Raw genomic sequence first — 288358 nt, 5'->3', positions numbered from 1 at the left:
AATTTGTATGTTTCATTTGTACATTTCACTGAATATGCCTGGTGTCTGTTCTTTGCTTGTCCATAATGTATCTCCCCTATGAATTACCCCTCTGTTATGTCTAAAGTACAGAGGCTAGTACATTGTCCAGTATTTAGCTATGTGCCAGTCAGGCTTCTGATAAGACATGGGTTTTGCACTCAAATGGGATAATAAAGGGACAATTTACAAAAGTGTAGACAGTTCTAAGGGAAACCTACAAGCTATAATTGCTATAATGCATAATAACAGGGAGGGAGAAATTGATGGAACCTTAACAGAGTAACTATAGCTACAGGAGAAGTGGTCTGCCGTAGACAAGATTCAAGCAACCCTATGGAGTCGTGACAGAAAAACAGATAAAAGAAAAAAGTACCCCAACCTTACTCTTCTCTAGGCCTCCATTCTCCTGATAGTGACTGCCATTGAGAAATTCCAACAAGAAGCCAGAGAGCAGGAGATTCCACTGATGCACTTTATAAAGGTTAGTCTCCCGGGACAGAGAACAAGAGAGAGATTGCAGAGTGGATCTGGAGAAGACAAATAAATTATCAAGCATAAGCAGATACGCAATAAATGTACTTGACTTGTTCAATAGTTACTCCAAGAGAACTCAGGATTTGTATGGGAAATAAACTGTAAAATCATCAGAATTCTAAGTGTCCTTATGAAGAAAGAAAAATTCATCTTATCAAGTTAGATGTTCAATAGCCTCTTTACATTTGGAAACACAGCCATTCTAAATAGCAGAAATAGACATATATTTAGGGACTTTTGTTTTATAACCAACTAAATATTACATTAAATTAGTTATGTTTGGAGACTCAGGGAAGAAGAATTAGGGGAAAGCAGAACTGTTTCAATTTTATTTCCTTACCTATGAACATTTGGCAAAAATATCACTGTCGCTATCTGAACCACCTACTTCTATGCTAAGAACTGCATAAACGTTCTCTTTAACATTTTTCATTATACAAAAGTGTTAATTTACTTCCTTAGTCTGACATCTGCACTACTCTCAATAAAATATATCAAAAATGGGCCTGGCACAGTGGCTCACACTGGTAACCCCAGCACTTTGGGAGGCTGAGGCAAGTGGATCACTTGAGAACAGGAGTTCGAGACCAACCTGGCCAACATGATGAAACTTTATCCCTACAAAAATAGCCGGGCATCATAGCATATGTCTGTAACCCCAGCTACTCGGGACGCCGAGGCAGGAGAATTGCTTGAATCCAGGAGGCAGAAGTTGCAGCAAGCCAAGATTGTGCCACTGCACTCCAGCCTGGGCGATAGAGCAAGATTCCATCTCAAAAAAACAAAAAAAAGAAAGAAAGAAAAAAAGAAAAGAAAAGAAAATATATCAAAAATGGCATGGAATTTGGTATTTAGTAGACCTAAGTTGGCTCTATCTTTACTAGTGATAGGACTTACCACAAAATATTTAACCTTTCTAAGAAAAAAAGTTTTTTTTTCTAAAAAAAAGAAAAATAGTAATGACTAGCTCTCAGGAGTGGCGTAAAATTTAAGTAATGTGTGAAGAATTTTTCATCGATATATCTGAATCATTGTAGTCCCTCTACAAATATTATCCTCACTCCCATTTACATTTGGGGGCAAAATCTCTTTGATTCCTACAGAAAGCACTATAGATGCCACTTGCAAAATAATTACAGACTCAGACATGTAAGCATTCTGGCCTTTGATATTGGAGTCTGGTGCTCTACTCCAATTAGCTTTCTTTCAATACATACATTAGCCTTGGGGAAAAAAGGTAACATTTTGGATTTCACATAATTCTTTAAATTGCCAGTAAAAAATATGTTAGAAAATAACTCTTCCCTTAAATCAGTAACTAAATGGAGATGGGAAGTAAAGTTAGAACACAGGTAAATTGACCACTTCTAAAAATGTTCACTGGACCAAGGAAGCAAATCACACATATATACAACATGAATGATCTCACCAAAACCCACAGGACTGGAATAAGGAGATGAACTCATTCTTGGTTAGAATAATAACATTTAGACTAACAAAATCCACACACTGTCTTTAAAAATTGATATTCTCTATATATCCTGCTCCCCCCAAATTTTGCATCTGGCAATTTAAAGTTGAAGACTAGTAGCAAAGACTGTAATTTTATCATAAATATTTGCTCATCAAGTACACAGATAGGATTTCAAAAGTAGCTAAGTAAAATATCTGAGCATTTATTTATTGTGAATCCCAAAAGCAAGATCACGTGAAATGCTGTATTTGAGAAAATGATTTAAATGTTTGCATGCACATTTTGCTTAATTTAATTTTTGTTATTCATTATTTCCATAAGCACTCCTCAAAATATAACAGCAATATCTTTTTCATTTTATCTACCAGATAAATTTAACACCAATTACTGAGTAACTGTACCATCTGATGTTGGGAAATACAAAAGCAATTAATATTTTGACATTTGATGTTATTGCTATCTAGTAGTGGTTACAGAAACTTAGGTAAAAATAGATGACATTCTGTGAAACACCTATGTTTATCCCTGACATGCAAGGTAAATTTGTAAAATTGATATGTTACATAAAGCAGAAAGCCTACTGCTGCTCAAGTCCCATTAAAAAGTAACCTACACAGTGTTTCCTGGTTCTAGCAAAGAAGTAGATCCATGCCACTGATTGAAGATGCTATCAATAGGACCTTCTCCTGTGCTTTGGAACTAAAATATATAAATAAATGATGCCTCCCCAAAAGAATCACAGCAAAAGAGGAAGTATGGACAATTTCAAAGTAACCAACTGAAAGAGGTGGGAGGATGTGAAATTTCTGACAATGAAGAAACCATCTCACCTGCTAATTTCCTCCAACTGAAATTATATCTAAAATACTGCTTCCGTTTTAAGTAATAATAGGTACTATTTATTGAGAAAAGAGCATTACATACATTCTTTCAATCTTCAACATAACTATATGAGGTATAAGTTATGAGTCATATTTTATAAATTAGAGATTGAAAGGTACATTAAAACATGTCTAATGTCATACACTTACAAGAAAATAAAACTTAAGCCAATGTTTTTCAGAAAATGAGGCTTGTGCTCTTAGTCATGATCCTAGACTGTCAATTACTTCAAGTGCTTCTTAAGACAGGTAACTTTTTAGGACAACAGGTAACTTTTTAGTAACTTTTTAGAAACAATCAAATAATTGAAGCATAATGAGCTTGTATTTTTAGATTTTAGAAGAGTACAACAATGATAAAAAGATTAACATTGGTTAATTATAAAAGGGAGGTATATTGATATCTCCCATATTTATTTATGTCAATTTCTATTATCTTAATTGTAAATTGTTTTCAAAATTAAGAGTATAAGAAAAAAAAAACAAACTTAAAAACAGATCAACATTCACTATATCAGAGCAGGTCTAGAATGACACAGTAAGGATCTCTGAAAATCCATCTCTTCATAAAAGCAATGAGAAATAACACTTGCAAAAATTATTAAAATGAACTTTTAAAAATGCTGTAAATTAAAAATTACAGCAATTGAATGAATGTTTATTCAAGGAAAGCAGCTAAAATTCAGTAAGAAGGGCAAATTTTGTGGCATTTTAAATTGCCCAAATCCTATCTCCTTTTCTTTACATTGCAGTAGTTTTAAAAACCAACAGCCTCACAATGATGGTTAACTGTGAAAACCTTGTACCTAGTAGCCATTAGAGAAGGAGAACAGGTTTGGAGCTTGCTAAAAGATCTAACCCTAAAGCATATATCTGACCTGACTAGCAGCACTTGAAAAGCACCATTTTCAGGGTTTGTCACTATTTGACCTAACTGAGAGGTCAGTCTTTGCAAACTGACTTATTCCAGGGTATTTGTAAAAAAAAAAAAAAAAAAAAAAAAAAAAAAAAAATCACAGGCAATCATTCAACTTCACAGCTAAGGCAGTGCTACCAGTCGGGCTAACAAGAGGATGACCAAAACACTGAAAAAGAATAAAAAATGGGAAACAAAGTGTCCATGGGGAGCTTTGAAAGTTCTGACATATTACTGGGATCTAGAAAACCACATTTGAAGGGTTGTATACATGCCCAAGAAAGACTTAAGAACATATAATTTCTCACCTCTGGCTCACCTTAAATCCCTGCACAAGAAGAAAGTTAAAGCTAAGGCAGAATTGTTGACTGCCAATTGGAGCATTCAAGACATTTTGCAACACATGCGCGCACGCGCGCGCACACACACACACACACACACACACACACACACACACAGCCCCTCAACAAAGGCTGGAAGATTTATGATACAGGACGTTTTAGGAAATCTCTATTCAATCATGCTGACCATTTGGCATACCAGGCAGAGACATCAGTGGTCAGTAAAAACAAAACACACAGGCTACAGAATTAGAGCAGGAATGTCACTAAACAAACTAACAGCAACAAATAGCAATAACAACAAACCCTGGAGGTGGGGGTACAATTTCCAGAGTAAATGTTCGTTTCACACAAAAAAAATTTAAGGCACCCAAAGAAGCAGGAAAGTATGACCAGTATACAGGGGTCGGGGGCAGGGGATAATTTAATAGAAACTAATTCTAGAGAAGCCCCAGATTGTAGACATATTAGAAACAGACTTTAAATTAGCTTTTATTATGTTGAAAGAATTTTTTAAAATCATCTAAAAAAGTTAAAGTATGATAACACTGCTCCTACTTCACAACAGATACGAAAATTAACTCAACATACATCACGGAACTTTGTATTACTTAAAAATATAAGAAATAAAGCTATAAAACTCTTACAAGAAAACACACAAGTAAATTGTTGTGATCTTGGCTTAAGCAATACTTTATCTGATATAATACCAAAAGTATAAGCAACCAAATAAAAATAGGTAAGTGAACTCCAACAGTATTAAAATTTTTTATACTACAAAGGATGACATCAAGAAAGTAGAAAAAAAGCCATAGAATGGGAGAAAATATTTGCAAATTATATATATGTCTATATGTTTACATCTATATGTTATATACAACTATATATAGTAGCTGTCATATGTCTATATATAGATATATATGTTACATATATCTATATACATATAGATGTTTAATATACACACACACACACTGAAAAGATACTCAAAATTAGTCATCAAGTAAACACAAATTAAAACCACAATGATGTACCACTTCCCACTCACTAGAGTGACTATAAAAGAATAAGAACATAATAATAAGTGTTGGCAACCATGTGGAGAAATTAGAAGCCTCATACATAGCTGGTAGGAGTGCAAAATGGTGAAGCTACTTAGGAAACAGTTTGACAGTTTCTCAAAGTTAAACATAGTTAAGCCATATGAAGCAGCCAATTTCTTTCTTATGTATATGCCCAAGAGAACTGGAAACATGAGTCTGCACAAAAACGTGTATGTGAATCTCTATGGCAGTTATCATTATTTTATACAGACTATTTTACTTAAATATGACTTACATAGATACATCATATTCTATAACAGTATCAAAAGACTCAATGTCATAAAGATGTCAATTCTCTACAAAGTTACCTATTGATTCAATGCAACTTCCTCAAGTTCCAGGAATAATTTTTAAATTTTTAAAGGAATTTGAAAAGCTCTTGAATTAGAGTTTAAAGTTTACATGAAACTATTAAAACCTAAGTATAAAAAAAAAATTAAAAGGATGAGAAAGAGGACAAGGACAGAGAGTGGAAGAAAAAGAGGGAAGCAGAGAGTGTTGCCCTAATGTATACTAGAACGGATACTGAATCTAGAATAATATATACAAAGTGGCATAGGAACTCTGATGGGCAAATTGACAGTGTAATAAAACAGATTGTTGAGAAGTAGATACATGTAAAATAAAAACTTGATATTTGACAGAAGTGTCTTTGCAATCATCTGGAAAGAACTAACTGTTCAATAAGTGGTACCGAAAAAAATGAGTTGTTCATATCAAAAAATAAATAGGACTAAACCATTTGCAAAAATTAATTATCAATGTTTGAAACCCTTATAAATAGGGGGAAAATAAAGCAGAATATTTTGATGATCTTGATGTAGGGAATGATTATTGAAATAAGACTTTAAAAAGTAAATTATAAAAGATGAATAAATTAATCAAATAACAAAATGCAAATCACAAACTGAGAAAGAGATTTGCAACACTTATGAGAAACAAAATATTAAATACAGAGACCAGCTGTGAACAGTGGCTCACTGTTCTATATTTTAGCACTTTGGGAGGCCATGGTGGGAGGATTGAGTAGTTCAAGACTAGCCTAGGCAACATAGCAAGACTCCACATCTACAAAAATAAAATAAAATAATTAGCCACATGTGGTGGCATATTCCTGTAATCCCAGCTACTTGGGAGGTTGAGGCATCAGGACGGCTTGAGCCCAGGAGGTCAAGGCTTTAGTGAGCTATGATCATGCCACTGTACTCCAGCCTGGGCAACAGAGCAAAACCCTGTATCAAAAAAACATCAATCAAATGGAAGAAAAGGTATTAGAGATTGAAGATCAACTTAATAAAATAAAGCATAAAGACAAGAGAATAGAAAAAATAATTAAAAGGAATGCCCAAAGCTTCCAAGAAATATTGGACTGGGTGAAAAGACTAAACCTATGTTTCATTGGTTTACCTGAAAGTGACAGGGAGAATGGAACCAAGTTGGAAAACACTCTTCAGGATATTATCCAGGAGAACTTACCCAACCTAGCAAGGCAAGCTAACATTCAAATTCAGGAAATACAGAGAACACCACAAAGATACTCCTCGAGAAGAGCAACCCCAAGACACATAATTGTCAGATTCACCAGGGTTGAAATGAAGGGAAAAATGATAAGGGCAGCCAGAGAAAAAAGTCGGGTTATCCACAGAGGGAAGCCCATTAGACTAACAAGGTATCTCTCTGCAGAAACCCTACAAGCCAAAAGAGAGTGGGGGCCAATATTCAATGTTCTTAAAGAAAAGAAAGAATTTTCAACCCAGAATTTCACATCCAGACAAACTAAAGTTTCATAAATGAAGGAGAAATAAAATCCTTTAGAGGCAAGCAAATGCTGATTTTGTCATCACCAGGCCTGCCTTAGAAGAGTTCCTGAAGGAACCACTAAATACGGAAAGGAAAAGCCAGTACCAGCCACTGCAAAAACATACCAAATTGTAAAGACCATCAACACTATGAAGAAACTGCACCAAGTAAGAGGCAAAATAACCAGATAGCATCAAAATAACAGGATCAAATTCACACATAACAATATTAACCTTAAATGTAAATAGGCTAAATGACCCAATTAAAAGACACAGACTGGCAAATTGGACAAAGAGTCAAGACCCATCGGTCTGCTGTATTCAGGAGACCCATCTCACATGCAAAGACACACATAGGCTCAAAATAAAGGAATGGAGGAAGATTTACCAAGCAAATGGAAAGCAAAAAAAAAAATGCAATGGTTCTAATCCTAGTCTCTGATAAAACAGACTTTAAAGCAACAAAGATCAAAAAAGTCAAAGAAGGGTATTACATAATGGTAAAGGATCAACACAATAAGAAGAGCTATTTTAAATAAATATGTACCCAACACAGGAGCACCCAAATTCATAAAGCAAGTTCTCAGAGACTTACAAAGAGATGTAGACTCCCATGCAATAATAGTGGGAGACTTTTACACCCCACTGACAATATTAGATAGATCAACAAGACAGAAAATTACAAGGTTATTCAGGATTGAATTCAGCTCTGGATCAAGCAGACCTGATAGACATCTACAGAACTCTCCATCCCAAATCTACAGAATATACCTTCTTTTCAGCAACACATCACACTTATTCTTTTGTTTTTTTGTTAACTTTTGGGAGTCAAAAATTATATGTGGATTTTCAACTGCATGGGGAATTATATGTGGGGGCATTTTCAAGGGTCAACTGTATATCCAATTGGTTCTGTTTTTCTGTAGAAATCGACTATACAATAGTTTTAAGGCTCAAAGGCAAACAAAACTTAAGTAATATGTTGCTTAGGAAGAGAAATTCATACATGATAGAATTTTTTTTAAGCAAGGAAATGATAAAGACTAAATTCAGGATAGTTAACTCTTAGGAAAAGAAGAGGAATAAGATACAGGAAGTCACAGAGGTGTTGCAAAGTGTTGATGTATTAGTCCATTTTCATGCTGCTGATAAAGACATAACTAAAACTGTGCAATTTACAAAAGAATGAGGCTTATGGATTTACGGTTCCATATGACTGAGGTGGGCTCATAATCATGGTGGAAAGTGAAGGCATGTCTCTCATGGCGGCAGACAAGAGAAGAGAGCTTATTCAGGGAAACTCCCCTTTTTGAAACCATCAAATCTTGTGAGACTTATTCACTATCAAAAGAACAAAAAGGGAAAGATCTGACCACGTGATTCAATTACCTCCCACCAGGTCCCTCTGACAACACACGAGAGTTCAAGATGAGATTTGCGTGGGGACACAGCCAAACCATATCAGTTGGTAATGTTCTTATTCATAAGACGAAACAACAGCCATAGCTATTCATTTCTATGCTTTAAAATTTTCATTAGCATCAAATATTTCATCATTTCAAATATAAAAAACACAATAATAAATTTTCTTTTTTTTTTCCAAGCCTTTTTTTTTCAATTGCATTTCAGGTTTTGGGGTACATGTGAAGAACATGCAAGATTGTTGCATAGGTACACACATGGCAGTGTGCTTTGCTGCCTTCCATCCCCTCACCTGTATCTGTCATTTCTCCCCATGCAATCTCTTCCCACTTCCCCACTCCCCCGCCCCTCCCCCATTTCCCCCAAACGGAACCCAGTGTGTAGTGCTCCCCTCCCTGTGTCCATGTGTTCTCATTGTTCAACACCCACCTATGAGTGAGAATATATGGTGTTTGATTTTCTGCTCTTGTGTCAGTTTGCTGAGAATGATGGTTTCCAGGTTCATCCATGTCCCTACAAAGGACACGAACTCATCGTTTTTGATGGCTGCGTAATATTCCATGGTGTATATGTACCACATTTTCCCTATCCAGTCTATCATCGTTGGGCATTTGGATTGGTTCCAGGTCTTTGCTATTGTAAACAGTGCTGCAATGAACATTCGTGTGCACGTGTCCTTGTAGTAGAATGATTTATAATTCTTTGGATATATACCCAGTAATGGGATTGCTGGGTCAAATGGGATTTCTATTTTTAGGTCCTTGAGGCATCGCCACACTGTCTTCCACAATGGTTGAATTAATATACATTCAAAGAGTAACCAAATTGACGCAATAAAAAACGATAAAGGGGATATCACCACAGATTCCACAGAAATTCAAACCATCATCAGAGATTATTAGAAACAACTCTATGCACATAAACTAGTAAACCTGGAAGAAATGGATAAATTCCTGGACACCTGCATCCTCCCAAGCCTAAACCCGGAAGAAGCCGAAACCCTGAATAGACCAATAACATGGTCTGAAGTTGAGGCAGCAATAAAGAGCCTACTACCCAAAAAAAGCCCAGGTCCAGATGGATTCACAGCTGAATTCTACCAGACATACAAAGAGGAGCTGATACCATTCCTTCTGAAAGTATTCCAGACAATCCAAAAAGAGGGAATACTTCCCAAATCATTTTACGAGACAAACATCATCCTGATACCAAAACTCGGCAGAGACTCAACAAGAAAAGAAAATTTCAGGCCAATATCCATGATGAACATAGATGCAAAAATCTTCAATAAAATACTGGCAAACCGACTGCAACAGCATATCCAAAAGCTCATCCACCATGATCAAGTAGGATTCATCCCAGGGATGCAAGGCTGGTTCAACATACGCAAGTCCATAAACGTAATTCACCACATAAACAGAACAAAAGACAAAAACCACATGATTATCTCAATTGATGCAGAGAAGGCTTTTGACAAAATTTCAACAACCCTTTATGCTAAAAACCCTCAATAAACTAGGTATTGACGGAATGTATCTCAAAACAATAAAAGCTATTTATGACAAACCAACAGCCAATAGCATACTGAATGGGCAAAAACTGGAAGCATTCCCTTTGAAATCTGGCACTAGACAAGGATGCCCTCTCTCACCACTCCTATTCAATATAGTACTGGAAGTTCTAGCCAGAGCAATCAGGCAAGAAAAAGAAATAAAGGGTATCCAAATTGGAAAGGAGGAAATCAAATTGTCTCTATTTGCAGATGACATGATTGTATATCTGGAAGACCCCATCATCTCAGCCCAAAATCTCCTGAAACTGATAAACAACGTCAGCAAAGTCTCAGGATACAAAATCAACGTGCAAAAATCACAAGCATTCCTATACACCAGTAATAGACTTCAAGAGAACCAAATCAAGAACAAACTGCCATTCACAATTGCTACAAAGAGAATAAAATACCTAGGAATACAACTAACAAGGAACATAAAGGACCTCTTCAAGGAGAACTACAAGCCATTGCTCAACAAAATAAAAGAGGATACAAACAGATGGAGAAACATTCCATGTTCATGGTTAGGAAGAATCAACATCGTGAAAATGGCCATACTGCCCAAAGTAATTTACAGATTCAACGCTATTCCCATCAAGCTACCAATGACCTTCTTCACAGAACTGGAAAAAAACACCTTCAACTTCATATGGAACCAAAAGAGAGCCCGCATAGCCAAGTCAATTCTAAGCAAAAAGAACAAAGCAGGAGGCATCACACTACCGGACTTCAAACTATACTACAAGGCTACAGTAATCAAAACAGCATGGTACTGGTACCAAAACAGAGATATAGACCAATGGAACAGAACAGAGGCCTCAGAGGAAATACAACATACCCACAACCATCTGATCTTCGACAAACCTGACTAAAACAAGCAATGGGGAAAGGACTCCCTGTTTAATAAATGGTATTGGGAAAACTGGCTAGCCATGTGCAGAAAGCAGAAACAGGACCCCTTCCTGACACCTTACACCAAAATTAACTCCAGATGGATTAAAGACTTAAACATCAGACCTAATACCATAAAAACCCTAGAAGAAAATCTAGGCAAAACCATTCAGGACATAGGTGTAGGCAAGGACTTCATGACCAAAACGCCAAAAGCAATGGCAACAAAAGCCAAAATAGACAAATGGGACCTAATCAAACTCCACAGCTTCTGCACGGCAAAAGAAACAGTCAGTAGAGTGAATCGGCAACCAACAGAATGGGAAAAAATTTTTGCAGTCTACCCCTCTGACAAGGGGCTGATATCCAGAATTTACAAAGAACTAAAGCAGATCTACAAGAAAACAAGCCCATTCAAAAATGGGCGAAGGATATGAACAGATACTTTACAAAAGAAGACATACAGGAGGCCAACAAACATATGAAAAAATGCTCATCATCACTGGTCATCAGAGAAATGCAAATCAAAACCACATTGAGATACCATCTCACACCAGTTAGAATGGCGATCATTAAAAAATCTGGAAACAACAGATGCTGGAGAGGATGTGGAGAAATAGGAATAATAAATTTTCAAATTTGCAATCATTATGAAAGAATTTTGAAAATCTTTCAAAATTTAAGAGATCAACTGTTGAAAAATTAAGTAAAAATATAAAGGATTTGAATAGCTAAGTTTAATTTATAGTTCCACATAATCCAAATTTATAGTTCCACATAAATCCAACATTGTATTTTGTACCCTAAATTTCTATTATTTTTAAATAAAAACATGAGATATTTATATGTACTAGAATGTCAGTCAGGGTCCCATAAGGAGATAGAAAATACATTAGCACATTAAGCCCCACAGCAAATACTGAAAAATTTAAAAATAAAAACAAACAGATCACATTTTCTAGTCACAATTCAGTAACACTATAAATTAAAAATGAAATGCTCCAATTTACTTCTTATCTTGGGAAGAACATTAAAGCACAAAGGAATATTATCACATTTTAGCAGCTCACAACAACACAAATTTATTATCTTACAGTTCTGTAGATTGGAAGTCTGAAATGGCTCTTAATACACTCTCAAGATGATGGCAGACTGCCTTCCTTTCTGAAAGCTCTAGGGAAGCATGTTTCTATTTACTCAGGTTTCAGTTTCTTGTAGTTACAGGCCTGAGGTCTTAATGTTCTTGCTCACTGTAAGCCAGGGGTCATTCTCAGCTTCTAGAAGCCAGCACATTTATTGGCTCATGGCCTCTTTCTTACATCTTTAAAACCAGCAACTGTGGATCAAGTTCTTCTCATGTTGCATTTCTTTCACCCCTCTTCTGACTCTCTCTTTTGCTTCTAAGAGCTAGTATGATTATTTTGGGCCCAAGTGGATAAGATAATTAAGACAAACTCCCATCTGAAGGTCTATATCTTAATCATATCCACAAAGTCCCCTTTTCCATGTTCCCAGAACTAGGGCATGGACATCTTCGGGTACCATTATTGTCCCTACCACAATTAGATTGGCACAAAATAAATTAGAAGTTTGACCACACATACTTATGATGAGTTTGAAGGAAACAGCATCGTTGTTGGTATATATATGTATATATATGCAAGTCTTTGAAATCCAATTGAATGGTATCTATCTAATTTAAAATATGCATAAGTTTTGACCTTATGATTTCAATTCTAGGGTGCTCTCCTGAAGAAATTCTTGTACATACATGTTGATATACAAAATATTTTTGTAGCACTCTTTGCACTAGCTAAAATTCTAAAGACTCTAAATCTCTACCTATATGATAATGGTTCAATAAATTATGATGCATCTATAAAACTTAATGCAATGCAACTCTTAAGAAAATAAGGCAGAACTTACTGAATGTATTGACTTGGGAGGAAAATAGAACCATATTATAAATTGAATAACAAGCTGCTCAATACATCAAATGAAAATCTGTCGCTTGAAAGATTAAAAATTCCCTCCTAAATTATTTACATTAAAGAGAAAATCAAAAAGGAAATGAGAACTATTAAGAAATTATTGACAAAATCTATGTGATGACCAAAGAAGCATTTAGCAAAAAAAAAAAAAAAAAAAAAAATCAACTTAAATGCATGTGTTAGCTGAAAATAGTTGAACATAAATGAACTAAGCATTTAATACAAGAAGCCAAATCATAAAAACAAAATCAACTTATAATTAGTAGTTAATATTTATAAAAATAATAGAAAACTAGTTAAAAATAAAAAGTGCAGGCATACTTCTGAGATACTGTAGGTTTGGTCTCTGATCACCACAATAAAGTTAATAGCACAATAAACTAAGCTACAAAAATTTGGGGATTTCTCAATGCATATATGTAAAAACAACTCTAGTCTATTTACTGTGCAATAGCATTATGTCTAAAAATATATACACACCTTAATTTAAAAATACTATATTGCTAAGAAAGATGCTAATAGTCACCTGAGCCTTCAGCAAGTCATAATCATTTTGCTGGTAAAGAGTCTTGCCTTGATGATGGCTGTTGACTGATCAAGTGGTGGTTGGTGAAGGTAGGGGTGACTGTGGTATTTTCTTAACATAAGACAACAATGAAATTTTACTTTCACAAAAGATTTCTCTGTAGCCTGTGATGCTATTTGATAGCATTTCAGTCACATAACTTTTTTCATGTTTGTAGTAAATTCTCTCAAACACTGCCACTGAATTATCAAATAAGTTATGTAACATTCCAAGCTCTTTGTTGTCATTTCAACAATGTTCATAGCTTCTTCACCAGCAGCAGATTCTGTCACAAGAAACCACTTTCTTTGGTTATCCATAAGAAGAAACTTCTCATTCATGCAAGCATTATAATAAAACTGTAGCAATTCAGTCACATCTTCAGGCTTCAACTTTGAATTCTAGTTCTTTTATTTCCAGAACATCTGCATTTTGTTCCTCCACTGAAGTACTGAACCCCTCAAAGTTATCCATGAGAGCTGGAATCAACTTCTTCCAAACTCCTGTTAATGTGGACATTTTGACCTCTTCCCATGAATCACAAGTATTCTTCTTGTTTCTTTTTTTTTTTTTTGAAATTGATCATAATTCTTTATTAGCAAAAATAAAATAAACATATTTACAGCCCAAAAATAGTTTTCTCATTATATATATATATATATATATATGCATGTATAATGGATAAGTAATAACAAAAACCTGGCATATAAGGCCAGTAAGAAAATGCAAACAATTAACAAGAACTCACTTTTCCATGGCCCCCTAATTGCAAAACAATTAAATGACTACATGAAAATTAAAACTGCCTACATATTATAAATCCATTTCAACTCATCTAGGGGTCTAACACACTTTTAAATGATAGACAAAAATTTTATTAACTGATGAGAAAAAAAAACACTGCCTATAATACTCATGTGCAATGGCTTATAGATTATCTTCTCACCTCCATGATTCTTTGTAAAACAAGTGAGAATCAAAAATATAGAGTACCTCTTTAACAATGAACCACTGATAAATACTACATATTTATGACTAGTATAAAAATATGTGCATTTTTTGGCCGGGCGCGGTGGCTCAAGCCTGTAATCCCAGCACTTTGGGAGGCCGAGGCGGGTGGATCACGAGGTCGAGAGATCGAGACCATTCTGGTCAACATGGTGAAACCCCGTCTCTACTAAAAATACAAAAAATTAGCTGGGCATGGTGGCACGTGCCTGTAATCCCAGCTACTCAGGAGGCTGAGGCAGGAGAATTGCCTGAACCCAGGAGGCGGAGGTTGCGGTGAGCCGAGATCGCGCCATTGCACTCCAGCCTGGGTAACAAGCGCGAAACTCCGTCTCAAAAAAAAAAAAAAAAAAAAAAAAGTGCATTTTTAGCATTATGCAATAATTACTTTGCATCACATTTTCCATTTAACCTATATTTATAGGATTCCATTCCAGTGGGAGTTTTTCACAGAAATTTTAACGTAATTGTTACAATTGAAAACTTTCTTGTATTTTCCAAACTACTGAAGTTTTATCTCCATGTGCTTTTACTTATAAGGTCCATCTGCAGTATATGTTATTATGTATCTTTGAATAAATATCACAGAAATAAAGGCATTTCCATATTCTATACATTTATAGGGTTAGTCTCAGAAACGAGTTATTTCATGTCTTCCAAAGGAACGGGAATAACTAAAGGGCTTACCATGTGTTTACATTCATAAGGCTTTTCCCCACCGAGTCCTTCCATGATTTCAAGAAAAATGGAAAAACTAAAGGTTTTATCACATTTTTGAAAATAACAGGGTATTTCTCCATTGCGAATTCTTTTATGTATCTGAAAGCAAATGGGAAAGTGGAATGCTTTATCACTTTTGTACATTTATGAGGTTTTCTCCCCAGTATAGGTTCTTCTAAGTTTTTGAAGGGAATTGGGGAAATTGCATACATTTTTATATTCCTTATATTTGTTGGGTTTTTCTCCAGTGTGAGTTTTTTCATGAGTTCTAGTGAAACTAGAACATCTGAAAGCTTTAACACATTTCTTATATTCATACGGTTTTTTAAAACCACATACAAGATATTTCATGCTTTCAAAGGGAACTGGAACAACCAAAGGCTTTACCACATTTCTTAAGTTCATCAGGTTCTCCAGTATAAGTCCTTTCATGGCCTTGAAGGACACTGGAAGAAGTAAATGACTTACCACATTCCATACACAAATGTTCTTAATAGAATCTAGAATGAGAAATCCTTTCCAAAAGGTTACTTTGCCTAGGTCCATCAGAGGAATCACTACCTATAGCAGCTATAGCCCATGAAATGTATTTCTTAAATCTAAGACTTAAAAGTTGAAATTACTCCTTAATTCATGGACTGCAGAATGGATGTTGTGTTATCAGGCAGGAAAACATCAATCTCCTTATACATTTCATTAAAGTACTTGGGTGACCAAGCACATTGCAATGAGCAGTAATATTTTAAAAGGAATCCTTTTTTCTGAGCACTAGATTTCAACTGTGGACTTTATAAATAAACAAGCCATGCTGTAAACTGATATGCTGTCATCCAGGCTTTGTTGTTCCATTTAGAGAGCACAGTAGAATAGATTTAGCATAATTCTTAAGGACTTTAGGATTTTCAGAATACTCAATTAGCATTGGCTTGAACTTGATGTCACCAGCTGCATTATTCCCTAAGAAGAGAGTCGGCCTATCCTTTGAGGCTTTGAAGCCAGGCACTGACTTCTCCCTAGCTAATAAAGTACTAGATAGCATCTTCTTCCAATAGAAGGCTGTTTCGTCTACTTTGAAACTCTGTTGTTTAGTGTATGCAGCTACCTTCATCAATGATCTTAGTCAAATCTTCTGGATAACTTCTGGCAGCTTCTACAAAAGCACTTGCTGCTTCTCCTTGCACTTTTATGTTATGAACAAGGCTTCTTTCCTTTAACCTCATGAGCCAGCCTCTGCTAATTTCAGACTTTTCTTCTGCAGCTTCCTTACCTCTCTCAGTCTTCACAGAATTGAATAGACTTAGGCCCCTGCTCTGGATTAGGTTTTGGCTTAAGCGAATGCTGTGGCTGATTTCATGTTCTATCCAGACCACTAAAACTTTCTCCATATTAGCAATAAGGTAGTTTCACTTTCTTATCACTCATCTGTTCATTAGACTAGTACTTTTAATTTTCATCTAAGAACTTTTCCTTTGCATTCACAACTTGACTGTTTGGCATAAGCGGCCTAGTTTTCAGCCTATCTCAGCCTATAACATGCCTTCCTTACCAAGCTTAATTATTTCCAGCTTTCGATTTCAAGTGAGAGATGTACAAGTCTTCCTTTTTCTTGAATACTGAGAGGCCATTGTAGGGTTATTAATTGGTCTAATTTCAATATTATTGTGTCTCAGGGAACAGAGAGGCACAAGGAAAGTCAGAGAAACAGCCAGTTGGTGTAGTCAGAACACACACATTTATTAAGTTAACCATATTATACGGGAAGGGTTTGTGGTACCCCCAAACAATTACAATAATAACATCAAAGATCACTGATCACAGATCACCACAGCAGACATGATCATAATGAAAAAGTTTGAAATCTTGAGATAACTATCAAAATGTGATACAGAGACACAGGTGAGTACATGCTGCTAGATGCAGAGGCGCCTCAATCCTTCAATTTGCAACATTTATGAAATTAATAAAATAAAGTATGTGTAAAAAAACAATTTCTTAAACTAGTTCTTTAGAAGCAGAAACTTTGGAGTCTTTTTAGGCAAAAGCTATTAATAAAAAACTCAGAACAACAAGAAGAATATTTGGACATATTTTTCAAAGTTAAAAGCAATAACACAAAAATTTATTCTAATGGATTGGGTGAAAGGGAAATTACATGGAATGCATAATTGTAGAAAATTTCCCAGAAAGGCTTAAACTACAAGCTTTGAGTTTAAAAATAGATAGGAAGCCTCAATTAGGCAATAGTGAAAAAATGTATTGAAAGCATACCAATATCTACGCTCTCTGAAAAATGTACACACCCATTTTACTAGTCAGTTTTGCTAAATTTAGAAAGAACAGATAACTCCTTGTCATTTAAATTTGTTCAGAGCATAGAAATAAAGATGCAAAGCTTCCCAAAAATTGTCTCGAAATTATTTACCAAGAAAAAAAAAAAACCCATCAAGTCCACTTACTCATTGAGATTTTTTAATAATGATAAATAAATCTGGCAAATCAGGACAGCATTAGAGCATGTTAGCGTTTATTACAAGAAAAAAGTTAGGTAGTAAGATGTCTATTAATATAATTCAATTCATTAACAGATTGGCTTTAAAATATGACAATCAGGGAGACTGCTGGCAAGATGGCCAAACAGAAACAGCTCCAGTGTGCAGCTCCCAGAGAGAGCTACACAGAAGGTGGGTGATCTCCACATTTCCCCACATTTCCAACTGGAGTACCTAGTTCATCTCACTGGGACTAGACAGTGGGTGAAGCCCAAGAGGGTAAGCCAAAGCAGGGTGGGGCGTTCCCTCACCGGAGAAGTGCAGGGGGCCAGGGAACACCCTTTTCTGGCCAAGGGAAGCCATTAGGGGCTTTTCTCAGCACTCTGGCACTCTGGTCCACATACTGTGCTTTTCCCGTGGTCTTCACAGAGATTTCCTCTGGTGCCTACAATACCAGTACCCTGGATTTCCAGCACAAAATTGGGCAGCCATTTGAGAAGACACTGAGCTAGCTGCAGCAGGTTTTTTTTTATCTTTTTTTTTTTTTTTTTTTTGCATACTTCAGTGGCACTGGTAACACCAGTGAGACAAAACTGTTCAGTCCCCTGAAAAGGGGGGCCGAAGCCAGAGAGCCAAGTGATCTGTCTCATTGGGTCCCACACCCATGAAGACCAGCAGGCTAAGATCCACTGGCTTGAAATTCTACCAGAAAGCACAGCAGTCTGAATTCAACCTGGGACATTTGATCTCAGTGGGGGAGGGGGTGTCCATCATGGCTGAGGCTCAAGTAGGAGGTTTTAACCTCACCTGTGTAAACAAAGTCACTGGGAAGCTTACACAGCAACTGGGCAAAGCCCACACAGTTCAGCAAGGCCCTTGGAGGCAGACTGTGTCACTAGACTCCTTCCTTGCTGGGAAGGTCATCTCTGAAAAAAAAAAAAAAAGCAGCAGCCCATCAGTGACTTATAAATAAAGCCCCCACCTTCCTGGGACAAAGCACCTTGGAAAAGGGGCAGTTGTGGATACAGCTTCAAAAGACTTAAACATCCGTGCCTGGTAGCTCTGAAGAGAGCAGCAGATATCCTAGCACAGCATTCAATCTCTGATAAGGAACAAACTGCCTCCTCAAGTGATTCCCTGACCCCGGTGTATCCTGACTGGAAGACACCTTCCAGCAGAGGCTGACAGACAACTCATACAGAAGATCTCTGGCTGGCATCTGGTGGGTGCCCTTCTGGGAGGAAGCTACCAGAGGAAGGAACAGGCAGCAATCTTTGCTGTTCTGCGGTGATTTCCAGGCAAGCAGGGTCTTGAGTGGACCTCCAGAAACTCCAGCAGACTTGCAGCAGAGAGGCCTGACAGAAAGAAAACTAACAAACACAAAAAAATAGTTTCAATATCAACAGAAAGGACATCCACTCAGAGACCTCATCCAAAGGTCAACAACTTCAAAGACCAAAGGTAGATAAATCCACAAAGATAAGAAGAAAACAACATAAAATGGATGAAAATTCCAAAACCCAGAATGCCTCTTCACCTCCAAGGGATCACAACGTCTCACCAGCAAGAAAATGAAACTGGACGAAGAATGAGTTTGATGAATTGACAGAAACAGGCTTCAGAAGGTAGATAATAAACAAAACTCTCCAGGCTACAGGAGCATGTTCTAACCCAATGCAAGGAAGTTAAGAACACTGAAAAAAGGTTAGACAAGTTGCTAACTAGAATAATCAGTGTAGAAGAACATAAATAATCCGATGGAACTGAAAAACATAGCACAAAAACTTCGTGAAGCATACACAAGTTTCAATAGCCAAATCAATCAAGCGGAATAAAGGATATCAGAGATTGAAGATCAACTCAATGAAATAAAGCAAGAAGACAAGATTAGAGAATAAAGAGTGAAAAGAAGTGAATGAAGACTCCAAGAAATATGGGATTATATTAAAAAACTCTATCTACATTTGATTGGTATATCTGAAAGTGATGGGGAGAATGAAACCAAGTTGGGAAACACTCTTCAGGATATTATCCAGAAGAACTTACCCAACCTAGCAAGGCAGGCCAACATTCAAATTCAGGAAATACAAAGAACACCACAAAGATACTGCTTGAGAAGAGCAACCCCAAGACACATAATTGGCAAATTCACCAGGGTTAAAATGATGGAAAAAATGATAAGGGCAGTTACAGAAAAAGGTCAGGTTACCCAAAGAGGGAAGCCCATCAGACACAGTGGATCTCTCAGCAGAAACCCTATAAGCCAGAAGAGAGTGGGGGCAAAATTCAACATTTTTAAAGAAAATAATTTTCAACCTAGAATTTAATATCCAGACAAACTAAGCTTTATAAGTGAAGGAGAAATAAAATCCATTAGGGACAAGTAACTGCTGAGAGATTTTGTCACCATGAGGCCTGCCTTACAAGAGCTCCTGAAGGAACCATTAAACATAGAAAGGAACAACCAACACAAGCCACTGCAAAAACATACCAAATTGTAAAGATCATTGACACTAGGAAGAAACTGCATCAACTAACGAGCAAAACAACCAGCTAGCATCATAATGGCAGGATCAAATTCACACATAACAATATTAACCTTAAGTGTAAATGGGCTAAATGTCCCAATTAAAAGACACAGGCTAGCAAATTGAATAAAAAGTCAAGACACATTGCATTGGTCTGCTCTATTCAGGAGACCCATAAGTGATAGAGAAATAAAATCCTTTACGTACAAGCAATTGTTGAGAGAATTTGTCACCAGTAGATCGGCATTACAAGAGCTTCTTAAGGAAGCACTAAACAAAGAAAGGAACAACCAGTACTAGCCACTGCAAAAAAGAACCAAACGGTAAAGACCAATGAGGCAATTAAGAAACTGAGGCAAACAAAGGGCAAAACATCCAACCAGTAACAAAATGGCAGGATCAAATTTACACATAACAATATTAATGTTAAATATAAACAGAATAAATGCCCCAATCAAAAGACACAGACTGGCAAACTGGATAAACAGTCAAGACCCATCACTCTGCTATATTCAGGAGACCCAACTCACATGTAAAGACACATATAGGCTCAAAACAAAGGGAAGGAGAAAGATTGACCAAGCAATTGGAAAGCAAAAATAAAAAATAAAAAGCAATGGTTATGATCCCAGTCTCTGATAAAACAGACTTTAAACCAACAAAGATTAAAAAAAGACAACAAAGGGCATTACGTAATGGTAAAGGGATCAATGCAACAAGAAGAGCTAACTATCCTAAAATTATATTCACCCAATGCATCACACACAGATGCATAAAGCAAGTTCTTAATGATGTACAAAGAGACTTGGAATTCCACACAATAATAGTGGGAGCCTTTAACACCCCACTGTCAATATTAGATCAATGAGACAGAAAATTAACAAGGATATCCAGGACTTGAACTCAGATCTGAACCAAGCAGATCTAATAGACATCTATAGAACTTTTCACTACAAATCCACAGAATATACACTCTTCTCAGCACCACATCACACGTATTCTAAAATTGACCCCCTAATTGGAAGTAAAACACTCCTCGGCAAATGGAAAAGAATGGAAATCATATCAAATAGTATCTCAGACCATGGTGCAATCAAATTAGAACTCAGGATTAAGAAACTCACTCAAAACCACACAACTACATGGAACCTGAACAACCTGCTCCTGAATGACTGCTGGATAAATAATGAAATGAAGGCAGAAATAAATATATTATTTGAAACCAATGAGAACAAAGACACAATGTACCAGAATCTCTGGGACACATCTGAAGCAATGTATAGAGGGAAACTTATAGCACTAAATGCCCACAAGAGAAATGAGAAAAGATCTAAAATCAATACCCTGACATCACAATTAAAAGAACTAGAGGAGCAAGATTAAACAAATTCAAAAGTTAGCAGAAGACAAGAAATAACTCAAATCAGAGCAGAACTGAAGGAGATAGAGACACAAAAAGTCCCTGGAAAAAAAATCAATGAATCCAGGAGCTGGGATTTTTTAAAAGATCAACAAAATATATGGAGTGCTAGCCAGACTCTAAAGAAGAAAAGAGAGAATAATCAAATAGATGCAATAAAAAATGATAAAGGGTATATCGTCACCAATCCTACAGAAATGCAAACTACCAACAGAGAATACTATAAACACCTCTATGCAAATAAACCAGTAAATCTAGAAGAAATGGATCAATTCCTGGACACTTACACCCTTCCAAGACTAAACCAGGAAGGCATTGAATCCCTGAATAGACCAATAACAAGGTCTGAAATTGAGGCAGCATTTAATAGCCTACCAACCAAAAAAAGTCCAAGACCAGACGGACTCACAGCCAATATCCACCAGATGTACAAAGAGGAGCTGGTACCATTCTTTCTGATATTATTTGAACAATACAAAAAGAGGGAATCCTCCCTAACTCATTTTATGAGACCAACATCATCCTGATACCAAAACTGGCAGACACACAACTAAAAAATAAAATTTCAGGCCAATATCCATGATGAACGTCGACACAAAAATCCTCAATAAAATACTGGCAAACTGAACCCAATAGCACGTCAAAAACTTACCCATCACGTTCAAGTCAGCTTCATCCCTGGGATGGAAGGCTGGTTCAACATATGCAAATCCATAAATGTAATCCATCCCATAAACAGAACCAATAACAAAAACCACATGATTATGTCAATAGATGCAGAGAAAGCCTTCAACAAAATTCAACCGCCCTTTATGCTAAAAACTCTCAATTAACTAGGTATTAATGAAGCATATCTCAAAATAATAAGAGTTATTTATGACAAACCCACAGCCAATATCATACTGAAGGGGCAAAAACTGGAAGCATTCCCTTTGAAAACCAGCACAAGACAAGGATGCCCTCTCACATCACTCCTATTCAACATAGTACTGGAAACTCTGGCCAGGGGTGATCAGGCAAGAAAAAGAAATAAAGAGTATTCAATTAGGAAAAGAGGAAGTCAAATTGTCTCTATTTGCAGACAATATGATTGTATATTTAGGAGACCCCATCGTCTCAGCCCAGAATCTCAAGCTGATAAACAACTTCAGCAAAGTCTCAGGATACAAAATCAATGTACAGAAATCACACACATTCCTATACAACAATAACAAACAGAGAGCCAAATCATGAGTGAACTCCCATTCACAATTGCAAAAAGAAAATAAAATACCTAGGAATATAACTAACAAGGGATGTGAAGGATCTCTTAAAGGAGAACTACAAACCACTGATCAAGGAAATAAGAGAAAACACAAACAGATGAAAAAACATTCCATGCTCATCATTAGGAAGAATCAATATCATGAAAATGGTCATACTGTCCAAAGTAATTTATAGAGTCAATGCTAACCCTATTAAGCTAACACTGACTTTCTTCACAGAATTAGAAAAAAAAAAAAAAAAACCTTAAGTTTCATGTAGAACCAAAAAAGAGCCCACATAGCCAAGACAATCTTAAGCAAGAAAAAAAAAAAAAAAAAAAAAAAAAAAAAAAGCTTAAGGCATCATGCTACCTAAGTTTAAAGTATACTACAAGGCTACAGTAATAAAATCAAAACAGCATGGTACTGGTACCAAAACAGAGATATAGACCAATGGAGCAAAACAGAGGCCTTAGAAGAAATGCAACACATCTACAACCATCTGATCTTTGACAAACCAGACAAAAGCAATGGGGAAAGGATTCCCTATTTAATAAATGGTGTTGGGAAAACTGGCCAGCTTTATGCAGAAAGCTGAAACTGGATGCTTTCCTTACGCCCTATACAAAAATTAACTCCAGATGGATTAAAGATTTACATACAAGACCTAACACCATAAACTAGAAGAAAATCTAGGCAATACCATTTAGGACATAGATATGGGCAAGGATTTAACGACTAAAACACCAAAAGCAATGGCAACAAAAAGCCAAAATAGACAAATGGGATCTAATTAAAGAGCTTTTGCACAGCAAAAGAAACTATCATTAGCTTGAACCAGCAACTGACAGAATGGAAAACAACTTTTGCAATCTTCCCATCTGACAAAGGGATGATATCCAGAATCTACAAAGAACTTAAACAAATTTACAAGAAAAAAATAAATAAACCCATCAAAAAATGTGCAAAGAAGTTGAACAGACACTTCTCAAAGGAAGATATTTATACAGCCAACAAACATATTTTAAAAAGCTCATCATCACAGGGCATTAGAGAAATGCAAATCAAAACCACACTGAGATACCATCTCTCACCAGTTAGAATGGCAATCATTAAAAAATAAGAAGACAACAGATACTGGAGAGGATGTGGAGAAAAGGAATGCTTTTACACTGTTGGTGGGAGTGTAAATTAGTTCAACCATTGTGGAAGACAGTGTGGCAATTCCTCAGGGCTCTAGAACTAGAAATACACTTGACCCAGTAATCCCTTTACTGGGTATATACCCAAAGAATTATAAATTCTTCTATTATAAAGACACATGCACACGTATGTTTATTGTAACACTGTTCACAATAGCAAGACTTGGAATCAACCCAAATGCCTATCAGTAATACACTGGATAAAGAAAATGTGACATATACACACCATAGAATACTATTCAGCCATAAAAAAGGATGAGTTCATGTGTTTTGCAGGGACATGGATCAATCCGGAAACCATCATTCTTAGCAAACTAACACAAGAACAGAAAACCAAACACCCACATATTCTCACTCATAAGTGGGTGTCGAACAATGAGAACATGTGGACACAGAGAGGGGAACATCACACACTGCGGTCTGTTGAGGATGGGGTGCTAGAGGGGGTATAGCAGGAGGGTAGGGGGCTAAGGGAGGTATAGCATTAGAAGAAATACCTAATGTAGATGACGAAATGATGGATGCAGCAAACCACCATGGCACACGTATACCTATGTAACAAACCTGCACATTCTGCACAAGTACCCCAGAACTTAAAATATAATAATAGTAATAATAATAATAATAAAACATGACAATCATTACAGATGCTAGTTATGTAATTTCCCCAGCTGGTGGATCTAACCTGAGTGAGGCACTGTCTCTATCTACAAAGTATGAGATGAATTCTACAATGCCACACCTATTGAAGAATATACTTTTGGGGAAAGAGGGAATTTATAAATGCCAGGAACCAGCAATGAAGAGATGGCATAAGTGGAAACCCCTAATCCTTTCAACATGACACAGAGAAACAAACCAAGCCAGGGCACTACTAACCCAGAGTACCTATAGGCTGTTGAAGGGACTCTGCTGCCAACCTCTACTATCACCTCCACACCTTCATCATTCCTCCTTATAATTCAATCATGAGAGTCAGTCTGGGGATAGAGAGAGCACTCAGACTGCTTAGCATCAGGCTTTCTGGATTTGGAGCAAAAGCAATTTAGAGGAATTACCTGTGTCTTACAAAAGATATTAGATGCTCTAGTTTCTTCTACAAAGGTGGGGCAGAGAGAGAGTGAAAGCTGAATTTCAGTGAACTCCCCCCTACTGAAGTGGGAGAAATGTCCTTTTCACAGCTAGCCTGATGTTCAAAGAAGCCAGCCTGAGCCTATAAGGTCACATTCAAACAATTCTGATTGTTGCCTTACAAAAATTCAATTCCTATGCATGTTTTTGTTTAATCTCTATAAATCTGAAATAGAAAAAATTTTTTCTGTGCTTTATTGTGGAGAATGGACCAAGAACCTACAGCAAACCTTATGTTTAATAATAAAAGATCAAAAGCATTCTCCATTTAAAGCAGTAACAAGAGAAAGAGATCCTTGTAGATTTCTGGAAACCTTCCTAATATAGTAGGAGCAAAATAAAAATATATTTCTAAAAGACAAATTATCAATATTTGAAGATACAATTGACTACCTACAGAATACAGATGTCTGAGTTAGTAAAATTTCATTCCTTGACATAGCTGATAGTTACACAGTGTGTTTCCTTTGAAAAATAATCGTTTTCATTCATAATTTGTGTACTTTTGTATTTATTTTATTCTTTAATTTTAAATTTTTTACTTTAAAAAATAAAGAATATAATCAATAAATAACTATGCATATGTTTTTGGATGTTAACATTTCAAATAAGTAGTTTTTTTTAAAATGGCAATTCAGTAAGTAATATTGAGACAGATAACTATTAAGGGAAAATTTAATTTATATCAATTACATTACTTAAAATGGGATAGCTTAGAGCTGAAGAGTAAAAAATTATAAAATTACTAGAAGAAACTGTAGAGGAATATTTTTATAATCTTTGATTAAAGAAGTTCTGCAAGACTCAAAAATCTAGCAGCCACAAAGAAAAAGCTGATAGATTTGTCAATATACCAGAAGCAAAATTCAAAGTTAAGTAACAGGCAAATGAAAAATATTTAGAACATATATGAGATAAAATAAGAAATAATTTCAAAAATTTTTAAAGAACTCATAAAAATCAGTTTTCACAAAGGACAATTCAATATTTTTGAGAAGTAATGATACAACAGGTAATTTACCGAAAAAAGAAATACAAATGACCAACACACTTAAGCAAATATGTCCAGTCAGATACATTCAATGAAAAAAATTAAAGTAGTAATGCAGTATCATATTTTACATAACAGACTGGCTGGAAATTAAAAAGGTTTACAATAACCAGTGTTAGTTAAGGTATGGATGGGGAGAGAGGCACTGTTAAGGAGCATAAAAATACATACAGCTCTTTAGAAAACAATTTGTCATACCTATAAACTTTAAAATAGGCATAGTCCTTGAGATAAGATTTACATCTAATACTATTGTACAGAAATACTTGCACAGATGAACAAAAATAACAAAATACTCATTGTATCACTGTTTGTAATAATAAATTATTACAGATTTCCATCTAAGTAATAGTTAAACTAATTTTATCTGTATATTGGAGTTGTTGAAATCATATGGTGTTCCAGCCTGGGCAACATGGTGAAATCCTGTCTCTACAAAAAATACCAAAATTAGCTGGGCATAGTGGCACATACCTGTTAGTATCCTAGCTACTGGAGAGGCTGAGGTGGGAGGATCACTTGAGCTGGCAGGTCGAAGTGGTAGTGAATTGTGATTGTGCCCCTGCACTCCTGTCTGAAAGACAAAGTGAGATTCTCTGCCAAAAAAAAAGAATAGGGAGTACAAACAATGTGAAATAGAGAGAGAAAAAGTCAAGTGAAATAAGATCTAGAGTATACAGTCCCATTCTTAAAAAAAAAAAAAAAATCTGTACATGTTTCTGGGGATTTAAAGCAGAATCTATCAAGAACACTTCTTCCCTATTCCGAGTTCATAGGAAACCGAGAAATAAGACCAAAGTCATATAGACAAAACATATATATATCCTACAACTCTAACTGACAAGATGTCAGATGGATTTTTCACACTAGTAGAGTATTTAGTCAAGTGGGATGGAAACTGATGAACAAGCACAAAATAAATAGGGTAATTTCAGACACTAGTGAGTGAGTGCATAGATGAAAATAAAACATAGCAATGGTGACAAGTTAAGAGGTGGGATTGGAATGGGAAGAATTATTTTAGATTAGGTGGTATGGGTGGATCTTTTTGTAGAGTTGAAAGGGCAAGACATATGCAGAGAAAAAAAAAAAACTTTTATACACTGTTGATGGGATATAAACTAGTACAACCACTATGAAGAACAGTACAGAGGTTTCTCAAGAAACTACAAGTTGAACTACCATACGATCTAACAATCCTACTACTGGGCATTTATCCAAAAGAAAGGAGATCAGTATATCAAACAGACATATGTGCTCCCATGTTTATTGCAGCACTATTCACAATAATCAACATATGGAATCAACCTTGAGGTAGTTGTCCCACCACCAATGAATGAACAAAGAAAATGTGGTATATGAACACAATGGAATATTATTCAGCCATAGAAAAGAATAAAATCCAGTCATTTGTGGCAACTTGGATGGAACTGAGAGGCATTATGTTAAGTAAAATAAGCCAGGAACAGAAATTTAAATACTATATGTTCTCATTCATATGCAGGAGTTGAAAAAAAAAGTTGATCTTAAAGAAGTAAAAAGTAGAACAAAGGATACTAAACGCTGGAAAGGGTAGTGGGAGTTGTGGATAGGAACAGATTTGTTAAAAAATACAAAATTACAGTCAAGTAGGAAGAATAATTTATAGTGTTCTATAGTACTACAGGATGATTATAGTTAACAATAATATATAGTTTTAAACAGCTGTGTGCAACTATTCTTTTTCCTAAAGAACAAGCCTCAGCTCTGTCAGGACTGTGCCCCTTACCCTATTCAGCCCTCCTCAGGGCTACCTCCGCAGGTAAAACTCTCTGTGGCAACTACCTCCGCCAATGCCAACCAGGGCTCCTCAGCTCCTGTACCCCAACAGGAGCCAGAGAGGGTCAAAACAGCCAGGACACCTCAGGCTACCCGAATGCCCCCTACAGGCAGTGAGAGAAGAATTTGGCCCAATAAAAGTGCACACCCCCTTCTCACTTTCTAACTTAAAGCAAATTAAGGTAGACTTAGGAAAGTTTTCAAATAACCCCAACAAGTACATAAACGTTCTTCAGGGCCTAAGTCAGTCCTTCAAATTAAACTAAAAAAAATGTCATGTTTTGTTTAATCAAACCCTAGCCAGCAATTAAAAAAAAAAAAAAAAGGAAAAAAGGCTGCTCTAGCAGAAGCTCAAAGGTTTAAGAACACTTGGTACTTTAGTCAGGTACATAATCTAATAACGCCAAAAAATAAAGACAAATATCCCACAGGTACTCAGGCAGTCCCTGCCACAGACCCTCGCTGGAATCCGGATTCAAAACAGGAACTAAAGCCATAAGCATTTCCTAACCTGTATACTTAAGGAATTAAGGCAAGCTAGGAAAAAGCCAATAAACTACACAATGTTATCCACCATAACTCAAGGAAGAGAAAAAACCCAATAGGTTTCCTTAAGCAATTGCAAGAGGCTTTAAAAAAGCACACTCCCCTGTCACCAAACTCTATTGAAGGTCAGTTAATACTAAAAAACAAGTTTATTACTCAGTCAACAGCAAATATTTTTTTTAAAAGCTTCAAAAGCTAGCTTTAAAACCAAAACAAAGTCTAAAACCATTGCTAAATTAAGCAACCTCAGTGTTTTATAAAAAAAAAAAAAAAAAAAAAAGCTAAAAATAAATAAATAAATAAATAAACAAAAAACACGCTGCTGCCTTGGTTATAGCCTTCAGGCAAGTAAACCCCAGTGGCTAAAATAAAATAAAAAAAAAAAAACCTCAGGTTAGCTGCCAGTCTAGCAAAACTTGTTATCAGTGTGGTCTAAAGGGACATGTTGTAAAAAACTGTCCCCAAAGAAATAAACCACCACCTCATCCGTGCCTGCTATTCCAGGGAAATCACTAGAAGGCACACTATCCCTGGGAACCAAAGTCCCCTCGGTCTAAAGTGTCTGACCAAATAACCCAGTAGCAGAACTAAAAATGCCTGGAAAAAGTGCCAGCATAAGCCATCACCCTCACAAAGCCCCAAGTAAAGCTAGCCATAAAAGTCCAAGAAGCCAATCTTCTCCTGAGCGCTAGCACAGCCTTCTCAGTATTTCTCAACTGCCCTAAAAACTTGGTGCTGGCATTAGAAAAGTTACTACCTCTATTCAGTTACTATAAGCTATCTCAAAAGTTAATTAATAACAAAGACAAGCTGCTAATTCTCTCTGCAAAAGGCAGCTCTCTCTGCAAACCAGCTTAACTCTTTAGTTGCCATAGCTTTAAAAATAAAAAAGCCCTAAATCTGCTAACAACAGAAAAAAGAGAAACCTGCTTCTTTCTAAAAAACAAACCAAAATAAAACAAAACAAAAAACCCAGTTAAGTGTTATTTTAAATATAAAACTCAGGAATCCATCAAAAACAAAGCTAAAAACCTTCAAAAACCTAGCTCTGTTCTCTCCTAGGCTCGTTTATAACTCTGGGCCTCTCATCTTTAACCACCTAGTCATATTCATTTCTTATAAAACCATAAGGTCACAGTCAATCCTGCTGCTAAAACCCCAAATATCCTTAGCTCGTAAGCTCTATCGTAAACCTGTAAATCAACCTGCACCCCTAAAAAGCTCCCCTCTGGAAGAAACCTCAACTGCCGGGCCCCTTCTCTGCCCCATTTCAGCAAAAAGTGGTTTAAAAAAATCAATGCCCCTATTCCAACAGAAGTTAAATTTTCCTGTACAGAGGGGGAAATGAGGGAATGTGTTCTCTTTCCAGGTTCATGAGGGGGTGTAGCTTTAAGGGCAAGAATTTCCCAGCGCCATGCCCCCGCCCCGACCCCATCTCTCTCCATCAGGGAGACTGAACGGTTTATGTTTGAATTTCACCAGGGCAGAAAGAAACTAAAAGTCAATCACTCCAGTGAAAGTCCTAAGGAACTCCTCTCATTGGCCCAGGGTCTTGGAGAAGGTGGGGGTTTCTCCCAAGATAAAAGTCCAAGCTCTCTCACCTGCACCAGATTTCCACCTTTCTGGAATCCCCTCCCACACGGTGGGAGCTCCCTCCGGAATTTCCCCTCTAGAATCCCTTCTACACTCTTCATAGAAGCCCTTTTCTCCTTTCCTTCTCTTTTCTCTATCAAAATAAAATCACCTTTCTGCAACACTGTTTTGGGTCTGAAATTTTACTTTTCGAGCATATGGTGCAGCTGAAGCGGCCCCATCGCTTATTCTTTAAGAGGTTGGAGGCCAAGAACCCACAGCAACCAAGAAGAAACCCAGTTACAGAAGGAGAGTATTAAATAATCCCAACACAAAGAAATGATAAATGTTTGAGATGATGGATATGACAGTTACCCTGATTTGATCACTGTACATCACGAGGTACTCCCAAAAATATGTACAATTATTATATGCTTATTAAAAATAAAATGATATAAAAAGAAATGAGACATAGCTTGGGCAGCAAAATTGAGCACTTCTATCCAGAGCAGGAATAAAATTTTTCTGTAAAGGGTCTGTTACAAATTTTCAGCTTTGCCGCCTATATGGTCTCTGCTGTAACTCCTCAATTTTGCTGTTGTAGCATAAAACTGCTTTAGACGAACAAAAATGAATGAGAGTGACTAGGTTCCAACAAAACTTCATTTATGAACAATGATATCTGAAGTCCATGTAACGTTTTTTTGTTTTTTCCAACCATTTAAAATGTAGAAACTATTCTTAGCTCACATATTTTACAAAAACAGACAGAAGACAGCTATGGCCTGAGGGCAATAGTTTGCTGACCCCTGATCTAGATAGAGTCAAGGCTTGTCAGATGCATGTGTCAAACAGTGATTTGATTTATAGAGATCATCTTACAATTCTCACAGCTCTATGGGGTCACTATTACTATTATCCCATATTAATAATTATGTGACTGAGTCTTAGAGAAAGTAAACAACTCTGTCAAGACCTATTGAGGAACTAACAGTATTTGGCTTGCATTAAATGTAACACCCCTCTCTACTAGGCAGATAACTTCAACTCCATTGTCCTCTCTTAACTTTAATTTCCACAAGACTAAGAATGATAATAAAATGTATATATTATTATGCACACATACATAGCTTCCTAAAGTTGTTATAGAACTCAAATAAAGTATTTTATAATGCATTTTATAAACTGTAACTTTTTTATCTCTACATTTTCTCCAACATAGCCACCTCATTCCATTTCAGTGTTTGCTTAATTTTCAACACATTACATAGGTTTTTTCCTGATGATCCGTCTAACATAGCAACCTCAGTACTTATCTACCCACTCTGTGACTTTTTTTCCAAAACTCTCTTTACACTCTGACACATACTGACTCCTTTTTATTATTATTGCCTTTCTTCCCACACCAGAACACCATGAGAAAAGTTACTATGCATTTAGGATACTTCTGTGTCTTCAATCCCTAGAACAGTGCCTGGAAGAAATAGTTAATAAACCATTGTTGAAGAAACGAATATAAACATATAAGTCTTAACCTTGTATAATATTTTTCTATTCTTCACTTTTGGCATTTCTAGTACAAAATCTAAATGCACACCTTTCAAAAGAGGAGAGTAGATATAGCAAGATTGCAATTGTGGAACTAAGTACTAGATCTTTCCTGCTTCCTTAAAAAATACATGTATAATCTATTTTATTCTGAAGAGTGTTTAAAAAAAAAAAAAAAAAAAAAAAAAAAAAAAAAAAAAAAAAAAAAAAAAACCTCTTAGGCCAGGAGCAGTGACTCACACCTATAATCCCAGCGGCACTTTGAGAAGTTGAGGTGGGCAGATCATTTGAGGTCAGGAGTTTGGGATCAGCCTGGCCAACATGGCAAAACCCAGTAGCTAATAAAAATACAAAAATTAGGCTAGCATGGTGGTTCATGACTGTAATCTCAGCTCCTCGAGAGGCTGAGGCACGAGAAGTGCTTGAATCTAAAAGGGGGAGGTTGCAGTGAGCTGAGATTGTGCCACTGCACTCCAGACAGGGCGACGGAGTGAGACTCTGTCTCAAAAACAAAAACAAAACAAAACCTCTTGAATTCAACAGAATGGTGTCAGATTTATTCCTAATAACAGAAGACCTTCAGGAGATAAACAAGGACCTTTATAGTATTTTAAAAAACAAAAGCTATTGGTTGAATTGGAAGATATCTCTAGAGTTAATTACTCCACACCTTGACATCTTGTCAATTATTATTTGCAGCTACCTTCTTGTTTTTGAATTTCTGAGCTTAAGCCCTTCAAGTTATCTTTCTTTAGTATAATTCTTAGACATGTCTCATTTTTCTTTTTTCTTTTTTTTTTTTTTTAGACGGAGTTTTGTTACCCAGGCTGGAGTGCAATGGCGCGATCCCGGCTCACCGCAACCTCCGCCTCCTGGGTTCAGGCAATTCTCCTGCCTCAGCCTCCTGAGTAGCTGGGATTACAGGCACGTGCCACCATGCCCAGCTAACTTTTTGTATTTTTAGTAGAGACGGGGTTTCACCATGTTGACCAGGTTGGTCTCGATCTCTCGACCTTGTGATCCACCCGCCTCGGCCTCCCAAAGTGCTGGGATTATAAGCGTGAGCCACCGCGCCCGGCCTCATTTTTCAAAGTTTTAAAATTTTGATTCAACTAGCAGTACCCCTCCAATGTCTCCTATGCAACCTCACATATTTGTGTATGTGTGTGATTTTCTAAACGTTCCTTGAAACTCTTTTTACCTAATATCTTCTATTATTTCCCATTTGTTAACATTTAATTGAAATTTTTATTTTCATTATTTGTTATTCTTTTCATCCCTTAGAATTCCAAATTCTAATATTTAATGATTTTATTTATAAATCCTTTTGAAATTTTACATTTTATTCATGAATAGTCTCATTCACTTGCTCTTGAGATAAAGATCATCTTTAAAAATCCTAAAGATGCTTTCTCTTACATTTGTTTTTCAACTGAACCTCAGAGATTCATTACATAATTATTTCTCTCTGCTTCAATATACCTGGAAAACCTTACTATTTGAAAATATAAATGCACAAACAGTATATGTATGTATATACATATGTGTGTGTGTGTGTGTGTATATATATATATATATATACATATATATATAAACATACATATATATAAACAAATATATGGATATTTGAAAGCAGAACTTGATCTGTAAACTAATGCTGTCTAAAAGAGAAAACTAATAGCAGCAAATTTATCATAGTCCTGTTTAAAATTCTTGAGTGGTACCCTCTCAATGATAGCAATATAACAAAAAGTTTATATTTTGAAATATTAGTTGATAAGCTGTATTATGTAAAATTTACCAAAAACAGCATTCTGTGAAAATATTAACCAAGATTTAAAATTCATTACAAACATTATGCTCAAAATTGAAATGCAAGAAAGGCCATAATGGCTGAAATAACATTAAGAAACCTCCCTCCAATCAAGGAAATAAAGAGCAATAGAAGTTTGAACATGGCCAAGATCAATACTTTAAAAAAAAATCCATTCCCTGAATATATGCATCCTCCCAAGTCATCCTGTGTGCTTGTGAGAGAAACAGGACACAGCCAAATGCCAACCAAGTCATTGTGCCCAGGAGGTTTGCTTAAACAAGCCCAAGGTAAAAAATTTCATTTCCTAACACATGTGCAGTAAGGGAAACAAATCAATGTGGAAAGGCTCAGACTAAGGACCCATCTGCACACTGGGAGAACGGCGTAGAGCCACCAAGAATTCATACGTTATGCACAGGGATTAGCCTGCCTCTTTAGCTCCTGTGTGGTAGTCTGATATTCAATCTGTGAGGTGGGAGCCTGTTGGCAAGACCCCCTTTCTTTGCCGAGAGCTTTCCTTTAATAAATTCAACTCTCCTCACCTTTCAACGTGTTCATGTGCCTAATTTTTCCTTGGCATGAGACAAAAACACAGATTTTAACTGAGCTAAGAAGCAAAAAACCATGCATTATTTTGGTGACCCATACAGGGCATGAGGAAAGGTGAGTAAAATGCAGACCAAAAAAATCTTTATCCCTCTTGTTGCTAAACCTTATATCCCTCACACTTCTGAGGGTAGAGAAAACTGTGCCCCACCCCACCAACCCCCCACTGTCACTCTTGGGGCTCAGGAATGTCAGCCTCAATCCAAGCCAGTCTTTTCTATGGCATTTTCTATCTTTTTTGGGGGGGACTGTAATGGCATCTATCTTTTCCTTTACAATATTGGGGCGTTCTGCCCCTACCCTAACAATGCAGGCATGTGCACTGGATAGACGAGTAGTGACCTCCCCACCCTCCTGCCCTCCTAGCTGGGGTTGTGCATATGGCCCAAGTTCCTGTATGACTGGCTGGTCAGCATTCTCTGGCACACACCCATGGTGTCTTCCCCTCCCCCCGCTAAGCAGTCCATTTCAGTCCAATAACAATTAAAAGTTTTTCTCGTTGCTGGAGAAGCCTATTCACATGAAAATAAGAGGTTCTTCTCCAAAATATCTTTCTAGCCCTGCATTTAATCTGTTTTGTTTTTCTTTTCTCCCCCAGGTCCAGTGATAACTTTTATGTGAGAGGCTTTTTCTATTGATTTAGAGAACATTTTACTAGGCCAGGACCCCAACTATCACTTTTTACATTCTCTGTAAAGTTTTACTTATGAAAAAAGATTTGTAACGTTGTTCTTAAGCGATAGCCAATCTGGTGATGCTTCGGATGTCTTTCTGTATGGTTTGGTCAGAAAGACGGATCTTAGGACGGGATGTGGGCCTAGGACACCACAGGCCCACTGTTCAAGCCAGCCTGGCTAACTGGTCAGTATCAAACTTTGTTGCAGGCTTCCATCTTGTTTTACGTCCTTGGGAGAACCTCTTGCCTATGCTTTGTTTTATTCTCCACTATTTTACAGTGATGGCCAGGGTTCAATCTTGGTTTAGGAAATGAGTCCTTTCTGGTTTGATATATGCATGACCTTTGCCATTTGTTGATTCTCTTCCACTCCATGAACTGCCTTGAATTTTCCTGTCTCTGAGCACTTGGGTAGTTACTTCAGTAAAGTTAGACAGTCAAAAATATTAGCTGCTTGGTGCAGCTAAAATCAGGTAATAATGGATTTAAAAGAATTTTCTTAAAGAGTTTTCAGCTTAATTAAAAGAAAATATCCAAGTTTTAGATATATTTAAAAAGGTCTTTATGTTTTCCCTTCTTGGATCCTGTTTTGCTGAAGGGTTTTTTCCTCAGTCAACTGAATTACTTTTCTCCATTTTGTCTTGCCATTCTACATGCATATATGAGGGACCCTAACATAACTTCTGATGGCTTGGGACTCCTTTGTGTAGGGGGGAACCAGAAAAAGCACCATAGATTCCATTTTGAGAGAGACCTCTGTTTTCCTCAGGTAGCCCCAGGAATTGGAGGCAGATGGATCCCTCTCAAAATCTGTTTTTGTGTTCTAGCTATACCTGCTTATTAGGCCCTAGAAAGTGCTATTTTTTTTTCTTTTTTTTTTTTGAGACAGTTTCGCTCTTGTTACCCAGGCTGGAGTGCAATGGCATGATCTCGGCTCACCGCAACCTCCGCCTCCTGGGTTCAAGCAATTCTCCTGTCTCAGCCTCCTCAGTAGCTGGGATTACAGGCACGCACCACCATGCCCAGCTAACTTTTTGTATTTTTAGTAGAGATGGGGTTTCACCTTGTTGACCAGGATGGTCTCAGTCTCTTGACCTCATGATCCACCCGCCTCGGCCTCCCAAAGTGCTGGGATTACAGGCTTGAGCCACTGCGCCCAGCCTTCCTAGCCTTGCTTTTAAAGGTCTCCATCCAGAGGCCAATAGTCTAATTAGGACATGGGAAAATAAAAACTCTTATTATAACTATTGCATCTTGTTCTGTCTGTCTGTATAGTTATATATGTGTTGGGTGTGATGACTACAAAAAAGAGCTCTAATTAATTGGCTGGAAAGAAAATAAGTGCTTAAATCAAATATTTTTTAAAGGAGATATAAAAGCTGTGATACCTTTTGGCTTATGTGACTTTAATCATTGAGAAATAAAAAGCCTTAAGAATTATAGGTAAAATGCAGATATAGCTAAAATGTAAATTTTTGTGTAGGGTTAAAGGATTATTTTGAAGTAGATAAGATAAAGCCAAAAGCTTAAAGAAGTTGTAGAAGTTTTCTAAAAAATCAATCTTGCAAAAGAAATTCTGTGAGTGAACACTAAATTCAAAAGTGTTATAAAAAGTTTTTGCTTTTTTAAAAATTTCTGAGTTATTTTGGCAAAATAAATACCTTATGGTAATCTTAGATTCTATTTCATAACATCAAGTGTTTTAAACCTCTAACATTTAACAGGCTTCCCAAAAGTATATTTCAGATTTGAAGTTGTCCTTCCTGACCCCTAGCTTTTGAATGCTTACAGAGGGCCTCTTGAGCATCCAGAAGAGAGGTAAACAGGATTGTCTGACATGTTTAGGTACATGGGATTGCCAAAATGATGTTTAATCTTCATCAGGTTATATTTTAGGGAATAATATTAATGTATGTTCTAAAAATTGTATGAGATTTGTAAAATTTGAATGTCTGAGTACATGCTATCAAACACAATTAGGGTTGTTAAGTTGTTGTAAACCACACAGATAACCAAATTTCTTTGTCAATCATGTCTCTGAATGTAACTATCCCAGACATTTGCTATTCATAATTGTTGTCTTGTTTTGATTCTCCTCAAAAATGGTTTATAATCGGCTATAGAACTCTGGCAAATGCTCTCAAATGCAAGTTTCGAATAACTCTGGAGATTGTGATATTGGAATAAAAAAAAATGTACAGGACTCATGAAAAGCTGATACGGTCACAAATATTAAGAAAGAGTTGGTTGGGCGCGGTGGCTCAAGCCTGTAATCCCAGCACTTTGGGAGGCCGAGGCGGGTGAATCACGAGGTCGAGAGATCGAGACCATCCCGGTCAACATAGTGAAACCCCGTCTCTACTAAAAATACAAAAAAATTAGCTGTGCATGGTGGCATGTGCCTGTAATCCCAGCTACTCGGGAGGCTGAGGCAGGAGAATTGCCTGAACCCAGGAGGTGGAGGTTGCGGTGAGCCGAGATCATGCCATTGCACTCCAGCCTGGGTAACAAGAGCAAAACTCTGTCTCAAAAAAAATAAAAAATAAAAAATAAAAAATAAAAAGAAAGAGTTAACTGAATGGACTGAACTAATAGGAAACTGAAGTAATTTTTGACTTTTGCTTGGAATACTGCTGATCCTTGTTTTGTTTTTCAGAGTCAAGGAAACTTATTTTGAGCTATTTCCAGCCTTTAATAATTAGGGTAAGTTATACTCCTGTGAGCAAAATTTGGAGCATATTTGTCTCTCTCTCTCTTTCCCTGGCTTCTGCAGAATTTGGAAACTAGTTGAGTATTGTTAAGTTATGGCAATATAGTTGTTTGCATCAGTGCAGTAACAACCCATTTTCTTTTGCGACAGGATGCAATTGGAGAAACTGGTTGTTTTACCAAGGCTTTGATTATGTATGCTTCCCTTTAAGAAGCAAAGCTGAACTTGCAGAGCCAATAAAAGTCCCTTGGGAAAACTGGCCTCATTCCCTGTCTACTCAGTCGTAACCTGTGGTAAGTAAAGAATGTCACTTTCTAACAGGCCTAAGAATACTATGCTCTTGGGACCTCAAGAATAGGAGTTTGCCCACACACAGGTGTTTGAGGGCAAAAACCCATAGGTGGGCTTTGCTTTAGAAAGTCTTCTCTGAGATTCCTTGTGGATCAGAGTTCCATCAAAGCCAATCTAAAAGGCCTATGTAAAAATAATTATTCCTGCTGCACTTCATGCAATCAGGCCAAGTATAAGACTAAAATCTATTTTGCAAGCAACTCAGTCCTATCATGATTTATTTTTAGCAAAAATGAGGACTAAAGAGAGAAATTATGCTTCAAAACTTATCATTATTAAATTCTAGACTTATTGGTTGTTTTTAAGTTTTTGCCTACATTTTAGACTCACCCTGCTTATTCCTATGAACCAACCAGTGATCTCTGACTGCAGCTCAGAAGGAACAAAAAAGAGGGCTGGGCACAGTAGTTCATGCCTGTAATCCCAAGACTTTGGGAGGCTGAGGCAGGTGGTGCCCCTGAGGTCAGAAGTTCAAGACAAGCCTGGCCAACATGATGAAACCCCATCTCTACTAGAAATATGTAAATTAGCCAGGTGTGGAGGTACATGTCTGTAACCCCAGCTACTTGGGAGGTTAAGGCATGAGAACTGCTTGAACTCAGGAGGCAGAGGTTGCAGTGAGCTGAGATGGTGCCACTACACTCCAGCCTGGGTGACAGAGTGACACTTCATCTCAAAAAAAAAAAAAAAAAAAAAAAAGCGGAATAAAATTGGATGGATAATGTAAAAATCTGGATCAATATTCTAGTTCTGGGCAATTATTCTGCAAATCCTACTGGGTGATGAAAACATATAGGGTACCCAAATTTTTCCTTTTTGGAAGAGTAAGACCAAAGGAGCTAACCAAGCCAAGCCCCATGCATCCAAATGTTACCAAGCATAACTATAGCCACTAGCTTTCTGGACATGTCACAGGATATTCTTTTCTCTCCCTTATTGGAGGAAGACTCAGTTCCACAGCTTAACTTTTGCATTCAGCTTATGATAAGGAGTCCATGAAACCCCCCAAAGGCATATTTTTGGTCCCAAACTCAATTCCAAGCTTTCAGTTGAAGTCCTAGGAAACAAAACTGGATCTGAGGAACACAGAGGCAGACAATAATGAAGTTAAAAGGCACAGGGCAGGTGAGCATCATTAACTTCTGCCAATTAAGCCAAGCCTCCCATTTCATGGATAAACTTCATGCTAGTGTCCGTGGAATAAATGAGGTCTAGGGAACTCAAAGGTTACTGACAGCACAAGAGATAGGGAATAAATGGGGAAGAGTGAGTATTCCCAGCCCTTAGACCACCCTGTTAACATGGGTGAAAGCCACTTTGACACCCATGGGTGGCACTTTGTGACAGTTGCCAGGACTCAGGGACATAAGGATGGAAGAAAAAAGAGGGATGCCTCACTTTCTCTGCCTCACGTATCCTGGGTATTTGGAAGCAAAGGGAACCTGTGACACCTCGCCCTCCCCTCACCCGTTTCTAGATGACTAGTCATTCATCTGAGGTCTGTATCCCTTTTAAATGGATCCTGAACCCCTGGGATGCCTTTGAAAAAGTCTTATTTTTTCCTTTTTCCTCCTCTTTCCTCTCTTCACATATAGGTAGTTTTGTCGCTGTACTACAGGGCACTCCCTTCAGATGCATCCTCCAAACTGGGAAAAGATAATTTCCCAAACCTTACCCTGATTGTCTTAGGATTGGGCTCAGGCGAAGGAAACCCAGGAACCCAACATGCTGACAAAAGGGCAAAGTCTCTTTTTGTTTTTTGTTTTTTTTTAACCAGTCAGGCTTTTGGGCTCCCTCTCCCCATGCAAACTAGTAAAAGGCCTTAGGATTTCTGAGCTGTCCTTACCTCCCCTTCTTTCATTTTGACACATATTTTTAAATAAACTGCCTTGTCCCTTCTTGCCTTCAGACCATCAAACTCCACACATTCATGTAACCAGAGCCTCAGACGATGGCCCCTTTTGCTGGGGACCCTTAGATAGGCTTCTGAAGGAGATCTGACTACTGTTTTCGCAAAACAGCATCCCTGTCAGCAGGAATCAGTTACAATTAGTATTTACCCTTATCCTTATCCTTGTTCTAATGGCAGTCAGATATACTTATTTAGAGAGGGGAATGATAGAGACAGGAGACAGCCAAATGCCACACAGGTGGTTGTGCACAGGGGGCTTGCCTAAACATGCGCACGGTAAAAAAAATTCTAACCCTTAACACGTGTGCAGTAAGAGAAGGAAATCAGTGTGGAGTGGCTCAGACTAAAGTCCTGCCTGTGTACTGGAAGAAGGGGTGGAGCCACTGGGAATTTGTGCCTTATGCAGCAGGAGGAGCCTGGCCTCTTCAGCTCATGTGTGGTGGTTTGGTATTCAATCTGTGAGGTGGGAGCCTGTTGGCAGGATGCCCTTTTTTCACTGAAGACTTCCCTTTAATAAATTCTTCTCTCTTCACCTTTCATTGTGCCCATGTGCCTAATTTTTCCTGGTCATGAGACAAGAACCCAGATTTTAGCTGAACTAAGGAGCAAAAAGTCCCTTGTATGTGTTCCTATGTGTTTGTTTTATTATAAAACAACAGCTACAAAATAAACATATTCCAATAACTTCACAAGGGAAGAAACTTAGCAAATGTACTAACCTTAGTTCCACTTTATAGCTGCATTGGAAAAAGTAATAATATACTGACCTTAGCAAAATCTTACAGCTTTATTTCTATTATCAAGATGGACAATAATGGCAAACAATGGGTGCTTGCCATTATTGTCCATCTTGATAATAGAAATACAAGCTTCATCATTTTGAAGATTTTATCATTTGCTGATAAGGTACCAGCATGACGAAAGACATGAATTTCAACAACATGCTATGAGACATCAACATTTGTTTCTTGTTCACTTTTGATGTTTCTCAGGCAAAGTGAAAACTCTTCCTTCATTATATTTGTCTCTAGGCTCATTTCACTCAGGAAAGTGGGGCCATCAAAATTTGTTAATATAGCTCTTTTAAAAAATGAAAATGAGATAATTCTGGTTGTTTCAGCAATAGACCGTCTATGTCAGTATATATTTTTTATCTTATGAGCTCAGATACTTTATTTTAATTCTTGCTTATGTAATTTTGACTATTCTCTCCAGTCCAATTAAAAATTATTCATTCATTCATACCTGCTGTCAAAAAATATTTAATGAGAGGGGACTATATGCTAGATTCTAAAAATATACAAATGAATTTTACCATTTCTGACTAAGCATTTTAGAGAGTTACAAATATGTTTATGTGTGTGTGTGTGTGTGTGTGTGTTATAATAGCAATATAGTATGAGCAAATGCCATAAAAGCAATAGAGAACAAAAGATGTTTTTAGCTACCTTGGCAGAAGTAGGAAAGCCTCTTCATAGAGAAAAATGCATTTTTTATTGCCAGGCACATAAATTTTGTAAATTGCAGGGAAGGAAAGAACTCCAGACATGAGAAACAGTAGGCCAAAGGCATAGAAAAGTGTAGGCAATTAAGAGAAGTCCAATGGGTTTCATGGTTAAAGGTGACAAAAAGAAATGCTGACAGCAAAGAGATTAAATGACTGTTTATCAAGGATGTTGGACAAATAACTCAAAAATTAGAAGAAAGGTTAAGTTCAAATCCCTTTGCACGCAATAGTAATATCAGTCTACATTTTTCTCTGGCAATCATATGTTGCAATAATATATTCTTCCTCCTCAATTAGCTATTTGGAAAGTGACTCATCAACTTCTAATTTACTCTTAGTAATTAACAAGTTCACAAAAGGAGTTTGCTTATATTTTATGTGTCCTTATACTTCCAATAATAATTGAAAACCTGATACTACTATTGATGAATCAGTCTTCAAACTTTTATAAGCTGTTTCATTTTATAAGATGTTTTTGGAAAGGTCAGTACACAGCTTGTTTTCTCATTTGCCTTAAACAAAGTGTCTCATAGATAAATGTGCTGAAAATCTCTGTAATAGCTATATTAATGGCAGATTCCCCTAGAAAAAAGTGTAATCATGATTACAGGAAGCCAAATATTTTACTTGTGCACTTTCGATTTTAAATTATTTTATGTACAAAAATTGTGCCCATACAAACACTCAAATATTTGCAAACCTATGAATTAATGGTATTACAGAATTCTACACCTCTAATTTTAAGTATTAATGTTTGTAATAGTCAATAACCATATTATGAAAGTAACTTCCTTATATTCTACTTAGTTCATACAAAAATTATATTTATGACATTATATATAGTGTTGGCAAATTAAATTGCTTAGTAGTTGATCGTAATATCTTGGAAGAAGAAACTATGAGTAACGGTGGTCCTGCCAAGGTTTTACCAGTCTGGCCAGATCTTCAAGACCTGCCAAGTTCTAAGTGTAGTTGAATAAACACAGACACACTTTCACGGAGAAAGTGTGCCAGTTTTTAATCATCTCTTTAATCACCGCCAACATCTGCCAGATTTTCTCTTTCTGAAAGTGCTGCCACTTTTAACATGAACCCCAAGAGGCAGGTGCAATATATAAAAAGCATGGTGCAGTGCTTTCCAATTGTGTCCCTCTTGGCTTTCAATTGAATGATGTCCCATCCTGATTTGGCTGAGATCAGATGGGTAACACCCCTCCCTCACAATTCAATATGACAACACCGCAGGGGTACTGGAGTCCTGATGGACTTCTAGCCGTTTCCGAAATAAAATAATATAAAGACGAAACATCAAAAGAAGGGTCAGAATTCAAAGGAAAAAAACAATGGGACATAGGCAGACACTAACACATATATGAACAAAAATAAATTACAGGAACTATATAACATTCACCAACAAATTAGATGCCCTAGTTTAAAACACTAATTCTGATTGCAAATTCACTATATAGGAAGAGGTACTGGAGACCATTTACAAATCAGATGAATTCAAAGAGTGTTCCTACTGGGGCTTGGCTTAGAATAAATCCTGCCTGAGTACCCTGAAATTCCGAGTTTAAATAATCAATTGCTATTGATTTTTCACTTTTGTTCTGCCAACACTTGGTTATTCCCTGAGTCACATAGCCTTGCCATTTGAGCCAAAGTCAATAAAGAATTTATTCATTCATTAGAATCTGTAGAGGTAGAATGTAACACTGAAAAATTACATTTAAGATTTTCCATAGTAAGTATCAAACATTTTGTGTGGGATTTTAATCTCCATAACAAATCTGTATTAAGAACACCAACAAGAAAAACTTAGATCTTGTGAGGGACTGTTTTTGATTACCTGAATTACATTACTGCAGGGGAACAGTAACTTTTTAAAAACTTAATATTTTAGTTTGCAGTACTGAGAATATTAATTTGCTCACATAATTAACAATGATAAAGTATTGTTAATATTTTCTTAATATTTTTGGATGTACCAAATGCAAGTCTAGTATTTTGATCTGACCTCTATTGGACAAGTTCATTAAAATGATAAACTATTGGTAAGCACATAGAAGTGCAGATTTCTGTCACAATATCAAGATATATAGTTCTCAGAACATCTAATCACTGCCATTATTGTTTGTGCAAACATCTCAACTAATTAGAAAAAGCTTATTTATGTCTTACTTATTGCATTTGCTCTAAGTGTTCTCTTAAATTTTTATGCAAAAACATCAAAATGCCTTGCCGAGCTTTTCGGTGAGCAAAAAGCTTTATTGATCACTTCTACTAGTACTATCAAAATAGCATATTTTGAGTGTTTAAAATGGTAAATGCTGCTCAGAATAATTAGATTCTATTTCATCATACAATTTAACAATTATTTTCTAAGACATTAGAAAATTTCTTTTTAGAGCCATTTGTTTATTTCTATCTCTTTGAAACCTTTTTGAGAGTAGTCATTGGTGTACAATCTCAGAGTTGCTTCTTATTTATTTCCATGATTCAGTACTTGAACCTCCCAAATTTGTGAACACAGGACATTTCTGCATCTTCTATATTTATCCTAGTATTACAGGGCCTTAGTATAGTACTTTTATATTTGCAGGAATTTTCTCATTAGTTTCCTACTCTATCCTCACATCAGATATTTCCCCTGTTTTGCCCTTGAGGAAATAGATACAAAAGATTAAATTAAACCAAGATGTAAAATGTACTTGTAGGATCAAGATTAGAACCCAATTCTTTCTCTCCTAGATCAGTTTCCATTCGTCCTGAGTAAACATTTAAGGATAATTACCTCTATAAAATCATTAGTTTCAAACAATAAACTATAAGTTAAATGAAGTTGTAGATAGTGAATTTCAACTTGGGACAATTGAAGTAAGTGCTATTACATCCGATTTTTAAAAATTAATGTGAGTATTAATTTATAAAATTTTTTTAAATGCTAGCTCATATAACTATGATTTCCCTCTCACAAATAAACTGATACATTAACGTAAAATTGCATTTTCTGAATATGACCATAGATCTTGTATTTTCATAGCAATATTTTTTTAAAAATTTTAAGTTGTAAAGGGGAAGGTCAAGCCTTTAAGAAAACAAAACAATTATATTTGTTTTAAGTTTCTTTTCATTAGCAACTATTAGAAACTAACACATGGATTTTCCATTTCTACATCCCATCATCCAAAGCACTTATTTTGAAACAAGTCTTTAGATTCTTATGGATTTTTGTTCTTTTTATATCAAGTAATTCATTTCTATATTAAGACTGACATTTTGAATCATGAGATATTTTTACCAAATAAAAAAATTAAATGATTGAATATCTCAACATTTTAATCTTACAAATACAAAATGCAGATTTCAAAGATAGATTCAACAGTGTTTTTTGTGAGTCTAAATGGTATTTTCTTTCTGCTTTTTCAAAACAGGCAAAAAAAAATTAAGAGAGGGTTTGTGTGGCATACAAGTGAACACAATTAAGGAAACCCTCATTGTTGTCTTCTGAATAGACTTGTCACATTACTATTCACAGCTTTGTCTAGTGACAGTGGAATATCAAAAAGATACTGAATAATATAGCAAAAATCTATTGTGCCACTGAGATCTAATCTTTGTCTGAATGTAATTGCCTTATTAAAAGATTTGCAAGCTTACTCTTTCTGTGATTCTAAAATAAGCCAAGAAAAACCATGCTGTAAAACTGCAACTGTAGTCTCCATAATATGACAACAGCATGTAAGTCAAACTGAAAATTAAAACCCCATTCTCTGTTTCCCAAGCAATGGCATGGATGCTTCTTTTTACTCCTGCAATTATCCCTGGTGGTATGAATGGCATTTGGAAGACTTTCTTCCCATGAACTTAGCTTAGAGTGCCTAAGGAGCTGCTTATGTAAATATGGATATCTCATTTAGAATGTAATTTATGTTATGTGGCAGTGTCTGCTTCTTAGTAATAGTTAATAGATAATAGATATAGCTAATAGATTCAGGATAAGCTCTTTTGTCTTTTTTTCCCCACCTCCACCCGCCATCCTGAAACACCTTCCTCTAAGCCTTCCTAGGGGGAGAACAGCTTCAGTTCGGTGGAAGTAAAGAAGTAATTGCACATACTGATGCCAATACCCATTACAAATTGTCAGCTTTAGTAAGTAGTATAAATGAATGAATCTTTGTAATTTTTTTTTTGGTTTGCCCTTCAGCCTATTTTCTTTTTTAACATATTTTCACATTTTACTTTTATGATTTTGTGAAAGGCATTGCTTCCTACTTTCTTCACTCAGACATAACAATAAGACGTAAGGGGAGCGCCACAGTAATAACAGCATTAATTCACTTCAGTTGTGGCCTCAAGTTCCTTTTCACAATACAGAAATGAACAACAACCAATTTCATTTCTTTATAATATAACTATCTCTTTAGGAAACAGAAGCCAGTTTAATACAATCCCTTCAATAAAAGGGGTTTGAGGTAGAAGAATAAGATAGAAGCTGCTGATTAATTTATGTGTATTTTAACAATGTGTACGTCAGAAGAATTTTTTGATGTTTCATCCAGGCTTGATGGTTTTTTTAATATATGTTAGATATGTACAAAATATTACATATATAAATGGCAAAGATTTTCTTCAAGTACTACTCCCTTTGCATTTAGCATGGGAACAATCTATTCACCTAATTGTGAATCTATAGCCATTTGTTTGCCAAAAGGAAAGTAAAAGTTAAGTCTACTCAGAAACTATGACTCATTACTAAGACCACCATGAAATATCAATTTAACTCTAAAAATTGCATTGAGTTCATCATCAAACACAAAAACTTAAAATATCAACTATATAAGATGGAACTTGTTTAGTGCAAGAAATCCCAAGTATGGAAGCTTGTTACAGAATCCAGATTTTGATGTGCTGTTACGGAAAATTATGACTACATAATTGTCTTTAAAAGAACATTTTAATTCAAATTATAGGACCATAAATTGAGAAGATCAAATGTGTTTGCATATAATTTGCATGTGCCAATCTATTTGTGCCTCCCCTTCTACATAGTAACTTAAACATAGTAATTTAAATTATTGCTTCCCAGCAAAAAGTCATTTCTTCATTTTTTCTTTACTTCTTTTTTCCTCAATGCCTTACCAGATCTTCTAAGTTTATAGCTTATAATGGGAAGAAGACAGAAGCTAAAGACTAAAATATATTAACAGTCTCAGGAAAAGTACGTGTCCAATTATTAGTGTCCTTGAGCAGGAAAGCCAAACACTGGCTTACAACAAGATTAACCCAATCCCAGCAAACATAGTGAGACCCTGTCACTACAAAAAAAAAATTTTTTTAATTATCCAGGTATAGTGGTACTTGCTTGTAATCCCAGCTACTCAAGAGGCTGAGGCAGGAGGACTGCTTGAGCCCAGATGGACATGACTGCCATGAGCCATGACAGTGCCACTGTATTGCAACCTGAGCAATGGAGTGAGACCTTAACCCAAGTCTGTAAAGCATGCAGTCTAATACACAATTGTTCAGTTGAAACAAAAATTAATGTGATAAATCATTGGGCTCTAACTTTATGCAATCCTGAGAAAGCTGTTAAATCATTCTCTTCCCAAAAGTCTCTTGGAGCTCACACCTATAATCCTCAGCTGTGGAAGCTAAAGCGAGAGGATTGCTTGAGACCAGGAGTTGGAAGTTGCAGTGAGCTGGGACCTGCCATGGCACTCCAGCCTGGGTGACCCACTGAAATCCTGTCTGTTAAAAATTTCTTGGTTTAACTGGAAAAATGTAAGCTAAAGAGAACAGCCACTCCACCTTTTCTCATTTCCACTCCACCTTACCCCATCAGCATAGTTTAACCAAATTAAAAACTCAATACACCCAATACCTTGGGGTATCTAAGCCAAGATTGACAGTTTTGAGTATGAAAGAGAGAGCTGTTAATAATTACACCGAGATAATAGGTATAAACAGAAGTGTCTCATAAAAACTAGGAAGTATGGCTACCATATCCTTTTCTTCAGATCTCCCACTGTTTTTTCTTAGGAAAGAGAATCTGGGTAGTAGATACGACGTTAATGACGTACTTTTGATAAAGATTTGACTGCTCATGGAAACACTCCTTTGTAGTCAAAAGGGTGCACTGTAAAAAATTAATCTTTTGGGATCTCAAATTTTGATGCAGAGAATAAAGATGTTGTGATGGATAATTTCAACAGTACAATCTGAAGAACATCCATGCTAAGCTTTCCATTTATTGGCATCGGTTACATCCTCTACCTTTTGTTTCAAATTTTATGGTGTGTAACAAGATTAGCCTAAATATACTTAAAATTTGTACAGAAAATATGAAATACCTGGTATCTCTATAAAATATTTAAAGCTGTTTTCTGCGTCTGTTCATGATTCTTGCCTACAAAGAATTAGAAAATATATTATACTTGTGGGCTTAATTACAATGTAAATATTTTTTGGAAAATATATTTTTATTTCTATGTTATGATCATTCTGACACTTAGTCTAGATTTCAAATTGGAAGAGATTTCACTAAACATTTGCATTATTGTAACAGCTAATATGATTATTCCACTGAAAAATTTCAGTTTTTATGTAATGTATTTAATATATCCATAATAACTTTTTTAAGTGAAAATTTCATTTAAAATGTAATTTACTTTTACATCTACAAAAGTGTATTTTTTAAAATTCTGGGCACATGATATTTTTTATACATTTTGCTACTACACTTATACTATACCATAATTTACATTTACTTTGTTTTATCAGAAACAAGTCTTTCAAACTATATGTTTATATTGATTGTAGTACAATGTAGTTACAATCAGAGAAAACCTATTTAAGTTTATCTAGGCAGCAAATGTTCTCAGACCAATTATAACCTACGTGGCTGTTGTCATAAAAAAAATAGCAAATTTGTCTTCAGAAATCAATTAGGATTAAATATAAACACCTGCCGATACTTTAAAAAATGCTTTCAACTTTATGGTATTTAAAATGAAAACTATGTCTAGACTTAGACTAAAATCATTTCTACTATAGCATTTTCTTTTTAAATGTTTTTATTTTATTATAAAATTAGCACATAACTACTACCTAAAACATTACATTTAACATCATGCAATGTTTTTCATAATAAAATAAGCTATTAATGAATGTGAACTTGAAGACTGTTACAAGAACTACATGAGACAGCCTTGAAAAGAACTTAGTATAGTTCATGATATATAGCACTATATATCAGCATATGGCAGCTACCATCTTCATCATTATATTTTTATTACATAATATCTAATCATAAAGCTCTACCATAATAGATATAACTATTTGATTACTGAAAAATTATGAAGTTTCTTAGATATTTTAGCTTTATAAATAATGTTAGATTTGATATAGTTTGTACATGAAGCTATTTACACATTTTATGTTATTTCCATAGATTTCCAGAATTCAATTACCAAATAAAGTGAAATGAACATTGTCAAAGATTTTAATTGTACATCATCAAATGTTTTGTAAAAGTTTACACAAACTTCTAATAGCAATATGTAAGATTGACCCTTTCATGGTATTCTCACTGATAGTCAATATTTTTCATTTTTTTCTTAGTACTTATTCATTGATTTTAATCATGTTCTTAACTATATATGTCTCTAATACCATATTATCTTTTTCTTATTTTTGGAGAATGTGTTTATTGACATAATGTAACAGTAACATGAAAGAAACAAGAAGAACACAAAGAATTCCCCCAATATCCTTCACCCAATTTCCTGAATATTAGCATTTTACTACATTTGCTTTCATTTTATCTCTTTTTCTCTCTCTGTGGATATAGATATAATTTTTTTCTAAAACATTTAAAAGTACATTGCATAAATGATACTATATGTATTGTATTTCATGGCATTGACATTTTAAAACCTCCTTTATTCAGAATCTCAGATAATTTAGTACAGGAAAAACAGTATCTTGTTTTAATTTGCATTTCTCTGTTGATTAAAGATGTTTTCATGTATTAACTAACTATACTTGTTCTTTGGTTACTCATCTGTTGATGATATTTGCCCATTATGTATTACTTTTACTTACGTATTCATTTGTCTCCCATATGAGAGCAAGATACTAATCACTTCTCAAGAGAAGTTCACTCTGCTCACAGTCGATTTACAACCTACTTTGACAGCAAAGGTGTAAGAAAGCAGCTTTTTAAAAAAATGCTGTTTAGCCATGGAAACGATCTTCAAACAAAATTTTACATGCAAGTACAATGAAAGAAAATAGATAAAAGAGCAGATTTTCTGGTTGAAGTAAAGATAGAAGAATTGAATCCTAGTGGATTCCCTCCTCTTTTCCTCTCAGCCTGTCTAAGTAACAAAGACCTCCAACTCAGACCCTCTGGGAGCTCTTAAAAACTATAGACAGGGTTTCCTTCCAAGATAGGCAAGAGTTTTTACATCCTTTGCATCTCAATCTCTGTACTGTACCTATTTTTATCAAAAAGGAATTACATATCTTTCCCAATGTATGTCTGTCTTCCTCTTTCTCTTCCTCTTCTTCCTCTTGCACTTCCTTCTCTTCCCCTTCCCCTTCCCCTTCCCCTCCCCTTTTCCCTTCCCCTTCTCTTTCTTTCTTCTTCTTTTCTTTTTAATCTGTTTTGCTCACAATCTTTCTATGGATGAAGCTTAGGGTTAATGTTCACATTTTTCTGAGGTTTATTATAAAACATTCTGCCCACCAAAAGATCAGAAATGTTTCCTTTTCTTTTTTGTAATGTTTTTCCATCATAAATATCTATGGAATCATGGGAAGTGAACTCATTAGTATGCAAATCTACACACTTCACTATTCTCTCAACTCATCTTCCAAATTAATGAAATATAAGTAAATGTGTTTGATTAAATAATCCAGACATCTTCCCCAGGCTGCTAAGATCGGGCATTCACCTCAAGGGTAGGAAAGTGGGGAAGAGGGACATTCAAGTATCCCTCAAGCAAAGGTAGACCAGTTAAAAAATATTGTAATGAAATGTAAAATAGTTCTGGTCCCCTTTTGGGCCCTTACACACTATACCTTCTCTCTATCCTTTTCTTCATCCTTATTCCTTCCTAAAATAAATGTGTCTTCCCAATAAGATTGTTTATTCAAGAGAAGCTTACTAGCATGTTTTCAGATTGCGCAGGGAATATATATCTAAGAGAATACAATATTTAGAAATTTCCTTTCAGTTAGTATATTTGCCTCTCCTAACACCACATACACACTTTTTCTGGGGCCAATAGGTTTCTCTTAAAAGTTTTCTTGAAACGAAACAGCCTCCAGTTCCATACATGTTGTTGCAAATGACAGGATCTCATTCATTGTTATGACTGAATAGCACTCCACTGTGCATGTGTACCACATTTTCTTAAGTGAAATAAGCCACTTTGTCCTTTCTTCACATATTCTCACACATTCGTGGGAAAAATAAACTTCACATGTTCTCACTCGTGTGAGAACTAAAAATCAAAACAACTAAACTCATGGTGATAGATGGCAGAATGATGACTACCAGAGGCTGGGAAGGGTAGTAGGGGGAGGGGAGAGTGGGCACAGTTAAAGAGTCCAAAAATACAGTTAGATAGAATAAATAAGATCTAGTATTTGATAGCATAATATGGTGACTACAGTCAACAATAATTTTGTTGAGTATACTTTAAAACTACTAAAGAGTATAACTGGAATGTTTATAACAGAAAGAAAAAATGCTTAAGGTGATGGATACCTCATTTGCCCTAATGTGACTATTAAGCATTGTATGCCTATATCAAAGTATCTCATGTACCCCATAAATATATACACATACTATGTACCTAAAAAAATAAAAAATAAAAGACGACATAAAATAAAGTTCTCTAGTAACAGACCTAGAAATCACCCATAGTATTTTTCTGCCTGATCTGCCTGATATTTTTTTAAGCACTTTCTTCTTTGTCAGATCTGTATCCAAGTAGCACTTAAAAGTAGGCTCTTTTAGCTTCTGCCCAGCAAAAGAAACTATCATCAGACTGAACAAGCAACCTACAGAATGGGAGAAAAATTTTGCATCTATCCATCTGACAAAGGGCTAATATCTAGAATCTACAAGGATCTTAAACAAATTTACGAGAAAAAAAAAACAACTCCATCAAAAAGTGGGTGAAGAATATGAACAGATCCTTTTCAAAAGAAGACATTTATGCAGCCAACAAGCATGAACAGAAGCTCCTCATCACTGAGCATTAGAGAAATACAAATCAAAACCACAATGAGATACCATCTTACACCAACTGGAATGGCAATCATTAAAAAGTCAGAAAACAACAGATGCTGGCGAGAATGTAGAGAAATAGAAACATTTTTACACTGTTGTTTAGAGTACAAATTAGTCCAACCATTGTGGGAGACAGTGTAGCAATTCCTCAAGGATCTAGAAACAGCAATCCCATTACTTAGCATATACCCAAAGGATTATAAATCATTCCGCTAGAAAGACACATGCACACATATGTTTACTGCAGCACTGTTCATAATAGCAAAGACTTGGAACCAACCCAAATGCCCATCAATGATAGAATAGATAAAGAAAATGTGGTACATATACACCATGGAATACCATGCAGCCATAAAAAAGGACGAGTTCATGTACTTTGCAGGGGCATGGATGAAGCTGGAAATCAGCATTCTTAGCAAACTAACACAAGAACAGAAAACCAAAGACCGCATGTTCTCACTCATAAGTGGAAGTTGAACAATGAGAACACACTGACACAGGGAGGGGAACTTCACACACTGCAGCCTGTTGAGGGGTGGGAGGCTAGGAGAGGGATAGCATTCCAAGAAATACCTAATGTAGATAATGGGTTGATGGGTGCAGCAAACCACCGCATGTGTATACCTATGTAATAAACCTGCACATTCTGCACATGTAGCCCAGAACTTAAAGTATAATAATAATAAAGAGTATACTCTTTTACATTTATGCAAATTTTATTAAACTTTTAAATTAAATTTATAGTATTTTTTGCCTTTCTATGGGTTTGAAATATATTATAATCTCATTGTGCCAGGAGTGGTGGTTCAGTCCTGTAATACCAGCACTTTGGGAGACTGAGTCAGGTAGATCACTTGAGGTCAGGAGTTCGAGACCAGCCTGACCAACATGGCAAAACCCCATCTCTACTAAAAATACAAAAATTATCCAGGCATGGTGGCACATGCCTGTAGTCTCAGCTACTTAGAAGCCTCAGGCATGAGAATCTCTTGAACCTGGGAGGCAGAAGTTGCAGTGAACCAAGAAGTCGCCACTACACTCCAGTCTAGGCAACATAGCAAGATCCTGTCTCAAAAAAAAAAAAATCTCATTGCAATTTTAATTTACATTCCTATAATGACTAATAATATTTGCTGTTCTTATTGGCCATTCATTGATATATCTCATCTTATGAAATGTCTGTTCAAGTCTTTTGCCAACTTTTATGTTGGGTTATGTGTTTTTTGGTTAATTCTTACTTGTAATACCTTCATCAGATATATTTTCAGAACATTTTCTCTCCATCTATAACTTGCCTTTTCATTTTTTTTTTCTTTCTGAGACAGAGTCCTGCTCTGTTGCCCAGGCTGGAATGCAATGGCACAATCTCAGCTCACTGCAACCTCCAACTCCTGGATTCAAGCAATTCTCTTGCCTCAGCCTCCTGAGTAGCTGGGATTACAGATTACCACCACCACATCCAGCAATTTTTTTTTTTTTTTTGTATTTTTAGTAGAGATAGGGTTTCACCATGTTGGCCAGGCTGGTCTCAAACTCCTGACCTCAGGTGATCCACCTGCTTCAGCCTCCCAAAGTGCTGGAATTACAGGCATGAGCCACCATGCCCAGACCCTGTTCATTTTGGGGGGTGTCTTTTGATGAAAAAAACTTTTAATTTTTATTACTTTAAATTATTTTATGATTACTAAATTTCTCTCCTTTTTAAGAACCTTTGCCTTCCCCAAGTTCACAAAGATATTCTCCCATGTTACATTCTAGAAGCTTTATACGCTTATCTTTTACATTTACATCTATGATCTATCTGAAATTCATTTTGGGGAACAGTGAAGCCTTAGGCAATAAAGTTGATTTTTTCCACTTGTTTATCTCGTTGTTCCAGCATCATTTGTTGAGCAGGTTTTTCTTTTCTCCATTTAATTGCCTGGTGCCTGTCATGCAGGAAATTGCCTTGATGTAATGATAGCCTCCAGATACCCTACCAGCTAAAACCACCTTCCAGGTCAAAAAAACGGAAAAGTCTACAGGTCAAACTAAGGTGGTACTCAAAACCCATGGCTTAAGGAATAAGTGTAAAACAAAGAGAGATGCAAAAAGAAAGAGTTGAGTATGTTAATACACTTAGAATGAATTTAAACAGGATAGAAGGACTATACTATATGAATCTTAGATTATACTGTATTCATATGTCCTATTGCTCAATCTCTCTGCCACATCAGAATTTTCAGCTGATGGTGTGGTTTGAGGTTTGAAAAAGAGGACTCGGCAGATGGAAGGTGTCTATAGCCAGCTACATACACAATTACACTAGAGGAGAGACTCAGAAAAGTACAACTGACCACAGTCATGGCTCACCAGTTAGGGTAATGAGCAGTTACAAATTTAACTTGTGTTTTTGGATAAGGACATTGAGGCTAGAATAGGCATCATCAATAAGTGACCTATTTCAATTCTCATGAATATTGGGAGACTCATGTGGCTCATGTTTATTTAGTGTGTTACAAATATTCAGTATCCACGTGGTCCTTCTGAGCTTTTCTATCAGTAAGTTATACAATCAACTATTTCATCCTTTTATCTAAGCACAAAACACAGATGTTCCAGTCCGCTTACTTTATTTGCGTTAACATGTCTCACAAGCCACTTGCTTTGTCACTCCTTGGTACCTGTGGAAGATTGGGTCTAAGGACCTTATGCAGATACCAAAATCCAGATACTCAAGTCCTAGATATAAAATGACATAGTATTTTCATATAACATATGCACATCCTCCCCTATGCTTTAAATCATCTCTAGATTACTTGTGTAAATAATTGTTATGCTATTTTGTTTAGGGAATAACAACAAGGAAAAATGTCTGAACATGTTTAGTACAGATGCAATATTTTTCCTGATATTTTCAATCCAAAGTTGATTGACTCATGGATACAAAGGGCTATTACCACATTTAGTTTCATTTATCCACTGTATTTGTTTTTCTTATGTTCTATAGCAGGGATCAGCGAACTATATGACCTGCAGACTTACTATCTATTTTATAAATAATGTTTTGTTGTAACAGCTGCAATCATTCACTGACATATTGTCTATAGCTGCATTCCTGCTACAAAGGCTGAGCAGAGTATAGTAGTTGCAGCAGAGACAGTATAGCCAGCAAGTCTTGTATAGTTTTACTCTGTGGCCCTTTAAGAAAAAGGTTCCCATTCTCCTTTCTATAGAAGATTCAATATTCTTGAATAATGAGTAAGCACACATTACTAAATCTTTGTTGAAAATCAACTAACTGTACAAATGTGGATCTATGTTTGGACTGTTTTGATTTATGATATAATGTCTGTTATTATGCTAATACTGTATTGGTTTGACTACTATAGTTTTAAAGCAGATTATTAAACCAAGTAATGTAAATTTTCCACCTGTTTTGTTTTCTGCAAAATTGTTTCGGCCATTCTAAATCTTTTGAATTTGTAAGTAACTTTTACAATGAACTTGTCAGTGTCTCAAAATAGACAGGATTTTTATTGGGAAGGCATTAAATCTATAGATAATTTCTGTAAAATTGCAATTTTAACAACAATGAGTCTTTCAACTATTTATTTAGGTCTTTATTTTTTTTCCCAGCTCTGTTTCCTAAGTTGTCAGCATAGAGGTCTTACATATATTTTATTTGTTCTAAGTAACTTGTGTTTTCTGGTGCTTTTGTTAGTAGAATTTTTTTAAAAAACTGGTTTATGCTAAATACAGAAATACAATTAATTGTTGTATATTGAACTTATTCCCTGTGACTGCTCTATTCATTTATTAGTTCTACTAGTTGTTGTATAGATTGTGTCATTTGGATCCTCTGGATTCTTACTGATTTTCTATTTGTTCTATCAATTTCCAAGAGCAGAACATTAAAATCCCTAACTATGTTTGTGGTATTGCCTATTTCTCCCTTGGCTTTGATTTTGTTATACTTACCCTGAGTCTCTGTTTTAGGTACATATATATTCATGATTATGTCTTTTGGTTTAACTGACCTTTTATCCAGAAATTTCTGTTTATCTCTAATAACTACTTTTTGATGTTTTGTCTGATACAAACATATCTATGCCAATATTTCTTATACTTATTGTTTACAATGTATACCTTTTTCCAGTTTTTTACTTTTTAAAAATTTTATTTATTTATTTTTGAGAGAGGATCCTGCTCTTTCACCCAGGCAAGAGTATAGTTGCTGGATGTCTGATCACTGTAGCCTCAACCTCCCAGGTTTAAGTGATGCTTCCACCTCAGTCTCCTGAGTAGCTAGGATTACAGGCAGACACCATAACACCTGGCTTATTTCTGTTTACTTTTCGTAGAGATGGAAGTGTCTTTATGCTACTCAGGCTGGTCTCGAACTCCTGGGTTCAATTGATCCAACCACCTTGGCCTCCCAAAGTGCCTGAATTACAGGCATGAGCCACTGCACCTGGCCACAGTTTAATACTTTCAATCTATGTCTTTATATTTAAAATTAATCTATTATTGATTGTATGTAGTTGTGCTTTTTATTCAATCTCAGAATCTCTGACTTTTAATTAAAGCATTTGTGCTATCTCAGGTTCAATTTTCATTTGTTACTTTTTTTTTTTTTCTGAACTACAAGTCGCATTTTCCTGTTGTTGTTTTTGCATGACTAGAAAAAATGGTATTGTATATTGGACATTGTGGATGACAAATTTTAGACACTGAATTTTGAAGAGTTTTGAGTTTGTTGTTCTAGCATAAGTTAATTAGGAAGGACTCAAATTCCAAACTGTCTCTTTACCTCCCTTGTGATGGGCAGCAGCTGAAATCCCTGCTCATCTTTTTTCAGGTTTCCAATTTGATATCCACTTAATTGTTTACAGTCTTTCTCATGCATGCCCAGTTCAGAGGGTGGCCAAAGATTTGAGGAGAGATTATATATAAATTGGGGGGCTCTCTACACAGAGGCGCTCTAGTTTCTGAAATTTATGCCTATTAATTTCAAGCTGTTCTGGTAGCCCCGAACTCCATCCTCTGTCTGACATCTCAAGTCAATAGCTCTGTGGCTCTTTACTCAAGTCCAGCTGTCCTGCACTGCACGAACTTAGAAAATGTACCTGGGGAAAAGTCTGTATCAATGTGAATCTCACTCAGGACAGTTCTCTCCTTTCAAGAATCAAGTTTCGGCCTGGCGCAGTGGCTCATGCCTGTAATCCCAGCACTTTGGGAGGCCGAGGTGGGCAGATCACCCAAGGTCAGGAGTTCGAGACCAGCCTGGCCAACATGGAGAAACCGCATCTCTATAAAAAATAATAATAATAAAATTTAAAAAAAATCAAGTTTCTTTCAGGTGCTGTTGTTGTTCTTATTGTTGTTTTTCCGGCTTTTGATTAAACTCCATGCCTTCAAATGTGTGGATTTTTTTTAACCTAATCCACAGTATACAATTGTTACATGCAGGTTGATTATTCCATTACAAGACCCTTGGCAATTACTAGAACCAGAATTTAATGATTTTGTAGACCACATCAAAACATAACAAATTTAAAGCAGCATTTACCAACGTGTGTTCTGGAGAACACAAGTAGTAGCATCTTAAAATGATTAAGAGGGTTTGTTATATGTCAAATATTTAGAAAAAAAACTTATCACTTCAGAGATTCCATGGATTTTAGAAGCCTTCAATTCTCATAAGCCATGACCCAGTACTGGCCAGGGGCCCCTTCTGCCATATGCTACGTGTCAATGCAGTCATTGGTCAAACTAGATTTGAAATGTTAACATCAGACCATGAAATCTGTGGAGGAAAAAGGAAGAGTTTTATTTTTATTTAAAGAAATCTATAGATGGGAAGACACAGCCTCCAGTGTAACATGAAAGTACAGTCAAAAGAAGAGAGAGTAAAGGGGGCATTTACATCTTTCAGAGTCTGTCTAAGGTGTATATTTAGCAGGTTTGTGGAAAGTTTGTGAATATTTACAAGGAACGTCAAGCATATGTGTAATGAGTAAACATACATGACATATATTTGATGTTCATTTTAGGGTGAAATTTTAATGTTAAAATGAGGTGAAATTTGGCTCTTTACTTCAAAAGGTGAACTGAAGGGCATAAAAATGTTTTGTGGGGCATAAAAAGGTTCTGTGTACAGTCTCTGTAAACCTGGTGAAACTGGCTTAAAGTCTGTGGCTATTTATCAGGAAAGACTGTTTGCACAGTAGGTCTATTGTCAGATCAGGGCTGCTGGTGGAAGGTGGGGAGGGGGCAAAGGGGCTGTGTAGGGAGTCCAGTTGCCAGTGGCTGGTGTTGGGCAATCCAGCAGGATCAGGGTCAGCAGGGAAACTCCCAGTAGCTATTTTAACATTTTTTTTAAGGGTTAGTTTCTGTTCAATTACAGGAAAAAAAGACTTTATGGCAGCTAGTCATGTAGGGGTATATGCCCAACCCTTCTCCCTGGTATGGCCACTTAATTCTATTTCTAGTGTGCCTCATTTCAGCCACATGAGTTCGTTTCATCTGTCAGCTGGGAGTATATTTTAACAAAGGCAAGAGGAGCTAGACCCCACATTTCATGGGAGGAATATCAAGAAATGTATGGTCATCTTTTTTTCAAAAATGATGGGGTCTCACTATGCTGCCCAGGCTAGAGTACAGTAGCTATTGACAAGCATGATGGTAGGGAAATACAGCCTTGACCTCACGGGCTCAAGTGATCTCCTGCCTCAGCCTTCCAAGTAGCTGGGACTACAGGCACATGCCACTGCACCTGGCAATATGTTCATCTTTAATCTACCACGCCATTCTCAGAATAAAAGGCAGTAGATATTTTATAGAGAGTGCTATGAAAGAAAGAAAATTCTGATCACTTTCTAGTCCAGAATTAAATAGACAGAACAATAAACTAGTAGAAATTGCTACGGTTAAGTCATATAGTTAAGGAAATTATCAAAGATAATGCAGATACCAAAAACGTATCATAAACAACTTCATGCCAAAACATTTGAAAATTTAGATGAAAATGAAAATTTTTAGAAAGTACACATTATAAGACTGATTTAGACAAAAATAAAGTGATCTGGGTAGTCTTATGCTATAAAAGAATTTGAATCAGAAATCAAACATCTTGCCACATGGAAAACTTCAGACTCAAATAACATCACTAATGAAGACTTCCAGTGATTCAAGGAATAAATCATTCCAGTCATATCCAAGTCTCCCAAAGAATAGAAATAGAGGTTATAATCCCTATATTATTTAATGAGGCTAGCATAATCTCATGTATGATACAAGTTTATTAGAGAAATTGGCCTGTAATTCCCTTTTTTATGCTGTCCTTCTCAGCATATTAATGGCCCCATTTTGTTAGTATCCTTTAAGATTTTAGTATCTTAAAATATAGCTTACATTATATATTTAATATTAACATACTATGAAACACCGATTAAACATTAATCCATGTTAATGCATGAAGCTCAGTCCATCTCAAGAAACTTAAAAAACATAGGTGATTGGATCCCAGGTGATTCTTTTTCTTTTAGATTTTTTTATATGACCAGGATAAAAAGGGGTTTTTTATGTGAGAGTGTGTTGTTTTTCTCTCCCCTTCTCTTTTCCTAGTAAAGAGAGTTTTGTCATTGTAAATTTGGATTCTGCCTTCCTACTTTCTCATGAGGAATCTTCTTCACTGGACCTATTTTTCTGTGATGCAGAAGTGTAAGAATGAGAGAATGGAAAGAGTCCTTAGCCACAGAGGCTATGCTACTTACTTGCCATTGAAAGTAATGGGAAAAAACACAATTACTTTTGCACCAACCTAATACATAACAAAGACCTGGGATGGGGAGATGGAGTGATCTAAAGATCTGGGTTTCTGGGAAGGTTTTGAGAGGTTCCTAAGAGTCTTCAGAGAAAATACAAGGTCAATAAGAGGTGCGGCAAACCACCATGGCACGTGTATACCTATGTAATAAACCAGCACGTTCTGCACATGTATCCCAGAACTTAAAGTATATTTTAAAAAGGTATTTTAGAAGGTACAGTTTGGGAATATAAATCTGATTCTCAGTTTTGGTCTAAAGATGCAAGTAAATATGAAATTATTTTTAGTGACTATTGTAGCAGTAGCTAATATTATAGTGCTAGTCTTTGCTAATTTATGACGCCTTCAAAGACTGAGTAATATGGAGCACTACAAAGAGCATGTTCTATTTTTACAATAACAATTTTTTAAAAATACTAATTTAACTAAGATACCAGCTGGGGGTCCCCTGTCATGAACTGAGCAAACTTGGCTTGATCTCGTTACCCAGAATGAACCAAGGTTCTTTCCCCTGGTAACAAGTGACTGTTCGCAAGAACACAGCTTCTGCTGAACAGTTTTATTAGTTGTCAGAAGTAAGGAGAGCACTGGGACTGTTCTCCAAAGCAGTTTCTCCATGAGGGGAAGTGACTGGAGAATTTTCTGGGACAATGGAGAAGCGAGAGGGTGCATTATTCCATATAGAGAAGGGGTTCTACTTGCACAGATGCAGTGAGTCATGCCAGCACACAGGTCATATGTCATGATAATGAAGCCACAGCTGGTCCTGGGATGGAAACTTTAGCATGGCAATGAGGATAGTCCGCTCGGGTTCATCTATAAACAGATCTGTCAAGAACTGGTTTCAACCTACTAGGTGGCCACATACCACACATGGCTTGAAAATGAACAGCCTGTAGGATAGGAAGTTATAAAGTAAGTAGATTTCTCAAGTTGGATGAACTCCTATAGTCCCCTGAAGACCCTCCCTATCTGTTTACAATCTGATTTCTAAACTATAAAACACTTCCAAAAATGACAACAAATTCCTGAAGGGTTTATGTTCTCAGCACCACTTCTGCCATCCTGGATGCACTGCCATGTATAAAATATTACACAAAGCTTGAACCTACATATGAAACTCGACCCTCTCTTCAATGTACACACACACACACACACAGATGGTATAAAGCATTCATGAGTTTAGTAGACTTCAAAGGAAGAGAGAGGAAATAGCTATCTCAGCTATTCAATTTCCCAAAAAAATATTGTCTTTTTCTCTTTTCAATTTTTGAATTCTCTTTTGCCACCTTTCTATTGTAAAATAGTTACAGGTTTTCCCCAACTGTCTGGAATCCCTGCTTTCCTCTCCCCTTCTTTTCTCTGTCTTCTGCAGAGCAACTTTCCCTCTTATGATGCTGAAAATAATAATAACTAACATTTATTGAGTACTTCATGTGTTTTAGACACTGTGTTGTTTTACAAGTATTACATGTTTATTTCTTACTGTGAAGTAACTGTTAATATTATTGTCTTTATTACTGATGAAGAAACTAGAAGATCTAGTTATCTTTCCACATTCACACAGCTAATTAGGGGTAGAGCTGGGATTTGAACCTATACAGTCTTATTCTAGAGCCTATCCTTTGAGACACTATGTCATACTGCCTACAACTATAACATATGATTTTGGCAACTGCCAAACCCTTGCCATGAAGTACAATTTATCACAAATTAGCTTTTTGCCCAAATATTCCTCTCACTGTAAGAATTCTAAGGCCAATAATTGTTAATTTTTTTTCTTTTTTCTCATCTCACTAGACTTAATTTTTTTTAACTTGAGACATAAATTTGGCATAGAACAAGGTGATAAAAATATAACTATTTGATCACAGTAAAAATATTTATACTGACAAATCAGTGCTCAGACTCAAGGCATGATGATCTGCTTTGGAAAATTGGAGAAGACAAGGGAAAAGGGTGGGGAGTAGAGAGTATCTGAAATGATACCTGTATTCTTAAATAACTTAGGTCCTGGGGATACTACCTTCATTATAAAGGCAGGGTCACATGAATAAAGCAGTGTCCTTCATGTACAGCTTTGGTGGTCTCAGTCTGTTAAATGGAGATCAGAATGAAGAAATACAGGTAGCAAACAATAATTAGTAATTAGATGAGCTGGAAGGAATTCATTGTTCTCTATAAGGCTTTGTGTTAGAGACCAGCTGAGGGGAGGCAACCAGCAATATAAGATTCAAGGCAGAAGATAAATCTATTGATTATATAAACACATAGTGAGGGACCTGCAAAGGAGTTCTTGAGGACATGAGCCCCTAAATATAAGTGTCACATGGGCAACTGAAAGTATTTGTACCAACCAGAGTTTTCTACAGAAAAAGAGAGAGACATACTGAGCTTATGGAATTGCCTTACAGATGGGTACAATGGCTCACCTGCAATCCCAGCATTTCGGGAGTCCAAGGAGGAATGATAACTTGTAGCCAGGAGTTCAAGATCAGCTGGGAATTCGTGACCAGACTGGGCAACATGGCAAGATCCAATCTCTATTTTAAAAAATAAAAAGGAATTGCTTTACCTTATGTGACAGACTGGCAAGTCCGAAATTTGAAATCTATAGGGTAGGCTAGAAACCCAGCCAGGATTTCCATGTCAGTCATGAGGCAGAATTTATTCTTCTCTGGGAAATCTCAGGTTTTGCTTTTAAGGCAACTGATTGGATGAGGCCCACTCACATTATCTAGGTCAATCTACTTAAAGTCAACTGATTACATAGATTTTCAGCACATCTAAAAAATACTTCCACAGACTAATATCTAGACTAATGTTGGAGCAAACAACTGGGTGCCATAGCTTGGACAAGTTGATCAATAAATGTAACCATCAAAGTATTATTTTGAGACATTAGATTCTAGATCTGGTGACCAAGAGGAAAGATTTATGGTGTGACAAGGGGATGTGCCTCAGTAAGAAAAACTTGTGACTGAGAGAGCGGAGCCAGGCTGATGTGAAAGTAGTGGACCTTTCTTTGAGAAACTAGTGAAATGGGAGATTATATGTAATAGTTATAAAAGAATGGTTTTTAAATGTTAGGTTAAATAAGAATTACCTGGGAAATTTGTTAAAAATAAGCATCTTTGCATTTTTTATTCTATAAATCTGTTTTGAAATCTGTAACAATGATCCCAGGTGATGCTGATGCAGGTCACACAAAGATGACAGTTGAGAAAAAACTGAACTTAATGACAGACATTCATCTCACAGCTAAAGAGAAAATGAGTTCCTAAACATAATACAATCTCAGTGAGGACAAGCTTCACCAACTGAAATGATAGAGTGACCAACTAGAGCTGAATTATATCATCCCACAGAACGAAGATAAGCTCCATAAAACAAAAGAAAATGATAGCCTAGATATGCCAAGCAAATTTAATTTCAGAATAGCCATTCTTGAAAGTAGGAATGGATTCAGAACAAGTCACAATTGAAAGCCAATTCAGGATATGGCCTGTACCCCACTTTCTATCCCTATGCCTTTCATTTGTTTATGGTAATAAAATTAGAGCATATCACAGAGAAACAGAACAAAGTAACTGCAATGCTAAGTGAACAGTTTGTTCTCTGTACCCAGTTTTTCAAACTGCTGTTTATGAAAAACACGACTGCGTTCTTTTTGCCAAATGAGATGTTCACCAGTTTGAATGACTTATATAGGATATATCAGAATGCAAGCATACCAGAGACAAAGCTCTAATAGAAGATGAGCTTGAAATAAAACTTTAATTGAATTACTGTTGATAATAGAGAATGGAGAGTAGAATCAAACTTTCATCTTGTAAGACAAAACACTATTATTATCCCTCTTTGAACTTATCTAATTCATAATTGTCAGCCAAAAGCCTCTAAGTAGTTTCCTATCATTTAGAATCATGAGTTTCTAGATTCTTACATGTATAAGTGGCCTGATATTAAATCCAAATATCCAAATCCATACACAATATACTAAGCAAAGCTCTTCAGGCTTTCTGATCATGGGAAAGTATTACCTCAGAAGAAGTACCTCTGTACACTTCGCAACGCTAATTTGAAAGTTCCTGTCTTTGATGTATTCTGTTTTCCTCTCATTTCTTTCCCACAATAACCCTCTGTAGTAGTCAGGATTCTTCAGAGAGACAGAACCAATATGATATATGTTTAAATAAATAGATAGATGATAGATAGGTAGAGGATTTTTAGGAGAATTGGCTCACCCAACTATGGAGACTGAGAAGTCCCACAACAGGCTACCTGCAAGCTGCAGACCCTGGGGTGCTGGGTGCGTGGCTCAGTGCAAGTTCTAAAGCATCACAATCAGGGAAGACAAGAGGATATTTCTCAGTCTGAGGCCAAAGACCTGAGAACCCAGTGGGTGCTGGTGTAAGGCCTAAAGTCCCAATGCTGGAGTCTGGAGTTTCAACGTCCAGTGGTAGGAAGGGGAGAGTGTTCAAGCTCCAGGAGAGAGAGAAAGACAGAAAGGGAAAGGAAATTCTTTCTCATCCCTTTTGTTCTATCCATGCCCCAGCCACTTGGATGGTATCTGCTCACACTGAGGGCAGATCCTCCTGACTTGATCTACGGACTCACTTGCCAATCTCCTCTGGAAACACCCTCACAGACACACCCAGAAGTAATGTTTCACAGTTCTCTAGGTATTCCTTAATAAACTCAAGTTAAAATTAACTGTCACCTAAAATTAACTATCACACCCTCACCCCCACTCCATCCTACCCCTTACTTCCCACAGACAAAAACAGTCACATACATCCCTCACATCACACACACAAAACACACAGTCCAGCCTCCTGGGGACCTTCAAAAGCACTGACCACATCAAGGAAGCAGACAAGCAGGGCTAGAAAACATAAATTGTTTCTCCAAGAAATAATCTGGATTCCACATTAATCTTTATTAAGTTTAGAATACTAATATCTTATTTAACACAATAGGAGTAAGTAATCTTCAGTTTATCGTTTGTTTGTTGAGGGACTTTTGCTATGTTGCCCAAGCTGGTCTTGAACTTCCAGGTTTAAGGATTTTTCCCATCTTAGCCTCCTGAGTAGCTGGGATTAGAGACCTGTGCCACTATGCCTAGCTGTAATCTCAATATTTAGTCAGAAAAGAAACTGGAGCTATTGTATAAGGCAAACTGGAAAACGTTTTCAAGCATTATGAGTTGTTCCATCCAAAATTTTGGCTTCATTCTTTATAGTGAAAGCATCTAAGAAAGTGGGAAGGACCAAATATTATTTGATATTAGACTGATGAGAATATAGATAAATAACTAGCAATGTGATTTCTGAATAGGCAGATCACAAGACTCCTCATCACATAGCAGATATTTTGCAACAGAAACTTTAATGATTACTTTCTTTAAAATAAATGCTCAGATCCCATACATTGATAATTCCATATGAAATGTGACATGGCAGTTAGTCAAGGTTCTTGATGCTTTCTGTGCATCTAATTAATACTGCAATGTGTTGTAAGAGATGAATCAACTTAGATAATATTTAACCAATTATTTGTAGCTATATTTTAAAGCTATTACCTTATAAAAATAATTTCCTAAAAATATACACATTTTATATATAAAATTTTCTAAATTGTTTAGGGCTCTCTTTACAAACATTAATAGTAAGAATATTAATTTTTTACAGCCTGAAACTCCTCATGGAGTGAAATACCACCATTGATAAAATCCTGTTAGTAAAACAGCATTACCTAACAGGAATTTCAGTAAATTTTAAAAATTTACTGAAAGTTAACATAACTATATCATAAAGCTCATAATTTTATTTGCACAGAGAATAAAGTGAATTTACTTTGTATAAAATGAATCTTGACCCAGTCAAATAAAAGGAAAAGGAATTGGAACCTCTTCTGCTATTTACTGGCTATGTGACAATGAAATAATTATTTATCTTCTCTAAGCCTTGGTCTCTTTATTTGCAATAGTGTAAATTATTATTAATTATTGTCATTAGAGTATTTACAGCATTGTTGTGAAAATTATAAATATTTTACATGAAATAATGAATATAGTACTTGGTACATAGTGAGTTTCAGAAAATCATAGCTGTTGTTATTGTTGTCATTACTTTTATTATTTTGAGTGACCAAAAGTCAAAGAAGAAAAAAGATTCAAAACAAAAGCAGAAAGTTTGACTAATTTTTTTTTGTAGTTTTGCTATTTTTTTGATTTTCGAAATTGTACCTATGAAAGTATCATACTAATATAAGAATTCTTATGCTGACAAGCCTAGGCAACATAGTGAAACCCTGCATCTACAAAAAATAGTTGTTTAAACTAGCCAGGAGTGGTAATTGTAGTTGCAGCTACTCTGAAGACTGAGGTAGGAGGTTTCTTTATCTATGATTATGCCACTGCACTCCAGCCTGAGTGACAGAGTGGGATCATCTTAAAAAAAAAAAAAAAAAGAAAAAAAAAAAGAAATCTTACACATATTGTGAGCCTTGTGAGCCTCTAGAATAACCTTCTTAATAAATAGTACAATATTTATAAATAAATATGCAAAAAAACAGAAGTAGGAATTATCACTGTATGATTTAGATAAGAAAATTGGGCCTCAGAGAAGTTGCTGCTTGATCTTGATCACGGAACTGGAAAATCAGAACTTAAGGTCGGGTATTTGAAACAAGTTTCAGTGTTTGGAATAAAAAATTATGAAGAAAATTGGAGCCAAAAAAACTATTTTCTATTAAAAAAGTGGTCCCATGTGAAAACATAAATCAAGGCAAAGATAGTTCAAATTATTTGATTTATCACAGATCCCAAGTGAAAAACATCACTTCCTTACAATTGATACTATGTTCATAAAATAATAAAACCAAATGCAGGATCTGCTTAAGAAAACCCCTTAGATGTTTTTAATATTAATTGTTAACTAATTATAACATATTTAATTTATACTTATATTTATAAATATTAATATTGACATATTTATAAAACATATGTAATATATTATATCCAATTATTATTTATTTATTTTAAATATTTGCCAGGAATCATATAGCTATAATATCTACTACAGGAAAAAAGTCACTTAAGTCACTCTTCATTAAAGTCACTCTTTATTAAAATATGCTCCACAGTCCATATTCTTTATAAGTTGAATTACTATTTTGTAATACAAATATAAACAATTCTATGAGTGACAATTTATCAAAAGGAATGGTTTTCTCCCCTTAAATTCCAGTTGGTCTGTCAGTGTATTGATGAGGGTGAATAGCGCTAAAATGATAACTCAGTTGATCCATCAAAAAAAAGCTCATTAAATACTTGTTGATTATTTGACTGACCTGTCTATCAAAGCTAGAGAAACCTACTATCAGCTTAGGGGTATTTCAACTTCAATATTTTCAGCTCGCTATCTTCAAAAGCTATCCCAAAAAAAGGAGATTTTCCCATTTAATCACACATTTTAATTAATAAAGGACAAAGCATCAGATGGTAACAAGCAGTTATGGTTATGTGAGAAAATGTCTCACTTCTTAGATGCATACTAAAATATGCTGGTGTGTAAGAGTAAAATAACAATGTCTGGAACTTGTTTTTAACATATTTAGCAAATGAATATAGAACAGACATGCATACATATTTTCACCAAAGACATGTACAGGAATATTAATGGCAGCACTATTTCTAATACCAAAGACAGGAAATCACCTAAATGTTCAACAGATTTAAAATGGATAAATAGTGGTCTATACATTCAATTGAATACTATACAACAGAATGAACAAACTACCGGTAGGTGAATCTCATAAAAATATTGAGAAAACAAAGACAGATACAAAAATATATATACTACATGATTTAATTTCTATAAAATTTCCAAAGTAGGTAAAACTAATCTGTTTTCAATAGAGGTCATAATACTGGTTAATCTTCAAGTTGAGAATAGTGATGGAGGTGTCTGGATGGAGTAAAATAGTGAGAGGGTATAAGGATGGAGAGAAAGCTTCTTCTTCACACAATGAAGATTTATTAAAATCACTGATAATAGATTTTTTTAAAGGCATTCAAATTTATTAACATAATATGGACAGGGAGTCCTGCAAAGCTGAGACTCCAAGAAGGGCCACATGATGGAGGCTTATATACACTCTTCATAGGGGAGACAGAAATGGAGAGGCAAATGAGAGGGGTAGTAAATGATTTTCAGGGGAAGTGACTGAGCCCAAAGCTCAAACAATTTTAAAATAAGTGATTCTCTTTGGAAATTGAATGGGACCACAGAACAGATGATAGTTTGGGACAAAGTTTGTGTGGGCTCTGGGTGTGCTGTTTAATGTTTAGTCTCTCCTTTGATATATGATTTTTATTCTTCTCCAGCTAATGAAACTACACGGAAGAAACTGAAGGCATATGTGTTCCTCTTTGGTGGGTCCAATTTTTAGGTAGATAAGGGAATTTCAGAGAACAGTTTTGTTCTGTGGTTTGGGAGAGACTTGAGAGACAGAAGGTGAGGGTAAGGTCAAAAAGACACTGAAGCTGCTTCTTTAGTTCAGCATGTAAAAGTACCATGTTTTTATGTATTGTTTTCCAAGCCCTGTTAAATTAAGTTTAACAAAAAGCTGTCCCTTTCATTTAAAGGTTTCTGTAACCTAACTGCATGTGTAAACAGACTGTAACCTACTCTTGTGCTAGTCAGGGAGTTTCAGCCAATTAAAGGTAGCCAATTCTTCAAGCTGGATTCACATAAGGCAAACTCTGATCTGTAACCAGGCTGTTTCTGTACCTTACTTCTACTTTCTATATGTCTCTTACCTTTGTCTAGCCATAAATCTTCTTTGACCACACATGATAGCACTGGAATCTCTCTGAAACTAAAATAGGTTCAGGAGGGCTGCCCTATCACGAATCATTCTTTGTTCAATGAAAGTCTGTTAAATTTAGTTTGTCTAAGGCTGTTATCTTAACAGCCCCAAAAGGGGCATTAGAAATCCTGGGGTTTTGCTGATTTTCTGTTTCTTGATGTAGATGCTTATACTGGTATGTTCTTATGGTATATGGGACTTCTGCATTTGTTATTCTTTCAAAAAAAAGTTTATATGAAATATTTCTATCAAGTAAAATGTTGAAGCAATCTCGGGGAAGTCTCAGTAACTATTAAAATTGGGTGATAAATACGTGGAGATTTCTTTTACTTTTCTTTCTACTTGTTTGTGTTTGAAATTTTTCATATTAAAAGCTTAAATGTAATCTGAAAAATACAATTATCATTAGGTGAGGATCTGAGAATATAAAATGTATGAACCCTTCAGATATACAAATTTAAGTTACAGGTTTATAAATATATATGGCACTGACTTTTATGAAAAATCATCAAGAGTCTGCCCCAAATGCCCTTCCCCTATACACACAACAGTTTATTGTTAAATTAAATTGAGTCACACACCTCAGAGAGATTACCAGACTAACACAAATTATACTCACACTGGATTCCAACATTTCCTTATTAAAGATGCTGAAGAAGTTAAACCAATTAGTCAACACTGTAACAAAGGTGAACACCTTTCCTGACACCTGAATAAAATAGCTATGCCGAAGTGAATTTTATTAACATTTATGGTGTGTATTCTAAAAACTAATTATAAAAGATTTGGACAAGGGTGGGAAGAGAAGGAAAAGAAAAAGACTACTGGCTTCAGAGCTGTACATCTACAATTTTCAGCAAAGTAATTTCAAATTTAGATGCAGATAGAGTTGAACAAAATATTATTAGGCTATTGATTTTAAAAGGTAAAGAAAAATTTAGCCTACAAGGAACAGTACAATATTTCATTATGTTAACATGAAACCTCAAGAGTTTGCTGAATAGAACCTACTGGGTATGCATGCCAGAGACATTGTCTTTCAAATTAGGCCATTTTTATACCCACTATGAAGAGTGCTCTTTCTGATTGTGTTATTAGTTAAGCTTGCAAGCTTAAAAAGGTGTTCTCATGGTATATGAAGAAATAATTGATGTCCCCCTCTTCTTTGTTTTACTTCCATGAATATGCTTTTTGCATTACATATAATCAGAAAACTTGATGTCTGAGGTGAGGCTGAACACTAACAGCTCTAAGTATTGATTTTTTTTTTTTTGAAACCATTTGCTTGATTATTCCTACTTTTTTTGCCTAACTAGAAAAAAAAATGTTTTACAGCAGCAAGTTACAACAGAAGTCAGTTTCTTTTCAAGCAAACTAGCACTGCTTGTTGCTTTTTTGTGTCAAAGCTCAAAAGGAAATCACACCTAGTCTCAGGGTATATGAATTGTAGTTAATAAACCATTACTCTCTGTGAACATTATGATTCGGGTCTCCTACTATTACATATTCCTTAAATTAAAATTTTTTTAAATCTCTCTCCATTCAGTACAAGTAGAATAGGCTTAACAGTAAGTAATTGCTGATCATTTTTGCCAGATATTTTTATTAGAATTACATAGTAACCATTGAAATGGGTTTGCATTTTCTTTAGGAACATTAATTTTTGGATTAAATAAAATACATGGTGTTATTTTAAATCGGGTTCATTTTATACAATACACCAATTTTTAAATGAGCTACCCTACACTTAATGTCATTAGTAAACAATGCACTTAGTCACACAGGAATACCAGCCTCATGCATTGAAAACACTTCAGCATCTTGTTATGCCAGCCAAACCCCTGCACAGTGATGTAAATAATGGCCACTTACATAGCTGAAAGAATATACAAATACAGGTTTTCAAGAACAGACATGCTCATCTAGCCTCTCAAGGACAATGTCAAAAGAGTAATTGTTATCTTTATACATTTAATCTATTTGGCATTTTCCTGGGAAAACTGAGAAACTGATTGCTATCCACATTTCTACAGAATTCCATGGGAAGTCTACCGAATGAGATTTTCCAGGTTCTTAGCTCTAGACCTTTATTAAAATATGTCATATGACTTGCCATAGGTCATGTCTGTTATGATGGGGCTGACTGTCTACAATGTTAACATCATCTAATTATTAACAGTCAATGATGATTAAGAATTTACAAGACAATAAAGTAAATCCTTCACATGCTTAATCTCTATAAATATTCATAAAAGCCCTTCAGTAGATTCTACTTCTACTTCATTTCCTTATTTGACAGGAAAAGAACCTGAGACTGAAAAAAAGCATAAACAACGTGCTAATGGTTACACAACTGGAAAACAGCAAACTTGAGATTCAAACTAGGTTTAACCAACTCTGAACAGAAAATCATCCTAGTCAATTTTCTAGCTTTTAAAAATACTGACTTTTTCTTTTTTCTTTTGTTCCTTCTACTTAAAAACAGAGCACAAGCATTTGCTGGTAAACTGAAAGCTGCAGCACTAAATCCAATACAATTCAAGTATCTATGCAAGTCATTTGGAAAGTGTCTTGTTTTCTTTATTTGAAACAATCATCAAATTGTACTGCTTTTATAAGATTAATAAATTTAAAATGGTAATTACTCAAATTGTTTCTTAAATCTAATTTCCTAGTTGCTATCAATTATCGTAAAGATAATAGTTCTGATTCTTAAAATAATAACAACATAGAATACACTACGTCTGTAAAAAAGAAAGGAATTTTACAATTTTTGAATCACAAATACTTGATGGTATAAAAATGTACAAGATCATCTGGTCCCTTTCTGCCTCACAACCCCCAGCTGCAATCCACTCTCTATAACACACACACACACACAAACACAAATACTAATCGAATGCCCTGTAATAGCATTTCCATAAGCAAAGATTCCATCTCTGCTTAATTGCTCAGGAATAAAGGGAACAGGAAACTCTGTCTTGTAAGCTTATTCCATTTTGCACGTAGTTCCAACTGCTTAAATTCATCAAAAAATAATGCTTGTCTCCCTGTCTAAGTATGGTAACTAAAAATTTCAAACAAAAATTGGTCAAAATAACAATTACAACATTAATAAATAAGTTGTCTCCCTTTCACTCTATTTTTCCTTGTGAATTTTTATCTCTTTTTTCTTGTCTATGATTTTAATGTAATCTTAGGAGAATAAACAAATACGCTTTCAATGCGTTTATTTAAAAGAAAGCTTCTCAAAATTCCCCACCTCAATGTCTGTCTTAAGAAAGGCCTCTTGTGATATATCCACTCCACAGAGATTTAACTAGGATATGTATAGTGTTTAATTTTTGCACATGAAACACTTCACAGCTAGTTTTCCTATTAAATACTTAAATTTACATATATATTTGCATAAAAGCATAGATTTATACACACAAAACACTGAAAATGTATTTTGTCGTATGAGAATGAGCAAAAGGAAAAACAATCTTTTACAATTTTTAAATTAATAATTTAAATTATATATATATTTTTAAAGAATTAATTTAGTTTACAGATTTCTATTATGTGTCAATAATAAAGAAATCTTCAAAAGTTATTTTACCTGTGTTGTAACATCAAAATAGATCAACCAATAGTAGTGACGTCTAAAAACTAATTTAGGCCACTTGCGATGGCTCATACCTGTAATCCCAGCACTTTGGAAGGCTACGGCGGGCAGATGACCTGAGGTCAGGAGATCTGGATGAGCCTGGCCAACATGGTGAAACCTGTCTCTACTAAAAATGCAAAAGTTAGCCAGATGTGGTGGTAGGTACCTGTAATCCCAGCTAGGGAGACTGAGGCAGGAAAACTGCTTGAACCAGAGGTGAAGGTTGCAGTGAGCCGAGATCACGCCACAGTACTCCAGCCTGAGGGACCGAAAAAAACACCATCTCAAAAAAATAAATAAATAAAATAAAAATAAATAAAAGACTGATTTGGTTAGTAGTTATAAAAGTATATTTAGATAGCTAGAATAGGTTCTAATATTCAACAATACAGTAGGGAATTTATATTTAACAATATCGTATATTTCAAAATAGCTAGAAGAAAAGAATGGTAGTATGTTCAACACAAAGAAAGGATAAATATTTGAGGTAATGGACAACCCAATTACCCTAATCTAGTATTTTATATTATATCCATGTGTCAAAATATCACATGCACCCAAAAAATATGTACAACTAGCATATATAATAAAAATACCAACAAAACAAAGCAAAATGAATAAGAAATAAAATATTATAGAATTTAAAAAATCAAAGATCAACTCTCCTTCCTAAAAAGCAGTTTTCCCATTTTCAAATATAGGATTATTTTAAAAATTAGCTTTGTCATTTACTTTTACTTATTCTTCAGGTATGCAGATGGTGAATAACTTTGTTCTTATTTGTTTTTGAAACACACTTTATAACTAAGTTGTAGATTAAGGAAAATGTTATTGCTCTGAGAGTCCATTGGCTATTTAAGAGAGGACTGATTTTCTTATTTTTGTTTATTTGAGATACTAGAGAACCTCCACTCCATACTATCTGCAGGTTAAACTTAAGAGCAAGTCCAATTAAATTACTTCAAAATCTGGCACCAACCAAATGGAGCTAGCAGTTTTCTATCCATTTACTATAGAAAATGACTCCAACAAATTTTTGTCAAAGAGAACTCTTATTTTTAAAGCAAAATTGAGTGATGCTATTAGCAGAATAAGTAGGTTAATTAAAATGTTGGTTGTAGATAAGTATCGTTAATAGCTAAATTTAGATTAACACTTCAAGTTATTCCTGTTGCCAAAAGATAGAAATACTAAAATTGATCACAAAATCTGAGATAATACTTGAAGTTAGTGCCTCTCAATAGCAACAAATGTATTTTGAATGATTTTCAGTTTAAGTGTCAATGAAAAAACAAGATATGCCCCAAGCGGAATAATTTCATTTATCTGAATTGCATCTTTAAATATCTAATTATACAAATGTAAATAAGATAGTTTTACTTTCTAAATTGCTTTAATTCACCTAAATCATTAAAAACATTTTAATTAAAAACTTTGAGCCAGGCTCAGTGGCTCACGCCTGTAATCCCAGAACTTTGGGAGGCCCAGGCAGGTAGATCAATTGAGGTCATGATTTCAAGACCAACCTGGGCAACATGGCTAAGCCGCATCTCTACTAAAATACAAAAATTAGCCAGGCATGGTGGCAGGTGCCTGTAATCCCAGCTACTCAAGAGGCTGAGGCACCAGTGGCAGAGCTTGCAGTGAGCTGAGATCTTGCCATTGCACTCCGGCATGGGAGACTCCGTCTCAAAAAAACAATCAAAAAACAACTTTGGTGGAGGCTGGGCACGGTAGTTTAGACCTATAATCCCAGCATTTTGGGAGGCTGAGGCAGAAGGATAACTTCAGGCCAGGAGTTCAAGATCAGGCTGGCCAACATAGAGAAACCCTGTCTCTATTAAAAAATACCAAAATTAGTCGAGCATTGTGGTGCACGCCTGTAATCCCAACTACTCAGGAGGCTGAGGCAGGAGACTTGCTTGAACCTGGAAGGCAGAGGTTGTAGTGGGATGAAATTGTGCCTCCAGTGTGGCTAAAAGAATGAGACTCCATCTACCCCCACCCAAAAAAACACAGCTTTGGTGGGCAAACTTAGAACTCAAGAAGAATGAAGCTAAATAGAGCTAACCCATGTCACTCAAAACTAAAGTCAAAGAAAAAGAAACACAATTTTGACTCGAAGATATACCTGTGAAAAAATTATCAGTAAACTAAAAAATAAAAATTAACAGTTCATTTATATGCCCCTTTAGATTGTGATTGCTGTGATTTTTCCTTCGTCATAATATTATGAATATTACACGTCAATTTTTGTGAGTGAGGTGGAGGGATTTGTGGAGAAGAGAACAGAACAAGGACAGGGTGTTTAAGAGCAGAAAGGCTAAGGATATTTTAAATGGGCCTTGAAAAGCTAAGCATAAAAGAAAAGGAAGAGGCAATAATTACAGTGAACAGGGAGAAAAAGTTAGAAACCTCTCTAAGAAGAAAGAAAAAAGGAGCAAACAGCAAATAAGAATTATCCCTGTTGAAGGTGTAGAGAGAGGGATTTGGTAATTCTAGAAGTAGCCTATTCTCATAATAAAATATTGTAATACAACAATAAAAAAGAAGAAACTAGAGCAATAAGTAAAAACATGTATAAATTTTACAAATAGTTGTATAATGTTGAGTAAAAGAATACAATGCAAAAATATAAACTGTATAGTTTCATTTCTATAAAGTTCAAGAACAAACATAACTAAATTACAGCATTAGAAATCAAGGTAAGTGTGGAGAGGCAGTAATGATTGGGAAGGGGTATTATCCCTACTTGTAGCATTTGGGCAGTGTTTTATTTTTTGACCTGGACAGTGGTTTTATGAGTTTTGTTTTGTGTTCAGTTGTTGAGCTATACATTTATACCTTGTGCATTACTCTTTATATGTGTTATATTCAAAGTGGAGCAAAACCAAAAAAAACGTTGATAAAAAAATGGCAAGCCCCAAAAGCAATAAGATAGTAGTAAGACCCAAAGCCAAACCCTAAACTAAAATTTGATAACTAAAGTTATCTAATTACAAAGACTCACAAACTAGTATCAATCTGTGAACATGGATAAGTGGGACTAAATGCCATAAAAAAAGTTTAATTAAAAAAGATAAATAAAGCAGTGAATTTAAAATGAAGGTCAATTTTGGCCAGGCACAGTGGCTTACACTTGTAATCCCAGCACTTTGGGGAGGCCAAGGCAGGCGGATCATGCAACTCCACTCTAGCCTGGGCAACAGAGCCAGAACTCTGTCTCAAAAAAAAAAAAAAAAAAAAAAAAAGGTCACTTTTGAGAAATTTTGCCTGAGATTAAATAGGTTTTATATAAACATTAAATGCCAACTACTAGCATTGGACTTAATAGGGAAACAGACACATTCCCATTAAATGAGGAATAAGTAAAAGATATTGTTTACCACCCTTATTGCCTTTACTGTTTAACACTTATGCATTCATCTGACAAATGTTTATTTAGAACCAACTGGTGCTAACCACTATTTTACTCAGAGGGGACAAATCTTTGTACAAAAATAAATACTCCACTTTCATAGAGACTACAGTATTCAGGAAAAAACCAATGACTACATAAACAAATAAATACTGGATGGGAAAACAGCTATAGACAAAAAATAAAAGAGGGTATTAGAGATGGAATGAGATAAGTTGGAGTAAAGGGTGCAACATGGTTATTTTATATAAGGCAATCGGGGATATCTTCTCTGTTAAGATAACATATGAATAGAGAGACTTAAAGGAAGTGAGAGCAAATCATGGCAACATATGGAGGGAAATCATTGTTGTAAAGACAGCCAATGCAAACACGTATCTGAAAGAGTAAGCAGTATAAAAACTGGAATGGAAAAAATAAATTATCGTTATTAGTAGATACTAAAATTGTTTACCTAGAAAATGCAAGAGAATCAGCTAAAAAGCTATTTCAAACACCAGTAAGACAATCAGTATAATACCAATATACAAACAAATAGGCTTTATATAGTCAAACAACAATTTAAAGATGTAATTAAAAAATCCAGTTTAAAATAACAACAAAAAGGATAAAACATCAGGAATAAATATAATTAGAAATATATTAGCTTGATATGAGGAAAACCTTAAAATGCCACTGATGGATACAAAACAAAAGGCAATTATGTGGAAAGACCTATCGTGTCCATGGAAAAAAAATTTAAGTTTATAAATAGTTTAATATTCTTTAATTTTTAAATTATAACTTTATCCCAATAAAAATATTTAGACAATATTTTTGGAGCTCCACAAGTGGCTTCTAAAGTTAATGTAAAAATAATCAAAAAAGAATAGTCAGGAAATTCTGAAAAGTAAAGGTAATGAAAGAGGAGTAGAGAATGTTTCCAATTCTAGGTAATATGTCATTGAAAAACTACAATGCTTAAATCAGAATGAGAGAGAAAGAGGCATCAGCAAGGAGGAAGAATATGTGGCTTCATACTTTCCCTCAACCTACAGACATATTGAATAAACAGTACACATGGATTAATTTCCTCTGTGAAATATACAGAAACGGAGAGACTCCTATACATGGGGTGACTGAGAGGACACCGATATCAAAACAGATAGGAAAAGCTGAGTCACACTCTTGCCATATACCCCATCCATAGCACAGTGCCATACAATTAGGAGGGAACTATTAAATTCCAGCTGAAAAGTAATGAGTTTGCATGTCACATCTAGTGCCCCAACTTTTCCAGCTGAGGCCTGAGCAGCTGGCTCCTGACTCATCTGTCTCTGTGAGGTAGCAACCTAGCATTCATTAGTCCCCTCGACCAACAAAGAAAAAAGACGTAGTTTAGAATGGATACATTGACACTTCTTGTAGCACTTCCTCCTGGCTGAATGCAGAACAAATAAACAACAAATTCCAGCTCCCAACTTCTTCCTCAAAGAAATTAGACTACACATCTACTACATTAACTTTTCTGACTGCCGCCTAAAGGTTGGTTTCTAACTAGCCTGTCTTTAGGAGCTATGGGGAAGGCAATTGCTAACTGTCTTTGTGTGAATGAGTATGTAAGCACTCTGTGGCTCATCCCCCTGGATTACTCCAGCAATAAAACAGAGGTCTTCAGCTTCTACCTGGAAAGAGTTGAACTACTACACATCTGGCCTGACCCCACTTTAACTTTTCCAACTGTTGCCTGAGAGTGTGGCTTGTAACCCATCTGTTTTAGATCACTGACAGGATACAGCATGCTCTAGTTTCTAGGGGTTGGTAAGAACAAATGTGGTGGATTTGAGAGAGCAAAAAGCTTCAGTCAGTACCAAGCATCTCTGGCCAAGCTGATAAGCGTCATCTCCCCTAAAGGCCAGTATGTGAAGATTGTGCGATATGGTTTGGGTCTGTGTCCCTAACCAAATCTCATATCAAACTGTAGTCCCCAGTATTGGAGATGGAGCCTGGTGGAAGGTGGTTGCATTGCGGAGGTAGATTTCTCATGAATGATTAAGCACCATCCCTTTGGTGCTGTTCTCATGACAGTGAATGAGTTCTCATGAGAGCAGACTGTCTAAAAGTGTGCAGCCCAAATTTACGGATTCAATGCTATCCCCATCAAGCTACCCATTATTTTCTTCACAGAATTGGAAAAAGACACCATAAACTTTATATGGAAGAAAAAAGAGCCCACACAGCCAAGACAATCCTAAGGAAAAAAAAAAAAAAAAAAGCTGGCAGAATCACACTACCTGACTTCAAACTATATTACAATGCTACTGTAATCAAAAAAGCATGGTAATGGTACCAAAACAGAGATATAGACCAATGGAACAGAACAGAGGCCCCAGAGAAAACACCATACAACTGACAAACCTGATAAAAACAAGGAATGAGGAAAGAATTCCCTATTTAATTAATAGTGTTGGTGAAACTGGCTAGCCATATGCAGAAAGCTGAAACTGGATCCCTTCCTTACACCTTATGCAAAAATTAACTCCAGATGGATTAAAGATTAAAATATGAGGCCTAACACCATAAAAACTCTAGAAGAAAACCTAGGCAATACCATTCAGGATATAGGCATGGGCAAGGACTTTATGACTAAAACACCAAAAGCAATGGAAACAAAAGCCAAAATAGACAAATGGGATCTAACTGAACTTAAGAGCTTCTGCACAGCAAAAGAAACTATCAATAAAGTGAACCAGTAACCAACAGAATGGGAAAATATGTTGCTATGTACCCATCTGACAAAGGGCTAATATCTAGAATCTACAGAGAACTTAAACAAATTAACAAGAAAAAAACAAACCCATCAAAAAGTGAGCAAAGGGTATGAACAGACACTTTTCAAAAGAAGACATTTATGCAGCCAACAAACGTGAAAAAAGCCTCATCATCACTGGTCATTAAAGAAATGCAAATCAAACCATGATGAGATACTACCTCACACCATTTAGAATGGCAATCATTAAAAAGTCAGGAGACAACAGATGCTGGAGAGAATGTGGACAAATAAGAACACATTTGCACTGTTGGTGGGAGTGTAAATTAATTCAACCATTGCGGAAGACAGTGTGGCAATTCCTCAAGGATCTAGAACCAGAAATTCCATTTGACCGGGCAATCCCATTACTGGGTATATACAGAAAGGATTATAAATCATTCTATTATAAAGACACATGCACATGTATGTTTATTGCAGCACTGTTCACAACAGCAAAGACTTGAAACCAACCCAAATATCCATCAATGATAGACTGGATAAAAAAAATGTGGCACATATACATCATGGAATATTACACAGCCAGAAAAAAGGATGAGTTCATGTCCTTTGCAAGGACATGGATGAAACTGGAAACCATCATTCTCAGCAAACTGACACAAGAACAGAAAACCAAACACTGCATGTTTTCACTCATAAGTGGGTGTTGAACAATGAGAACACACTGACACAGGGAGGGAAACATCACACACCAGGGCCTGGGAGGTTCGGGGCTAGGGGAGGAATAGCAGGGGGTAGGGTGATTGAGGAGGGATAGCATTAGGATAAATACCTGGTGTAGATGATGGGGCAATGGATGCAGCAAATCACTATGTGTATACCTATGTAACAGACATGCATCATCTGCATATGTACCCTAGAACTTAAAGTATAATAAACACATTTTTTAAAAGTGTACAGCACCTCCCCTTTCACTTATTCTTGCTCCTGTTCCTGCTGTGTGAAGCACCTTACTCTCCCTTTACTTTCCCCCATGACTGGAAACTTCCTGTGGTCTCCCCAAAAACAGAAGCTGCTAATTTTTCTGTACAGTGTGTAGAACTGTGAGCCAGTTAAACCTTTTTTCTTTATAAATTACCCTGTCTCAGGAATTTCTTTATAGCAGTGAAAGAATGGACGAATACACTGAGAAAGGTGGCTGATTTATCTAATACACAGAAGCCAACACAAGAGTCAAAGAAAATGAAAAAACAAGAAAATATGCTACAAATAAAAGTAAAGATAAATATCCAGGACTTCACTCTAATGAAATAGAGCTGTTATGATTAATCTGATGGAGAATTTTTTTTAAATTCTCATAAAGAGGCTTGCCAAGGCTAGGAGGAAAACTCAAATTCAAGATAGACATTTCAATACTGAAAAATTAAATACAGAAGTTTCAAAAGAACATTAGATCACACAGAAAAAAGGGTCAGCAAACAAAAGGCAAGTTACTGGAAATCATTGACAGAAGCAAAAAAAGAAAAGAATGAAAAGGAGTGAAGATAACTTAAGGAACTTAAAGGATACAAGAAAGCAGACCACTGTATATACTATGGGAGTTCCAGAAGGAAAAGACAAAAAGAAAGGGGAAAACAATTATTCAAAGAAATAATGGCTGAAAATATCCCAAACTCCCCCCCAAAAAATAGACATCCAAATCCAGGAAACTTAAAGATCTTCAGGTAAGATGAACTCAAACTGACCCAAGCAGAGATGAATTATAATCAAATTGTCAAAAAAAAAAAGACAGAAAATTTTAAAAGCATCAAGAGAAAAATGACATGTATAGAAGAATCTTCATAAAACTATTAGTAGAATTTTCAGCAGAAACCTTGCAGAACAGAAGTAAGATGATATACTCAAGTACTAAAAGAAAAAAATCTGCCAACTAAAAATACCACACTTAACAAAACTCTCCTTAGAAATGGAGACAAATATACAAATATTTTTTCAGGCAAACAAAAGCTGGGGGAGTTCATTACCACAAGACCTGCCTTACAAAAAGTGCTAAAAGAAGTTCTTCACATTAATGTGAAAGGACACTAAGCAGCAGCACAAGATCATAAGATAGTATAAAACTCACTGCTAAAGATAAATATATAAGCAAAACCAGAATATTATATTATTGTAATGATAAGGGGAAAAACACTTTTAATAATAGCATAAAAATTAAAAGACAAAAATATTACAAATAACTATAAATTATATTAACGGATACACAATATAAATAGATGTAAACTGTAACATTAATATTACACAATGTGCCACGGGTGGGAGAGGTAAAAATACACAGTTTTTATATGCAAATGATTTTGAGTTTTAATGGTTTAAAATATGCATTAAACCATTATGTGTGTGTGTGTGTGTGTGTGTGTGTGTGTGTGTGTGTGTATCTATATTTTATTTATTTGTTTATTTATTTATTTATTTATTGTGGGGGAGAGATGGAGTTTTGCTCTGTTGCCCAGCCTAAAGGCACAATCTTGGCTCACTGCAACCTCTGCCTCCCAGGTTCAAGCAATTCTCCTACTTCAGCCTCCTAAGTAGCTGGGATCACAGGCGTGAGGCACCACACCTGGCAAATTTTTGTATTATTTGTAGAGACTGAGTTTCACCATGTTAGCCAGGCTGGTCTTGAACTGACCTCAAGTGATCCTCACACCTTGGCTTCCCTAAGTGCTGGGATTACAGGCATCAGCCATGACGCCAGGCCTATACATATATTTTATTTATTTTTTATTTTTTTTATTTTTTTTATTTTTAAAGTTACCTTTTGTTTTTTATTTTATTTTATTTTTTATTTATTTTTTTTATTGCATTTTAGGTTTTGGGGTACATGTGATGAACATGCAAGATTGTTGCATAGGTACACACATGGCAGTGTGCTTTGCTGCCTTCCGTCCCCTCACCTGTATCTGTCATTTCTCCCCATGCTATCTCCTCCCACCTCCCCACCCCCCCGCCCCTCCCCCATTTCCCCCCAATGGACCCCAGTGTGTAGTGCTCCCCTCCCTGTGTCCATGTGTTCTCATTGTTCAACACCCACCTATGAGCGAGAATATACAGTGTTTGATTTTCTGCTCTTGTGTCAGTTTGCTGAGAATGATGGTTTCCAGGTTCATCCATGTCCCTACAAAAGACGTGAACTCATCGTTTTTGATGGCTGCATAATATTCCATGGTGTATATGTACCACATTTTCCCTATCCAGTCTATCATCGTTGGGCATTTGGGTTGGTTCCAGGTCTTTGCTATTGTAAACAGTGCTGCAATGAACATTCGTGTGCACGTGTCCTTGTAGTAGAATGATTTATAATCCTTTGGATATATACCCAGTAATGGGATTGCTGGGTCAAATGGGATTTCTATTTTTAGGTCCTTGAGGAATCGCCACACTGTCTTCCACAATGGTTGGATTAATTTACATTCCCACCAACAGTGTAAAAGTGTTCCTATTTCTCCACATCCTCTCCAGCATCTGTTGTTTCCCGATCTTTTAATGATCGCCATTCTAACTGGTGTGAGATGGTATCTCAATGTGGTTTTGATTTGCATTTCTCTGATGACCAGTGATTATGAGCATTTTTTCAGATGTTTGCTGGCCTCCTGTATGTCTTCTTTTGTAAAGTATCTGTTCATATCTTTCGCCCATTTTTGAATGGGCTTGTTTGTTTTTTTCTTATAGATCTGCTTTAGTTCTTTGTAAATTCTGGATATCAGCCCCTTGTCAGATGGGTAGACTGCAAAAATTTTTTCCCATTCTGTTGGTTGCCGATTCACTCTACTGACTGTTTCTTTTGCCGTGCAGAAGCTGTGGAGTTTGATTAGGTCCCATTTGTCTATTTTGGCTTTTGTTGCCATTGCTTTTGGCGTTTTGGTCATGAAGTCCTTGCCTACACCTATGTCCTGAATGGTTTTGCCTAGATTTTCTTCTAAGGTTTTTATGGTATTAGGTCTGATGTTTAAGTCTTTAATCCATCTGGAGTTAATTTTGGTGTAAGGTGTCAGGAAAGGGTCCTGTTTCTGCTTTCTGCACATGGCTAGCCAGTTTTCCCAACACCATTTATTAAACAGGGAGTCCTTTCCCCATTGCTTGTTTTTGTCAGGTTTGTCGAAGATCAGATGGTTGTGGGTATGTTGTATTTCCTCTGAGGCCTCTGTTCTGTTCCATTGGTCTATGTCTCTGTTTTGGTACCAGTACCATGCTGTTTTGATTACTGTAGCCTTGTAGTATAGTTTGAAGTCCGGTAGTGTAATGCCTCCCGCTTTGTTCTTTTTGCTTAGAATTGACTTGGATATGTGGGCTCTCTTTTGGTTCCATATGAAGTTTAAGGTGTTTTTTTCCAGTTCTGTGAAGAAGGTCATTGGTAGCTTGATGGGAATAGCGTTGAATCTGTAAATTACTTTGGGCAGTATGGCCATTTTCACGATGTTGATTCTTCCTAACCATGAACATGGAATGTTTCTCCATCTGTTTGTATCCTCTCTTATTTCGTTGAGCAATGGCTTGTAGTTCTCCTTGAAGAGGTCCTTTACGTTCCTTGTTAGTTGTATTCCTAGGTACTTTATTCTCTTTGTAGCAATTGTGAATGGCAGTTCGTTCTTGATTTGGCTCTCTTGAAGTCTATTACTGGTGTATAGGAATGCTTGTGATTTTTGCACGTTGATTTTGTATCCTGAGACTTTGCTGAAGTTGTTTATCAGTTTCAGGAGATTTTGGGCTGAGATGATGGGATCTTCCAGATATACAATCATGTCATCTGCAAATAGAGACAATTTGATTTCCTCCTTTCCAATTTGGATACCCTTTATTTCTTTTTCTTGCCTGATTGCTCTGGCTAGAACTTCCAGTACTATATTGAATAGGAGTGGTGAGAGAGGGCACCCTTGTCTAGTGCCAGATTTCAAAGGGAATGCTTCCAGTTTTTGCCCATTCAGTATGCTATTGGCTGTTGGTTTGTTGTAAATAGCTTTTACTGTTTTGAGATACGTTCCGTCAATACCTAGTTTATTGAGGGTTTTTAGCATAAAGGGTTGTTGAATTTTGTCAAAAGCCTTCTCTGCATCAATTGAGATAATCATGTGGTTTTTGTCTTTGGTTCTGTTTATGTGGTCAATTACGTTTATGGACTTGCGTATGTTGAACCAGCCTTGCATCCCCGGGATGAATCCTACTTGATCATGGTGGATGAGCTTTTTGATAATACTGTTGCAATCGGTTTGCCAGTATTTTATTGAAGATTTTTGCATCTATGTTCATCATGGATATTGGCCTGAAATTTTCTTTTCTTGTTGAGTCTCTGCCGGGTTTTGGTATCAGGATGATGTTTGTCTCGTAAAATGATTTGGGAAGGATTCCCTCTTTTTGGATTGTCTGGAATAGTTTCAGAAGGAATGGTATCAGCTCCTCCTTGTATGTCTGGTAGAATTCAGCTATGAACCCATCTGGACCTGGGCTTTTTTTGGGTGGTAGGCTCTTTATTGCTGCCTCGACTTCAGTCCATGTTATTGGTCTATTCAGGGTTTCGGCTTCTTCCAGGTTTAGGCTTGGGAGGATGCAGGTGTCCAGGAATTTATCCATTTCTTCCAGGTTTACTAGTTTATGTGCATAGAGTTGTTCGTAATAATCTCTGATGATGGTTTGGATTTCTGTGGAATCTGTGGTGATATCACCTTTATCGTTTTTTATTGCATCAATTTGGTTATTCTCTCTTTTCTTTTTTATTAATCTGGCTAGTGGTCTGTCTATTTTGTTGATCTTTTCAAAAAACCAGCTCCTGGATTTATTGATTTTTTGAAGAGTTTTTTGTGTCTCTATTTCCTTCAGTTCTGCTCTGATCTTAGTTATTTCCTGTCTTCTGCTAGGTTTTGAGTTTTTTTGATCTTGCTCCTCTAGCTCTTTCAATTTTGCTGATAGGGTGTCAATTTTCGATCTCTCCTTTCTTCTCATGTGGGCACTCATTGCTATATATTTTCCTCTAGAGACTGCTTTAAATGTGTCCCAGAGATTCTGGTATGTTGTGTCTTCGTTCTCATTGGTTTCGAAGAACATCTTTATTTCTGCCTTCATTTCATTGTTTATCCAGTCAACATTCAAGAGTAAGTTGTTCAGTTTCCATGAAGCTGTGCGGTTCTGAGTTAGTTTCTGCATTCTGAGTTCTAACTCGATTGCACTGTGGTCTGAGAGACTGTTTGTTATGATTTCTGTTCTTTTGCATTTGCTGAGGAGTGATTTATTGCCAATTATGTGGTCAATTTTAGAGTAGGTGTGATGTGGTGCTGAGAAGAATGTATATTCTGTGGATTTGGGGTGGAGAGTTCTGTAAATGTCTATTAGGTTTGCTTGTTCCAGGTCTGTATTCAGGTCCTGGATATCCTTGTTGATTTTCTGTCTGGTTGATCTGTCTAATATTGACAATGGGGTGTTAAAGTCTCCCACTATTATTGTGTGGGAGTCTAAGTCTCTTTGTAAGTCATTAAGAACTTGCCTTATGTATCTGGGTGCTCCTGTATTGGGTGCGTATATATTTAGGATCGTTAGCTCTTCTTGTTGCAGTGATCCTTTTACCATTATGTAATGTCCTTCTTTGTCTCTTTTGATCTTTGTTGCTTTAAAGTCTATTTTATCAGAGATGAGAATTGCAACTCCTGCCTTTTTTTGCTCTCCATTTGCTTGGTAGATCTTCCTCCATCCCTTTATTTTGAGCCTTTGTGTATCCTTGCATGTAAGATGGGTTTCCTGGATACAGCACACTGATGGGTTTTGGCTTTTTATCCAATTTGCCAGGCTGTGTCTTTTGATTGGGGCATTTAGTCCATTGACATTTAGGGATAGTATTGTTATGTGTGAATTTGATGCTGTCATTTTGATGCTACCTGGCTGTTTTGTTGGTTAGTTGATGCAGATTCTTGATTGTGTTGATGCTCTTTTACCATTTGGTGTGTTTTTGGAGTGGCTGGTACTGGTTGTTCCTTTATATGTGTAGAGCCTCTTTCAGGAGTTCTTGTAGGGCAGGTTTGGTGGTGATGAAATCTCTGAGTGCTTGCTTGTTCACAAAGGATTTTATTTTTCCTTCACTTATGAAGCTTAGTTTGGCTGGATAGGAGATTCTGAGTTGAAAGTTCTTTTCTTTAAGGATGTTGAATATTGGCCCCCAATCTCTTCTGGCTTGTAGGGTTTCTGCTGAGAGATCTGCTGTGAGTCTAATGGGCTTCCCTTTGTGGGTAACCCGACCTTTCTCTCTGGCTGCCCTTAGTATTTTCTCTTTCATTTCAACCCTGGTGAATCTGACGATTATGTGCCTTGGGGTTGCTCTTCTTGAGGAATATCTTTGTGGTGTTCTCTGTATTTCCTGGATTTGAATATTGGTCTTCCTTGCTAGGTTGGGGAAGTTTTCCTGGATAATATCCTGAAGAGTATTTTCCAGCTTGGATTCATTCTCTTCATCACATTCAGGTACACCTATCAGACGTAGATTAGGTCTTTTCACATAGTCCCACATTTCTTGAAGATTTTGTTCATTCCTTTTTGCGCTTTTTTCTCTGTTCTTGCCTTCTCTTTTTATTTCATTGAGTTGATCTTCGACCTCTGATATCCTTTCTTCTGCTTGGTCAATTCGGCTGTTGAAGTTTGTGCATGCTTCACGAAGTTTTCGTGTTGCGTTTTTCAGCTCCATCAATTCACTTATACTCCTCTCTATGCTGTCCATTCTCGTCAGCAGTTCGTCCAATCTTTTTTCAAGGTTCCTATTTTCTTTGCGTTGGGTTAGAACATGTTCTTTTAGCTCATTGTAGCTTCTTACTACCCACCTTTTGAAGTCTGATTCTGTCATTTCATCACCCTCCTTCTCCATCCGGTCTGGTTCCCTTGCTGGTGAGGAGTTGTGATCCCTTTTAGGAGGAGAGGTGTTCTGGTTTCGGGAGTTTTCATCCTTTTTGCGCTGGTTTCTTCCCATTTTTGTGGGTTTATCCACCTGTTGTCTGTCTCTGTCCCAGGGAGTTGGAGCTTTATGAGTTTCCGTTGCACTACTGCCTTTTTTGATTTTTCTTTCAGGTCGGACCCGCCCAGCTAGCAGCAAGCCTAGCCACTGCCTGCCCGCAGGGGCTTTGCTGAGCTGCTGTGGGCTCCGCCCAGCTGCCCTGAGCTCTTCCCTGTAGTCCTTTTTATATGGGCGTAGTTAGAACTGTCTGGGCAATGGTGGCCCCGCCTCTGTTATGGTGGACTCTCTCTGTTGTGGGAGGTTGCCTCGGCAACGGCAGCCTGCCTCCGTAGCGGTGGAGAGTCTTAGTAATGGCGGAAGCCCCTCCCCCACGGAGCCGGACCCTCCAGGTTCAGCTGTGCTTGGTTTGAAGGGCTCAACCCAGAGGGTTTCCAATTACTGTTTTTGTTTTCGTTGTTGTTGGGGGTGGAGGGGTGGGACCAACCGAGCCTGATCACCTGGCTCCCTGACTCAGTCTTTTCTTTTAAGTTGAATGACCCCGTGTTCCGGTCGCTTGTTGAAAAGGCGCCGGGATCTCCCGTGCTTCGACTCACGGAGTCGGCTCGAACTGCGGCGCCGGCTCCTGGCGGATTTTTTGCCTAGGAATCTCCTGGCCTGACTCGCTATTTCAGATGAATGGGCAGCTCTGCCGTCTCAGGGCTCTGCTCGCCAGCTAAGAGGGCTCCCAGACCATTGGCTTTTGTACGGAGAACCGCAGCAACAGGGAGTGGTCACAGCAGCCGCGCGGGCGGAATCAGCCCCACAGGGGCCGAAACAGCCGCACTGGCTGGGACTGTGACGCTGGCGACCCCTCTGCCTGGGTATCTCCTGGTCTGTGGGCAATAAGAGTTCGTCTGGAAATGCGGCGTCCACTCACCCTCTGCACTTTCACTGGGAGCTGAAGTCCTGATATACATATATTTTAATAGAGATGGGTTCTTGTTCTGCCACCCAAGCTGGGGTACAATAGCATCAATAGCATCATCATAGGTCACTGCAGCCTCAAATTCCTGGAGTCAAGTAATTCTTCCTCAGTTTTCCAAGGGGCTAAGACAATAAACATACATGATCATGATCAGCTATTTTATGTATTTTGTAGAGAAAAGGTCTCACTATGTTGCACTGACTTGACTTTTCTTTTCTGTAAAGATAGGGGTATCAAACTTTTAGCCTCAGGCATTCCTCACACCTTGGCCTCCCAAAATGCTGAGATTACAAGTGTAAAACATCATGGCCAACCAAAACTATAACATATTTTATGTAAGAATACTCAAGAAAATATCTATAAAAGTTACACAAAAGAAAAGAGAGAGATGAATCAAAGTCTGTAAGTTAAGAAAAAAAAGATAACAGCTGAGCGCAGTGGCTCACACCTGTAATCACACCACTTTGTGACACCAAGGTGGGAGGAACACTTGAAGCCAGGAGTTTGAGACCAGCCTGTGAAACATGGTGATAGAAACATGGTGTCTCTATAAAAATAAAAATAAAAAATTAGTCAGGTGTGTTGGCATGTGCCTATTGTCCTAGCTGTTTAGGAGGCTGAGGCAAGAGAATCACTTGAGCTCATGTCTCAAAGGCTGTAGTGAGCTATGATCATGCCAATGCTGCACTCCAGCCAGGATGACAGAGACCCTGTCTCAAAAAAAAAAAAAAAAAAAAAAAAAAAAAAAAAAAAAAAAAAAAAAAAAGTAGAAGACAGAACATACAGTATGACAGCAAGAGAGAAAAAGAGAGACAAAGGAATTACCAGACAAACAAAACAGTTAACAAATCAGTAAATCTGTCCTTATCAATAATAATTAGTTAAATGTAAATGGAATAAACTCCTGCATTAGTCAAAATTCTCTAGAGAAACAGAACCTAAGGATATATAGAGAGAAATGGAAAGAGATTTATTATACGGGATTGGTTCATGTAATTATGGAAGCTAAAAAAATTTCATCATCTGCTGTCTGTAGACTGGAGACTAGGGAAAGATGGGGGCAGTAATCCAGTTAAAGCACAGAGGCCTGAGACACAGAGGAGCCAATAGTGTAAGACCCAGTACAAACCCAAAGGCTGCAAAATCAGCAAAGCTGATGGTTGAGGGCAGGAGAAGATGGATGTCTTAGCTATAGAAGAATAAGAACTTTGCCCTTTCTCCACCTTTTGACATATATGGGCTTTCAATAAAATGGATAATGACTACCCATTTTTGCAAAGTTGATATTACTCAGTGTAATCCAAATGCTGATTTCTTTGAAAACACCCCCACATACCCACAGAAATAATGTTTTCAAGCTACCTGGACATCCTTTGGAACCGTCAAGTTGACACATCAAATTGTGAGGCAACATTAAGAAAATAACATATGCATAATAGTAAATTTCAAAGGACAGGAGAGAGAAAAAATATTTAAGAAAATAATAGTGGAAAATTTTCCAAATCTGAAAAACAGCAAACCAGTCAGGTATAGGAAGCTTGGATATCACCAATCAAATTCGATCCAAAAAAGAAATCTTCAAGAATGAAAATAATAATCAAATTAGCAAAAATCAAATACAAAGAAAGATTACACAAGCAGTAGGAAAAAATAAATATATCACATTCCATGACACTCAAATATGGCTTTCAGCAGGTTTCTCAGCAGAAACTACATGCCGGGAGAGAGTGGGATGCTACATTCAAAGCCAAGGGGGAGAAAACAAAACAAAACAAAACTATTCACCAAGAATACTATACCTAGCAAATCTAACCTTAAAATATGAAGAAGAAATACTTTCCAAGACAATCAACAGCTGAGGAAATTCCCCAATACTAGGCTTGTATTTAAAATATATATATATAGTAAAGAGCATGCTTCAAATTTAAAGAAATGGAAACCAAAATGAAACAAGGAAACATCTGTAGGTATTAAACTCAGTGGTTTAAAAAAAAAAAAAAAAAAGGAAAGAGACAAATTCAGAATACTCTAATAATGTAATTAGGTTTGATTTCATCTATAAAGGCCAAAAGACAGAACTATTAAAAGCAATAATAACTATGATTGGTGAAGATATAAGCAATATAAAAAGGTACAAATTAAAACATCAAGAAATCAAAATGAGGAAGTGTTAACATATAGCATTTGTTTTGTTGCTTTTCTCTGCAATCAAAGTTGTTATCCGTTTAAAATAGCATTTTATAATTACAAGGTGTTTTTATAAGCCTCATCACAACCACAATGCAAAAACCTGTCATAGATAAACTAAAAATGAATTGCATAGAATCAAAACTTACTACTAAAGAAAACTCACTTAACAACAAGAGTACACAAAGAAAGAAAAAAGGATCTACAAATAAACAAAAAACAAGTAACAAAATGGAAGTAGTAAAACTATATATATCAATAACTTTCCATGAAAACATACTGAATTATCTAATAAGAGGCATAGAATGACTAAATGGATAAAAAACAAGACTCAGTTATATACTATCTACAGGAAACTCACTTCACCAAAAAGATATTCACAGACTGAAAGTAGAGGGATGTAAACACATATTCCATGTAAATGGAAAACAAAAAAAGAGAAGGTATTTCTATACTTATTCCATGAGCACAGCATTACCCTTATACCAAAACCAGACAAGAACACAAGAAAAAAAGAAAAAGAAACAACTACAAGCCAGTATTACTGAATATGGTTGCAAAAGTCCTCAACAAAATACTAGCAAACTGAATTTCACAACACATTAAAAAGATCATTCATCCTGGTCAAGTAGAGTTCTTCCCAAGGATGCCAGAATGAATGAACATATGCAAATAAATAAACATTATAGAAGTCACTAACGTACCTAGAACAAAAACTGGCAGGCATAGTGGCTCATGCCTGTAATCCCACTGGAGCCTAGGCAACATAGTAAGACCCTGTCTCTCCAAATAATAATTTATAAAATGAGTTAGGCACGGTGGTGCACCCTGTGATCCCAGCTACTCAAGAGGCTGAAGTAGGAAGATCATTTGAACCCAGGAGATTGAGGCAATAGTGAGCACCACTGCACTCCAGCCTGGATGACAGAGAGAGAACTTGTCCAAAAAATAAAAAAAACAAAACTACTGATATAGTTTGGCTGTGTCCCCACCCAAATCTCATCTTGAATTGTAGCTCACATAATAACCACGTGTCATGGAAGTAACCCAGTGGGAGGTAACTGAATCATGCTGGTGGGACTTTTCCATGTTATTCTCATGATAGTGAATAAGTCTCCTAAGTTCTGAGAGTTTTATAAAGGGACATTCCCCTGCACACACTCTCTTGCCTGCCACCACCTCAACTCCTTCACCTTCTGCCATGATTGTGATGCCTTCTCAGTCATGTGGAACTGTGAGTTCATTAAACCTCTTTTTTTTTCTAACTACATAAATTACCCAGTCTTAAGTATGTCTTTATTAGCAGTGTAAGAATGAATGAAGACAGTATATTGTTACTGGGTAGTAGGGTGCTGCTTTCAAGATACCCAAAAATGTGGAAGCGACTTTGGAACTGGGTAACAGGCAGAGAATAAAACAGTTTGGAGGGCTCAGAAGAAGATTAAAATGTGGGAAAGTAGGGAACTTCATAGAGACTTGGAGAGCTCAGAAGACAGAAATATGTAGGAAAGTTTGGAACTTCCTAGAGTCTTGTTGAATGGCTTTGATTAATATCCTTATAGTGATATGGACAATAAAATCCAGGTTGAGGTGGTCTCAGATAGAGATGAGAAACTTGTTGGGAAATGCAGTAAATGTCACTCTTGCTATGCAAAGAGACTGTTGGCATTTTGTCCCTGCACTAGACATCTGTGAAACTTTCAACTTGAGAGTGATAATTTAAGGTATTGGAAGAACAAATTCCTAAGCATCAAAGCATTCAAAAGGAAGCAGAACATAAAAATTTGAAAAATTTGCAGCCTGACCTGCAATAGAAAATAAAAACCCATTTTCCGGGAAGAAATTCAAGTCTGCTGGAGAAATTTGCATAAGTAACAAGGAGATGAATGTTAATCACCAAGAAAATGGGGAAAATGTCTCCACAACATGTCAGAGACCCTCATGACAGCCCCTTCCATCAGATGCCCACAGGCCTGAAAGGGACCAGGTCCAGGGCCCCCTGCTATGTATAGCCTTGGGACTTGGTTCCCTGCATCCCAAGTGCTCCAGCCATGGCTAAAAGGTACCAAGGTACAGCTCAAACCATGGCTTCAGAGGCTGCAAGCCCCAAACCTTGGCAGCTTCAATGTAATGTTCAGGCTGCAGGTGCACAGAAGCCAAGAATTGAGGTTTGGGAACTTCTGGCTAGATTTCAGAGGATGTGTAGAAATGCCTGGATGTCCAGGCAGAAGTTTACTGCAGGGGTGTGGCCCTCATGGGGAACCTCTGCCAAGGCAGTGAGGAAGGGAAATGTGGGGTTGGAGCTGCCACACAGTCTCCACTGGGGCACTGCCTAGTGGAGATGTGAGAAGAGGGGCATCATCCTCCAGACCCCAGAACAGCTTGCACCATGCACTTGGAAAAGCTGTAGACACTCAACATCAGCCCATGAAAGCAGCTGGGAGGGAGGATATGCCATGTAAAGCCACAGGGGCAGAGCTGACCAAGGCTGTGGGAGCCCACTTCTTGCATCAGTGTGACCTGGATGTGAGACACGGAGTCAAAGGAGATCGTTTGGGAAGTTTAAGATTTAATGACTGCCTTATTAAATTTCAGAATTGCATGGATCCTGTAGCTCCTTTTTTGGCCAATTTCTCACACTTGGAATGGCTGTAATTACCCAATGCCTGTACTCCCATTGTATCTAGGAAGTAACTAACTTGCTTTTGGTTTTACAGGTTTATGGGTGGAACAGACTTGCCTTGTCTCAGATGAGACTTTGGACTGTGGATTTTTAAGTTAATGCTGAAATGAATTAAGACTTTAGGGAACTGCTGAGAAGACATGATTGATTTTGAAATGTGGAAATGAGGGAAAATGTGAAAACAAAAATATTTGAGAGGAGCTAGAAGTTGAATAATATGGATTGGCTGTTCTCCCTTCTAAATCTTATCTTGAGCTCCCATAATCTACACATGTCATCAGGGGAACCCAATGGGAGGTAACTGAATAAATGGGGGTGGGCTTTTCCTATGCTGTTCTCATGGTAATTGAATAAGTCTCATGAGATCTGATGATTTCATAAAGGGCAGTTCCCTGCATGTGCTTTCTTGCCTGCTGCCATGTAAGACATGCCCTACTCCTCTTTTGCCTTCTGCAATGATTGTGAGGTCTCCCCAGCCAGGTGGAACTGTGAGTCCATTAAACTTATTTTTCTTTGTAAATTTCCCAGTCTGAAACTGAAAACAATAAAGGCCATATACAACAAACCACAACTAACAGAATACTAAATGGAAAAATAATTGAAACTCTTTTCTCTAAGATCTGAAACAATACAAGGATGTCCATAAAATCCAAAGTGATATACAGGTTCAGTGTAATCCCTATCAAAATATCAACAACATTCTTTACAGAAATATAAAACAAAAATCCCAAAATTGGTATGGAACCACAAAAGACTCCAAAGAGCCAAAGCAATCCTGAGTAAAAAGAACAAACCTGCAGATATCACACTACCAAACTTCAAAATACACTCCCAAACTATAGTAACCAAATCAGTATTGTACTAGCATAAAAACAGACACAGAGACCAATAGGACAGAAAAGAGAACCCAGAAATAAATCCACACATATACAGCCAACACATTTTGAACAAAGGTACTAAGACATAAATTGGGTGAAGAACAGTCTCTTTAATAAACGGTGGTGGAAAACATGGGCTATCCACATGCAAAAGAATACACCTAGACTACTGTCTTTTGCCGTATGCAAAGCCAAATAAAAATGGATTAAAAACTTAAACATAGGACCTGAAATTATGACACTACCAGAAAAATTCATTGGGGAAATGCTTCAGGACATTTTTCTGGGCAGATTTTTTGTATAAGCCCTCAACAACAGCAAAACAACAGCAAAAATAGACAAATGGTATTACATCAAGCTGAAAAGTTTCTGCACAAAAGAAACAATTTAAAAAGTGAAGATAAAATTTACAGAATGAGAGAAAATATTTGCAAGTTATCTTGGTTCCTTGTCTGACAAGGGATTAATAACCAGAATATATAAGGAACTCAAACACCTCAACAGCAAAAAATAATAATACTGATCTGGTTTTAAATAGTCAAATTAATACGCATTTCATAAAAGAAGACATAAAAATGGCCAATAAATATAAGAAAAGGTGCCTATCACTGATCATCAGAGAAATGCAACGAATGTATGAAAAAATGCTCAACATCACTAATCATCAGAAAAATGCAAATCAAAACCACAATGAGATATCACTCCAATTAAATGGTTATTATCAAAAAGACAAAAAATAACAAATGCCAGTGAGAATGCAGAGAAAGGAGAATGTTAGTACACTGTTGGATGGAATGTAAATTAGTACAGCCATTGTGGGAAACAGTATGGAGATTCCTCAAAAAACCACAAATAGAGCTACCATATGATCCAGCAATCCACTGCTGGGCATTTATCCAAAGGAAATGAAATCAGTATATTGAAGACACATCTGCACCCTCATGTTTATTGCAGCATATTCACAATAGCCAAGATATGGAATCACCCTTGGTGTCCAGCAGCCAATGAATGGATAAAGAAAATATGGTATGTATACATAATGAAATACTATTCAGCCACAAAAAAGAACAAAATCCTGTCATTTACAGCAACATGGATGGAACTGGGAGACATTATGTTGAGTAAAATAAACTAGGAACAGAAAATTAAACAATTTATGTTTTCATTCATATGTGGAAGCTTTAAAAAAGTTTATCTTAAAGAAGTAAAACATAGAACAAAGGATACTAGAGTCTAGGAAGGTCAGGGAAAGGAGGGAGTAAGGATAGATTCATTAAAAGATACAAAATTCTAGCCAGATAGAGGAATAAGTTCTGGTTTTCTGTAGCACTGTAGGATGACTACAGTTAATAATACAGTGTATAGTTTCAAATAACTAAAAGAATATTGAATGTTTCCAATACAAAGAAATGATAAATGTTTGAGATGATATAGTAATTACCTTGATCTGATCACTATACATTATATGTATTGAAACATCACTATGTATCACATAAATATATAGAAATAATATATGTCAACTTTTAAAAGTATACTACACTAAATATAAGAATAAATTAGATACCTTAAATATATACAATTCTTATTTATCAATTATACTTTAATAAGATAAGAAAATATTTTTAGTGAGTATGGAATTTTGGCCTATGAATATATATATATATATATATATATATATATATATATGTGTGTGTGTGTGTGTGTGTGTGTATGTGTGTGTGTGTTTACATATATATGTATATAATTCATACATGCATATCAACAAAATATTAATAAACCTAAATAGATATGGGAATATAACAAATGATAAAGCATTAAAAATTAGGACGGAGTGATAGTCAAGATTGGCTTCACTAAAAATTTTGTAAATAATTACAAACAGCCTAGAACAAGTCAAAAATATAACATTTAGAAAAAAATCATTATCACTCATGCTACAATCAGTTGATTTCTTTAATACAGAACTAAAAATTTTATAAATAAAACAAATGGTCCTCAAATTTTGAAATGATTTCACTTTCCCTTAGAATATGAGAAATGCAAATGAAAATAACAGTAAGATACAATTCTGACAATAAGATACAACTTTTTATTTGTCAGATTGGCAAATCAGGATGTTTCCTTACATACTGTAACATATTTTTCTGTTTGTCAGAAAATAAGCATTTTCATAATTTGTCAGTCAGAATGTAAATTGATAAACATTGTCAAAATTTTAATATAAATAATTTTATTAAGAAACAATACCTTTAGATATTTTTCCTACAGCTGTTCTCAAACAAATGAAAAATGACACATGTAACAAGAACAGAAATGTTGATGATAGTAAAATATAAGAAAATCTTAACTGCCTATCAATAAGAAATCAACTAAATATATGTTACAGGACATTAAAATAGAAGTTTCTCCTGAGACATGTATGATGTTCCAAAGAAAGACTGTTATACTTAGAATTTACAGAGCACATTTTAAAAATAATCACTATATCAAACTTTAAAACTTTTGTTCAACAGAAATCCTACATAACGAGAAAAAGTATTTGCAAATCATATATTGGTTCTTACAAAAGTTCTTAATACCCAGAATTCATATAGAACTACAACGCAGCAATAAGCAATCAAATAACCTGATTTAAAAATGGGCAAAGCAAAGCAATCAGACAAGAGGAAGAAAATAAAGGGAATCCAAATTGAAAAAGAGAAAGCATTATAATAAAATTGTTGCTGTTTGCCAGTGATATTATCATATACCTAGAAAACTCTGAAGACTCATCCAAAAAGCTCCTAGAGTTGATAAACAAATTCAGTAATGTCTCAGTATACAAAATCAAAGTACGCAAATCAGGAGCACTGCTATACACCAACAACAACCAAGCTGAGAATCAAATCAAGAACTCAATCCTTTTTACTACAGCTGCCACAAGAAAAGGAAAAAAAACTGAAAACACATCTAATGCTCACGGATAGGAAGAATCAACATTGTGAAAATGACCATACTGTCAAAAACAATCTGTAAGTTTAACGTAATTCTCATCAAAATACCATTAACATTCTTCATAGAACTGGAAATAAGAATCCTAAAGTTAATGTGGAACCCAAAAAGAGTATGCATAGACAAAGCAATAATAAGCAAAAGGGAAAAATCTGGAGGCATCATGTTACCTGACTTAAAGTTATACTACAAGGTTATAGTTATCAAAGCAACAAGGTACTACAATAAAAATAGGCACATAAGCCAATGGAACAGAATGGAGAATCCAGAAATAAACCCAAATACTTACAGACAACTGATCTTCAACAGACCATACAAAAATATAAATTGAAGAAAGAACACCCACCCTTTTTAATAAATAGTGCTGGGAAAACTGGCAAGCCACATGTAGAAGAATGAGCCTGGATCCTCATCACTCACCTTTATACAAAAATCAACTCAAAATGAATCAAAGACTTAAATCTAAGACCTGAATCCATAAAATTTCTAGGAGATAACATTGAAAAAAAACTCTTCTAGACATGAGCTAAGTCAAAGAATTCATGACAAAAGAACCCAAAAGTAAATGCAACAAAAATAAAAATAAATGGACCTAATTAAATTAAAAAGCTTCTGCACAGCAAAATATATAAGCAGAAAAACAAACAGATAACGAGAAAATATTCACCAACTATGCATCTGACAAAGGCTAAGATTCAGAATCTGCAAGGAAGTCAAATCAGCAAGAAACAAACAATCGCATGAAAAAAATGGTCTAAGGACATGAATAGACAATTGTCTTAAGAACACACATATGCAGCCAACAAACTTAGAAAAAAAAAATGTTCAACATCACTACTCAACAGGGAAATGCAAATCAAAACCACAATGAGACACCACCTTACTTCTCCAAGAATGCCCATAAGTTAAAAGTAAAAAAACAAAAGATGTTGGAATAGATGTCATGAAAAGGGAACACTTTGACACTGCTGATGGGAATGTAAACTAGTACAACCACTATGGAAAACAGTATGGATATTTCTTAAAGAACTAAAAGTATAACTACCATTCAATCCAGCAATCCCACTACTGAGTATCTACCCAAAGGGGAAAAAATTATATGAAAAAGACATATGCAAATACATGCTTATAGCAACACAATTCACAATTGCAAGAAAAAACAAGCTAAGTGCCCATTACCCAATGAGTGGACAAGGAAATTGTGTCATACTACTCAGTCATAAAAAGAAACAAAATAATTTTTTGGAGCAACTTGGATGGAGCTGGAGGTTATTATTCTAAGTGAAGTAACTCAGGAATGAAAAACCAAATATTGTGTGTTCTCGCTTATAAGTGGGAGCTAAACTATGAGGACACAGAGGTATAAGAATGATATAATGGTTTTTGGGGAATGTGGTGGGGGGAAGTTTGGGAGGTGGTGAGACATAAAAGACTACATATTTGGTACACTGTACACTGTTTAGGTGATGGATGCGCTAAAATCTCAGAAATCACCACTGAAGAATTTATCCATGTAACCAAAAACCACTTGTACTGCAAAAAGTATTCAAATAAAATTTAAAACCTAAAATTTAAAATGGGCAAAAGACTTAAGTAAACATTTCTCCAAAGATGATGTATGAATGGTAAATAACCACATGAAAAGATGTTCAACATCACTAATTATAAGAGAAACGCAAACTAAAACCACAATGAGGTATTTCCTCATACCCATTAAGGTGGCTACAATTGAAACACAGAAAATAACCAGTATTAGCAAAGATGTAGAGAAGTTGGAATCCTTGTACACTGTTGGTGAGATTGTAACATGGTGCAACAGCTATGGAAAAAAAAGTATAATTCTTAAAAAAAAATTACAAATAGAACAACCATATGATGATTCGACAATCACACTTTTGGGTATATATTCCAAAGATTTGAAAGCAAGGATTTGAAGAGGTATTTGCACAACTATGTTTACAGCAGGACTATTTACAATAGCCAAGAGGGGAAAACAACCCATATGTCCACTGACAGATGAATGGATAAACAAAATGTGGTATAAAGATACAATGAAATTTTATGCACCTTTAAAAAAACAGGAAACCCTGTTACATAATACAACATGGATAAACCTTAAGAACATTGTACTAAGTGAAATAAGGCAGCCACAAAAGGACAAATATTATTCCATTTATATGAAGTATCCAATGTAGTCAAATTTCTAGATATCAAAAGTAAAATGGTGGTTACCAGGGGCTAAGAGACTATTAGAATATAGTTGTTCTAAAAAGTTTCAGTTCTGAGAGATGAAAAAGTTCTAGAGATTTATTTTGCAACAGTTTAAATGTACTTAACACTACTGAACTGTACTTGTAAAAATGTTAAGATGGTAAATGTTATAATATATGCTTTTTACACAATACAAGTCAAAAATAAAAACAATCACTAACACATTTTACTTCTTGAGTATTTAGTATTACTACAAGCACCTTACATAAATTGATTCATTTAAACATTACAACTGTAAAAACATTATGCTATTATCTCAGTTTTACAGAAGAAAAAACTGAACTTCAGAAAGTTTAAGTAATTTTCCTTGTAACTGGCAAAGGCAGAGTATTAGTCTATTCTCACATTGCTATAAAGAACTGCCTGAGACTAGATGATTTATGAAGAAAAGAGGTTTAATTGGCTCGCTGCTCTGCATAGTTGTGGAGATCTCAGGAAAGTTCCAATCATGGCAGAAGGGGAAGCAAGCACCTTCTTCACAAGGAAGCAGGAGAGAGAGGAGGAAAGAAGAGCAGGGAAATATACATTACAAAACCATCAGACTTTGTGAGAACTTGAGGGAATGTATTCTCTCCTCAGGTCCACAAGGGGCATGGTTTCAAAGGCAAGAACTTCCCAGCGACATGCCCTACCTGTCTTCTTTCCTGTCTCCATCCGGGAGCTCAGAGGTCTTTAACTTCCACATGCGGGAAGATAGACTGCCAAGATGAGCTCTCTTTGTCTAGAAAGCCTGCAAAAAGCTATGGGAGGACTGTGGGCCAAACAACAAATCAGATGTCAGAAATCAAAGATCAATCACTCCAGCGGAAGTTTAAAGGAACTCCTTTCATAAGACAAAAAACTTGAATGGGGCAGGAATATCTCCCAGGTTAAAAGTCCCCTTCTCCCTAATCTGTGTGGACTCCATCTCTGGATCCCCTCCCAGGACAGTGTGGGAGCTTGCTCTATTTATCTTTTTTTTTCCTCTGTCTCTGCCTAAATAAATCACTTTCTGCAAAACTCTTTGGGTTCTGATATTTACTTAAAGGAACTGACTGTGTCCAGCAGGGTCCTCTCCCCCATTCTTGGGTGAGTAAGGGACCAAGGAAGAATACATCCAACTGTGGAGTGACCTGAGCCCATTGTCCACAATTCGGTCACGAATTCACTTAGTAACATGAGAACAACATGCAGGAAACTGCACCCATGATCCAATCACCTCCCACATTTGGCACAGAAGGATTACAATTCAAGACAAGATTTGGGTGGGGACAACAAATCCTAACCATATCAGGCAGAATGTGAATGAGCTCATTTATTTCTTACATCTGTGTCTCAAAATGCTAACCTATACTACCTTTTCTGTGCCTATTTGGAACCAGTTTCAAGACCAGTGGATGTCTCAGCTGGATCAAGGATACAAAAATAGCTCAGTGTATGGAAAGAAGGAGGATTTTGTGAACCAATTTTCTTGGAGAGAAATGCTGCACTGATATAAGGAGAAAAGAAAGAGGGATGTTCCTTCTTGAAGCTCAACGAGGCAACAGGTGTGAAGGCAGAATATAAGCGGGCTATTTTTGGTCATTATGTATAGTGCTGCTATAAACATTCATGTAGAAATTTTTCTTGGGTATATCAATAGTGACAGAAAATAGAGATTGCCTAGGCTACAGATGAGATAAGAAAAAGAGGAGTGACTGCTGATGTGCACTTTAATGGGAAGATCAATATGTTCTAAAATTCCAATGGCTGGAAACTCTTAGAAAATACTAAAAACTATTCAACTGTATATATTTAATAGATGAATTCTCTTTTATTGGCTCTTACCACAAATTGCTTTATAAAAAGATAAAACATTGTTGATACTATCGACAGTACATATATGGTATGTCAATTTCTCTCTGCAATCTTGCTAGTTTTCAATAGGCATTCTTTTTTTATTTCAAGTTTTTGGGGATCAGGTAGTGTTTGTTTACATGAATAACTTAGTTAGTGGTGATTTCTGACAATTTGGTATACCCATCCCTCAAGCAGTGTACACTGAACACAATATGTAGTCTTTTATCGCTCATCCGCTCACAATTCTCCCTGAGTCCCCAGAGTCCATTATATAATTCTTATGCTTTTGTGTATCTTAGCTTCCACGTACAAGTGAGAACATATGATGTTTGGTTTTCCATTCCTGAGTTACTTCACTTAAAATTCAGTAGGATTGGTAACAATTCTTACGATAAACATAAGACTCCAATCCCTTCTGGCTTGCAGGGTTTCTGCTGAGAAATCTGCTGTTAATCTGATAGGCTTTCCTTTATATGATTATCCAATAATTTTGTGTCACAGCTCTTAAGATTCCCAAATTTTGACTTTAGGTAACCTGACGACTGTGCCTAGGTGATGATCTTTTTGCAATTAGTTTCCTGGTGTTTTTTGAGCTTCTTGTATTTGGATGTCTAGATTTCTAGCAAAGCAAGGAACATTTTCCTGGATTATTTCCTCAAATATGTTTTCCAAACATTTAGATTTCTCTTCTTCCTCAAGAACACCAATTATTATTAGGTTTGGTTGTTTAACATAATTCTGCACTTCTTGGAGGTTTTGTCAATTTTTTAAAAATTATTTTTTCTTTGGCAGATTGAGTTAATTTGAAAGTACGTCTTTGAGCTCTGAAGTTCTTTCTTCTACTTGTTAGAGTCTATTGTTAAAACCTTCCAGTGTATTTTGCATTTCTCTAAGTGTGTCTTTCATTTTAGAAGTTGTGGTTGTGTTTTCTTTATGATATCTATTTCTCCAAAGACTTTTTATCCATAACCTGCAGTTTTTAAAAAATTTCTTTAAGTTGGTTTTCACCTTTCTCTGGTGCTTCTTTGAGTAGCTTAAAAATCAACCTTCTGATTCTTTATCTGGCAACTCAGAGATTTCTTCGTGGTTTGGATCCATTGCTGGAAAGCTAGTATGATCTTTTGGGGGTGTTACAGAACTTTGCTTTGTCATATTACCAGAATTACTTTTTTGGTTCCTTCTCTTTTGTGTGGACTATTTCAGTGGAAAGATCTGAAACTCAAGGTCTGCTGTTCAAATTCTTTTGTTTGACAAGGGAATCCCTTGATGTGGTGCTCTCCTCCTTTCTCTAGGGATGGGGCTTCCTGAGACAGACTGCAGTGGTTTTTATTGCCTTTCTGGGTCCAGCCATCCAATGGGCTACCAAGGTCCAGGTTGGGGAATTTCTGCAAAGACTCCTATGATATTATCCATCTTCAGGTCTCCAAGCCATGGATATCATTATCTATTCTAGGAGTGGTGGCAGGGAAATGAAGTGGGCTCTGTGGTAGTCCTTCATTGTAGTTTTGTTTAGTGCACTGTTTTTCTCAAATGGCTGGTTATGCTAGCAGTGAAGTTGTCACATAGATGGACTCAGGACCTCTAGTTAGCCAGGTGCTGTAGGTGATAAAATTAGCTGTTGTTTTCTTTTTTGGAACAGGATTGTTCTGTTCTGAGTTTCTGTAATCATCTGAGTTGGTTGGCCTCTAACCAGGAAGTGGCACCTTCAAGACAGCACCAGCTGAAGTAGTAGAAGGGGGATAAAATCTCGCCGTACATTGGCCAGGATGAGTATGCAGGTTTCTCATCCTGAGCTCAGATTCTCCTTGGGCAGGGTTTGCCACAGTCACTGTGGGAGATGAGGATGTGGTTACCGGGTAAATAAAGTGATGTTATCAGGGAAATTATGGCTGTCTCTGCTACATCATACAGGTTGCCAGGGAAGTGGGAGAAAGCTGATAGGGATAGGCCTCATCCTGTTCGAATGCAGCCAGTAAGGCCAGACTCACTCCTACCATGTCTCCAACCACACCGAGATTATATGCACACAGCTGGCAAGCAGGGCTGAGTTTCTGCTCCAAGCTCCAAGCCTCCCCACTAAGAAAGCAAGCAGGGTTCTTGCTCTCAGGCCTTGCCCTTCTCTGCCTGACTGCTTGCCCACCTGCACTGTTGGCTGTGGCTTCTCTGCTGGTGTCTGCACTTCCTGTTCATGCTCCTAGATTCTGCTCAGGAAAATTCCTGCTCAGTTGAAATTATTGCAAAATTTATCTAGGAGCTTCCTTCACCCCAATTGGACTAGCTGCCTTCCCTTCTCCAATGACCGCTGTGAGATAAGGCTAGGAATGGTTTCCCTGGGCTTGAGCTGGGGACCAGCAATGCCTACAGGGCTCTTCACAATGCTTCTTCTACTTTTATATTTCACTCACCTCCCTAAATCTGTTTCAACTTTAAGTAAGGTTAAATCCTTCTCCTGTGATCTGGATTTTCAGATTCCTCACTGGGGATGTGGCTTCAGAGGCAGACTTTTCCCTGCCTCACACTTTGGGTGCTCACAGTTATGCTGTCTCATGAGCTTTCTAGCAACAAGCCACTTCTTTCAAAGGGTCTGTGAATTCTTTCAGATTTTTTTTTATATGTTCCAGTGGTGGTTCCTGGAGTAAAAGTTCACAATGTGAGACTCCAGATGCTGTTCTGTCTATCCAAGTGGGAGCTACGTGTTAATCCTGTCTCCTGTCTACCATTTTGGTCCTTTTCCTATGTTAACAATGAATTCTATGACATGTGACTATCGCAATAAAGCTGTTATTAAAAGAATTTAGGGGGATGCCAAAAACAATCAAGATAAATAATAGTTTAGTGCAAGATCTGAAAAAATAAAAATGCAAAAACAACCCATGTTGAGGAAAATATCAAAAATGTAAATTAAGACAGGCTGTTGTTGTTTGTTTGCTTTATGATCTTACAGTGTTGGGTGATGAAAGAGTCATTTCCAAACAGCCCTTGTTCCAGGGCAGAAAGCCATATGTCTATCTCATTGTGTATGTTTATGTGGGTTGACAAAGGCACACAAACATATTAGACAACAGTGAGCCTTTTTAAAAATTTGTTCTGTGAGTGTTTGGGTATGGGGAGAATTTTAAACTTTTTTCTTTTTGTTCAAAATATGGGAGGATATTTTGATAAGTGTCCATAGGGGTGCAGATTTTTTATTCTGCTTCAGGTGCCAATGTGTCTTGGCAAGGAAGTAGGAAGGAGCTTCTGTTGGGGCCAGTGAGAGAGCTCAAGATGTGCTCCCTGCAGGGGCACAACTATCTGGGTACTGAGAAGTTTGGAGGTGAGAAGAAAGCTAACTTACCATTTGACAGTGAGATCAAGAGAGTTCTGTGTTGAGAATAGCCCACAGTCCCAAGCCTGGCAAGAGAAAACATGTATTTCTCCCTGGTCCAGTTACAGATGGGAGAGAAAGAACCAAGTTGAGGCCATCTTTAGTTAACCTAAGAGGGCTATTGGTAATTGTCAAAGAATGAGGGGACTCATCACTGTGCCGCTGTGTAGGGTGGACTGCCAGAGAAATGTAAGTTGAAACCAGAGAGAAAAAGACTTGCTGAAGGAAAAGGTTCATGTCTCATGTCAAAAGAGGTATATGTGATGGGACTCAGCAGGGAATCTCTGAAAAGCCCACCAGGGAGAGTTCTTTTTGAACATATGCCAGGTATAGAGGACATGAAGGAAGGCAGCTTAAAAGAGACTAGACCACATTTCTTACTCTTTCCTATTCTCCCAGCTCCAAAATCCTAAGCTCTGAGGGCTTAGAAACCAGCATATTTCAAGGTGTGGGGAGGCAGGTTAGAGTGGCTCCACAAGGAAGAATGTTTCACATGATAACAACTCCATTGTCCTTTTTCTCTGCAGATTTCTAACATAAAGTTTGTTTGGAGAGAAGATTTTATGTTAAATCAATTTTGAATTGCTTATCTCTGGCCGGGCACAGTGGCTCAAGCCTGTAATCTCAGCACTTTGGGAGGCTGAGGTGGGCGCAGTACCTGAGTCCAGGAGTTCAAGACAAGACCAGACGGGGCAATATGTCTCTAATAAAAAAAATATATAAATATATTAATAATTGAATTGCTTATCTCTGAATTTTGAAAAATCTCTGGCATGTACATTCTGATTTTTAAATTTGGTCTGTGTTTGTGATAAAGTGCCTTTGGAACTGACTTGTTTCTCAAGAGGAAGCAGGAAAGTCATGAGAATCTGCCCAAATTCCTACCCAGAGGCAGGCAGGGAAGATTATGGCCACTGAATAAATGTTAAAGGAGTGCAGGCAGAAACAAAAGTTTATTTACACTATGTTTCATGAGCCTGAGTTACACATAATTTATATATGAATAAAAATGAAATGTTATATACAATTCAAAAGAGTGCAGAAGTTGAATAAGTTTTTATATGAAACCACCTTCAAGATATAATTTTTAAAATACATAAAACCGTGGCTGTAAGCTACTAAGTAACTTAGGACTAAAACAATTTAAAGACAAATTTAAAAACAGAAGAATGGAGAAAAGAAGGATTGCAAACTTAAGGAAATGGAAGATGGAAACAATATCATTAAAGAACTAATAATAAAATTCAGTCAAGGAAAAAAGGAGATAATAATAGTAAATGCAGATCTTTAAATACAAAAGGATGAAATTAAACAATGAGCAAAAAGCTCATAGAACGGGAGAACTGATCAATTCTGTGCAACAAAGCAATGTATCTTAGGTTTTAAAAATAATAATAATAAAATAAACCAGAGGAATACATCAATGTACTCAAAGACATTATTTTTAAAAAATGAAGAAAATTTCTCTGAAATGACAAAAATGTAATCTTCAGATTGAAAAGGAACATATATTCCAAGGAAACTTGATACAAACACTCAACCCTGAGATAAGTCATTATATGGTTTCATATCATCCCATAGAAACATTCTGAACAGAAGTCAATGGAAAATATATGAGAAATTCTGAAGGAAAAGATATAATGCAACATTACAAACCTTCAAGGTATGCAAAAATTCCTGTATATAAGATATATAACAGCAATAGAGCATATAGATGTCTTCAAACATGCACCCTTTCCCACTAAACCCAAGCCAAACTAAAGAGAAAACCAGGTAAGTACACATTACTTGATAATGAAATCCAGCTACTTAAGAAATGACTGAAAGGTAAGAAAATGAGGAAATGCATAAAAGGTCTTGAGTGAAAATCAAATCCACTGAAAATATATTTAAATAATTATAGAACAGAATATAAATGTGTAAACCTTGGCAATATATAAATATATATAAATATTGGCAATATATAAATAAATATTATAAATAACAAGATCAAGAGGTGGGAGAGGGGAAAAGGAGGAGGCTAATGACTTTTCTTTCAGAACAGGAAAACAATTGATGCCATAAACAATTAACATATCTAGATTTTAGAGCTATAATTTCAACATTTTAATGTTTTCAATAATCTCTTCTTAACTTTTAGAGGGATTTCTTAAAAAAATAACATATCCTGCCAGGCGGCAGTGGCTCATGTCTGTAATTCCAGCACTTTGGGAGGCTGAGGTGAGTGGATCACAAAGTCAGGAGTTCAAGACCAGTCTGGCCAATATGGTGAAACCCTGCTCTATTGAAAATACAAAAATTAGCCAGGCGTGGTGGTGCATGCCTGTAGTCCCAGCTACTTGGGAAGCTGAGGCAGAAGAATCACTTGAACTCAGGAGGTGGAGGTTGCAGTGAGTCTAGATCATGCCACTGCACTCCAGCCCAGGCAAGACCAAGACTGTTTCCAAAAAAAAAAAAAAAAAAAGATATATAGATATATATATATATAGATAGATAGATATATCCTGTACTATACTAAATACAACATTTAATTGAAGTACAGAATTCTACTCCAATTCATTTTAGCTTCATTTGGCTTCTTTCTACATCAATACTTATTTATAAAAATGCATGTATTATATGTTAATAATGGTTTAACAAAAAGTATTTGGAGTGATTTTTTTAAACCTCTTTTTACTTTTCTGCATGAGTTGAACTCATTATAATGAGCAAGTGTTATATTTACAAAATCAATAGTAATTTTTCTTTTAAAAATGAACAGGAAAGATAAAATCAGAGAGACATTTAAGTTTTTCAACAAACTGATTTTGAGCTCAATAAAAATAGTGTTGTAATTTAATTATTTCTTAGACTTAAGATTTTTCTCTGCACTTGGATAGATCTCATCTCCAAATTCCAGATAAGCCCTTCCATTTCAAAATCCTTTGATTCTGTAAACATAATTTAGCATGCAGAATAAGTCCTAGTACTTAAATTACTGACTCGGCTGCTAAATCAGCGGCATAGATGTGATCCAGGGTTGGAGCCAGAGGAAATGATGAAGGTTTGAGACTAAAAATTGTTACATGATAATAAGAATGCAAAAAAACTGCTTTTACTTTTTATAAAGTCATCTTTTGATCAGTCCCTTCTGTTTATACCTGTACCCATTTCATTTGAGTTGATCACAGTTTCTTTATCTGGGATATGGAGGTCTGGTTTTCATCAATGCTTTTCTCATACACATGAAGTATGAAAACCAATACATAGAGAACATGAACTATAGAACCGCATACTCTTTTACAAAGGTACATTCACACAGACTGCAGCACAGTAATTCCTTCCCCAATCTCCTTAGAATTTTTACTACATGAATTCCCTAAGGTCAAAGAGCCTGACACATTTTTATTTGTATTTTGTCTTTGTGAATCCTAAAGAGTAGATATTTTTACAAATATATATTTACCATGAGAATTTGTTTCCTCACTACATAGATGTGAAAGAAGAATAATGCCCCCCTAAAATGTCCACATTCTAATCCTCAGAATTTGTAAATATATTATATGGCATAGGAGAATTAAGTTTGTAGATGGAATTAAGGTAGCTAATCAGATCATCTAGAGATAGGGAGATTATCCTGAATTATGTATGTAGACTCAAGGTAATCATGAGGATCCTTGTAAGTGCAAGAGAAAGGCAAGAAAGTCAGTGTCAGAGTGACGCAATATGAGAAAGATTCAACCTGCCACTTCTGGTGTTGAAGATGGAAAGGGACCAGGAGCCAAGGAATGTGACTTCCCTCTAGAAGCTGGAAAAGGCAAGGAAATAAATTCTTCTCTAGAGTTTCCAGAAGACTCTTAGCCCAGTAAGACCCACTTTGAATGTCTGACCTTCAAAAAACTTTGTGTTGCTGAACTGTGTTGTTTTAAGCCAGAAAGTTTATGGTAGTTTGTTAGATTAGCAAAGTGCAGCGCAGTAAAGATTAAAACAAGGCACAGCATTCTTCCCTGGAACATACTTGTGGAAGTCCATACAAGGTGGCCCTTAGGAAAAACATAAAGTTGCTGTCTTGGGCCACCTGTTCCGTGTAAGCACCCTACTGCTCCTTCTGGGTAGCTTTGCTTCATAGAAATCATTGAATTCCAGGGCAAAATGGGCAAATAGGAACAGCTTGGGTCTGCAGCTCCCAGTGAGATCAATGCAGTAGGTAGGTGATTTCTGCATTTCCAACTGAGGTACCTGGCTCACCTCACTGGGCCTCGTTAAGACAGTGGGTGCAGCCACAAAGGGCAAGCTGAAGTAGGGTGGGGGTTTGCCTCACCTTGCAAGTGCAAGGGGTTGGAGAACTCCCTCCCGTAGCTAAGGGAAGCTGTGAGCAACTATGCCATGAGGCATGGTACATTCCAACCCAGATACTAAGCTTTTCCCATCTCTTGACAACCAAAAGACCAGGAGATTCCCTTGGGTGCCTACACCACCAAGGCCTTAGGTTTCAAGCACAAAACTGGGTGGCCATTTGAGCAGAAACCAAGCTAGCTGCAGGGTTTTTTTAATAGCCCAGTGGCACCTTAAGCACCAGCGACAGAGAACCGTTCACTCCCCTCAAAAGGGGGCAGAAGCCAGGTAGCCAAGAGCCAGCGGATCCCATACCCACAGAATCCAGCAAGCTAAGAGTCACTGGATTCAAATACTTGCTGCCAGCACAGCAGTCTGAAGTAGACCTGGGACGCTCCAACTTGATGTGGGGAGGGGCTTCTGCCATTACTGGGGCTTGAGTAGGCAGTTTTCCTCTCACAGTGTAAACAAAGCCATCAGGAAGTTCAGACTGGGAGGAGCCCACCACAGCTCCAAAAAGCTGTGAAGCCAGATTGCCTCTCTAGATTCCTCCTATCTGGGCAAGGCATCTCTGAAAAGAAGGTAGAGGTCCCAGTCAGGAGCTTATAGATAAAAGTCCCATCTCCTTGCGACAGAGCACCTGCGGGAAGAGGTGACTGTGGGCGCTGCTTCAGCAGACTTAAACGTTCCTGCCTGCCAGCTCTAGAGAGCAGCAAATCTCTGACAGCGATTAAGGTCTGCTAAGGGACAGACTGCTTCCTTAAGAAGGTTCCTGACCCCATTCCTCCAAATAGGAAGACAGCTCCTAATGACAGATACCTCAGACTGCTTCCTTAAGAGGGTCCCTAACCCCTAATACCTCCTATCGGGAAGACAGTCTCTCAGGCCACAGTGCAATCAAATTAGAACTCAGGATTAAGAAACACACTCAGACTGCACAACTACATGGAAACCGAACAACCATTGTGGAAGACCGTGTGGTGATTCTTCAAGGATCTAGAACCAGAAATACCATTTGACCCAGCAATGGCATTACGGGTATATACCCAAAGAATTATTAAATCATTCTACCATAAAGACACATACACACATATGTATATTGCAGCACTGTTCACAATAGCAAAGACTTGGAACCAACCCAAATATCCATCAATGATAGAGTGGATAAAGAAAATTTGGCACATATACACCATGGAATACTATACAGCCACAAAAAAGGATGCGTTCATGTCCTTTACAGGGACATGGATGAAGCTGGAAAGCATCATTTTCAGCAAACTGACACAGGAACAGAAAAGCAAACACTGCATGTTCTCACTTGCAAGTGAGAGTTGAACAATGGGAATACATGGACACAGGGAGAGGAACATTACACACTGGAGCCTGTTAGGGGATGCAGGACTGGGGAGGAATAGCATTAGGAGAAATACCTAACGTAGATGACGGGTTAACGGGTGCAGCAAACTACCACAGCACATATATACCTATGTAACAAACCTGCACATTCCACATATGTATCCCAGAACTTAAAGTATAATTTAGAAAAAGAAAGAAACCAACCAACCAACCAACCAACCATAGAATACCAAAACTGAAAAAGCCATGGCCCTTCGGATACCTGCACTGCCCGGTCTTCCCAGGAGCATGCACATGGCACATGTTTCAGCTGTTTTCAGTCTTTTGCCATTCATTTGAGGCACAGGTGGTGTGAGGGACAGCCACAATGAGACAGCCTATAGTGTACAATAAGGACAGGATGTCTTTACATAGAAACAAGGCAAGAGGTTCATTATCCAAAAGAGAGAACATTCCAGGGAAGGTTTCAATCTTTTTTCCTCCTGAGTGGGAAGGATGTCAGGAAGAAAAGAACGAGGAGCAGACTGGGCACAAACAAAGTTGGCAAGTAAATTCTATAGCAAAAAATTAGCAGATATCTAAACATGAAGATGCTGGTTTAATATCAGAGAAACTGAAAGGCAGGTATTGAGCTCTAGGACAGGTGATGAATATATCTGTGCATGATCGTACCAATCAGTTAATGTACAAGAATCTAATACCCATTAGCAAAGCAAAAGGAGAAAAAGGCAGGCGACTATTTACCAGAAAATTATGGTCAAAGTAGAAAAACTTTTAGGCTGAATCAATGCTAGGCTGAAAACTTCCAACATAAAGATTCATAAATTATTCTTACCCAGAGATAGGTGTCATCTAAATGTAGGGTTGCAGTTAAATGCCCCCATTAGGGAATGGTATAAAGCAATATGAGCTGGATCCAAGCTAGTCATTATAGAATGGCTGTTGTCAAAATATAATACTTCTGAGTCTCATTCTCACTGAAGCCTTTATTTATTAAGATAATTTTGGGTGAGAGTAAATTTAATGAGATTGAGGCAGCACAACTCAGTACAGAAATAAGTACAGAAATAACTTCTCAACCTTCTTTGAGCTGCTGTTTTTTTTTGTTTGTTTGTTTTTGTTTTTTTTTGTCTTGGAGATGAAGTTTTGATCTTGTTGCCCAGGCTGAAGTGCAATGGCATAATCCTGGCTCACTGCAACCTCTACCTCCTGGATTCCAGTGATTCTCCTGTCTCAGTCTCCTGAGTAGCTGGGATTACAGGCGTATGTCACCACGCTGGCTAATTTTTGTATTTTTAGTAGAGACAGGGTTTCATCACATTGGTCAGGCTGGTCTCGAACTCCTGACTTCAGGTGATCCACTCACCTCGGCCTCCCAGAGTGCTGGGATTACAGGCATGAGCCACTGTGCCTGGCCTGGGCTGCTGTTGTTTTTAACCCCTACATACCTGAAGGCCAGAGAAGTTAACATACACCTATCAGTAATAGTTTACCATAACAAGGGTTCCCATTTGAGGGGACTTTGAAAGGGGTTGTCTGACCATGAAGGAGTGGTTTGCAAAAGCTCCTTAAGGTGATTCTGTTAGATGCCACCTCCTGCCAATACTGCATCACCAGAGGGAATCCATCTCTCTACCCTGATGAAAATCACTGGTATAGTTTAAAGCTGGCCTCACTGGGAATCAGAGGACCAGATTTTGAGTCCTGGCTCCACAATTAATTTGACTTAGACATTTTGGGATACTTTATGACCCATCTGCAGCAGAATCACCCATTACACTCGTTTAAAAATAAAAATTATCTACCCAGGTCAAAATAACTCTGATAGTGTTGCTCAGGGTCTCCATTATCACAATCAGAGGTGAGAATTTGGCATTATAAATATTAAAAGCTTCATATTGCAAATGGGTTTAGCCAAGTTATTTGGTTTTATTATGTGAAAAATAAGAGAGTTTGCATTGGAAGGTATTTATAGTCCTCCCAGTTCCTCACTGTGTGACAGTAGTTACAGGGACTTTGGACCCAAAAGGATATAAGTTCTATTATCAACAGCACTAGTGGCTTAAAACAAAAAACATTTACTACTGCTCATGGGCCTATGGGTCAGCTCTCCTGATCTTGGCTAGGGTCTCCCATATGTTTATTAATTGGCTGGCTCTAGGCTGGTCTGGATGGCCACAGTTAGGACAACTGGACTCTTCACCACAAGATCTCTAATGTTTTACCAGGCTACTTTAGGGCCATTTACATGGTAGTACCAGGGTACCAAGGAAGAGGAAAAGTGAAGGATTCTTGAGGCCAAGTCTTCAAACTGGCATTCTGTTACTACTACCACATTCTGTTGGTCAAAGCACTTTACAAAACTAGGCCAGATTCCAGGAGTGTAGATAGAAACACCTGATCTTGATGAGAGAAAGTACAAACTCAATTACAAAGGACATACTCCTTTGCTCAAGCCTACAGCAGTGATTTTCAAATCTTAGTTTGCATCAGAATAACCCGAAGGGCAAAGGGCTTGCTTTTAATAACTCATAGGTTAATGGGTCCACCTTTCTTTTTTTTTTTTTGAGACGGAGTTTTGCTCTTGTTACCCAGGCTGGAGTGCAATGGCGTGATATCGGTTCACTGCAACCTCCGCCTCCTGGGTTCAGGCAATTCTCCTGCCTCAGCCTCCTGAGTAGCTGGGATTACAGGCACGTGCCACCATGCCCAGCTAATTTTTTCTGTCTTTAGTAGAGATGGGGTTTCACCATGTTGACCAGGATGGTCTTGATCTCTTGACCTCGTGATCTACCTGCCTCGGCCTCCCAAAGTGTCCACCTTTCTTATTTAGTAAGTCTTAGATAAAGACCAGTAATGCACATTTCTAACAATTTCCCAGGTGATGACGGTGCTGGCTGCGGATCATGCTTTGGGAATTATTGGTTTATAATAGAGTCTTCTACTCCATGCAAAAAATTAAAATTTAACATATAAGGCTGGGTGTTATGGCTCACACCTGCAATCCTAGAACTTTGGGAGGCTGAGACAGAAGGCTGAGGCAGGAGGACGAGCACTTTTGTATTTCTCTACAAAAATTAAAAACAATTAGCTAGGTATGGTGGCATGTTACTTGGGAGGCTGAGGTGGGAGGATTAGCTGAGCCCAGGAGATCAAAGCTGTAGTGAGCTGTGATTTCACCACTGCACTCCAGCATGGGCAATACAGACCCTGTCTCCTACAAAGAGAAAAAACTTAACATACAAAATTTCTCTTACAAAGAGAAAATTTTTCTCTTACAAAGAGAAAAAAATTAACATACAAAATTTTATTTCTAAGTAAACTTTATTTCCAGTATAGCTTAACATATTTTATTCATGATACACTTCTCTCCTATTAAAATATGAATTTTTAAAAATCTAAATACTTTAGGACTTTGACTTCCCTTTTTTCTGAAAAAAAAATTATTTTTAATATTCTACCCTTAATCACATAATCAACTCTAATCAATTGCAAACCACTAAACGATTTTATTTCATCTCTCCCCAATGCCTATATTCTCTCCACCTCCATGATTAATACAATTAGGTGAGTAAGGGAAAGGTCTTGTTGAATCAAATGAGAAAACTGTCTTTTATATTTAGTTAAAATTAACTAGAAACAAATTAACTAAAAATAATTGACTAACTGAAAGCTACATTCATAGTCTACATACTCATTGCATAGATGAAGTAACAGACTCAGAGGAGCTGAGTAATTTGCACCAAAACACTAATTTTTGTTTAATCATCTGTTTGATGTATCATAAACATATATGACCTAAATCAATAGTCATCTACCTTCTACTCTCATCTTAGTTCTCCAAGTAATGAAATATCTCTGGAGATCTTTTGTAAGCTCAAAGTTAATTGGTGATTTCCTGGTTCTCAGAAAATACATCCAGTTTTCTATTCTTTATTAACAAGAGGGAGAGAAGTAATTACCAGGTTCTTACCTATTTTTTAAGAACATTTCCCTGGGAAGACGGTCATTAGTTACATTATACTGTGGAAAATGAGACTTAGATAGGCAGAGATTTACCTATTACATCACACACTGGAGCTAGGGCTATTTATTTTAGGATCAAATTTCTTTTCACTGCATCAAACAAAATGATAAATAAAACTTCCAGATCAGCCTAAGTTAACTATCTGTGATTAACTCATAATTAGCTAAATTATTTTTAGATTTGCAGTTACTGACAGCGACACCTATAATATCTTTACATTTTAAGTATTTCAAAGACCCTGCTATTGCCTAACATGGTATTATCATAAGTAATGCTTATTAATCACTTACTATATGCACAGTATTATACACAAACCTCATATTTACTATCCTAATTAATATTCAGGACAACTCTCTAAGAGACATACTATTTTAATCTTCATTTTACAGATAAAAAAACAGACTGAAATGATTAAATAACCACTCAAATCACACAGCTAGTAAGTGGAAAGGTTGGAGCTCAAATGAAATTCTGTTTGATTCAAAATTTTACTATGGTATCCATGGCACTATTCTGTCTTGCTACTTGTACATTTTTTTAATCAACTGCAGTAAAGTGATAGTACTACAAAAATAGCTTTGAATCAATTGAACACTGAGTCTGTCTCAGAATAAGAAATTTATGACAGAATGGAAGGGGAAAGGTGAAAAGGAAACATCTGGTTATTCAAAGAAATTACAACTGAAAGTAGCTATGAGACTGACGTGTTTAGCTAACACAAGTGACCAAGTGTGTGGGCCTTCAAAGCTGTCCCTTAGGAAGACATATGCTTATGTGAAAGATGCCATCCTTGCTATAACATATTTTAGATACGTTCTAGACCTTATTATTTTGTGTATATACTAAAATTTTTTGTAACAACAATGAAAAATCCTGTATTATCTAGTTTTTAGGTGATTGCGCACTTAATTTACTTGATTTGATTCTGAACAACATTTTGGGTATTTTCCTAGATTAAATCCAACCTTCAGAGAACATATTGGATAATACTGCTACATTGCTGACATTCTCCAAAATTGTGATTCACATTGTAAACATGATTCCTAAAGAGGACATTTTAAATTGTATAGAAGCTGGTCGTGGTGGGTCATGCTATAATTCCAGCACTTTGGGAGGCTGAAGATGGACGACAGATTGAGGTCAGGAGTCTCGGGTTACAGTGAGCTATGTATGATTGCACTATTGCACTCTAGTTTGAGCTACAGAGTAAGACCTCGTATTAAAAAAAAAAAAAAAAAAAAAAAAAAAGTGGAGCTATGGCACCAAACTAGGATCATCAATTAAATATTTTATCATTTTCCAAAGTGAATATTCTGAATATTTCAATATAAATATATTCAAAGATAAATACATCCCAGTATGTTTATTTGAAAACAAAAGCAAAAATACATTATTGAAGAAAAGAGAACATATATTTAGACTCAATATATATATTAAGTTCAGTCTCTTTTAGTATAATTATGGGGCTTCCTCAAAAAGAATTGTCAGTTGTGGGATTTTCAGAAAAAAATGGTCCTTACAAACCCACTCCACTTTCAATAATTTGAGCAGATCATCCAAACTCAAACCAGTGACCTAGTCATAGGTGCATGGGTAGAGTCTCAGAGAAGTTTTTTACCTGAAATTCTTCCAAATGGCTGACATTCAAAGTCATATAGATAATCAGGGCAGATTTTGTTTAAAAGCAGAAAACCACAACGATAGTGGCAGGTATGTCAGTAACATAATATTCAGCATTTTCAGCTAAATATGGCTCAAGTAAAGAGCAGTTTATTTTTTCATATAAAACAAGATGTCTAAAGGTTGACAGACCAGGACTAACTGAGCAAGTCAAGTTGCTATCAGAAGCCCGGGTTCTTCCTATCTTCCTTCACCTTCTTTCAGCAATTGGCCTTCAACTCACATGCATTGGTTTATAATCGCAAGACAGTTGCTCTAGCTCCAGACATCACACATATCATGTAGGAAGAAGTGAGTAGGAAGCAGCAGCAAAAAGTGGTGACAGCTGTTGCTATTCGTCTTTCATCAGGAAAACAAAAGCATTTTCAGAAGTTTCCCCAGCAAATATGTATTTACATTTTTTTTTTTGTTTTTGTTTTTGAGACAGAGTCTCACTCTGTGGCCCAGCCTGGAGTGCAGTGGCTACAATCTCAGCTCACTGCAACCTCCACCTTCTGGGTTCAAGCGATTCTGTTGTCTCAGCCTCCTGAGCATCTGGGATTACAGGCACGCGTTACCAGGTCTGGCTAATTTTTATACTTTTTAGTAGGGATGGGGTTTTGCCATGTTAGCCAGGCTGGTCTCGAACTCCTGACCTCAGGTGATCTATGTGCCTTGACTTCCCAAAGTGCTGGGATTACAGGCATAAGCCACTGCGCCCAGCTGTATTTACATTTAGTTTGCCATAACTATGTGAAACAGCCACTACTAGTTGCAAAGAAAACTGGGAAATGAAATATTCAACTTTCAGTCTCTAAGAGTATGACAAGGAGGGAGGAGGTTAAGAATTCATGTCCAGGCTGGGCGCGGTGGCTCAAGCCTGTAATCCCAGCACTTTGGGAGGCCGAGGCGAGTGGATCACGAGGTCAAGAGATCGAGACCATCCTGATCAACATGGTGAAACCCCGCCTCTACTAAAACTACAAAAATTAGCTGGGCATGGTGGCGTGCGCCTGTAATCCCAGCTACTCAGGAGGCTGAGGCAGGATAATTGCCTGAACCCAGGAGGCGGAGGTTGCGGTGAGCCGAGATCGCGCCATTGCACTCCAGCCTGGGTAACAAGAGCGAAACTCCGTCTCAAAAAAAAAAAAAAAAAAAAAAAGAGAATTCATGTCCAGTGAGCCAAATTACAGTATCTGTCTCAGTAGGATTGACCTTTTACTAGGCAGTATGTTTTTACACTTTGTATCATTAAATCATCACAACTGTAGGAGATGGTCCTTGTTCTTTTAATTTTACTAAAGAAGGAAGTGTGATCCAGAGTAATTAAGAGAATTGTACTAGTTACTCAGTTTATAAGCATTGGAACCAATTTCCGTATGACTCTAAAAACTCTGCTCTCTAACATGGCTAAAGAAATCTTAACAGCATGCAAACAAATGCTTTCTGAAAGACTGAATGTTGAACTTGCTTTTCAAAGGTGGCATGAAAGAGAATCTTTAAAAGCCTTACTGGATTCTTAGACAATGATCTTATTTTTACATGTAACAGAACTTGTTGAGAAGTTTCTAAAAGGATAGCCAAGGTTGCTTGGGATGAACAATCATATTCCATCAGCCACTGAAGTCCTTACATGACCATCAACATTGACCCACTGGTAGGAGATTTATAGACAGCGAATTACTATTTAATACCTAGCTTATATATTTTCCAGACTGGGTTTGCTTGTATTGATTATAATGTAGTCCTTGATGTACACCAAGGAAACTCTTCTGCCCTCAATTTTTTCCTGCCACAGATAACGCAGAGCCTGAAACACATCACATCTATAATCCCATTAACAAAAACAGAAAATAGAACATATTAACTTATTCAGATATCAAACATCTTTTCCAAGCGGTACTAACACTGTCATATAGGTTATTATGAAGCAAGCTAGAAACTTTTGGTAGGATAAATATTTTTGCAAGACTGCTAGCAGTCTTTTCAAAAAATATCTAAAGTGTTTTGGGAGGGTTGATAATATCTTTACCTCCCAGAAAGAAAATGTATTTACATTTAAGTGTATAATTCTTGCCAATTCAGTATAACTGTGTTCCATACTTGGCTCAAGTTCTCTTTATGAAAGCTGAGTGAGTTGGTAAGTCTTAATAATCTCCAATGGTGTTAACTTCTCCCAGGTGCAAGCTTCTGTATCACAAGGTTAATACATTTGGTGCCTATACTTATGGGAGTTGTTTTTACACATCTTAAAATTTTCATTTGTTAAAAGCCCCGGTTTCTAAATTTATGGTTCAATTACTTAAGTCTGTTTTTCAAAGTTCAAAGAAAATATTTTTCTTCTATTAGTTAGCATTCCCATTCCTTCCATTTTCCCTGACTAAAGTTCAAGGTTAGAGAAGCAGAAAAGAACACAGAAAAATGAACTTAGTAAAGTGGATATCTTTCAGTATGCCTACCACCATTATTGAAAAGTCCATTGTAAACAAACTTACCCAGCCAGCTAGTGAGCTATTTTTTCAAAAATATCCTGGTAGTTTTCAATCAAGATGATGTATTCCAAGAAAAGTATTTAGTATCTTGCCCATCTAGGTCTTAAAGAAATTTAGAAATTTAATAATAAACTTTTAATACACTTTCGCTATGATTACTATTAATAACATACTACAAAATCCATTAACTATTTCCACTCTCAACTATTTTATACTCATCTTTTTCATTATACAATTTTATTAGTAAAACAATGTAAGAGAGGTGGGGTGCTGTGGCTCATGCCTGTAATCCCAGCACTTTGGGAGGCAGAGGCAGGCGGATCACCTGAGGTCAGGAGTTTGAGAACACCCTGGCCAACGTGGTGAAACCCTGTCTTTCCTAAAAATACAAAAATTAGCCAGGTGTGGTGGCATACGCCTGTATTCCCAGATACCCAGGAGGCTGAGGCAGGGGAATCGCTGGAACCTGGGAGGCAGAAGCCGCAGGGAGCCGAGATCGAGCCACTGCACTCCAGCCTGGGTGACAAAGTAAGACTCCATCTCAAAAAACAAAAAAGACGAAATGTTTGAACAGTCTTTAGATGCCCTTATAAAGAGCTATTTACATAAAAATTATTTTGCTAATTTTATACAATTATGCATGATACGTAATTATATATAATTCTTATTTTTACTCATTAAGGCATATCACTAAGGATTTCTTTTTAGGCAAGCTCAAGTTAGTGTTACTGTTAGTCAATTAATTGGTCAATTTAGATTTCTCACTAATTCCAACTGGCCTTCTCTTGCCCCCTATCCTTGCCTTTATATTTAATTTTAGGAAATGTGTGAACAGAAGTCTGGTACTACAATAGAGTTTTTAAAAGGTGGGAAAAGCAATTGGTTAAAAAAAGGCAGGTAGACTTCTGAGGCCTTGCAGGTTTATGACCTGAAAGAAGCACTGAGGTTAACACTACAGTGTTCCTTTTTTTTTTTTTTTTTTTTTGCTGAAAGCCTTCTGACAAGGTCTCTCCTTCCCATCTATTAAAAGTGGTTTCTTGTTAGAAGCAATTAAGAGCTGAAGGTTCTTTTGCCTTCCCTGTGGATCAGAAGCTCTTTGAGGAGTGGCATAAAATCTTTAGTGCTATCCCATGGCCTAGAGCAGGCTGCACAGCCTACACAAATTTTAACTGATTAATAAATGAATGGCTGACATAAAAAAGGAGAGATGCTTCATTAGACATAAATGCCCTGTTTTCTCTATGCTTCTTGCTTTCTCTTAGCTGCTATAAGACAACGATGATAAAAACAGAACTGCGTTACACAGAGTCAAAGAAGTGGTGCTCCATAAACTCTAATAAACGTAAATAAATATCCACACAGTTCTGGAGAAATAGCTCAGGATGTCTGGAAGGCGCTTTGTAGCTACATCAAGAGCGTACAGCATCACAGTTAAGTTGGAAACGGGAGGCTGAGTGTAAAATAAGTCCACTTGTCCACGTAGGGAAATAAAAATCATTCTGCAAGGCTTTCCTATAGAAGAAAAATCGGTGCCTGTGAACTAGGTTCTTGGGACCATTAACAAATCCGAAAGGTGGGGAAAAAGTCAACGGGGTGGGGTCAGTGGGGTGACAAAGATCCAAGTCTCCCCTAAAAGGGAGCGAAAGAAGAGAGACTTTCTTTTCTTTCTTTTTTTTTTTTTTTTGCCTCCCTGAGTTAGCTGGGACAGCACAGGCGAGACTCAAGAGTGGAGTGAGATGTAAAAAGGGTGTTGGGTCGGGAGGAAAGGGAAAGAGAGAGAGGCGGGGGTCTGGTCACCAACGTGGTGACTTCGCTGCGCACCTGTGGGGCCCGCGCTCTGAAGCTGGACGGGGGGGTTGGTCCGAGGAGGGACACCATCGCCGGGGGTAGGAGGCCTCGCCCGACTAGGCAGTCTCCGACCCTGACACCTGCTCCAGCATCTTGGCAGCCCCACTCGGGTGGGTCGGACTCCCTTTCGGTCCTGTTACAGAGTTCTTCCCCGACTGGCTGCGAGCAGCCCGGGTACAGTTTCCGCCCCAGCCACGGCTCCTCGGGCTTGTGTCCTTTATTTCGCTCTTCTCACCTTGCAGCCCGCCCCCGAGACCGTTCCCGGCGCTGGGAGGAGCGCGGCGCACGTGGAAGCGGCGTCCCGCGCCTCCGAGCAGCGCCGAGCCGGCGGCGCGTGTGGACCCGCAGTTGCAAACTATTGGCCAGTTAACGGCCCGCTCGCTCCGGCATCCAACTCCACCCCGCTCTCCTCGCCCCTTCCGCCTTCGTTTTTCGATTTTACGATCTTCTTCCTCAAGTGTTTGGATAAATTCGCCGTCCGTGATGGGTTTACTTGGAAATGACCCGATGGTGTTCCTAATTTTTTTTTGAACACTGACTGCAGAAAATACCATAGGGAGGTGGGGGAAGAGGGAGCAAAGTGTGTGTGCGTGTGTGCGCGCGCCGAGTGAGGGGAGAGACAGGAGAGATACAGACGAGGGAGGGAGGAGAGAGAGAAAGAGAGAGAGAGAGACCTGAGGGGAGGGCAGGGGGCTTCCCTCTCCTGGAGGACAGACAGAATGATACATACTGCCATTAACAGTGTTGACCCACCCAGACCCCACCCTTCGGTTGCATCCATCATACAGTCATTACAAAGGGGCAGCGCTGTCACACTGCTTGCCCTGCTCCTGGGGCTCTCGGCTGGCTTAATGAGGTGCACCCAGCCGGGGCTATTGTGCAGCGCGAAAGAGGCAGGAACGAGACGGCAACGGTCCTAGCAGCTGCTCGCACAGCCTCGGCTGCAGCAGCCTCGCAGCAGCAGCCAACCCCACCTCAAGTGGATGAATGCCTCTGGAACTGTTTTCCTGAAGGAACCCATCAGGCAGTGGAAGACTGTGGCAGGGCTAGTGAACTTAGATGGGGCTTTCTTCTCCTGCAGTTGAGCTGGCTGGAGGCAAGTGCAGTCACTCGGGTAATCGCGGGGGTGCTGGGGGCGGGGGTGGTGGTGGTGGTGGTGGCGGTTTTAAGCCAGTCCACGGTCCAAAGGCGGCTTGGATCAATTTCCCCTCCAACCACTCAACTCTCCCCTTTACCTTTTGTTTTGGTAGCTTGGCTTTTTCCACCCCCACCCTTTCCCTGGTGTGTTCTGAACCGTGCGTCCTGCTCCGGGGTTTGATTGTGCATTTAAATGTAATTCTGATTGGTGAATGTTCTCTCCTTTTTGTTGTGATTTACTAGAGATACTTTAGCCCTGCCTTCCCAGTTCTGCGCCCAGCACAAGCAGTTTTGAAAATTTAAGTGCAAAAAGCATGACAAAGCAATATGAGGTTGCCGTGGTAAGTGAACTTTTAAACCGAAAATTACCATTTCTTCTCGTCTGCTCGGTCTGTGGGTGGTTTGAAGGGGAATCCTCACACACAAAGGGTTGAGGGCTGGGAGGAGGGGGTGGTTCAACAACAACAAAAAGAAACCCGTGCAAACCAGTAGTGCTAATTTTGTTTTTTTCTCTCTACTATGATCAGTGGACAAGTTGTGTATTTATATGTTTGAGACTCTTGGGATGATAATAGGCTTGATGCATTTAAAGTGGGTGAGAGTTGGCAGTCAGCAGGGGAGAGGTGTAGGGAAGTGAGGCGAAGGGAACCAGGTTATTGTCTGGTTTCAAAAGAACCTTGAAGCTCTGACTTCCTGAACTCGGCACATTAGCCGGGTCATTCCTGATCAAAATCTTGAAAAGGAACAGTGGGGTCATCCTCAGCTACTACAACTATGTGTCCTTACCTTAGACCATTCTTCCTCACACTTACTCAGGTAGCAACATTTGAAGCCATCATTCCTAGACAAATTTTAAATGCTGAATGATGATGAGATAATACATTTGCAAAGTTGTGGTCTTGAAAGGTTTGGGGCTGGAGAAAAGAATTGCTTATTAACCCTCCTTCCCACTGCCCTCTACTCCCCTCCCTCTTCCAATTCATCCGTTTTTAAAGTGTACAGAGTCATTCAAGGGTCCTTCATCGGCATCCTCTCCTAATTAACTCCTTTTGTTTTAAAATGGGAGGTATATTCCAGGGATGGATTCCTGGGTTTTGCCCCTTTATCTCACTCATTTTCTAAGAATAGCCATCCAACACAGTATTTGTGACAAAGTAAACAATTCCAAGTTGGGTAACAGCCTTTGCTCTGGGGAATTATAATTTTTTTTTTTGGCCTGTTCTGCACTTAAAAAAAAAAAAAAAAAAAAAAAAAAAAGGAGTAATAGCGCTCGGTAGTTGTAAAACTTTCAGTTGCCTTTTACCTTATCTAGGGATGTTGCCATGGAGAGAACTGGGATGCCCCGTGTTGGAATGGACCTGCCCATTCTCTAATGAGGCAAGGCCATCTCAGTTTTCTCATTTGAAGAATGGGATGGAAACAGAAATACCTACTGAAAGGAATTGTTTTGTTGAGTCCATTCTTAATTTTCATTTATGTGTGTGTAGATATAATTGCATGTGGCTACATTTCTCGACCTATTTTGAAATAAAGATTTTAAAATTAACTATAAACTTCCTGTGATCACAGGAAACACAGAAAATAACTTTAAAAATACGAATTCTATTGCAGTAAAGGTTAATGTATTTTAGAGGGCATATATTTTAATAACTTATTTTGACAACTGACTTATTTTTTGCCTATTCTACATGAAGTTACTGTAGTTCACCAGTAACTATCACAGGAAAGTGATACTTTACACACTCAGCTTCCAAAACCATCTCGATTGATTTTAGTCTAGCTGTTTGCAACAACTACCCTTAAAACAGTTTTCAGTTTGAGACCTAAAACACCAAAATGGTTAAACTGCGAATTTGTTGGTACAAGAGGAATCAATTCAGTAAAATTTGTGAAAAAACTCTCAGAAGAGTTTAGATTAGAACATAGTATATCTTTGTATTTGCAAGAATTTTGGTGGGGAGGTTTGCTTCTCCTACCCACTAATATTCTTAGACCACAGATAATCAGCTAACAATGTTCTTAACTATATAATTAATTTTAGATCATATTACTCAACTATCATAGAATTTAATTTTATAATGAATCTTGAACTTTATTAACACTACCTGGGCTTTAAAAATAAATACCTTGAACTATATGTATACAGTGCTAAACAAAGTAAGAATTCATTAGCTAATACTGATGTATAGATATTTATAAATAAGTAAATATATGTCCTCTATACATGTAAAATTATATTGCTTTGACGTGGAGAAAAACACCTTTATTCAGAATTATTTTAATCATAATCATAATCTCAAGCCATCAAATATACTTAGTTTTCATCCAAACACTGAAAATACTGTTTCAGTTAAGTAATACATTAAAAATTAATATTTAAAATAAGCTGGGTAATTGAAAATTATCTTCTAAATGATAATTAATAGTGCATATAGATTAACTGCCTATTTAGACTCTTTAATGCTATATAGTCCTCATACTTTTCCTCACCATAATACTGTGCCAATTTTAGGTTTGCTAAATATTCTTAACATAGAAATTTAAAATGTAAAAGTGCAATAACCAAATTTTTTCTACAAAATAAAAATATTTTAATTTTCAGTTTAGTTACCTTTATACCAAAATTATAAATGTTCTATGTATGTTATTGGCACCTCAAAAATACAGTGGTTATGTTCTGATATTTTTCTTGAACTTCAGTTTATTAGAATAAATCTTACAAATAGCAGAAGGCTTATACTGTTCATAAGCACAAAATTCTTAAGTGTTTCAACTAAGCAATGCTCTGATAGAAAGTCATTGCTTCCAATAACAGTGACTCACTTTAAGTGAAAAAGAATTCATGCATAAAGGAGAAAAGTGAGATGTAGGAAGGGAAGGTGGATGGCAGCCAGGTTATCTAATGGTACATTGCAGGTTTTGCCCTTTGTACGATATCCAGGGCATGAAATGTACCTGCAAGCATAAAGGCAAAAAAGAAAGGCTGATGTGACATTGTAATTTTAAAAATGCAAAAATAATCTTCATTTATTATTTCTAATATTAAAAGTAGTATGTATCCTAGGTCAAATATAGAATCTAAAATCTTGAAGACATTAACTTTTAATAGTTAACATGTGTTGTCTACCTGCTATGACCCAGTCATGGATTCAATCATATATGTAAATGCCTTTTATATAGTATCTCAGTTAATCTTCAAAAACTTTAGGTGGTAGCTTTTATTTTACCTAGAAAGTGAGTACCTAAGGTAATAGAGCTCATGAACCATGAAGTGAAGATGTGAATCAAAATCTATCTAACTCCAAAATTGGATCCAAAATCAAACAAAATGAGACTCAAATAATAGAAGGATAGGAGATACTAGCTTAAATTTTAAAAGGCCCTCCACATAAACTCATGTAATTGCCCCAAATTCTGAGCATAGGGATCCCTGTCAATCTTGGCACTTTTGCAATACAACATGTTTGAAGAAAAAAGTTTCACTGAAATATTTCTAACTATACCCAAATTGGGTTTGGATACATAGCCTGGTTTGTCTGGTTGTTTTTCTTTTGGGACATTAATTACGGAAAATTTATTCTCGATTCCATTCGAAAAACAAAAGAAGAGAAAGATTAACTCAGTTATAATGACAAAAATACTTTAAAATAAATAGCAAAAATGCCTACTAAATAAAAGGAAGACCTAACTGTACCGTTTTGCTTAAAAGGTAACTTAAATAAGCGAGTGATTTTTACAATTTTAACGACTAAAATGGGATTTAATTTTTCATTTTCAAGACTTTTAAAATTTTGATTACATTTACATTTGCTAATATAATAAAATGATTTATATAGTTAGCAAATCATTTGATACTTTTTACCATAATAGAGATTTTCTAAGCAAGAGTTTACTTTGGGCCGGGCGTGGTGGCTCAAGCCTGTAATCCCAGCACTTTGGGAGGCCGAGGCGGGTGGATCACAAGGTCGAGAGATTGAGACCAACCTGGTCAACATGGTGAAACCCCATCTCTACTAAAAATACAAAAAATCAGCTGGACATGGTGGCGCGTGCCTGTAATCCCAGCTACTCAGGAGGCCGAGGCAGGAGAATTTCCTGAACCCAGGAGGCGGAGGTTGCGGTGAGCCGAGATCGCGCCGTTGCACTCCAGCCTGGGTAACAAGAGTGAAACTTCGTCTCAAAAAAAAAAAAAAAAAAAAAAAGAGTTTACTTTATCAATTAACTTCTAATCACAGTGATTAAGGAGCATTTTTTAAACTGCCTTCATTTTGTGAACTAAAGAAACTTGTAAGTGATATAGAAAATAAAAAGTTTCAAATAGGGCCCTACTATATATGATTCCTTTTTAAATCTTTTAAAGATGATAGACTTTCTAATAAATACAGAGAAAACATCCTTTCCCATAAAAATGCTCTAATTTTGATCTTTTTTGTTTACAAAATCTTTGGACCTGAGAGATTAGGATGTAAATATTGCCTATTCTTGGGTTGATTAGCTTAGACGTGGAGTAGAGATGATAAGAGTTTATCAAGTTAACTCATTCAAGCATCTTTAAGTAACAATGAAAAAATGTTTAAGGACATCATTGACATTCAACAAAAAACTGCTCAATATTTCACTTTTCGCCTGAGAAGAAATGAAAGCACTCAGAATAACTCTATCTGCATTGTATGCAGTAAATGGGCTTCTGAGTTGTTTTCTGTAAATTTTTTTAAATTGCTTTACTTTTTTTAATGCAGAGAGCTCACAGGTTAAAATGTGTTTGAATTAATGATCTTGTTAAGTATAATAACTTAAAAAAAGTGATACATCCAATTTTGTAAGTTTCAATTTTTTTATAAAGTGAAACCATCCAAATTAATCATGTTTAAACCACATTACTATGAAAGTACTAATAGATTTTTTAGTTAGATAATTTTGGAATTTTAAGAACCAGGTTATAAAGGGGAGAATTACGAGGCCTGAGCATTTCAACCGCACAGTATTCCAGCATTCAACCATTCAACTCTGTTTCACTTTGATCTTGGAAAAAACCCTGAATTTTTACCCCTCCCAAAACTAATTTTAGTTATTGGTCTAATTTCAAATAAAATTCAGGCTAAGTTTTTATTATAGCTAATAAGATGTTCATATAATTTTGTTTCATCCTTGATTTGGAAATTTATATTACATGATTATGTACTAAAATCATACGACCATCTATGCAATTTTTCTTTCCATTCAGATTCATTAAAGTGTACATATCTGTCTATATAAATAATGAATATGTGTAAGTATACATAAAAAAGTTATGGTTATATCAATATGAAGCTAAAAGGGAAAGTTATTAAAGCAGTTGTTCATTTTTAAATTTATGGTATGATTAATTTTTCAAAATAGAATTTAATAAGAATATTAACTATTATTAACTCAAAATCTAGGAGTATTTTAGGATAGTTCTTCTGGAGTCTATTTTCTCCTACCTCTCCACTGCTTTGTCATAACTTTATACAAAATGATAATTTCACTTGGAAATGTGGTAGGAAAAATGTGAACTATGTTTAAAGTAAGAAAAAAAACAAAGGATCTTAAGGAAGTTGCTGCATAGGTCCTGGAATCCTTCAAGCTATGCACCACAATTCTCCCTGTAAATCCTTTTGAATATGAAATCATTACATTTTGTGTTAAAGTTATATGTTGTAGATTGTTAAAGCCTCTCACAGAATTACAGAAAGGGCAGAGTAATACAAGCTAGATACTGCCTGGCTTGACAGACATTGACAAAGATTAAGAAGGCAATGTTAATGCATTTAATTTTTTAAAAATAGAGATTATAAAGTTTATGAAACCTGAGGTCATTACCAAGAAGAACTAAGAATTCAGCTTTTCAAGTGTTTGCAGTAAAAATATTTAACTATGGGATAGGTAAAGAGCTGATTAACATTATAAATATTTAACAAAATCTAAAATGCTACAATGATCCTTTGTTAAAGATAATTAGTGCTAAGACTGCTGCAGAAACCTAGACTTTTGAATTTCTAATTTCTTAGTGCTTAATTTATCATTCAATCTGATATTGTTGCAGAAATGGCATTTAATATGTAAGTTTGATTCCTATCATGGATACCACAACATTTTGATGTCTTAGGATGCAGTGAATGATACACTTCATTCAGCAGACATTATTACATACATGGGTTAGACATGGTGGTAGAAACCGATAATACTTGGCTGGAAATGATGGCTGTGCCGTCAAGTAATGCATAGTCTGTGTTAGAGATAGACATGTCAACAGATGGTTATAATGTAGTGAGATAACTGGTATGAGAAATATGTAAAAAGTGCTTTTAGGGGTCCAGAGGAAGCTTTCACTAATATACCTGTGGTTGGCTTTAGTGTGGTATTCAGGAAGGCTTCTCAGTGGAGGTGGAATTTTGCTTACTGACTTTTTTTCCATTTTAAAGAAATGTAATACTAGCTCTTCAAATAATATACAGAAAGATGAAGTATATGTTTTTCTTGTCTTTACATATTGATAGGTACTTATGATGAGAGAACAAGTTTTCTGTGTAGGATGCTGAGTTTTTCAAATTCATTAGTGTAATTTCTCAGACACACTGCCTTTGACAAATGTGCACAGCCGGGAAAGCCTTTAATATATTGATTAAGGTTAGTGTTTTGTTGCTAGTAGCATAATGGATAAAGCACAGGCCCCATTTTTATTATTCTATGCTCTACCAATAAAAAAGAAGTATCTTGCAAATTGTGAAAGGCATACAAAAGCAAAAGTAATTAAATATTATAAATGATAAGGGAGATTGCCTGTGATCTGGGCTAGAATTAGAAAGGGGGTAAGGAAGAGATTATTTGAGAGGAAATGGTATGAAAATGTTTTAAAATAGGAAACAGTTCTGTTTTATAACAATAGGTTATCAACTTAAGCAATTTCATTTTCCTTTGTATTACTTTCACATTTGCAAAGGAGGAGAAGGGAAGTACTATTAATCTGAAATTTTCCTTAATTATGAGTAAGTTATACCAGTGATCGGACCAAAAATTTGTTTCTTAAACTCCCAAATGTGTGTAGCTTTACAGTAAAAACCTTCATTTCAGAGTGATTAGTACTTTGTGTGAATATCATTATGCATTTTCCTCTCTGATATCTTGACAATACAGTTTAGCCTATTCCCTCTGGGATTCTCTCCTGGCAACAATTTTTTATTTCCCTGTGTTCATTTTTAGGAAAATCCTCTCAATATTGTTATGTGTATTACTTTATAGGAAGGAAGTATGTAAAATACTCTTGAACTCATTTTACTTGTGAGTTTGAATAGCATTCAGATTAGAATGATTTCCCCAGAATTTTGTAGGCTTGCCCAATCCAGCTGTATATTTTATATGCTAATGTAAATTCTATTTTTGTTCCCCTTGGGGGTTTAAGTGATTATAATTGTTGCTCTTCAAAAGCCAAACAGATGATGATTGCTGCTTCAGGAGTATACCAAAAGAAACTGGCTTTCATTAAACCTGCTCATCCACTTCCTAATTATCTCCATTTTATCTAGCTAAGAAGCAGGAAAAAATGGCAAGTACAGTTCATTGAAGCCAGTTCAGTTATTTAAACATGGCTTTATTGAACTAGCAGGAGGTGTTAAAGTAGGGGAAATGTTTTCATTCTAACACTGATATGTAGCCAGTGGCCCAACTCAAGAGTTAGCTGAGCATCAAATGCCAGAGGCCATAGAGAACAAGAAGGGAGAGATTTTGAGTTATTCTGAGAGGAGTCCTCTAGTGGATACAATAAAAAGTGCTGCAGTGACAGCTATTCTGAAATATTCTTTTTTATTTTTCTTCCTATAAAATCAAACTGGAGTTACCTATTTAGTATTCACCAAGAAGTACCCAGAAATGCACTCTGAGTGAAAGGGAAATTTCCTATATATGTGAAAAAAAAGGGGGAGATATATTGATAAATTCTAAAAGGACACGGAATTCCTAAGACTGGCCAATATCAAGGGTCCTTCAGATCACATAAGCCTTGAAATCTGGACATAAGTCAGAAAGCAAATTCTCATAGAGGCTGGTTTTCCTCAAGAGGGAGACTATCTCTACCATTTGGGCGACAGTGGCTCTGAGTGAATCCGTTCTCCAGTCCTCTAGGGTGGCCTTGGAATTGAGTTGCACTGGAACATGTTTCTGACCCCTTTACTGGCTGTCCTCCTGATGGCATAGAGAGGGTCCTTGAACTCTCACCCAGGGGAACAGAAAAATGTCAGAGTCAACAGCTGTTCAGCTTCCAGCTGTGAGAATGCAATTCTCTGCTGGTTAAACAAAACTCTGAAAGGGCTCTCTCCTTTCTGAAGTTTCAAAGAGCCACATTTTTGAAACCAATTGTCTAAGGCAAGATTTAGATAAAACATTATATTCATAAACAGAAAAAGAAACAGAAAGTTCTGAATTTTCTATAGATTTTCATTTTTGTGTTCCACGATATTTCAGCAAGTGTTACGCAATTTCACTTTTTGAAGTTTTAATATAGAGTCGTTATCTGATGAGTTGATTTTGAAACTTTGGAGAATCATACTGAAAATGAAAAAAGTTTACTTAATTTAAAAAAAAGGAAATATGTTTCTGACAGGCATTTGTATAATTTACTAGAAAGTGATATACATTAAAATTTATTTTCCTCTCATTTCTTGTGCCAATAAAAAATTTTCCAGTGTTAATATACTTTTAGCTTTACAATAACCCTACAAAGTAAAACAAGCAAACATTATCATTCCCTTTATATTTGGAAACATAGTGATTCACAAAAGTTTAAAAACTAGAATCTGGGCATACCAGCTCCTTCAACCTCTTGATCAACATCTCCTTGATCTACCAACGTTTTGCCAATACATGATGTTGAATTATATTTAGATGGTAGAGTCATTTCTAAACCCCAAGGGTAGGGAGTCCCCAGAGAATAAGTATTGCCCCAGTGAGCCCTTAGGTAATCTATGCAGTTTCCATTTTTAAATCCAGAGAGGGGGTATAACAGAAGTCTGTTCTCTAGTATCTCTACAAACTCTGTCTGGTGGTGTAGCAGTATTGGAATTTCCCTGAATTTCTGTATAGAGATGTGCCAGCGTATAAGTCACTCTGGTTTTCTACCAAGAAGGCCTATAAAATCCTGAGAATGTACCAGCTGCACCCAGACTTGCCCTAGGCAAATGGTGGAAACTATCTGCTTGGTTTCCTTACCCCCTCATCACCTTCTCTTGATACTTCTAGGACCCGACTAGTTCTTTGTTCCCCTAAGCTTATGCTGCCACCTTTACTGACATTGCTAATACCCAAGGTCTACTAGGACATATCTGTTTTCCTTCCAAGGTAACAGGTTGTTCATCTAATAAATTAATCTCCACTAATCAAAGGATATTAAGTAGAGTCCTGATTTCTGTTAATATTTAAAATTAGATCCCAAGGAAAATGTGCGTGTTTCTGTTAAACAATCATGGTGAGTAACTTGTGGGGTGGTTGTGTCAGTCCAACATGTATATTTTTCTGGTACTTTTTGTTCTTAACAGCATGGCACCACCTGATCTCTATCATTGAGGAGCGTGCTTACTTATCTTGAAGTAGGACAGTTAGAAATGAACTAACTCAAAGGGAAAATACAACTCCGAAAAAACTGATTAGGTAATTTTAGCTTATCTGCCTATGTTTATTAAATAGAAGTAACAAACATAACAAACAGTAAAATATATCTATGCCAGTGGAATGACTGCACTTCCCAGGGTTGTCTCACATGTTCTTTCATTTTACTAATAGGAAGTTGTAGAAAATCACACTTATTCTGTGACCTCATAGCAATATGAATGTAAATAAAATCTTTTAAAGATGTCCTAGTTAAAGCTTTTTCAGTATAACACAATGTGTAAAACTGGCAATTATTCCAATTAATCTGCTCAACAGAAATAACAAAAATAGTTCAAGCCACTGTTTAACTCCATGTTAATTGCACAATTGAAAAAACTGTACTGATTTTTGCTCTAAATCAGTTCATCAAAATCATCTGTGGAGCTTTTTTATAAACATATATGCTTAGACTACACCTCAGAATTAAAGTGAAATCTCTTGAGGTAAAGAGTAGGCATCTGTACTTGAAAAACCTCACAGTTGGGTTGAGGCATTGATGCACAGTCATGTGTTAGAACCAGTGAGCTTTCCTTTTTCCAGTTCTGTCATCCAATGAAGATTCACTCTCTGTCAGACAAATACTTGAGTCACACAAATATTTCAGACAAATACTTGAGTCACACAAATATTTGAGTCACTTAATGCTCACAGCAGCCTTCAAAGGTAGATTAATTTTAATACCCATTTTAAGAATGAGAAAACTGAGGCTCAGAGAGATTGGGCAACTTGCCCAAAGTCATATACCAAGGACACAGGAGAGGCAGAACCAGAATTCAGGTCTGCATGAATACTTTTAACCGAGACAACCCTGAACTTGAAAGGCCTTTTTAATATACAGATTGAAAATGTATGGCTGTATTTTATAGCTGTAATTTCCAACCTAGAAGCTTCAATTTTGCTGCTTTGATTACCCTAAGAATATCTGGAGCGTACAGGGATTGTTTCATTTTATGGTCTTAAAAGAGAGCTACTATATTCATGTGAAAGAAGATATGATCTAATAGGTAAAAGATACTTTAAAATTACAGGTAAAATATTTTGCTTTCTTTATATAAAGGTCACAGATGACTTTCTACCTCAGTTCTTAATGCAGAAACTCAAGGAACTACTGTAAACTACCTATTAATTTCATTGCAAAAATTATTCAGATATGAGACAGAAGAGAATGCTTTTTCTTTCAGGTCAATTTCTTATAAAAATGTTAATAATTATGTAAAATCATTGCTGATAAATGCAGTTTCCAGTGTGGACTGTGCAATTTTAGGATTTGTTCTTTTTGATTTGGGTCTGACACCAATATTTAGAATAGTGATGACTCATGTCTAGGACTGAAATTTGTTTTTCATGGGTTTATACAGTTTTCCTCTTGAATTGCACCAAAAATGGTTTTTTAATTGGCTTTAACTCATGCCCAATAAATTGGACAAAAATTGATTGCCGCAGTCATGTTTGGTTAAAAATTATTCAGGATTGCGCCACGAGTCAAATGAGTGCATGAGTGAGGGCAGCGGCACTTTATGTCCTCGGTATATGACAAATAAGTTTTTTTTCAAAACGGTCGTCATTTGTATCTGAAAATTAATATATGTTTGTGGTTTATAAAGCTTAAAAGATAGTAACAGGGCACATTAAAACACATTGCATTAAAAAATAAATTTCTGTTATTTTTGTATTTTTTCTTAGTATCTTCCAGTTTTACCAATCTCATAAATCTAATAACAGTATTCCTTTTAAGATAAGTAATACCTGTTAGATAGCTCTTGTTAGGTTTTTGGTCATGTTATTAGAATATTTCTGAATAGCAAAATGAAATAAGTAAGAATGTTCAGAGACTGTGCCATCAGTCACAGTTGAGACATTCCATCCTCTGAAGAGTGATTTTTAAAGACAAAAATTAAACAATATGAAAATTGAATTAACTCAGGTGACTGTTTAGGACATTGAAATAGCAATTCACTAATGGTACCTGTCAGGAAGCCAGTTTTAGTTCAATCTCATTATAATTATTTACTGTATTATGGTTTTCACTTACTTATATGCCATAGAAATATAAGCAAATCACTTTAAGGGTTTTGCTGGCTGGGAATGAAGGTTCATTTTATGAGATTCTTAGGCAACTTGAGAAAGGATTTAATAGGAAAAAATAAATGATTAATTCAATGAAAAGAAGAACATTCCTTGATCATAATAAAGATAGTAAGTGAAGGAAACAGTTTATGTTACTGTATGTAATTAATATTAGGCAATTTTAACTGGGCAGGATAGTTATACCTGATATTGTTATCTAAGAAAATCATAGATCAGTTTCTGAGATTTTTGTCATATTTATTTTTCATGTGTGTTAAATCTCAATTTGTTTTTATAAGTGAATATTATTTTGTTTATAAACTATAAAGCTCCAGGGCTGTTATTGTGACCTCTCTCTTAATCTAAGTTGTCTTTTAAGAGGTCACTGGTTCTTACCATCCAGCATCTTGCTCCTGCCCCCACCTGGTGGTTATAGGTCCTCAAGCTTGAGCTGTAGGGTTTTTTTTTTTTTTTTTCTGAAACAATAAACTACTTATTTTTCTGATTTATAAAAAAGAATGCATGCTGAGAATTTTTACAAACCCAATAATGCAAAAAATGTAAAGAAAAGAAGTAACTATAAATCCAGCTCCCATTACCTCAAAATAGCCAGTGTTTAATGTTCTAGTAAACATCTCTTATATGACGTTTAATATGCTTAATAAGATTTCATAAAAATCTACACATTACATTAAATAATAAACACTATCTTTTTAATGGTTTTACAACTGTTTACATATGTTTATGAAGTAGACTTTTTTAAATGTGTAGAAGCTAAATAATTAAACTGCAAAACAATGTTACCCGCTGGTTAGAATAACCTAGGACATCTTATATAAAATATTTCTCAAAATCCTATTATATTTGACTTGAATATTTTTAAAGGAAGAAATCATCCAACTATAAATTTTCTCTCCTATTTGTCAGCAATAGAGAGCATGGCAAGCTATAAGAGTGTGATTATTTCTGAAATAAAAAGAGTTTTATCTGTTTATGTTCATTTGTAATGTCTATTTTCCCTAGGCTTTTGTTCTCTTGCAAGTGTTGTGTCATCTGTAATTTCTGTTGTATTTATTTAAAATTACCAAATTTGACATCTGGAAAGTACCTTAGATGTACTCTAATAAAAGTAGCTACGAACTTTGGCCCTAGAAACAGCACATTTGGGGTGAAAATCCAGCTCTTGTTGATTTCTAGCTGTATTATCTTGAGCAAATTACTTAACTTCCTCGGTTTCCTTATCTGTAAAATGATAAGATTCTTGTGAGGATTAACTGTAGAACAGTAGAATGTTACCTAGCATATAATACACCTACCCATTATTATTATTACTAATCTAGTCCTCTCCTGGGAATCAAGAAGTTTCATCAGTGACTTTCTGAAGAGAATCAGCTAGTTAGTGGGAGAAACAATGCTGGGATCCTGTCTCTTTTCTCCACATCGAGAGATCTCTGCTTAGTGCCACAATGTGTGCTCTCTCAGCATTGTTTCTAAAGTCCTCCCTTAGGCACAAAGGTATCTTAGAGGCATCCAGGGCTACACAGTGCATTAATCTGACAGGCTCTTGTCCCTGGTTTCTCTCCCTCACAGCTTCCGTGGGCTTGTTGGCTGAGAAACACTGGCTCAGAACCCTATCTCTTTCCCAGTGCTGGTGGAAATAATTTGGCCATCAAAACGCTTTCATTATGAACGCCTCTTCTCTACCTGTTACTCTTTCCCCGGTATCTATTATACTCTGACCCTGTCACCTCATTGCAATTTTAGACGAAAGCTTCTTAACGCTGCTTATGTGTTGGTTCTAATTCTTCTACCTTTGAATATCTTTCTGTTTGGCATTTCTAAAATTCACAGTTGCCAATAGGTGTATTCTGTGTATCCTGTTTCTTTCTTTCTTTTCTTTTTTCTTTTTTTTTTCTGTGTATCCTGTTTCTAATAGTTGTATGTCTGGACTTCCCTCTGCTGGTTTTCAAAATCAGCGTAATGGGATACCACAATACCCAACCAAACTGGTTTCCTATGCTTTGTAGTCTACTTCCTCTACTGTAGTTAGACTGGTCTACTTAAACAAATTCCTGTAATTTTCACCTCTGAACCTCTTTTTATTTGCTCTAAAGCGCACACACACACACACACACTCAATTGAGATTTATATAAAGATCTTTTAAAACTGAGGACTGAACATTGTAATATATATGAATATTTTCCTATTTTATACAAACCTTATAAAGAGGCTCAAACTTTCATGTATCCTTTTAATATGATTAATAAATGGAGACATGCCTGTCTTTTAGTATTCATTTTACATCTAGAAATATTAGTATTCTAGAATGTATCAGTACTCTTTGAGTTAAATAATAAGCACTAAATAAAAGAAAGTCTTTTATTGTCTGCACAAGGAATCCAGAAATATCATCTAGAGAAAAAAATTTCACAGTCAATTGTGTCAAAATAATTCAAGGAAATGTTGATTTGTTACTCATACAGCTTAAACAGTCTGTAACACCACTTACTTATGTTACATCTTCCAATTCATGTTTACAAAAACTGACATTTCAAGCAACCATATTCTCTAATTTCTCATACCAGAATGATAATGACCAAAGAAATAGAATATTATTTCTATTACAACAGTATTCTCAGCCTTAAAATGCTCCATCAGAGAAATGGATTTTTTATTTAATCACATCAACATGAAGAGTTAAGATAGGTTAGTGTGAAATGGTAATAAACAGCAGCATAGGCTGTTCTATGTGTATTCATGTGTTTCTTCTTGGTGCTAATTACACTTGCTCATAGAAGTCTGGCAGTCACATGACTGGGCTTGACCTTGAGTGGGTCAATTTTATCAAATTATATGATACATTTAAGATGCAGACAGATGCTTATTGAAGCTTAAAATAAAAACATTAAGTCTGTTTGCCATTGTGACTTACAATGAATTTATACCTCTACGAGTTTAAGGTTCATTCTTTTATCAGGCTACAAAACGTTGTTTCCTTCCATTTCACTTACTGAAAGTCCACAGCTATAGCTATATCAATCCATAGCAATGTAAGCCCAGGAGGGAACTGCAAAACTATAAACCATAAGCAAGTTTTAGTATTCTTCTGATATTCTATGTTTTATAATGTCAAGAGGATGTTAGTTGTACGTTTTTGTTTTATTCAAAACAAAAAAACCGTTATAAAAAGCCTTTTATATAGTCTACCTCTATATTCCTTTGGATATTTATTTTGATAGATTTTTTTCAAACACAATCTAAATAGAAAACTGAGCAGAAAATACTGTTAGCCAATGTAAATGGAATAAAGATAATAGCCTATAAAAATATATGTGGAGATGGGAGAATGAGCCTAGGATAGGGTGACTGATAAGTAGATTGGAACTGGTTTCTTTCAAGGCCATAAATAATAACCTTTAAAGTCTTGCCTTAGAAATTAACAAAGAAATGGTAAATAAGAATAATGTGTGCATATATAAGATTGAATAATAAAAGTGTCTTAACATCAAAATATTTTAATTTGATTAGACTGTTATGGTATATATTTGACTCAACTTGATTTCATCAAGTAATTAACTGAATTTTAAGCTATACTTAGTGCCAAAACTAATAAAATTTGAGCCTAACTAAAGTAACAATACCATAATTAATGCCAAAGACAGTAACAGATTGCAGAAAGACTGATACTCAGGAAAATTATTTCTATTAACCTTAGAAATGTTACCTAAATTCCTAATTCCTCTGTTATACCCCCTGAAAATGAGAAATAATTTATGTCCTTCCTTACCTCCTGGGGTTACAATGATAAATATGTAAAAATACATTGAGCTTTTTGTGATAAAAGATACTATAAAAACCTAAGGTGTTTTTATTATTATATCAGTCAGATGGGATCTCAGACTCAGTTCCTTTTTGAAGACCCACAACTTTTTATGGGTGAATCATGAAATTGTATTGGGAAATATATTGAAGTCACATAACAGGGCAGATAGAAGATTTTATGCCTTTTGGTGCCTTTTAAACTTGGTTGCAATTAGAAATGTGAGAGGATATTTATCATGAAATATATCAGTTGGGACATTAATGAGAGCTAATGAAAATATTTAAGAGACAGTATATAAAGGCAGGAATTCTAATTCTGGCTTTATCATGTAAATGTGCTAAGTTATCATTTTGGTTCTCATAATTGTAGTTACCATATATTGACTGCTTCCTCTATGCCAGGAAGTTTTGAGTATTTTATACTTATAATTACATCTAACCTCACAGTGATTCTAAATTAGGCATTATTATCACTATTTTATAGATTAGAAAACCAAGGCTTAGAGGCAGTAAAGTAACTTGTCCAAGACCCTGTGAAATCAGGTTCAAATCCATGTGTCTGAAGTCAAAACCCAAGCCATTAACAATCTGTAAAACTGTAGCTCCTAGAAAGATAGCATTACAATTCCTATATAAAGGAGTAATTTTTTGACAATTATTTTTTGTCGATAATTGGCAGTAATTTTTTATATATTTAAAAAAAGTGATATTTTGCAAAAATTCGTAACAATGAACAATAACAACATAAACCAGGCATTGTGAATATGTATTATACAACATATTAATTGAGTTATTTAAACCTCTTGAATTTTCCGTTTACTATTATTGCCGAAAATATAATCTGATTTCCTTCAAGCATTTCTTGTTCCTAATCTAATTTTGTTATTCTGGCACATGCTAGGCACTCAAAGGATGCTTAAATCAAATTGAAATGGGCCTTTTGTCAAACATTAGGAAAAATATTTAGAAATAGGAAGTGATTATGTATCACTCATTTGACTCTTACCTGATGATAAATGTTATATCTGGAAGGACATAGTTATGTGTGATATTTTTGGTAACAATTATAATCAGTCATTAAAAAAAAACATTAAAGACTTTTGGATATTTCAAAAGCTTCTACCATTTTTGCCTGAATACATCATAGGAAGATTGTTTCCCTTAAAAATATAGTATCCCATTTCTCACAGAGGGGGATTAATAATTGAAAATCCTTTAAAGCTAATTTTACATTTTTGGTTATTTTATTATTTGTCATCATTTATAATGAATTGCTATGCCTTTGGAAATCACATATATCATTCCTTTTGTGACAAAAATTTATATAAAAATGATTTTTATACTAATTTCATGCTAAAAGATTTTATGTTCATAATAAAAATGTCACTTCTTAAAATTAGTTTTGAAATACTATAAGTTTATAAAATACCTTTTTTCACATTTCAAACTTATTGATAGTGTATCTTTTAATCTTTATGCAAATTCACATCTTAAAAAATTCTTACCTTTATTAACAAAGAATAGTATACACTGTCCATTGTGTGCATATTTTCAATTTAATTAAGAAAAAAAAATCATAGCCTAAGGGGCTTATTAAAGCTGATAATTCAAACTTGTTTTCTAACAAGCAGAAAAATATCTTTTTATCTGATTTTTGGAGATAATATAATCCTGCCTAAAATGCTGGAATTCATTAAAATAGTATTTCTTAATATGCATATATAGTAGCCATTATTTAAACCAGTATAACTCTATGGAAAATATGATATGGAAAGGACCAGTTAGCTTGCATAACCACACACTTCTTTCTCATTAAAGGATACATATAGCACTTATTCATCTGTACACTTAAATTTAAAAGAATAAAAACTCTCAAACTCTCAAACTTTTTTTATGTTAGAGATGAAGGATTTTTTGCATATAACTATTCAACAGAAATGTCTTTGAGATTTCATGAGTTACATTTATTTACATACTACCCTAGAGTAATCAAATAACAACTTCAAAGTTTATAATTGTTTTTTATTCAAATAGTTTAATAGTTGCTAAATTTTATTATAGCATCTTAAAATTTTTCTCATCACTTTTTCAACAAATTCATTTTTGATTTTTCCTTACCCTAAGTGATATAAGCTTTTATGTTGTCAGTTAAGTGCATTCTGATACTGATCACAGTTTTGAAGTTAAAAATTTATTCATTTTCTAAAGCTGTATTAACGATGTGTTGTCAGCTGAAGGTAACTTTTTATAAGTGTTTCTAAGACTAAAAATACAAATGTCATTGTGGAAAATGCCATTATCTTCTCATACTTACTACTCACCTTATAAAGGGATACCAAGAACTTGCAATTCACTTAAGACACAAAGAACAAGATATAATACTAAGACATTAGTGAATCCAGACAACAAGGCCACTGGCTATATGCTGGTCATTATATATAGTGAATATTTGTGAAAACATCTATTTAAATAATGCATAAAATTTCAAACCTCATATCCAAAAAAGCAGACAGAAGAATGTAGATATACAGTATGCCGTAAGAATCAGGTAGGTGTCAGAGTACATACCTGGGATTTTTTGTTTCCTGAATTATCCTATTGCAATTACCTGGGTAAAGGGAGGAGGGAGTTGAAATATAACTGTTATTTCTGTAATTAGCTCAGCAGATTCTTTCCTGTAGGTGACAACTTCTTAGGCTATTGTAAAAATCATCCTGGAATCTCTCCTGTGGCCCTATCACTTCAACCAAAAGGCCAGGTTAACTTCGATTTATGGTAACTCTTCTGTATCCGGTCGATCTGCTTTTTTTTTTTTTTTCAATGAAAGAAAAACTAGAGTCCATTTGATATCCACTTCCTCTCACCCCTGCTCAGATAAAGACAGAATTCCTTTTTATACTAGATTGATTTACATTGTCCCTTGATCTCTCATCACACCAAACTTCACACAACTTCATACTGTACTTTTCAAATTGTTTATTCATAGTAGCTATGATTAGGAATCATGGCCAGATGCTGTGTCCCTTTTCCACTTCTCATGGCTTCCCTTCCCCAAATAATTTTTAAGCCAGGTGTGCTTTTTCTTCTTACTGCCCCCTCCCACTACTTTTTTTTTTTTTTTTTTTAAAGGATATCCCATTCCAGGTGCCCTCTCTGCCTGTCGGAAGCATTTTAATGACAGTTTACGTTAGCGGTCTATCAGCAGACTGCTGCCTCTGCCACCTGAATTTCAATTTCTTAATTTACAGCCCAGATAAAACAGAATGGAGCAGGAACTGGGCTTCTCTCTACATTGGGTTGGCCTTATCAAGCGTGAAGTTTGGCACATTGCAAACCTATTCAAGTGATTATCTGTTGAGGACCTCTCGAGCCATCTCCATCTCTGCAGCGGGCTGATAAGACAGCTGTTTCTCTAGCCGCTGTGTCTCACCGGGCCTCAGTCTTCTTCTGATACAAACTCCGCCTTTGTCACCGTGCCCCGGTGCCGTCACTTGCTCTGTGGGGCAAGGGTTTGATCTGAACACACGTGGGGGGAAAAGTGTGAGCGCATGTGAGGACCGAGGAGGGAGGAAGGAGGAGGGAGGGCCAGGAGAGCGAGGGTGGGGGAGGAGAGAAAGAGTTAGAGACCAGAGGGAGGTGGAGGGCTGGGCGGCGTGCTGAGCGCCCGGGATGGCTCTGATTGACTGGTTGCTCAGCCCGGCTTTATTATTTCAAATTAGACGTGCATCGCACAAAAGTGGAAACATAAATCTTCAATATGAGAAAGAGCCTCCGAGCATCGGAAGCAGAAAAACCGTTTCTTCCCAGGTCCCGGTAAAGGGGCCGGAGAAAAGACTGATTGCTACCAGCTGAGACAGATGGTTACCTTTAACTTTGGAAACCGCTATTTTTAATTACTTGTATTAATTTTGCATGAGATGTATCGGCTCCAGGGGGAAGCTTAAAGAAGGGTGTTAGTATCCCTGAAAGGAACGCACATAAGGCTGACTTGCCCTTTCTCACCTCCGCGGTTTTTTTTTTTTTTTTCTTCACCCTGTCTAGTCACCTAGATTTTCCCTTTGCACGCTCAGGAAAGACGTGAGTTTATCCCCCTAAAAGTTGCTATAGAGTAAAAGTGAGGAGGGAAATCTGGGGACATTTTTGGGAGCGTCTACATAAAATAATCATCGATCTGAGGCAGTAAATATATTTTCCAAGACACTCTGGGGCATGTGCAACAGATCTTAGTCTGAATATCTGCAGGCAAATCATCTAAAGGCCAGTGAACTTCATACGTTGGTTCGGGGGGAGAAAAAGGGGAGTGAGTGTGTGTGTGTGTGTGTTTGTGTGTAGGTGGAGGGCTGGGAAGGTAGAACTAACCCAGTCTGGTCTCAAAGGTTTACCGCGACACTAGTTACATGTTTTAAAAAACATTTAAATGAACAATTCATGTGTCTTTGAAGTGTAAACAGCAACCTCAGGATTTAGGGGGAATATTCGTTGAGTGTGCTCTCTTTAGTCTTTCCCCCTCGAACAGGAGTTTAAAGACACAATGTAAAGAGAAAGTAAAGGATGTGTGAGATCCCGCTCACTGCCGCCCCTGGCACTGTCTCTAACGAAAGTGTTTGCAATGTAAAGGATCTTTCGCAAAAGAGTCTTGGGAGTCACTCATCTTCGGATAAAAGGCTTTACCCCTTTGCCACGGGTGGAGGGAGCCGGGAGAACTGGGGGAAGGGAGCAATGGTGAGCAGGTAGGCATTTTTACTGCAATTCCAGCTGGGAATTTCGAGGGTTAAAAACTCTGGAGTGTGTTTACCAGACTTCTCGAAGACTACCTGGATTTGCATTTATTTTGTCTGAACACTGACGAAAGGCGAGCTCACTGCAGCTAGGGACTGTACGTAAAGGAGGACAGTGGAGGGTACGCAGCGAGTTCGGGGCTCTAACTCTCCTGGCGTTTTGTCACAATGGCTGAGTCTAAGAAAAGCCAGCCTAATTCAAAATAAATGAGTTTCTGTAGAGTAGGACAGTCTTTTCCGCAAAGTCCCGTGGAATGAAACATTCCCAAGACGTGCAGTTTCCGCGTCTCACAGAAAGGGACAGAAAACACCCTGTCAAGATTTGCAAATCTTAATTCGAGGTCTGCTTGTCTCTGTCCATGGTGCTAATTCCTGCCTCATTCTCCTGCGTGGTTACCACGGTATAAATTCACACTGGTGGCAATTTTCACAACTTTTCCTCCCTTACGGTTGAAGGCAAGTCGACATACTATTTTAAGAAGAATAAATAAGAGTAATCAGCAAGTTATATGATATCTGTATTTCTCATGCATACATTAAACTATCACATTTCCAATAATATGAACCGCAACCCCCTACTCCACCAAAGTAACACATAGTGTTTTTATTCATCTAAGGTTTACTGTTGGGAATTACTGCCTTAAGCCAAACATTGTAAACTCATTTTAATAGTTTATTTGCCTAAAAAATGTTACAAGTAGTTTACAGTACTCTTTATTAAAAAATGTAAAATCACTCCCTCCTTTGCCCCCAGGAGGACTCATTTAAGGGAGTTATTTATCCTAAAACAATTTTCCACAACAGCTTTACATATTCTTGTGAATAACTGTTCTTTTGTATAGAAAGTTTAATAAAATAATTCATTACTTTTTCAGTTTTGAAAACTACTTTTTTGCAACTTTATCCGCATCACACTTTTTCTCCAAGTTCACAGTTACTCCCTTCATCTCTCCCTTTTCTGCTGAAATTCAAAATAATGGCAGGTACTTGGAAGACATGTCAGAGTTCATATGACTTAATCATACTCAAATGTCTTTTAAGTGCTTTTCTAGTGCCAGTTCAGATGTTACGGATAATTCTTTTACCTAACCATGAGTGAAGACGTGTTGACTGCATTTTTTGCTTATTCTGAAATGAGATATTTGCACATAGCCTTCATTAATCAATCACAGGATAGTATGTATTTGTTAATGTTTCAAGCTATGACACATGAATTTCAAAGTGAAATCTACATCCAGATATCCTTGTTTTAAAGTGGCTGTAATCAATATTTTATTTTTAAAAGTTGAAAAAGTACATGTTGCTTATGATACCTCTGTCCACATAAAAGTTTTAAAATGTAAAAACATCTGTTTTAATGAGGAAGTAAAACAGAATTTTAAGACACTTTCATTTTCAAAAAATAATTTAAGTCCGTGTCACCTACATAAAAAGACAACATGTTAGGGATGGCAATACTTTGAATATTTGGTCACTCTGCCCAAGCTGGAAAAAACCCATAAATACTGAATCTACAGAATTTAGCAATTTGCATTTGAATGAACAAGTTTGCTATTTTCCATGTAGTTTCCTCACATAATACATATGTTAGATTTTTATTACTCCATATCACTCCCAGCTTTCCACACCTGTCCTTATCATTTTGGAAAATATACCACAGTTATCTACAAATCTTTCTTGTGGATATACACATGTACCAAAAACTAAAACAAAGTATTAATTTCCACCTAGTTAGAAGGCACTTATGTAATTGTAATGGTAAAGATTTACTTCAACATACTGAAATTATATGAGCATACACAACTAATGCAATATTAATTTAAGAGCATGTTAACAAGAAGGAAAGACAATTCACTTCATAGGTAAGTCTGATTAAATCAAACAGTATTATACTTTCCCCAAATTGTATTCATTTAAGGTTTATTTCTCTGTATGGAGCTGGGGATGAGGGAGAAGAGGTTGAAGGCAGACTACAAACCCAATGTTCTGTTATTCATATATCTACTCTTTCTGTTTTCTCCCCCTCGACTCCATTTCTTCAAATTATTTTTCTTTCTTCTTGCTTTGAGTTTCACCCAGGTCTAGAGAATAGTTTTAAGTTGAAATTAAGACTCCAGGGGCTGTTGTTACATGAAAAGCGGGGGTGGAGGTTAAGACATGATTTTATACATGCTAATTATAAGATAGCACAGATTCAGGCCTTCTTTCTCAACCCCCAGTTATTGTCATGCAAAGTAATATAACTCATATATTATTATACAGGCTACACGGGAGATAAACAGGTCTTTTTTTCACCATTCATCATTTATCAACATTCAAGGACACTCTCGAACACCGATTTACTGTATTCCTCACTTCCAAGTCATTTTATCATCTGCCCCATTTCCCTCCATGACACCCCATCCTTATGCAATCTCTAACTCTTACCTGTGTCTTCTTTTTCCGGCATTCTCAAAGGTGTCGACTAGTTGTAAATAGGTAAAGGAACTCCTTTCAAAAAGACATGTGCCTCTGGAGAAGATACGTTACATTGTTTGTGTAAGAATGGTACGAACTGTCTAGGAAGTTGGGTGCTATCTTTCAGGACTGAAAGGAGAAATTCTGGCTGGAAAAGAACCTGGGTCAATTGAATATTGATCCAGACGATCCCGAGGACCTCACTTTCACTTAGAGGAAGAAATAATTATCATGCATAAAACTGTATTTTGGCCTCCTGAATGCCATTAAAATATGGGGTTGTAATAAATTAGTCTTCCTCTATGAAGCAGAAACATTAACAGTACTTGGTCTTCTGGTTAAACTTCTTAAATCCTCACAGAAAGAGCCCTGATAAATGTTCGTCTTATCTTTGCTGTCAGCAATACATGTGTGGTCCAAGGACTGTACCTGTCTGCAAATGCAGAGGAGTGGCTTGTTCCAATTTTATGTACAGCTGCTCTTTTTGAGAGCCATTAGACACCTCGAAGTAAAGGACCTTAGCTCTACTCAGTACCTCTTTTTCTGGATAGGATTTTTATCCAACATTTTTCTAATCTAACGTAAGGTGCAAGCAAATTGAAACCGTGCAGCTTTATTTGACAGCATTTCTGACTTTATCCTTATGTTAAAAGGATGCTTTAAAAAGGGGGTGATGGGGAGAAGGAGATCTGAAATATGCATATATTAAAATAAAGACGTACAATTACCTAACATCTAATACAAACTACACTACTGAAAAAGGCATGCGGGCAAATAATGGATGTACATTCATCCCTTTCACTCAGATCAAAGAGAGGGAGCTCTCAATGATTCATACATACCGGACAGAGTTTAGTGTTATAAAGAAATATGCCATAGATGCAGCAGTGATGGCAAAGGAAATGAATCTTTCTGAAGCAGAAAGATTTAAGAGGAAAGGAGATTGTGCCATATCGCAAACTCTGATAGTACAGTTCCAACCCTCCCACGTTGCCGTCTCCACATTTCTTTTGGCTTCTTGCATTTCCCTTCGCCGCCAGTGTTGAGAGTGTACCTCCCCGCACAACTTACCTTGAAACGGGACTCCATTGAGCTCTCGAGAGTGACACAAGCCCATAGCCAATCGTCTCCCGCCGCCCCGTCTGGGCGGCCTCAATGGGAGCGTCTGGACCAATCAGGATCCTGGGGCGATGAGCAAGTTACGTTGTGGCGCGACTCGGCGTATACTTCCGCGCGTGCTGCCCGGGATAGGAGCCTGGCAGAGCAGCTGCACACACGGCAGTGCGGAGGCAGAGAAGGGCTTGGTGATACGGTGCTATAAATCTGTGGTCCAGTCCACCTCCCTTTTAAGACGTCCTCCCCCCGATTTCTGTTCTCAGTTAGAGATGCAGCAGCTTACTCCTGTAGCGACCTACTAAAAAGCAACAAGGAGAAAGACATCGTCTTTTTGAAAAAACGTTCTTTCGTCTCTTTTCTTTGTTCCTTGGTTTGTTTTTCTTGCCCCTTTTTGTTTAGTTGAACGTCAATAGGAGGGTAGTCTCTCCGTCTTTTAAAACTCTTTTTTAAGTTTCCCCTCCCCTTTCATATTTTTTTTTCCGCCATTTCTTTTAGCATTGGACTTTGGGGTCGAAAGCGTTTCTTTTTATTTGCTTCTTTTAAGCCGAGCACAGTTTAGGTTTCGTGCTGTCTTAAGAGAACTATCCAGCAGCTTCTTGCTCATCCTTATTGGGAGAACTGCACCGTTACTTTAAAAACACACATACACAAAAACCTTAAGGGAGAAAGGTAAGTTTCGGTTTGGTTTCTTTAATCATTAGTTGCAGCGATGCGCTGGCAAACCCAGAAAACCTGTAAGTGAGCGGAATACAGAATATGAAGTTAATTGCACATGTTTGTCTCATTTCAAAGCTACTGTTCTGCTTTTTTTAATTTTAAAGAGCTAGACTAAAAGACGGTGGACGCATGCTTAGCGTACTGAATATTCGCAAATGTCCATGGCAGAAACTTAAGTGGTAAATGTGGCCAGGGGAGAGCAGGGGTACAATGGGAGGTTAGATGTGGAGCGAGCTTCAGGATTGAAATTGGAAGTTAATTTCGTGGGAAGAGAGGGATAACTTGGGTGTTGGGGATGCATGCCTCTACTTTTGCTCAGCAACGGAAGGACGGGAGAGGCTTTAGAATCATTAAGGGGAATCAGAAGCCTGGACTGGCAGATTAGACCAGCGAAAACCACAGGCTTAATTGCATTAACCAGATAGCATGTGCTGGGGAGATGGGATTGCCAGATGGAATTTAGATGCTGCACCAGGCAGCGAGTTGTAGTTGACTGAAAAAAGTACATGCCGCCTGAGGGCTGTGGCTGGGGCTGGGGCTGGGCTGAGGCTAGGGTTGTTAGAAGCTGTCAAAACTCATCATTGTATGCGGGCTCGGATTCACGGACTCCAATTATCATAATTCAGTTTTAAAAGAAGATAGCCAATTTGGGGCTGAATTCTTAAGCCTGTACCGGATATGAGATTCCCTTTGTTCAGAAAAGCGTAAATAAGATCCTTGGAGCTGTGTCTGTGAAGTGGCGGCTGCTTGGGAACCTTGCTGTGCTGGGCGATGGGAAGTGGATTCTAAGCCCCTGTCCTTGGTCCTACGCGGCTGACTTCGCCTTCTGGGCGAAGGGGAATCCCTTCGCAGCCGCGAGGCTTCTCAGCCACCCCAAGAGCCAACTCGGCTAGGTGGCCCTCAATCCCTCCTTAACCCCCCCACCCCCACCCCCCGCTTCCTCGAATAGCTATTGTTAAACTGACGCCAGGAGAAAGATGGTTGGGAATGAGAAGCTGGGCAGACAGGCACACGCTTCATTTTAACTTTTGTGATTTCTCAAGGTTTAGGAGAAACCAGCTGGCTTTCAACTGCCAAAGAGAGAATCCAGGGTAGATGTAGGAAAGGGGGAGGATGTTCGCGGGGCGGGGAGGGCGGAAGGGGTGGTAGTGGTGGAACGAGGTGCTGGCTTTGCCTAAGAGAAGTTTAAATTATTGGCACGAGGGGGTGTGGGTTAGTGTGTGCGTGAGAGCGCTCATGTGGTGCTCGAGAGGTAGAGGATGGGGAAAAGGTACAAAGCCGACTGGGGTTAACGTCTCGTTCCTCCTCACCCCACCCACTCTCCCGGCTGGGAAAGCCAGCGCACGGCCAGCCTCCGGGACTCGACTCAGCAAAGGACGGTGGGGGCTAGGGATGGCAAGGTGGCAGTGCCCGCCACTGGAGCTCCGCGGCGGACGAGACCTCGCGTGGCCATTGTTGCTTAATTTATGCCCAGCACGTTGCTACGTACCTACCTATTTCACGTCTGTAAAGAATTAATACGAGAGCTATACAACTGTGACAAATTGGAGGTTGGATACGTTCCCCGTTGCCCATTTTCAAGTACCAGTTAGCAAAACTGATGGCGAGACTGGGTATTTTCGCTCGTAACTACCAGATGCAGGTCTGCTTTTATTATGGCGAGGGTGAGAGAAATAGCCAACCATTTAGTATTTACTCTTAACACTGCTGGACAGGGATGGATGTCTCTGTACTTTCTCCCCGAAATGCACGGATTCTGTCCCCTCCCCCACTCATGTGCAAACACTCCCGTTGGTTAAGATTCTAAACCTACAGCCTTTCTCCGTAACCCTGTTTATTATACCCAACCTCTGAGGGTGGGAAGGAGGTGAATGTTTTATTTCCTGGGCCTACACTATTAACTGCAACCTATAAAACGTAGGCTTAAAATGAAAAATTTTAGAAAGCACACAGCAGACAATAGTAACCAAAGACATTATTTTCCAAATTGAAAATCAGTTCCTAAAGGTCAGAAAAAGGGTGTTTGTGTTTTGGGGAACAGAAGGGTAGGAAATGTGTTTGGGCCTTAAGACTTCCTTGTAAAATGGCTTCTTAAATGGGACATCTGAAAGATTTTTCAGAATATGAACAGATAAGTGTGCAAAAAAATGTTGACAGTTTCAAAGTTGCTTTTTATGGGGTCAGCATTTCATTTTTTAACTCTCGCCCTTACTGGTGTCATTGCCTGAGTGTGTCTTACAGCGGGCACTTCTTCCCCTTTCCCTCTTTTAACCAAGTGGTTGGGCACCCCGCTTCATAAAGCTAACCTGTTCTGGAGCTCTTCACAAAAAACCCTTACGGTTTTAAGGCAGAAGTGGTTTGGAAGACTTGGGGAACTCTTTCGAGAGCTCTCCCACAATTTAGTCAGCGTCAGGAAGTAGGGCGTAGGGCATTCTAAGAGTTTTAGGCTTGGATTGACAAATGAGGTAGGCCCATATTCGCCTAACGTTTTGGAAATAGGCATTTTTAGCAATCCCGCTTGCCTAGGATGGAAATATTATAATTAACTATTTATAGAGAGGTCAAAGAGGCGCAGGCGCTTTGAGAGGTTTTCCCAGGAACCCACACAAAGTCAATTAAGGTCATTTAATTGCAAATCGGATTTGGGGTGACACAGAAATGCTGATATAGAATCAATTAGCTATTTCCGTTGTCCCCAAAATGGGTCCCACAAATTGAGAGACGTCCTGTCTCGCTGGTGACCTTGATTGAGCCCCCTACTTCACTATGCTGATTAGTCTTCGCCCAAGAGGACAAATTGCCTTTCCCACCCCCGCCCTGGGTTAGACAAGTCCTCTCCCTTCCCCCATCCCTGCCCCGCCCGTCGCATGGGGGCGGGGAGCGCTGGGCGCCCTTAGCGGACCTTGCTGCATCAAACCCGCATCATGCCCTTGAAGCCGTAACCTCGGTCACGTTCTTGCGGCGACTCGGTCGCCCACTGCTCGGTTCCTTTCTCTTACCTCCTACAATTTCAGGTAGGTATGACAGGTGATTTTTTTAAATGTAGATTTTAGGACAAGGGTTAAAACCTATCCCTTTGCAATGAAAAAAACCCCAACGACAGGTGCTCTCTTAATTAAGCTGCTGAGCAGGTGTAAAAACGTGCTCCAGCCCCGTGGCTCCGGGGTCAGTTTTGACTTCCAGCCGTGGGACTGGGGGCTGAGGACAGGCACAGGTTTTTCTGCGGAAAAGGGATTGAGCTTGGCGAGGGGGCGGGCCGAGGCAAGGCAACCATGGGACGCCCCCTCGGTGAAGAGTTGGCCATTTCGGGTCCTGCCGTGGGGGGCGTTGGAAGGATGCGGCTAGCGGCCAGCGTTTGCATAGGCGAGTGCAGGATTTCCTACTTTGCGTTTGAAGCAGAGTATAGCACCCCGCACAGGTACTCTGGGCTTATTTAAACGTCAGATGCCCTCTAGAGAGGCAGGGAGGGGCAGCAGGGGCTTAGCCTTTATTTTCCACCGAGGGACAGGACCCCTTGGCTGCGAAGTAGGGGGAAAAAGAGACTTTTTAAAAGACACAGACACATAAGTGTGTGTGTATACTTATATGTGTATTTATAAACATATTTATTAACACATAAAGTAACCCCCACGTTAGCTCCTCCGACTCCCCGTTGGCGCCCGGAGCCTCGAGGTTTGCAAACTTGCACCTGGAATCGGCCTCCTTTGGGAGCTCAACGCTCTCCGCGCAGTCCGGGGAAACCTCGTCTGGGAAGCCTGGTGGGACTCGGAAGCCCGGAGGGACCGAGTTGAGCTGCTGAAGCCCGGCGTCTCCCTGCAGGCACGGACTGGCGGGGCGGTCGGGAAGGGCACGCGCCGGCGGCGGCCGCGGCGCCGCGAACTCGCCGCCGGCCCCGCCTCCTGGCGCTCTTCCAAGCAAGCCCCTCCTCCCCGCCCCGCTACAAACGGCGGGACCGCGGCGCCCGGGCGTCACTGAGGCAGCAGCCGGCCGGGTGAGGAGGGCGGTCGCCGGCTCGGCGCGGGTGGGGCGGGGGTTCCGCCGGCTTCCAGTCCCACTTCCCGCCGCCGCCACCGTCTCTCTCCGCGGGGCTTGCCCGGAGCGACTCCTCCGCGGCTCCGCTGACGGCCAGTGGCACGAGCCGTAGTAGCTGCAGCTCCGCGTCTCAGCAGGCAAGTGCGGGGGGCGTGGGGGCGTGGGGGCGGGGACGGCGCCCGCGCCTTGCCCCTGGTCCATTTTGGACGCCGAGCCTAAGGTCTGTGCGCGCCCCCGCTGCGCCTAGCGGGGTGGGGGTGGTGCGCCTTCGTCCGAGCTCTGGGCGGGAACGCTGGTGGGGGCGGCGGAGGTTGTGTCCGCGAAGTTCCTAGAGCTCAGCCGCTTGCGGCGGGAGTGGAGGGAATTGGGCGCCTCGGGAGGTGGCGCCGCCCCTCCCGTGGGCACGAGAAGGTTGGGGGCGGCGGGAGCCGAGCGGGGCCAGTTGCGCCTGGCAGCGTGCACGGGCGTGGACGTGCCGGGGTGCGGCCGCGTGTAGCGCGAGAAGAAAACTGCTGAGACGCAGGTGAGTGTCTTGGAGGGAAAGTGGGGGGAGGGGGCTTTTATCGAAAAAGGGCAGGATTCCTGTGTTGGACTGGCAACCCCGCCTTGTGGGAAGATGTGTGCACTGGCTTCTCCTGCGGAACACGCCGGGGTGGTGTCTTGTGTGTGCCCATTTGCTACGGCGCCTCCTCGCGCGCGGTCCTTGGAGCTCTCCGGCGTTTGGAGACTCGTGCTGGCCGCGCTGTGTGCGGAGGTGGTGTGGGGCCGCGGCCGCCCGAGGGCAGGAGCAAGGATGATCCCCTTGTATGTGTGTGTGAGGTGAGGCCCGTCGCAGCCGCGCGAGGTCGCAGCTCGCGGTCACATCTCGGGTTTGCGCGCGAGGCGTGCGCTGCGCGGGAAGCGCGGGCGCTCTGCCGGGCGAGGCCGGCTCTGGGATTTCAGCTCAGAAATGGTTGCGGCAGCTGCTCCTCCAGCTCGGACGGGAGGGCCCGCCGGCGGCGGCGGCGGCCCGGGTGCGCGGACGTGTGTGCGTGCACTGGTGAGATTGGGGGAGCCAGCGTGGGTTCACCGGCCGGTGCTCCTCCAGTGGCCGTGACAATGACCAGCCAGCAGAGTCTTTCCCACGGCATTTCCTTAAAAGCCTACTTGTTATCCTTGGGGGCCAGAGCGTAAAACCGTACCTCTAGATGCGAGCCGTGTGCATGGAGTTGTAGCCGTCCAGATGGTCATTTAGAATTGTGTGCATTTTTAAAGACCATCTTTACGACAAAAATTTTCAGGTCCTGTCGTCTCTTTTCATTTTCTGAAAACGTGGGAAAAGGAGGATTTGCTACGGGTTGTCCACTCTCCTTTATTCCCTCCCTCAAAGAACGGTTCTTAGCAGTGCCAAAATGTAATACCTCCGACAAGGACAAAAGGGCTTTTAAAACTTAATTTTCTAGTAGCCCTATTCCTAATAATTCTTAATAAAAATGTAGCTCAGCCTCAAAACTTACGGCAAGTCAGTCCATTTAAAACCATTCAAATATCAATTGTGTGTAATTTCCCTATTCCGTCCAGTAAAATCTGTTTGTTTGAAATACTGTTTCGTTGCCCTTGAAGAGTTTTCTCAAGAATCGTTTCGCCAGTCACTTGAATTTCCCATTTCTTGTGGAAGCTGACCTGGAGTCTCCATTGTGGTGAGTGGGTGGAAAAGTTGTCCTGGATCTACCTTCTTTTAGGAACTTTTGGGTGTAGAAATGGTGTTGCTGAATGGACCTGAATGTTAAGTGGTAGGGCCCTTCTTTATAGGAGGTTTGTTGGGATGTTAAGGTAACACTGTGAAGGTTGTGGGAGGATATACGTAGAGGAAGTTCGCTTGCAAATTATTCGGAGAGAAAGAAGAAGAAAACATCTGGAAGATGAAGGCCAGAGTGAGGTGGGAACAATTAGAATATGAAGAAACACATTATATTAAATTTTCTGTGATTCCTCTCTTGTAATTGTCCTTTTTGAGAAAGTGTGTGTGTGTGTGTGTGTGTGTGTGTGTGTGTGTGTGATTAAAACTGGCCCCTTGTTGCCTGTTTGGGTAACTTTGTGCTGCCACCTTTTGGGGAGTTTTTTCCCCCCTTGAAAGACAGTTCTTTAGGTGTGTAAGGCCCTTCCTCTTCCTTGTCTTTAGGTGTTTTCTCTATTGTGTGTGTCTTCTTTCAGGACCAATCAAGTCAGCTGTATTCAGTGCCCACAGTCTTTCCCTGTGGTTCAAGAGAATTTTAGTTTTAGGGTATGCTCCTTGTTCAGAACAAACACCCAGTGCTGGTCAGTGTCTGCCACTCTACCTGTTACTTACTATGGAACCTTTTTACTTTTCTATGCCTAAGATGTGTTTTTATAGTTCCTTTTGATTTCGTTTTTTTTTTTTTTTTGGTTGATTTGTTCTGGCTACCGCTTGTTCACAAGAGAAAAAGCCCTTCTGTCCCAGTTTCAGTGGTTTTAGTTAAGACTCAGTTCTTGATAGGTTAAGGGAGAATGATGCGGTAAGTGGCAAATACCATCATTTTTGAACCAACCTTTTGTTTTTTTGTACATAGACAGATGATTCTGGCGGAATCCTTGTAACGAACCGCTCGTGTCTCTTCCAGCCTTCCGTGCTTGCCTTATAAAAATAATGTGCCTTCTCCCCTCCACCCGACTTCTATTCTAGAAGCAAGTCTTAGGTTCTCTTTAAGGACACAACAAAGCGTTCCAGAATATCCTGACTTCTAAGCTGGGATCAACCTTTTCCTCTTTCTTTGCTAAAAGAAATTAAAAAAAAAAAAAAAAACGTGTGATGCATTTCAGGCATTACGATGGCACTAGAGCACCACAGTGGCAAATTAGCCTTCATGTTCTTTTCCCCCAAAGGATGAGATACTCGGAAATTGCTTCTTAAACTTCTTATCAAGACTGACTTTACCATTCACCTTTTTGATGTCTGCATGGTAGCATCAGTTCTTTTGCTCCCATTTGATGTCTTACTAAATCTATCGCATCGTCCCATTCTTATTGCCACCTTTATCATTCATGTTTATTTGGAATTGAGAGAGGCCAGACATCTCTGGTACTTAGCTTGGTTTGGTGACTTTTTGGTGACATTGTAAGGGGCCGGATAGGTGAGGTGGTATTAGGTCCGGATGGTGTGCCACCCTGTGGAAAACCTGCCCATAGCAGTCTACCCCGGCTCTTTGTTTCTTGGCTACTCAGCTGTACAGGTCAAGAATTATAGTAAGCTACCACATTAGAGTGTAAGTGTGTGGGGGGAGGGTTTTTTGTGTTTGTTTTTTTTTTTGGCATGGGTACTTAGTTATAGGCAGGACTGTTTAGCCTGCTTGTGACCTTTGCAGTTGCACACCTTCCCTTATCTTGAAATTCTTAAGAATTTTTGGACAAGGTTACCCAGTATTTTCATATTGCCCTGGAACTGGAAGATTAGGTAACTTACCCTGGTTAGATGCTTTCCCACTTGTTAGTGTTTAGCTGTCAGTATTGCCGTTTTGTTGATATATTATAGAACTGTTTGGAGCCTTTATGTCTGGTGATGCCACACCTGGCTGTCAGATTCACTATGGAGGACATAAAATGCATCATTTTTCTTTTTTCTTTCTTTGGCTAGTTTCATTTTACAGATGTAGAAATCTTCACTGGTTCTGGTTACATACGGAGCCCACATATTGTAGTTTAGTGCCAAATCCACACTTTTGTATGTTCTACTTTGGGAAGAACATTTATTATATATTTATTTGGTTCAAGATACTAGACGGTTTATAATGCTAGTTAATTATTTCAGGATTTCAAATGTAAATATGCTAAGTGGAAACAAAGTACTAAGCTTGAAAGGCAGTGGTTATTTTAAGGCTTTTATATATTAAAAGATACATGTTTTATTATGGTTTAAATAATAACTTTTGGAGCTTGAATTAAAAGTAGAAGTTCGCGTAATGAAGTCTTAGATTTTTGTGGTGTACTAACGACATTTTTCACTAGTAAAGTTAACAGATTTGGCTTTCAGCTTTTGTGATGTGCATTATAAGTTTCATTTCAGTAAGGTGGCTAGGAGAATTTTTTATTTCAAGGGAAGATTTTCTGTATCTCTAGGCTTGTATTCCATTGTGTAAAACAAAACAAAAGGTAACTCCTGTGTGAGCAATCCTGTGCTAAATGCATTCTCACAGACATCTCCTCCTTTAATATCAATGCTAACTTTCTACAGATTGGTCTTAATAAAAATACTTATGTTTGCAATGAGTGGTATTTTCTCATAGCTTTGAGTTAGGCTTTCAATGCGTCAATTGAATCGATGTTCTTACTGACACGTTGCCTTTTTGAATATTGCTGAGTAGTTTCGTGTGATAACAGAAAATAGGTTTTCATTGTAAGAAATCTTTGTGAAGAGAAGGATGGGGGCTTTGAGGAGTAAAACAGGTAAAATAACCCATATTGCGGTAAGAATGGGTGGCATGGATATAAAACCAAACCATTTATAGAGTGCCTTGCAGTGTTGTCTTTTTTTTTAAATAAACTTGCAGTTTCTTAGTAGATATCTATATTACTGATTTCCATTATATCAGTTTCTGACTGAAAATAAATAGCAGATAAGAGCTGACATGGAAAATTTCCCTTCCCACTTGGAAACATATTCTTTAAAAACTTGACACATTAAAAATTATACTTATTTATTGTAAGACAGTGACAGGAAAATGGTAGCTGCTTTTTTTTTTTTTTTTAAAGATGCCCTGAAGGTTTTGCTTTAGCACCACTATATTTTTAAACAGGTATATTATGTACAGCTTGATGTACATTTACGTTTTTCCCTTGTCCAATCTAATATAGATGCTCCCGATAAAGCCATTGTAAGTTGAAAATGGCATTAAGTTAAAAATGTATTTAATACGCCTAACCTACTGAATACCACAGCCTAGTCTTAGCCTACCTTAAACATGCTCAGAACATTTATGTTTTACTTGGGCAAAATCATCTGGCAGCACAGAGTATCCCTTGTTTACTCTCGTGATCCGTTGGCTGAGTGGGAGCTGTGGCTTGGTACCATTGCCCTGTATCGAGAGAGTCTCCTATCACAGACTGCTAGCTCAGGAAAGGATCAAAATTCAAAGTACAGTTTTTCTTAAATGTGTATTGCTTTTATATCACCATATAGTTGAAAAATTGCAAGTTGAGCCACCATAAATTGGGGACCATGTGTAATGATGGATTTAATACTGGGCTTTTTCCTTTGACTTAAAAATGTTTATAATGAAAAGGAAATTTATATACTAAATGACTAGATTTTCTTCCAGAATTTTTTTGTTGTGGGTTGTTCATTATTGGAGATTATGTCACCAACTTTAAAGACTATGTTAATGGAATATCACAAAAATATTTTATAAATATCAAACCAATAAACTATTCCTTCAAGATAGATTTTTAATTTCCTTTTTTTCCCCCCACTTAAAGCTTTTAGTTTACACTTTCTTGACTAATTCATCTCTTTGTGGGACTAGGAGGTGATAGTTGCTTGAGATAATTAACTTTCCTGCATTTCTTTAGAGTCATTGTAAAATTGAAAGTTCTTGTTCTTATTGAGGGACTAGAGTCTCTTTAAGCATCTGAAGAAAGCTGTAGCTCTCTCTTCCTAGAGAAATATACACAAATAGGCAAGAAATTTCCATATAGTTTTTAGTATTTTGCACTTTGGAAGAAAGAGTATTAAAATGAGGTTCCATTTGGGAAATAAAACTTTGGCAATTAGAGTTGTCATCCTACACTAGTGAGAATGGGATGAAGCCATTCAGAGAGGTTCTTCTCTGCTGTTGAGTGGGCCGGTGTGGGCCTTCAGCATACTTTGAAGGATTATTCTAAGCTTGCCTGTCTCATAGTTTGTTTTAAGATCCATTCTGTTTTTGTAAACAAGTATCACATAGGTAAGGTCTTGTGAGCACCGTGCAGCCAGTTTATTTGCTGAGTTGTCTCAGTAGATTTTGTCACTTAGGTTGAGATTCTTAATTTAGCACAGCCAGGTGGAAAATACTAGGATAGAAATCTGAAGTTTTCAGCATCTGGTTTGGTTTAATTACCCATGGCCTTGGTTTTTTAACCTTTTTTGTGTGTAAAATCTTACCCTCCCCATCTGAAGGAAAGAAGATCATATTGAAGTACAAGATTTTTGGCAGTGAAATGACATTTACTGAATTGGAAAGTTTGTAACAATTAGGTGGTTACCTATTGATTAGTTTTATATTTTTGGCTTTCAGTGTATTACTATGAACCATTTTTAGTGATTTTGTTTTTTATAATACACCATCTTACGTATATTTCTGCCATGAAGGAAAAGAATCTCAGACTACAGGGAGGATTTGGGAGAGTTGTTACTTTGGACATCTCAGTATGGAAATAGACATGTTTATACCTGTGATGATGGAACTTGGAAAGTTTAAAATGCATTTTCCTTGAAAATATAAATAATACTAAAAGATTACATATGAGACTGACACTTTAGCCAGCAAATATTCCAGGAATATAAATTTCTTAATTTAAATTTCTCATTTTTTTCAGTGAAAAATAAAAATTTTAAATTTAACCTTTTATATTAAAATACGCAGTCCACATTTTCCCCGATTTGAATTTTAACCTCTTATAAAGGATCCATTCCTATTGATCGCAAAATGGAGTTCACACAGAAATATATTTCCCCCTCATTGCTGATGGTGTGAACATCATTGATGGATGCCCTGTCAAGTAAGATATTGGAAATTGCTCACTTGTTCAGTTTTTAAAAGGATGTTTAGCACTTTTTTATTATTTAGGTGTTGTTTGTGTGTATCAGTAGTACAAGAGATATTTCTCAAACAAATCAGTGTCTCTGAAAATTCAGTGAATTGTGTAAGATTGGGACAATATTTCTTGAGTACTTGATCTTGAGTTTCCTCTGAGTTGCTTTTCAAAAGTAAGAATTTTCTATTTTACTGATGTTGCTTTTTCGGAGGTGACATGGCAGGTGAGGGGATCATCCACCTTTATTGCAGAGGTTTCCAGAATATGTTAAATATACAACATTTATTATAGAGTCAGCAAGTTTTTATAGCCTATTTCCAGGTAAGGCCTATTTCTGTATGAGTTTATTCAACATCACTTTTGATCTCCCCAGGTGCTATTTACTAATTGCTTGTTTATTTTGTTTAAACCCTTGGGGTCTTTTCTGGCCTATGATTGTGAATGACTCATGGACTTTTCCCAAATAGGATGTCATCAGTGCTTTTGACTTTCATTTCTTCCCTTCTTCATGGACTCTGCAAGGAACTTGAACTACCTACAGACTTCCTCCCCTCTTTGTGATGCCTCTGTGCTTGTTCTCTGTCCCTTGTTTATCCTTTTGAGTCTTGTGCTAGTTCTCAGGCCTGGTAATTTGGGGTCAGGTGCATCCTGCTGCTCACTTGTCCCTTTATTTTCTTATGTTGCTTGTGCTTTTGCGTTGGCTCTTAGGCACTTGGTTACATTTTACTCACTGAAGAATATCTTCTGGATCAAGTGAATCACTGATACTGGAGGGAGCAGTGGGTATCAGTGGACAGATTACTTGTGCCACAGGTCCTGAAAGGTGACCCATGGACTGCATATGGCCTGTGTTTTGATTGCCCTGAACTGTGTTTTAAATAGTTGTGAGTTTTTAGGGTTTGGTAATGTATAAAGATCTAGAGCCAAATGTCTTGTTTCTTGAAAACTTGGAAGGATGCAGCAACACTGATTTCACATTTATTGACTGTTCCTTTAGGCTGAAGCGTGGCTTGTTTCATTTTGGCCCTGTTCTGTTTGCTTGACCTTGGTGTCTCTAATGCTATGCTTCCTAAAGCCACATGAATTAAAAGTTAAATATAAAGAAAAAGGCAGTAGTTCTAAAGATTTTATATTCTTTAGATCTGTGTATTTACAGATAATGTTTGAATCATATTAAATTGTTCCTTACACATTTATATCTTACAGTTTCCTTTACTTTAGAGAAGACTTGGGTCTCTCCTTCCTTCACCCCGATTGAAGAAGTTTCTCCTTTTATAAAATGATCTTTTTGTCAGCTTAACTTACCTTTTCTCTCCCCCGCCACCCCAGGGTTTTAGACATGTCGCCACTAGGAATGGGGATTTCTCCCTGCCTTGCTTGTATTTGTTCAGATAACCTTGGGATCAACATTGTTACTTGGTGCTGTAAAAACTAATAGGGTGCTATGAGCTGTTTAAAAGAGCCTGTGGCCACCTGCTAACCTCATTGCTGATGGTTTGAGCTTATAAATTATATTCTTCCCTCAGATTGTTGTAAAAAAAAATAATAAAAAAAGCTCATACGAGACTACCAGATGTGTGAGGTTTATGTGTGTGTTATTTCTCTTTCTTCCCCCTTTATTATTTTTTTTTTCCAATCTTCAGCCTTTTTTCCTTCACCCCCGAAGCAGCAGGGCAGCCTCAGCAAAGCACTCTCGCATGTGTGCCATAGAGCAGGCTGATGCGCCAGCAGAAGTAGAAAGAGACTCCACATGTCATGTTTGGACCAATGCTGTAATTTTATTTTACAGTAAGAAAGGTGGATACTATTAATCTACTCCTGAGCATGATAGCACAATTCGAATAGCAGAGAGCAACTTTGGTGTATGTTAAAGTCTAGTGAGATGAATATAAATGAATGCTAAGTAGGTAGAAAATGTCAGTGTAGAGCCTTCCTTTTGGTAACTTTAAGCACTTAGATTTCTAGTCAACTTATTGTTCAGCCTAGCAAATAGATATGAAGCTCTTGTTTTATCAACCCAGCATTAATGTAGCTTCTGTGATGGAACAATGCTCATAAAGCCCTGCTCTCCTGGCAGCCACTTGAGCTAGGCCAGTTATAATGATGAATCAGAATGTGCCCTTCTATTGAACATCTTAGCAAAACCCTTCAGAATAATAGCTTAGTGTTGGCAGTTTTAAACATTGGCTTACTCTACAACCCAGCCAATTGTTTTGTTTATTTTTTATATTTGGGGTGTGAGTACAAGTGTCTGCTTACTTAAAAACTTAATTTTGGTTTAACTGTGTATGATTTTTACATACACAGTCATTATTGCAGGTATATTTGAAACTTATTTTTCAGAGGTACTTAAAAATTCTTGGTACCAAGCATCTTCTGTGATTACATGAGTCTTTTAGATGAATATATTGCTTGTTTTTGATGCTCCCTGCAGCAGCTGATTGAGGCACTTCAGGGTGGCTTAGTTACTGGGTGGGGGTGAGGAATTGAGCATCAGTAAAAGCAAGCATATTTGATCCCCATAAAGATTTAGAGTCATTCCACTGGAACTTCTGTGCCATAAGCATGGCTTTTTCATATATGTGGGCCGCTAGTTAACTTGAAATCTAGGGCTTTTCCAAATTCATCTAATTTTGTTTTTAAGTTTTGTTAAAGGATCTATAAAAATATCTTCGTTTTTGTTTTGAGATTATGTTCAGAAGCCAGGAAGATTGTGTAATACTTATTGTTTCATCACAAATTACTGAGTGCTGGATACTGAGAACGTTAGAGATGTTTATAAAGCGCCCTTTTCCTCATTTCCCTTGGGCTGCCTGCCTAAGGAGATGAGGCAGAAAGTGGTAACTTAAAAAATGACACACTCCCATCTCCTGCATTTAATAGTAGAAATTGAGTGCTTGAGGAATTAAGCAAAGGGACATACCCCTGTATTCTGGGAGTCAGGGGATCAGGCCAGGTTGTTGCATATTGCTTTAGGGACAGGACTGTGTCTTTTCTTGATCTGTTTTGTCTGAGTATTTATTTGCTTTTTGTGTCTTGTTCCCTCCCCACTTCATCCCATATCAATTTTGTTACTTCTGGTTTTCTTTTATGGTATAACTATTTCCTAGTTTGCCAGGAGCTCAGTCACAGGTGAAAAATAGGGAAGAGCTCAGTCACAGGTGAAAAATATGTATGCAAAACCTACCCCAGTTTTAAGGTGTGGCTGGAGAGAGACACACTGTGACTGTCTTGTTGTCCCAGAAGAGTGGATCCGAGGCATGTGTGTGTCTTAACTACTACATGAAGAGCTTTTCTGCCAGAGTTTTATTCTCTTGATAACATTATGTGCCAGCAGTCTCCTCTAGGTATAACATTTTTTCAGAACACCTAGGAAAAAGTCAAAATAACTGTAACATTTTTGGCTTCCTCACTTTTAGGAGTGTAGTTGCAGGAGCAAGAAGAAAGTAGCAGGACAGAAGCTGGGATGCTTTTCAGGGCATTGATCTGTGCCTTCTCCTTGTGTCTTCTTCATGCCTAAGGCCATGTTTTCCAGGAGCCTGTGTTCTCTGGGCTGCTGATGATAGCTTTCTCATGCCAGTGCTTGGTGTTCTGAAGCTTGGCTGCTGCTTTTCTCCCTTAATGGCATTTACATTACTTTTTTTGTTTTAACTTCCGAAAGGTGATTGAACAGCCCATATGCTATGTTACCTTTTTGGTTTACTGGAAAGGCTCATTTCTTCACTTGGAACTGGCTCTTTGGGAAATAATTTGTATTCTTGTTTCTTGGACTTTAAAAAAAAATTCTCAAAGAGTTTGGCTGACATACAAACACTATTATAGTGAATAATAGTTTTTGATCTAGACAGGAAGAGTGAAGACATCTGCTTTGGTTTTCCTTTTATGCAGCTTCTATGGTAACTTAAATGACTCTCTCTTGAGAATGCAAGAGTAAGAAATTTTGCGTTGGACAGTCAAGTTAGCAGTGGATTGGGATGGGGCAGCAGGGACCTGCCTGATTTTAGTTGTTGACTGACTCATTATTGGGAAGACAGAAAAATACGTCGAGCTGGCAGTTGTAGGTGTTGAACTACCCCACAATGATAAAACCAGGAGATGGAGCATTTCCTCTAGTAGTGGTGATAACACTCAGTCTTTCTGTCCTTATAGAAACTTGCCACAGCTCCCTGGGGTGATGTTTTATATGTGAGGTAAATGAAGCTCGGAGGTCAGGTGATTTGTCCACGGATACAAACAAGTGGGGAAGTAGGATCAGGTTAGACTCCTAGTTTTGTACCTCTTTCCATGGACCCTAAATGATGTTCATTCTACTTTTGGTAGTTCTGCTGGCTGTAGTTTATGGTGGCTGAAATCAGATCTAAGAGGCAGCTCAGTTCTCGTGTTTGGGAATGTATTGCTTCTCTTAGGGGTGTTTTGTGATAAAATGGTGTGACCCCAGCAGCAACTGTATCGCACCTTCATATTAAATTGCTGTAGAGGTTGTTTGGTTCTCCAGTGGTGGGGCTGTTATACCAGGATTATTTTGGATTTTTATTACTTTTTTTAAAGCTTCTCTGTGGTCCATGTAGCATTCCCAGCAGTATGCCCACGCCTTGTTCCTCAGGGCCAGGATTCTGACCTTGGATTATTTTAGGTCCATGACTAGGTGACTTCTGGAGGCAATTCCATCACAGGCTGATGACTTCCTGATGGCAGCTGGCATCCTTGACTTGCAGGATTACTTTTTGGAACCATATGAAGTATGGTTTGGTTATTTTCTGTAAACAAGGAAATGAAGACACTGTCTTCAGACTTTTTTTTAGGATGCTGTTAAAATCAAGAAAAAGGTGAAAGAGACAGATAACCTTGGCTCATTGTAGTAGAGAATCTGTAAGAGCTGTTTTTTAAATTTGTTAGGCTTTTGGGAAAAAAAAAAAAAGTGTTCCCAATCAGGTGGGCTTTTAGAAATACCACTCTTTTAGAAAAAAGGTGAGGTGAAGTGTTCAATAGGATATGATAACGAAATTTGAATAAACAAAATATCCACCCAGTAAAGTTAGTTCTTGATTAACTTCTCTCCAGTAAATTTTCAGTATTTCTCCAACTTTACTGTCAGAAAAATTGGTTGGGGGTGGATGACAAAGAATTAGATTCAAAATGATCTTTTTTCTCTTCCTTGGAAAGAGACCGTCTGCCCTTGTTCATTACTTGATCTCTCACATAGTGTGTTTGTAGTAGAAATTCAGGAAATATTTGTGAAGGTCATTAGAATAAGCAGAACTCAAAGTCTGGAATAGAGATAATAATTTAAAGAAAAGTGTACAGTACGTGAGACTGATAATCAATTGAAAGTTACTTGCATCTGTAAGTAAATCATGAATGATTGGTAATCTTAATAGAATTTCAATCTTTACAGGGAAATTTTTGCAAAAAAAATACTGACTTAACTAATCCCATTTTTTTCATGTCTTAAATATGCAGTTTTTATGTTACTTTAGAGTCTCATAAGTTTACTTAATGTTGTGATTCCATGTCCCCCAAAGCTATGAGGTTAGTGATGCATCTTTTAATCCAAAATGTCTTAGAATTGAGAAGCTGAAGTAGCTGCACGCTAACATATTCTCTGATTTATTATCTCTGCAAATATTTTACTCTTTCTAGAGTATATTATCCTTGTGCCATGCAAAGCCGGTATAAACCCGAGAAAATAAGGTTATTGAATTGTCTCTATATATTTCAAGCAGGTGCCTCTGGTATAAAATTGGCCCAATAGGTTATGAACAAATCAGTCAGGTGGGATCCTGCCAAGACTGCTCTGTACTGTTAATTTAGAACATCATAAGATGAAGCAGAAATTAATTGTTGAGGGTGAAGGCTCAATAGCATTTTACTCATCATCACATTTTATAGGACATTGTAACCTTAAACTTTGACCTTAATGAATATGTACCACTTCTATTTAGTTTCTGTTTTGTTTCTTAAATTTGGCATAGACTACCAAAGTTTTATTTGTTTGTTTTTGAGATGGAGTATCATTCTGTTGCCAGGCTATCATTCTGTTGCCAGGCTAGAGTGCAGTGGTTCAATCTCAGCTCACTACAACCTCCGCCTTGTGGGTTCAAGTGATTCTCCTGCCTCGGCCTCCCAAGTAGCTGGGACTGTAGGTGTGTACCATCACACCCAGCTAATTTTTGTATTTTTTCCTAGTAGAGATGGGGTTTCATCCTGTTGGCCAGGATGATCTCGATCTCTTGACCTCGTGATCCACTCTACTCAGTCTCCCAAAGTGCTGGGGTTACAGGCGTGAGCCACGTGCCTGGCCGACTACCAAAGATTTTGTTGGGTAAAATGCTTCTCTAGTTCCCCAGTTCCCTGTGGAATTCAGAAGCCTTAAGAGATCCAGGGACTTTGTTACGTTTTGGGTGTTCTATCTCAGTCTCTTTAAGGAATTTTCTGGAACTTTATCCATAAGGAATTTTGCATTATGGCTGACATTTCTTTCTCTTTCCTATTCTGTGATTATTCTGTTATCGTCTCAAAAAAATGAAGCAGTTTGATGGCAGTTTATTAAATAGCCTATGAATATTTGAAATGTTTATATCTAAAATTTCTGTTAGTAGCCACTTTAAAACTCCAAACTTTTCTCTCTCTTCTGGCATGTAACATTTTATGATTTTATTGTGTCTGGCTTCCTGACATGAATGGCATTTTGCTCTTTTTGACTATCCTTCCATTTACTGTTTTTGATTGTTGATTCAGCCTTTTCTGCCCCGCAGTTTTTAAAAATTGTACAGCTCTTTTGCCAGCCTACATTTGAACATTTCTTGGTTTCCTGTGCAAAATTTCATTTGTTTAGTAAATATTTGTGATCTTACTATATGCCACATCCTATCTTAGGTATTAAGACTATACTAGTGAATGCAGTATACTCCCTGCTGATATGGAACTTAAAGTGTATTGGAGGAGACATTATGTTAAACTTCTACAAATTATCATATGTAATTGTGATTTGTGCTGTGAAGGTAAAGAACCTTTAAGGCTTTTAACACAATGTGGGAGGTGGTTAATGAAGGTCATTTGTTGACTTCCTAGTTACCTTATTTTTGCTGTACATAAAAACAGACTAGTTTTTAATTTAATAGGCATAAAAATTGAGGTTCCTAAAATTAAACTGTTCTCTTCGATACATTCATGGTGAACTTTGAGTCCCGGAGCTGATTCTCATGCCACCTAGCTTGTATCCCACCATAGATCTGACTTTTATTTTTTTTATGAGAAACCAATTTTAATATTGTCTGTAGGACAGCATAATTTGGCAGCATTTGCTTTGAAAACTACACTGTGAATGCAGAGCCTAGCTTTGAGATCTGCATTGTCTTATATCCTTTATTTTCTTCACCCATGGCTTTGAAAATGGGCTGTGTGCATTGGGTTTTTAAATATTATCGGTATTTTTAAAAGTAACACTTGGTAATATATCAATTGATGTGGTAAGAACTTAAGAGGAATATCTGTTAGGCTTTTTGCTTGGCTTAAGTTAGAATTTCACTGATTCATCCACACTTGTTTTTTTGTCATTGATTGTAGCATTTGGTTTGTTTATGAATGACCTTTTTTGATAATTCTTCTGACAGATCAACCCACTGCTTTACCATATTGTATTCCTTCCAGTATTCATTTAAATTATAACTAAAAAGAAATACCATGTATTTGAAATATTTGAAATATTTGCTGGGGTGGAAGAGACAGTTTTCTTCGTAGAAACTTTGGAAGACATTTGTTGTTTAAGAGTATTGAAAAATACTTTTTTAAAAAGTGTCAGTGGCTTTTATGGAGTTCCTTAATCCTAAAGGGCTAGGTATGTTTCTAAGAGATGGGTAGAGTCTGGGAAATTAAGCAATTGGAAAAGACAAGGAAAATAAGGAAGTGAATTCTCCATCTGGCTAGTTGCCTCATTCATACAGATCACCAGAACTAAACAGTACAGTGAATGCATGACAAAGACATGATAATTTAAAACAGTGGCTTTCTGACCTACTTATTAGATTATTAAGCTTACTTGACTATGCTCTTAGTTTCCTTAGAGAGGTGGACTCTGGCAAACAGTTACTTTTAATATAAGCTAGTCTTCAGGAAAATAAAACAAACTTTCCATGCCTTTTAGTTTATACCACTTACAATTGTTTGATTTGACATGGGTATAGCATTGTTTTTTCTAGGTGGATATTATTTCATCACAGCTTTCAGATTGCAGCCCCTTTTCTTTAAAGGGTGCACAAAGAAGCTACTGAAAATACAGACAATAGTAGTCTCTACTCTTGATGGATTCTGGAGAGAAGTAAACCAAGTTTTAGTTGAGGAGAGGAGAATTTTACTTTGGGCAATACAGGGCAAGCAGATATGAGAATTGAATTGGTCAGGGAGTGGGCACTTGGATAACAACTTCCCATTGCCTTGGATATCTGGTCTCTTCTTAACAGCTTTTTAAATTGGTTTAAAATTTTAGGCATAACTTAAATGTTATTTTCAACTATATTGGAAGCTCTTTGATGTCAGTAATTCTTAAAACTTATTTTCCTGAATATAGTAGGTTCTATTGTCTCATTACTGATTTTTTTTTTTTTTTTTTTTTTTAATAAAATAGAGATGGAGTGTCACTATGTTGGCCAGGCTGGTCTCGAACTCCTGACCTCAGGTGATCCACCCATCTCGGACTCCCAAAGTGCTGGGATTACAGGCGTGAGCCACCACACCTGGCTGATTTTTTTTTTTTTTAAAGAGATTAAGTCTCCCTCTGTTCTCCAGGCTAGAGTGCAGCGATATGATTATAATTAACTGTAACTTAGAATTCCTGGGCTTTAGGTATCGTCCTGCCTCAGCCTCCTGAGTAGCTGGGTTTACAGGCATGCTTTACCACAACTGGCTAATTTTTAAATTTTTTTAGTAGAGTTGGGGATCTCACCATCTTACCCAGGCTGGTCTTGAACTCCTGGGCTTAAGGGATCCTCCTACTTTGGTCTCCCAAAGTGTTGGGATTACATACCTGAGCCACCTCACATGGCTAGTCTGATTTCTTGAATCTAGTAGGGCCTATGTCCTTAAAATGAAGGTTAATTATAAAATTATATATGCTGAAGGTAAATATTACATGCAAGGTTTCTTTTTTTTTCTTTTAATTGTTGGGCCTTGGTATTTTGGTTACTATTAAGTTGTATAACTTAAATATTTGACCAATTGAAGTTAATAAAAATTGTTAATATTTAAACTATATCAAACATTCTGTTTTTTAGATTTCACTTATTACTATAGGATGGTAATTAAGTGCTGGATACTGAATAACTTAATATTTTAAGTTGACTGTTGTATTACAGTGCTGTTTCTTTTCATCCATCCCTGTGAATAATTAAGAATTTGTGGTGTCTAGTTGGTGAGTTTAACTTGCTTGGACCACCCAGAAAGAAACATGGAGTGATGCTTTTGTAACTACTTTGACTAGGCTGAAACCATGCCTTTTTACATGTGTTTATGACCTGTTTTACAGTTTCAAAGCATGCTACATTAAAAGGATACTGGCCGCTGCATGGTTGGACTGATACAGCTGTGTTTGCCTCCAATAAGGAGGGATCTCCGTGGATGACCACTGGGCCAATCATTTAATAGCTATGTGGAACCCTCTTTGGCTATCAGAAGAATGCTTTCTGCTCTGCTCTGAGTATCTTTGGAAGCAGATAGAGAGTTGAGGTCTAAGGTAGATGCTGTAATCATTGATGACTAACTTGAAGAAGCATTATTGGGCCACGTTCTCCTGTGGTATCTGCCAGGCTCATGCTTGTGCATGAGCACACACGCAAACCCACAGTACAGTAGCAGCTCCATCTGTTATGTATGTTGTAGGCCTGCCTTGACATAGAACTGTTCATTCTAAAGCAACTCGTTTTAAAGATGCATTATGTTAAATGGGCAGTCCCTCATTGAAGACCTTGGACATATTGGCAGTTTATTAGCAGCAGGGTTGTGATCCTGCCACTTCTTCGTTAATGAAAGCTTTTATTTAGCTTAGCAAATCATATCTCTTGTTAATGTCCACTCTCTCAAATGGTAGACTTGAAAAGGGATGTTTGTAAATTTTTATTTCTTAGTAGCCATGAGGGTGCTTTGACGGTTGCTTGTTATAGCCATTCATCCATATTTCTTTTACAGAGATGTGGTTTGTTTTAAACTAGGAGAACCCCCAAATGATTAATGTCTCTTTTTGTTTTTCATCTTTGAAATGGCCTTTCTTTTCTATTAGGTGGTCGTTTCCTTCAGTCCCAATTTCACTTTCATGTTTAAATTCCTAGCAGGGGTTTTATCAGAGCATTTATGTTCCCAGTGCTGCAGCTGATTTTCTCAGCATTTATTTGTTGTTCTTGGGTAGCCAAAGAGAATAAGCATTCTGTCTTGATATTTAATATACATTTCTTACATACATCAAATTGAAGGACATCAGAGAATGTTACAGCTGGAAAGGCCCTACCCATAGTGTTGAACAGCACTCTCATTTTATATGCATTCAGAACTGATGCTAAGATGTGTTGTCTAAAGTCTTAGGTATAGTGATTGTGGTTGGTGACTGTAACCCTGTAGCTGGTTCCTGACTTGCCTTTCCTTCTCCCAGTACCCTCTCCTCTACACTGCTGCATTACTTCTTTTTTGAAAATGTTGATTATGCTTTGGTGGGATTGCAAACTGATAAGTTGTTAGAAGGTTTTTTTTGGCAGAGACTGGCGTAATTAAAAATGCAAATAGACTACGAACCAGCGATTTCTATCTTTAAATTTACATTTTTACTTTACTGTGTGAGGTATTTAAAATTGTAAGCACAGTTTAAAATAGCAAAATCTTGTAATGTTCGTCAGTAGGAGACTGATTAAATTAATGAGGGTATTCTTCTATTATGTAGTAATCTTTAAATAAAGAATATGTGCTGATCTTGAAATGTAGAAAGTAAGGTTCAGAAAGCATTCAGACAACTGTATCTGTGTATTAAGTATTTACTTTTTTTCACCTATGCCTTTACATGTTTGTATTTTCTTTGAAAGTGTTGAAATTGTTAATGAAATTGTTAACCTCTCAGGTGTAGATTTGAAGGAATTAAATATTTCTGTCTTTATTGCTTGAACCCAGGAGGTGGATGTCGCAGCGAGCTGAGGTGATGCCATTGCACTCAGCCTGGGCAACAGAGCGAGACTCCGTCTCAAAAAAAAAAAAAAAAAATTCTGTCTTATACAGTTCTGTGGTTATTATCTTTTTTTGCATCAAATATATATTTTTTTAATTTGCAGAGCTTATTACATTAGAATTACTAATTACTTCAAAAGCTGATTCCTCTTGGGCTTTTCAGAGTGTTTCAGTACATTTCCACTTTCCCTATATGTAAGCTCTTTGTTAGCGTTCAGTGCCTGCCTTGAGTTGAGCATTGTGCCTGGTCCTTGGCTGTTCAGAAACAAGAGGATGCGGATGCTACTGTTAAGTTCTCCAAGTCTGATTGACAGTCCAGAGGCAGAAAACGTGAGTTTACAGGAGGGGAATTTGGTAATGTCTGCTGCAAACATTGGGAAGAGGTTCCTGAAACCAGGTAGATAGATAGGAGTAGCACTTGTGGAGAGCTTTTATGCAAGTATGCAAGTAGAGGGAGTCTTTTTCTTTTTTCTTGGAGAAGATTAAGTGTGATGTACTCCTAGCATAAGGAAACAGTTTTGATTATTGGAAAGTGGGTGGATTTTTAGAGGACATTGAAATCCATGCAGGAACATTTCTGATTTTTTGTTTGAGAGAGCCAGACTTGGGACAATTTTGTAGGATGGCTTAGTGTGAGGAAAACTGAGGCAAAAGATGTGGGCTGATACGGCGAAAGGGGCCTTGAGGAGGAAGGAACCAGGGCTTCCAGAGGATACTGAAACGTGCTTGGGTGCCTGACTAGTGTGGAAACCCCCAAATGAAAGTGAAAAACTGCTTTCTGGCATGCTCTGTATTCTGTAGGAGAGACTCATAAGATACTCAAGCATTTTTGTAAACCAGTGTAAGTATGCAACATGAAAATGTAATAGCTTGTTATGCTTTAGAAAGCATCTTTTCTGAGAATCAGAGTATACAATTACATTCTTCCCCTACCATGTTTATGTAAAAATTTTATATTAAAGGAAGTTGAGGTGATTTTTCTTTTGTTATAAATCAGGGTAGTACTGGGCCTAAGAAGTAGTTTACATAGACCCAGAACTGGAGGAACATCCCTTTGAAGATAAAGAGAGCAGTTGGAATCTGTTCTAAGATTTATCTGTATGTGCTAAAGGGATTCACCATAAAGGGGAGCTTATGTAGTAATGAATTAGACCAGTAATTCTCAAAGTTCTTGATCAGAGGATCCTTTTATGTGCTTCAATTATTGAGGACCCCTTTTGTTTGTGTTTTTTCAATATTTACTATATAAGACATTAAGATGAGAAAGTTTAAAAACATGTTTAGTTAAATAGTAAACCCATTATATATTAACAAAAATATTTTTGAAGTGAGGAATATGTATGTTTTTTCTGAAATAAGGGTGACATACTTTTACATTTTATATCTCTTTATTATCTGGCTTAATAGATATAGTCAACTGTATTCTCATATTGTAACAGACTGAATGCAGAAGCAGGTATCATATAATCTTTAGAAAGCTCTACTGTACATTTATGAGAGAAAAAGGCATTCTGTTGACTTCCCAGATATGTTAGGAAGTCTCGTACTCTTAAGTTCCCAGGCCAAACTTTGAGAACTACTGGATGAGACTAATGGGTTCTTGGAAGACAGGGCTAGGCCCATCTGAGTCTTAAAACTTGGAATCTATATTGTGGGGAGGAGTGGACAGTCATCCTTTTAGGAGAGGGGTAAGTTTAAGAATAAAGCCATGGAATTGGAGTACTTTGGAGGTAAGACTGTCTTCAGGAGTTGAAAACTTGAATGCTGTATACGACCAAGTTCTATTACTAGCAAGTTCTATCACTGGAAAGTTTGGCCAAGACTTGGTGCTTGCTTTCTCGGTCTAAAAATTGAGGCTGTGGGCTACTGTTTGGAAGTCCCTTCTAGCACTAACATGCTATGATTTATTCATGTTTTTTTTTTTTTTTTTTTATAGCACTCTCGACACTTTCTATAAATACACACATGCCCACACATCCACTTACAACGTACTTGGAGCACTTTGGAAGGTCACATGAGCTAAAAATGCACCTTGGAGTAGTTCACTTACTCCATGCATTTTCTTTTTCCTATATTGGTTTCATTGTCCTAGTTTGTTGCTTAAGTAGAAATTGCGTAAATGGAACCCAGGGTGTGTATAGGATCTTAACCTCTTTCTTCAGTTGTGGAACACACCTGCACTTAAAAAACCAAAAAACAAAACAGATTAACAGTCTTGCACTGTATTTACTCCGCTCTCCCATTAGTCATGGAATGAGGTGGGTAAGGAGGAGAGACACGAGATGTTGTCTAAACCACCCTTATCAATCAGGGCTCCACCTGTCAATTCCTGGTTGCAGAATTTCTTAGAATGCTGTGGGAGAGTCCCTTCCCCCTTTAAAATGCAAAATGGGGTGTTGGTGGCAAAGGGTGCCCACTTATTTTTCTGTGTATGATTCCACATTTAATATTCTGACAGAATTTCTTTCATGTTTCAGATGTGCTGATTTAGACATTTTCCGCATTTTGATTTCGATAACTAATTCTGAACATTCTGTTGTCAGATATTGACCTCGGTAAGACTTGACTGGATCAAGAAATGTCAATAATGGTGACATCTGGCATAGAATGTTGTTGATTTCTGTTTAAAACTAAAGTCCCTTAGCTAGTCTCCTCTGGTGGTGAGGATCATTGATATTCTGGAATTTCTGCTTGCAAGAAATTTGCTCATCTGAAAACTATGCAGCCCTTGAAGGCAAAGACACACTTTATATTCTGATAGTTCCTGTACATAGAGCATAATATTTATTGAATAAATGACAGTAAAACTTTTCCTTTCAAGCGCAACATTCAAGAGAAGAAATAGTACTTTTTAATTGTGAAATCCCTTGTAGCTTTAAAAATCTTCTACCTGAGAAAATTTCTTCTAGTTTATAAGAAAAGCAGCAGTTAACTTTTAAATGTTATTTTAAAAAATATTAATCGAGCCTATTTCCAGTAATGTTACTGTATTTCTTCAAGGTTCCTAATATTTATTTCATACAGCAGATATTCCTGGGTAAGTGTACCTACTTCTGAACAGAAAGGGTCATTTTGAGAAATAGTCTGGAGGGCTTCTGTGTCTGTTAGGTAGCCCCCAATTGAAATAAAATGTTAAAATGGAAGGGGTGAGGGCAGTTGCTATACAGTTCATAATTACTTAGCCTTGATTTATAGATCTCTGCTGGGTCCAACTGTAAAGTGTATTGGCATAAAATGTGTTCTTGATCTGTAAAGCTCTCAAATAAGGTGCCTTTCCTTCCAACAAGCTGGAAGGAAATGTTAATGCCAATTTTCCTGTGGCTTCTGTTTAATAAGAACGGGATCCACTGAGGAGATTTAAAAAACGGATTCATTGCCCTTGAAGGCACCCATATTGGATGAAGATCTAAATTAGTGTTTGAATAAAAAAATTTCATACGTCATCTGCTTCCCCAAACTAAATTTAAAGTTTAGTTTTAAACTTTTACTGTAAGTTATTTTAAGTAAGCTGAATTTTCTAATTTTGTAGATTCATTTGCTTGAGAAGCATTCTGTACTTATTCTCTACTCCCAAAACCAAGTAATCTGAAGTAGTTTTCCAGAGTTGGGGATAATGACCTATGTCCTTTGAAAGAATTCTTAAAATTTATATCTCGTATCTTAAGCCTATGAGACTGAAGTGTGTTTCACTTGATCCTTGAATGAGAGGAAAGGGGGCTAGGCTGGACATATTCTGCAGCTTGTGGTGTCCCTTTCGTCATGGAAGCATGGTGCCGTTTGCTCATTCCATCTTAGTAGAGCTGCTCTTGGGCTCTACCTTCCCGGGTTGTGAAGGAAACACTTAGTCCCCTGGATGAGCAGATAGCCTGAGTTGCATGCACATGCTGGTGTTAAAATAAGCTGAGGAGAGGAATAGGAACTCTCCTATTTAAGGACTTGTTACACCTCAGGTTTACAATTCGGGGTCGCTATTCAAAGTGACTCTACCTTTCCAAGACTTAAATGTCTAACCTAGAGAACAGGAATAATGAAAGGTTGATTGGGATGCTTTGTGGTGAAGCTCTCAGTGTTAGCTACTTTCTTTTCTATTTTTGAATTGGGATTCTTTGGAAGACCGAAGAAAACTTGCCTTAATGAGGCTGTTTCAGGAGAAATTATTGGACTTCAAGGCTTTGTTTCTTTAATGCTTTGTTTCTCTAATGCTCTGATCCAGGCGTCCCCATACTAGGGCTCTCATGCGGCCCCCTGAGGCCATTTATCCGACCCCCCGCCACACTTCAGGAAGGGGCACCTCTTTCATTTGTGGTCAGTGAGAGGAGCACAGTATGTGGTGGCCCTCCAGTGGTCTGAGGGACAGTGAACTGGCCCCCTGTGTAAAAAGTTTGGAGACACCTGCTCTAATCTTTCAAATCTTGCTTAGGGAAAGATTAGGTCTGTCCCCTGCACCCACCCACAGAGTCCTTGGACAGCTATGTTTAAAAGCAGGCGCTTGGTTTAGATTTACTGGGAGACCTCTTAAACCTTTTGGGAAATGAAAGAGAATGCAAAACTATAAAGGGCTTAAGATTTCTCTTTTCAGTGATAAATAGACCCCTTTCAGGATTTTCTGATTCTTGGTAGGTTTCTTGCCCGACTGTGTGTCTCTTGTTTGGTGTATTAGGTCTGTAAAGAAGCTTAGTCTAGCCAAAAGGGCCTTGGGTGTGGTAAGGCAATTAGAGGCTCTCAAAGATGCACTAATTAGTTGACCTGCTTGTCTTTCAAACTAGGGTGTGGGATGCTGGAAGTAGTAGGAGTTACTGTTAAGCACCTTGACTAAGAATTAATCTTATTTAGTTGGAATGGGGCTGGATATTGTAATTAGATGTGAGAGACCCAGTGATCAGACTTGAAGATTGTAGGTCCTCAAAATTCCACTTTTCCCCACCCCCATAGTGGGGTGAAGTAAGAATACAAAATCTTGTTTTGTGTGGAGGGACACCTAGGTTCTAGTCCAGGTTTCACCCTTGGTGCCTTAGGAAAATACTACTCACTTTTCAGGGCTATGGTTTCTTATCTCTTAAAATGAGAGATAGGAAACAAAGTAACAAATAGGGTTCTTTCCTCCTTTAAAGATCTGACTAGGTGATGTTAGAACCAGGGAAAGGTTTGGTGCTACTCCCGACTTTATTTGCATGTTTTCAAAGTCATAGGCAAGAGGTCTTACTTTGTATTTTGAGTTTTTTTTTTTTTTTTTTTTTTTTTTTTTTTTTGTAGGTAGTTTGGAGATAGGGATGGGAAAAAATTTGAAAGCTGCTGTGAGATTGCATTGTATTTTCTTGGGCCCTCTTGTCAGATTATGTTTGTCTTAATTGTGTAATAATTAGCACTTTAGGAAAAGCACTGTGATAAGGGTTTTAACAGTGCTTCCATCCTTCACTTTATGTGACCACCACCTGGGAGAAAATTTTGTACATATATCAAGGAAGAAAATGATCAATTTTGGATTTAAGAACCTAATTGTTAAGTCTTGATTACATGATGCCTATTAGATTGTAATTATATCTATAAAAAATGGATGATAGCAGATTTGATTGCTGCATTTCCTAAAGCAGTTTTTTAAGATAATGAATTTTAATTGCACGTATGCCTGGGCACCATTTTAAACTGTCAAGAAGGGAAAAATGGTTGAGGCCTATTGGAAATGGAAACTGTTCACCTAGGTATTTAGCTTTTAGCTTGTGGTTTTGAAGGACAGCAATGGAAAAATCTGACTCCTCCCTTGTCTCCCTTCCCACACAGATACTGCCCCTACAAAGGCAGAATCAATATTCTCTTACTTTATATGAAATGTTACAATAACATTTATCAGCTGTCAAAGAGTGTGGCATAGAAGTGGTTGTATCGGCATAATTTGAAGGCTGCTGCTTTGTGCCAGGCACTGTTCTAAAGCAATCTACATGGATTCACTCACTTTAGTTCTTACAGAACTCTGAGATGTAGGTAGTATAATTATTCCCTCCCTATTTCCTAGATAAGGAAATGGCAACATAGAGTGATTTAAGTTATTGGTCCTGAGATGCAGTAAATGACAGAGCTGGAATTAGAACTCAGGCAGTCTGGCTTCAGAGTGCACAGTAAGAACTATGTTAGAATTCTCTGTGCCCGGGTATTAGAACTAAATTATTGAATCAAAGAGTCCTGTTTTGCCGCTGTGATCTTTTTAGCACTAAATTTATGAACTGTCTACTCAGATGAAAAATAACCTTGCAGAATTTAGGCACATTTGAGTTAAAACCTTATTTTGTTGTTGTTGTTTTTGAGACAGAGTGTCTCTCTCTGTCTCCCAAGCTGGAATGCAGTGGCGCCATCTCCGTTCACTGTAACCTCTGTCCCCTAGGTTCAAGTGATTCTCCTGCCTCAGCCTCCTGAGTAGCTGGGATTACAGTCGTGTGCACCACACCCAGCTAATTTTTGTATGTCTAGTAGAGATGGGGTTTCACCATGTTGGTCAGGCTGGTCTCAAAATCTTGACCTCGTGAACCACCTGCCTCAGCTTTCCAAAGTGCTGGGATTACAAGGTGTGAGCCACTGCACCTGGCCTGATTTAGAACCTTGTAAGAGACATATAAAGGACAGCCTTGGCTCTGTCATCCTGCCTGAAACCTTCAGTGTCTCCCTCTTGCTTACAGAACAGATTCCAAACACTTTTAGGGATTCAGAGTTCTCTGTTCTTTGCCAGATGCAATGTTTACTTCATGATCTAGCCAAATAACTTTTTCTCTTGATCATGGCCCATGAATTCTTACTCCATACTTTTTATTCACCCAAGCGTATCATTATGGCAGCCCTAAATCCTACACATGGTGCCCTTTAAAACATGTCCTCTCAGTCCCAACCTTTTACTATTTTTGTCTTTATCAACCAGTGATTCTCCACCTCCCACCCTCCACACTACCAAGCATCCTTTCTGTTTTAAATTTCCAGTAGTTGGACTTTGGGGATTTTATTGAGGCGTATCTTACATGAGATTTACCAGATAACATGAAGATGACTTATACATTTCTTCATTTAGTTTGTGTTTATATTTATACTGTTCCTGTGATGTACTAGGGACTTAAATTTTAAGATTAAATTTAATGATTTTTAGAAAGTCGTACTCTTTTTGTAGTGCCTTTAATGGTTGCGTTTTTTTTTTGTTGTTGTTGTTGTTGTTTTTTTTTTTGTTTGTTTTTTTTTTTTTTTGAAAATGCTTTTGTTTTTCTTTTAAACAGAGGATGGAGGTTCACTTTGGGGCTTAAGTAAAAGTAGGATTTATTCAGGATTTTGGTTCATTTTTGTCTCAAATCTTAAACTCTTCAAATCCTATTGTTAGCTGCTCAGGACTCAGCTGGGCAGATGGTACCTATTGTACAAATTAGGACATTGAAGCATAAAGGTCAGGTTAATTCAACCTGTGTTCATTTAGCTAAATTGGTTACCATGTCATGCTTGTGAGTTGGACTCTGCATCAACCAGCTTTGCAGTCCATTGTCCCTGTCCTCATTCTTTATAGTTAGCTGTCTCACAGATGCATTCTTACTATATGGCATGAGGGAAATGGGGTTAAAATGAATAGATAAGCAACCCCAAATCTATTGTCTTTAGTATATTCCATGATCATGATACTGAATCAGTAGAATAACTTATACAAAGGACATAGGGCAGGGGCAGTTGTTCTCAGAATACTTTTTACATATTTGGGATATTACTGTTTGTTTTGAAGAAAATTATAGAGCTATGATTAAATACCTCCTTGTGCAGGAAACTAACTCTGTACATATAGATTTGGCAATAATAGTGTCAAGGTAACCTCTAAGAATGGTAAACCCTGGATATCTTACTTATAGAGAGCCACTGCCCTGGTGAGGCTAATCATACATCTTTGGACCATAATGACTAAGCAGCAGAATTATAATCTGGCAACTTTATGAGTTTACCGTTAGAGAGTAAAGCTGTTTTTGCCTTTTGGCAGTATTTTGCTTTCCTCAAGATGATCTCAGCTTTCATTAAGATTTCATCTGACTGAAAAGATTGATTTTTGAGTAGGTGAGAGTCCTTTTATGTGATGTCTCAAAAGGATAGAGTATGGGTCAAATCGCTCTTCAAATGGATGGTAATTGTGAGGAAGAGGCTTTTTAAATGGAGATCGCAAGTTATCCAAAGCTTATTAGAACTAAGAGCTTTTATATGTAACAAGCTTTCACATTCGTAAATAACAGGAACTGTAATAACCCAGTGAAAGCCCCATAACCAGGGCTTGAACCAGAGTTACATGTTAACGTTGATCATTCTTCTAACTCTAGTGTTTTATACTAGGACCAAGAAAGTTCATCATTTGTCTTTTGGTTTAATTCTTCCTTGGATTGCTGAAGTATTTTACTGTTCAAATTTTTGTTTCTCATAAAAATTAAGAATCAGTCCAAGGTCAAAGGACCAAAAATGGGTACAGTTTCTTTTCATGATACTCCAAAATCTGGTGGGAAACCATATTGATCAAGTAAGTCATTTAAACATCTACCTAAGTGTTTTTTTTTCCCCTGGTTTGTAAGGAGGTGGGGGTGCTGCAGAGCAGGCTGTGAAGAGGAGTCAGTATTATTAAAAATTGTTTAGCTCTTGGGAGTTATTTTCTGGAAATGCTAAATAGCAATAAAATCAGCTTTCAGGGAGGAGACATATTGCCATTAAATGTCTTTTTTTTGTCTGAGCTTTTTGATAAAGAAATATTCATTCTTAAATATGCTTAATCTTAAGATTTTAAATTCCATTTTAATAGTGGCAACTTAAGATTTCTTCTCTGTAAGAGGTTCTGTTTTTTTAATGACAGTCCTATTTTTTTGAGGCATTTTATATATTAACGACTATGGACATACTATTTTCCAGTGCTTCAAATGCTGTTGTCTTCATTTCTTTATTTTTTATTGATTTATTTTTCTTTGAGATGGAGTCTTGCTCTGCCCTGTTCAGGCCGGAGAGCAGTGGAGCAGTCTTGGCTCACTGCAGCCTCCACCTCCTGGGTTCAAGCGATTCTCCTGTCTCAGCCTCCCAGGTAGCTGAAACTACAGATGTGTGCCACCACACCCGATTAATTTTGTATTTTTGGTAGAGATGGGATTTTACCATGGTGACCAGGCTGGTTTCCAATTCCTGACCTTAGGTGATGCATCCACCTTGGCCTGCCAGAAGGCTGGGATTACAGACTTGAGCCACCATGCCCAGCGTTTTCTCTATTTCTTTAATAGTCACTGGCAGGATCTTAGGTTCTTAGGGAATCTTGTATAAAATATAAGCAAATTACCCACTTAATTATAACGAGCCTGTGGTCTGTAAAACTAGGAACTTAATTTTGCAAAGTTGTTGACTTTGAAAATATCACCTAGAAATGTGTGGTGGTGTTTTTTTTAATGTCTAAGGAGCAGTAATATTATTTTACTACTTTGGTTTGTATTGATAGCAGTTGATCAAAATTTATTATAAGGCATGTAATACAGATGTTTTCTAGGTTTGCGTAAGATAAGGGGGAAATTTTGGTTAAAGCAGTGTTAATCTTTTTTAGTGTTAGTTATTTTATTTTTTTTTAGGAGCTACATATACCTAATGTGTATGTTTCTGTCTTTCTACTTACTATTAAAACGAGAAGATGAAACCGTTAATGCTGACTCTGCCGTATTTTATCTGTATTCCATTGGTCAGGAAATCTTTCCAGGTTATATGGAGCACTGCCAAGTGGTTGGTGTACTGTCTCTGAAATGATTAGAGTGGTTTACCCACACAAATTTTAAAATGATTTTCCTAAACATTAAAGATTGATTTATATTAGCTTTGTGTAACTTTAATAATTACTCTGGTTTGACTAATGTAGTTATTTGATGTGAAAAATGGTTGATAACTTTGCAATTCTCAAATTCTAGAAATGTTTAAAACAATGTATCTTATTAAGCCTTGAATTTGAAAAAGGGGGGCTATCGATCGAGTATGGATTAGAATATATATATCTTTTCACTCCTTAAGAAAAATTGTCCTCAGAAGCTTTTAGGAACTCTGGCAGGACAGCTTGCCTTTTCTCCTGCAAGAGGCCTGCTGTACATGTGTTTAACAGTCAATCTGTTGTAGAAAGTGGGTGGTTCTTTTCTCCTCTTGAGGGGAAGCTGATGGCCTAGCCCTTTTCGGCACTTAGTGTTCCAGGAAAGTGTCACTGAAGTCCCTGAATGTTATGCCATCAATTTACTTCTGATTCCAGACCCCGATTGTAGATGTGCTTGGTGTCATTTCTCTGCTCTACCACCCCTAAGTTAGAAGGGGAAAGATAAGCATATAAAGCAGCTTGAATGCTCTTGGTGTGCTAGTGACATTAGAGTATCTCTGGGTGCTGCTGACTGCAGTGCCCTTTGATTTGGATCAGAGTGATGAAAGAACTAAAGCTCTTCCGGAATTTTAAGTCTCCATTCTGGTTGGGTTTCTACATAAAGAGATGACCACATATAGGTGAACTAATTGGCAGGGCCTTACAAATGGCTGTATGATACAGTGCATGCTAAGTTACCAGGAAAGAGCTCTTGAAGGACCCCTCTTAAAGGGGTAAGCAGAATTTATTAGAGAAGGTAAGCAAAGCTAATCATGAAGATCATGTGTGTAAATTGGAACTAGTAAGAAGAAGATGATAAGTGGAGAAAATAGTTATAAAAGTTTGGTGGTGGAAAGTCCACTGAATGGGACAGAGGCTATTTTGGGGGCATATAAAAATCAAGAGCCAGATATTCAGTTTGTTGGAAATCTTGGTATATTACTGTGTTTCGTCACTCACATGATGAAAATCAATAAGGATACGGTATAGGTTATGAAGCTCAGTTATGCTCACATAAAGAGTGTTGAAGAGGCTTGTTAAGATGTTCTTTGGAGGATTGATAAGGGAGGGGATGGTTGAAAATTGGGAAAATCTGAGAGACTATTAGTTTTGTTGCTGAGATTTAGGTGGTAGCTTTAGGAATAAAGTTGAGTGTTTGAAAGAACTGATTGAACTCAGTTCAAATCTCTGCGTGTCTTTTCATGGTCTCTAGACCTTACACAGTGCTTAGGATGTTAATATTTAGAGAAGATGGGACCCTCTGAAAACTGAATTTCATTTGTGTCAGATCGTTCCAATTTTCTATTTATATGGAGCTGAAAGTGGTACCATCCTTCAGGTATTGTCTAAATACTTGGCATGATTTGGTGGGGTTAAAAACCTATTAGAATCAGTATGTGGCAGAGCAGTATTTTGGGGCAGAAGGTTTTGACATAAAACCTTACACAGTCACAACCCCTTGTGATTGTGTAATGTTGTTCAGAACTTCTTTCTTCCAGCTGCCATTTAGAAAGGAAATAAGCAGAGAGGACATTCTGAATTGTCACAACGATAAGAATAAAAGCTAGGAAGTAGGCCAGGGAGTGGTGCCTCACTCCTGTAATCCCAGTGCTTTGGGAGACCTGAGGGGGCAGGATTGCTTGAGGCCAGGAATTAAAGACTAGTCTCAGCAACATATTGAGACCCTGTCTCTACAAAAATTAAAAAATAAAAAAGAGCTGTGTGTGGTGATGCATGCCTGTAGTCCCAGATACTTGGGAGGCTGAGGGAGGAGGATTGTTTGAGCCTAGGAGTTTGAGGCCATAGTGAGCTGTGTCCGTACCACTGTACTCCAGCCTGGGCAACAGAGTGAGAACCTGTGTATAAAAAATGTGTGTGTGTGTGTGTGTGTGTGTGTGTGTGTGTATGTATGTGTGTGTATATATATGTATGTGTGTGTGTGTGTGTGTGTGTATGTATATATATATGTGTATATACGTATATATGAAAAAAGGAAGGAAATTAAAGAATGTGACAGATTCAGATGATAGTTATGGGTCATTTTGACCTTATGCAGAGTTTTGGCATGAGAAGCTGGGAGAAAACATTAGGGAGGATTAGAAATATGAAAAGACCCTTGAATGAAGGTCTGTATGTATACAATGAGAAGTTGAAGCTAGCCATTGTATAAAGATCAGAATGTTGGAGAAGGAGACAGATTTGAAGCAGCGTATATGATGATAAAGGCTTGCCTTGGTGTCATGGGAATTGGAGGATGAAGGGTAGATATTGGTAGACACTTATTTTAGTGAAGGTAAATTAGCAGTTATGGATAGCTGACAGTGTTGATTCAAAAGTAAGGGGCATGGTTCAGTGGCTATAAGAAGGCTGTTCAACTTACGATGGGGCTTATGTCCTGATAAACGCATCTTTAAGTTGAAGATATCAGGAGTATAAAATACATTTAATATACTTAACCTGCCGAATATCATAGCTTATCCTAGCCTGCCTTAAATCTTCTTAGAACACTTGCATTAGCCTATAATTGGGTAAAACCATCTAACACAAAGCCTATTTTATAATAAAGTGTTGAATATTTCATGTAACTTACTGAATACTGAAAGTAAAAAACAGAACGGTTGTATAGTTCAGGCGTCCCCAAACTTTTTACAAAGGGGTGCAGTTCACTGTCCCTCAGACGGTTGGAGGGCCGCCACATACTGTGCTCCTCTCACTGACCACCAATGAAAGAGGTGCCCCTTCCTGAAGTGCGCGGGGGTCTGGATAAATGGCCTCGGGGGCCGCAGTTTGGGGACACCTGGTATAGTTACTTGAAGTACTGTTTCTACTGAATGTGTATTGATTGTGCACCATTGCAAAGTTTAAAAACTGTTAAGTCAAACCATGTAAGTTGGGGACTATTTACCTAAGGTTCAGGAAAAGATTGGGTGGCAGCAATCTGAAGTAAAGGCAACTGAAAGATTAAGAATTGGTGTGGGGGTTTTATTAGTTTGCTTGGGCTGCCATTACAAAATACCACAGGCTGGGTAGCATAAACAATAGAAGTAGCATAAACAATAGTTTTTCATGGTTCTGGAGGCTGGAAGACCAAGATAAAGGTGTTCTGGCGAGACTCTCAGGCTTGCAGAAGGCCACCTCACTGTGACCTCACTTGGTTTTTACTCTAGGTATGTAAAGGAGGAGAAATCACTGGTGTCTCGTCCTTTTCTTATATGGACACCAATCATATTGGATTAGGGCCTCACACTTATGACCTAATTTAACCTTAATTATTTACACTTACAACCTCCTTTAGCTGCTTTAATTATTTCCTGAAATAATTGAGGAAATAGTGAAAACCAAAATGATTGTGTAGTTACTTGAATTACTGTTTCTGCTGAAACTATAGAACTACACAACCTTATGTTCAAATATAGTCGCATTGGAGATTATAGCTTCAACATGTTTATTTTGGGAGATGCAGTTCAGTTCCATAACAGGGGTAAGGGTATTGAATTTCTCCAGAGATTAATGGAAATGATTATTGTCCCCTTAATTTCTGATCTACAGTTTTAGTTTTTCATTGCAGAATGGAAATGCTTTCTCATCTTTACGATTGGTCAAGACTCCTTGCTCCCACCCCAGCGATTAACATTTGCTGTTTTCAGCCTGGAGATTTCTTTTCCATTTACCCTGTCTGTATAGCAGTTTCTGACCACCTCTGCCTTTTAAAGTTGAGTTTTGACAATTGATATACAGTTGATTTCTTCTCTAACCTCTTCAGTTTTATAGTTTGACCTCTTGTTACACACTGCTTTTAAAGGTACCATGCTTATTCTTTAAAAGCCACTTAAACAGAACATATATTTAGAAGACACGATGCTTTTGCCATAGATGTCAGGTGGGTCTTGGCAGTGTTTCCATAGAATATCTGCTGGTGTCTGCAGCTGTGAGACTCTAGGCACTCTCTACTTAGAGAACATGTAGAGGTTAAGTGTTCATCAAGAGACCCGCAGTGTTTGTGTTGGAAATGCTAAGAGATGTGAGGTTTTGGATGTTTTGTGTTGTGTTCTGTGTACGTATTTAAAGCAGGCATCCTCAAGTCAGAACTTAATGAGGTTCCTGCTAACAGGAAAATCACCAGGGGAACCCTAATACATAAAACATAAAATTACAGTTCTGGGATGAATGGCTAATGCCAAGTTACATTAGCTAGTCAGTTTATAATTAATGGCTCCAGCCTAATTTTGCTGTCTATTCAAGGTAATCATCAGAGATCCAAACCTTTAACTTTTTCTTGAGGGATTGTAGTGAGCCTTTTAGCTTTCTTTACATTGAGGTTTATGGGTGATAGTGAGATGAAATGAAGGATATTATTTCAGTTCCTTCAGGTTTTTAATGTAGCCTCATTTTATTCGAAAGTTAATTCCCAGAACAGCTGATATGCCTGTAGTTAATCCTAAGTAGAAAATCTATTCCAAAGCAGAAAATACATTTTGACTTTACCTGTCTAGTCACAGAATGGGTAAGGGGGTATCTGGGTCTCTGATAATGTGGATTTAAGTGGTTTGGTTAAAATATCTACTGTCCTTTCATCTAAGCCAGCATTTCTGTATATTTTTATGCTCCTGCCTTCAACCATAGAAGTTTAATTCAAGATTTTCTGTCTCATATCTCCCTGGTATTTATTACACCTGTTAGATCTGTTTTGTTTCCAGTGTAAAACAGCACTCGGACCCACCTCTTTGTGGTCCTCTAACCAAAGAATGATTTAGGAGAAAATACGTCATTTGTTGAAAGGTTTTTTTCTTTTTTTCCCTTTTTACTATTAACTGTCATTTTGTATGTATCTTAATGGATTATTCAAACATTTATAGCACTTTGAAAACTTTGGTTTCAGGCATTAGAAAATAATGTAGTTTAGGAACATGGTTTACCCCTTAACCTCTGAGTGTCCTAACTCTATACATTCAGGAAAGGGTTTAAAGAGCATAAAACACTTAAAAACTTAAAATATGTCTTCTCATTTATGAGTGATATTTAGTAAAGGCTTGAAAGATAAGAAGCTAACTCTCTTACAACAGTACTCTGTTCCTCCCGCCTCCCTTTAAGAATGTTTATTTTCTTTTCTGGGTGAGGGGAGATATGTGATAGCTTGTATAATACGATACATTATTTAGGAAGCAATTTCTTGCTATTCAGATTGTGGGTTTCAGGATCGTTTAGCTAAAAGATTGCCTACTGAGTGTGTGGAAATCATCTTAAGACAAAATAAGGTTTGCGTAAATGAAAGTTGAATAAGTTTTGCAGATGACCAAGCTTTATCATTTGGCAGGTGTCAGATTTTAAGTTGTGTAGATTCTTTTGAGTAATAATTAGAAGTTTTACCGAATTCTATTACTATATTTAACTGTTTTCTAAATACTAGGCCCCAAGAATTCAGTTGAAGACACATACACATTTTAATATATTATTTTGTGTATGTATTATGTAAATTTAATGTATCACTTACTATATATATTCACTATTTGTGAAATGACAGTCACTTCAGTAGGGGTAGGGAAAAATTCAATTTCAATGGCTGTATCCAGTGTCTGGGCACTAGCCTACACTGATGGAGAGGGTTACTAAAAATAGGAAGTGAATAAGCAGGCCAAATTGATTCCTCATTTAATGAGTCTTAACAGGACCATCTAAAGTTTTAATGGTAAGAAAGAAAAAATTGGGGGACTGTATTCTTAACACTGCTCTCTATAAGAATGCAGAAGCTCTTGGTCTGGTGTTTTTTTTTTTTTTTTTTTTTTTTTTTTTTTTTTTTTTTTTTTTTTCCCCTTGGATGACAGTAGTTCCTTTCTTATCAGCAGTTTGGCTTTCCATGATTTCCCTTATCTGCAGTCAGCCATGGCTCACAAATATTAAATGGAAAATTCCGAGCATAAACAATTCACAAGTTTTACATTGCGTGTCCTTCTGAGTAGTGTGATGTCCCCTCTTGCTGGCCGGTCAGGATGTGAATCCTCCGTTTGTCTAGTGTATCCATGCTGTTAGTCGCTTAATGTAGCTGTCTGGGTTATCAGATTGACTGTTGAGATATTGCACTGCTTGTGTTCAAGTAACCCTTCTTTTACTCACAGTGGTCCCAAAGTCCAAGAATAGTGATGCTGGCAATTCTGATATGTCAAAGAGAAGATGTGAAAGTGCTCTGTGTTCCCTTTAAGTGAAAAGGTGAAAGTTCTTGACTTAAAACCAAATATGCTGAGAGAGAGATTACATATATGTGACTTTTATTACAGTGTACAGCTACAACGATTCTGTTATTGTTAATAGCTTACTGGGCTTAGTTTATAAGTTAAACTTTATCATAGGTATGTGTAGGAAAGACCATGGTATTGGTCAGTACTATCTGAAATTTTAGGCATCCATTGGGGCTCTAAAGGGGACTGCTATATTTCATATATTTCTTCCAGTAACTGAAGGAGATGATTATTTTCTCCATTTCCTAAATGAGGAAATCAACATGTAGGATGGCAAATGCTAGAAGGGATCACCATAGAGTTGATGGTTCTAACTACTGGGCTACATGGATTGCTCAGCAAGCCCTGCTTGTTGTCGCTCACTTCTTATATTTTGTATCACGGTCCATTGGCTTTAGGTTAGTCAACTGTCATTTGTTCCTTTTTTTCCTAAAGTTCATACCCATTTGTTACATTAGTTATAAAAGTAATTTCGTGCTCCCTTCTTACCTATACTCTTTAAATATATACATATACATATATATATATATATATATATATATATATATATATGTATGTATATGTATATTTTTTTGAGACAGAGTCTTGCTCTGTCACCCATGCTGGAGTGCAATGGCAGAATCTCTGCTCACTGCAACCTTCGCCTCCTGGGTTCTAGCAATTCTCCTGCCTCAGCTTCCTAAGTAGCTGGGATTACAGGCATGCACCACACGCCCAGCTAATTTTTGTATTTTTAGTAGAAACAGGGTTTCACCATGTCAGCCAGGCTGGTCTGGAACTACTGACCTCAGGTGATCTGCCCGCCTGGGCCTCCCAAAGTGCTGGGATTACAGGCATGAGCCACCATGCCCAACATCTTTAAAGAGATTTTCTAACCCGTACTTTGTTCTTTTGACAAAATGATTCTAATGTATTTTTTTTCTGTCTTTTTAAATCACCACTTTGGAGTTAAAGCATGTGTTCAGACTTTCCCTGAAATTCTGGATCAGCTCTGCTTCAGCACCTCCACTATTTTTGAACTTCTGTTTCTCCCCTAAAAGCTGGATGACTTCCCCAGTCTCTTGACTATTTGACTCTTGTCTGTTCAGCAGGACCCAGCTGATAGTCCACTTGTCTTATGAAGGTCTTTTACAGTGGCTTTCAACCTTGCCTGCAGATAAGAATCAAATCATGTGCTTATAAAAATGCCAGTATCTGGGCTCTTAAGAGAGATTCTTATTTAATTGGTCTGGGGTGAAGCAAGACATTGGTTATTTTAGCTGCTTCATTGATGTGTGGTGCAAAGAGCATGGCCTTTGGAGTTAGACCCAAATTGTCAAGTTTTGTGAGTTCTGGACAAGTTAATCTTTTTTTTTTTCAAGCCTATTTCCTCTTTTTAAAAATATGGATGAGGCCAGTGTGGTGGCTCACACCTGTAATCCCAGCACTTTAGGAGGCTGAGGTGGTTGGATCACCTGAGGTTAGGAGTTCAAGACCAGCCTGGCCAACATGGTGAAATCCCATCTCATCAGCTTGGTGTGCTGGCAGGTGCTTGTAATCCTAGCTACTTGGGAGTCTGAGGCAGGAGAATCGCTTGAATATGGAAGGTGGACGTTGCAGTGAGCTAAGAGAGTGCCATTGCACTATAGCCTGGGTAGCAAGAGCAAAACTCTGTCTCAAAAGAAAAAAAAAAAAAAAAAAACTAAAAAATAAACCAAGAAAAATGTGGATGAAATGACCCTTTTTATTAAGTTGTTAGGATCACATGGCAGGATATGCCCCTTAAAAGCTCTTTTAGAGCCTGGCCTAGCACATCTTAATAGCTGTCTTCCTACCCTATCCAACAACACTGTCTCCTTTTCCAAATGCCCATATTCTTTCTCACATTTACCATATATCTGTTGCCCTTTCCTCAGGTTTGAATTCATGTCTTTCTCATTAAAATTTATTTACAGGTCCAAGGTCCTCAATAATGTTTTTTTTTTATTGTGCACTTAAAGAAAAATGTACCTTTTACAATATATTAGACACAAAAAACTTCCAAAGAGAAATAGAGAAATAGCATCAGAACTTCTTGGAATAGAAAAATAAACTGGGTCATGTGGGTGTCACTTTAAAATTTCAGTGGCTTAGATTTTGAAAAGGCTTTCCTTTCTCTTTTTTTTGCCACTAAAGTCTGTTACTGAGACAACTGCAAGTTTTCCTGCTTATATAGTTTTTGAACACTAATGTCTTAGTTTTTTGTCTTAATAGGCTCCTAGTCCTGTCTTTACCTTGAAGTTTAATATTTTCCTCCAAGCTTCTTATAGCTTCAGGGTAACTTTCTGAGTGATATAATCTATCTCCAGTAATAAAGGGCAGATCAACACTAGTTGAAAGGGATAACTGTCTTTCTATTTTTAAAAGGTACTTTTTTATTGAGCTGCCTTTTTTTTTTTTTTTTTTTAAAGAGTGAAAGAGACTCTCGCCCTCAACTTTCATTGTTGTTCTTCTGATAGATCAGTAATCATCTTTGGGTTGTCATCATTTTAGTAGCTCAGGGTCCATGTATATTTCTAAATCATTCATGTCCTGTAAATTTCTGTATGAAATAAGCATTCATTGGTTCCTTGCCTGGATAGTCTGAGTGAGCCTGTGTATTAGTTTAATCTCAGTATATATTAGATCTTATTGCCTACATCATTTTGATAAACTTAGGTGTTACGATTATAATTTTTTTTAAGTTCTCCTTGACTCTTCTGGTATGTAACAGAATTTTGTTTTTAAACTGCTTTTTTATGTTACTTTTTAAAATAATAGTGCACATGATGTGGGCTTTCACAGCATTTCTTCTGGAAGGTGACTTTTCTTCATTGTTAATTGAGATAAATGCCCTGCATCTATCACAGGTGTTTCTAATGTCCTTGGAAAGACTTAGAAGTCTCTCAGGTTCAGGTAGCTTGAGACAGTGTACAAAATAGAATGTGTAGCATCAGTGAAGACCAGTCAAGACTGTTCTTTCAGTAGATAAGTATTCCAGATGACCTCATCGTGACACTCAAGTACCCAGAAGTCTGGATTCTTAGTTCACTATCCATTCTTTGGGAGTGTAAATTCAGTGAAAAGCTTGAGATAACTTATTTTTTGAGCGAGACCCAGTGTCTCCTCCTCTATGAAGAATTCCTCAAACCAATTAACTACTTTTCCCATTGTGTGTCATTCTCCATTTTGCATCTCTTATTCTGCTCAGACTGGAGCTGGTCATAAGCTTCAGGAATACCTGTTTACAGGTTGACACAGACTTGGAGTAGCTGCTCGTTGGCAGAATAGGTCTAGATTTCTATGTTATAATGATTAGTACTCATACTGGGAGTTTTGGGTTAACAGACATGAGACAGTGAGGACTGAGCTATATAGTGGCTTCAATTTGAAGGGGATTTCCCCCCCTTGTTATTTTCATTTTCACACTATTCTTAATGCAAAGTTTAGAAGATACATGATTAAAAATACTTCATTTTGCCTATATTTGACTTGTAAACGCAGCTGTGATAACTAAAAGATCATAAGTCCTTTTTTGTCCTTGCGGACACTGAATTAAACTCATCAACATTCTGATTTTATAATATGCTTTGGTCTGTGTGTGGGTTCTTATTTGGCTGCTGAAGAACATTCAATTGTGTGAACTTGTATGACTTTTTAATCTTCATATCTATCTTGTTCCTCTTCCTTGATAAACAGTTTTCATTTCTTGTGCTTTGATGAACAGTGCTGCTATGAATTCTGTTAGTGGCTCCATCTACTGCCTCAACCCTCTCTGTAACAGTTGTTCCTTCATCCATGTATTTCTCAAGGAAGTACAATAAGAAATAAAACTGCACATTGTGGGAGGGGACTATTAAGTTTGTCAAAAAAATTTTTTTTTTGCCAAGGAGAGGCATTTAAGACACTCTGACACATTATCTATTATCACCGTCATTTCCTGGTTGCTTAGATGCCCCAAAGTAAGATGCACATAACTTCACAAGAAAAATAGAATATATTTCACTTTACAAAAAACTCATTATATTTCTTACTTTGCCTGAAACCAAATAAAAATCCACAGTGTCTGTTGGAGTGCCTGGCATTTAGGCCCAAGTCTACTTAAGTGTTTCTTGTACATGATCAATTTACTGAATTCTGACATTCCAAATAAATTCTGATTAAAAAGGTAACTGGCAGTATGATGTAATGGGAGTTACAGGTTGTGCCCCACTTCTGCACCTACCTAGTTCGCAAACACTGAGCCAGTCTCTGAATTTCATTTCCTTCATTTGAAAAAAGGAACTGTTGAGCACAGATGGGTTTCAAGATCTCTATAGCTTAAGTTTTATTCATAATTGTAAAATTCTCCCTGCTGGGTTCCGCATACTGCATGTAATTGCATCCCTAGGATGAGATTCCTCAGGGTACAGGTGTCTTATTCATCAGTCCCTCTGCCCCTCACACTATCTAGTATGTGTGTGGCACCATCCTCCACCTTCCAAAGACCAAGTATTACATATATCTAATCATGTTTATCTTTAGGTCTCAGCTTAAATATCACTTAATCTGCAGAAGGCTTTTCTTCTGATTACTGTCCCAGTTTTTTTTTTTTTTTTTTTTATTTCTACAGCATCCTTTTTTTCCTTCATGGCATGAACTGCAGTTCTAAACACTAGCTTTATCTTTTGGCTTGTTTAATATCTCTCCCACTAAGTCCCCTTAGTACCTGTCTTGTTTATGCTATAGTCTCTGTGCCCAGCACAGTGTTGGGCACAAAGGAGGCATTTTTAGAATGATTGCAACTATTATGGACTTCGCCCTCCATTTGAACCTAGACAACAGAGAGCCTAGTCCACATGCCTTTCTCTGTTCGGAGCCTGTTTTTTTTCTCTGTCATCCAGATATAATCCCTCCTTCTCACACTTACCAGATTGTGTCCTGTGTTGTGGCTCTCCATGTGTTCCCTTCTTTGCTTAGACAGTAAGTGGGAACTCCTTATCTGAGTCATCTTGAATATCCAGCACAGTGCCCTGCACACAGGATTTGCATATTAGAATGAATGCAGATGTCTGTCCTTCAAATGTGTTGGTATTTGAGGCATATCTTTTTTTTTTTTTTTTTTTTTCTGTGTCCTTTTAGCAGTGACTAAAGCCTTATTTGAGAACTCCCATCTCCAAGAATTCCTGATGGCTTTATTCAATAATGAACCTTGTATACTTCCTGCCCTTTTGAGGTATGAGTTTGTGGGATGCATAGACAATGAAGTGAGGTTTCAATCTAGCCCAGTATTGACCAGTTAGTATCTTGGTATATCTGCAGACTCATTTGAGCTCTCAAATGGGAGAGGGGATGAAGGTGCAATGAACAACTGAGATAAAAAGCTAGGATTGCAAAGAAAGGGCCTATCAGAGAAATTTGACCTCCTTCCTGGATTTTCTCTTCAGCTTAGTTTTTGTGCCCCCTTGGTGGTGGTCAAGCAGGCTGATAAATAGTTTATTAATAATTTCAGATAGAATTGCCTCATTGGCAGAATATACCAATAAGTATTTGGGCATACAAAGTGGTTTTTTTTTTTGCTATGAGATGAAACATAAACTAATTGTCTTCAGGCTTAATCTTAGTTCATAGTTGCATCTCTTTAAAATGATTTAATCTCTTACATGTGAGTGTCTTTGTTTTGTTTTGTTTTTTGAGACAGAGTCCTGCTCTGTCATCCAGTCTCGAGTGTGGTGGCAGGATCTTGGCTTACTGCAACCTCTGCCTCCCAGGCTCAAGTGATTCTCCTGCCTCAGCCTCCTTAGTAGCTGGGATTACAGGTGTGAGCTACCACAGCCAGTTAATTTTTGTACTTTTAATGGAGACAGAGTTTCGCCATTTTGCCCAGACTGGTCTTGCGTGTTTTTAAGAATGCTAAGACGCTGTTAAACACTATGTTAGCCTCTGAGCAAATGCCTGCCATGTACTTTGATTTTGAATTTTTTAGGAATAGCTATAGTGTATGATTCTTTTTATTTTTTAATAGTGTATGATTCTTAAATTATCAACTAAACTTCATTGTCTGTTGAGTAATAGTGTTTTGACTTCGTTATCTGCGTAGACTTTTTTATGTTAAAGAATCTTCTTGGTCGAAGCCTGGTGGTGCTCATGCCTGTAATTTCAGCTCTTTGAGAGGCTGAGGGGGGAGGATCATTTGAGACCAGCCTGAGCAATATGGCAAGACCTTGTCTCTACAAAAGATTTAAAAAATTACCAGGATGTGGTGGCGTGTACCTGTGGTCCCAGCTACTCAAGAGGCTGAGGTGGGAGGATCCCTTGAGCCCAGGAGGCTGCAGTGAGCTGTGATCACACCACTATACTCCAGCTTGGGTGGCGAGTTAGACCCTGTGTTCAAAACAAAAAAAAAAATCTTTCAAGTACTCTATTCTGCTGTATGCTGTGGTGGCTTAAATATTTTGATACTTGGAATGTAGTATATTGTAGAGTTCCTGATCTGCTTGGTGAAAAAAAAATCATCTTTTGAGGGAAAGAAGAAAGCAAAGCTGGGGATATGTGTCTATGTGTTTCTTTGACCACTAATTTGAATTTCTCAGGTTGCGGTGATAATGGCAGCTTGACCTTACCATAAATTAAGAGAGAAGTTTTTAGGAGAGCATGAAAGCAGAAAACAGTTCTTAAGAAGGTTAGTACTTTGAGAACAATACTGTACTTTGTATAGTGTCTGAATTTTTTTTTTTTTTTTTGAGACGGAGTTTTCGCTCTTGTTACCCAGGCTGGAGTGCAATGGCGCGATCTTGGCTCACCGCAACCTCCGCCTCCTGGGTTCAGGCAATTCTCCTGCCTCAGCCTCCTGAGTAGCTGGGATTACAGGCACATGCCACCATGCCCAGCTAATTTTGTTTTGTATTTTTAGTAGAGACGGAGTTTCACCATGTTGACCAGGATGGTCTCGATCTCTCGACCTCGTGATCCACCCGCCTCGGCCTCCCAAAGTGCTGGGATTACAGGCTTGAGCCACCGCGCCCGGCCGTGTCTGAAATTTTTTATAAGACATTCTTTTATCTGTAATTTATTATAACTTCTTTTAATAAGCCTGTTTGCTAGGAGAGTGGGAAAAATCTTTTCTTAATAGAGAAGGAAAGTTATGAAGGTGAAAAACTTGTTGAGGGTCACAGAGCCACTAAGAAACAGATTTAGGACCAGCAGTCATTGTCTTTGGACTTTATGTAGGCTTCTACCTTCATTTTGGTCTTTTTTTTTTTCCGTCTTCCTTATCCTTACTAGTTTGTTAGCCTGGGAATTAAGAATGAAATAATTGCCTCTCTGAGGCCACTCGCAACCTTGACTCTGCTTTATGTTAAATCTTTAATTTGTTCCAAATTTCCTGAATGCTACATAGTGTTTCCACTTGTCCTTTCTTAGTTAATTAACCTGGCTATGTCTTAACTCTCCTGAAGAACTGAACTGAAATCTTCATTTTAATATAAATGACTGCCTTAGCTTCTGACATTTTAGATATGAAAAATAGTGCCTGTGTTTTGGGTGTTGCTGTGTATTATACATGATCATTTGATTTGAGTTCAGAGCAGTCAAATATGCTTATTTCTGTAACCTTGGCCATTAATGAAGCATATAAGAAGAATCAAGTTGGTGATAGCTAACATAGTTATGGATGTGAGCTAAGAAGTTTGTTTGTCTTACCAAAGTCACAGTAAATTGACTACAAATATCATAAGAAAATGCCTATAAAAAGACTCATAGGAATCAGTATTGTAAACTTTCATCAAATTGAAAATATGCTTAGAAAGCAGTTTTCCAAGTTTATTAAGTTGGAAATTTATCTTAAGAGTTAATTAATAACACCTGAATGTCAAGGGGGAACCATAAACACTTTTTAGTGTTTATATTTAAGTAAAATGTTTGAGTGTCACATTCTGTTTAGAAAGTTTATTGTGAGACTGCTTTCCTATTTTTGAATCTCACGCACTAGATCAGGAAACAAGTATAAAATGACTATTATAATTTGTTATTATTGAAAACGAATTGTGGGGTCTGTTCTCAGTTCAAAATGTTTTATAATACAGCCCTGGAAAAAGAGAATCAACCTAAGTTATGTGTGGCTGATATGCTCTGCAGATTTAGGAAGCCATACTTCACTCATAATGGAGACTGGACTTGGAAGTTCATGAGGATTTTTTTTTTTTTTAAAGGAAAATTACCACAGATTCTGGGGCGGGGAAGCCAATACCATTCACGTAATACTCTGTAACCTTAAAGGTTTGCAGTTGGTAGGGAATAATTTAATGTGCCCTATAAAACTCCCAATTTTGGAATTGCTCCAGCTTTTTATTTTTAGCTATGGCTTTTGGTTAATGAGAAGAGTTGAAAAGTATAGTTTCTCCTGGTCTCTGCCTGAAATCACGGAAACTTTCCACGCTGTGAAAGTTCAGGGGATTCTGGGAGACCATCCTTATGAATTGGATGGTGGTGTCTCCTCTTTGTTCAGGCCTCTTTTTCTAGAGAATAGGAAAGAATGGTGAGTTGATTACTTTCAGATTTTAACCAAAGTGTAATTGCTCTGATATTGTCAAATGCACCTAGGGACAGTCTTGCAGTAATTCAAAAACTTATACAGGAAACAAAGTAGCAGCTTTGGAGGCATGGAAGAATGCATTAGTTTCTGAATCTAAGAAAGCCAGAAGGAAGCCCGCCCACCCACTCTAGCTTTCATATTCCCTCAGCCACCTCCCAGATCTTCCATTCCAGTGCTATAAATAGCCAGTGTTTAGGCAGGGCTTTGCTTTCTTCCCTTGCCTTTAAAGACTTTTTGCAGGCCCTGGAATTGCCTCTGTTCCTCTGCCTGCCCATTTTGCTAGTGTGAAGCAGGTTTTCATGGGATTCTATTGGGATAAACCAAGGGCAGCAGAAAAGGTGTGAAGTAAGACCTCTTATTTACACCTCCGTTCCTTCCCTACATACTTCCTGTTTTACCTCTGAAATACAATTTGTGGTGCGTTATGAGATAGTTTTTAGAGTGTTACTCTGGAAATTTAATGTTAATGGCTTCTGGTATAATGCCAAGTGATTTTTATCTTTTTTGTGTGCTATCCTACTCACTGGCCCATCCTGAAGATAAAGCACTAATGAGCCCTTCTTTCTCATAGGAAAATCTTTGATTAGGTTTGGATTAACTTTCTCCTCAGCCCCAGAAGGGACAGGATACACCTAATTATTTGTGTACAAGATGGATTTTTTTTCTTTTTCCTTTTTTTTTTTTTTTTTTCAGACGGAGTTTCACTCTTGTTACCCAGGCTGCAGTGCAATGGCGAGATCGCTTACCACAACCTCCACCACCTGGGTTCAGGCAGTTCTTCTGCCTCAGCCTCCTGAGTAGCTGGGATTACAGGCATATGCCACCATGCCCAGCTAATTTTTTGTATTTTTAGTAGAGAGGAGATTTCACCATGTTGACCAGGATGGTCTCGATCTCATGACCTCATGATCCACCCACCTCGGCTTCCCAAAGTGCTGGGATTATAGGCGTGAGCCACTGCGTCCAGCCCTGACAAGATGGCTTTCTAATCCAAATCCATAGTAGCATAAACAGGCCAAAACGAGTCTTATTTAGAGTGCTTTGAATGTCTGTGGCAGTCATGTTAGAATGTTTAGTAACACAGACTTGATGCTTTTTTGCCTCAATTTTTGTTATGCATATTCATGATAATATTTTCACACATGATTAGGTCTACAGTTAAAGAGCCTCAGTTTAGATGACCTTGGAAACATCCACCCTCCCCCAGTCCTCTGGCATTCTGAACCTCTCCATCATGGTAGAAAAGCATATACTCTTTTGCACATTGGACATTTAGGCTATGTTATTCTTTTACTTAAAATCCAGCCATTGCAGGGGCCAGGGCATTAAGGTTATATTGGAAGAACTGGACAGAAGCAGCCCCATTTATAGGGTAACCTGTTGGCTAGTAGCTCTGGGAATGTGGACTGTGGTCACACTTTTATTATTATTATTTTTAGAGAAATCAGAAATATATTTTTATAAATGTGAAATTGCTTACATTGGTGAAATTTTAAATGTTGAGCACTACTGATTTTTTTTTTTTAAAGGACATTGGAGAGACCATATAACCTATTTTCAGACTTAATCTACCCTCTAGCTGCCAGTCAGAACTTTGGCCTGGAGGTTGAAGAGTGTTGCAGATCTGCTGGTTTCTGTCTATCCATCGGGGCTTTCCCTTTGTCCTTCTTGCTACTGTGTTCCAGTAATCTCTCTTCAACTTCGCAGGTTATTTATTTAAGGAGAGTCTATTGTTGTCTTTTTCTTTTTGGTTTTTCCTAGCTGGCCCTCAGATTCTGCCATTTATTTGAAGGCTTAATACTTTAAGACTTTTGCCTCCTACCCACTCAATGTTTTCTTCTTGCTGTTTATAGCCACTTTGGGGGGCCTTGATCACTATGCCATTAGGTATATGATGTACTTTGTATCTGTATCGGGAAGAATGTTTAGAGTGGCCACCTGGCTGGTACTGTTTAAGTTGGTCATGTTTATTAGGTCTTAGTTAATGCATAGTCAACCTTGGTGGGTGTAAATAAGATTCATTTGTTTCCATTTTGGTAATTCTTAATGTAGGAGACCAGCTGTCTTTACTCTGGGCAAGAAAAAGTATGGGTCATTTTCCAGTTAGAGCAAGAAGTTACTTCAGAGAAATACTGTTGTCTTGGTGGCCAGCGATGCAGAGCAGTTCTTTCTTAATCTGATGCCAGTGAAATTTGGTCTAATAACTGTTCCAATGCAGTGGAAGTTTTCTTCAGTTTTAATTTACTCTTCTTGCTTCTACCTCATGATACTCTCCCTTTCCCCTCATTTGCTTTTTAGAAATGGAGAATAAAAAATAGTGTCCTAATGACATCTCAGTTCCAAGGCCTGTAGTCGTCACCTGATCTTCCTTGTGAATCTTGGATTTTGTTGTTGTTTTGTTGTTGTTGTTGTTTTGTTTAAATGAATTTATTGAAGATTAGGTTGAGATTGAAAGACAAAAATGTGTAGATTTTTTTGATTATGTACAATAAAGGGAATAATGAGTATTATAACGATATATTGACAAAGGACACATGTAAAAGCATGCTTGTATGGGGCATAGGATATAAAAAGGGCATGTTTCTAAACCATCTGCTTCCATTATAGAGATTCTCAACTAGAAACTGGCACTCAAAATCGTCAAGGAATTCTTTAAAATAGTCTAACATAGAATGATAGAGTAGGGTTTGAGTAGACCTACACCGTTCACAGAAAAATTGGAAAATTTGGTTTCGGGGTCATGGTTCCCTTTAGAAGAGTGGCTTAAGAATATTTTTGTTCACACCCATCTCAGATTAAAGTAGTGGATGATTGTGAAAATTTCTTTTAAGCTTGATTTGAAAGAGATTGCAGTCGTAACTGCTCTAGACTATACTGCCTGGTCCTAAGTAGGTACTTCCCGAAAGTCTTATCGAAAGTAAGACTGTTTACTGCTAAGCAATTTACATGTGAAATATACTGTGCTGAGAGTTCATTTAGAGAAACTTGCACTTTATATAGGATAAAGTTGTAACAGGAAATGGGTACCGGGAAACTCTGAGCAGTTCTAAATCAGGAAAACTTCCTGCTCTTCTCCTTAATTTAAAATTTTCTTAGGCACAAGGCAGAAGTCCACTTCAATGTTCATAACAGTGCTGTGCACAGTCTCCTATTGTCTAGAATTTTAAACATTGGGAAGTAAAACGCCTCATTTCTTCTCAAATACATGTCCAAAATGAAATGTTTGTTAGAAGTGGTAGTTTCCATAGCAGCAGTGATTTTTGCCTTTTTTTTTTTTTTTTTTTTTTTTTTGAATAGCAAAATATTTAGCATAGATCAGTTAGAGAGGTGATTATTTCTGGCTGAGGGTTCTTACAGGTTTCCTTCTGTGCATTTGACTTCTTTGGACACCTTCTTAGGGCACAGGTGTGTTCCGGAGAAGCTCCACTGAGGGGTGGAATGAGTGGGGTTTTGCGCATTTTTGTTTTCCCAGCATCTGAGCACAGCGCCTTTTACATGCAGTGGATCAGGAATGTTGCTTTTCTAGCCTTGAGGAGTGTGTTTCCTCCTCTTTCTGCTATCATTCTACACACCAGACCTTGGCTGTGTCGGGCGGAGAGTATAAACTTCACGTTTTGTCTTGCTTTTTCAGATTGGTGATGAGATTGGCTTATTTTAAACTGTGAGGTAGTGACAGTGGAACACACCTGTGCCTGGTTTCCGCCCTAAAGTTTATATTTTTTTAACAAAGGCTTATAGCTAGGAATTTAAAAATGCTTATCCCACTTGAAGTTTGAATGTCCAATATAGAATTAGTAGCTGTATCTGGAAAGAGATGTGTGTGTTAGTGGTAGGACTTTGATAGCCTACTTTCCCCCTTTTCCCCTTGACAGTCTACCTTCCTCTTTGTAAACAACCTGAGATAATATACAGGGTTGCAATGGAAAGTTTTCCAACTTGGCAGGGAATATAAAACCACATGGATAAGTAAGGGGGAAGTTTTTTACTTGGCATTTTAATTACAATTCATGGCATTCATTCTCTTTGTGGATCTTTGGATATTTATTATACTGAGGAGATAAAGGTAAGTCAGGCATATAGGAGCCCACAGGAGTTACCTGGTCCAACGGAGTGGTTCACAGAAGGCTTCCTGGAGGTGTTGCCTGCTCTTTTGCTGTGCTGAGAATATTTCCATTAGGCAGGAGAGAAGAAAGGTAGTGAGGCTGTTGTAGGTGGAGAAAACAGGTTGTGGGACACTGGGATTGGGAAGAACTACTGGGAGTTTGTTAGAACTTGTGTATATGATAGGGTATGCTGGGCATGTGGAAGAAGAGTTAGGAGCCGGGTCAAGTCAGCTGCCTCATTAGGGAGCTGAGATGTTACTTCCTGGGCAGTGTCAGCAGAGGCTTTCAAGGAGATAGTAGTGGGGTGCTGACCATTTTTTTAGTTAGATACCCGCAGCTGTGGAATGAAGGAAGGATTGGAGAAGGGGGCAAGCCTGGAAGCAGAGAGATCAGCTAGGAAGCTCTAGATATGGGGTCTCAGCACTGATTTCAAATTCCACTGAATGCTGTGTGAATTCTTGAAGTTTTGAAATTCTTATTTGTAAAATGAAGAGACTGTAATATAGCTCATAGTGTATAATGTTTCTTTTGTTTTGGAGACAGGGTCTTGCTCAGCCACCCAAGCTGGAGTGCAGTGGTGTTAATCATGGCTTATTACAGCTTTGGCCTCTGGGGCTCAAGCAGTCCTCCCACTCAGCCTCTGTAGTACTTGGAACTGCAGGCACATGCTACCACGCCCAGCTAATTTTCATATTTTTTTTTTGTGGAGATGATGTTTCTCCATGTTGCTCAGACTGGCCTCGTACTGCTAGGCTCAAGTGATCCTCCAACTTCAGTTTTCCAAAGTGTTAGGATTACAAGCGTGAGTCACCTTGCCCGCCCCACAAGAGGATTAAATAAGATTTTGTAAAATATCTAGCTTGAGACTTGGCATGGAATGAGGAACCAATAAATGGTAGTTTTTTTTTTCCCCCTTGTCACTAATTCCTTACCCTTTTTTAGTTGTAGGATTCAATAGAAGGCAGGGAGCTCACCTGAACTTCTTTATTTTAGCAAAAGATATTCAAATCCCATGGAGACTCCTTTTTCTATTTTTATTTTAATTAAACGTGATTTTGAAGCCACAGTTTAAATTCAGGCCATTTTGAAAATCATGATAGGAGAAAGAAGATAGGAGAGTGTATGGTTTTGTGTGAAAGTCCATATATGGATCATTTGCCTGATCCATTAATTATGGAATATCGACCTGGTAGGGCATAACAGTGAATTAGATTTCTGCACTCTTGTTTTCTCTGTATTGTGAATCTGAATATAAGTAGAAGATGCCTGGATCATTTTTGGCATTCTTAGCCAGAAGAATAGGGAGGTAGCAGTTTCTAATCTTACTCAAATTCCAAGAGCCTGAGCATAAGAAGACTTGAAGAGGATGAGAGATGTGTACTTTTTTGGGGGGTGGGAGGGTCATGCACTGTTAAAAGTAAGGTAAATTAAAATAGACAAGGCTGTAATTCTAATGTGAAATGCTTGAGCTGTTGGTACTCTGTACTAACATAGTCTTTGGAGGTCTGGGGTTAAAAATTGCAGCATTGCAAGTAACAATTTTTAACTTCCTTAGTCACCATTTGTGACTGTGCTAAATGTAGTTTAACATAGCATCTGCTTCAGTGGTCCAGGACAGGAATTAACAGTCATGATTAGGAAAAGTCTGTATACTGTACCTTCTGTCCACAGTGTTTCCTTTTCATGTTAAAAAGCTCCCAACACAACTCTGCAGCCTTGTTCATTTAGATTTTGGGGCTGCGGTGGGGGGCCGGGGGGAGGAGACTGACAGGCTTAATCCAAAAGTAGATAAGCACATTTTCTATGCTAACATTTTAAGAGACATCTTCTTTTGTCCAGCAATAATGATAATAGCCCCTAGTATTCACTTGGCACCTTCGAGTTTGTAAAGTGCTCTGACATTATCAGACAAAATATGTGTATGTAATTAAAGCTTTTAAAGAGAATGGGCCCCTTTACCTCCTCTGTTCCTTCCCAGAGTGAAAATAATTCAAAGGCTAAATGCCTTTGTGGTTTGAGTCTTAAGAATTTCCTGTTAAAATGTAGCTTGTAATTGCATATGTGTTCCCTTCTCCTCTTCAGAACTATGGGAGAGAGATGTTTCTCATCAACACTTGGAAATATGTACGTATATACACACCCAGGTTATACATATACATACATGCTCATGCACCTGCTTTATTTTTCATCTCTTAACTTGCGGGGACTTGTCTCACCTACTTTTTGAGATCCTTAAGTATTTGTTTCAAATGTGCTTTACTTTAATGATACTAAGACAACTTGGAAAGTGGGAAGTCTAACAAAAGTAGGTGTGAGAGGAGGCACTTTGTTGAGTGAGATGTTAAGAGGTCATCAATCTAAGCATCAATCTAAAATTTCTATTTTAAGGAAAGAAAGTAACTTTCTTAGTGTATGAATCTTTTTTTTTAAGATGCCTCAAATTCCACAGTAAATAAATGATAGTCATGTTTCTAAATCAAAAGTATACATGTTTTTGGAATCTATGGACTTACACATCAACAGAAAAGAAAAACACATTTTATACATGAATACCAGTAATGGAGATGATACACAATTCAGAGAGGAAGGAATCTGTCTGTATTGATCAAGGTTTAGACTCTTTGTTTTGCTCTCAACAATACGTCAAAGAATTATAAGATATTTATATGCCCTGGGATGGCATCCCTTTACTTTCAGTTTCTCTGAAGTTCTACAGAAATATTTGTATTCTCCTAACATTACTAAGGAAATAAATCTGGTTTCGTTAGTTGACATTTTATATGCCTTTATTTTTTTGGTGTAAGCTGCTTGAGGTTAAACACTCACTATAGCTTTTGGCTTTCTACCTCTAAGTCCTGCTAAATAACAGTGAAAAATAAAATGTTTACCTAAGTGGCCAGGAGGAGTATTGTGCACTTTGTAGCTTTTGTGAGTTAAAAAACATTATTTGTGTTCATAAACCTTTCTTGTCTTTTACATTCCCTTTAAGATTAGTCATTCTTTCCACTTTGGAATTTGTACATGACAGAGTTTTTTAGTGTCTGTATCCAACAGAGGAGCTATGTTTTTAACCTACCTAATGAAAACACTCAACTACTGGGATTAATTTGAGGATTTCCAATCAGCCTTTCACAATTTGTACTACCCTGAGGGGGTTCCTGATTAGCTGTGACGTTTGTAGAAGCATGTGAAGTTAATCCAATTTCTGTCTTGATTACTATGTTATCTGTCGTAATTTAGCAATTCAGATTTATCTGCCTATACCAAACAAAACCTCTGCTACAAAACTGAGGGAGTAGTTGATTTTATTCTTACTGTACTTACATATCTTTGTAGACTCTGTAGCCAAATAATGGCATGGAAATTAATTAGGTCCACTGAGGTTGGAATGAAAGAATGGGGTTGGAATGATTCATGACCAGAGGGTAATGATTTAGTGTATTCCAGCCTATAACCAAGATTGAGTTAACCCATGGCTTAACCTTTACTATTGTAGAGGTATATAAATGACCCTGTTGAAAAATAAAGATTTTAAAGTTTACTCCCATTTCACAAAACGTGGCTTAATCTCATCTTCACCCACTTTGCTTTTGAACTTTTTGGTGGGGGAGCTTTGAGGTGTTTTACTTTGAATTCTGAAAGTTTTAAGGGGGCTCACATAGAGTATGAATCAATTTTCTGACATACTGTGTTTAGTAGTTGCATTTATTTATTTATTTTTTAATTTTGAGACAGAGTCTTTGTTGCCTAGGCTAGAGTGCAGTGGAGGGATCCATGCACACTACAAACTGTACCCCCGGGTTCAATCCATTCTCCTGCCTCAGCCTCCTGAGTAGCTGGGATTATAGGTTTGTGCCACCACACCTGACTAATTTTTGTATTTTTAGTAGAGACACAGTTTTACCATATTGGCCAGGCTGATCTCAAATTCCTGACCTCATGATCCGCCTGTCCGCCTCAGCCTCCCAAGGTGCTGGGTTTGCAGGCATGAGCCACCACACCCAGTCAGTAGTTGCATCTTCTAAGCTGCCGATTTTTGACTTTATATTTGCTCCTAAACGAATCGGTTGTTCTTTTAAGAATCTGGTGATGGATTCATTTAGGATGAAATATAAAGTGAATAGTGAATATCCAACCGTAAAGTGAATAACTCTTAATTTAATATTTATAAACTCAAAATTTTTGTTTGTTGGGTTTCCTTAAGGAGGAGATACATACATGTATGTATGTATTTTTTTTCTTTTAAGGCATGACTCTCCATAAAAGCTTTATCTTTGGTTATTCATCTTGTGTTCTTAGTGTCCAGAACATAGTAATTGTTTTGGTGGTGGTTTGTAGGAATGAGAGCAGGTGGAATCTAAACCAGTTTCTTGACAGTAGATTTTTAAACAGTGCATTGATAGAATTAAAATGTAGCGCATTAGTAATGTGTTTTCTTCTGGGTATATCCAGCATATGATGACTTCTCCCCGACTTCACCCTGGTAGGAGTCACTGTCATCCTGCACCTGAATTGCTGTGGTTTCTTCATAACTGATCGGTTTCCAGACTGACTGAGTCTTCCTGCACACCCACACACAATTTATTTTCACAGTAGCCACATGCTACTCTTTTGCTCAAAACCTTTCTATAGTTTGCTTTTTTGTTATGGTGGCCTTCAAGGCCCTGTGTGTTCTGGCCTCATTACCTCTTAGACTCATCTCCTCTTACTCTCCTTGTTAGTGTTAGCTCCTTGTCATTCTCCTGCACAGCAGATAGGCTTTGCACTGTCAGGTCTCTGCGTAGAAGCTTTTCTTCTAGGTATCTCCATGGGGCTGTCTTTACTTCCTCTTAGACCTATAACAAATTAAACTTATTATCTTGAAGCAACACAGATTTATTACCTTACAATTCCGAAGAACATCGGAAGTTCAAAGTGGCTCTCTGAGTGGGCTAAGATGAAAGTGTTGGCAGGGCAGCATTCCTTCCAGATTCTTTATGGGAGATTGTTTCCTTGCCTCCTGCATCTCCTAGAGGCTGCCTGTATTCCTTGGCTGGTGGCCCCATTTAAAGCCAGCAGTGTCCTTTCAATTTCTTACGCTTCTTTACTCTGACACTGTCTCACCTTCCTCTTTAACTTATAAGGAACCTTGTAATCACATTAGGCCCACCTTAGTAACCAGGGATAATCTCCCTTTCCCAAGGTGAGCTGATTAGCAGCCTTTAATTCTACAATCTTAATTCCCCCCTGTCATGTACCATAACATATTCACACTTCTGGGATTAGGATGTAGACATTGAGGGGAAAGGGATTATTCTACCTGTCTCAGCAGCTAGCATGTACCTCCTTCAAACTTTGACTCAAAGCTTACTTTTTCAATAAGCCCTGCTTGTTTAATGCTGGAAACTACCCATCTTTCTCTCCACATTCTCAACCCCCCTTATTCTTCTCTACATACATTCCAAAGCACACTTATTTCTTGCTAATATACTGTTTTCTTCTGTATGTTCGTACTTGCTCTGCATACACTATTCACAGCAAATCGGCATTCCAAGATACTTCTTGATTTCTGTACCTTAGGACTGTCCTGAGTTCCTGGGAACTGCATGCAGATGTTCACTGAATGGATGAATGAACAAAACATGAAACTTAAGCAGATGTTTTTCACCAGATCTTTACTTTCTCATTGCCCAACCCGGATACCTGTAGTGGACCTAGGCTGAAGAGAAGGCCTTGGGACCCTAAACTCATCTTACCTCTCTTAACCTTAAAGCTTTTTAAACCTGCCACCTCTCAAACTACAAAACCTCAGAAAGACTGGCATGAAGGAGACTCTGTACTTTGTCTGTAGAAGTCATAAAGGGCTAAGAGACAGAAAAATGTTACTGTTTGCTGCCAGAGAACGTTCTCCTTATGACTGCTGCAGCTGTTCAGTGCATTTTCTCTGCAAGTTCGTGGGCCTTTGTTAGCCCCAGGGCCAAAATGTGAGTTTGAGGAATTAGTAGACCTGTGAGACAGCTAACATGGTATGTGGGTGGGCTGGAGAATTGACAGGGATTTTAGATTGAAGAAATCCTATGACATTTAAAGCTACAAACCTTTATTTTAGGAACCACAAAGCAAAGAGATTTAAAGAAAACAAACTAATGGCTTGTTCCTGTAACTGACATTGTTAACCTTGTGATTTTAGTACTTGGTTGGCTATTCTCTTGCTTTAATAATTAAATGAAGCCAGAAACATAGCCTGAAAATACCACTTAGTAATTTGGGAAAGATCAAGCATTTGCTGTAGGAATGGTATCTCTCAGGCAGATGACCCCATTGGCTGCCTACCCAGCTGTCATCTATAAGCTCATATTATTTCATCAATTATTTCTAGTGCTTTTGTCCCTGCTGCAAGTTCCCCAAAGGATGACGTTTTTTGGTAAAGGTTGTGCTGCCTTTTTTGTTTTTCTTCTTTTTTTGGTAGGTGTGGCCCTAAAACTTTAGAGACAAATGACTTCTGTTCATATGTAACTTGGCATTTAGGGAGAGGTTTGATGTAGTCAGAGGAAAAGCCTTGCATTAGGTTGATTCTGTCCTGCTGTGCTGTGCTACTCAGAGGATTCAAACCTTCTAGCTGCATGTAAGTGTAGAGACCAAGATCACTTTATCCAAGCTGGACCTTTCCAGCCTGAGATGCTTTGCCACTAGCCCTGATTCTTTTCAGAGATGTTATCATTTCTATTTGCCTGAACTTTTCTAGTTAGTATCAAGATCACTTGTGATCCTTGACTTAATCGTGATGTGTGTCTAAATGCCTTCTTCAAGATCTGTTTAATTTTCCCACATTTACCTTTACTTTTGCCGTTTTCCTGAAGTTGGACCCAAATTCCACATGCCGTATATCCATAACCCTGCTGGCCAGAGATCTGGATTTGTCCTGTCTTCTAGGGTTTTGTAGTTGGTGTGATAGATTGCTGAAATAAAAGTACACAACTGATCTTGAAGGTAAATGGTTTCCTTTGTTTTACTATGTGACAGGAATTTAGATTTCAGTGGCTGAGGGTGGCTGAGGGAGTGCGCCAAAACTTGAACGTATGCTTTCATAATTACTTCCGGTTTGAAATACTTGGTAGGATAGAAAAACAAGTTAACAAATTTGCACACATTTAGGGAGGGGATTTACTCTTTCATTCTCCAATTTTTAAGAAACTGTTAATGCCCTTTCATTTTTAAATGCTTAGTTTGTCCAAACCCCTGAAATGGAAGTGGGTGGGTTTGGATAGAGCCTTGAATAAGGGAGATGGAACTGCATAAGCAAAGCTAGAAAAGTGAAGGTACTGGATTGTTGGAGGGACAAGGCGTAGTTCAGATCTTAAGGTGCTTGTAGAAGTGGGCTGGTAAAAGTAGTCGTACAGGATCTCAGTTTATACCTAGTAGTTTACACTTCATTTGTTGGGGAGCTTTGGAGGGTTTAAAAAGTCTTCCTGGGAACAGTGTTAGGGTAGATGAGGATAAGGAGAGAGGGACCTTTCGGGGGCTTTAATTTGGTGGTTAGAAGATGAGAGCTCAGGTCAGGATGGTAACCATGGCAGTGGAGTGGCTGGAGCAGACATGACAAGCCTTACTGCGGGTTGTTGTACTGGCCCTTTTAGCAACCTTGCTGTGACTTTAACCCACAGAAGTCTGGTCCCCAAATGAGGTGGTTTCTAGGCTATGGAACCTTTCCCTCTTCTTGTAACATTATGCTGAAGTGAACTTAATAAAAATTCTCAGGATATGTTTAAGACTTTTTTTTTTTTTTTTTTTAAAGTCAGTCTCTCACTGTCACCCAGGCTGAAGTGCAGTGGCTTGATCTCAGCTTACTGCAGCCTTGGCCTCCTTGGTTAAAGCCGTTCTCCTGCCTCAGCCTCCTGAGTAGCTGGGACTACAGACCACACCCAGATAATTTTTTTTTTTTTTTTTGTACTTTGAAGTAGAGGTGGGGTTTCACCATGTTAACCAGGCTGGCCTTAAACTCCTGACCTTAGGTGATCCACTGAGCTCGGCCTATTTAAGATGCTCTTGATTAGCTATCTGGTTGGTGGCTGTGTGCAATAGGTTTGAAAATTGTGAAGAAGCTGATTACCTTAGTTTGCAGATTTTTTAAATTGTAAAATTAGAAAACGCAGACTACATTTCTCATGTGACTAGGACACTATTGGATCAGTTTGACTTCTCAAATGCAGATATGAGAAATAAAGCATTTATTTTCTAAATACCACTATTGTGAAAACTGTAGATGTTAAAATTCATAGGGGACCATTTATAAAAGTCTTGATGGCTCTTTGGAAGTAACTGTGTATATAAAAGTAGAGACCGTCTTCTATTTCCCAATAAAACCTGTGCTTTCACCAAACTAAGAATCATTTTATCTTAGAGCCTAGTGAAACTTCAGTATATTCTAGATTAATCTATGCTAAAGTGCCTTTTCATAAATTATTACTTGGATAATAACAGGAGGAAAAGCAGTCTGAATTGGCACAATTGATGTCTAAATTAAGAGGAGAATATATATTGAAACATTATTTTTTTAAGCCTTAAAATTAATGGCTCTGTTTCACTGGAATATGGCCTTCTTTTCTTTCCGAAGAGTTTCAGAGCCAATGGAATCTATAAATAGTGCACAGCCCAGTTGTCTGTGGTAGATTGAGTACAGCAGAATTGCCTGTCCTTAAGTGAAGGGGAAGTAGCTTTACATTTTTAGTAACGGAATTGTTGGCCAGCATAAAGGTAAGGGCCATGTGAGCAACTTATTTATAACTCTCCATAAAGGTGTGTGTCTGCCTCAAGCGGAGAGACTGTCTGGGGTGCTTGAAATGTGAAAGTGCGATAGAATCATTTTCCATACCCAGCCTTCCTACCTAGTTGGTGCAATAAAGTGATTGTTCACCTCCCTGTGGCTTTCAGAAAGAGGGGTGTCAATAGATTAGCTCATTAGTGTCCACCTCCTATGGAATAGAAGGGACTGAGGTGGTTAAATTACAGTCTGTTTTATGTAGTGAGGAATGTTTAGACTGAACTCCTGAAGGTATTCAGGACATACGTTTGTGCCTGGTTTATCCTGCTGGATTTGGTCCTACTCATGTAATCTAACTGCAGTTGGGTTCTTATAAAAAATTTTTTTCATGAGTGTAAAACATTTTTTCACAGTTGAGTTTAACTATAAGTAGTTTTTTGAAAAATAAAGAACACAGGGTCAGACTGAATTGTCTTGTTACAGTGGGAGAAGGGAAGAAGAGGAAAATATTTTCATGGTATCCTGTAAAAAAGTTTGTTAACCCTTTTTGGTAGATGCCAGAAAGTGGACTCCATTGTTATTGGCGACATTGCTAGTATCAAGAGTAAATCATTTATAGCCAGGATTGCCTCTGAGGATAAAATTTTTATAATTATAAATAAGTAAAAGGCATTTTTGGACCTCTTCTGTTATTTGCTACTTTTAGAAGCTAACTTTTCCCATTATTACGTTGACCATTTGAAGCATCTGTACATACGGCAAAAGAGTAAACTTGCGCTTTTGTGCCAATATCATAGCTCTGTTTGGTAGTCGGGCAAGTTGCAGTAAGTGGTAAATGGCCCATTAACTATATTGGAAGCCTCATAGCAGCACTAATTTCAAATCGTGCTGGGTTTACAATTTACATATTAAAAAATGTTCACTTCATTTCATTCAGGGACAAAGCTGACATCCTATGCAAGCTTTACTCCAAACAATCCTATTTATCGGTCCAATTATTTCAATTGAAGGATGCTGGTTTACTGCCTCTTAGTATATGTGAACAACTCTCAGTGAAACTGTTAGGAACTGGTTTGACTCTAGTGGCAGAAGAACCTCACAGGGTTTCTATTCACTTTTAATTTTAAGTCCCAGGATTAAGGATCATTTGTAGTATAATGAAACAGTGTGGGCAAATATAGCTTCTCTTAATGTCCTTTTGATATTTTGGGAAAGAGTGCTTTTATGCAAAGCAATCACTTAGGAATTGCATGATCACTTTTTCTCACTATAAAATTTCATTCACATTTCCTCCCTTCTCCCACATCCTTAAGAGAGAAGACAGCCTGCAGTATTTGGTTTCATTTTACTTTACTTTTTTAATTTTTGAGGTATGGTTTAAGTTAGTTCTTTAGAATAGATGCCAAGATAACTAGTTGATATTGTTTTAAAATCAGGCTCTTAATTAAAAATGCTTATATTTGTGCAAGAAAACTACATGTTAAAATGAATTTGGAAAGATTAGATTGGAATTGCCTCAATTTCAATTAAGCCACACTGCATGGACGTGCTGGGAATATCAATACAATCACTGTAAATTTTGTACAAACTGATTTGTTGCATTATCTTGCTCATCTAACATACGGTACTTTTTGTGTCCATATTGCAGACGGCAACTCCAAACTAACATGGCAGTCAGACTGTGTGATGTGGCTTCTCTGCTTAGAAGTGGTTCGTGGGCAGCAGAGCCTTGGACCGGGGTCTGTGGGATTTTTCTTAAATTCTGTAGGCTACTTTTTTTTTAGCATGTTGCAGGAGTGCTGAGGCCATACCAAACACTTGAATCTTCCATTTGGCATACTAAGTATTCTTACATTTAACCTATTGTGGTATGGCCATCATTAGGACTTAAAGCACATTGCAATTTTAACTTTAGTGGTATGTGTAGCATCAGAACCATGCTCTTGTATGTACTTTTTTATAATCTAAATTAGGATTTAGCGCAGACTCAAAAGAGTGACAAGCTTTTTAAAAAAACAAAAAAAGTTTTGGTATGGTCTGAATACTAAGTTACAGTAATTCTATACATTCTGTTTACTATGTATTTTTTTGGTTACTAAATTTTGAAGTTATTTACAATTCTCGGTTCTCAAAAAAAAAAATTGAAATTATAAATCTGGCTGAAAATTATTTGCCCAGTAACTGTTGAAAGAGTTTGCATTCTGTGAACAGTTGTGTTGAGCCTATCAATGGAATATGCATTATTTGTAAAATATAGCACATTAGTATCATTTTATTCTGAGCAGATGGTCCTATAGCAGAGAGACGCTGTAATTTTCAGCGCACACAGCCTACTGCAGCTGTTCACTTGAATGTTGGCTTAGGAGCTCATTCTTGCCACCTGAACATGGAAATAAATGTGCAATTAAGTGAGGAGTGTTTGTTGTCCTTTCTAAATCTTGCTAATTTCAGTCAACGAACACTTTATATTTCAAATGCTATCCCAGTAAGCTTTAGTCCGAATCTTACATTTGGGGCTCTCGTAGTTTCTACACCTATCCAAACTTTTGAATAGTGATTTAAGTGTCTTTGGTCACTTTAATCTTGTAGCTCATTGTTTCCATAACTGCTGGGCAAGGGTTAACCCCAGAAGAATTTTGCTGTGAAAAGAATGACCCACAGCTAATACTCTGCAAACCAGAACAGTTATGTTTTATTATGAAATCTGAAACTTCTTTTTTCAACTTCAAATAGATTTGTTAATTATAATACAACCTATATCTTGAGTTATTTAAGATTTTTAAGTATAGATTTCCAAAGGTTTATTTTCCTTCATCCCCTTAAGTATTCCCTGAGAAAACTTAGCTTACTTACCCAAGAGAAACAGCTTGAAGGTTGTAGAATAAATACCCACTTCTTTGACAAGCAAGGAAATGAAGTCACGGAGGGGTTACAGGTTGTTGGATATTTCAAAAAGCTATTCTGGGTTTTGCCTCCTGTTTTTTATCATGACAGCACTGATTCTTGTCCAGTCTGACCAGTCTCAATCTGTCCTATACTGCTGCCTTTTATAAACCTCTCCTGGCAGTAAAGATTTCTTCCTGTATGTTTATCTGCTAATGTGCCCTTTCATTTTTCTTAGGCAAAAAACTGCTTTTTAAAAGACAGTTTTTTTCTCTTTCCTTGTAACCCTCTTTCCCTTTACTTTGCTTTTTTTCTCTGCCTCAAGTTCTTTGCCTTTTCTATGTTAAAGCTTCCCGAAAACTAGCATCCCATCAATTCAGAATTGTCAGTTTTGAGAAGTAGTCTTTGTGGAGGTGAGAGATGTATTGTATGAAACATGAAGGATAATCCTTTCAGTGATGCTTTGATTTTTAGTTTCCACCACAGTCTTGGCTGTCCAAAGTTAGGTAGTTACTAAAAAATGCTTTTGGAAAATTTGGGGCTGTGGTTTGTGACTCTTTTGGATAGGATTGGTTTTTAGGAAACTAGATTTAAAACTGCTTATTACTAAGTGATTTTTAGAGTAGCCTAAAGAGTTTGAGGCCATTTCCCCCCAATTCTGCTCTTTATCTGGTATTTGGAGTTTATAGATACCCTATTACTTGCATTTTCAACAGGCTTATGTGCTCAAATGAGAATTCCTTGGGCTGGTCTGTTTGCAGAAGTTAATGTATTTATATTGGTGTTTTCATTGGCTGGATAGGTTTTCTTTTTTCTCCTGAAAAGCAGAGTCAAGGAAAAACACCATATTGAATTGTTTGGAAATTTTATTTTGATGCTGTAGATCCGTTGCCTGGTTGGTAATTTTTAGCTGCCAAGGTTGACAATAGTGTCCTATTAGTCTATTAGTTTCTACCAGGTAGACAAAGTATTCATAGCTTCATTCCCAAGTTAACTTATAATTCTTTTCCACTCCCTAAAACATAGCATCTATGTTTTTTCTTAACAATGGTAGAGATACGATACTGTCCATCAAAAACATTTTCAATATGTAACCAAAACAGTACATGTTGACAAATTTATATTTTTAAAAGTACTCTTGCTCTTTGATTTTTAAGTTAATGGCTCAGTTTTAGAATATTGAACCTCTTAGGCGAACTGAAAATCTCTTCAGAGTTAGGTATGTCATTTTTTGGTTCATTTTGGTAGCATGTTCAGCATTTTTATTTTCTAGTATGATTTTTAGTTAGGGTTCAATTCTCTGCCCTTTGATACTTACTTTCCTCATCTGTGGACACTACAGGTGAGTAAGGATATGTGAATAGACCCAGAATCTGATTCTAGAAAATGTTTAAGATTTAGATTATGCTTATGTGCATGTATGGAATATGTATGTGAAAATAAAATTGTAACCTTAAGTTAAATAGCTTAATGTGAAGTAAAAATTAGTGTAGGTGTTACACTTTTTGTTGAAGCATTGTTGTAATTTCAGCAGAACGACTTGTGTTTAGTGACAAGTGTTTAAATTCTTGGATGGAGTCTCTAATAGGTTGTGAAATATGAAATCTGACATTTCTTATTTTCTCTGTTTTTAGCAGGTAATTGCTGCCATGGAAACACAACTGTCTAATGGGCCAACTTGCAATAACACAGCCAATGGTCCAACCACCATAAACAACAACTGCTCCTCACCAGTTGACTCTGGGAACACAGAGGACAGCAAGACCAACTTAATAGTCAACTACCTTCCTCAGAACATGACACAGGAGGAACTAAAGAGTCTCTTTGGGAGCATTGGTGAGATAGAGTCCTGTAAGCTTGTAAGAGACAAAATAACAGGTAAGCAGTTTTATGTAGATGACTCACATTTAAAGGATCGTGTCTCAAGATAGGAGAAAGTAGTAAGATTACTGCTTATAAATAATTCACTGCTGCAGTTTTACATATCTAGATTTTTCTCTTTTATTACATCAGCAATATGAAACTTAGTTTAAAATTTTCTTTTTAAAGGATAAACCATTTTGGGGGCAGTATATATTTTAACTGGACTTTAATATACTCTCATCTGGATAGTATCTTTGGAAAACGTTCTAAAAGTGTGTGTGTCTTGGATAAAAAGTGTCATGTTAACCTTTATCTTTCAGTATTCTGAGTGTATTTAATTTAGCATTTCAACAGTGAAATACAATATGTGTTTGGGAGAGGGGAAAAATCTTAAAATGTGTTTTCCTTATGCTAGTATAATCCTTTTGCTTATATATGATGAAATAAATGGGTAATATTCACATTGTCAGTGTATACATATTTTCACGGATATGATACTGAGTGTAATGAGATCTTATGTTCTGTTCCTTAACGAGGAAAGGACGACATGGTATATAATTATCCCCCCGTCATAAAGATAAGGCTTTAATTATAGTACATTTTGAATATTAGGTAGTTGAAAATCTCCTTAGCATTTTTTAAGATTTCACTAAATTTTTAGAGTAAGCCAAAACTTAATTTAAGGAGAATGTTCTTGGGATAGAAGGGTTAATGCTTCCCACAAGAGTTGTTTTCAAACACTAAAAATATATGAAGGTAGACAGACCCCATGGATTTTTCATGTCAGTCAAATTTGACTGATGATGTGTACCAAATTGCTTTACAAAGCTTATAACTCAAAATATAAAATGGAATATTTGAAATGAGTAAAGGGTACTTAAAGGCAGTGTGAAGAGTGAGACTAGCAGTCTGAACTCACACCTAGTCATGTGACCTTGGATAAGTCAGCTCTAGGCTTTCGGTTTCCATTGGCAAAATGAGGTAAAAGGCAGAGAAAAGGGTCATCCTGGGCCATTTCTAAGGTCTCTTTTGACTTTTTCATACATAGGACTTTGAGGCATTTCATTGATCATTATGGAGCATTCTCTTCAAGCTCTCCAAATGAGTTCTAAAGCCAGCCCCTGGGCTTGGCCTCATAATTATATTTCCTCAAGCTACAGATTGAGATTCACAGAGAGAATTACTGAAATCAAGTTAAAAACTAAGTACAAACTGATTGTTATTGATCCATATCAAACAATCATCACATTTTAATTACGTTGCTTAAATGCTCACCATGATATTATCAGGAAGGTGGTTCTTATGTTCCTGAACACTGATCATCAGATGGATGAGATTTTTCAATTTATTTTCCAAAATGAGTGTGATCAGCATATGTGAAATTTTATAAAGAGTTTTCAGTAAGTTGAAGGTGAAGAACAAAAGACTGTTCTTTGTCTCTGCCCTAATGTTGAATTTTATCTTTTGTTAAAAGAAAAACAACATCCCTTAAATGTGGATTTTGCAACCTTTGCATATAAAAGATAAAATATCATAAACGACTTGAGGGCTGTGGCACAAATAAAGCGATTTCTGATTGCTTAGTGGCTCCCCTTACCATCCAAAGAGAAAGATGCTTGAACAGAGCGTAAAAGTCATGTTTTGTTATGAACTGATATGTGATATTTTATATGATGAAAATATTCAACAAATCATACATCTTTCATATTAGGCATTTGCCACAGGAGTCATCTTAGAGATTCTCATGTCTTACCTATGGTCATTCTTGAATTAATCTTATTCTTTTGTAAATCTTTAATTGGAGCGGTTATGTGGCAGAATAGGATAAACTTGAGTTCTTTATCTTTACCTCCTTTGCATCTCTCACTTTAGTTTGGTAGACTGTGGTAATAGACACACAGCACATGGGTACTCTTTAATACATGGCTAGATACTAAAAAAAAAAACTAAATATTTCTTGTCCACTTCCTTCACCTGTGACCCCTGCCCATTGTCTTTTCAGTGGCTCCAGGGGAAGGGTGTAATGGAGATTTCCATTGTGTATATATAGAACATTTTCTTTATCCTTTTATTCGTTGATGGACACTTGAGTTGAGTTCATATTTTGGCTATTGTAAACATTGCTGCAATAAACATGGGAGTGCATATATCTCTCTGACAAACTGATTTCATTTCTTTTGGGTTAACAACATGGAGTGGTGGAGTTGCTGGGTCATAAGGTAATTCTGTTTTTAATTTTTTGAGGAACTTTTTATACCATTTTTCATAGTGTATTAATTTTCCTTCCCACAATAGTATATAAGGTTGAAAGATGTTTTCAGTGTTCGTTTCGTGATGACAGATAAGTTTAGGAAGTGCGGTACTCTGTAGTTCTTTAAGATCCATTCTGAATAATCACTGTAATAAGAGCTATGAAAAATCCAGCAGTAAAGAAATCCTGTTTGATTTATAGTTCCTCAGACTTACTTGATCATAGAACCTATTTGGAGGTGGTGGGGAGGGTGAGTGTATCTTCCTGACAGTAGATTCCACTGAACATGGAGCTATAAAATCATTTTTTGTTAACTGGTTATCAGACCCATTTAACCTGTTCACATTAATAACATATGAGCATGTTTCCTTAAAGAAACATACATGATAGTAAGTTAAAAAGTTGAGTAAGCAAATCTGAACACTAGGCACCTCAACTTCTGGTAATTTTGTTTTAATTTGGACCACTGACATCTTATTCATAATGTGGGTTAAAATGGCTTTTAGAAGGATCTTACTCATTTAGCTTCAATCATAAACTGCTTCAGTACTTTTTTTTCCTGAGTTTCTTAATAAATATTTATATTGAGTAAAATAGTCTAGTAAATGGTAGTATCCAAAACTGGGTTCTGAGTGGTTGTACTTAAAAAAGTAGGCATGCTTCTTAAGAGGTAGGTAGTAATGTATCTCTAGGAAGGTTTTGAAAGAATTTGTGGAGCTTTGGACCCTGCCCTGTGATGTTTAGCATTACTCATCTTGTGCAGTTTCTCAGTAGGCATTTTAGGGACAGACCAGAGTTCTTTGGTCCTTCTCTAATTATCCAGCTTATTCTGCCTCCTGGGGAGCAGCTGGGACTGATTTCTGAATTCTGATTTTGTAGGAGCCTGAGCATTAATTGGGTTACAGGAAAACTCTGGAGTCACTCTGCAGGAAGATTTAAAATCTCCCCTTTTCCCTTTTCTTAAATCTTACTTAATGCTGAATTTGGAAACTACATCTCGGGAACAAAAATATCTAGTTAGGAAAGTGTGTGCCTCTTAAGTCCTTGAAGAGAGTGTATAATTTTTAGACTGTCAGTGTTAGAAAATTAATGTTACTATTGTGATAGAGTGAGGATTAGGGAAGTACATTAAGAAATGTCTTCAGTAGCAAATACAATAATCTTCCCTGTAGACTAAGTTCTATTTATTATGTTGTTTGTCAGGTCCGTCTCTTTGGGCGTCTGCCCAGCTGTATGCTTCAGCCTGTTTCCTATCTATAGGCATTCATCATGAGAAGCTTCTGCTGCTTGTACAGCTTAGCTGATATTAGTCCATCCTTTTGCATTCTTAAATGCACCTTGGAGTCCTTGACACCTGCTGATGCCTTTTTCTAGATGAGAGAAATGGATTTTATGATGCAAGGAATGAATAATAAAGCGTTACAGTCAGAAAAGGCCTAGAGGTAACCTTAACCAGTCTTTTCCCGTTTTCCCCCCAAACATCACAGGTGATGAGAGGCCCAGGTTTGTGCAGTGACTAGTCCAAGGCCACAAGGTTGTTAAGTGGTATAGAGTAAGGACCAGAATTCAGATTTTCTTATTTTTTATCTGGATTTTTCCTCTTTGTCTCTTTCTTGTTGGAGGCAAGACCTCACTCTTTAAAGATTAAGCACAGGGCCAACTGATGAATTTATAGAGAGATGCGTAATTTTTACAGATTTATCCAAAGATGTCTTCTAGTGAGTGAGTGTGTCTTCTCTGGAAGGAAAATGGAAGGTATTTGTGAGTCAAGAACTGAAGAATACACGAAATGAACAAGAACATCTATGCTTCTCTTAGAAACTTTTTTTTTTTTTTTTTTGAGGCGGAGTTTCGCTCGTTACCCAGGCTGGAGTGCAATGGCGCGATCTCGGCTCACCGCAACCTCCGCCTCCCGGGTTCAGGCAATTCTCCTGCCTCAGCCTCCTGAGTAGCTGGGATTACAGGCATGTGCCACCATGCCCAGCTAATTTTTTGTATTTTTAGTAGAGACGGGGTTTCACCATGTTGACCAGGATGGTCTCGATCTCTTGACCTCGTGATCCATCCGCCTCGGCCTCCCAAAGTGCTGGGATTACAGGCTTGAGCCACCGCGCCCGGCCGAAACATTTTAATTATATGGTTGTGAACTGGGGTATTCTAGCCTGGTGGTTTCCAAATTTGGCTCTGTATCCTCACCTAAGGGAGTTTTGGGATCTGTTGTCAGAGAGCTTCCCATGTGATTTTGAAGTCCAAAAAGTTTTGGAAATCAGACTGTGTCTCTTGAAGTATGGTCACTAGGATTCCTGCGTTGAAATCACTTGTGATAAGTGCCAGAAATGCATGGTTCTGGGCCCTGTCCAGGCCTACCAAATCAGGGTCTGTAGGGGGTACCTACTAGCCTACGTATTAGTTAGCTAGGAGTTATCCATGTCTTGAACATTTCTCAGGGAGCTTGAACCAGGAATTTCCCGGTTTACCTGAATTCCAGTTTTCGGGGTATAATGGAAGAAGTGTTAATTATTGCACTACTTAATTCATTGGAACGTTTAAAGTGCTGTCCCCTTCTCAGCATTGGTTTCAGAGTTAATTCCTGGGGTTCAGGACTAGAGATACTGAGTTTAAGTCATTATGCTGTATCTTTACTGATCTGATCTGTTGCTGAAAGTGTGTGTTGTGTGCGTGTGTGTATGTGTGTGTTTGTAAGTAATTAGGTTTTTGAAACTCCAGGGTAGATTGTTGTTTCACTGTTAATTTTCCTTTCTTCTAAAAGAATGGCTAGAGTAGTAGTTAGTGGAAGACCTCAGGTAATGTGTATTTCACTCTTCTTCTGAGTTGTTTGAGGTAGGTTCTGTCCTGACCCCATCAGCTGCTAACTAGAGGCTTTGACATAAGGGGGAAAACAGAAACCCAAATATAAATTCCAGGGGGCCCGAAGAGGTATTGATTACCTCTGAATAGGTAGTGCCTTGCATGTTAAGGCTCTGCCCATGCCCCAGCACGTCTTAGGGCTAGTATCATAAAATTTTATTAATATGAGTGTTCTTAGCTGGGTTTATCTTGAGTCTCTGCTTGCTCAGAATTTTAAAACTAGTTTTGATCCTTTTTTGTTCTCAAAATACTGTGGTTTTTAAACTTTAATTTTGATGGCATAGGATTCTCTTCTTTTTAAACAAATACAATCTTAGCTCCTCAGGATTGAAACAGGTAAGTGGTATTTTATTAGACTAATGGGAACCTTCAAATTTAACAGCGCTTTATTTCCCGTGAGTCAGTCACAGTGAACACAAAGCTGTTTTGATGCACATTAATTTGAAAATGTGATTCTGTATGCCAGTTACAGTTGTACAGTGAGTGTGAAATGTCTGTAGTATCAAGAGATCAGGAATTCTGATTCTTACAGACTAGTAGTTAGAAACAACAGGGTGGTTGGGTGGGTGGGTGGTAACTTATAAACACCTCATTTTGCAAACTCTGTATGCTGTTGAATTAGAAAGATGGCAGAAAGGCTGTGCGTGTTCTTAGGTTTGTAGGAAGGGAGATGACTGCACAGAGGTAAATGCTTTGGTCCTCAGCACCTTGACTGTGGAATACAGTGCGTTTGAATCTATTTTTAGATTTTAGTGGCTAAGTTTGTATAAAATGAAATTTGTATCAAGTTTGTGGAACCACTGTTTTTGGAACGTCTCTCATGGGTAAAAGGTAATGGAGAGACTTTATTTGCATCTTCATTAATGTATCTTTAATTATATTTTCATTGTATCTTACTTCTTTGCCAGATCTCATGCAGTCATTTGAAAAGTTTGGTGTTATCGCTGTAGAAGCTTTGTATAAAACCTTGGAGAAATAAAGTTTATTGTTCTAGGTTCACTTTTTACTTGAACCTCGGTATTTTAATAGAACAATTTTCAGTGTCAGTTTTGATTACTTCAGGTGAAAGATTACAGGATGATGAAACTGGAAATTTGTAACATTTTAAGAAATCAAATACAATACAGTTCTTTACCATGGTTAGGAAAAACAACTTCTTTCCTCTTGTTTAGCACCTGGAGACTTGCAAATTAACTGGAGAAATGGCACACAAATTTTGTTACTATTTTATGTGTTTGGGCGTTGACAGAAAAGTGTTAGAAAATTCAAAGAAGTGGTCAGAGTTGAGGGCTTATATACCATTTTAACAAAGGAAAAGTTTGGGCTTGGCGGGATAGGAAATTGTGGGGAAGTGTTCAGAAAATATGTAGAGGAAGTAAGACAGTTAAGGGAAATTTTAGCAAAGTTTGTTTATGCAACCGGTATACGTAAACAGTCTGGTGTCAACTGTCTGAAGTAATGAGTCACTTTCCTCTGAACTGGTACAAGACAGAGGGACACCTTCGCATTGGAAATTTATACTCTGCTTTTAGGGAGAAAAGGGGAGGGCAGAGAACTCTTTCATCTGTTGATTCTCATTTGCCTTAGTTTAAAATAATACTTAATGCCGGTCAGGCACGGTGGCTCACATCTGTAATCCCAGCAATTTGGGAGGCTGAAGTGGGCAGATCACCTGAGGTCAGGAGTTCAAGACCAGGCTGGCCAACATAGTGAAACCCTGTCTGTACTAAAAATACAGAAATTAGGCAAGTGTGATGGCGGGTGCCTATAATCCCAGCCACTCAGGAGGCTGAGGTGGGAGAATCGTTTGAACCTCAGAGACACAGGTTGCAGTGAGCTGATATCATGCCACCACACTCCAGCCTGTGCCACAGAGTGCCACTCCATTAAAAAAAAAAAAAAAAAAAAGCTTAATGCTAAAGTGGAATTAGGGGTGGCAAATCTGGACCTCTTCATCATTTGTAAGGTAATTCCCAGTGAACAGCTTTTCATAAATCAAAGCACTGCTGCTTTAGATACCCTGTAGTAATAAAGCCTTTAAAGGCTAGTTGCTAGGAAGAAGAAACATCTCTTGAGAGGATACAGAAAAGTATGAAACAGTATTCTTCTCTGTTAATTTGTTAATCATCCTGATTTGTTTCTCTGATTTCCTGATATTGATAATTGTGTTATTCAGTATTTTATTCCCTTAGAATAAAGTGTGAAAAAATATGTGCTACTTCCAGGAAACAGTTACCCAGTTTCCCAACAGCTTTCTTAGAATGTTTACTGGGAAAATTAAGTTGAACCTATTGTGTAAATGAGGTTTAGGAGTTTTCATTTTGTGCTTTCCTGGCCCTTATCAGAGGAACTTCTAGCATAGTCATATTTGCCTTACCAGTAGATGAGGAACAGTCAGTATTCAGTACCTTTCTCTTTGTTTTTTTTTTTTTAAGTTTGATAGAAAACACAAACTTTCTAAATGTATTCATATTCATAGAAAATAAAATCAGAGTTGAAATTCTCTTGTAACATTTGCCCCTTTATAATTTAGCATAAGAATGCATGTGTGCTGTTTGCTATTCCAGACTTTGTTTTGGAGGGTAGTCTTTGCTTGCTTTACATCAGGAGATTGGTGGTATACAAGAGAAACCATTCTTAAAGTAAGTGCTTGTCATAGGGATGACGGAAAATATAGATGAGAAAGAAGATGGTAAACTAAAATGGAGATAGTTGGATTAGGAGATAAAAAAACAGTAAAATTGTGATATGAACTTGTTTCTTCTTTTTTTTTTTGTAATTTATAGAATTTAAAATTCTGTTTCCTCTCTGGTATGAAAATGATTTATACCCCCATTTTTGTGATACAGTACACAATCAACCTGTTTTTGACAGTTTTTAGTCTATTTCACTATCATACAACTTTAGTCACCAGCCTTTTTTTTTTTCTTGCTTTCTTTAAATTCACAATAGAGCAAAGCACATTTAATCTGTACCAATTGGAACATTTCCTTTCAAATATTCCTGAACAGAATAGTCTATCGTTGAAGCTAAAACAATGCTTCAGAATTCGCCAACTTCTTTTAAGCTTGTTCTAAGTTAATTGACTTTCAGCTGAGTAACACTGCTGCTACAGAATCTTGAGAGCTGTGGAAACCCTCAGAGCGTGCTTTTCCAGCTAAAAAGGTCAACTTTAACGGATATTTTTCTGGCATTTTACTTGTGAGTGTCATTTGATTTGTCAGGTCTACACAGTGGCTTAATTAGCATGTTTTAGTCCTTAAGGTATTTGTTTTGGCTCCTTAAAGTTTTAGAGTGTTAATATTCCAACACCCTTGGATGCCCCTTTTATTGGTGATGGTAAATGTAATCAAATATTTTTTTGAGGGACTGTAAACTACAGAGTAGCATTGGCTGCTCTAAGTATTGTGAAGAAAAGTATCCTCAGTTAAAACCATCTTTTCAGAGTCTACTCAGTAATCCGACATTATCATCTTTAGGTAATCAAGGAGTGATCATTTTGTAGTGTTCTAAATTAGAACAAAGATTTCCACTTCTTACCTTATGCCTCCTTTAAGGGGGAAAAAGCAAAATGGGAAGTATTTAAGCTGTGTTTTTAAGAGTTCCTTGGCTGGGCATGGTGGCTCACACCTGTAATCCCAGCACTTTGTGAGGCCAAGGTAGGTAGATCATCTGACACCAGGAGTTCGAGACCAGCCTGGCCAAAATGGTGAAACCCTGTCACTACTAAAAATACAAAAATTACCTGGGCGTGGTGGTGGGTGCCTATAATCCCAGCTACTCTAGAGGGTGAGTCAAGAGAATGGCTTGAACACAGGAGGCAGAGGTTGCAGTGAGCCAAGATCATGCCCCTGTATGCCAGCCTGGGTGATAGTGTGAGATTCTGTCTCAAAATAAATAAATAAATATTAGAAAAACGTTTCTTACTGTCTTGTGAAATGGACTTCAATGCAGTGGTAGTAGGATTTACTAAACTCCTCTGTGTACACTAAGGTTGTTAATTAGTTTGGGATGAAGTCTGAGTCAAAATACCTGTTGCTTTCTCCTGTTAGGGAGGTGGCCTAATGAATACTAATCTTAGCGGTTTTAGCCTACAACATTGTTATTTGGTTCCAGCCTAGCCACTTAATTTGTGTTGCAGCCTTATGTGTACTTTTTGACTCTGAATTTTAGTTTCTTTCATAAAGTGCCTAGCACACAGGGGTACTATCTCTTTCCTATCCTCTTCTTACCAGTTAATATCCGTTGAGTTGCATGACAGTCGCAGACTTTTTTTTTTTAAATAGGTAAACCAAGATGTTTTGAAAAACATCTTGAAGTAGATCTGTTGTCCTAGAATTCTTAGAGTTTCTTAAGATGTCAGAAGAATGTAAAGCTCATATTCTGTCCTTTGCTTTCTAGGTGATTTGACCAACATAATTGATTATCCAGGGGTGGAACAAAGTAAGAATAGAAAGTGTGAGGCAGGACTTGGGAGCCTAGAATGATGATTAATGTTATTACACCAGCCTTTATGAACTAAAGCACTGGAGTGTAGAGTTATTGCTCTGTGTGGTATTGTGTGAATGTTATTCAGACTGAATTAGCTTGACTTAAAATATGAAGGAACACTCACACGTTAGCTTCCCCAATGGGCTATTCCTGGCCTTCAAAGGTCAGTAAGTTGTTAAATTGAGCCGTGAAGTATTGGTTAGATAAAAACCAACTGTGGCTTATTTTTGCTTTTATTGACATCATCTTCCTTAATGTGAGTATCCCTTTACATAATATAATGTAAATAATACATAATGCAGATACTATACTAAATATTATTTTATCAGATAAGATGTTCAAGTCTAGATATATAGAGACCTGTGTTTTGGGATGTTCAGAAACCTAGTATTCCTGCAGTGTTAGCAGATCAGAAGACTGAGGAAAAAAATTACTATCCCTTTGTTTTCTTTCTGTTGAAGTATTCATTGAAAAATTTAGAGCATTGCTTCATTCAGTCATCACAGACGTTACTGATTTCAGTTTGTGTGTATGGGAGGGGGCAGTTTCCATGAGGGTATGGTTAACTTAGCAGATGCAATTTTACATCTTGTTTTCCTTTTTTTGTTAAATCCTTATGCATATTGTGAATTAGAGTTTATTTTTAGCTCTTAATGAGTTCTTTTCTCATCATTGTACTTTTTGTTGGAACTCTGTTTTGTACATACTGCTTTGATTTTGAAGGGAAAATGTGTATGGCGTACAAGTCCTGTATCTACCACCCCCAAACCCCCATCCTCCAGCTCAGCAAAATTTTTCATTTCTTGGTGAGAAATGATAGACTTGAATGTTGATTACCTTGTGGAGTAGATCTGGTGGTGCCCTTGACTCTTTACAACCTGTTTAACCTTTGGACTTAATACTGAGAAAGTCAGATCTTCCTTTTAAAGCAAACTTTAAGGGAGGCATATCTGCCTGTAAACTTACCAGTAAATCAGGATCATTGCACTGTTTTCAAGGTCACTGGAGCCTGAAAGAACAGTTTTATTTCCTCTCATTTTGATGCTTTAAATCCAGTCTTAAGGAATTACCCTCAAGGATACTGTCTTACGAATCCTTCTTCCTAACCCTAGTAGTAGGCCATGGAAGCTTTTTTCATTCCGCTTAAATGAATTGTAGTTTGCTCTTATTCTACTTTAAACATTTTGAACAGAAATGAGAGATTGATTATGGTGTATCAAATCAATTGCCATCTCCTCATGCAGACAATAAAGGGCTCTCCTAAATGACTTCCTAAATCATACCTCTGAAATTGTGACTTTCTTTTGTGAACCTGAGGATTAGGTTAGCTTTTCTTAAACATGGTGCGAAGTGATTTTGCCATATATGTCAGCATATTACCTTCTCAAGCAGAATGATTTGGGATCTGAAGTGTTAAAATCTCACAGTATTATAACAAGTTTGTTTTTAGACTCTGCTATTTGTTGTTATCTGTAGACCTTTTAAACAGGAATAAGCCCTTTTATACAGGTTGCAGCAGGATTAAAATATAAAATTGTTAATAGCAGTTTGTTCTGCTTTATATCCATGTATTTATTTTTTAAGTGCTGGAAATTGGGAGCCTTTCCAAAAAAGCATGATAACATTCCATTATATCCCCAGCTCTAGAACATTGAAAGCTAGTCCTGATGTGCTATTTAAAAGTAGAATATGGAATCTTCTGGGGTTAGTTTCTTATGCTATTTGAGATTTTAGTTCTCTAAAGGTTAATGGAAAACAGTTATATTTGGACACAGCCATCAATGTAAGGAAGATGTCTAATATTCTTTCCTGGCCTTTATAGTTAATCAATGGACTTCTAAAGAGTCTCTCTCTTCCTTTAAGACGGTACCTTTGGAGGCCACTGTGTTCATGACCAGTGACTCCTTGAGACAGGTCCATTTAGAATAAATTAGTCTAAATGAACCTATCTTAGTATAGTGTATACCTAATTTTGGGTAGTTGTTAGTAGGCACCAAAGGAGGAAGAGTGAGTCTTAGTTGCTTTATAGGTTATAGTGAAAGTAGGTCTCAGGCCAGATCCCACTACACATAGAAACATCTGTCTACCAAGCAGGAGCAAGGTGATGGATAAGCCTTTTCTGAAAGCTTGGCAAAGTCCCGCTTCTCTTTTCTTTAAAGTGCTTTGAAAACACCTTACATGAAATGTTTACTGGAGGCTGATAACTTAACAAAAGTAGCATTCTGCACCCTCACTTTGCATCATGCAAAAAGAAGTCACTTTAAGCAAAACTGGAACCCAGGAACATTTAATATTTAGGGGTTCGATCCATAAAGACATAGCCACCTTGGGTTATGCCACCTTTGGTTTTTTTTGCCCTGTTTATACAAGGGTGGGTAATGTGTCTAATTTAGCCCATCTGCATGTCTTGAATTCCTTTAATTTTACCAGTAAGACACCATTTCTGACACTCATTATACTAAGAACTGGTTTGCAGAACAGAAACCTATTTTTACGTTCATTATGTGAATAAGCAGAGAATTTGTTGTTGATTTAGGTATGGATACTATGTAGGCTTATACTAGTTGTTTGAATTTCATTTCAGCCACTACTTGTATTAGGCTAGTTAACTACTCCTGGATTATGCATTAATGATAGTATGTTAGATGACCACCCAGAATTAAAGCTTAAATGGCTGGTGCACATATGTCATCAGATTAATTCCAAACTTTAAAAAGAAATGTTTTTATTGTGGCAAAGTATAACATAAAATTTATTATTTAAGGCTTTTAGGTTTACAGTTCAGTGAGATTAAGCACATTCACATCCATCACCATTATCCATTTGCAGAACCTTTATATCATCCCAAATGGAAATTCTGTAACCATTAATCTGTAACTCCTCACCCACCTCCTTTGCTCCCAGCCTTTGGTAACCATTATACTTTCTTTGTCTCTCTGAATTTGCCTATTCTCGGTACCTCCTATAAATGATATCATACAACATTTGATATGCCAAAGTATTTTGAAAGTAAATTATGATAATTGTTCTCAGGAGATACTAGGTTTTTTTTCCCCTTGAGCTGTAGACTATTATGTGTATTTTATTTTTCTTCCTCTCCATGTGGCTTTAGGGACCAACCCCTTCCCCTGAAATAAATAGCTTGTCTTCAAATTTAGTTCTTGCCACATTCCTTATAAAAGAAACATCCAATTAAAATACTGAATTTGTGCAATATTTTGCCAGATTGCTGACTACTTGCGAGGACTTTATCTTACCCCCTTTGCAGTTATTCAGTCTGGTTTTAGGCTTGTTTCATTCTTTTGAAAATTGCCTTCAGTCTCTGTCACTTCTCATCTAATGGAAAGTCACCTGGAGGAAGAGGCATTGGTGTGTGTACAGTAGGTCAGAAAGAAGAACCCAACTAGTTTTGTTCCCTGGAATCTCCTCTGCCTTCAGACTTTTCTACTTCCTCTTCTCCCAGAGAGTCTGAGCATGCAGGGACAAACATCTGTGTGAAGTCTTGGGACACAGGACACAATGTGCAATATCCCCAGACTTCTTCTAGTTACCTCACTTCATCTTCTGCTGAGCACTTGAAAAAAATCTTGGCAGAAAGCCATTCCTCAATCAGAGTCAGTGAGCGAAGAGTTAGAAATTCTCTTCTGTAGTTTTAGTTTTTCCATTTTTTCCCCCTTTCCCTAGCACTCCTTTCCCCTACCCCTCCCAGAAAGCCCCCGTCAATATAGCAGTCAACTACCCAACCAGAAACCCACACGGCTGAGCCATTTCTATTTTTAGACCACTGGAACAATTACTGTCTTTACAGAAGACTTAAATATCTTTTTGAAGCAACCTTGGGAGACAGATGCTGATGTTATGTTGAAACTAAAGGCAGGTGGTTTGTGGCCTATTTCTGCTTTTGCATTATTTCAGATTCTGTTACTGAGTAGAACAGTCCTACAAAAAAATAAAAAAATTTAGGTCTTATATCTTGGCCTCCCGCCTTCTCTGTTGGCATCAGCCAAATTCATGTTGGCTGCAAGTACATCATTCCACACTTAGTGACTGGGTTTATTTTCAGACATTGGCTATTGACAACTGAAAAGCAATTTCCTGTGTTGGGGCTTAACAGAAAGCCTTCCCTGGGTTGTAAGAGTTTAAAATAATGAAAAAGGCGAATATTTCATGGTTATAGTCTTAATGCAAGCTTTGTTTAGACTTCTCCCCACTGCCTACTTTGCACTCATATTTGTAGGGAGTTTGCAAAAGCCTCTGACTGGCATGAGGAAGATTTTCCACCTCTGGAGCTGTAAGGTCTTGTCTTGACTAAAGATGACTCAGGCTTAACCAGCTGTTCAGCAGTCTGAGATTTTTGAGTGAGCTGGAGAATATCAGCCACTGGTAGGTTCTTGATTTCAAGTGGAAACTATCCGTTGAAGAAAGCCAGTGTCATAAAATACAGTAGTCCTCCCATTATCTACAGTTTAACTTTCTGCAGTTCTTGTGGTCAACCATGATACGAAAATATTAAATGGAAAATCCCAGAAATAAACAGTTCATAGGTTTTGAGTTAGTATTCAGAGTATCGTGATGAAATTTTGTACTTTATTGTCCAGGATGTGAATCATACCTTTGTCCACATTATTCATGGCTGTAGATGGTCCCTGTCCTTTAGTCACTTAGGATCCATCTTGATTAACAGATCAGAAAAAAAGAAAGTAGTGTATATATTGGATTCAGTACCATCTGTGGTTTCAGTTATCCACTGGAGGTCTTGTAACCCCCAAGGATAAGTGGGAGACTGTTGTACTCAGCTAGTGAAAGTTGTTGTGATGCATCTCATGGTTCAAGGGAGGTAGAGAAGGAGGGAATTGTCATACTGTGAAGGTGGAATGCAGGATGCTCTAAATTGGTGTTTGTTTGATTGAGCTAAGATATAAAAGTATAGTCTGGTCCACTAACAATTTGTTGATTATTTCATTTGATGGTTAATATTTGATGCAGTCATTTATTTGAACGGAAATGAGAGAGGCATTTTTTCTTTTCAGTTTGCATGGAAAGATCTCTAAGGATGTTCATGGATCCAAGACAAACTTGTCTCAGTCTTTCATTTCATTAGGATCTTTGCATATTGGGGAATTATCTTTCCTAGTATATTGCTGATGGGAAAAAGCTAATTCCAGAAGCCAGTGGGGTGGGTCCGTTCTCTTCCTGCCTTCCTATTGGCAAGCAGCCAGTAAGGAACCCGAATAAAGGCAGTTAGGCATTTTCTCCCAGGACCTAGGCTCTAAAGGAAGTGTGGAAGGATAAGATCGTGATGATGACTCGCCTCTCTGTTCTGAGGGTGGGGGTAGTTTTACTTCCTACCACTTAAGTCCTTGGAGTCTGGTTCCAAGCAGTTAGTCATTCTGAAAACCCTCTGTGCCTCTTCCAGTGTGCCTCTTTTTGCCAGTTAGCTAGAGTCAGTGTGCAGGCTAGAACACCACTGAAACAATTTTTATGTAATTCATGTTTTTTTCTATCAGTGTTTTTCAACGGAAAGGTAAGCTTATTTTTCATTGGTCTCAATTTGACCCATAAGAGAGTAACTTTTGTAATTCATTGGAAGCGCTGTTATGAACTGGCCATAGCTATTGGTAAAGGAATTTGTCTGTTTTGAGAGGTGTTTATGTATGGTATTTTGTAAATAAAGTCACTTTTCAGTGTCTTTCGACCAATTTATTGATAATTGTGTCACATTGTTAGTATAGGGGAAACCAAAGTTTGAATTTAATTATGCAAAATGGTAGGTGCAGTGAAGATGCTGATACTCCCTCCTAAGTAACCTCTTGTGACTTCCTCCCCCTTTCAATTATGTTTTTTGGGCACTACTTAGCTCCTTGAGTTTGAGCAAGAAGAACCTGAAGAGTGACAGAGTGACCACCAGCAATAGCATTCTCTGTGATCACACAGCAGGTCTTTTTGGATGTTTCATCTCTAGCTTTTATTCTTCAGAGGTCAGTAATGTTTGGCGACTCCCATTGCTTTTAGCAGCTGAGGAGAGCCGTATATCCTGTGGAAAAACAGATTTGCCTGTGAATGACCTCTGCTTATTTAGTGGTCATTTATTTAAAACCCTTCAGGTAACCCTTTTGGTGTCCAGCCACGTAGGGACATATGTATGCTTACAGGCATTAAATTTCTGTGTCCCATGGGATATGTAATATATGCCATCAGTAGGTTTTTGGACAACCTTTGGTTCTCCTTGAAGAGATTCAGGTCCAGTTTTATCTTTATATGCAGTATGTTTTTTCCCAGCAAGTAAGTCATTGATGCAGAATCCTAAGTGTAATTGTTCAAAAAAGAATCCAGTCAATTTCATGTTCATTCTTACAACCTATTAAGATATTTGTGTACACCTAAAGGATTTGACGAGGATCTCTGTTCCGGTAGCTTTAAGTGAAAATGTGGTGGTGAGTAGAGCTGGGGAATGACCTGGCCAAGATCCTACCAGGTTATAGAGGATGACACAGAAAATCTTTTCATAACATCTTAATTTGGCTATAGATCCTATATTCAGAAAACATACTTCTTTGGGAATTGTAAAAATCTACCATAGCTCCTGCTTATTTGGTTTGTATTTTGTTTGTTTCATGAGACAGAGTCTTGCTCTGTCACTGCCCAGGCTGGAGTGTGGTGGCGTCATCACAGCTCATGACAGCCTCAACTGCCCGAGCTCTAGTGATCTTCCCACATTGGACTCTAGAGTAGCTGGGACTGCAGACGTGTGTCATTATGCCCAGCTAATTTATGTACAGATTCTCCCTATTGTTGCCTAGGCTCGTCTTGAGCTCCTGGGCTTAAGTGATCCTCTAGCCTCAGACTCCCTAAGTGCTGCTCTTTGGAAGCCACTGTGTTCAGCCTTTTTTTTAAGAATTTTTTTGTGTCACTTTCTTTAAATCATAGATGAAGATGACAGAGAATGCAAATGAAGGAACAAATTAGTTTTGTAGGGAATAATGCTATCAAGGAAGTTCTAATCCCTTTAGTATGAGTATTAGATTTAATTATTTTGGGGGAGCAAGAAGGATAAAGAACCCCAACATATTGTAGTAGGCTTTTGTGTTAAAATCCATTTCAGTATATATATGTTTTCTTGCTACAAAATACTCTAGCTTGAGAAAAATAAGTTTAGTAATCTAAGTAGAATACCTGAATAATGTTGTCAATTAGGATAACTAGAATAAGCACTTAATAGCTTATATTCTATTTCGATATAGGGGCAAGTAAGTGATATGGCACCATACATATTTCAAGTTTTTCCCCAAATAAAGGAGATTATTTTTATAATATGTAACTATTTGGTTCCTTATTCCATTATAAAAGCAAAGAAGAAGTTGTCAGCAAACAAAATAGGAAAGCTCTTGACAGCAAAGGCTATTGAATATTGGAATGAGCTGAAAAACTAGTTATTTGGTGAAACATTCATTTCTTTGAGTAGTGTACTTGTAATTGAATCCCTAACATTTTGTATGACATTCTGCGTTGTAGGAAGCTCTATAACAAGACTGATTATAACATGCAGATCTGAATTTGTGAAACTTAAGGTGGAGATGGTGGAATCATAGGCAGGATGAGCATTAGAGAGCACCTTTAGTGCAGTTTCTTTGCCCACAGATGAGATCTCAGTTTCAAATTTGTAAGGCCAGTTGACTAGAGGCCTTAAACTCTTAACCTCCCTTTCCTTAGGGACCTCTTTGTGGTAGTAAGATGGATTCTTCTGATCTACTTGTCTCTGCCTTAATCTTAAAAATGTGTTTGCCAAGTGGGCATGTAATGTGGCCCAAATAGCTGAGAAACTCTGTGTATAGAAGTTACTTCCCACATCAGATGGTCCTTCATATTGTTTAAGCTGGTGCCATAAAAACATAGTGCCTTCCCGAAGAGTGGGTCTCAGATATGTGAATAAGCAAATCGAGTAACTTCAGTAAGAGCAGATTAAAGAAAGCATCACATTAAAAGTTTTTAAGTTGAATTAAAATTGAGGGGTTGTTGAATAAGAATCTTTTTTGCCTCTACCCTGCTGTAGATTATGAGTACTTGAGATGATAAAATGGTAATATGTTAAAAAAATTATTTTTGTGTTTAGGTTCTTCCTGTTTCATGGGAAAGATGTATCCAGAATTAGTAGCAGTGGTCAGGTGTACTAAGTTGCTGGGTATATGAATTAGATATTTCGTTTTTAAGATACTTTAAAGTCAGTGGTAAAAGACACGCCTCTGTGCTCCCCTTCTGTGGCAGGATAGTGTGTTTACTACATCATGTTCATATCAATGGTGCCACATTACTTTTGTGTTCTCGGGAATCGTTGTCAAGGTACAATCTTTTAAGCAAACTTTTCCTCAGAGTGTCTGTGAATTTTAAATTTGGAGGATTACAATAGCTAATCACGTCAACTTTTAAATGAGGTGATGGGGGAAGAAATGCTTATGTGTGATATGCAGGTGGCAATTGTAGGAGCTGTACGGTTTTGTACTTCTCTTTAGCAGCCATCTGTTAATTGGTGGGCAAGTTGCCCTGTGGTCTCAGAGTGGTTTGCTGTAGCATAAGCTGTTCCTGAGCAAAAACAAAATTGAGATTTATTTCTTTCAGTGTAATTCTTTGACTTAATTCATAGCCATGGTTCCCATATGACCCCATAGCCTTTATAACTTTAACCATGTACAGCACAGTTTTCTCTGTGGGCTGTGTTCCATTGGGATTCCTTGACTTTATTGCATGACAGAGAGCTTTTTTGAAGCTGTGTGTATAGTATTTAAATAGGTTTCCTTTATACTTAGCATTTTACCCCCACCTGCCCAAACACCGTCAGTCTGTTTGGGGATTTTTCCTAAGCATATAAAAATCAGTGTTGTGTGTGACTCTTTTAAGTTTAGAGGAAGGAAAGAAAAATGTTCCTCATACCCTCTTGGTTAACTACCTCTTCATTAACTATAAACTAAGCAACATGTCCTGTACAAAGGAAAATCACATGTTATTTATACTTAATCTTCGTATCAACTGGGGATGATGGATGTCCTTTGGAAATTTACTTCCTTTGTCTTGGCTAAAAATATCTCTAATTCTTCTCTTTCTTTTTGATATAAAAGGAACTACAGTGGACAGTTTCCCCCCACATATCCCTTTATAGCAGATACTTTATGATCAGTGCACATAAGGTGAAATATGTTTTTACTTTATTGAAACATCAATCATGTGATGCTATCCAATATTCCCTTCTTAATGACCCTGGTTCCCTCCCTCTCTCACTCCTTTTCTAACTTGGTGTCACCATATCATATGTGAAGAACGTAGGTATGTGCATGCATTCCCACAATATGTATAATTTTGCAATTCCTGCTCGGATTTTAAAAATAAGGTTGTTAACACTTGTGGTGGTTTCTCCCCACTCATAACAGCAGCGTTATGGGCAAGGGGTGGGAATTAAGAGGATACAGGTACTTGTTTTTACAACTATGTAAAGGAGATCTCAGAAAATCATAAGTCCTCTCTGACGTGTAGTCATCTTGAGTTTAGCTTTTTGGTGGTGGGGGTTATCCATATCTGTTAGTTTTATAGTGCAAGAATATTTGCAAGGTCACTGAGTTGGTGTCTTGTATTAATCTCTGGGTATTATGGTTCAGAAGGTTTCTTGCCTTCTAGTGACTTTTACAAAGACAAGACATTATCATGCCGAGGAAGTATGGATCCTCCTGGGACACAGGGAGTTGCTAGGTTTCAGTCCTGGCCATTACTCTAGAAGGCCTGTAACTGAACCCGGGTTCAGCTCTTTGCCACTTGAAAGCCAGAACACCAGAGGCAAGGATGAGTGGAAGGAAAGGCAGTTTTAATGGGAGAGCCAGCAAACTGAGAATATGGCAGAGTAACATTCTAAAGTACCATCTTCAGTTTTAAAATTTACGATAGATCTTTCAAAGGGAAATTTGGTATGGGAGACATCCAGCAGTGGTGCAGGGTTCAGGATCTGTGTGTCTTGTTCAGTGGCTGTCTTGGGTGTCTGAAGGTCTGGTTGGCATTATCTTGCCTTTGGCCTAGAGGTGGTGGACTAATTATGACTCGTCCTAATTGTGAGGATTTTGCAGTGGGGGCTCTGCGCAGGGTTTGTTTCAGAATTAGCCTTTGAGATTTCTTAAGAGCATAAATAGATAAGCATGCTTTGGCTAGAGGAGTGTCCAGAGAGGAAAGAAATGGAGTGGGAAGGGAAGAAAGAAACAAGAAAGTGGGCGATTTTTAACATGGAGGTCCCAGTTACAGTCCTACGTTTGCATCTGCTCAGTGGTTGTACCAGTCACTAAGGTGACTGTCCCTGGGTCTCTCCTGTGTCTCTTTCCTCACTGTTGCTCAGTGCTTACACCCTGCAGTTGGACTGCTGTAAACCTTCACAAGGGTGAGCCTTGCTCCCAGGATTGGAAGTCAGCTTGCCTACCTCCACATAGACCCCTTATGTTTGGCATAGTGTGCCTTTGGCCTGACCATCTCCTTTATACTTCTTTACAAGTTTGTTCTTCTGTATGTATCTATTTCCTGAATTTGTCAGGAAACACCTCAATTTCATATTCTCTGTTTTGACACACTGAAGAGTTATCTTTTTCAAGCTGGTCCTGGTTAATCGTGAAACCCCTGGACATACTTTGTGTATTTCATGTTCATTAGGTGCCTGTGTCTGCCTTCTTGACTGTGTGGGGTTTAAAATGTTTGAGCATCTTAGAGGGCAGAGACCATGTGGTATTGATCCCATGTTCTTTTCCACTGCTATGAAACCATGCTATGCGTATGAAAGCATTTTAATGCAATCTGCTGAGGAGAGAAGCGTCTTGTGTGGGAGACAGTTTTGGCAGTAGCAAACATGTTTGGCTTTAGCCATAAGAACTGCTTTCTGAGTTTGGAAAAGGAGTATGTAAATTAAGGCCCATTTTTAAATGAATCTTTTTATAATGCAGATACCTCTCATCTCTCTGTTTTGTAATGATGGGTTTGTTTTGAGGGTTTAAGTGGTTTGTGCACCTGCAGCAGGATGTCCTTCCTTTTCTTTCAGGTTGGAGTGTTTTTGTTTTTGTTTTTGTTTTTGAATAGATAGTCTCTTGGAAGGAATTGAAGTTCCAGTAAATTGATTTCATGACAAAGAACAAGAAAAAAATACAGATGTATTTGGAGATTATAAATACTCTGATTGGAAAGTTGTAAACTTTGAATGTACAGGATTCTGCCACAAAATAATTCCCACACATGGCCTAAGGCAATAAAGTGTATAGTTGTGGAAAGACTGAGTTTGGAAAGGTTAATTGTGGCTTGGAAACCTAACTGCTCCTTCCATCTAGCTGTGTGTGCCTTTGAGCAAGTTAAATTAGTGTCTCTGACCCTCCAAATTTATGTCTGTAAAACAGATACAGGTGTATCTACGTGTAGCCTTGTGGTGAGAATTAAATGTGATATATGTAATGTAAGGATCATAGTTGCTTGATATTTTGGCAGTGGTACTGTTGACTTCCAGAAAGGTAGGCATGTGTTTTTATGGGGCAGTGGGAATGGGCATTTTCCCCTTTTCATACTGGAAGGCTTGGGCTGGCAAAACTTTAACTTTTGGGTGAGAGAGTGATTTTTTAAAAAATACTCAAGAAGAAAATTTATCTCTAACAAGAATTTTTTATAACGTGGACCTTGTGAGTTTGGTAGAGTCTAATTTTATAGTTTCTCATTCTTGACAAAATGGGGAGCTCTCCATGGTGGTTTGCAGGACTCTGACATAGTTTCAAAACAGGCACTGATGTAATCATAGTGGATAGAGCCTTTAATTTTTTTTTTTTCCTTGTGATACTGGAGTTAAAAAAATGATCTCTTACACAGAGAAAAACACATTAAGAAGCTGTAGTGCCTCTTAATGCGCTGCTGTGTGTGTGTGTTTGTGTGTGTGTGTGTGTGTGTAGGCACAAGCAAGAGTGCATGTTTGCTAAGATTGACACCAGATGGTCGAACAAGTGACAGCAGATGCCCTTTTTACTACCATAGTTAATTTACTACCATAGTTAACTTGTTACCACAGTAGTGTTTTCAGGAATGTGGTTCCTTTGCCTTCATCCTAAATGATGCTTACTTAAACAGCTCCTTTGCCTTTTAAGTAAACACAAGATAAAGCAATAATATGAGCCCCTGTTAGTGTGTGTGTGTTGGGCGGGGGTGGGGGGGTGGGGGGGGCGGGGGGTGGTGGAGGAATTCTGTACAGAATTAATTGTGTTTAACAGAGACATGAGAAAGTTGCAGCAGACCCAAGTCTTTAGTTGAAAGTAGATTGCACTAGCTCAGAGTCTTTAATGTCCTAACCTTTTTTGAATTGTTGGGTATGACTTTCAGGCTGCCTGAATGTTTTTTGGCATTTGCTCTGTCCTGGTGGCACCTCCAGTGTTTGAAGGTAGAACTGCTGACCTATCTTTTAGAGAAGCTATCTACATCAATAAGTAATGAGAACTACCTTTTGTTTTGATTGTGGTGCTGAGGATGCTACATTATCTCAGTCACTTTCTTTCAAGTGGGAGAACCTGCTTTCGGATAGAATCTCATCCTGTGTATTATGAAAGAATTGGTTTATTTTCCTACTTCAGATAATTTTTCCTAATTTTTCTGGTCTCGGATGCAAGACATCTTTGTGTACCCAGTGTAATACTTGACAATAATTTAGAAGATTAAATATGCTGTTTCTGTTCTCAGTAGTCTAAGACTGACTTGTGTGGGAGTTTTTAATGTTGTCTGAAAATGTGATATATTAAGAACGCACAGTTTCGCCAACTTAAGCAGGGTCATGCTGCATTGCCAGCAGATTCATAATTACTGGGACTGGAACTACAGGAAAATAGAGCTCTACCAGTTGCCTAATCAGGGGACAGATATGGCCATTAAAATTAACTTGAAAGAAAATGCCCGGGTGCTGAGGACATTAACTGCTGCCTCTAGAATTAGGCTGCTTAAGTAATATTTTCCAAATGATCACTGTTTACAACTTTGATTTCAGCAAAAAAGTTACAATTTTAACTCTTCTATATTAACTCCACCTATCTGTAAAGTCCTGTAAATCAGAAACATTGGGGCCTTTCAATCTCAGGCCAGCTTTATTAGCATTTGGATAGAAGATGAGTCTTTGAGTGAGCCATCTGTTTTCTGTATTATGTGAGTGTCTAGGTTGAATTCTCTATCCTTGTGATAATCCCTGGTAATGTCCTTTGGGAAGCTGGCAGAAATGCTCCTAGCTTTCAGGAAGGCTGGCTTGGACTGTAGTAATAGGATCTCACCAGTCTTCCGTATTACAATTTGATCTTACTCATGAGAGGGCAGCAAGGAGGACCTGTTTAACTTGACCCGAGTTAGTTGAGTGTTTACACGGAAGGACTTGCTGCATCTGGCATGCTACATTTGAGGAGACTCAGGCCAAGTCAGGAATTAAAATTTGGAGAAAAACGTGACTAGAGAGAATTGCATCCCTCTGTTCTAAGATTCTCTCAAAGCTTTTCCCTGCTGTGTGGTACCCACATGGTTTTGCTGCGTATCAGGTCTGAGATATTAAAAAAGCTCCCTTGTAAAGTCTGGTGCAAGTTGCTTTGGTGCCAGAGTTGCAGTGCGCAGCCTGTCTGAACAGACACACATAATGAGTGTCCAAGAACAGTAAGTCCATCTGAAGAAATACAACATATTTGCAACTTTATTGTATGTTTACTGGGGAGGAGGAGAGGGGAGGGTTTTGAGAGGGAACAGGGTCTTTATTACAAACCAAAAATTTTCCCACTTTGTAATGAAAACTTGTTTTTGTAAATCAAATTATTTGCTTTTTTTTTTTTTTTTTCTTGTTAAGGCATGCAGTTTTATGCAGTGTTTAGAGAAAGTAAATCTTCAATTTAGCTTTTTCAAAGTATTGCATTATTAAACCCTCAGGTTACAAGTCTTGCTTGACAGAGGACCACAGTGACCTGTTTCTGCCAACTGTGGGGTTTAAAAAAGATTCACACTGCTTTTATTCTTTTATTTCATAAAACATTGCTAATGCTCTAAATGAAAGATACACATCAATCAGTGTAGTCACCTTTTATTGTTGATTCACTACCAGGTTTTTACAGAATTCACTCTGTATTTTATTTGACTTGTACATGAATAGTCTTGGCAGACTTAATTATATTAGTGAAAAAGTTCTTTAAACAAAATTATATGCTGACATCTCATAATTCATACTTACAGATTTGTAGAACAGATTTATGTAAATCTATCAAATTACTCTAGGTGACATTTTTTAAAATTGAGACTTCATCTTAATGGTATTTGTAGAAATTTTTAATATGAACAATTTTACATGAACTGTTAAAAAAACTCGTATGACTTCCTTAGGAAGGCAGAATACAGTAACATTAGAGCATCTCGTCTCCACATGTTCTGTAACCTATGTGGTACAATTTAGGGACCCTGTTCTAAACCGTTAAGAACCTGGGACATTTAATGATCTGTGTTAAGGTCCTCTTTGTCAGGAACTATGTTCTGCTTGCCTTCGCTCAGCCGTGTAGTGAGGAGGCATCCAGATGGACCCCAGACACATGTAGTAAGGTAACGGAATAATATAAGAAGCTGTATGAGGACTAGGTGGGAGGAGCACTGAACAGTGTGCATTGGGGATGGGGCAAGTTGTAGCAGGAAATGGCCTCAGAGAGTCTCAAAGGATACATGGGAGTTGGCTACTTGGAGAGCTGTGTTCAGACATAGAGAACTGAATGTGCGTTTTAGGGTGTATGTGTAGGAGTGGTGGAAGATGAGCAAAAGTAGAAGTGAGCAAAAAACCGACAGTGACTGGAAACCAGAGTATGGTTAGATTTGTGTTTTAGGAAGATGTTACAGTAGAGGATGGCTATTTTCGGAATTAACGGAAGTAGAAGCAAGGGGTGTCCTATTAGGACAGTATAACAATAATCAGGGTCAGAATAATACAGAACCAATGCTAATGCAGACAAGAGGCCAATTTAGCTGGTGGAACTGGCAGATTGTGATGTGTGTATGGTAGAACTTGGTTGGAATACGTCTTGCGGATCTTCACTGTTAGACTTCAGCTAGTTCCTTCAAGCCTTGGATCACATGTTACCTGCAGGATGGGGCCGCTTCTGATCATTTCGTTTAAACAGCAGCCCTGCTTGTCCACTCCCCACTCTCATGCCCTGCTGCTATTTTCCCCTTAGCTCTATTTTTTCTAATACCCTATAGAATGTGTTCATTTATCTACCCCATCAGAATTTAAGCTTTATGAGAAAGAACTTTGTGTCTTGTATTCTCAGGACCTAGTAGAAAGTATGGTTTCCATAGGTATTGAATGCTTATTGTAGATGAGAAATTTGTAGGGTTACTCTTTTTTTTTTTTAAATAAAAAATTTTATTTTTCACAATTTTGTGTTGAGGGTCTCATTTAATATTGGTTGGATAAAATTAATATGCCTTTTAATCAAGAATTATGGTAGTCTCTTGCCTTCGCTTTTAAACCTGAGGGGGTAATTTGATTATTCTGAACATTGGTAGTAATTTAAAATAGAAAAGACTAAATAAAGTGACCTTTGAATGAAAAGGTCCAGAAGATTGTGTATTTTTAATTAAAATATGCAATGAAAATTTTAATTAAAGTAGGCTATTAAAAGCAATGTAGGTGGCAAGGGAATGGCTGATGCTTTGAATTACACACAGTTTGGGATAAATTGGCGTTTACTGTGTTTCCCACAGTAGCACTTTGCCACTAACTGAATTCTCTTCCTGTTTTCCTCTCTTTGACCCCTTCTTTCTCTCAGTAGTCTTTGGTCTTCTTCAGAGGTTTGTGGGGTACTTCAGCTCTGTGGTATAGATCCCTTGACCATGATTTCTACTGACCTTTTATAACTATTCTCCTTGTGCCCGGTGCATTTTATAAGCTATTTTTCTCTCTCTCTCATGAAGAAGGTTTCTTTTCTGTGGCCTATATGTTAGATTAACAAGAAGGGTATAAAACAAAAGGCTTCATACACGACAGTGCAGTACAGAGTATAGGAAAGTTCTGGAATCCCTATCAGAGGTAGTAGAATCAAGACTTGGAACTGTGCGTGGTGGCTCACACCTGTAATCCCAACACACTGGGAGGCCGAGGTAGGCCGATCACATGAGGCCAGGAGTTGGAGACCAGCCTGGCCAACATGATGAAACCCTGTCTCTACTAAAAATATATATTTAAAAAAAAAAAAAGCCGGGTGTGGTAATGCACACCTGTAATCCCAGCTACTTGGGAGGCTGAGGCAGAAGAATAGCTTGAACCCAGGAGGTGGAAGTTGCAGTGAGCTGAAACCATGCCACTGCTCTCTAGCCTGGATAACAGAGAGAGACCTTGCCTTGAAAGAAAAAAGATTTGGATTAATGGTTCAAAAATTCTTAAGAACATGTGACCACAGGTAGCTTATGAGAATAGCTGAGGACATGTAGCATTGGCCCTCTTCTTGATGTGCAGTTAACAGTCGAATATTTTGGCATTTAAAGACAGGATTTGTTTTTCTTAGGCTTTTTTTTTTTTTTTTTGAAGGGCCTTAGCTTTGTCATTTTGGTCAAAATAGTCTTTTAATCATGTTGGTTTCTGTAATGGTTATACTTGGAATTTAAATGTAGAGCTTTATAAAATTTTTAAAGAAATGAATCTTGGTTTGGGGATTATCAGTATGCACATTCTAAATTCAGAGAGACTTGAAAAATAGATTTGGATGATATGGATAAATAATGCTTGGTTTCTAAACCTTCCCTGGGTGGCCCATGACAGTTACTGATGAATACAAGAGTGGGAAGAGGGTAGGTTAGGTTTTTTTGTTTTTTTTTTTAAATGTTTGACTTGCTACTGCTTTTATTTTTAAAAACTGTGCACTCACTTCCAACCAGAAATATGCACTATATAAATAAGATGCAATTTATGTTGTCATAGGAATGAATAATGGCACAGAAATTGATATATAATAAAACTGATAATGTACAGAAGGTACAGAAATTTGAGATAGTAGTCAACCAGGAAGTAACTTTTGCAGTAAAAGTGTCAGAAATGCCTGACTACATTATTATTCAGGCATATTGGCTACAAACTAGTCCTGGGCTTACACACATTGTGCCTGAAGTCTCAGTTCAGGTATAAACTAGTTGTTAATTGAGTGTAGAAGAGTCACAGGATTTGAGAGTCCAGACTTCAAGTCCTGACTTTACTACTTCCTCCCTGCCTTTTTGATTTATAGAAGCTGATTGACCTTGCCAAGCTTCAGATACCATTTCTACCTTGTAGGAGAAGAATCTGAGTACCGAACATGGTTAATGTGAAGCTACAATTAAACAGTAAAATACCATGTAGCTAAAAGGTGAGAATGGGGAGGCTTGCCTATCTTGGGATCATCTGTGATGCCCTTCATATATTTTAAACATCCAATAAATACTTGCTGCCTTGATTACAGATTTTTACTGTAAAGTTCTAACTCCCTTTTGTTACAGTGCCAACATTTTAATGCAACAACGATGGTAGATTTAGGAGTACAGTCTTTCAGTGGCACATACACCCCAAACTTTCATATTATTTTGCTTAGGATAAGAATACAGTTTTGCTTACCTGAAACATATTCTGAGTGGCATTCATCCTGATAATGCCACTAGTCGACATTTTTACAAGGAGAAGTCATTTGGGGATAAATATTTCTGAGTATAAACAACTTAACAGATATTAGATATTTGACTGACTCATTATAGCTAGTCATGATTGCTTGAGGGTGTCAGGTGGAAGGACCCCTTTGATAGTTGGGTCCTCTGATGGTGGCGGTAATATACCTTTGGTTAAATAATTAACAAAAGGAAGTTTCTCATTCTTTGATTTAGTAAACGTTTGAGTGCCTACAGCAGGCCAGGAGAAATGGTTCAGAGGCCACAGCGGGAAACAGCCTAAGTAGGAAGTAAGCAAGACAGGCTTTTCACTTTACCCAGTGATCTAATCTCAGTGGGCACTCCTGTGTCCCAGACTGACCTCAGGAGGCCAGTAAACTGTTTCTTTGAAATGATGGATAACTTGAAGATTTTAGAAGAAACACATCCATATATATCTAAACAACTCAACTGTAAAATGGCAATCTTCCCTGCAAGACCTTTCTTAGGCCTTTCCGCAGCCCCATTATAGCCCCAGCTTGGTTCTCACCATTAATATAGTGATTTTTCAATGTGAAGGTTGTACGTTAGTCACCAGGGTTTTAGAAAGGTAGTACCAGTGCCTCATGACCAATAAAATCAGAGCCCAAGATGAAAGGATCACTTGAGCCCAGGAGTTCAGGTCCATCCCGGCCAACATAGTGAGATCTCATCTCATGTACACACACACACACACACACACACACACACACACGGCCAATGTAGTGAGATCTCAATATATATATATACACGCACATATATGTGTGTGTGTATATCTATCTGTGGGAGTGAGATTCTGGCATCAGGTTTTTTTTGTTTTAGTTTTTTAAAGCTTTCTAGTTGATTCCAGTGCAGCCAGATTGAGAATGCACTGGGGTCAGAAGCTGCTAAGATGCAGGTAGAGGAATAGTATGAGTATAAAGGGCAATTAGACTATGCTGATACAATTGATTTATTTTGTCATAGAACAGCAGTGTGACAAAACTATACGATACTTGGCTTGCCCTTTTTTTTCTGTTACATTCGTAGCATCTTTTTCATTTAAGTGAATACACTTAAAAACTTTAACACTAAGCATGGTATTTTTTCTCATGTAATATTTTGACTAGGATGATCCACTTTGATCTTTAATGAGTATTTTCATCATTGTGTCAGCAACCTAGTTGGGTAGGAATTATCCTCATTTTAGAGATAAGGAAGCTGTGGTTCAGAGAGATGTTAAGTAGCTTCTTCAAAGTTGCATAGCTGACTGACAGCCAGTCAACACCAGAGCCAGTATTAGAAGTCCGTCTTCTTTACACTGTAAGCTGGTTCCTTGAGCAGATCTTGTTACATTCAGCCAATTTAATTCTACTCAGTGACAATCGGACGACAACACGTTTACATAGGAGGGGCACAGTGCACGCAGAAGACACGTGCTAAATGTTGAATTAATAAAAATCTGAATGTTTGAAAATACGGTGGCTTCATACGCGACTCTTTACTAGAACTGTAAAATAAAACCTCTCAATTTTATTGTGAGATACACAAAATTAACCTAATTAATTTTGACCTATCTGTTCCTTTTTCTTTTTTAAAATCAGGAAAAAATACGTTTTCATAAGAGCGCATATATTAGAAGTGATTATCCAAAATTCTGATTGTGGTCCCAAAATACAATCACCAGTTTTCATATTGGGCACTGTATGTAGCCTTCTCTTTTCGTTTATGTAGTAACAAGTAACCACATTAAGATAATCAGGTTATCCGTCCTAAAAACCCCCATTGATAACCACTTGGACCTACCGTCAATAACAAATCCCTCACTTCCCTGTGAAATTCATGCAACAGCAGTACTTAATAAAAGCATTGGGACTGTCCTTGGGCATCTGGGAAATCTTCATTTAGTTTGTATTGACTTTTGAAGACGAAACATTTTTTATGCCCATTTGTCATCTGTATAATATTTTTTGTTTTAAACTGAGAAACTTTTCTTCTTTGAAAACTTAAGACCTTTGGGATTAACTTTACTAAGCTTTGCATCCTGTTTATTCAACTGCTTTTGGTAGCTCCGATTTTCTGAGATTTCGAACATCACTGAGCCAGGAGTGAGAGGGTTCAGATGATGGGGGGAGGGTGGCAACAACAACAAGTAGTTACTTTGCAGCAACTCTTATTCCACACTTTTTTTTTCTCTTGTTACGTTTATGTTCTTTTTCTTCTTTCCCATATGTTCTCACTGGCTTGGATGTCATCACTGCAAATCTTCTGTGTTCATATTTTCCTGTTCTAATCTAGATCACAAAACCCTCTTTGGAGAAATTTGATTGAGTTTATTTGAAGAGAAGCCCTCCTCTAAAATAAACTTTTATGTGTACACACCCACCCACACATGGTTCTTCATCATTTTAGACTCCAGCATAATTGTACTTGGTAAAGGCTGTAAATGTGTCAAGGTACAATTTACAGAACGCTGACAGATAATTGGTTAATGTTTTCCGTCTTCCCATTTTATGGCTAAGGAAACTGAAGCTGAAAAAAGGTCTCATCTTATTAAGCCCTCTCCATAGCAGAGAGATTTATCCCTACAGTCTCTGAGGCTGAGCATTGTCTTGTTGCTGGTATACTGTGGCTCAGGCAGGTCATGTATGTTGGAATCCTTTGGGGATGTGTGTTTTTTTTCCCTAAACAGCACTGCTTGCTGAGTTCTAAAACTTGCAAATATAGTAGATGGAAGACAAAAAGACTTCATGTTTATTTCTAGAATTTATAAGAGAGAGTTCTTTTTACTATTGAGGAAATATGCTGGTGTTAATGACAAAACCATATGCCAAAATGAACCTCAATCTCTGTCAGCAGTGTAGAACTAATATGTGCCTTTTTCCCCTTCCCTTTCATTAGGGCAGAGCCTGGGATATGGCTTTGTGAACTACATTGACCCCAAGGATGCAGAGAAAGCTATCAACACCCTGAATGGATTGAGACTTCAAACCAAAACAATAAAAGTATGTTTAAAAGTTTTTTTATATCTACTTGTAGAACAGAAGTTTAAAAAAATTGAGCTTTACTTGTAGTTCTTTCCTTTCTTCCTTTTGGTCCCATACGAACAATTACCTTGGAGATATCATGGAATTTTGGTGTTTGTTGCATGATGGGAGAAATGGCTTGTTCAAGAGTAGTGTATATAATCATTCATGTATTCGCAAAGGGCCAGAGCAGCAACTCTCTTAGATAAATATTTTAGGAAGTCTACGGAATCAAATCTCCTTCCGTTATAGAGAACTACTTGCCCTGTAACTTGAGGAAACCTTAGACTTGTTCTTCTATAAAGGTCTGAGTACTAAATAAGCAAGGTTTTGTGAGCCGTGCAGTCTGTCACAACGTCTCAACTCTGCCTCTAGAGATGAAAGCAGCAATAGCCACTACATAAACAAATGGATGCAGCCATGGTTCAATAAAACTTTATGGGCAGTGAAACTCGAAATCATAAGATGTTCATGTATTACAAAATACTCTTTTCATTTTTTCCAAGTTAAAAAAATGTAAAAAAAACATTCTTAGCTCATGGATTATACAAAAAGGTAGCAGGTTACATTTGGTGCTTGAGTTGTAGTTTGTTCTAGCCAATTCAGCTTGCTTTGAGGAGACTGACTGGAGGAACTTATGTGACACAGGTTATTTTTCCTGTTACTTTTTTTTTTAAGACATACAGTAAATAATTTTGTGAGTACTTTGCTGCTTCTGTGAGTCTTTGAAATTCTTACATAGATTGTCTCTGGAGAGGGAGCTAATCCAATTCACAGCATAGATTTCTTTTCCTTTAGACAATAAGAGGGATGTTGCCTCCAGCAAATTCCTAGTACGTGTACCATCAGTTTACTCTCTCCTGCCCAGTGCAGACATTGCCAATCAGTCATGGCATGCTTTCTCACTGAGTCTAGATGTGGCTCCGAAATATTTTTCAAAATAGTGTTCCAGACAACCTCTATCAATTCATTCAAGTCGGAACCTATTTTCCACCCTTGATTTAAGAAACCAGCTCAGACTATGGCCTGAAGTGGTGAGGATAAGTTAGTCAAGGCTGGCTGTAGTATCCATCTTGCTTAGAGACTTGTCTAAGAGATTTGTGCTCGTTGTTTTGAGGTATCTGAAAATGCAGTGTCATTTTTGTGCTTTAAAGTTGCTTTTCTTAGAATTACCAGTTAAGGTAATTGATTAGTCTTGAGTGGTTTTGACACATCATTCTTTATATTTATTGTCCCCTAAGAAAAATACCTACCAGCCCTGTCTTATCTAAAGGAAAGTATGTACTGGTTCCCAAATATATATGGGTATGAGAGGTCCAAGAATTCTAGATGTTTCTTGAGCAAGAAAAAGTCCTATGAAAAGATTCACCATTCAATCAGAAAATAAACTGGTTACTATATATTATCAAAATGTGAAGGGAAAAAATTAGATTTCCAGTGAAATCTAAGATAAAGCCTTAAGTTTGTTTTGAAGTTTTTTCATTCTGGACTGCTTTTTCTAATTATCTGCTTTTCTCTGCATACTTTTTGTGTCAGAGATCTTTTACTAGTACTTTTAAGTAACAATAAGTGTTCTTCAAAGACACCTAATGTTCTGTTACCTTCAGACTATGTGCTTTCTATCCTACTGCAGTTTTTTTGCAGGCTTCTCTTCCTCAATTTATATTGATCTCCAGGATTGCTGCTAATTTGTCTTAGTTCTGAGGTCCTGAGTTGTGATTGAGAAGAAAATGGAATGGATGGTTAGGATGGCTCATCCCAGTAGCTGTCCTTTTCTCCATTCAGAAATAATTACCTTTATTTCATTCTAGTGTGTCAGTTTTTTTGTTACATATACTCATTGCACTGAGATCCAGAAGAAGGTAGGAATGCAGGGGATATAAGTCTCCACAGGAGAAACGCCTGTGACCTTCAAGGAGACAGTTGATGACAGCTGCTTCCTTCCTTTGCCCCATCCAGCCTTCTCTCCTTAGGGCCCAGCTGCTTGGGCTGAATAAGTGGAAGAAAGGACAGTAATGCCTGTGGCTCTTCTATGTGATACCTCTTTCTGATTTTCTGAGATGTGGGTCAGGGTAATTGGGTAAACAACAGCCTACTTCTTTCCCCGCCCCCACACAGTTCCTGTAAAACTGTCAGATAGGCTGAGCGCCATGGCTGATGCCTGTTAATTCCAGCACTTTGGGAGGTGGAGGCAGGTGGATCACAAGATTTAGGAGTTTGAGACCAGCCTGGCCAACAAGGTGAAACCCCGTCTCTACTAAAAATAGAAAAATTAGCTGGGCATGGTGGCATGTGCCTGTTATCCTTGCTACTCGGGATGCTGAAGTGGGGGAATCGTTTGAAACCGGTAGGCGGGAGGCGGAGGTTGCAGTGAGCCAAGATTGCACCTTTGTACTCCAGGCTGGGCGACAGAGCAAGACTCCCATCTCAAAAAAAAAAAAAAAAAAAAAAAAAAGTCCGATTACAGCTGATATCCTCAAAGCTGGTATCCAGATTTGTCTGAGACACAAAGCAGACCATTTCACACAAGTATATAGCACCCCCTTTGCCTGTTTGTTCTGTGTTTACTTATTTCCATCAGACAGATCTTGTGCTCATGTGCAATGTCTTAAACCCGGTTTTTCTTGTATTCCTGGGATACCGTTCCATAAGTTAGTCGTTTTCCCTCCTCTAATTCTATGCTGATGATGGCCGTCAGCACCGCTTTATTACAAAGCCCTCTTTAGTCATGTTACAGCTCACTCAAAATTCCGTGGTGTTTCTCTGCTGTTTTACCCTGTCATCTGTCTGAGCTTTGTAGGAGTGATGACAATGCTATTGCCGTTCTCCACTGTAGTCAGACTGGCTCTTTACTTGTAAGGTGATCTCATTCCTAACGTCTATGCATATGCTATTGCAGCTCCTACTTCCTGGTATAACCTTTCCCGCTCATTTATAGTTTAATTGTGGTCATCTCATCTTTTGGAGCCCATCTAAAGGAATTCCATCCTTCAGCTTCTGTCTTGCCAGGTTGTTCAAGTTCCTGCTGAGTTCCTGCTTCTTTGAAGTCTAGATTCTTTATCCATAGGGAACCACAGAGGTTTTGGAATTAAAGGGGGACCCATATGTAATTTAGTCTTAAGCACTGTTCTCTGTCCCCAGTCAGAGTGGAAACTGGTGGTCGTACAGTTTAGCCAAGACCAGGTAGTTGAAGAGAGAGCTGTGACACAAACAAATCCTTGTCTTATGATCATTACATCAAAACTCTTGCTATGAAACTGTGCTTTGCTTTAGAAAGGTGTACATAAGATTGGTTAGTATATACAAGTGTTTGTACCCTCTAAGCCACTAAGCATTTAGTATGCATTTGGTAAGATTCCTGGTTATTGGGATATTGAAACAGTGAAATCAAGTGCTGTGAGAGGTGGTTTATTTAGCAGTTTCTCCTGGGGCTTCCTAATAGCATTAGCTCGGTAGGGTTTTGTGCAATAGTTGGTGTTTTGAATAAATGACAAATACTCAGTATTTCCATGGTGAGTGAAGTGAAGTCCCTCAGGCTCTGTGAGATCCCAAAGCAGTTGTTCCCAAACTTTGGTTGCATCTTAATTACAAGGGAAGTGAGTTAGAAATATAGTTTCTGGGATCCACTTTACATCTACTAGATATCTGTTCTCATATGAGATTCAAGATTCTGTTTTCTATTATGCTTCCCAGATAATTTACGACAGCAAGTCTAAGGCCTAGCACTTAGGGACTCACCAAAAATGTCTGGTGGTTCTCTACACATTTGGTATTTCTGTATGCAAAATTCAGTTTGTCTTCAAGCATTTTACCTTAGCAGTCTTCCTGTGGTTCATTCTTTTAACCAAAACATTAATGTGTTTTCTTGAGCATGCCGGGTGAAAGTTTAGCATTCAGAGTTCAGGGTGGTTCACCAGCCTTTGCTTTTAAAAAATGGCATAAAAATGGAAAACAATGTGTTCACCTCATCTTAGGATGCTGTTTATTTTAAGTAGTATCAGATACAGGTTAAAATCTCTAGATAGTTATTCTCTTGTCCTAAGGGTCAGTTTTTTTCCTGGTTAAGGAGATGTTCCAGAGGCACACCTTGCTGGTGAATCAAGTCATTCCTGTATTGCATGGGAGGCAGCTATTATGGGTTAGGCCTGCTCACATTGTCCCCAGCGTTGGCATGGTAAATAAAGTGTGAATATTAGAAAATGTTTTAAAATTCTGAGTAGGGAGGGTAGTGAAGAGGTGGTATGTGTACAGTTCAGGCATGGGGCGGGGGGATGATTTCATGGAGGTGTCAAATTGTATGCTGGTGAGAAGAAGAGACCTTTTTCACCAAGAGCCTTCAGGTCCCTGTGGGAATCCTCCCTTTTGTGGCTTATTCATGAGGTGAGTGATTGTGCCTAGTATTTTAGTCTTCATGCTATTTACCTACTCATTTTATTTTTAGGGGTCTTAAGTATTGAAAAAATCTAAATGGTATGTGAAACTTTTATGGCTTAAAGCCAATGCTTTTGACTTGTTAGGTTAATGTTGTCAGACTTAAACTCATGATTAGCAAACTAAAATCATTCATTTCCAAAAATATATGTAGTCTTTCCCCCTCCCCTGCGTAAAGTACTCTGGATAGGGGATTATCACATAACACACTGAAATGGATGCCTGGGTCCCAGCATCTCTCTTAGCTTTTCTCTCCTCTACAATGGGCCTAGGATGCTTTATTTTTCCTGAAACTGGGGTTGATTTATCTGGAAAGAAGGAGCCATTATCTCAGGGAATAGAATGTTTTATTGTTATTAGTAGGTTCTCGCTCCTCAAAAGAAAAAATAAATTCTGTATAGAAGTAGTACTACCGTAGAAAAACTGCCCAGTTTTGGTCTTGATTAAATAAATGTTTTCCTTAATCATTCAGGCATAGACCAGGCTAAAAGTTACCTTTGTTTGAGTTGTTAATTGGTATACAATCATATGAAATTTCTTAAACTGAAATAACTAAACCACGATTTAACCGCATGTGGAAAATTCTGTTACAAAAATGAGAATATTAAAAACAGTACTATTTTTTGTCTTCAGTTTTAGAGTGATTAAGCAAAGCTGATAAACCTATATTCTAAGCTGTTGTATCGATGTTAATTTTTTGTTAAATATATACCTTTTTCTAACTCGCTTATCCTTTTCTCATTAGTAAATGTCATATTTTTCCTTTTTTTTCTGTTTAGTATGAACTTGACCCTTAACATAGGCAGAATATGGAACTGTATTTCTGAAATCTTACCCTGACTAAATTACCTTACTAAAATGATTTAATTCGCTGTGTAATCTTGGACAGGTCTTTTAACCATTTAAGTTTCCATTTATATCTTTAAAATAATCATCACTGCGAATGTTCATTACCTGCCTTTTAGGGGAGGAAAAATAGCTTTTCATGGTCTACCAAGTTGTATGTTAAGGAAAAAAAGTAACTTTTTAAATGAAATTATGTTTATTGTATAGAGTGATTTAGTGGTGAAAAGCAGCACCCTCTCCTGAAGAGAGAACAATTTTAACTGCCTTTCTCTTTCACTGTTGGAAGTTTAACAGCCGCTGTAAACTTTATTTTGGGATTTGCTTTTCTAGTTTAACCTCCTTTGCAACTGGATTATTGGGATGGGGTTGTTTTTTCTTTATCATTGTAAATTGTTCTTTTATAAAATTTAATCCTGATCATTAGGAAATATTCTTAGGTGCTGTGTAAACCAGTCCCCACTATAGAAAAGGAGAAGGGCATGCGGGCAGCAATGTAAGTAAAGCTATGTTGAGGGCTTGCCATCTAATAGTTGCTCTGTTAAAATACCTGCAGTACAATTCTGTGTTTGAGATGAGTGGCTTTTTTAATAGCCATGATGCTTAGAGTTCATGGCTTTTGTAGGGCATGGAAGTTTTAAAGCAGTTGTTAGGGGAACCATATATAGAATTTGCCAAAACAGAAAGCAGGATGAGGGGCAAATATGGAAATGAGCCTGACAGTGATTGTGGGTTGTAGAAGGTGGGTGCACATGTAAAGACATTGATGTTTTGTTCTGTAGGTGAGGGAGGGACACCAGAGGGTTTTGAACAGAGCAGTTTTGGTCTTGATCTTGAGTATTTATTAAAAGAGGAAGGTTTGCTTTGTATTTAAACTCAAGCATCTCAACCGACCCTAGTGTTTTTCTGGCTTGTGTAGTTTTTTCCTGTGATGGTACAAAGGGTAGAAATTTATAAATCGTCCTCTAAAAAGTACCCCTCATTTAAAAACTTGTATATATATATGTATATGTATATATATGTGTGTGTGTGTGTGTGTGTGTACAAACACACACACACACACACACACACACACACACATACACACACACACTATCACTTTTCTTTTACCTTGAGCAGATTCGGAAAATTTAGAAGTAGTAGTTTGAAGGACAGGCCTCAAATTAACTGACCTACTTATGAGATGTTAGCCTAATAACTGTTATTTAACTGTTATTTATCTGAACCAAAAGAAAAAGTACATACCCAGAGTGAGGCAAAAATGGAAACATTGAGTAAATTATTGTTCCTTTGCCTTTTAAAAAATATAGACTGACTGAGTACATGTTTTCTTCATTTTTAACTTGTGTTCGGGAAATTTCCAGAGCCGCATGTCAAGTTTTAATAATATATTACTTCTGATTATCAGCACTTCATCAATACATTTAAATAAAATTATTCCATCTATATTGAGTCCTGTTTACACAGCCTTATTTGAAGTGAGAAATGACGGATGACTTCTTGATTGTTATTTGTACAATGCCTTTCATGTGTTTTGTAGAATGCTGTCTTGTCAGCTTTAATTTTTTTCATACAAAAAGCCCAGAAATTTCTTACTCACCTGGTATGGTCTAGGGGATGTGAGTAGGTAGCCTAAGTAAGGTCTGAATGTCCTGTCTTCAGGCATCTTGTGTTACTTCCGTTCCTTCTAACTACCTCCAAAGCAAGAGTTAATCAGAATTCCCAAAGGGCTATAACCAGGCATTCTTCTGGTTGACTTTCTTTAGATATTTTCCCCACAGTTGTTGGAGCAGAGGCAGAGCTTGCAAAGAGGGAAGGATGAGGAACAGGGTTCCTGGTGGCAGTGTCCCCAGCTTACTTCCTGCCTATCAGCCACAGTGGGTAGTGATGGTGAAAGAGTCTCAGCAGTTGACTGAACCCACCTTGCTTGGAATTCGTGGATCATTTTGTTACCTAAGCATGCCACACAAGGGATGTCATAGCCCCTGGTGGCAGAGAAGAAAACTGGGATCTGGAGGTCATACTTAGCAGATAAGTGAGTTAACATTGATTCGGTTATTTCAGTTGTAATGAGCAGTAAAATTACTATTGTAGTAGTAACTTACTGAATTTATTTTTTAGATGGCTACTCATTCTTCAAGAAAGTGTTTCTTGTAGGTTCATGTTAAGTCTTAGGTGCCAGTTTAAAAATTACAGAAACATGCATTAACAAAAGTTGGTCTCTCTTTAAATTTGCATAAACTCTTTATAAAAGCATGGATGGTACATTTTCTTTTACTTTGACTTCTGCCAGCCATTCCCATAATTACTTGTAGGGTCGTTCTCAGCCGCATGTACTACATTAGAAGTACTTGCGGATGTTTTATTTCCAGAAGCGTCTTGACATGCTGCTGCTTTTGGGCAATGAGACAGGGCTGTACAGTTGACACTTGAACAGTTCAAGGGCTAGGGGTACCAGCCCCCACACAGTAAAAAGTCTAAGTATAACCTTTGACTCCTCAGAAACCTAACTGCCAGTAGCCTAGTGTTGAGTAGAAGCCTTACTGGTAACATAAAGTCAATTATCACATATTTTGTATGTTACATGTATGACATATGGTGTTTTTACAATAAAGTATGCTGGAGAAAAGAAAATGTTGAGTATCATAACATAGAGAAAACTTATTTACTGTTCATTAAGTGGAAGTGGATCATTATAAAGATCTTCACCCTTGTTATCTTTGTTGAATAGGCTGAGGAAGGGGAGGGGTTGGTCTAAAATCCCTTAAGTGCACCCACACAGTTCAAACCCATGTTGTTCCAGGGTTAATGATATTTTGAAAACAGTACAGGAAATCTGATACTTGTCTCCTCTTCCTTCTGTGAAGAACTCTTGAATGCTGCAATAGGACTTGGAGGTGTAAGTCCCAGATTTGTGTTCTGTTCTGTTGCTTTCTTGATCAGGTGAGCTGCAAGAAGGGCAAGGAAAAATACAACAACTATTTAGTCCTGGGAACTGATAATTCAGAAGAAGTTTTACTTTCCAGTTTTGTTAAATGTCTATCAGTAAATCTGTGCCTGCCTTAAGCAAATAACCCTATTCATATTCCTAGAAAGGATCATTGAGAGAAGCTGCTAACTTCATAGAATCAAGCATAGTGGCCTTTTTGCAGAGACTAACTCAGCTGAGCCACATCCAGCCAGTGTGGGTTCTTGGAAATACATTTGGATGAGTTTCATAGGCTTTATTTTAGGTCTGCATTTTTGCATTTGCAGGTGATTTATATTCTTAAGTGCTTTGCTTTCAAGCTACCTGGCATTTGTCTTCTTTAGAAACTAACAGTCAGTGGATGGCAAGAGAAAGGGCTTGGCATCTGTGATTCTTATGAGCTATCTAGGAAACCTTAATATGCCCAGTTTTGAGGGCTATTTCAGATCACTTTACACAGGAGACTGCCAACATTTTAATGTTTATCTGGATCAGTGGGGTATGGTGGTTGATAAAAATGCATATTTCTGCACCCTGACCAAGACTTAACCAAATCTGATTATCTGCAGGGAGAGACTGAAGAAATTGTATTTCAACAGTTAACATAGGTGATTCTTAAACAGGTCAGGTGGTGGTGTGACCTGAGAAACATTGTTCAGTGGATCTTAATGATTTGCACTTGGGTAGGTCTGTGTTGCTTGCTTTAAATCTACTTGTAAATAATGTGATTTTCATTTGTGTGGTACATCCAGCTATCTTGAATGGCGGGGATTCACTAATGTGTTTTTAATGAATATAGTGCTGGATTTAGCTAAGAAATAATACATATTCTCACACACAATTTGCTCATTTTCAGAGCATTTGTGTGTTATTAAATACTTGAACATTACATTAGCATAATTTATTTGTTTCTGAGTATTTAGAGAATTTTAAGTCTGGCTCTTTGGGGCCCATCCATTTAAAATGGATGTCTTCGCTGGGCACAATAGCGGAGTTGTGCGGACCACCTGAGATCATGAGTTTAAGATCAGCTTGGTCAACATGGTGAAACCCCATCTCTACTAAAATAAAAAAATTAGCTGATTGTGGTGGCGAGTGCCTGTAATCCCAGCTATGCGGGAGGCTGAGGCAGAGAGAATTGCTTGAACCTTGGAGGCTGAGGTTGCCCTACCCGAGATTGTGCCACTGCACTCCAGCTTGGGCGACAGAGGCAGACTCCGTCTCAAAACAGCAGCAACAACAACAACAACAACAACAACAAGAGTGTCTTACAGATATTGGGAGTTAATTTATATATGATCCAAGATGTTAGATTATGAAAGTGGCTTTTTTTTTAAATTGCATTTTATGTTTTGGGGTACATGTGAAGAACATGCAAGATTGTTGCAAAGGTACGCACATGGCAGTGTGATTTGCTGCCTTCCTCCCCTTAACCTATATCTGACATTTCTCCCCATGCTATCTCTCCCTACCTCCCCACTCCCGTCCCTCCCCCATTTCCCCCCAACAGACCCCAGTGTGTAGTCCCCGCCTCCCTGTGTCCACGTGCTCTCATTGTTCAACACTCGCCTATGAGTGAGAACATGCGGTGTTTGATTTTCTGCTCTTGTGTCAGTTTGCTGAGAATGATGGTTTCCAGGTTCATCCATGTCCCTACAAAAGACGTGAACTCATCGTTTTTGATGGCTGCATAATATTCCATGGTGTATATGTACCACATTTTCCCTGTCCAGTCTGTCATCGATGGGCATTTGGGTTGGTTCCAGGTCTTTGCTATTGTAAACAGTACTGCAATGAACATTCGTGTGCATGTGTCTTATAGTAGAATTATTTATAATCTTTGGATATATACCCAGTAATGGGATTGCTGGGTCAAATAGAATTTTTATTTCTAGGTCATTAAGGAATCGCCACACTGTCTTCCACAATGGTTGAACTAATTTACATTCCCACCAGCAGTGTAAAAGTGTTCCTATTTCTCCACATCCTCTCCAGCATCTGTGGTCTCCAGATTTTTTAATGATCACCATTCTAACTGGCGTGAGATGGTATCTCAATGTAGTTTTGATTTGCATCTCTCTAATGACCAGTGATGATGAGCATTTTTCGTATGTTTGTTGGCCTCTCGTATGTCTTCTTTTGTAAAGTGTCTGTTCATATCTTTCGCCCACTTTTGAATGGGCTTGTTTTTTTCTTGTAGATCTGTTTTAGTTCTTTGTAAATTCTGGATATCAGCCCCTTGTCAAATGGGTAGACTGCAAAAATATTTTCCCATTCTGTTGGTTGCCGATTCACTCTAATGACTGTTTCTTTTGCCATGCAAAAGCTGTGGAGTTTGATTAGGTCCCATTTGTCTATTTTGGCTTTTGTTGCCAATGCTTTTGGTGTTTTGGTCATGAAGTCCTGGCCTACACCTATGTCCTGAATGGTTTTGCCTTATAAAAGCCACTTTCAGAGTGAATTGAACTGAAAGTGGCTTTTATAATTTAATAAAAAGGTGCCTTACATTTATAGTCTGCCAACCACACCCCTCTTCCACCCCTCCTCATTGTCTTGAGATTTGAGTTCTGTAACCAGGTCCTGAATAAATGGGAATTTGCTCCATTATAAGAGCTTCCACACATTTTATGCTGTAATTTTTTAAAGGAAAAAAAATTTGCTTTTGACCTGTAAACTGAATGTTGCCCCAAAGCTACGTGAAAGCAGTTCATACTTTTGCCAAAAGGCTTAGAATGTTTTCCTCCTCCTCAGAGTTGCAAAAATGAATTAATAAGAAACCAAGGAATTTTATTCATGTTCTTCATTAAGTGATGTCTTAGGGGAATTGTAAAATATGCATTGTCTACAAACTATCCTGGTGCACAAAGTCAAATGAACTGTGAAGGTGAGGGGTAAAAGCACCCCTCTCACCTTTGTACTTTGTTCTTCAGAGTATTAAAGAACATTGATCTGCCAAGTGGCAAAGGGGATACTATTTGGCAGTTTAATTACAGTCAGTGAGTGTTATTGATGCTATCAATCAGCAAGACCCAGGGAAAGGGCCTGGTGCCAAATCATTCAGTGTAATTAAATACCTCAGGACTAGATTCTCAAGGTGCTTCTGCAGATCTGAGGCAGGAGAATACTTTGTCTTAGAACAAAGATAAAGGTGTTTGTTTCCCTCCTCACTGCCCCTCTTTAAATTTCTGCAGGTGTTGTAATAGATGGCAGTGATATAGTGTCTTTATTGTGTACAGTGAAGGTTGTCCACATTTTTCTTAAAAACTTTAAAAAATCTTCACAACTGTCAGACAAAGGGCTTCAGGAATACAGTAATTACTTTTTGTTAAAGCTGTTAGGGGGAATATACAGCTCAGGTGTCTAATAGATATTTGGAGAATGAAGAATTGTCTTTGAATGAGACTATTAGTCTTGCAAATCAGTTCATTTAAAAAAAGCTTTCCCCGTGGTTGTTCTCTAATGTCTAATCATGTTGTGAGAGAAATATCTTGGTAGACTTAAAGTCATAAAACACTCACTAATGTTTCAGGGGTTATCCCCTTAAGTATTGAATAAATTTTTCATGGTTGTATAACTTATGTCAGCTCCACAAAATATGTGCAGGTAAAACTTCTTTGGCTCTGTGGGGAGGGCTTTTAATGACATTTCTGTTATTCTTTTTCCTTACTTTCTCCTTTATCATATGTGCCTCACACAAATTTCCATCTCAGCCTGTTAAATGCCATAAGCAATCTGCAGTGTTTGCTGTTATTGCTTTTTAAACAGTTTCTACTGATTGAGGCTTACCAAAGACAGGCTGCCCTTGAAAGAAAGTGAGCTGGCTTCCTGACTTTTTTGTGTATGTGTACCTGAGTACATACATTAGATCCCTGACAATCAGGTCAAATCAGGGCCCAACACACTAAATATTGGATAGCACATGGTTTACTTGTAATACAGATAAGGTTTGCAGATTGTGTTTTAAAACAGGTGTTTGAATGGGGATTGTTGAAATAAAATATCCTTTAAGAGGAAGGTTATTTGTTAGGAGTTTTTCTCTCAGTGTTTGAGGAATAATATGTTTAAAATACATTAAAGATTTAGTAGAAGTGGTTATTTTATGTTCAAGACTTCCCTCGTCTTCCATTATACTATGTGGAACCATAACAAGACCAGTAGGCCTGTCTCCAGGTTGGTAGGGAAGGTCGATAACTTTCAAAGATGGTAGGACTCCCCTTGCCCAGGAAACAAAGGGCCAGGATGAACAAATGTAAAATTTTTGGAAAATATCTAATTGCAAGTTGGTTTTTTTTGTTTTGTTTTGTTTCACTGAGACCATGTAATCTTGGCTGTACTGTGTTGGACAAGGAGTATCTATAATTAAAAAGTATTTAATTCTATAAACATTTAGAGTGCTTACTGTGGGCCAGTTAGCTTTGCTAGATGTTGGAACAGCATTAAAATAAGAGGTAGCCTTTTTCTTGATGTCATTGTGTGGTAGGGGAGACACAATTAGTTTATATGATCATTATTTGGACATATGATAAATGAATGCAGAATGCAATGAACATGGATATGCCACTTGCTGTCTAGAGTCCTCTGCAATGATTTAAGAGGTGATAGTGTTTTACAAGCTAGCTTTTATTGGGTGAAAAAAGTAGCAATGTATTACACCTAAGAGAGTGTCTCATCCAAAAGCACAGAGGCCTTCACGTGATAAAGTACCTTTTAGGAGAAGCTTACATCTGAACACCATAAAGTATACTTATTCTGTCATATAATAACCTTCTACAAAAATGGCAGGAAAATTTCATTAAACCTTGCCCCATTTATAAGAGAAACTATAGGAATGAATTTTGGGTAGATTAAGTAAATTGCTCATAGAAACATATTTGCCTTGCTCTGCAAAGATCCATGGAGACCTATGGGACTCATTTAAGTATTTACAAATGGTATCAAGATGAAGTTTCTCTAAGCAGTATTTAGTTTACACACAGAGGAAATGATCATTATATTTTCATTACTCAATATGTAAGTAGGTCAGAGAAGACTTCGGTTTCTGAACATTGTTGCAAAGCAGTTTTTCTTCTAGTTAGAGTACAAAGGGAAACTTACTGTAGATGACATTTACATTTTACTTTACTACCACATTGATGTTGACTGTTCTCACCTAGGTTATGATGGAAAACTGTTTCTGTATTCTCCTTCCATACATTTTTGTCTGGTAATACTTATCAACATTTAGATTGCCATTCCTCGGCTCATAAAAGTTTTACTCTGACATTAAAGAGCCCCTGACTCACTCTTTTAGTGTTCTCAGTGTCCTACAGAAATCTCTGTTCTGGCTCAGCTGGGCTCTTCATTGTTCGATATGCAAAACTAATTCTCCATGCCTTGGATTATTCTCTGCCTACATGGCCCTGTACCCATCATTTACAAGGTTTTATTTGGCCGTAAAATAAAAAATGTATAAAGTGGATAAAAATTTGTTCACTGTGCATTACCTTTCTCTTTTATTTGGTGGTCTCTTCTGAGGGCAATGGGATTTTAGTCTTTGGAGAGCAACTTACAGAGTGTATTTATAACCTCTGCGTGAGGAAGCTTCTGTCTGTTGCTTATAAGAGACAGTGAAGGCTTGCTCTGTGTGCTCAAAGATGGAAAAAGTCAGTGTAAGTGAAATTAAAAGTTGAAATTCTTGAGGGTTTTGTTTTGTTTTTAAATGCCAGCCTTAACTTTGGGTGTGTAGTTCAAAACTTCTTGGTGGGTGTCACTCAACATTGAAGATATGGTCGAGCGAAGGTTATGTAAAGAACTTTACAGCTTTTTGGTTTCATACAAAAAAACTACAAAGATTTAAGTAAAGGTATCCTTTTATGTCAGATTTTCTGCATAATGTCCATCTACCTATGTCTTATCATGTGTTTCTCCTTTTCATGTACTTCTTTTTTCTCAGATAATGAAGAAGTGTCTAAAAGTCCTAGGATGTTTAATTTGCCGAAATTGGCTTGATGAGAACCTTTTTTCTTTCTTTCACATTACCAACCAGTACTGGTTGGTTTTTATCCTAAGACAGCTGCAGTTTATTTATGCCAGCCAGTGTGTAGTCCTTCTTTAGTTTAACAGTCTAACTCAGCATTTTAATCTATTGACAGTGCCTTAGGCATACTAGATATTCAAATACTACACAAATTATTTCTTAAGTATATTTTTGGAGATAAAGTTGCCATGGTTATCTTGATAGTATGGCATCTGTTGGAGATGTCATTTGGTCAAATTTTAGAATCCTGAAAGACCCCTTAAGCCATTGCTGCAGAATGGGTTTCTAATAATTGGATAAGTACATCTGGTTTTCTGCAAGCCAATTTAGCCTGCATTGTTTTCAGTGAAGCAGCAAAAGCCAGGTTGTTTGGGCAAATGCCACAACTTCTAATCATCTTGCTTGAGAGGTATTTCAGAAAAGCCTCCTGCTCTCGGCCATGGAATACATTCAAGTATTAGAGTCCCTGCTTGGTGGGTGAGACTATATAAGATAGGCATCATGTAAGATTTAGTTTCAACCCTCTAGGAGTATAAAATTTAGTAATATAAAAGCTTTGAACTGCAATACTATTAACGTGGGAGTAAGCTTTTGAGGCAGTCTAGTGCTCTGGCCGTATTTAAGAAGGCTCAAACCCATCTGAGTACTGACTACTAAGTACTGAGATTTTTCTTTTAGTCTCTGTAATGTATTCATAGCATATTTAATGAAAGTATCTAAAGTGAAAGTTTTATAGTGGTACTTGCTAGTGTGGCCTCTTCAGTATTCTTTTTTAAGTGGGAAATCATAAGAATCATCAAGTAGCTGATTGCATGGTGGCTTGTAACATATTCCACATATACAAACATACACATAACCTTCACCTGAAGATAGAAATTATTCCATGAAGTTCATTTATTATTTTTGCTCCTGTCTCTTCAAAATATTACTTATCGTTTCACATCTTACTTTACTGGCTTAGGTTCTAACAGTTCTCCACCAAAGAGAATAGAGGCAGTGGGAGGCTTATATATAACGGCTTGATGGGGGAAATAAAATTTTGGGGACTAACTGTTGGTCCATTTAAAGATGTTCAATGTTTGTTCTCTGCATGTCAATAAGACAGCTCCTTCCTTATGTTCCCTCCATCCAGGCTGCAGGCTTCCCAGCACACTTATGTGCTGTCATCTTACAAAATACTTGGAATATTGAAGAATTAACTTTAATAATTATCATCATGGATTTGGAAGAAGCCTCATTTATATGTGTAACTTTTTAACTGCCTCTGTGTTAGAGTGCGTAGATTGTTCTTTTGCCAAGTCTTCTCCTCTGTGTCATCTTTCCTGACCTCAAATATAATAGTATTCCTTGAGTTTTTGTTCCATAAATTGGAGATAAGACCCAATCCATAGACTTGTTGGGTGGAGCAATTGAATTAACATATGTAACATATCCAGAACAGTGTCTGGCACATGGTAAACATTTATTAAATGTTAGGGGCTATCATTTTCTGAATTGTTTCATATGTATGTATATAAAATCATACTATGATTAAAACATGGTTCCCAAGCTCTGTGCTAATACTTTTATTCTTTCATTTAATACTTGTAAGGTTTCCATAAGGTAAGTACTATGATTAATGTCAAATTACAAATAAAGAAGTAGAAGACAGCCGGGTGCGGTGGCTCAAGCCTGTAATCCCAGCACTTTGGGAGGCCGAGGCGGGTGGATCACGAGGTCAAGAGATCGAGACCATCCTGGTCAACCTGGTGAAACCCCGTCTCTACTAAAGATACAAAAAATTAGCTGGGCATGGTGGCACGTGCCTGTAATCCCAGCTACTCAGGAGGCTGAGGCAGGAGAATTGCCTGAACCCAGGAGGCGGAGGTTGCGGTGAGCCGAGATGGCGCCATTGCACTCCAGCCTGGGTAACAAGAGCGAAACTCCGTCTCAAAAAAAAAAAAAAAAAAAAAAAAAAAGAAGTAGAAGACATAAGGTGATGATTCTAAAGCTATATAATTGTTAAGTGACAGAGCCAAGACCTGGACCTAGGTCTGTGTGACTCCGTATCATATGTTTTTACTCCTTAACATTGGAGGGTTCTGGTCGAAACATTCCATTTGATTCTAACCATGAGTTCATAGTATGCCAGGACTTCACCAGTGACAGTGTATTCTCTTCTGCTTTTTCTAATATTTTTTTATCTTTAACCTGCTGCTAAGCTAACTCATGTTTGCCTCAGTTCCAGCCTATTCACATTACTTAATATTTATTATGTGGCCAAATAAATGCAGGCTCATTTCTGAAGATAAAAGAACAGTAAGGGATTCAGCATTCTTAACCACTACTAAAAATTTTCTAATGCAGAGAGGGTAGGAATAGATTATTTGGTGGTTATAGCCAAAACTCTCACCTATTTTTTTTTTATACTCCTTTAGTACAATTACCTTCTAAAGTCTGGAAAGGCTAAGTGAATGTACAGGATTGGAAATGGATTGTGGAGCATTTTGATTGACAGATTCCTGCTTAGACATGGACTGACTAGACTACTGTTACTACCATAGTGAATTTGATTTCACTGCCTCCACCTCAGATGCCATATCTGCTACCATTGTTCAACTGTGTTTTATTTTGTTTAATTTTTTTACCTGCAGAGATACTTAAGAAACTGGTAGGTATTTGTGACCTAAGTTGCATTTCAAGAATATCTTTACCACATATCCCATTTGCCTTTACTAGCATGAGATGTCCTTGTTAGACCAACTTCATACTACGACCAAGGAGAAACAGCAATAAAAGGGCACAAGTGACCTACCAGTTGTATGTCAATAAAAAAGAGAGGCCTGTCAGGGCAGCCTATTAAGACTCTCATTTAATTGATACACATGGATGCAGCTGTTCGGGTAGCATTTAATAAACCTCACTCAGTGTAGTTTGTCAGAGGCTGTTTAAGATATGTGAAAAAGGAGGTCTAATTTGTCAAGTCTGTAGATTATGATTAGTTGCTTGATGAAGATCTTAAAGCCAACACACTTTTTATTTTTCTGTGGCCATTCAGTAGTTTTATTATTGTCTTTTAAAACAATGTCATAGGATCACTTATTTTTATGGCATTTATTCCTGGCTTCCTCTTTAAGTTGAAGCTAACATCAACTGCCTTGACTTTTATTTAATGATGCTTTGCTAAAACTTGTCGTGAAACTGAGAAGTCTCCCTAGTATAAACAACCAGTTGCTATTCTCTTTTCCTGTTAAATGGTTTGTAATTTTATAAAAGGGCAGAGACACTTAGTATCAAAAAGATGCTGGCTATTATAGGTCAGAACATTTTAATTGGTGGAAAATGCTGGTCTCAAGATTCTTAGTTTGATTTTATTTTTTCTCTTCCAACTCCCAAACAGTTAAAATCTTTCTATAATATCTCCTAAATTATTCTCAGGCATACTATAGAGGAAATATAATAACTGTCCTAAGACAGTTATTTTGATGTGTTTTATATTTGCTTATGTGTATACTAGAAAATAGTCTATGTAGCAAAGCTAAGATTCTTACTTTCTTGGAATAGTTCTTATTTCTCCTTGGAAATGTGTGATTATCTTCCCAGTCACTGTCATTTCACAGGAAAGTTTTATGATTTTGAAGACTATGTTTGCAGCTAATGGCGTAATGAAAAACCTGTGATGAAGAGCTAAGACCCCCTGAGTCCTACATCCAGCTCTTTTTCTTTGTGTCTTTGGACAAGTTACTTTACCTTTCTGTGCCTCAGTCGTCGTCTTTCCCAAATACAAAGAAATTGAACTAAATGATAACTATATTTTCTTTTTGCTCCAAAATTAAGACCCCCCCCCCCCACCCATCAGCAGCATGTTATTTTGTTGAAGATTGTGTCGCCTCTGGGAACTTGAATTCCCAGTTTGAGAAATAAAACTTTATTTTTGAAATGTTTAATGGAATTTTCATTCTAGACTGTACACAAAATACCATGCCTATAATGTTTGGTGTACTACAAAGATTGTGGCTTTTGTTAACTTTTAAACAATATTTCAAAAATAAACTCAATTTAGTGATTATAAATCATCTTCATTGCCATAAATGTGTGATAGGTACCAGGATGTACAAAGTAGGATGATGACAAGGTTTCTTATTTCAAGGGGTTAAGTCAGTGCCAAGACAGCGTTAAGAGACAAGTACATTTTGGTGGAGTCAGTCTTTTAAGAGAACAAGGCATATAATGCAGTGTGGGTACAGGTAAGAGGTACCTAACTCAGACTGTAGTGGAGAGGACTGATTAGTGTTGACTTGAGGGACGAGGTGATACCCATGCAGTGTCTGAAATGACTGAAATTTAGCTGATTGGAAGGAGAGCAGTTTATTTTTAACACAGAGGAGGGAGAGCAGGAAGCTTGGAAAACTACTGAAGGTTTTGTATGCTTGTATAGAAAAGGTAGCCGGTGCTCTGAGCATAAAGGACTAAGAATACTAAAATGGATCTGAAAGTTTTAGGGGGCCCTTGAGGGAATTTAAGTTGAGACTGACATTATCAAATATATTCCATGGTATCTTTGAACTTCTCACTTGAATTACAGCAATTGTTTAGTGTTAAAACATTCAACAAATTCAGTCGAAATAAAATTTGAGGATCCATATGTATTTCCCACTGATAGTTTTCTAAATTCTTTATCTTTGAATATTCATTAGCAGTAACTGCTGTAACCTTTAATACCTTTTATAAAATTTCCTGTTTGATGTGATTCTTTTAGCTCTAACGACTTTGCTGAAGCTAATACTTAATTTCTTTTTATCTTAGGCTTATTCATTTTCGACCTATTGTGAAATATGCCCTTCCTTACTGAAAACTTAATATTGTACTGTGATACATGTATGCCTTGATGTATGTTTCAGACCCATTCCTGGTAGGATTTTGTATTTAGAAGCAGATCAAAGTACACATCTTTCTTTTGGGTGAATTTTAAGGTTTGTAGTTTCAGCTGTGGCCAGAGATCCCCTCCTTCTGTATTATACTTCTGAGCTCATTTGGAGGATCCAGTGTAGCCAACTGTCTAGGTAGCCATGATGCTGCCACATGACCTTTGCTACTGCCTACTTAGAGCTAGAGATAACTTTGAGTTACAGTATCATTTTTCACATAGTCCCATGAAGACTTCATCTTTAAAAAATATGAACAGCAATTAACTATCCGTTTAAATAGGCATAACTGTGACCTTTTAGCTGGAGAGATTGAATGGAGCTTTTTGAAAAAAGTCTAAAGTGGCAGGTGTCTAATTTTCAGGTTTAATGTTTGTAGTCCTGGGTTAGGAATTGACAAGTGATAAAAATTGTTCAGTGGTGATCTTGTCAGTGGGTGACTTCTCAAATATTCGTAGTTTAAAAAAGAGGATACTTCTTTGTTCATTTATGGACCTTATCACTTCAATCTGTTGGTATTAATGTCCCCTGTTGCTGATCTTTCCATTGATGAATCAAAAAGGAGAGCAGTTGTGTGTTTGGACAAAAAGCATGTTGAGGGACTTCTCAAAGTGATGTTTTGGGATTTTAAACATTGCTGTGTACATTTAATAAAGCACTAATTCTTACTCATAAGGTGCTTTTGTTTGTCTATTTTGATTAACTTGGGTTTTGATAGCCCACTCCTAGTATTTGTGTTACTCATCTTTGCATTTTAATGTATAATTTGTTTTAGCTGCTGCTGAAGGCATGAGCTTTGAATTACAAGGAATACAGTGTATTTCAAACTATATCATTTTTGAGACATAATTAAATATATTTTTATCTTTATTTTGTCCAGTCTAGGTTTGTTTGTGAAGAGCAATTTGAGAAGCCATGGGCTAGAGCATTTACTTGCCTGTAGTAGCAAGTACTTACTGCCTGCCCTCCCCCTCCTCTTCCCACTCCCTCCTTCTCCCCTCCGCATTCCCCTCCTCTCCCCTTCCCCTCTCCTCACCTTACCCCTTCTCTCCCCTTCCCCTCTTCCCCCTCCCTTTCCCTTCCCCCTCCTCTTCCTTCCCTCTCCCCTCTGCTTCCCCCTCCTCTCCTCCCTCCTTCCCTTCCCTCTCCTCCCTTCCCCTCATATAATCTCAGTATTGCTTGTGTTTGTTTATTATATCACTTGTAGGATTAAGAGAAATTTCAGAATAAACCTGAGTTTAAAATTGCTGTCTTTGGAGTAGATTGGTGTTCAGTGTTGTACTCCATGTATCATCTTTAAATATTTAAATTGCAGACTCTCTGGCTGCCTCTTAAATTAGATCCTTCACTTAGTAGTTTTGACATTTCATAACCTTGCTCCTCATGCATTAAATATTCACCTGTTTAAGTGGCAGTGAAAATTTAAAATCCAAACCCATATATGAATCCTGTGAATGTAGATTGGAGAACAGCTTGCAGGTGGAGAAAGAGGCTGTCTTTACCTCAGTAGGACATATGCTGGAAGTCCATTGTATTGAAGAATTTATAATACAGAATTTGTTATTTAAAGCAAACCCTCTCTTGGGTCTTCTTCAAGGGAATTTAGTTTCGAAGAACCAAAAAGATACTTAACACCTTCTGAAGATAGCCCCTGCATGGTTCTCTTAAGTGCGTACGAAGGCATCTGTACAAGATCTGAATCCACAGGGGGAAGAAATATCAGAATGAAGAAGGTTGCTGATAATTTTCAGATACAAAATTTTGTTTGGTAACTGATTTGAATCTCCAGAGTGCGAGTCCTTATTCCACTCAGCCGCCTTCCCAGTTTAGTCTGAGTACGTTTTTTATTTATAGTATTTTGAGATGGAACAAGAAATGTTTTCCAGGAAAGGAGCATGTTGATGACAGTGATACCCTTGATAGTGGAAGGGAAAGGAAGCTGTTTTAATTCCAAGAAGAGTAAGTAAAAGGGATTGGGTGGGTCCTTGAGCATTGGTCTGGGAGGAAGGAGAAGGCAGTTACCCCTTCTTAGGTCTTAATTTTCTGAAAGTGAGTGGAAATGACATTGCTTACTTCTGAGAATTAGTAACTAATGATGTTACGTAGTTTCTCTGGTTAATTATTGGTGACTTTCTTTAAAAAAGTTACTCTTAAAAAATATTAATGGAGCTGGGCATGGTGGCTTGCGCCCGTAATCCCAGCAGTTGATGCCGAGGCAGTGAGATCACCTGAGGTCAGGCATTTGAGACCGGGCTGGCCAACATGGTGAGACCCCATCTCTACTAAAAATACAAAAAGACTTAGCCAGCATGGTGGTACATATCTATAATCCCAGCTACTTGGAAGGCTGAGGCAGGAGAATCACTTGAACCCAGGAGGCAGAGGTTACAGTGAGCTGAGATCATGCCACTGCACTCCAGCCTGAGCGTCAGAGTGATACTCCATCTCAAAAAAAGAAAAAGAAAAAAAAATTTCTAGCAATATCCTGTTGTTAATGCCCAATTTCTGTGTGTGTGCCTTTAAGAAACAACCAAGATTCCTTTCATTTTTCCTAACTCTTAGAACAAGTGAACTGAGACACTCATTTACCACCGTGTGTTGTTACGGAAGGAAAACTGGATGAGACCAGGACACAAAGTGAGGAACATCTGAGTTTGAACCTGGTGGAAGTCAACATAGGCATGTTATTTACATTGCCTATGCCTGTTTCCACTGCTATAAAATATTAATACATATGCTGCTTACCTCATGGGATTGTTGTGAGGCACAGACAAAATACTGTAGTTTGTGAAAAAACCTTGTAAATGGTGAAGTCTCCTAAGCCCCTAAATGTAAGTTTAACATTAAACATTGTTACCAACGTAAGTTTATATATAATCTAATCACTTCTGTCTGTGGTAGTGGAAAATGGTCCTTTGACAATGCTACTGAAAGGTACTGTTTTGAGAAGGTTTGTCTTAGAGCCTTTTTAATGGGGCTGGGAACTAAAGATGCAATATAAACTGAAGAGTGGACACTTGGGAAAAAAATCACATAACTGACCTAGGTATGTTTTCAAAGCCTTTATATAAGCACTAAATATAAACCCATTTTCCTAAATATATTTTAGGATGACTTTTAAGACACACCACCCACACTCATCTGAATTGCACAAAGCAGTGAATGTCACTGCCTGAGTAAATTATTCTAGAACATTGTAATGGACCCAGGTTTCCCTCTGCTTTAATGGGCTGAGTATTTACCTAAATTTTCAGATGGCATGTAGAGGTAAACAATATTTATAATGTAGTCACATAGGTTTTAGACTCAAGCTTTTCATGTGGATTAGAAGTTAATTAATTATTCCTAATGACCATACAAAGAAGGTAGAATTGTGGTAATAAGCTTGAACAACTTAATTCTAAGTTCACAGAGCCAGTAATGAATTAAACCTAGTTTTGAGCCCAGACACACTGATTAGCCATTACCTCTAGCCACATTTCTACTGCCTCTTGTGGCACTTGATTTCATGCAGAGCCTGTCTGCTGCTGCTGCTTGCTTCATCAGTCTTTGGAAGTTAGCCTTGTTGGACAATGTGTAGATGCCTGCCCTGGAACCCATGGGACACGGCTCTTCATAATGGGGAGTACCTCAGTCACATGATCTGGAACAGAGTAACAGCTGACTTGTTGAGCACTCCCTCTTGTGGAAATAAAGCCATAGAATCTTCCATAGGGATGGAGGTCCCAACTGGTGCGGTTTCAGCTTTCCTGTATGATTGAGAATCTTACACCAGAAAAGAAATTAGGTTTTCATTGATACATATTACTGAATGCATATACAATTCATTGGCCTCGTTTCATCAGTTTATAGCAGTCCCAAGACTTGATTCCATCTAACTGATATTAATCACTTGAAATTGGCCACTCGTTTTTCATTTACATTTAAATTCCCCGATCTTGGTTGTTCTTAAGTATTTAGGCAAAGAGGAAAAAAAAATGTAGTACATAAATACTTACCTATCTTCTTTCCACCACTATTCCAAATTCCTTGTTTCTGTAGGATAGACAGTGCTAATGTAACTTCCAGATATAGCCTTTGGAACAACAGGTATATATTCACTTATTAATAAGCAAACTGCTTGAATAAAGAGAAGTATTAAATGTTAACACTGTTGGGTCAGGGGTGTGAAAGATAATGAGACTTTTATAGAATAGTATAAAATCTGGCTTATGTTTTTTTTCTGGAACGCCAAAACAAAAGTGACAACAGAGAGCTGTGGGTAAAATTCAAATTATGGAGAGAATGTTTGGTGTTTCATACTAAAAGTTACTTAAACTTCAGTGTAAATTTGGAAAGTTTTTTTTTTTTTTTAACTGGATTTAAAGTGAGCACCAATGATAAATTGAGCAGGTTACCAATATACCTCAGCAAATTAACCCTAAGATCCATTGATATTTTTAAGGAATAATCTGTAAGATGGGGTATGTTGTGAAATTTCTGACCCATGCAGTAGGCTAGTCCAGAGCGTTACAGTTAAACCAAAGGGAAATCAGTTTCAGGAATAGTTCATGAAACTAAATATTGGCAAAGATAGGTTATAGGCAGAGAGCCATCGGTTACAATTGGGGCAGGAGATCTGGATGACTTGAACTCATCTTTAAATGCTCTGGTTCAGAAGCTGTTGTGAGTCTGCATGATCAGTAGGGTATTATTGGATGGGCTTTACTCACCAAATACGTTAGCATCTGTCACATGCCAGGCATTCACTAGGCCTTGAGGATACTGTGATAAGCAAGAGCGATGTGGTTTCTTCCTTCATGGAGTTTACATGAGGAATGATGATTATAATCAAGTACACAGAGAACTAGTTTGTCTTTCATCCTTGTGGGATTTTGTTTATCATGTCTCAAAGACCTAAAACTTTTCAGAGTACATACGGTGGCAGGTAAAGTTAGTTAAAGGGACTTAAGACCCTTTGAAAATTAAGGTTAAAAAGACCTGTGGATGACAAGACAATAGACAAAGGATAATGGGGGCTTGCTTGCTCTTAAATTTAAATTTCTGGGACTTTATGGACAATTACATGGCGTATATCAAAAGAAGAGTGTACTTACTGATGAGGGTGAATTTTTTTTTTTTTTTAAAGAAATGTAGCAGTACCAACTATGCAGATGGGAGAGGCTGGAAAACACAAATGTCTCCAGTAAATTTGGAATCTTAAACTTAGAATGATTAGGCCTAAATCTCTCTTATAGGGCAGGTGTCCCCAACCCCTGACCATGGACCTGTACTCGTCTGTGGCCTGTTAGGAAGCAGGCCCTGCAGCCAGAGGTGAGCAGCAGGCGAGCTGGCATTTCTGCGTGAGCTCCACCTCCTGTTAGATTAGCTGTGGCATTCATTGTCATGGGGGCACGGACCCTATTTTGAACTGCACATTCGAGGGATCTAGATTGTGCGCTTTTTATGAGAATCTGCATTCCCCAGCCCGGTCCATGGAAAAATTGTCCACAAAATCAGTCCCTGGTGCCAAAAAGGTTAGGGACCACAACTATGTGGGGTTGGCCTCACAGAGGACAGCTCATTACCATGAATAGTACTGTGCTGTATGCATCACTGGTCTGTTTTAGTGTAAACTGGGAAAGGCGTGTTTGTTTTTTTTTTTTAAACTGGATTAAAGGTGGGTATTAATGATCAAATTAGTAGGCAGTCATTACGGTATCACTGTACCTCAGCAAATGAATCCCAGACACAGTGACCATTTTTAGGGATAATCTGGAGGATGGAGTATATTGTGAAATTTCTGTCCCTTGCAGTAGTCTGATCCAGAACATTACAGATACTCTTCCCTCTCCACCCAGGGGAGAGTGAATGAGAGTACTACTTCCCATGTGTCTAGAATTTGCCCAGAAATGAATAAAGCAGTTAGCACCCGGCTTGCTTGAGCTTTGTGTTGTATGCTCTTTATGGGAAAGTTACTGAGGCAGTCTTACTGAGTTTCTAAAGGGAAGGGAGTGAGCATGCATATACATTTAATTTTATTTTCCTTTTCCAGGTTTCCTATGCTCGCCCAAGTTCGGCTTCTATCAGAGATGCAAATTTATATGTCAGCGGACTTCCGAAAACTATGACCCAGAAGGAGTTGGAACAGCTTTTTTCACAATATGGACGCATTATTACTTCTCGTATTCTTGTCGACCAGGTCACTGGTAAGTAGACAGCCACTCTGGACAGTCTTTCCCTGTCTGTGACTCGCAGATGGTGAAATGTTCTGTCTTTCCATGTAGCAGTGTTGCCTCTAGAACACATCATAGGTGTATGTGAGCCAGAAAATGCAATTTTCTGCTGGAATTGTTCATAAATATGCATGGATAAAAATAGATTGTGGAGTACAGTGAGCGTGCTTGAGTCATTTCCACCCTGAAGGTGCAGGTTTGAAGCCTATTTCATGGCTTGTCATAAATTTATAGATGCTATAATCTTCATTTCCAAGCCACTGTGTGAAAAAAGCCCCATCCTGCTTATAAAGTACTAATAAACAATCTTACTTTTGTCAAAAAGTGAAGTTTAATGCAGCAGTATGCAGCTAGTTCTCCGAGGGAGGATTACACTACATCCACACTGGTAATTGCTGTTCAGACTGTTTTTCAGTTTCATGCTGTGCTTTATGGGCATATGTAAGAATATGAAATTTTGAGTGTTAAAAATTTATTTTATGCCTCATATCACTGTTAGCCAAACAAATGGGAAGTCTAAGACGTTCCTTAAAACTTTTGAATGTAAGGGAGCTGTTCTGCCAAATCTTTTGTTAAAAAGGCTAGCAACATAGATTTGATTATAGATTTTAAAAATAAAATACAGATATAGTTTTCTATTATAAAAACAATACTTGTTCTTTTAGAAACAGTTAAAAAATAGAGAACATTGTGAGGAGGAAATACTAGCTGTAGGTCCATGTACTGAAGCTGCCACATGAAGATTTGTGAGTTTTTTTTTTCTTAAGGTAGCTTTTCTCTTTACTATTTGTTTCTCTCCCCCTACCTGCAAAATGATAATACTCTGGAGGCATGTTGTATATTACAGTGCATAATTTTTTTTAAAGCAATGACTTCAGAAGAAAATCGAGCCCAATTTTTCATTCAAGTGAAGATCCATTTAGTTGACCTGAATCTGCTCAGAGGAGCCGCTATTACTTGCCTCTGTGCTGTTAATGGGCTTCATAGGAAGCACCAGTTTAAGAGTTCTGAGTAGAGAGAGCTAGCACTACATGCATGACTGGGAGAATAGCCTAAAGATTTTGCTGTCATGAGAATATTTAGACAAGCGGGAGTATATAGAATACAGCCTTAACTGTGTTAGTTAATTCATAGTACTCATACATTGTCACCCTTTGTTGTTATCACATACACTAATACTGGGGTTAAATAGAAATCCAGGCCTAGCAATGCAGATGAATTTGTTCAAAGCAACAAAAATATATTTTATATCATTCATGCTTTCTAATTCATTTATTCTTAATGAAATCTTGTGAAGTGAGAGTAGGTTTCACCTCTGACACAAAGTGCATTTCATCTCTTAACTGACAGTCCATCAGAGGTGGACGTAGATTGTGGTTTAGTCAGTGGTTCCCAAGGATGTTCCACACCTGCCACAGCATCAGCATTCTTCTGAAACCCTGCTGAAAATGCAAACACTTGGCCTTCATTCAGGACCTACTGACATAATGTGTGAAGGTGATCCACAGGTTGTTCTTATGCATGCTCAAGTATGAGGATCACTGGTTTAGGTGGCTCAAGCTGTGTAGAGGTTGTTTTATTACTAATCTAATGCTTTTCTAATGGAACACCTAAATTCTAGGGGTTATTCTTAATAGGAGATACTAGATAAATGAAAAGATATATTTGCTATCATTGTGCCATTTATTCTTTATCCTTGAGGCTTTCAGTGTGAACTTACTCAATTAACTTGAAATGAAAAATGAAACCCTGCAATTTTCTTACTCAGCCATCAGGTGGTAATAATGTGTAATGCATATTCTTTAAATAGAAAAGATAAAATAATAGGGGTTGTCTTAGATAAGCATACATGGAAAAAAATGCTTTATCTACATTAGAAAATTCTAAGTCATTGAACTTACACAGCGTTCATTTTAAAGCAAGTAGAGCTTAATTTTTTTTTAAGTTCCTCCAAGTGGGATGATCCAGTGCATTTTCTCTGCATACCTTTTGTAATAACCTCTGTTGTTTTTTTCTTCACTGACATAATTTGAATCAGCTATACTTTCTAGCTACTAGTCTAATCTGGTTCTGCTAGTACTCATTTACTTGCCAAAAAAAATTTCCCTGCCACCGTTTATCTCATGATGACCAGCTGTGGCCACCCCACTAGCCTGTTCACGCTAATTAAATGGAATGAGCTGGGTTTCCCTCTACAATTTTTCATAATCTGGAAAGGTTCTTGGCTGTCCCTCTTCTTTCCCATTTGTGTCTTTCACACTGGGGAGAATGTGGGGCAGGGAGTGATCTTCTGTAGTCAGAAGTTGATGCTAGTGAGGTCAGAAAGCTTTGATGCTTCTAGAAATTTATTTTTAAAATCTAGATCTTTTCTTTTTCTCCATATAATATTATTTCTGTAATAAAATATAGATAACGTTAAGAGAGCTTCAGAGAACTGGAAGAGCTCTTCAGGCATTTTTTCCTAAAGGACCTATATCCTATACAGTATTATTAAGTTGAGAATATTATTTAAAATTTCAACTGAAATATCTTTCTACCACTGTGTGTGTATTTTTAGCATAGCTTTGTAGAATTTTTAGTAAATTCTTCTGTTCTCCTTGTTTCAAGGACAAGAACTACTGTGTCCCTCATTTCTGAGCTCCTTGTCCAATAGCACAATTTGAAAAATGGAACTCCAGTATACTGTTGACATTAAAAGAGTAATACCGGAGGGAGGCAGGAGAGAGAGAAAACATGGATGTGCTTGTGCTTTCTTAGCTTAGCTTATTGGAATGCATGTGATAATGGGCGCTCAGATTACATAAGTGACATGAATTTTTTTTTAAATGCAAAATTGTGATTCTAAACTGAATGGCTACTACATTAAGGGGGAAGTTTCCTCCTGGTGTGATTTTGTGGCAAATGTTATATGTAAGTGAAAACATGTTCTTGAGAAGGAAAAATTAATGTGTCCTTTCTTCTCTCCTTCCCCTCTCTTCCTACTTCCTCTTTCCTAAATCTTTACTCAAATCTACCGTAGGCATATCAAGGGGTGTAGGGTTTATTCGATTTGACAAACGAATTGAGGCAGAAGAAGCTATCAAAGGCCTAAATGGCCAGAAACCTCCTGGTGCCACGGAGCCAATCACTGTAAAGTTTGCTAATAATCCAAGCCAAAAAACCAATCAGGCCATCCTTTCCCAGCTGTACCAGTCTCCAAACAGAAGGTATCCAGGACCGCTAGCTCAGCAGGCACAGCGTTTTAGGTAAGTCTGGCTGATTCTTGTGCCCAACTATTAAACTGAAAGAAAATACTCAGGTTTTATTTTCCAGTACTTTTTTTTTTTTTTTGACAGGATCTTTGGTTTGCTTTTATCTGTGTTACTGTGGCTTTTATTATTATTAATTTTTATTTCCTTATGGGAACAGAGAGAATCTACTTTTGAGGAATAGTGTCTTTTGCTAGTATTGGAGGTGGGGACCAGAGGACAGTAACTTACAGTAGTGATTCGTAAGCAAGGGTGATTTTTGTCTACCAGGGAACGTTGGGCAATGTCTGGAGATACTCATGTTGGCTTAACTTGTGGGGGTGCTACTAGCATGTAATGGCAGAGGTCAGGGATGCTGCTAAGCTCCTATGATACACAGCATAGTCCTGACAATAAGAAGTTACCTGGCATTAATAATGCTGTAGCTGAGAAATTGCAATCTGTAGATTGCTGGGGTTATCTTAATTGTTTCCAGGGCTTCCTCTTTTTTTCTGAAAAGATTTTATTCCCATGTGTCAATTTTTAGGTCAAGCAGTTTCTCTTCACTTCATAGTATGTGCACCATTAAGGATATATAACCTATGTGACTATATTAAGTTTCTACAAATGAGTTTCTCTCTTCCTTTTGAAAATTGTTTACAAACAGGTTGGCAAACTTTCTGTGTTAAGTACAAGATAGTAAATATTTTAGCTATATGGGTTATGGCCCCTGCTGTATCTGTCTTGTTTTTTTCAACAACCTGTTAAAATGTAAACGCCGTTCTTAGCTTATAGCCCATACAGCGACAGGTGACAGGCAGTCTCCATTTGGCCTGTGGGTTTTAATTAACTGACCTCTGTATAGTACATATAATGACCATGGCTTCAGTCCAAAGACACAGTCTTCTTCTCTGTTTTTTTTTTTGTTTGTTTTTTGTTTTTGTTTTTTTTGTTGTTGTTGTTGTTGTTTCTCCTTGACAGATATAAATATTCTAACTTTTTAAGTTTTATTCTGATCCTGGGATCACAAACCCAGGAGTCATTCAAAAAATCTCTAATATGCATGTAAGAAGAACAATGACTTTAAGAAGTTAAGCAGAGCACAGAGTTTTTGGTTTCATAAGCAAGTCACGCAGTTTTAATTTTCCAGGACTTTTTAAAAATACCCTTTTTTTGGCCATATGGTATACTACACCCAGAATGCTATCTAACCCCACATTGATTTTTTTTTAATTATTATTTCCAAGTGCACGTCAATTTTATTTATTTCATTCCTGGTACAGAATAGTTAATTACCAAAAACATAATCAAAAATAAAATGTAATAAGATTAGGGAGTTATGTTTTCTAGCTTAAATCTATGCTTTTTTTTTCCATTGGAATATTTGCAGTGCTGAAGTGAGTGGAGATAAAATCAGTCAAAATATCTCCTTTTTAAAAATACTAAATTATGTTGCTTGAGGTATGAGATGGAAATTTGCTATAAATGTCACATTAAATTTCAACTTAAGTTGACCTTTGCTGTAGAAGAAGAGGTGGTACTGTCAAAAGGCTACATCTGAACTCTGGATTATTAGGTTGCCAGTGGATTGAGCTTTGTACTTCATACTCTGCCTGCCGTGAGGAAAAGGCCTTGGTTTAAAAAAACAAAAAACATTTGTCACCTTTGACTTCCTATGGTAGTGGCAATCAGACTAGATTAAGATGGGTGGGGCTGCTTGATGCTTGCCTTTTTGGAGAAAGAAGTCTTAGCCCTTTTTCAGCTCTGCCCTAGGTTTCCTCTATGACATCTTAAGTGAATAATATATGTGTAAAAAAATTTTTTAATTGCAAACTTAGGGGAAACAAGCCTGAAGGAGTTTTAAAGGTATTTTCTAGGCGTTTGTCCAGTTAATTTCAGAACTCTTTAGGGCCTTGAAAATGATTTTGAGTTTAGATAGAGGAAAGTTCTTCAAAATGTATTGGTTAATTTTTAACATTGTGAAGGTATAAAATGTTTACTGTTAGTAGAAAGCTCTATTAGTTGTTACTTTTGTGTCTAATTGAAGCAGTGGTTTTGTTTGACAGTTACTGAGTAAAACAACATTCTTGGAATCAAGATTGAATTCTTAGGAAGATTGAGCAATAGGACTGAGAAGACAGGATTTAGAAAAGTGCCTCATTATTGAGATGGCAAAGTTTGTAGGCCACTCAGGTGCTAGGTCGTTGATAGGTGTCAGCCCTTAGGTTTACCTAGCCTTCATCCCTGCAGGCTATGTGCTTTTTATTTTTGGTTGGATAAAGCTTTACAGGATGTTCTGATGGTCAAATTTAATTATCTTTTTCTGGCCCATTCTGTGTTTTTATCTTTTAGTACCATATGTTATCATTAACTTGAAAATTCTTTTTCCTTGACTCCTATAGAAAAAAATTTTGGAAGAATAAGATGGTTAGTTGTAAGGGAAACTCGATTTCAGAAAATGGGAGAAATTGTTATTCTCTCTTGAGATTTTTAACTGTTGTCCCATTCACCCTATTTCTCATTCCTCCCATGATCCCTGTTCAGTAGTAAAATAGGAGTGAGTTAGTGTGCTCAGATAAGTGTTTGATCTAGATTGGGTGTGCTGGAAGAAATTGTTCCTGGAATTCAGGTTTAACCTGATATTTGGTGCTTTTCTTTAATACAGTATATTTAACTTGGCTGTCATTATCTTGATTTCTGCCTCACTCTCCCTTCTTCTTTCACTTCATAAAGACCCTTGAATTAAGGGCTTGCTTGTTTTGTTGATATTTTGCTCTTTTCTATAGTCTGAGTTGTAAATCACCACATAGATATTTTGTCCCTGGTATTTGTTTTTTAATGCTCTTGCCTTGAGTTTGCCACCTTTCAGCAGACATGTAGAAAATTTCTCAGTGCATTTTTATGTTGTTATGATACGTTGGGAGTTGCAAGAGATTGGAGAATACAAGTTATATGTATTATAGACAAGAATATTTTTAATAATCATGAAGTATATAATCCATATCGTTTAAGGTCAAAAAACTTAAAAATCTGTGTGATAAGGGTTAAGTTTAAAAGTGAGTTTGTGAGGTTTATGTCTTAGTCATCCCATGTGAATAATTAGAAAATCATTTTAATATGAACACTGCTGGTCTAATATGCTTATTTAATTGACTACAGTTTTCAAAATAGGATAAGCCTTATTTATTTGTATGGATGGTATAATTCAGCCCCTTAAGTATATTCTTGGGACATTATATCAGAATTAAACTTTAAGCCAAAATTTTTCATGTTCTCTTCTTGTGGAGCAGCTTTAGTTTTATTAAATAGGATCTAGTCTAATGGCCTGTGTGCCTGCTTCTGTGAGCCTTTATGCATTTTTTTAAAAGCCTTTGAAATCAGCCCTTGAGTTGCCTTTAAGGCATGTACTGGTTGTATTATCACAAATTTCCTTTTGGAAGAAACTGGTATCAATCCCCTTGAATAATTTTCCTCTTTCTTAGAGGACAGATGCTACCATCTAATTGAATAAGGCAGTAAGATGATGGTCTTGTTGTGGATAATTTCCAAGCAGTTCTTGGTTGGTGCTTCGGTGAGATTTTGATAACCACTATTTGTGGGATTCAGACTATATTTTCTTACTCATCAATTAACTTCATATTTTTATTTCTCATTAATTGGTTTCACATTTCCCCTTTACTTACATGTAGACCCTCTCATAGTCTATCAGCTAAATTTTTTAGAAATTAGGTACTTTATTTTTATTTTCTACTTATAAATACCTAGCTTTGAAATAGGAATGATCTACCTGATGCATGGTTGTATTCAAAATGTTGACAAGTTATAATTGGAGTTGTGTTTCTGTTGATAGAAAAATGTTTGTACGCATATCTCTTCTGTGTGCTTTTTTTATAAACTGCATATGTACATGGGCTTGTGCTATTCATTAAATTAGAAAACTAATCAAACACAAAAAAGGATAAAGATGAGACGATCAATATATTAAATGTCTTGCTAATTACTATACTGGTTGGCTTCATTTTCCATGTACCTAACATCCTAATAAATACAATATCTTTTAAAGCAAGACCCCAAAAAATAATTTCAGATTTCCCATCTGACTTCATATGGTGTATGTTGGATTATCTTGTGTGTAACCTCATAATGTAGCTTTTGCTAAGACTAGGATAAAGAATCAGCTCTCCCTTTCCTTATTATATTTCCTTTCCTTTAGTTTTTACTGTGATTTTTATTTGTAACAAGTAATTTTTTAAAGTTACATTTTCTTTAAATGAGGGTTATTTTAATTAAAGCAGTTTATCCAGCCTAATCCTCCATATCAGCTTGCTGTGTTATTTGTAAAATGAATCGCGTTTAGTCTAAAGAGCAGGGAAGAGTGCCACTGACCACCTCTTCCCTTTGAGACTGCTCAGTCTTCCTGCAGAGAGGCAGGTGATACACAGGACTGAAAGGGTACTGGGTTTAGTGCATCTATTAAATGTAAGTAAAAAAATACTTTATGTTAAATACATATTTATTTATGTTTTATTATATATATATATCTGTATATAAAATGGCTACTTAAATATTTACCTTCCATAATGTAGTACATTATCAGACATCTCCCCTCTCTGAGTTATTCTGGAGGCAGCTAGCATGCTCTCCATTTAAAAATTGACTTCCATTTCTAAACGACAGTAAGATACGTCCTTGAACTATGGACAGACCCAGCAAAGACGTATTTGTAGCGGCTTGTAGTAGTCCTTGTGTCTGAGGTGCTGCACCATTTTCTCCTACAACTGCTTATATTACAGTTTGCCAACTGCTACTAGATTTGGAGTGTATGGTGCCCATGTGGAGCACCCGCTGCCTTTTCTGAGCTCCCATGGGAAACATGAATGTGTGGCACTGAGAAAGCAAGAAAACACTTCTGGGCCCAGCTACATACAGGCAGTGGTTTCAGCAGTGCCTGGGCCCAGTTTTCTAGGTTCCATGCTTCTCCCTACACCTGTAGGTGATGAAGGAGAAAAAAAGATTAGAGTTGATAACTTGGCTTAAATTCCAAAGGACCTTTTTTTTTTTTTTTTTTTTTTAAATGAGAGAGAAGTGAAGAAACTAGTGAAGATCATTGTATCATATAAGACTTCACAGGTAAATATGATGCCCTATCATAATTTGGAGGGTTGTCAGAGATCCTGTTATAAAAATTCCAGACCTCCTATCTGGAGATACCAGAGATGGAAGTTGGGAGATGGAAGATGGAAACGAAATGTTTCTCCCTTAATGCATGTACAGTCGTGCATTATATAGAAGCATTTTAGTCAATCACATATATGACCGTGGCCCCATAAGAATATAGTGGACTACAAAATTATTCCTATTGCATAGTGATGTTATAGTTACCCTAATACTTTCGTGCAGTGAATTACCTTTTCTGTGTTTAGATATGGTTAAATCATAATACTTAGCATTGTGTTAGAATTACCTACAGAATTCAGTACAGTAACATGTTATACAGGTTTATAGCCTAGGAGCCATAGACTATACCATATAGCTAAGCGTGTAGTATGCTGTACCATCTAGGTTTGCATAAGTACATTCTATGATGTTCGTACAACAATGAGATAACCTAGTAACACATTTTCAGAACATACCTCCATTGTTAACGCGTGACTGTAATTGGCTTCAGGGGCAGGTTTGGTTTCTACCCTGTTTGAAAATTCTGAAAACTCAATTAGGGTATTCTTTCTCTGGGTGTTTGCTTGGTGTCCTGAGTGGGTGGTGGCAAAGCGTGACCAGTCCCTACCTGGATACAGTTAATGGGCATAGATGGTATAACATTTGAGTGAATTGATAAAGTGCCTCTGCATTCTGGGCCTTCTAGTACTTTGGATGGAGACCTCAATGTGCTGTTCTTTTCTACTTTTCTACAGGTATCGTATGCCAGATGCATTTTGTATTGATCATTCTAGCAATTTGATTAAATTGTATTGTTACTTTATGATTGGTAATACTAATATGTGTTTGTCTTAATTGCCGGTAATTGTGACCCTTGTTCTTGACTATAAAGGCATGGCATCTTTACTATACTCATCTCTGCAAAAAATAAAACCCCACATATGTGCTCTCTTTACTATGTGCACGCAAGGTCATTCAACCAATCCTCTCAGTAATTTTCATTACAGACTAAGTAGTTGACAATACTTTTGTTAACCTCATTGTCTTTATTTGGTCATCACTTACTTATTATAAACCATCAGTGACCCTGGCTAGTGTCATTGTGGTCTGTTCTGTTTCCTTACCCTTTGCATAAGCTCAGTTCTTTTTATCTTTACAAAACAAGATTTTCAGTGGAGATGGAGGGCAGGGATATGGGGAGACTACATTTTTTTCCCCATTCTGAAAGACCAAATGAGATGTTTTTGGCTTTTATAAAATTAAAAGGAGTTGCTTTTGCATGTATACTTTAACCTGACTTGATCTCATGGGTAAGGCAGTAAGGTTGAGAGTTTTTTCAAACTTACCTTGCACAGGTGTTAAAGAAAAAATTTACCCCTCTTTGCCCCCCCCAATCTTGGAGGGACAACCTTGAGATGTCTTTGGAGAGGGTTGGGCATTGTAGCAGTTGAGGGTGCTTGTGGGCTATGTATTAAGTTATGGCTACCTCCTCAAAACACGTAATTAATTGGTAAGCACTGTGGAAATTTGGGACATTAGAGTGGTTTTTGAAACTGATGAAGCAAGAAGAATCAAATACTGTAAAACTAATTTTTGATACAGAAAAATGGTAGAAGGTTTTAAAGAGTACCAACACTCCCCGCCCCCCACCACCCTCACTTACTTTCTTTAAAGATTTTAAGAGAAGCTCAGGTTGATTTGTTTTGTTTCCTGCTTGGCCTTTGAAAACTGAGTAGGATGACACTTCCTACAGCATAATTTGAATACAGCATCCAGATCAGGATCTGAACTCCTGGCTTTGTTGCACACTAGAGTGGTGGGATTTTCTTTTTTCCTCCTTGACCTCAGCTGAGCACATTTGAGATAGGAGGGTTAGCTTGAGTTGTCTACTAAGATTTTTTTCTGTCTGTAATTATAGCTCTTTTATTCTAAGAGATGAAAGTCCTTCAAAGTTGACAAGTTAAGGGGAAATTTATAGAATTCTGTAACCTGCAGAGTTTGAACATCAGTGCCGTAATTTACTAGCCCTGAGCAAGCCACTTAAACTCTACGTGCCTTAGGTATTTGCAGGGACCAACAGAGTCATGAAAATCAAAAATAGTATAAAGAACATGTAGCTATACATTGACCTGATGAGAACACTGAAGTTAACTATCCCAGAACTTTGGCACTTCCTCTCTGAAAGGTATCCTCAGATGACCATCGCTGTGTCACATGTACTGACCCTTGTAGAAAGAAACCATTCATTGGAAGAACTGTCTGTCCTGTGGCAGTCGGTGCCCATTAGCTCAAGAATGTAGAAAGACCCAGTGTTCTGAGACTTCACTTATAATCAGTGTACAGATATCCCCTCAGAACATGGCAGTAATGAGTCCAGCTTTCTTGAACATCAAGGGGAAAAATTAAAAACTGAAGTTTGCTAAATGTGTGTTTTGCAGGTTGGACAATCTGCTCAATATGGCTTATGGAGTAAAGAGGTAATGATAGAGGTTCATGATACTCATAATCCCTTTCCACAGTTGATTGGTTTCTTTGATTTTGGGAGTGCTATTCACACCCCTCATAAATTTTTGTTGGGTTTTATTTTGCATGTGCAACCTAATGAAAAACTGCTCTTTGAAGCACAATTGACTCAAGAAATTTTTACACCACTGGATGCCACCTGGTCTTTTAAACACCCATCATTTGTTTCATATTGCATTGCGACGTTATAGCATGTTTACATGTGTGTTGATCCCTCCCCCTGCCAATCCTGCTTAATTCATGAAGCCAGTTCTAAGTATATTTCTTTGCTATAGTGGATATTTAGTACAATAAATAATGGTCATTTCATAACTTTCAGTATCTCACTAATGTAGCATGTCAATGCAAAGCCACACACAGTCCTTGGTCAAAACATCAAATAGTTTATTTGTTGGGGGAGGAGGATTACTAAAATTCTTGGGGATGGAAAAGGTATAAGTCCATTGCTATAACCAGCCTGTGTTTCTGTTTATTTGTGTGTTTGTGTGTATTTCCTTTTCTGTTTAGTAGGTTTTCTCCAATGACCATTGATGGAATGACCAGTTTGGCTGGAATTAATATCCCTGGGCACCCTGGAACAGGGTGGTGTATATTTGTGTACAACCTGGCTCCTGACGCAGACGAGAGTATCCTGTGGCAAATGTTTGGGCCTTTTGGAGCTGTTACCAACGTGAAGGTCATCCGTGACTTTAACACCAATAAATGCAAAGGTTTTGGATTTGTGACTATGACAAACTATGATGAGGCTGCCATGGCGATAGCTAGCCTCAATGGATACCGTCTGGGAGACAGAGTACTGCAGGTCTCCTTTAAGACAAACAAAACGCACAAAGCCTAATGAGCTCTTGTCCTCAGTCCATTTATATATGAAAACTATACAACAAAGGCAAGTTAAGAGAAACTTTATACATTAGTAAATGTCTTTGTAAGTCAGTGTTGAGATGGGGATAAAATGACTACTTAGCATCCTAAGAAATATGTGAGATTTTTTATTGCTAGTATTTGAATTAAAACTTCTTAAATATCTTTTATGTTTGAATACGGACAAGAGGTACAGGGTTTTTACCTGTCACATTGCATTCTATTGCCTTCTTTGAAGAAGGTGGACCTTTTAAAGTGTTTCAGCTAAGGGAAGACATTTCTTTTCTTTTTACATAACTGCCTTGAACCTGTGAGTAAATATTGAGGCTTTGTGTTGTGATTCTTCAGTTGGTTGTGTCTTTTTTTCCCCCCTTTTTTTCCTTTTTCTGATTAGCTTTGTGTTTGGTTTACATTTAAAGCATTGCTGTTATGTCTGTTTCAGAAAAGTATTTTGAAGTTTACATTTTTATTTATGAAGTTTAAAACAGTATTTATTTTGTAATTATCATTTGGGTTGGGGAAGGGGGGGCTACATTATAAACGCTTATTGTAAGAATACTGGAGAACTTTTCGTAAAGCAGTACCTTGCCAAAGAGATAAGAGCCTCTTTGATGTGGGTTTAAAAAAAGCATCTATTTTTATAAAAAAGAAAATTTGGAGAAACTTTTTACTGGTCCTGGAACAAATATTTTGACTTGAATACTTTGAGAAATCTCTTCATATGACACCTAGTGAGCTTTTAAAATTTACCAGGAAATTTGCAGTGGTTGGAAAATTTAGAAAGATTTATGGTGTAGAAAATACTTTTGAGATCTTTGTATGAAAGGAGTAGAATCAATGGGTGAAACACTGCTGATTTCATTTTTGTAATCACCAGTGGAGCGTCTGATCATCCTGGTTATTATGTGATAGGTGGCTCACATTGATTTGTGATTTTGAAACAAATAAAAAAATTTACAAAAGAATATATAAGAGCAGGCAAGAAATTTAAATTACCAAGAGATGGGGGAAAAAATCTGTTCTTCCTAAAGAAATCCCTTCAGATAGAGCTCATGGTGTTTAGTGATGTACTTGCAGTATTGTTTGAAGAATTGTTTTGTCTTAAGGAAAAAAGATGTTGCACATGATTTGTACTGCAGCAAATCAGCAAAAGTGATCTGAGTTGGATATATTTGAAGGTATTTTGAAAGTTACGTTCAAGGCTAACACCTGAGCTTTGTGTAATGTAAATAAGACCTTGTGTTTATGAACCTTTCAGCTAATTTGCTTTTTTTTTCCCTTACATGCCAAGTGATGTTCAGGTTTTGAATGTTTTTGTATCAGTTTTTTCCTTTGTAAATGGCATTAACATTGTTACTTGAGGTCTTGCTTAATCACTTTTGTTGTCCTGAGGACTTGAATTTACAGTGCATCAGATTTGTTGCTAATTTTGTCTGTAGATAGTCTAGCTTCAGCTGTTTATGGTGATGCTACATTTTCGTTTATAAATATGTTTGTGGTATAAAAAAATGAGTATAACCATAGGTTTTGAACAAATTTCCTTACATTTTTCATACAAAAATCATAAATATCTGTATGCTATTGAAATTTAACTTTGTATGATGCTTAAACCACTATTTGGGGAAATAATAAAATAAGTCTTTACCATGTATGAAAGAAATTTTAAAAAATACAAAATATTTTCTGATTAGCATCTAGCTTATAATAAATTTTCAAAAAAGCTGAAGGCAAAAATGCCTTCATCAGGATGCACTGAGAACTATATAGTTACGTCCTGCTTTTTGTATAAACTGAGATGCTCACATGCTTCCCCTTAGAACAGGCAATGTGCTATGCATAACATAGTTGTACATTATCTTTGCGGTTGCTTTGAGTTTTATTTTTTATTATTTAAAATTGTAGTTATAAAATTTTTCAGTATAGTACAGTACATAATACTGTGAGGCGCGTGCTAAAGTGAATAAGCGAGTTTTCATGCTGACCCACTCAATGCTATTCAGAAATCAATTGGCTTAGCACTTTCTCATATCCTTAGGTGCATTTAGATTGTCAGAGTTAACCTTCTGCATTAAAAAAGAAAACACTAAAAAATAAAATACATGTATATACTTAAAAAAAAATAATAAGGTTTCCCTCAAGGGAAAACAGCAGCTACATGCTTCTTTCCTATACTACTGTAGCAAACCAAGGCATTGATGAGAGGGCATGCAAATTGTGCTTCACTTTACAGTGTTTATCAGAGCACTTAATAAAATGTAAGGCTGGTATTTATTTGAAGTTGTACAGTATGACTTAATTCACATCTGTTGGAATAGAAAATATATTCTGTTGAGTATTTAAGAGGCTGTACATGTTTTCTTTTGTGTTTGGATTCTTTGTACTTTTTCATGTTCAGTACATCAATAAACAAAGTTGAAGGGAAAGAACAGTGTGGTGACTAGGTCTTTATACGCAATTTGGGGGCACCTGTGCTCAGTCTAATAAACAGACTTGCTCTCTTGAGTTAAAAGAAGTACCCTCAGAATTTTAGTTGAAAGCAGTGTTACCTCTTAGAATTCCAAAAGGCAAGCTTATTGAAGTAGAACATGCAAAAAATTTTTGGACTGAATGGCACCTTCTGATTAGTTTTCAAATATTACTAAAAGAGTAATTCTCACAGGAAGACATAGTTTCATCGACTAGTTGTAAAGTTTGGGAAATTGGATGTCGACACCATCTTACGGCTCTGATTCAACCTTCAGCTTTTTGCACAAATAGGAATTACCATTACACATTTATATGAGTTAAAGAAAAACCAAATGAAGTTGGTAACCTACTCGGCTTCCACTGGCAATATTTAATTCACTCATGGGATTAACTGTTGGTGTGTCAAAAGTTATTTTTTTGCAAAATAATTCTTTTCTAAAATCGGAAATTCAGTTTCTATTAAGTTAGTGTTGGTGTGTGTCAGACACGTTACCAACCATGAACTCTGCCAGCCCCGTGTTTCACATACAAGTTCAGTTCTGGTATACACCCTTAGCAGATCTGTGAAGAAAAAAAGATTCCCCGCTGTTCTTTTATTTAAGGATTCTATTTCTATAGAACTTCAGACAAATGAGTATAATAATGAAGTACTTTTTTTTTTTTTTTTAAACAAAGTGTACTAAATGACTTTATTGTATTCGTCGGCTTTTTTGGTAGAAGCCATTCTAAAAGTAATTGTCCTGAATTCACAACCTGCTAGTCAAGAGCGTAGTTGAGTGACAAGACACTTCCTTTTCTTTCAACATACAATTAATCTGAAATCTCCGTACTCCCTCTTTTTATTATATGAATTTAATACTCCAATTTTGTGATGTTGGAACATCCTCCCCTCACCTCTCCTTCTTGCATGCTTTATCAGTATTTTGATGGGTTTGAATGTCAGCAGTTGTTTTATAATTGAGCAGATAGTGGAAAAATTCTCAGCAAAGGAAGTTGGTATAGTGACTACAGGTATATTTGAGGGGAAATATTGTTTTTCTCCCTTTTTTACCTGTGCTTACAAATAATCTGAACAATACTGAAATTCAGTGTTAGAGTGGCCAACGTGAAATTCTAAATGTTAACATCATTTTGCATTATTTTAATCTAAGAAAAAATATTAGCAATTTAACCTTCCTGCTTTTAAAGATAAACAGATTACAAGATTTCTTTCTTTTATAACAGGATTAAAAATAAATTGTAGTAGAAACTGACAACTTCTCGCTTACAGGGTTACCTAGGACAAAGATAATGTCTTAATAAGTTTGTTGAAATTTTAGTATCTAGGCCTATTAAGCTACTTAGCAACATGCCATATACCTTTCATTGGGTAGAGGAAGAAAAAGAGGGGAAGCCATTTAACTTCTTTATGCCTCTGTTATATTGGAACCCCACACTGTGGGACCAAACAAATACTGATAAAATCATGACAGTTTATTATTGGATGCAGAACATTTACAGTTTGTCATTGCAGTGAATAACCCCTATTTCTCTACTTCTAGTAGTATTCACACCCTTACTCTGAAAATTTCCAAAAGTAGGCATTGGTCCCTTCAACTTGGAAAGATTGAATATTTACATTGTTAATACAGACATCCTGTTTATATAGGATGGACCTTACTGAAATTAACCTTTCTAGAATTCTGGTTCATAGAAAGAAGCAGATTTTTTGGTTGGTCAACACATAGTTATCTAGTATACTGTGCCCTGAGTCTCTAAAAATGAGCAAAATACTGTTCTTAACCTTCTTGGATACCACCTGAAAGGGAAAACGAAGTCAGAAGGCTATGACTGCAGCGTTTTAAGTGCTATGAGAGCCCAGAGCTGCTGTCAGGCTAGTTTGCTGTAGTTTTTATAAATCTAGTTACAACTCACAAAAGTAAACCTGTTCTGCTCTTAGAGATTCATCTTTTCATTTCTTGGATTAATTGTTGGCTGATTGTTTAATTTTCAGTCTGACAGTGGTATCACTAAGTTTCGCACATCTTTTAGTGCTGTCATACTCAAGTTGCCCAGATCCTTTCTTTAAAAAAATCAAAGCTACTAATATACAATAAGACATTGTATATGTGAATTATTGGATGGTCTGAGGTATTTGGCTGGATAGTCTTGCTCTCTAAACATAATCTATGGAGTGACAATTTGGAATGTACTAATACAGTAAAGTACCCTGGATATTAAAAGTATGTTTGATGGGTTTTACCCTAGCTGAAGAAACACCAGTATATTAGGATCTTAAACTTAGTATTAACATTGTTCTTACTTCAAATAACTAAAGATGTAGGTGAAGACTAACTTGATACTAAGCCTCAAAAACACTCATAGGTGTTGTTTTTTCAAATAAATACCTTGTAAACATAAATAGAAGAAAACAGTCTATTTCTGCAGACATAAATGTGTGGAAGACATGCCTTTCTGCTCTTCTGGAGCCTGTCATGCTCTAGAAGATGGTATCTGCAAGTAACTATACAGTGAAGAGACAGTGTGTACAAAGTGCATTAAAAGGGGGGAAGGGGTTTTCTCCTTGTGTGCATGCAGTCGGGGAGAGGATGTTTGTGAGATGGGAATGCTGAGCCACACAGAAGTGGCAGCAGTTGAGCTGGATCAGTAAGGATAGGTGGGATTTTGAACAATATTGGGGAAGGCAGCTAAAGAAGAGATCCCTGTGATCCAAGACATAGGCAAACCTCTATCCACCTCTGTTACTTCTGGAGAATTAGTAAGTCCTATTCAGTATAGACTTAGTAGTTCCTTGAACATTTTTGTGTCCATGACTAGTTAAGGCTAAAAGATGGCTAAACAGCAAAACTTTTTGCCTTCTTGCCTGTTTATACTGCAACACTAAAAATTATTTGCCGTGATAGATTATATGTTGTTTGGGGAGTTCCACAGAACTTGCTAGGGACATTGCTCTCTTAAAAGAAGTATTTATTTGGGATGTGTTAGGTAATCAGTATATATGAAAAGATCAAACAAAAACAATCTCTCCAGCAATAGAATACTAATCTTTTTTCCCCACTACTATACTTATGAAACTCTACTGTTTAAGATGATAAAAGTGATCATTTTTTTAGTATTTATACTATTTTCTAGTGTTACAGTACCTGATTCATTTCTTTCTTGGGTATGTATTTTACACTATTCTTACCCATACCACTCAAGCATCATCTTAATCGAAGGTGAGGAGAAAATTTAAAAACTCAAATATTTCACAGATCTTTGCCAGATGATCTTTTAGTTGGATAGGTTTTTGCCTTTTTTTTTTTGGTGTTTGGAAACTAATAACCATTTCAGTGATGAACCTTGCTGAGTTATTTATCCTGTAGGCCCTTTGACCTACAGGTTGTTGATAGCTGCATGCTGTCTCTAATGCTGATTTCCATGGTGTACTCCTTTTGACAATCCTCCTCGTCCTGTTGCATGCTTGCTTCAGAAGCAACCAGCCCATCTGTGGATTTTCCTGCAGACATGGTGAGGCCAGCAGCCACTCTCAGGGTGACTCACCCTTTGGAAGGAAGCACAGGTGGTGGCGAGGTAGTGTTGTTATCTGGATTGCTGGTTTTTAACTACAGTTGTGGCAAAGATGCAGTTGAGGCCAGGAGAATAGGGGAGGGAGGTAATGACCCATAAATCTATGTAGGCATCCAAAAGATGTAGTGCTTTATTCCTTGGACCTTGAAGATAAAAAACCAGCCTGTCAGGAAGTACCATTGAGCACCTTGTTGAACCAAAATCCCCATATTTTTATATGATGTTATAATCTATTTCTTTAAAAATGTTTTGTTGTAGGGTAGGTAATAGTAATTACAAGAAATAATGCAGAATTTAACACCCCAAAAAAAACACAACAACCCTGAGTTACTATCAGAAAGGTTAAGCAGATATTACTATACATGCTGAACCAGAAATTGCAGTTGACACTGTATTAAATATTCTTTAATAGAAATTTCATGTCTTGAGAATGATTGTTTCAGTGTGTTGTCTGTATATACAGAACTATATGTTGAATGTATTCTGTTTTTCAGGAGTTACTCTTAAAAAAGTACCTGTCTTCTGTTCATACACTGCATAAAGAAGGCCTCTTTGCTTAAGTAAACTGCTACTTAGGTTTTCTATCTTAAGATGGCCTGAGTACCAGATAATAAGCCAAGCATTCAGTCTTTCCTACCTAAAGGGTGGTGAGAACTTTTCATAAATTTAGTCTGAAACCTAATCCTAATAAAGAAATTTTATTTTTTGCTGTAGTAGTAGTATAAGAGTTGTGCTTCCTCAACTGTTTGATGTCATGAGAGCCTGTCCTGAGGGGGAACCTTTATCTCCACACAGGCACAACCACTTATAGGCCCAGCAGCATACCAGGGCTTATGTGTGGGAAGCTCTGTTTTAAATACATATTTACTTTTTTAAAATTTCCCTGAATTCTCTCACTAAATGTACATCAGGCACCTGCTCTATACCAGTCACTATGCTGTAAGATTTAGGCTAAAAACTTAGTTTATGTTCTGTTTCTCAGTCTGGTTTTGACTAGGATGACACTCCAGTGGTCTTGTTCAGCACACCTTATTTTGCATATGTATGAGCCAGGCCCAGAGAAGTTAAGGTGCTCCAAGATTTTTTGCTAGCCTGAGACCTGACACTTAATCTCCGACCTCCCCACTCCTGGAACTTTGTCCTTCCTACCATCACAGTACTAAAACACAAGCTAAGTCAACTTTTACAAGCTGTGTCCTTTTATGGGGTCAAGGTTTTGAAATCCTTCAGGATGTGTGTGACATCTAGAAGTTGAACATAGGTAAGTGCGTATAGTATTTTTTTATGCGCTTAGTAGAATTTACCTCCCTAAGAATAATTTTAGTCAATATAAGTCACTGTGGAAAATGTATCAAGTACAAAAATTTACAAGTCAAAATTTACCCAGTCCTTTCATAGAAAGAAAACATTTTTTAGTACATTTTATCTCTGCCACTTTATTTTTAATCTTTTCTACAACATTATTTATTTAATTATTGAGATGGAGTTTCACTCATTGCCCAGGCTAGAGTGAAATGGCGCGATCTCGGCTCACCACAACCTCCACCTCCCGGGTTCAAGTGATTCTCCAGCCTCAGCCTTCCAAATAGCTGGGATTACAGGCATGTGCCACCATACCCAGCTAATTTTGTATTCTTAATAGAGATGGGGTTTCTCCATGTTGGTATCAAACTTCGAACCTTAGGTGATCCATCTGCCTCAGCCTCCCAAAGTGCTGGGATTACAGGCGTGAGCCACCATGCTGGACTCATTTCTACAACATTTTTAAACACTCAGATTTGCTTTTTTCTTTAATAAAGATGTTTTTGCGTTTTAAATTGTGTTCTCTGCATGTAGGGAGAATATTTTTGAGACATAAAATAATGTATTTCTCATTTTTAAGATGTCCAAAGTTCATACTGTTTTTTGTATATTGATTGTGGCTGACATTATGTTAGGGAGGTATAAAAATTAGGAGTTCTATGTGGTTTCCTATTTATTACAAGTCTTTCTCCAGGCTGCTTTTTTTTTTTTTTTTCCACAAAGAATCTCACCCCATCACTGAGGCTGGAGTGCAGTAGCATGAACTTGGCTCACTGCAACCTCTGCCTCCCTGGTTCAAGTGATTGTCTTGTCATAGTCTCCTGAGTAGCAGGAATCACAGGCATTCACCACCATGTCCAGCTAATTTTTTACTTTTTATTTTTTTGGCATTTTTAGTAGAGACAGGCTGGTCTCGAACTCCTGACCTTGTGATCCACCCGCCTCAGCCTCCCACAGTGCTGGGTTTATAGGTGTAAGTCTCCAGGCTTTTATTAAGGCTAGAGACAGATTAACTCCAGACACTAAGCTCATCTCTCCAAGCCTCAGTTTGAGGTAGTGATGCCCAAATGACTACTTGCAACTGTATTAGGTGGGCAATTTGGTTGCAGGCATCAGCTATGCAGTAGGGTTGCAGGGAGAGAAGTATGAAGCTACTTTTTCTCTTTATGGTTAGAGGTCAAGTAGATGTCCCAGAGTACTGAAAAGTCAACTACTTCTGCCCTTTCTTTTCTTAGCTAAAGAAAATGCTTCCTTCCCTAATGGGGACAGGAGGAGAGGACAACGATGAACCCAACTGTGGGTAAGTAATTTTTCCTCCTCCTTCCTGGGTCTCTGATTGCTGTGATGTTCTGTCTTGCAAGGGTCTGAGTAAATACTGGCTCCTTAACTGCCTGTGCTCAGAGAAGTAGCTGATGGTAGAAGAGCACTTTTAAAAGAATTGATGAGACTGAAAGCTGCTCGTTAGAGTGCACCTGGATCCTGCCATGACATCACAGGCAGACCATAAACGGCTCTCCAGAAAGGACGACAGCCTTTTTTCACCCCTTTCTTAACAATGAGACGTAGATTGGGCTTGTTCTCTATTCAAGCATCCTTATGAGTAAATGTCTATTTTTACGGTAGAGCTGCGCTTTAAAAATAGCTCCAATCAGTGCGACTCTTTTCCCCCATATGTTAAAAAGTTATACATGAGTTAAAATATCTCAGATTGCTTAAATTCTTCCAAACGCAAGGCACATTTTTTTTTTCTTTCTTTTTTTTTTTTTTTAGTGTTGGGGAAGGGGCTAGGTGGGTGGGAGGAGCAGATTAACTACAAAATACGGACTTTTTTTCAGGGCCTCCTTAACTGTTTGAGACTTTTTAGCACTAGCAAGGTTTTTAAACCAAGATTTGAGATTTTTGACTTTAAAAAGTCATTAATATTTGGCAGATAGTCTCCTTCCTCAAGTGATTGTTTATTTTTGTTGCTGAGAGCAATTAGCTAGAACAGTCACAGTTGCAGCTGTTAGATACGATAAGCTCCAGCGGGGATCACAAAAGGCCTTATGCACATTTAGAGTATGTATTTGGATTGTTTTTAATAGGTGATTCTTCTGGAGTCTACTGTGTTAGCAAATTCGATTGGGCGATCCTGAGCCAAATCAAATGTTCAGTGGGATCATCAGCATGCTGTGTTGATCAGAGTCACTTAAACACCTTGCTGCTTTGTGCAAGCCAGGATGGCTGTGGTTGCATGTGCAGAAAGAACATGTACTCTTGCTTTTCCTGAATCTTCCCCATGCAGACCTGAATGTGACTCATCTCAAAACATTATGCTGTTTTTTCAGGAATTTTTCCTTTTGTGTTTACTTCTTGTTTGCTGCTTTTGAGTTGTTAGAGCTTTTGTGGGATAATCTGCATGTGCACGCATGAGAAAGAGATTCACAGATACAATCTGGTGCCCATTGATTTGTGTCTTTTGGATAGAGTATCTTTTTAGATAATCTTGGCTCGAGTTTAATGGCTGACACTTCAGAAACAGCAGCTCAAATGAAAGAGTTCAGTATTTTTCTAGTGTCTGTACTTCTGCCTATGAATATCATTTTGGTGAAGGAGTGTATTTCTATGCATATCCATAATCTTACTGCCTTAGGATTCACAATATGCTTCATGTGTGAGTATTTTTTATTGAGGTATGGGACACAGAATGTGAAATGTCACCTTGGGGTAGGATATGCCCCACCTACCAGGGAAAGTCAGTCTGCATTCTAATCTTTCTGGAGTACTTTTTTTTTTTTTTTTTCCCTTGAGATGGAATTTCATTCTTGTTCCCCAGGCTGGAGTGCAGTTACAGGATTTCAGCTCACTGCAAACCCTACTTCTCAGGTTCAACTGATTCTCCTGCCTCAGCCTCCCAAGTAGCTGGAATTACAGGTGCCCACCACCACCACGCCCTGCTAATTTTTGTGTTTTTCAGTAGAGATCCGGTTTCACCATGTTGGCCAGGCTGGTCTCGAATTCCTGACCTCGGGTGATCCACCCACCTCAGCTTCCCAAAGTACTGTGATTACAGGTGTGCACCACCGCACACATCCCTTGGGTACTGGATGTAACTTTTTTTTCTTCTTGAAGCTGTTCTTGCTGCCAGCAGCCTCTTCAGGTCCACTGCTGACTGGCTCCTTCCTCATTGGTGGAGAATTTCCTCTTTTTCTTGGCCACGCTCCTGTTGCTTGCCTCTTTGGGATCACTAACTGCTTCCTCCTTGGGTGAAGATGTCTTCCGCTTGGGAAGACTGATGGTGTCAGTGGTCCCTTCTCAGTGGCTGCTAACCAATTTCTTCTTTGAAAAAGATTTATTTTAGGTTTGGAGAAAGAGTTAGATGGGTCTTTCATTCCATTCTCCTGAGGAGACTTCTGGGGCTTTTGCTTTTTCTTCTTTTTGGGTTTTACACTTGTCTTTGCCCACTCCTCTGGAGTTCTCCTGTTTTTCAAAGATGTGTCAGCAAGGACAGCAGGCATTTTTTCCCCCTTCTTTAAATGTTTCTACTCCTGTTTCTTCAGCTTCCTAATAATCCCAGCAACCATTTTCTCTGCCAGAACCACTTCTGTCTTCATGACATCCAGATTCTTTCATGGGATCTCTTCAGTCTCATAAAAGGACAGTCCTTAATTTATTCTTGAAGCTTCTTCCCAGGTATGCTTATGAGCACCTGGGAGAAGCAGTTGATTTGCAAGGCAGTATTGCATTTGTTTGCCAGGTATTGGGAGATGAGGCCTTTATTCTTGGCAGCTGCTTGGCCAATGAAGGTGGAGTGGAAAAGGAGTCCATATTTTGGTGTGTTACTCCTTGTTGTTACGGCTCTGGAGACTTGGTCCCTTTTCTGGGCCCTGGGAAACAATATACTTTTACATACTGTATATTCCCTCCTCTGATTCTCAGCTTGTGAAGCCGAGAATTCTGTATTGTCCCCCTTTTACAAAAGTGTATATAATCTGAGTTGGTAAATAGCCACCTGCTTAGTTTTATGTACTGTTGCCATTTTATGGAAATACGAAAATGCGTATTTTGTATATTCTGTGTATGAAACAAGTTGATGGGCTCCCCTACATTTTAAAGGCCAGTAGAGATTGCTCTAATTTAGGACTAGTTTATAGTGGCTTTATAGTAAGTGAAATCAGGAGATGTTACCTTGTCTCTTTTTGGGGAAATAATTTGAGAATCTTGGAGGGTTTCGGTAATTGTATTGTAAGTGGGAATCTAAAGTGTACGTTGCAAGTTTGTTTCCTGCTAGCTAGCATAAGTTAATTAGAAGTCATTACATTTTGATGAGATTTAAGCACTTATATGAAGATATTTTTAGCGTAGCTTTTCAAATGGCAATTGATTGACCAGATGGCAATCTGTTTGAGTAGCCGGCTTAGATCTATTACTAAGTCAAGTAGTGTAGTTCTTTAATCACACCTCCCTGCAGTAGAAATTTTTATATAATTGGAGAGGTATAAATGCTGGTATATTTTATCTAGTAATTTATCTAGTCATTTTAATAAAGCTTTTTCTGGAAAACTGTTTTTAAATAAT

General features: G+C 37.4%; 1 protein-coding gene across 16 annotated transcripts; it reads left to right on the top strand.

The window, feature by feature from the left end:
• Positions 1-144153: 144153 nt before the first annotated feature.
• On the top strand, positions 144154-278889 carry ELAVL2 (ELAV like RNA binding protein 2). 16 transcript variants are annotated; one of them, XM_074394940.1, is made up of 8 exons: positions 144154-144691; positions 205909-205999; positions 208781-209021; positions 239194-239297; positions 264515-264668; positions 267715-267940; positions 275518-275556; positions 276113-278889. In XM_074394940.1, the coding sequence occupies exons 2-8, from the start codon at positions 205928-205930 to the stop codon at positions 276438-276440; spliced, it is 1164 nt and encodes a 387-aa protein (XP_074251041.1). In that variant the 5' UTR covers positions 144154-144691; positions 205909-205927; the 3' UTR covers positions 276441-278889. The 16 variants fall into 16 exon arrangements, with proteins under 16 accessions (XP_074251041.1, XP_074251039.1, XP_074251037.1 ...); XM_074394938.1 differs by having other exon boundaries at positions 276110-278889; XM_074394936.1 differs by having other exon boundaries at positions 208778-209021.
• Positions 278890-288358: the final 9469 nt, after the last annotated feature.

The sequence above is a fragment of the Saimiri boliviensis genome, chromosome 2 (genome assembly GCF_048565385.1).
Source record: "Saimiri boliviensis isolate mSaiBol1 chromosome 2, mSaiBol1.pri, whole genome shotgun sequence".
NCBI classification, from domain to species: Eukaryota; Metazoa; Chordata; class Mammalia; order Primates; family Cebidae; genus Saimiri; species Saimiri boliviensis.
This window is presented reverse-complemented; position numbering and strand designations above follow the sequence as displayed.

Excerpts from the sequence above, each read along its gene's own strand:
- ELAVL2 (XM_074394934.1), top strand. The coding sequence starts at position 205,928 with ATGGCAGTCAGACTGTGTGATGTGGCTTCTCTGCTTAGAAGTGGTTCG. Across the intron at positions 206,000-208,777 it reads CAGCAGAGCCTTGGACCGGG|CAGGTAATTGCTGCCATGGA; the intron begins GTCTGTGGGATT and ends CTCTGTTTTTAG. Across the intron at positions 267,941-275,517 it reads CAGCAGGCACAGCGTTTTAG|GTTGGACAATCTGCTCAATA; the intron begins GTAAGTCTGGCT and ends TGTGTTTTGCAG.